The following is a 288,358-nucleotide window of genomic DNA, read 5'->3' on the forward strand; positions in this document are numbered from 1 at the left end:
AACATATGTGAACCTGCCATGACCTATGAAATCTTATATCACTTTTGTATTTTGGAGAAATTTACAATCTTGGTAAGCATAAATGATAAAGAGCATGATCTGTTCATTCATGTAAACAGCACTTGTAGGTTTTTATAGATTTAGATTTTCACCCTTTTGATTGCAAACTGAAGAAAATTAGACTATGAACCACAACTTGGAGTATGAAAAAATTCTATATTAGTTGGACAAATCCCCCTGAATTTGACAGTTGATTAAATATTTGAGCAATAATGATAGACTTCTGGACTCCTGTAACACTGTCACGAACTCTATGACAGTAACAGTAAGCTGATCCCAAGAGCATTACATGGTTAATAGTGATTTTACTTCCTTACAAGTTGTTTTCATAAGCAATACCTAGTTTCTAATACAAGCCATATATTCTACCTCATATTTCCGATTTAATTGCTTATGTCTCAACTTTTTTTTTCCTTTTATTTTCCTATCTGTGATATGTAAAGAGTAACCTGTTTGTCATAGCAGTAGCAGTTAGCATGCAGCATTTCTTTTTCTTGCTTAAATTACAGGACTTCCATAAGGAGTAATGAAGAAGAAAATGGCAGTGGAAGAAAATACAGCACCAACTGTGCAGAAGAAATATGCATAATTCTAACAAATGAAAAAATACCACAGTAGCAATTCTTTGGGATTTGACAATGCATCCAGCACTCTTGGACACAACCAGCATGGCTTACCTGTCCTGGCTGAGCTCTAGGAATTTCTTACTCTGTTTTGGTCTGAGGCAGGCTTTCTCGTTTGCTCCCTGATAAAGATTCAGATGTCTGGAATTTACTTCTTTAATGGGAAGTTAGAGGTGTGGAATAGAAGTCAGTGAAGATAATTTCCCCTGTTCTCTGCTGACGACAGCAAGAATCTGCAGTGACGGGTCCCTCAGTGCAACTCAGGAGCATGTTAAAGTGTTTCACTGAAGACATGGCAGTTCTTGGACCAAAAGGTCCCATCCAGCCCACCTTCTGTGACTGCCAGGCAAGGTGTGATATGGGATGAGGTGGGATTCAGGGCTTCACCGTCAGGACTGAAAGAATTATGTCAGACCTTCATTGCCTGGACTGAAGTAACTTGGGGTAGCTGGTTAAGCTGCCTCTGTGGTCACTGTGCCCCCTCAGAATTGGTGCAGGAAGATTGCTGTGGGAGGGTCTTGAACTGGTCTAGGCTGTTAATGTTTTATAGGGCAAGTGGCATACGCTCCCTTGTGCTCCTTTCTCAGGTTATCATTGCTGAAGCAGAGCACTCAGCTGAGCTGTTGTTCTCATGTCCAAAACTGAAAGGTATCCAGAAAAACGTCCTTGGGGAGGAGGTAATGGCGACTGAGGCAGTAGAGCTCTGCAGGCAGGACATGTCTGGCATGCAGAGTATCATCTCCCTCCTGGCTCTTTGGGTGCCCACTTGCATACGCTTGGACAAGTTGCTTAGTTTCCATGTCTCTGTGTATCGGACTCTGGACTGGCCTTTCAAACACCATAAGCTCAACAGGCAAAAGTATCATACAAGTTTAAAGAAAAAAATTACTGCCCTTCCCAAAAGTGTCTGGTATCTACCGTGGGTCTGTGTCCTCCAACAGCACACTTTTCCCATTCCTGTCTCAGACAATGAGCAGCAGTATTTCTGGGGAGTTTTTGCCTTTTGATCTCCTCTCTGATCTAATGCAATTGTCCACTGGCAGAAGCGCTGCGAGGTGCAGAATAAAGTAATGAAGCTAATCTGATTTCCACCCCCCAACCCCAGTATCTACATGCCCTTATTATATTAGATTCCTAATGAGATTCTCTGTCTGCACTCCAGAAACAGGGCTGAAAATGTATGTATATGTGGGGAGGGGGGAATATTGTGGAGGGTTGCCTCCATTTACATCCCATCTTTAATGGATAAAATCTGCCCGTCCTTGAGTTGCAAGGTATCTACCTCCAAGATTTCTTGAGGGAGAAGCTTCCGAAATTGCCAAGAAAAAATATATGCATTTAACACTGGTGTGTCTTTGGTATGGCAACAAATGTAAGCACAGGAGCAGTAAAGGAAGGAATCTTCTTGCAAAGGTCCTGTGCCTTCCTGCCTGATAAAGCTGGAAGATATCCTGAAGTGGGTGGAGAGTGTGTTAGAGGGATGTGCCTGAGCTGAAAGTGCCAGGAAGAATTCTGAATAAACTAGTTTTGTGTTGTTAAGCAGCAAACTTATTTACTTACCTTATGAGTAATAAGCCTATACACTTCTAAAGGTCCTATGAAATGGGACGTAGTGATGCATTGCTTGCAAGTCATCCTATATATACTTAATCCTCACTAAAAAAACAACTCTTATCTTCCTCAGCTGTACAGAGCACCTTTTAATAAAGAAGGTGAGAGTTACTGGATACTGAAGAGCTGGCTGGTAGTGATCATCCCAGGCTAAAATTCTCACACTAGATCCACGTTTCGCCAGTCTGGTCATAACTAAGTCCTCTCCTGCTAAACTGGATTAGATGCATCTTAGAAGACAAACAGTATTGCTCAGAGAGTGTATGGTGATCATAGAAGATTTTTTGCCCTTGGAGGGCAAGTTGCAATTTCAACTAAGTCACTGAAATGTACCCATTGTAATGCAGTAACAGGGTAGCCATCATGTACCAGAGAAAAACCTCCGGCCTCTGCTCAGTTCAGTGAAAAGTCTTGTAAGCAAGGCCTGAATCCAGTTTCATGCTTAATGGGCCCAAACTTGGTCACTTCAAAACTGAGTTTGCCATTTGGTCCTGAGGCAGTCATTTTTTTGTTGCAAAGAACCCTCATGAGTGCTTGGTGTTTATGGATAAAATGCCTTTAAAAGAAGTTTAACAGCCTTGGCTGGGTCCTTCATGGACAAAGGTCCATATCACAGAAGCACTATACATAATTCACCACAAGAGAGCCCCAGAACTAAGCAAGAAAGCTAAATTACCTGTCACTTCCAGAAGTGTTCCCTTTGGGTCAAGGTTGAAATCATTGGTAAACCGATGTGAAGAAGATCACGCTGGTCTCCGTATGGATTCCTTCCCTGTGTCAGGACTGCAGAGAAATAAGGGAGGCAGAATGAACGCCTACTAAAATTTCCACATTATTCGCAATTCTTATTCACAAACCAGCGAACCTCTCCCTGATCAAAGTTTGAGGGACACGTGCAGCCGTGGAGGGGGGAGTATCAGCGTTTCTAAAGCAGCATTGATTCTTTTGCTAAAGCAAAACAACGCTTCTGGCAGAGCATGTATTCTATTCACAGGGGCGTCCTGTCAGAGGTGCGAGGCATTATGGCTTCGTCTGAATACAAAAAACACCTCATTATTACCCTGGATAGGAAATGCTGCTAGTTACAGGGAGCGAGTATGACTTCAGGAGTACAGTTCATGAGAAGTAGATGCCATCTGGCTGTCATTAAGTGGCTGATTGTGGCTTTCTGTGATTGACTGGTGATTGATTGACAGGTGGTAGAGAGGAAAGGGATATAGCATGTCAGCCAGACACACCAGCCTTTTGTTTCAGTCCTGTAATTTTTGTGGTGTGTGTAGCTATCAGGGGGGCAATTTTTCTTCCAGTCCCACTCACACTGCAGCCTCCATGTCAAGTAGACCTGAAGTCTGTAGAGAAGACTGGAAGAGTGTGGAGAGTATTTGACCAAACACTTAGACTCTTGCAAACCTTCACAGTTTAATTCCATGACAAAGAAAAGATGTAATTTAAAGAAGATATTGTCATTTAAAGAAGATATGTTGTCCTGTCCTCCCTTTCTCACATGCTTACATTTCCAAAGGCTGTAAGGAATGAATTTTTGTTCTGCCACACTCAGTTTAAACATTATAACAGTTTAATAACATCTTTTCTAAATGTTTTTAATTAAAAAAGCAGAAGCTTAACTGATAGGACATAAAAAATAAACTCAAGCTAAGCTTGCAATGGTCCAAATTGCTGCACTTCAGCAAAATATTTGGCACTGAAGTGTTTGTTCCACCCTGAAAATTTGAGGAGACTTAGGCTTAAATCGTGCTGAGCAAGGTTTGCTTTCTTTATATATGCATGGAGTAAACTGGTTTCTGGAAGTGCAAGCACATGGCAAAGGCTTTAGGGAGAGCTGAATCATGAATACTCGGTGTGTAGTCTCTGTGACTGCATACCATGGGAGCGGGTAGGAGCTGGTTTGTCTCTCCATAGCACTTGCACCTATTTTAACAGAAGTGCTTCAAGTTGCTCATGTGTATGAGATCTCTGCTAGACACCGAACTTGCAGTTTAAGCAGTGCCATCCTAAGGCTGGCAAACATCCAAAGGGAGGTGGTGGTTGCAGGTAGGGGCTGTTCTGAGTTGTGAGGATGAAGCAGTTCCTGAGGAAGGTTCCAAGGTCAGTAAGTGTGTGAGTAGGGTGAGAAATCCTCTTTGATGCAGCTCAAGATGGTCAGTAGTATCTAGTGACTGTGCCTCAAAGCACAGATATTAGAAACGTGTCTTTTCCACTGCAGAGGGAAAAATTTTGCCTCAGTGAAGGCTTTGGGAATGGGGCAGTCCATGCTTGTGAAGTGACTTGTCTATGTCCAAGTTAGGCCCTACCAGGTCTGCTTAATTATGGTTTGCACATTAAGCTGATGTCTCTCCTTGGGCAAAATCTTCTTTGATCTCAGCACTAGGACTGTTGCTTCCAAATAAAGAATTAAAATAACCTGTACAATCTCAACAAAGATATTAAACGAGAAGACCTGATAAGGAATCACTGTTGATATTAATGGGGACTTCTGCTTAAAACTTGGCACTGCATTTCCTCGTATTTACATAAAGAGCTTTTACTGAAATCCAGGTTTCTTACATAGTTGAAAGAGCTTTCAGACGAGACATTTTTAAAGCAAGTTTCTAGATATGTTTAGTAATTTTGAGAGAAAATGAACAAAAGAAATAACTTCCTCTGGTTTGACTTTCTGGAGTAGAAAAATAATCAATGTAATATCACTTAGGTTGGAATAAACATCCATGTAAAGTTCATTATTTGTTGAAATATGTGAAACTCAATAATTAAAATACAGTGTTTTTCAAGTGCAAAAACATCTATAATACAATGTGTAATATCTTTATATATTTAGTAAGCAGTTGACTACATACATGGAACGTAACTAAATCCACACAAACAAGTTTTAATAGTTCCCATGGTAACTACATAATGTACAAGAATCACCTAAGTAGATAAAAAAATGAATTCATATTTGGAAGCCTTCATTCCTAAATGCCTATTACTTTACTGATACTATTAAATGGGATGAAATGTTTCACAGGAAAGAAAAAGGTAGGATTCTAATTTGGTTAAGACTGAGTAAGCACATTACTTTTTTTTTTTTCATTTGTTATGTTTGTGCACTGATACAGAGAGTAGCTCTAGCACACCATGCAATCCCTTCTGTCCAAAACAAAGCTTGCATTCCAGCGCATTCCAGCAAAGAGTGCGTACTTACAAGAAAAAATGAACTAGCTGGGATATTACAAGTTATCACATGCAACTCAGTATTTTACTCTGGGAGTCAACAAGACTACTGCTGCTTTAAGGAAAGATGGTCTCCAAATGGTTTATGAAGTGATAGATCATATATAAATAGGTTGTTTGCTCTCAGTACAGATGCCATCATTACTAACTACTTTCAGGCTCTTTGAGAGCTAAATAATTTCGTAATGCATCATTGAACATTTAGTTGCTTCGATAGCAGATGGTTTCAGGGGTCCATCTGCTCACAGCAATGTTTTCAACAAGCCCCCTTCACCTTCACCAAAAGGTTCAGAAACATTAGAATATTCATTCCTCACCACAGGTGCCTTTCCTGGAGCCTCCCCATACACAGGCATAGTGGGTCGCACACTCGGAAAGACAGAGGTGGTTTCTGAAATATGTGACTTAATCTATTGTGTGTAGATCACTTCTGCCAGCACATGAATAGAGCAGCAATATTAGGAAATATGAAGCATCAGGTTACCTGGAACACAGCTTTCGTTTGTCAGGGGTAGATTTTTAATAGGCTTGCATCTAAGTATAAAGAGTTGAATAAATTTTAATAGTATTAATAATTTTAACTGCGTACACACAGTTAACTGCAACTGTAACTATGTGTGCACAGTTAAAATTATTAATACTATTAAAATTTATTCAACTCTTTAGATGCATGCACAGTTAAAAGATCAGTGCACAGCATAAATATCCAGGTACCAGCTGCTGAAGAGAGAAATCTGATGTAGCAAAATACAAATATGTCAAATATGTATTGCTTTGTAGTGCTAACAAGCGTAATAGCAAGGGAATAAGTTATAGTAATCTTTTTGTAAATTGTCTGTCCTGTATTAACTCTAGTATGAGAAATGCAGTGAAGAAACTCAAGAATTAACTGTTAACTCTTTGTTGTGCTTTTTTTTCCTTGAGGTGAGTTAATTGCAGACAAAAAAATTACAGAAGTCACAGACTTTGTTTGGCAGAGGAAATAAACATATTTGATCTATTGACTAATTGCAGATGCATTTCTCTATCACCCATTTTTATTGCAGTTTGCTCACACCGGACAAGAGGGCTCTCTGAGAAGAACACCTCTTCACGGAGGCTGATCTGTTGAACACCATTAGGACATATGAATTAGAAGAGCCCTTGTATATGAGTTACTGCCTCTGTAATTCCCAGGAGAGCTACCTACAGTTGCTTGATTTTATCCTCTCCAAATGCATATATTCCTACATAAATTTTCAATTTCGTAAAGTGTTTGGAAATAGAAGTGAATCCAGAATTAACTGAAAATAGCTTTGAGCATTGATGAAGTCTAAGAGGAGCTAAGGGATGGGTTTTATGCAATTAATAGAGATTATTAATGATTTGTAAGTAAGAAATAACACTTCACAGCTATGTAGTTGTCATGGTTTAACCCCAGCCAGCAATTAAGCACCATGCAGCTGCTCACTTACTCTGCCCCCCTGCAGTGGGATGGAGGAGAGAATTGGGGGAAAAAAAATAAAACTCATGGGTTAAGAAAAAGACAGTTTAATAGGACAGAAAAGGAAGGGAAAATAGTACTACTACCAATAATAATAATAATAGAATATACAAAAAAAGTGATGCACAATACAATTGCTCACCACGCGCTGACCAATGCCCAGCCAATCCACAAGCTGTGGTGCCCCTCGGCCAACCTCCCCCAGTTTATATACTGGGCATGACATAATATGGTATGGAATATTCCTTTGGCTCATTTGGATCAGCTGTCCTTGCTGTGTCCCCTCCCAGTTTCTTGTGCACTCCCAGCCTCTGCTGGCAGGGCAATATGAAAAGCTGAAAAGTTCTTGACTTAGTGTAAGCACTGCTTAGCAACAACTAAAACGTCAGTGTGTTATCAACATTATTCTCATCCTAAATCCAAAACACAGCACTGTACCAGCTACTAAGAAGAAAATTAACTTTATTCCAGTTGAAACTGGGAGAGTGGTTTACACTGAAATAAGGGATGCTTCAACTTCTGCCCTTATATCAGGTTGCTAATTTTTCTTGCTTATAAATTGGGGTATAAATATACAGTATTTACTTAGATATTCCCTGCCTCAAAAGCGTATAGTCCTTTATGTATATAAAGGACCCAGCACAGCAGCGTGCTCCAGTTCATCAGGGAGCCTGAACCTGTTTTGATAGCTACTCAAGAGTTCCTTTACCTGTCTAAATCTCGAGATACTGTCATCTTAAAGCAATATAATAGGTTTGATGTAGCCTTCAGAAAAGCAGATAGTAAGGATTAAATTACTGTTGGTGTGTCTGAGCACTGCAGTTCAAAACCTTCTGAAAATGTATGTTGCAATGTATCTCTGACCACTGAAGAGCGGTTTCGTGATTATATTTTGGCACGTGACATAGCCTCCTAGTCCTGACTATGTAGCTTGGTGGAAGTGGCTACAAGCAAAGCACTTAGGCCAAAACTTCAATTTCTTGTCATTTCATCTGACTAACTTCATTCTATTAAGGAGAGTTGTACAGATACTCCCATCAGTAATTATGCCACCCACTGTCTTCTGAGCATCAGCAGCAGACCCCTAGAAAGAGCCAACTAAAGGCAAGTCAGCTGTCTCCCTTTTGTAGAGTACAGCTCCAGAATTCATTCTCACGAAAGATTAAGCCTGAATTTTGCAAGTAATAGGATACTTTTGCTGTCTATGCGCAGGTCAGGACCCACCCAGGTCTTTCTCACCTCCACTTCTAAGTTAGTGAAGCAGTTTAACAGGCCTTTTTAAAGCTTATAGTCAGTAGGTCCTAGACAAATCTGGGATGGGTTCGTCTTTCCCACCAACACTTGATTATTTAATGTAATATACTTGAGTATTTACTGGGCAGGAAACAGAAGGGCTCAGCCTGGAGGTCAGGGAGTTCAGTGAAGAAGATGGGCTTCTAAAGCAATATGGGGAAGAGAAGTGAATTGTGGTCTCCTTCTAATTACGTTAGTACTTTAACCAGTGAGTAATGCAAAAGGCCATCACTACATTTCCAGGTTTGCCAGTGGCCCATGAGGTTCCTTTATTTATCTCAACTCCTTCCATCCCTGCAGTCAAAACTCTGCTGAGTGCTGATTGAACTGTTCCAACATAAGACATCTTTATTTTGCTTATCATGAATTAGGATGCAGAGTAGGGAAAAATGAGATTTGAGGTGGATTGCTTATTTTATTTTGCTGGAAAACAAAATTTTTGGCTTCATATTACCAGCTTCCTGACAAAAGAACCCATATTACATGCATGCTGATACATCAGTCACTGAAATACCAGTTGAATCTCAACTGCAGTTTGGGATAAAAATGCTTTTTTCTGCATAAATACAGAGTTGCACTTTTTTATTATTTTTACCGTGCACAATAAATCACAGCTGTAAACAGCACTTTTAATAAAAATCTGTCATGTAAAATCATGTTATGAAAGAAGAGGTTTTATTTGCACGGTACTTGGGACTTAACATGTCAATAAAAAAATGGCTTTTCCTTAACTATAGCAAATAGACTGCACCTGCCAGAGTAGGTGTAATAAACCAACACCTGGAATCTATGGATAGATGATGGCTAAAATAAGAGTCCCCAAAACTGAAAAAGCACTCAAATGGAAAAATTAATACTTTAAAAATATAAAAGGTCTTTCTGTAGTTCTTACCAGTGAAAATACTGTATACACTATATGTGTTACACATCCACAAAATAATAAAAGCAAGCATTCATGTGTGTTCAAAAATAGGATCAATGAGAAAGCCAGTTTTATGCTCGGAAGTAAGGGATTGGATTTATACTGGGGCTGTCATTCCCATCTATACTGTCTACTTTGTTTTGTTATAGCATCACATTATTGCTTTAGATGGCTGTGTAAGGTAGTGATGCTGCAATCTTTCTCCAGTGAGTAGCATCACTGACATTTTACGGGACTGCTCATTTCATGAGACTGCTCTTTTTTGCAGCTGCAGAACCTCAGGCTTGATAGCAGATGATTATTTTTTGTCAGTTATCACATGCTCATCACAACAGGATTTCATGCTACAGTGGACAAAAATCTGACAATTACCAAATAATTAGTTCTAACTACTCTATGCGCATTAAAAGTAAGAGGGTCAGAAGACCACAATCTGATCGAATATTTGCCCTTTACACCCTAAAAATATCATGCCAAATATCTGTTACACAAATGCTCATAGTGCTTTCTTTAAACAATGGAGAGTTGTCAACTCCCTCAGGTTCTCAGGTGTTTGGTTTGGTGCACTGTCCAAGTAAATTCAAAGCTCCCTGAGAAAAGCAAAGACTGCTGTGCTGGTTTTGGCTGGGATAGAGTTAATTTTCTTCACAGTAGCTGGCATGGGGCTGTGTTTTGGATTTGTGCTGAAAACGGTGTTGATAACACAGGGATGTTTTCGTTACTGCTGGGCAGTGCTTACATAGAGCCAAGGCCTTTTCAGCGAGGAGGCTGGGGGGGCACAAGGAGTTGGGAGGGGACACAGCTGGGACAGCTGACCCCAACTGACCCAAGGGATATTCCAGACCATATGACGTCATGCTCAGCAGATAAAGCTGGGGGAAGAAGAAGGAAGGGGGGGATGTTCGGAGTCATGGCGTTTGTCTTTACAAGTAACCACCATGTTACGCATGATGGAGCCCTGCTTTCCTGGAGATGGCTGAACACCTGCCTGCCCATGGGAAGTGGTGAATGAATTCCTTGTTTTTCTTTGCTTGTGTGTGCGGCTTTTGCTTTCCCTATCAAACTGTCTTTATCTCAGCCCACGAGTTTTCTTACTTTTACCCTTCAGATTCTCTCCCCCATCCCACTGTGAGGGAGGTGAGCAAGCGTCTGTGTGGTGCTTAGTTCCTGGCTGGGGTTAAACCATGACACCTGCAGATAGGCTGTTACACCTTCTTCTCTTATGTGTGACTGCATCTTACTTACCAAGTACTCTAAATGCAAATTTCATTCTTTGTTCTGGAGTCCTCAGGGTGGCTTACATACATGTGGCTTGGATACTTTAAAAAAAAAAAAAAGAAGAGTATTTCCCCATATACAAAACTTTTCTGAAGATTTTCAAGTAATTTTCTTGTGGGGACAAGAATGGAAGGAGGAAATGCAATGGAAAAAAAATTCAATATGTATTTTTTCCTACAAACAAAACTGAGAGCACTTGATAAAAACATATCAAATAATGAAGAGGATCATACCTTATTCAGAAATCAATCCAGGCTAGCTATATTTTGAAAACAATCTGGTAGTTTTTCCTTTGTGCTGGCACTTGGTGAACCAGTATTTATTTTGCATTCAGATCATCCCATGGCAGGTTCCTCTTCATTACCTTTCCCAGTTCAAACTCTGAGTAATTGCTCACAGGAGGAGAAAATGTATCACATTCAAGCTACAGGACAGCCCAGAGCAATCTGAACTAAAACTGTGGCTATGACAAGCTGGGATACTAACAAAAATACAATATAACTGGTGCTGATTTTTGATATTGCAAGCCCAAAGTAACCCTTCTCTTCCTCTTCCCTGCAGTCCCTCCCAGGATTAAACCTCACTCAGACCTTGACTAGTCAAGGTCAAACATCACTAGTCTCATCCTGTTGATTCATTTCAAGCAGAAGCCATGAATAGCAACCAAAGTGGAAGAAAGAAAAAGGCATAAAAAAGAACAAGAGCATGATAAAGATGGTGTGACTATTACAGGGAACAATTAAGAGGGAGAAAGTTTAGTCTAAGTATGTAAAAGTGAAGTGGTGGAAATCATGTAATAGGTCTTTTAAAACTATCCTCGAGAAAACATTTTTAAGTTTGGTATTGTGATGGCAGAAGGATGGATTAGACAGTTTTGTAGGTCTTGAATATTTCTTCACTTCTGTATATTCAACTTACTGATTTATAACTAGAATCACACTTGTTTGAGTCTCTGCTTGGCTAGTTCATCAGATGCAACTTGCTTTGGGAAGGAACTTGGAAACTTGCAGCACGAATATGGAAGGACCCTAAAAGAGGAAAAAGAATCAATATTTGAATCTGTCATTCCACTAAAATTAAAAGTAATTTAAATGGAAGATCAAGTCAGAACAAATCGGTCAGTATTTGCTTTATGAAAAACTTTTGTGAGACGTAGGTTGAAATGGTACCAAATATACCCACACTACCATATTCTGTGAGATTTGCCACTAATTTTCCTCTGGCCTGAAATATTATGACAACAATCACCACTGGAACAATCTGGCTGCTTCCAGATCAGGAGAGATTAAATTGCTTTTGTTTTTTCTCTCCAGAGAAGGAATGAAGGCCAAAGCATTGATGTGATTCCAGATCCTGTTCTCTAAGCCTTGCTGTACTAAGTACTCCTAAGTCTTTATTTTATCGTCCTGTGCAGAACACTGGAGTAAGAGGGACATCGAAACCACAGTTAAAAAATAACATCAGCTAAGATTTTTCAGTTTTGACCCAGAACTGATATAAGCTATAGTTCTGATATGTTAATGTAACTCTGAATCACCCTCATGTTAATATGGCGTCATTTTTATATAGTTATATGGCCATAGTTAGTGAACCTTAATAGCCACTCAAAACATGGGACTGCTACTGCTATTTTTTCTTACTCACTTTTAATTGCATTTCTTACTTCAATGTTGGAACAAAACAATTGCAAATTAAAATACAATCATTAAAGAAAAATATTTCTGGTGTTTATAAAGATACTGCAGCTACTGAATAGCTGAACCATGATTTTAAAGTGTATAAATTATAGTGATTAAATCTAAGTCAGTTTAAACAATTTGTTAAACATGAAGGGCCGTACTGGTATCTGCATATGTTTACGATCCACAGTTTGCTCACCTTTCTTGCTCTCCTATTACCAGCCGTAGTAGTTATTATTCCCCTGGTTTAGACATTCATAAAAACTTTTTTTAGTGAATGCTAAAATATTTCACATTACTAAACTACATTGATAAGAGTATTTTCTTATAGGAGATCTTTTAAAGGAGGTTAAAATTTAAACTAGAGTATGATCGGGTAGGAATATGATCTGAAAAATAGTATAAAGTACCCTAAATCATCAAATCTGAGCATGTAAAGAGAGAAACTGTGCTGGAGAATGGAAGGGAAATGGAGTTATTTATATAAACAGTGATTCATATGCATATGCACACACATACCTCCATATATTCATACGTGTCCATACTTTTTTGGTTAATTAGGCACTTGAATTCATACATTTTAATTATAGAAACCTCACCATGAGGCTCTCCCCTATGCTTCATATACAGAGCAAGATCTACCTAATGGGTTCTCAAACTTTACACCTGCTGTACTTCATTTACTTTTAGCGGATGTCCAATAAGCCTTGACTGATAGCTTTTCTCTTCTGTTGCCTTCGTAACATTTCCGATCTTCCAACATTATTTCACAAGGAATTTGAGTCATTTTCTTTCCTCACTGCTATGCCTCTCCTGGTAGTCCTGCTTACGCGTCTAACAGCGCACAGGATTCTTCCTCTCTTTCTGGCCCCTGGGCATTTCTTTAAAAGAAAAAGCTAACAAACATGCCAAGTTGTATAAAAAAGTGGGATGTCAGTGCTCTGGTGAAATACTGACATTCCATGTCTGCAACCCCAATTTTTGAGGCAGTGTACAAGTTGGAAAACCACCAGTGGCAAGAGCAGTTGCCATTTTGAATTTCACTCTGACTCTCACAGTAACACTGTGGAAGAGACTATCAAGCTTTTAATTTCGATTTACAAATGCAGGTAGACAGTGGTCTATGTTGGAATGATGCAAAGTATGCCAAATCAATGACTGTGTTAAGTTTGGGGCTGCACATTTTTTATCTATATAGTGAAGGCTGGAAGTCCACCAGATATCTTCTTTTAAAAATGTTGTAAATAAACCCAGAAAAGAGAACAGATGGGTAAAGGAAAAATTTAGCCTTTTACTAATTGTAAAGTTATGAATTATAAGTGTAGAGACAATCAAGCATGTGTTTTATGAAATAGATTCTTGACATTGCAGTGTTTAAATTCAGACTTCAGTTTATCAGTACGCAGTTGCCCATTTGCTGAGGAATAGAGTTCACTAAATTATAGAAAATTAAGCCTCTGCATTACTTGATGTACAAAGAACTTTCTTATATTGTTGTGTGAATGAACACTTCCCACAACTTCAGACTGATAGGAATTTAATTTGTTTCACACTATCATGAGATTGAGAATATTAATATCCTATTTTTAACTAATTTATCTTTATGGTTTTGTTCATGTGTGTGGCAAACTGATTGTGTATATTTATCTAGTTAAAATGCAAGTCCAATGTGGCACATTAATCTGCTCTGGCACATTAATATCTTCAATCTCTGTTCCTGAATTTTTAAATGTAAATTAAAACACTAAAATTGAAGTGACTTTTAAATGTAGTTGCAAATCTGTATACGTTCCAAAAATTGAATATTAAAATGAAGCTGAAAATATGCTCTGATGCAATTATGGGTCCGTAGATACAGAATTAGAGAGTAATCACATTATTTCATTAGTAGGTTGCTTATGATTAAAAGATACCAAAACAGTACATAAAAATAATTAATACAAATAAGAGTAAGTTTTATTATTCTTACAGGGAATTTGTGGTGACAATAATTTCCAATTATGTTCCTTTTGGTTTGTTAAGATGCTGAAATTCTGTTCTTGTTGACCGTGGAGTTTTATTCATGAGGTGGAACGTATATCAACATTTAAAACCAAACAAGCAAACAAGCAAAACCTAAAAAACGCCTAGATAATTATTTTAACTTGATTAATTTATAATTTTAAATTTTAATTAACTTATTACAGTCTCACATGCAGTTTCAGTTATTGCAGTCTCACCTGCAATAAGTGAATCTATATCATTGTTTCCATCTGAAGATTTGGCCATGTTACATAAAGTTTAGTTTCTGGATAAAACCGATGAGATTCTTTACATAGAACTAGGCACAAGGGTTTATTTTTTGTGGTAATACCAGAAGGCTGCTCTGAGTAATCACCAAGAAAAAGTTCAACTTCTCAAATGCAAGATTACAGTGTAGTATATATGGATATTCACTCTTCCTGTTGTTATGAAAGCTGATATTCTGGAAGTAGTTTCCCTCTGATATCTTTAATACTTCTGTGCACATACAAATGCTCTGGAGAGGAAAATATTATAATGTGCAAAAAATATCTTACAGGACAGTGTAGTACACTTAAGTACCAGATGAAGCTTTTTTGGCTGACCAGTAATTTAGTCCATATCAGTTAATTATTTATAAGGAGCATTATTTATGAAATCTTAAACGTATCTTCCGGGGGTATACACATGAATTTGATGTTTCCTTTTAATATAAAATTGCCTGGAGACTTTTCAGCTTACAGACAGCATTTTTAACCCAGTTCAGAACATAAGTCGTAAAGTTTGTATTTTCTTCAGAAGAAACAGGGAGTTTTGTTTGTTTCCTTCTGGCTTATCTGGGAAAGTCGTCTCATCTTTGAGAAGCATCACAGTATGCTTGAAGTTTTACAGCAACCCTGCAAGCTCCATCTTTAATTGATGCAGTTTTCTTTCCTTGTTTGCATGCCTGATTATTTTCAACCTTTGGAGTTAAGAAGATTCCTGGTGTTGGCCATGTGAGAGGCAGCTTGGTTCTGTATTTTGAGGAAGAGTGTTCAATTCCAGCTAAAAAAACCCAAAACATCATCATGTTGTTCTAGGAGGGAGGAGGAGGGAAGAAGGTGGCTATTCAACCTTTTAAACAAGTGCCCTGTGCTCATTTTGGAAAAAGACAGGGCCTCCCTGCACCCATTTCTGCTCCAATTTAATGAAGTTGTTAAAGTAGCAAGACTGACAGGTTAATTATCCTTTATAAAAGGGGGACAAATTGAACTGTGTCTTTCCATCATTTTTTGATATATCAAGAAGCTCCTGAGGTGCTCAGATGCCACTCTGGTGAATAGAACAACTAATCCACTCTGCTATTCTTTGCTGACCCTGGTCCCCCCATCGGGGCCTTGCAGTATATTGCAGTTGGTTTTTGTTTCACATTCAACAGATTCCACTTTATTATAAATTCAGAAGGATTTTTTTCCTCCATATGTTGGCTGACAGCTCCCCTGAAATAACTGATGGCTAAATTTAAACTCTGATGAAAATTAACCCGAGTGTTAAATGCAAACAGGAGCTGCTTGGAAAGAAAAGAGTTATCATGGTAAATGCCAAACAGTGGAAAATGTGTGTAAATTAATGGAGTCTCACTGGTGACAAGCTGTCAGGCAGTTTGATGGCTCTCGCTAGTGCTTCAATCCCACTGAAGTTGGCCAGAGGGCAACATGGACAAGTCCTGCTTTTCAAAAAGACCGCGGGATGCTTGACAGTAACGCTAACTAGATCATCTAAAGTTCATGGTCAAATAAGATATTTTTTTTTTTCTTTTTGCAAAGCTTTGCACTAAACAGAGTTCATGCACAGCTGGGCTATGAATGAGATATCAAATCGTAGTTGCCGTACAGCGGTCAAAACAGAATGCAGATTTTAGAGACCAGAGAGTCGCGGTGAAAGGAATTCAGAGAAAGTTAATTTCAGATAGATGTTAATATTCTTGTATTACTGTATATGTTGAGAACAGAGCAATGCTTGAGGGTTTTCTGGATGAAAACCTCCTTTTCTAGATTGTATTTTAAATGGGTTTAAAAATTGATATTAATTTTAGTCTTCTACTGAATCCCTCAACTGAAGCATCCTTCAGCTCTAAAGAAAGCTTTGGTAAGATACACTTTATCCCCTATTTTTTATTGTTCTCTGATGTTTTATTTTTCAGCATTTGTATGCTGCACATTTAAGAAATTAATTAGTGCTCTGCTGCTTTCAGGAGCAGCATGGTCTTGCTATTTATTTCTGTGGAAGTAGTGCTTAATCCTGACGGCATCTAAATACTGTTACAGTGTGTTCTGGCACAGTTTTAACATGAAATAAACTAATTTAGTGGGAAGTAAGTTGAAACCACTATAACAGATCTGGGTGTGGACTAAGCTCTACAGACCTGAAGGAGTCTGGTTTTGGCTGTGTTTCTTTCAAAAATGGGAAAGCACAGTCTTGCTTAAAGCAGCAGTTCTAATAATTTAATTTTTTTTAAGTTACATTCCTAGTCAAATTAGAAAAGCTTTTACCTAAACCATCTGTAGATTGGGCACAGAGTGCAAGATACAATAAAAATTCACTCTAGTCGATAATTGACAATTGCCAATGTTTACATGAGATTAAAGCAACAATATGCCTTATGGAAATAACTGTCCGTATTGGTCAAGATCATTTCTTCTAGGCTAATGTTCAAAGGGACCAGTCTTAAAATCTTCGTAAATGTCACACAATGTACAGAGAAATTACATTTGAACACTACCTTGGAGAGGACAAAGGATGAAGTGCAGAACTATCCTCTATGACCCATCTAACTCATGTGACCCCATCACTTCATATCACTTCCTGTGACTGGTGTCACCCATCCACTAATCTGTTTCTCTGTGGGCTTTCTTCATCTTTCCAAATGCCTTTATCAGTCCAAACAGCACCAGCTTCTTGAAGTTCTCCTTTCCCCTCTGCAGAACGTTGGCTTCTCCATGAAAATTATCTCTGCCAGGGCAGACGAAATTATGTCCAGAGTTAGTAACAACTTTCCTCTGTATAAAAGCATCTCAGTCTTGACTCCTGATATACTGTGAAACTGGAGAGCTGGATGAAGGAAGTCTACATGTCTTGATGCACAAAGTTTGCATCTTACACTGGGAATTCTTGTTTCAGGTGAAAATCAACTAACCTAACTTGTAAATGAAGATGCTTGTCTTTCATTGTATTTTTCTTTCCTTGAGCCCTGTGTAAGAGGAAGAGTGATAACTGGTATCTTGTTACAACCAGGTATTAAAGCATGTCTTAATGATAAGCATACAAGCAGTTCCATCAGCTTCTGTGGGATTTCTCATATGGCTAAAGTTAGTTCACTTGTTGCTAAATTGTATCTGCATCATGTGGTGTACAGTTAGAGACGAAGAAATAGTTCAAATAGTCCGAATTCTCCGATGCATTTACTTGTTACTTGTACTGGTAGATGTGGAGTACACAGGGGTGTTACGTAGGCAAGTCAATGCCACACTGAGAAAGCCATTGCTCTGTATCACATCCTCCTTAAAAAGTAGCTCAAAAGAAATAATTAAAATAGAAACTAATATGCAATGTCTGCCTTAAATGTAAATCTGAATGTCACAGAAACTCAGAACCAACATAGCGTTGGTTGTTTTCTAGATTTCTCTCATGTGCCTGCAGTATATACGCTCTTTCTTACATGAGGAAGATTTGCTTCTCTGTAAAGTTAGAAGCAGTATCAGAACCTGTTCTTCCAACTACTATTCATAGCTAAGTATTTAAAGACATTTTCTCTGTATTTTCATAAATGTCCTGTGACAGATAGCATTGTGTGGTGCTGCTTTACCCTTTCATGATTTGATTTCAAAATTTAAATCATAATTATAAAACTGTTTGTCAAGATGGATCATTCTGTATCATATTTCCAAGAATGTAACACTTAGGCCAGGTTCATAACTGTGAGCACTTTAACTAGAAATCTTTTTTCTGTGACCCGTACAAGTTAAGCTGTGGGCTTCATCAATTTCAACAACCCTTTTGATTGCACACTACTATATCAGGGCCTGCAGTAATCCTGATTTCATTTAAGAGAATGGGATTTTTGTTTCTACTTCACTGGACTATAGGATTTCATCTGCAAATTTTGAAGAAAATAAAGTTTGCTTGTGTATAAAGATCAGAACTTTGAACTAGACTTCACACTGCACATGTAGCTACAATGACATGCTATTTGGTCTCCTGGTGTGCTTTCATCACCTTTCACGTACGACTGGGAAGGCTGAGGACACCCTTACCCACCTCTGAGTACCCGACAGTCTAACAAATAGGGGAGTCACATGTAGTGCATTAAATCCCTATCTTCCAGTTTCTGCCCAAGGGCTGTGACCATGGAAGTATTGTGTATATACTTCTTTCTTGTCCATCCCAAAGTGCCACCATGAATAAAGACTGTCATTTATGCATTTCTACTGCACATGGGGTTAGAGAACTCTACTCTCTAAGTAGGACCTATTGACAAAAGAAATTACGTTTAGAAATTATTATGTTAACCTGATCTTTGAAGGTTTGTGTGATATTCAGGCCTGTGAATTTGTTAACAAGAAATCACACTGACTGGAGTGGAGCCTCAGCTCAGAGCAGGAGTGACTGCTGCTGCTGCTACGTGACACTTGAAGATATATGATCAGCCCGTTTCCTTTTCTAGTTTTAAGGCATGTGCTCATGCTTGAAGACAGCAAGGTTGCTGGACTTCTACCTTTGGGGCATTGGATACATATAGTGTCAAAAATGTTGAAACTTGGATTCAGCTGAAGGAAGAGGACTACCTTTCCGGAGCTGGTGGTTTCTACTGGAGCTCCAAAGAGACAGAACAAGAACTGATGAGTGTATTAGTTCCACTTTTCCTCTCTGACTTCAAAACAGAAGGCTCTTTGCAGGGTAAATACAGCATGTTTAGCACCGCCTTTGTCATATGTTTTAGGTTAGATGGACCCCACATGGAGGGGAGGGGCTGCAAGAAACATGATCTGAAATCAAATATCCACAGCTCTGTGGTTCAAGAGAAGGTCTGTTTTCTATTTCACAGCCAGCACCCTTTATTTCAGACACTGTGGGATAGTTTGACATAAACACAGATATGTGAAATCAGAAGGTAAAATGTTGTGCAGTGCTGGTGAAACCTGAGGAGCCAGCTCACGCTTGAGTGCAAATTGCAGCGAGCCAAACGAGCTGGCTGTGTAGACAGTGGGTTTCAAGCAAGCTGGGGGGTTAGACAGAAAGAGCTCTACAGCAGAGATAACCTTAGAAGGGACTAAAACATGGAGTCCAGCAGCAGTAATGTGAAGCTGCTGCCACTGCACGTGTGCCTCTTCAGGGTGTTAAATTGGCAGCAGGTGAATATAAATAAGGTGCACAGACGGTGTATTGAGGAGAAGGGGAAATTAATGAATGGTCTAACTGCTGAGCTCGGTAACACAGAATGAAAACATGTTGAACTTGACATGTCTGTGCTGCTGCTTTTGTAAATGCTGATGGCTAAACAGAGTCTCTTTGATTAAAAAGAAGAAAGCTGCTATGTATCTTAGGGATGTTAACAGATCATTTGTTTGCTTAATCAATAAAAACCTGATTGATTATCAAGTGTGACTTTGACCCTATTCCTGAACGAGGGCATTTAAAGAGAAAACATTTTCTAACTCTAGAGTCTTTTTTTGGAAAAAAAAAAAAAACAAAACACAACGCCTTAGGGAGCTGTAATCTTCAGTGCCCAATATTATCCTACATCTTATAACACAGGGCTATGCAGAGATACAGCAAGTCTGTTAAGCTATCTCCAGAACAAGAAGCAGTGGAAATCTATCAGCATGGTCCTGTGTGAGTGTTATTTGCACAGCTAGAAGTGTAGAGCAGATGAGATTAAAAAACTTTTAGTCCTCAGCTAGTGTCTCTCACACAGGGCTTTGCTGTGCTATGCCTCAGCCTCACTGGGAGCTGGCAGAGGAATTGCTAATACAGCTCATTTCTGCTTGGAGCTGACATGCCCCTGTGTCTACCAGTAGAGTTCCCGCAGTATTTACCACTCTGTTGATGCTCCTGCCCAAAACTCCTTCCAGTCTGGCAAGATTTAAACATATCAGTAACTATACAATGACTAGGTCCTGTCAGATGTATTCTTCTGACTGTTCTTTGGTCAGTCTTCCTCTCTTGTTAGTGACTGTATAATTGAAATTCATAATTGATCCTTGAAAGCTGACTCAAGGATGACCCTTATTCTAATGAATATCCTAATCTCTGAGCTGGAAAACCCCACTCCTTTTCCCAGGAAGACTTGTAATTGCTTCAGGTAAAGGAGGAGTCAGTAGGATAGGTGGAGAGTAACCAACCTAGAAGACTAGGCTGCTTCTGACATTTCCCACACCTTTCTTCTATCAACAAGCAGATGCATGAGCACAATTGTGTATTTCTCTGAGCTCACCTTCTGGAGTTATTAGTTTTTTTACATTAGCATAGGTCATAGCAGCTGGTTTTACTTAAGAGTTGTTCTACTGCATAAGAACGCATGTATTAAAAGAGAGTCTGCTCCCAACTTTTGCACAATCTCAACATAGAAAGTAGTGACAAAATGTGGATACAAGACAAAGCAAAAGGGAAATACAGCCTAAGAAATGAGGCATCCCTCGCCCGTATGAGAGCTTCTGATGTGCATACATCCAAAAGCTATTCATTGTGTTTCTGTTGTTGCTGCAAATGAGAAATATAAAGACAGTGAAATATGAGTGTGTAACAAAAGATAGCAGTCTAAACCGATCAGATGTGGGAATCAGCTTTTATTTATCAGATGATGGATAATTTGCGGAGAGATTCTGGAAGTGAGCATAAGTGATGAATCTGACGCAACAGAGAAAATTATGTTGCAATAATGAGGATGTGAAGTGAGCAGATACCATCCAAGAGTTATCTTTATATAGATTGACATTAAAATCTATATCATGGAGATGTTACACAATAAATATCTCCAAGGCTTAGACACAGGTTTCTATCTAGGCTGTGTTGAAGATAATGCCCAAGATATTCAGATATCAGAACAACTGATAATAGCAAATGGGAGGAAACAAGGAAGTCTGGGTAGGAAGTCATATGTCAGAAGACATAACGAAGTCTGGTTTTTTCTTCATAGTAAATTTAACCTATCATTAAACACATGTGAAGGGAAATCACAGAGTCAAAGTTTTTATTTTGGACAATATGTAATAGATTTATGTTTCAACATAGACGTTGGCAGAGTATTTAGAGGAAAAGCATAGAGAAAAATGCTGTGGTGACTAAGAACCAAAACTAAAGCTCTACAGAAGTTAGGCAAGGATAAAGAGAACTCCCAAGCAGTACGCTTAGGGAGGTGAGAAAAGAATACGTCAAAGCTGATGGGCTGAAAGTCATGGCAAGATGGCAGACTGATGGACAGTGCTGAAGGGGATCGAGTCAGAAAGATGGGGTTTTAGCAGCAAAGAGACCGGAGAAGAACAATAGTTAGCACAGAACAGGTAAAATGAAGAGTCCTTTTTTGTTGTTGAAATAAGGTTGCGGGACACATGTAAATGGGAGATGTTAAGACAGGGAAATGCAGCTGATGTTCAGCTAACTCTTCATCATGGATGCTGAAGTGTGAGAGGAAGAAAGATGGCGAGGATTAGAGAAAAGAGGCTATCAGTCAAAATCAGAGAGGAATACTAAGGGGAGGAACTGAATGAAGCAACTGGTGGCAGCAGATTTAGATGGGGGCTGAGAAAGAGAGGAAGGTTAACTGCGGCCTTGTTGAAAGAAAGGCACGGTGGAAAGGTTGGACAGGAATGGGAGAAGCCTTTCATATACACGAGACATGCAGTATCTGAGAGGAAAACAGTGCAGGCAGCGTCCCAAGGAGGAGACCTTGTGCCTGTCAGCATTGGTAGCCAAAAGGAAAGAAGAGTGGAAAGGTATTGGATAACGTTGTGTGGAAAGAGGTAGAAGAAAAAACTTGGAGGAGTAGAGGAGGCACATAGCCCACAGGACTGAGAACAGTCACACGGGAGAGATGGACATGTAGTACAAATTAGGTGGAAGGAAAGCTGCCTGTCTCTGTATGCATGTCAGTGAGGGGTGGGGAAGAGGGAGTGAAGAAGTGGGAGAGTTCCCCAGCAACAGCCCTCAACAGCCTTTTGCGCCCTGTACCAAACAGGATCTAAAACTTCTATTTGCTTGCATATTTCTGAACTGATGACCACAAGATTTATGGCAGCAGTTTAACTTCAGACCTGTATCTAAAAACTACTGGGAACCAAGTCTCTTGAGTCCTGTGTTATTAGTTGTGTTGCCAGACATCAGTTATTAGGCATCAGTCATCTCCTCTAAAGTCTATGAATCTGCTTCGGTGATAATACTGACCTTCTGCTTACTCGCCTAATGGATCAGAGATTAGCTTTTATAATCAGTTGATATATTATTACAATTTCTAGCCAGATTTGAATAATTATTACACAGAGGGATCTAAGAGAACTCTGTTGTAGATATAGAGGGGTCTGTGTTTGTTTTTTTTTTAACATAGGATAGATGTGAACTCATTGTAATTCATTCATTAAAATATTTCAGAGGACAGGGCTATATATGTATAAGATACTAGTTTTCTTGCCTTTTATATTTCCTACCTGATGCTTGAAAACAGTCAGCTTAAAATCTTCAAATCTGTTTTTCTCTTATTCTTTTGTTAAAAAGATCTACTTGTATCACCCAGAGAGAGAGATCTGCTCCCTTGAAAGTACCTACCTCTCCAATTAATGTATTAAAAAATTCTACATTTGCTATGTGCCTGCAGGTATGTCGAATAAAGGAAGATTTTAGACTTCTCCAGAAACAACTTCACTAAAAATAACAACAACAACAACAACAACAACAATAATAATTAAATAGTAATAAAAAAAATGCCTAACAATTAAGATGCCCCTGGTCTCGTTACTTTTTTAGATGTCAGAATACATTTCCATGAAATGTGTTCTTACAAGCTGGTCTGAACTGCTGTGAAATGCTGGGCGGTTTGTGCTGAACGGCATTACTCTTGCAGACCTCTTGTAAAGGTGCTTTATCAGACAACGTTTTGACAGATTTTTACAAGCATGGTTTTGTTTTCCCTTCCTTCTTCCATGAATAATTGGAGAAATTGATTTAAAATCTCTCCCTCTCTTGTGTATTGAGAAGGGAATTTTTTTTTTTTTAAGTCTTTACCTACTCTTGAAAGGGAATTTAAAAAGCAACCTCCAAACCTGCTGGAGTTAGTTACACTGTTTTTAGGAGGAGTTAGCAGTCAGTCAGCCAGCGTTAACAGCAGACCGAGGCCCTTGCTGGTTTAAAGCAGTATTAGCAGACTCTAACCACCCTGAATTTAAGGATGCTGTGCAACGCCTAACTGGCGACCATCTTTCACATCCCCGGTGAATTAAAAAAAACCTGCAAAGCAGGGGAGGCTGAGAGATGCAGAACTGTCCTGTGAGGCTGCATCAGCCCACAGGTAGCTGACACTACCTCTTCCTCCGAACGACTCCGGCCCCTCCTGCTTCTCCATCTTCCTACCTTCCCTGCCATCTGTTCCCGCTGCTCCCGCAGCCTCCCCGCTCTCCTCCCGCCAGGGCCTGTCTGAGCAGACGGGTATGAGAGCCTCTGATGAGGTAGGCCTCGGGCCCCTCCATCACTCCTCGCCACGAGGAAAGCACCAGCTGTCTGGCTTCATTTGCATTTTCTCTCCAAAATAATGAAATTATCCATGAGTATCCTGAGGTGATGCGAGACGCAAATTTAGGCTGGATGTGTCAGCGTGCGCTGGGAAGGGAGAGGGAAGGTCACGGAGGATGCTCACAGCATTGAAATGGAGGGCAAGACATCTCCTGCCTGCTGCAAGGGCCCCGCAGCCCAGGGAGAGACTCGGCGGGCGGCAGGCCTCCCCACCACCCTCAGCCGCGCGCTTACCTCCTTGCGCGTGACAGATACGTCCGCTCTGCCTCCGTAAAAACGCGGGGATAAAATACACGTGTGTTTTAGCTTCTTGCCGGCCTTGCCCAGATGTCAGCAGTTAGCTCGAAAGTGCGGCTGGGTGGTATTTTAATTTGTAGGTAGCTGCGTTACGGCAGTTTCTGAGGAGGCTGGTCTGGCTTCCCATCGCGCATTTTCCGCAGCGCTACCGTTTTTAATTATTGTAGTGTTTGTTCAATCAGGACTCACCACGGCTGTTGTATGGCAATCCTCATCTCTGCTTCATATTTCTGATCGCCTAAAGTGGAGAGGAAGATATTTGCTGAAGTATTTCCAAAAGTACTGCTAGCACAGCTGAATGAGGAGAACAAGCTGAGATTCAAGCCTTGCGAGCTCTTATTGCACTGCGGATGATCACTGGTTCTTCTGCTTTTATTGTTATTCTTTGCACATACATGATTTATATATTGTGTATATATTTATATAGTGTAGCAGTATTTATAAAGCATACAAGGAAGTTGGCTTTTCACACTCTGCAGTTTCTTTGTCTTAATTGTTCTCCGGTGATAAACATAAAGAGTCTTTGGACAGCTTTAAGATACATGTAGAAGAATTACAACAGTAGAATAACACTGCACCCAGATGAAGACAAAATATTTTGGAAAAGGGCATTCGGGAAAAAAAAAAAAAAAAAAAGGAGAGATTTAAGTTTATTTGTGTGCATATTTGCTCAAATAAGTTTATGGATTATTTTATGTATGCAAGCAACTTACTTTGAGTGAATGTTGTGAAATATTCTCAGAAAGCAGAATTTTTTTCTCTAAAAATTAGTGTTCTCACTCACCACTGGACTCTCTGACAGACTTGCATCAAAACTAATCAATGCATTCTGATTTTACTATCAAATGCTCACATTAAACTCTTCATGACAACAAAAGGTTAGTTATGCATCATGAACTAATCTCAGAGGGACTAGTTTCAGCAATTAATACATTCAAGAATATGGTAGATTACAGAAGATTCAAATTACCTACTTTTTCAATGCAAATTATTAGCTCTCTGCAGCAAGTGAGCCATGTACATATAAATATGTGTCTGTCTGTGTGTGCATAAGGAAACAAAGTCCCAGCTGCCAGAACAGACCTGGCCAGTCGTCAGACCTCCAGGCCAGGTGGTTGGTGATGGATTCAAGAGCAGCCCATGAGGCTGCACTCCCTCTTGCCTGTGTGGAAAGATCAAGTGTTTTCCCCCCGTTTTTTTGTCTTTTGTTTCATACACACAGCAACAGTCTAGGTTTTCCATCCAAGAGGTTGGTTCACAGGTCATAGGGTCTTGTGCTGAGGGCTCCCAAGACAAGGTGGAATACTCTACATGTGGTCTAATGGGTGCTGAGACGCACCCATTAGATAATCATTTCATGAGCAACTGGCTCTGCTTTGTTAACATACAGGTTGTGGCCTATAAAGACCTTTATTGTTTGGACTACAGATCTTGTCAGCAGACGTGTTAGGCAGAATCATGTTGCATGCTCATATTGTCCGAAAACAGTGGGAAGGTTCATCTGGTCAAATACTGGACTATGTTGAAAAAGAGGGTACATTTCAGGAACTGGTAGGTTTGTGAGATTTTTCGAGATTCTTGAGGATGAAAGTGCTTTTTTTACTTTGTACAAACCTAATATCTTACCTGTACCCTCTAGACAATGGGGATATGTATTAAAGTTAGAGTGGAGAGAAGATATACAATTACAGTGGATCAGATTAAGACTTTCCCTCGTGTGCTTAGAATTTAAACATAAAAATTTATCAAATGTTTTGAGTATAATTTGTCTTGATTTGCACTAACAAGGTTTTGGTGATATCATCAGCTCTAACTAATTCTTCACTTTCATCTTCAAACATATTGTACTTCATTATCTGTTCTGTCCTACCACTTTTCCCCACCTGTGCTTAAAGAGTAAACAAAGGTAGAATAAGCCAAGATAGTCTTGCCTAGTTTTTGAAGTCTTCCCCTTATTCTGAAATGTAAACCGACATCATAAGTCTGGGACAAGATATTTTCAAGTTCATGAGAGTTTCCAGTGGTTAGAGCAAAGCTGTTTTCACTATTTGAAGTACAGCAGAACTCTTGCAAGTTCAGGATGTGAACAAAGACAGAAGCTGGCTTCTGGGATATTCCTGCATCTGCATAAGTGGAACATGGGTATCTTTTTTTACAGCCATGGAGAGTAGATTCACATGTGAATGCTGACTGTCCACTTGTAGGACGCATCTCGTTCTTAGGAGTTTCAAAGTCTTGGGTTTGTAATATTCCATTACAAATCTGGAGATATAAATCTACCCATTTGTCTCAGCTGCTTAATTCATTCTATCTCCAAGGCATTTCTCTACTTGCTTACAGTTCCATATCATATATCATTTCCAGCAGTGAAATACCTTTTTCTACATCCAGCCATGGATATGTTTGATAAGTAAGAGGTATAATACATGGTGAAATACATGTTGAAAAATAGTCCCAAGGGCCCGACCTTACCTATTTTGGGGAAAACTTTTATAAGCGTGATGAGTATGGGGAGCAAGGGTAGTACAAAGCGTGCAGGTTCTCTGAGATGGAGCGAGATAAGAAGTACTTTGGCATCTACAGTGATTCTCAGATACACTCGAGATATCCTTTTTTGATTTGTTCACCGGACAGAATGATTTAAGGGGATGGTAAACAAATAATGGGAAGTCTTTGTTATGTCAAGCTTTAACTGTCCAAATCTGAGTAAAATTACATTCCTTGCATCCTTACTTTCTTGCAATCTGGTTCTCACCTCTTCTTCCTATCACAAGTTATTTTACCAAACATAGCAATGACTCGGACCTCTTCCGTGCTTACTTACCACTTACAATGATGCACCTTGCCTGACAGCTCTTCATGTCAGTCAAAAGTCTAGGTCAGGCACTTATCAATTGACCCTGTGTTAAAGGTAGAGCCTCATTTCAGCACCTGTCAATAGGAGCTTTTGATGCATTTAGAGTGGAGGCTGTATCAGTAGAGTTATTTGTAAGTGAGCATGCATGGACTTTAAAGAAAGGGAAATATTTATAAAACTCTGAAAGCAGTTTGGTGTCTGGTTGTTGGTATTTAATAAAAAGATCTTTTTTTTCTTCTTCGTCTAGAGGACAATTTTCATTACGTTAATATCACTGGGTTATGTGCTGATAGTGAGAAATGCAGTAAGTCCTAACAATGTACACAGTTAAAGCCCTTGCTAATCTCACATCCCTTTTCTAATACAAATGAACACAAATAAAATGCTGGTCTCTTGTACTGTGCTAATGTGGAAGGAGAACCTTTTGATTATTAGCTGCAGTTACCATGAGCTCCCAACCTGGGATGGTGTCTACACTTCTCCTTCTGAGGTGTTAATCACAAATCTGCCAATCCTGTCCCACTTACAAGACAAGGAAAGAAATGTGAACATGTAAAAATGCACAGAGGGGCCCAGGAAAATTTCCCTGACACACTCCTGCTGTGACACCACAGCAATTGAAGAAGGCCTGTCATTTGGTTGTCAACCTTTGACCTCAACCAGACATATTTTGAAATGATATGAAAAGAATTGCTGTGCTGTACGGCTGGCTCCTTACAGCTTTGCATGTCTGTCCTTGATGTCAGTCAAAAGTAGTTAACTGGCACCCATGGAGTCTAAAAAAAAAGCTCCTTTAAAATATCAGTAATGACTTCTGTTAGCAAGACTAGCTCTTGTCAAGTAATGACTTTATGACATAAGGTATTGTTTATCTAGGCATCGTTCTCTTACTTGCATTTTAATGAGCCTAATTAATAATAAGTTAGAAGTCCTCAGCTATTTCTTCACAGCTGGACCATATGCACTAATTACACTGAGTGTGCAAACTTAGACTAATCCCTTCGTCAAAAGAAATATTTTAATTTAAAAAACCTCACTGTACTTTTTTTTCACCTGATTACTTTAAAGATGTAATCTTTTCATTCTGGCAAATTTGCACAGAATCAAAGTAAACCTGGGAGTGAGAGAATTTTATAATTTATAATTTTTCTAGTGGTAGACTTCATTCTTAAAATAATTGAGGAAGATCATTCAAGAGCAGAGTGGTGTCAGGTTCATTTCTGATGTGCGTTAGGTTCCATAAAGGTAAGGGATAATAATTTTTAAGTTGAAGGATAATCACCAGTCTCTATCAAAAGATCCTTCCTGAATAAAAATCTAAAGGATAACTATACTTAGGTGCAAACAAGTTGGGGTGTTTCTATTCTCAAAAATAGACAGAATGCATAACAGCAGTCAGACAATTCCCTAAAAGTGATAAGATACTATTAGTTCCAGTCTAATAATAACGTAGTCAATATTAGATCAAATATTACTGTTTGAAAATAAGAAGGGTGATTTTGCCATAAAAAGTTTATATTTGCAAGCTAATGAAATATAATTTGGTTTTAAAATAATTAATAATTTTCTTCTTATGAGGTGAGTCACTTGACTGATATATTGGAGTTTGATTCTTTTTCAACAAGAAAAAGACCATACAATACTTTTCTAATCCTTTGGTGACAAATGTAACTATACAACTGTCCATAGATTGCAACAGGGCACATTAGGAGATAGAATCAAGAATTATAGTTGACTTCAGGCTGATTCTACCACTATATTAAATGGCTAAGTACCCTGATATCAAAATAATAGTGGTATTAGGGATTCAATAGCTAAGAAGGGGATGTTAAAAAAACCCTAAGTATCAAAATCCTATTGGCAGATATGAAAACGGCCAGTCATCAGACATCCCTGTGTTTTCTACCTTCATATCGGTTCAAACTCACATCTGTCTATCTTCACAGTAGAAGCAGAAATCAAACCAGCCAAATGAAACATGAACTCCCCCAAGCAGGATCACTGTTGTCCAGCTATGTTGTTTTCAAACAATAAAATCTTGACAGAATTGGGCAGTCCACTTAACAACTTTTCTGGTTAGCCAATAAAGCACATTAGAATCATACGCATATTCACTGAAAATAATTGGATTCTCAAGCCTGTATGTGGAAGTACATTTTGGGACACTACATACTGGCAGGTAGTCATACAACTCCAACTTCTTCTTTACTGACTTGAACCACTGTGAAGAACCAACTTTGGTAGCAGCACTGTTATTCCCTTTTGACTTCTTTTTTTTTTTTAATTCCAGGCTGTTTTTTGAATTAGGTCAGTCTGTTGACTGAAGAATGATGCTGGTGACTCTTCTGCCTCTTCTGCATTTTGCCTGTAAGGCTCCTTCTTGAAATGAGCAGTGACAAGTTTTTCTCAAGAGCTTCCATAGCTGTGTGTGTCAATATACGTGCATGTGCCTTAGGAACATATCTTTAGTATTAGCCTCTGCTGATGGGACCAACAACTCTTGACCCAAAGAAAATTTTTCCTCATTTGCCAAAGGAATAAATTGCTCCTGCACATGATCACACATGAAGCCACTAGAGAGCTAAAGAGTCATCCACTGCAGTATTGTCCCTCCTCCTTCATCATCTCTTACCCCTGTGCCAGTCTCAAAATAGTTTCAGTTCTTTCAATCAGTTCCCCAATATCTACAACCTCAACATACAGCTGGGTTCTTTCGTAGCAGATATGCTGTGTACCTGAGCCCAAGTAGTCTGTTCTTAATAGGTTACACTGCTACGTATGGTTAGCAGTGCTGTTAGCTGAAGCGTCCACGAGTATCCTATTTATTAACATATGGTTTTCAGTGGGAGGACTGGAATGAGTAAGTTGGAATGAGAAAATGTTGCTATCAGGAAGGAAAAACTTTGGTTATAAAGTATTCTTACTATATGTACACATTGAAAAGATATTTTCCTAAAGTTTGGTTATAAAGTAATCCTTCTACATTGAAAAGGCCTTTTCCCCAACAAAATATGGCGTTAGGCAGTTACCTCAGCATGGATGCACATAAAGAATGTGAGGCCTTTCAGCAAAGGAAAAATTGACCTGATGTCATGAAATTTGGTTTGCCAGACAGAGACCCAGTTTCAGCCTGGAAACTCACTGATGCGGAACTAAAAGCAGTTATTTGTGGAATTCCTACCCCCATGGGCTGGTTAGGGGCCACATTTGTATAATTCACATATGGTTCGGAGGACTATGAAGGCCTTTTCAATTTTATTTTTTTTAATTAAGGCACAAAACCTATGTAACTGTGGATTTTTTTTTTCTTTCACCAGCTACTTCTGTTCTTCCCACTTAGATTATGATGCTTCCACTGCAGTCTCAGGATGGTGCAACGAGGAGATGAAACCAGGTGACCATAGTTTGAGACCTTTTCCTCGTCACTCATCCTGACATTGCTTTTGCCACTATGATGTATTCTATTGTATGTAGGTTTGTTTTAACTGTTTCAGAGAATTTCAGCAATTCCAGCACATCTTTTGGGAGGCTCTTTGGCCATCTAATAAATTTTTCCAATAAGAACTTTTTCCTGATGTGCTCAGCCTAAATTTTCCATTTCTTATTTTCATTCCATTAGCCCCTGCTGCACTTTACTGTACCTTTCTATAATTCTTCATTCCTTCTGGCTCATCCACCCTACAGATCATTGCAAACCATTAGCTCATCCTCCCCTATTTGTTGTTTAGCCAAGCTTTCACTATGTATCTTCAGACCTTTCAACCTTTGCTTCAATGAAGTGCTATTAACCTTTCAAGTATTGACTCTGGAAATATAATAGTTCTTTCATAATGAGTTACTCTATGCATAATAGTTTGCATGAAAATTTAATAATGATGCTTTATCTTCTTTGTAGAAAAACAGTCACAATCAAATTAAGAATATCTTTTACAAAACTCTAACAAGCGTTTTTGTAATTTGGAACAGAGAGAAACTTTCCAGTGATACAATTAAATGAGTTTGAGGTTGCTATTCTATGTTGTTCATTTGGAAATCTGAATGCTGTTGATTGCTTGTCTAATTTGTAGTATTTCCCTGGGTCTTGCCAGACAAACAGCGTTAGTACACCAGACAATCTCCCCTCGGTTAAACACCTATGGTCTAATTCTTCGAGTTTGTCTCCTTGCACAGAAAGTCTCTGCCTGCTTTATACAGCAGCTTCCTCTCTGAACAGACCTCACTGCTCTAAAGGGCAGTGTGCTGCTGGTATAGGCGTATTTCAGAAAAGACAGTTCCCCCTCCTATTAGGCAGTGGCCTGTGTTCACCTTTTTTTCCTATGGACATGCACATTTTTTGAGTAGCTACACTACATCTCGAGATGTCCTTGGTCTCAGGGTGAGCTCTGGAGCCAGAGGCCATCAGCACCACTGAACTTGATGAAATCGAGTAGTGAGAGCGGAAAGAAGAAAATAGGAAGGACCCTGAGCTGAAGCTGAAGCTCAGGTGAAGTTCCTTACTAAAGACCACCACCAACTACAACTATTCAGGGCCTGAGCCAAAGCTCCTGGAAATCAGCCTGCTTTCATTTTTGGTGCTATCATAGCCGTGGCAGCACTACCACCGCATGCTCAGGAACTCCAGTTGTGAACCAAGGCACAGACGGAAAAAGAGACTATACCAAAATTACCTTCTCTGTGCTTAATTTATGCTGATGCTGAAGTTTGTTCTCTCAGGACCTTCCAAACATAGACACAAAATCCCGTTTCCATTGGAAAGCTAGGAATCTCTCCCCCCCAGAAGGTTAGCGCTCCAGTTTATAACCTTGATATATTGTCTGATCCTAACCTTGTTATTTAATTAAGTCTGGGCTCCAGAGTGGTGCAATTCTGAGGTGCTAATACTGTGTTCAGTGAAGAGGAGGACATTGCTTTGCTTTTTTCAAGGGAAAGCAGCAGCGTAAGAAAGAGTATTTAAATACAATGCTAATTATCAGCCACAGGAATTACTTTTAGTGTTATAAAGCCTTTTATTCTTCTTTGCTTCCCATAAAAAAGATCCAGCTAATTTAGGTACATACACAATTATTTTTAGCAATGATTAATGGATTAATCTAACCATATGGAATTAGCATATTAGTCTCAATATTGCATCAGATGTCAGATTATTTTTCTGCCTTAGGACTTTGAGAGTTCATAGAACTGCTCTGGATGGATTGAGGGAGCGGGGAGGTGGTAAATTTCCCTTTTTTTTTTTTTTTTTTTTTTTGGGGTGTGTGTGTGTGTGTGTTTCATTTTGCTTTGTTTTTAGTAGAGAGTACTATTCCTGGACTATGCTGGAAGCCTGTCCTCAAGTCTCAGTTCCATCATACAGATTTTTTCAGGGGCAGTAAGATCTCTGTTAAGAGTTGTGGTAAGGCCTTTCCATATATTGTTCCACTCTTTTTTGCCATTTATGGCCCTTTAAAATGACATGAAATGGGTTAGCTGAAGGTTGCTGACATATCCAGTGTTTACTATGGTTAGATAAACCTGCTTTATGTATAGTGGCAGGCTGTTTTGTGGTTTTTTTAAGGGAGCTATTTGATGTTGATCAGATCTTTTAAATGATAGAAGTGGTCCCAGTGGAGATGGATTAGTAAGCAGAGTGTAGATGAGGCAGTCAAAAGCGCAAACTGCAATTTACCACATGGTCTGTGTAATTTATCACACAAACGTCTCTGACACATACATGGTACGTGTGTATCCTACAAGTTTGATTGTGTTGTGCTTATCTGCTCACTTAAGGTGTTACCCAACCTTCTCCCAGTACTGAAAAAAGGCTAAGTTGCACTGGGTGTTTGCTACTATTTGGTCTACAAAGCATGGTGTAATAATGAAAACATTCAAAGCAGAAATTCTTTGTGCTGAGGATCACCACAAAATTTTTATTAAGACAGATGCTGAAAATAAGGCTCACCCTCAGGTTAGATATGAATGCACAAGAAAAAAAACCATAACCTTAAGAACCTGACACAGGTTAATTTAATCAGAAAACACTCTGTGCATATCTATACAACCTAAATGCAGTACTGCAAAGAGGTATCTGTGCTAGCTAATACATAGAGATGTATTTTTTGTGGTCTGCAGATAACTGCATGTGTATTAATGAGATTCAGTCATTTGTGCTAGAGGCAACATTTCTCCTAGATCATTTTATTTGTTCCATATTTTTATCTAGTGCTGCATCAGAAGGGTTTAGTTTGCTGGAGTGTCTTTAAAAATTACATCGTGAAAACAGTGCAGGCATCATGCTGTGTGCACCTGATAATGTTCTGCACCATCAGTAATTCCTACAACGCTTTGTGCTATTATGAAAACACTGAAACAGAATCAATGTTTTTATAGAAAGAGCCTATTGATTAAAAAATAACACATATATACTATCATTTTTTTCAGCTGGGACTATAGATCCTATTTAGGTCCTTCAACAAATGAAAATGTTACCAGTAAAGAGTGAATAGTCATCATTTCTTGATTACATTTAAATTAAAAATAATAAATTCTGTACATGTTAAGACAACAGTGTTAACATGAAGAAAAACAGAAGAATAAGATACAAGTTTAAGGGTAGATTTTTAGTGATGGTATAACTTAGAAAAGGATTCATAATATCTTGCTATTTGTTAATACTGCCTAATTATTGATTGTAAAAGATCTGTATGTGCAGCAAGGAGGAGATCCAAGTTCTAGGATGAAGAATATATAACATTTTCATAGTATAAGTTTTGACCAAAGGGATACCCAAGACAGATCAAAATTAAAGAGCTTGAAAAATTCATGAATTACTACAATTCTTTAAATACTTAAGAAGTAAAGTAGCCAAACAGAGGATGACTCCCCAAACCTCAATGGAAGCTGATGAAAGGATTTGTCGCTCCTAGCTGTGTGTACATGAACAATAAGTTATTTATCATCCTGGCTAAATAACTGGTGAAAAACGAATGAAACACTCCGTTTTCTTCTATTTTAAGGTAAGTACTTTTCACATACTCCCCCCTTTCATGTTGCAAACATGGGAAAGCTGGATTTTAAGACAAATTTCAGAATTCAGATGAGTTTTCATTTGTGGAATGTTATGAAACTTACGCATGCAAGCCACCATAATAGGGTTCAACTCTAGGTTCCCACATAAGCCGAAAGATAGATTCCCTTATGAAAGTACTTTTTATTAATAGCGCTACAGGTCGAGCTGGGTGCCTCTGAAGAGAGACCCCAAACAAAGAAATACCTGGGCAATTATACCCTCACAATCTTAGTTCCCCACCCCTTATGCGATAATTCAGACCAATAGTAATATTAAAGGCTGGGGTCTTCTTGCTTTTTATTGGTTTGATTTGTTTGCTGTTTCATTACTAAGCAGTTGCTAACTGATCATCTTCTTATACAATATCACATCCTACCAGGTTAGGTTTGGCCAATTCTGTAGTTAGCTGTTTGGCATGTTGTAATATGGTTGTTATGGTTCATATACCACGATCTATAGGCTTTGTCTACTCTAACTATTAATGTTTAAGCTGCTAGCTTTGTCTACTCTAGCTATTATTAATATCTAAGCTGCTAGCTCCAAGTTTCAGCTAACTTCTACAATGAGAAGTGTAGGGAAGTTTAAGCAGCACTGATGGTTGCTGATGAACTGTTACTTAAGAAACCTACTACAGTTGCCAGAGGAAGCTTGTGACATGCTGTAAGTTTAATTATGTTCAATTCATTAACACAATTAGAGCTGTGAACAAATTTATTGACACAGCCAGAATCACTTAGAAACAGCTAGTAAGTCATAGATTACAGGGACTTGTTCTCCACCCCTGCACATCAAGCATAATTCCCTGGCAGAATACATCAGTCGGTCATCTGGGAACACGTATTTGATGCCGGGGGCTTGCTCTTTTCCCTGGGTTAGATTAGTTGCATTTCAGCAGAAAGGCCTAATCGCACCCTATAATGAAAAACAGCCTGAAAGCAAGAGCCTTAATGTACGTTACTATCAAGCAGTTGTGAATGACTCCTTTGCTGGATTTACCTACTGATCTATTTGTTGATACATTTCAGATACAGATACATTTCAGGTCCAGAACTTGATCAAAATCAGAATTCCCTCACAATTTTAGGGCAACCCCTCTCAGAGCTCTAGTTTTGTTCTGAGCATGTGTTTGCAAGTATAAGTCAATGAAGTGATGGATAGGGGATTCAAAGAGAAATGTATAGGAGAGGTCTAAGGGGAAAAAAAAACCTTCCCAAAATTTCTGTTCTGTGTTTTCGCCACAGCACCTCCCTTTTCGTGATCCACTCCCAAACCTGTGGCTCACCAGAAATGTCTGCAAGGTCAGAATAGTCTTTGTGAAAGTCTTTTGATGCCATTGTAACTTCACCTACTTCCCAGCAACCTGACTACACTTGGGCAGGATTGCTAACAAATCCCCATAATTGTTTTCACAGGCCCACTGTGATAAGTGAACCAAGCAGATGGAAGGAAATTATATGAAGTATTTTGGGCTGTCTTCACCAGTCTGTAGCCCGATTCCCCTGCTTTTCCTCTACCTCATGGGTTAGGAGATTTGAGGAAGTGAGCTGAGGTGGAAAGTGAATCTACTTTCTTGTCTGTATGAGGAGCTTGTGTGGAGGGTCCCTTCTAATCACAGATGTTTGGGAAATAAGCTCAGTTCAAATCTGTGTAGTGTCAAGTTGCTCCTAAGGACTGTTGAACAGCCCTAGTTTTGTAATAGATGATGAAAGAATAAAAGTTGTGTGCTTCTTGGTCTTTTTCTTTTATTTTCTTTAATACAGTTTAAAAGCACAACTCGCTTCCCCTTAAGCTTCAGGACATGGAATAGTCCCAGATAAAATAGTAAGTTTCACAGAAGTTTGCTTTTCATATCAGCCAGCTAGGGACAGTCTAAGATTAATAGCCATTAGGAAATCTACTTACAGACATGTGTAGTGAAGTTCAGAAACAGCTTGATCTCTTTTTCCAAGTAGGATTTTGTAGGTCTAGGGGCAATACAACAAATCCAAACAAAATGTAGGAAGAGGGTACACTGCTTGTCACTAATTTATGACAGTCAGGCAATAAACAGGATCATCACTGTTCCTTTGCAAGGCTTTATGAACAATTTGAATGGTCTTGAGTCTACCTAACAGAGGGCAGCAGTCCACATCATCTGGTTCACAGATTTATTTCCTTGAAAACAAATTTAACTGAAATAGTTTCCAGTAGATCTTGACATGGAGGATGTCTACAACACCACCTGTGGTTCTCTGTCTCTGTTGTGTCCTGTGTAGGATGTATAAATTCTACATGTGACTTCTCACCACCACTGAGTAATAGTCTCTGGCACTAACACATTAGCATTGCTTTCCAGTCACTAACTCTTATTATTATACTGTAGAATGAGAAAAGGACAGGATAGTCCCCATCTTGGGTCAGGACTTCTGATGCCAGTAACCAAACACCTGTCATTAACTAGGCTGGGATGAACTTATGAATTCGCAGGTACCTGCAATGTGGATGAGAGGCATCTGGAGAAATGATTTTTTTTCTTAATTTCTGCTGAATGCTTTAAAAATACGAAAATAAAATATATGCTTTGATATATGCATTGCAGAAGTAAAAGTCATATATACCTTTTGGAGCATTTACAATATATTAGTTGCAGAGATGTATATAATAATATAGTAGAGCTGTTGGATCTACCTTAACTGCACTATTAAAAACCTTATATACTGTACATCCACTATTTCGCAAGCAATCCATAGAGCATCTGAAGGCCTGTAATAGCTATCATAAAAACTAATAATAAAATATGTAAAAGATAAGCTACCATGAAAATTTCAGAGGAAAATGATGAGCTGTGTGTTTTAGATGAAGTAGCTTACATGTATGTTATGGTGTTATTTACATTCACTTAATGATTTATTGAAAAGATGCATTTAAGGGTTAGGTAACCTCATGGGTTAATGCACTAGCTTTTCACATCAGAAGACTGAAGTCAAATTTGATTTTGGCTGTGAGCTGGGGTTTGGTAGGTTCCACTTCTTAATGAATTTTTCAAGCAGCAAAACTATGATAGAGTTTGGTATAATTCATCAGAATTAACCTTCCCTGCACAGGAGGAATCCAGGAAAAGTGTATCTGAAGCCACGAAAGAGGTTGCAATTGAAAAGCTGAATTGCAAAGCTTCTATCTGACCAATTACGCCTTTAATGTTATTAAGCAAATAAAAAGTAATTCACTGAGTTGCTGCTTTGAGCATTATTCTGGAGGCAGTAATGGACTGGTGATAACAGACGGCCCTTTTTATCATTAACTGAAAGACCAGGGGATGCGATTATCTGTAATTACATACACATCTCACTGTGCAGCACCATGAAGAGATCCCAAGCCAACCCCAGGCTAGCTAGATCCAGCACTTTCAGATATGTATACTCTTGTGTAGATTCATGCACCCATTCTGGGCAGTAAAGCTAAACTCTGTCTACCATCTCTGTTTGGCACTGCACTGTCCTGTGTTAGACACACCTGCCTGATTAGTGCCTCTGCAGGAATTTCTTCTGCAGGGCTGAAATGCACCAGTGTAAACCAGCGGTGACTCCAGAAGCTAATTTAACTGGTTTCTTTAAAAACCAGAAAGCTAAAAAAGGTTAACATCGGTAAACAAACAGCTTTTGATCAGTAACTATGCTTTTCGCTGTCTTAACACTAACCTTTTTCTTCACATTAGCTTTTTGCATCAGTCTTTCGGTGCACGATAGCAGAAAGTCATTGTGGATCTACCATTGCCATAGCTGTGGTATGAAACTTCCTTTTAATGATCAGGGATACACTTCTGCCCCTGGCTCCCCAAAGTCAAGCTAACCAGCCTCTTGCCTACAGCACAAGAACTGAACCTGCTTGGAGTTTGAATCAGCAGAGTGCCTGAGACCAACTCACATGCACAGAAGCTGATTGATGAAGCATGATGCATCCCTTAATTAAGCAGAAGCTACTAATAAAAATGAACTTACTGGATGATTTGTGTGATTCTTGCAAGGCAGCCATATGTGCTGCACACTGGTAGTGGGAAAGGGTGGTATGCAGCTGATGCTGAGAAACTACAAAAGAGGAAACTTGTTAAGAGAGGCAGTTTGGGTGCTGTCACTATTCAGGGCAGTCCATAATTAATGCCTTCCTCGCTTATCCTTGCTTCTGTGATAAGTTGTCCTCTCCTCCCTCTCTGCACCCTTTCAGCATTAGTCCTTGCCATCACTGCTGCTCCCACGATATCTATTTTTACTTCTTCTTTAGCTGTGACTGCAGCATTTGGAGGGATAAAATTCCTTGAATCTGCACAGCTGTTCCCTTTTCTGTGAGCTATAAACATGTGTTTGTCTCAGCAAACCTTCACAACAGTCAGGGTCCAGATGCCTCTTCCTGTACTTGTCTACAACACTTCACTGCAGCATTTTCCTAGGGAGCTGGAGTAGGAGCACACTTGGTGGGTGGGATCAGAAGGAGGCTCCTGGAAGTCATTCTCTGTGCCATTGGCCAGCTGCAGTTGCTCTACCTAGGTATGCTGTTCACCTCTTGAAGATCCAAACTGGTTTTAGTAAGATGGTACAACCTCGTAGGGTTGCGTTGCCAACTAATCAACTAAGTAACAGCCTAGAGGTCAGGATGTTGTGAAAACGTGGCAACATCTTTGTGGTTACTGTCCATGATCCACAAGAATTCCTGCTGCAAGCCAGAGATACGAGCACAGAATTTAAAGGGAGAAGTGATGTGTGACGCTTGTATCCTCAAGCTCCCCACTCCATATGTCTGAGAATTAAAACATTACTTCCAGATGTACATTCCTTTAACAGGCTGAAGAAAACTGACTATTTCACCTCATTTGCTTGGGGGACATGATAATGTTTTCATGCAAATAAATATTCTTTTTCTGCAATTGTCCACAGTGAAAAATAGCAAAGAAATCCCTTCTTCAATATATTCATTCAACTTTTATTAAAACCAAGCTGGAAATGAGTGGCTAGGCAAGAGTCCTCTATGAAAGGAACATGAATTTAGCACAAATCAACAAAGTCAAACCTTAGAAAAGAAGCAAGTCTCCTACCAGGAGACATAACAGGAATGTTGTGCGTAACATATGTGATACAGTCCTTCCGTTCTGCTGAGCACAGCTAAGAGTGCATCTACAATGCTCAGTTTCCGATGCCACCTTTGAGAGAGATGTAGTCCTGATAAAGGGAAACTAAATGAACAGAAGTCTAAATGAGAAGAAAATGAAAGAACTGGGATTGCTTGGTATAAGAAAAAAAAATAGCAGCGAAACATAGGAGTGATCTTCTTTTTGTAAAAGGCACCTGGTTAAAAAAAAAAAAAAAAAAAAAAGAATAAACTTTTCTCCATGCCCTTGGTCAATAGAACAAAAAATAACAAGTTTAAATTGGAGCAGTGGTGATTCAGAGTTAAACATTAGGAAAAACTTTCAAACAACAAGGATAGTTAAACACCAGAATAGATTGCCTAGGGATGTTTTGGAATCTCCGTGATTGGAGCTTTATAAGAACAGGTTAGACAAACATCTGTCAGGAATGATTTAGGTATAGTTGATCTTGCCTTGGGGTAGGGGGATGAACTAGACGACCTCTAAAGGTTCCTTTCAGCCCTCTTTCCTATGATTCTATAAAAAATACACAAAATGATTGCATGTAGAATTGAGTTTGGCACCTTTTAGTAAATCTCATTGTTTCTGCTTTTCTGTTGTTTGCTTTGCAGCTCAGCCGTGCTGAAGACTCCAGGTTTCAACAAGAATCTTAAAAAGCTGTTTGATGCCAAATAGTGCTCTGGTTCTTTTACACTGTTACATTTAATTAGGGTTTCTAATTAATCTTCTCTGTGTATTACACTATATCCAGCTATCAATGTTAATAAAATCTTTGCTTAGTTTAAAGACTCTCTGAAAGTTTTCATTTGGAAAGTGAGACCATCTGGCCTCTTTACCTCACTAGGATTAGATTCTGGGTAAAGTGTACTCCATCTGTTTCTGAGATTCATGTATATATTACACAGGAATGTGTGTTGGGACAAGGCAAAGGAGGGATTTCATTGCCAAGATAGCTGAAATACAGTCAGATCTGTCTAGAGAATCTCTTTGATATTCTTGAGGCAAAAAAAAAGCAAATTTCCTTAACGTCTCTTCAGAGAAGGGTTGTTTATTGCTTCCCACTGTGTAAGGTGAAGTCTTCCACTGAGGCTATACCTCAATCCTGAACATATTTAGTATAAAATATTGAAATAGTAATCCTTGTTTTACACTGGGGTTCCCAAGAAAGATTCTTCAGCCTACCTTGGGTATTGCTGAGGAGTCCCCGACAAAGGTGTAATACTGGGAGCTATGGAACTGTACTGCAGGCAGACAGTACGACAGTGCAGAACAAGCCCACGTATTTAAATGCAGTTTGTGAGCTAGGATGAGTTCAGTCCCACCTGCTTGTTCATTCATTCATGTGCCCGTAGCACCTCATGTATGGTGTCTGGTACCTCCTTGACTTTATTAAATAGGCAAAGCAAATGCCTTGATTTACTAAACAAAGTACGGTATGTTTTGCAGATGGGAATTTTGGCAGTTGTAATGCTTCCCCAGCTGCGGTTTATAAGGTGACTTTTTAAAATGACCGTACATCCAGAGGACTAGATTTCCCAGTCTTCCTCCCTTAATCTGTATTTGGAGCGACCTTGTGGTTGAAGCCCCTGTAATCCAGGTTCTGTTTCAGCCATAGCACCCGCTTCCTCTCAGCCTCTGACCTCATCCTGTTACTTAAAGAAGACATAAAGTGGTTATGGGGAAGTCACACCCAATCACCTAACTGGCAACAGATGCTTATTTTATCATTTTAGGCTCATGCCCATCTTTCTGTTCTGGTTTGGGTTCGGTGCTATTAAAAAGATCCTGCAAATTACTGTCCATATGAAATTTGGGGTCAGCCATAAGTTTCAGTCCATCACTGGGTGAAGATCAGGGAGAACAGAACATTTTCCATAGCATTTTGATCAGAACAACTTGTGAGGTTTCATTGCTATTGACTTTAAATCCTATTCCTGATTTGACCTTGCACAACAAACTATACATTGACATATAACAGGAATATCACTTATCCAGACCTTTTTATTCAAATTCATTTGCCATAGTCAAAAGACTGTATGCACGGAAAAATGCCACATCCTGTTGGGTTCTCATCCTTCTTGACTAAAACCCACGGAGACAAAAGATGTGCAAAAAGCTCTGAACATTAAAACCACTTCATTAAAAATTACCATCGGTATGTGGAATTTCTTCTTTTTTAATGTGTCCTGGTTTTGTTCATGTGTTGTTTAAAAAAAACCAAAAAGCGGAAGGAGAGTTTCGAAAGAGATAAATATGACAATTTGGCTCCTGGATGCAAAGAACCATTAGCTACGACTTAGCTTCCTTAGCGTAGCCATTTAGAATCTCGAGTAGATAACAGTGACTTTCATTGATACTGGCAGATTAATGGGGCCATCATTAAAAAAGAGCGAAGTGGCCTTGATCAATGTTTTCAATGGATGAGGTACACACTTGCTTTCCATCAATATCAGACATGCATCACTACTTTTCCTGCCTGTTCTTTTTTTGAGAAAAGATATAAATTGTGACCAAGGGAAGACTAGCTCTTTTTTTTTGAGGCTTCCTGCTATAGTTTTTGATGGAACAGACAGAGATCTGCACAAAAATTTGCTCTGCTCCACACCTTCCTCTTTTCTGATAGGTTCCACTTCAGGTCCCTAAATAAAGGTTTGGATTATTTGGGCACCAATAGTGCCATTTCGTATTTTGGAAAAAACCAACACAATAATTTTCTTTGACACATGAAAATACAGATTGTATCTGTCTTAGAATCCATCATTGAGTAACAAATATAAGCAGGCTTCATTATCAGAAGGGGCATCACTAGGATCACAAGGATAAATAGATTATTTTCAGCTTCCAATTCCAGCTGATGACATAGAAATAACTTTTCACGTTCTATAACACTGTTGTTTAGGTGTACCTTTTAAAGTCAGCTCTGTCAAAAATAAAAAAGTGTAAGAATATCCAATTTTGCAAACACTTTCAGCAACTCATCAAAGGCTTTATGACGGAGAGCTATAAAACATGTACCTCCTACCTCTGAGGTTCCAGGTGTGGTTCAAAACAAGTGGTAGCAAACAGCTTCAGAATATCCCCAGTAAACCAAGGCAGCCAGCTGGGTTAGGCCCACAGCTGGGACCCTGACCAGTGTTAAGCCCATCACTCCTCTGACTTACTTCCCTCCTCAGCTGGCAATTTATTTCCCCCTTCAGCTTGGTGCCCCATCACAGGCCCTCTCCCAAAGAGCAAACCAGGCTCTTGTATTGGTCTCTTCTGAACTAAACTATTACACTGCCTATTGTGTAAGGCTGTGTTCTGGCAGATAAGTTTCTAATGCTTCTTGAAATATGGAGCTATGCTATCTATCTACACTGTTCTTCTATGTATTTTGGAGTACAAATTGACTTCCATCTATATTTTAGAGTACAAAATTGTCTGTACAGAAGTTGAGAAGAACTGAAGAGATATGCATATGAAGCAACTGAGCAGTGAATGGTCCCCATAATCCTATTTTGTCAGTGCGCTGGTGTCCTCTGAATGCCATTTCAAACTATACTTTTTCATTTTGATTTTCAGTTACTTGTAAGTCCTCTTACATCCCAGGCATGTTCGGATTTGGATTAGGACAAATATTCTAAAACTACTGTTGTTGTCTACTCAGGAACCTTTTGGACACGACAAGGAGAGAATTTCTGCTTTAAATCTCTCTTGTAAAGTCATTTTTTCTGTTTATAAAATTTTGAGTATTTTTAAAGTCCTTTTGCCCTCTTTAATTACTTTGTCTTGTCAGAGAAGATGACTCCATTGTTTCTAAGGTTATTCACTTATAAATTCTGCATAGAAAGTGCCAAGACCTATCCCCCTAGTCCTTCCTTCTAACTTCTAGATAGCAATAAAATACTTAATATTTGAATTGATTTGCTAATTCTATGCGACAATCTGAGTAACAGATGTATCAGCTAAATGTGTTCTTGCTGTGAAGAGCCAGTTTATCAACATATTTTCAGAAAACAGCATGGCCAGATTCCTTTTATCAGTGTAAAAACTGGGGCAGCCTCCTAGTTTTCAAGCTCAACAGAAGGTGAGTAGTGACTTGTTCAAGGTGAAACTTTTCTCAATCTATCTTTATGTACACATAATAAGGAGCAAATCTGAGTCTTTCAAATTTCAGCTGTTTATATGAGCTTTTCATATTTATAATAGAATCTGAGATTCCTGAGAAAAAGAATTCTCAAGAATCATTGGCACAGACATTGTTATTTTCTTCCCAAATGGACATAAACCCACAGTTTTTAAAAAAGTTATTAATTCTGGCTAGCTGCTAGACTCTGAGAAAAATGCATGAATAACAAAATTATAACGGTAAACATTCACGAGCCTGAAACACAAGTTTCAATTTTTCTAATTTCTTAAATTGTCAGAACAATTTTTTTAACCCATATTAAGACAATCAGCTTTGTAAAAAACTATGCTTACTTTCTTTGTGAATTCTTTACCTGCTCTTAAAAAAGCTGTGATGAAACAATGTATTTTTCCAGCTTGAATGCCTTCAGCTAGTGCAGTTTTGAAAATCTTTTGCGTCTGAACACCGTTACAAGTTTGTCTGTATCAGTCAGATGTATGAAAAGTGGAAGCAAAGACCAGTGAAAAGTGAGCATGTCCTATTGAAATCTGCTGATATCGGAGCAATCATTATCGAAGAAGAGCCAGACAAGTGGAAGAAAATGGTAGGAGACAGAAATAGAGATACCTGAAAGAGCCAGATTTTACACACTTCACTGCTGGGGATCCCAGAAGATAATATTGTGGGAGAGATTTGCAAAAATTGTAATACTCTGTGAACTCAAATAAATTGTTACTGTACAAACCCTCACACAGGCCTGCCCTTACGCATAGCTTCTAAAAACCTCCCACAAAAGGGCTATGTTTGCACAATGTGCCTCGTTGCCTTCTTCAGGACAAATGAGTAGACCTGCCAGAAACCTTTCCAGCCAGTGGAGAGCCTCTCCCAGTCCAGATGCAGTGATCTACCAGGTTGCTACTGAGCAGCAAATCACCTACCACATGCTACCCCTAACAAAGCTCCAAATTTCTAAGTACATGCATGTGGAACTATTGTGGCACTGTGAAGTTCCCAGCTGGCCATAGATTTATCATTTTTTTCTTTGTTATCATGAGAGAGATGTAAGTGGGTTAAATATTGATGCAGCAAAACCACCTTGTCCTTTTAGCTATGAATGTACTGGAGGAGGAATCATGCAATCTTCACTGTCAAAATACAATATTAAAAAAAGAGACCTGCACTTGAAAATCTTTCAAACATCTTAAACATTGCTATTACACTTCTTATAATATAGGTGATTTCATCTCAATGCTTAGTAGCTGTGAAGAATTAAATAAGCAGATGGATATATTTTACAAGGAATGAAATACACCATCACTGTTTTCACATTACTAGAATATGCTAGTGGTTAAATGGAAATAAAAACTTCAGAGCAACAGGAGCAAATATTGCTATTTTTTAACAAGAAACATATCTTGTTATTGTAAATGGTTAGATCTCACCATTTGATTATGCATTTGTAAAGTATAAAGTCATCAAAAACCTTTCCTGATTCTTGGTGTTCAGCAACAGCTGTGAGATATATGACCATGAATAGAAATGAATGAGAGCTAAATCATGTGTTAATCATTTCCAGAACTAGGTCAAACATAAGCTCTCTCTTGATGCTTACAGACACAGCTGTCTGTCACGGTCATCCTCTTCAACTGTCATTAGACTACAAGTGACGAACTAACAAGTTGCAGGAGCTGGGGCACCAAGCATCTATGTGAAAAGTGGTCTCAGTCAGAATTCCTGCCTTCTCAGGGGCAACAGTGAATTTCCAGTTCATTCCTTACCACAGAGATGCGGCTTTGAGTCACCGCCCTGTAGATTAAGAGCGATTGCCATTACTGGCTTGCATAAAGCAGAGCGTGACTCACGCCCTTGCCCAGAGTAGCTCTTTCTCTTTTTTTCCTCTTGAAGCCTGGATAAAATGTTCCCATTACTTGCAGTACATGTCACTGGCTAGATTTCATGGGGAAGATTGTTTCTATGGTTCTTCCAGTCACTACTTTCACTGCTTGTTTGCCTTGGTTCTTAAACGTGTTGTAATGTCTTTTCCCTTTTTAATTAATTTCTTTTTCCTTTAGATTTGTGCAGCAGTAGCAGCACAGAAGGGTCTCTGTTCTGAATAGGGCACATGAACCCTCTTGTGAAACCATAACAATGTCTATCCTCACAACAAGACCCCACCCCCCCAAAAAAAAAAAAAAGTGATGGGCAGGGATCTGGACAAGTTTTTAGATGTATAGAGTCTAGTGCTCTTCTGTATCTAGTTTAACACTGGAACAACTATGTACTTCAGTGGAGTTGTAGCTGATCATATTGATTGTAAATGACTTTGGAAACAAAGCCTAGCAATATGGATAGTTTAAGTAATCATCTGGACTAAGGAGGACTTAAGGATGAAATTTAAGTTTTAGAAAATAGTTATCATTAAATTGATATATTCTGAACGAGATTAAGATATAAGCTGTTCAGTCAGACCAACGGTTGCAAAATATTCATGTTTATGGCACTGTCATATGTGTGTTCAAGGGACTGTGAAGAAATCACAAAGACCTTTCTGTTCCAAAGAAATGTTTAGATGTTGTTTAAAAGCCTGCTGCTTCAGAATACTCCATTTGCTCTGTTGTCTGGAGCAAAAGATTGATGGCAAACCAATTCTCGCCTCAACCGCAGATGGCAACACTTTGTGGTGGAGGAGATACAGGAACTTAAGAGGGAAAGAAATCTTACAGACACAAATTTCTTAAAGATTTGAGCTTTTTACTCCCAATTGATATTTAACTAGTTTCTGTCAAGGTTTTTTTATGCCATTATTAGCATAAACTAGAGGTATTCTAGGCTGCAGGGGAAATGGAACAAGTGGGAGGAAAAAAGCAAAGATCAAGCACAGAGACAAAACCCAGAGGGTGAATGATTCCTAGCAGGTACACAGGAATCTCACCTATCTGGCACACAGCTTTGGAAAATAGGAAAAATGAAGCCAACAAATGTCGTCTGCAGCAACGAGAGACCCATGTCAGAGGCTGTTTGGTCACTGGCTGAAACACCGCTGACTATGCGTTCTTATTCAAAACCACTAGGCATGTGTGAGATTATTATTGCTGCAAAAACATAAAGTATGGGCAGTCTGTTTCATATTTTTTACATACTATGCGTATTTTCTCCTCTTAACAGTGATTCACTGGCCCAGATGTTGGTCAAAATACCAGTGAGAGAAACCAAGAGTAATCCTACTCAAGGGAGGGCAGTTACATTAAGGGCACATTAAAAGAAAGTTTAGCACCTATTTTGCTTGTGTATGAGTGATCACAAATTTACAGTTCTACTCCTTTCTTTCTTTCTTTCTACACGTCTCTTACCACTGAGTAGCTCAGGCTTTTATAAATCTGGAGAAGAGATGATAAACTGGAAGAACAGTTGTCAGTAGAAAATGATATGGTGGAATCAAATGAACCATGTGGACAAGGAATCACCACAATACCATGCTACAAACTTAAAAAGTGAGAAGGTAGCTAAACCTGGCCTCACCTTCTTCTCACAATGGTACACAAGGAACAAGTCTTTCTAATTTATAAGCACTGTCCCTCTTTAAAAACAGAGTCATTATGAGATGAGCATGTACAGGCTGCAATTGCAAGTGCCCCTTATTTGTACCACGAGCAGACATACAGAATATATACAGTTGGGTTTTTGATGTTGTTGAATATCTTGACCCAAAACAAAAACAACCTTAACTTTCAGTAGACAGCATAAAGTAATTAAGAGTAAGAAAGAGGGTTCAGTTTGGGATAATGCTAATCTAGTTTATACATGTCATTAGCTGTTACAATAGTCTAAACTTGCATTTGAGGATGGTATCATGGCACAGAGACAATAGCACCAGTGAATGGATTTTTTTTAACTGTTATATACGTGGAGTCTCAATGTTTTTCTTGAAGTGCCTGAGTGATTTATCTCAACAGATTTCTGCACTTAGGGATTTCTTAACCAAAAGATTCTCAAAGGAAGCAGTTTAATGCAAACTCTCAATATGTCACATTTTGGCAGTGATTGCTTAATGCAGCAGTGCACTAATGAATTGCTCCACTGCATCCTCTGATCATGAATATGAATCGGAGTACTATAAACTGAACTCAATGTACTGGTAAGTGACTGTATCTGATTGTGCCAGCAGTCAGATGATTTTCTCATTAATGAGCTGAACTATTAAAAGATGGAAGAATACAAAGCCAAGCCAGCTTTGCATTGTCTGAGCTTCTTTGCTGACATTTTTCTAGGCCTACCAGAAATCTTTGGCAACTTGTGAATGAAAATTCACCAAAAAAAAGTTTTATGAATGCAGTTAAGACAAATAAAAGCTTCAAGCTTCAGTTTCTGATTACATGGGTGTGACTCCTTTGTGGTTGTAGCATTTCTGTTTTAGTATGGGGTAATCCAGATTTTACAATTAAGGAATTACATACATCCTCTGCTTTTCAATCCCTGCTATTCTGAGTATAGAGGCCCATGGCTGCCAGTAAAAACCAGAGCTCCTCATCTTTCTAACAAACTTGACTATGCAGAACTAAATTAATTAAATTGAGGACCCTGGATTTATGAAAGGCATGTTGCAAACACATCCTTTGGAATAATAGTAAACAGAAATATTTTTAAAAATTTTGATGCTTTCAGAGTCTTATTCAAAGTCAAGCATTGGTATGTCAAACTCCAGTACTGTTTTACAAGCATCACCATTTTGCTTTTCAGTTTAAATACGGCCACATCTCAGCTGAGACAACTTCAGTACAAGTCCAGAATGAGGCACCTAGATCAGTTGCAGAGCCCCTAACGGTTCTAGACCTCTGCTCCTATAGAAATGTGAAGTGTAGCGCTTTTTTTTAAAAAAAAAAAAAAAAAAAAAAAGCTCTTGCTTGAAAGCTACAGCATCACAGTTGCACTAGAGAAGTGTAGAGTAAATCTGTGGGCAACACTATTATAGCAATTCTGCCTCTAGAGGGCATTACAAGCTAAATGTTTTCTCTGACAAGTGTTGAGAACATCTTGGATCAACCCTGAAGGCAGTTCTTAAATTACCTAAATTAAGAGATTTTCTGTGTTTACAACCTCAGCTATATAGGAGTCAAACAAAATTATTGGACAGCAACACTGAAGGTTCCTTAATCCACCGAGTAACAGCAGATAGATTCAGTAAGAAAAGATGTTACCAGACATTTTCTAATACCCCTGAAACTTCTCATGATGTGAGATGTTGTAAGCAACTCTTAGGACATTGCTGTTCCATTTTAATGACATTGCCTGCATCCTTTGTATGAGTGCTATGATCCCCAGTGGTGGCTAAACCCGAAGATCATTGGTCATTAGCATAGAAGCTTTGAATGCTTAGCACCTGGCATGTAGGCCAGTATATCTGCTGTAGAAATAAATAACATTATTGTTTGACTCTTTCAAGATCTATGATCTATACAAACTGCTCAGATATCAGTGGACATCAAAGTATTATGTTCCAGGCTTTTTATACATTAGACAAAGATACTTAAGTGACATATCAGAGATACTCGGTTAGTGAGCTGGTATGACAGGTTCTTCCTGGTAAGTGCTGTTTCCTAAAGGTATTTGATAAGCTCCTTCAGCCATGCAGTATGAAAAAGCCCAAGAGTAATTTTTCCCCCCCCTGTACATGTGGACTAAATCAGTCTAAATCACAAAAAATATTTGTGTTTCTGTGGCTGAAAAGCAAGGATCACGCTTGTCTTGCTGCATGCTGAAGGCCATATTTTGTTACTGCAGAAAACAGCAACGAGGTCGCTTTGGTATAGTTTGGCTGTATATGTTTTAAATATTCACATTTGTTCAAATATAAGTGACTGAAATACATCTAATGGGGCAATTAGAGTAATTACTCTTCTTTTACAGAAGACAGATACACAGCTTCTTATATTTGTCTATTTCTGTGGCATCACAGTGATTCTTTTTGATTTTTCAATACTGCTGTGAGTAGTTTGCTAAATGTCATAGCCAACTACATTTCCAAGAGGCTACATAACTTGCAGACTCATCAAGATCCATGAGTCCATTTCAAGTTTTCGGAGTGTTCCTTTCCCAGTGCCTCTGTTTATACCCATTCTGTGTGTTAAGATTTTATACTGCAAGAATAGATTGTAACATCGCCTATAAAACAGAAAAAAATCTTCTCTAAAGTACACACCATTCACTATTGGAATGTCATAAAACAATAATTTTATTAATAAGGAAAACCTACAGTAAATAAAATATTAAAAATACATTACTCAAATATATTGCAAAAAGTAATTTGATAATTAAAATTGATATGGTAAACTACATCAATAAGAAAGATAAACAGGAGTAAAGTAAAATCACACAATCACTTAGTGTTTGTATTGATAGACTGGTTACATAATGACATCATCAAAATTCTTACTGTCTTGTTCACTACATTATTGCAGTGAATAAAAATATCAAAATTTTAGTTTTAACTGGCTTTGGATAAAAACTGTAAGTTTGCTACGTGTAAACATTTTGATTTAAACAAGAGAGCAAAACGAAACTTTGCTAGACAGACACATTCACTTGCTTGCCACAGAGGGTTACCGAATGGAAGTGGTAGTCTGTCCCAGAGTCACAGAAATTAGATCCACCCCAGGGCTAAAATTTATCTTTTTTCTCCTTTCCTATATACTGCAGTGTTGCTAGCAATCACTTCCAAATTATTTTTTGAATCATTCATGTTGTCCAATTCCTCTACATAATAAAAACTTACTGGTGTCCCTCGCACTATATTATGTATTCTGAGCTTCTTTTGCCATCAAGGGAGTCAAACAAGACTGGGTTCTTAAATTATTACTAGCTGTTCCTTTTAGTATTGAGAGTTTTCTCTACCAGCCTCATCCATATGTAGAAAAAATGTAGGGGCAGGTTCTCTAGTCCAAGCTCACAAAGGTTCCTGGATTGTGCAGCATCTGGATGGGAGTTAAAACTAAAAAAAAAAATTCAAGATCCATCTAAAGTTTCAGAGATTGATATGCTTTTATATTTAAATATATATTCAAGCTAATCCTCTGTTAATTCTCTGCATGTGTTTACATGCAGTTTAGGAGAGTAATAAAAATAATAAAAAGTCTCTACATAATGGAAGAATTGGTAAAGGTCCCACTAGAATAATTATCAAGTGGTTTATATAAATGTACTGAATAAGTGCTGAATGTACTTAATGAGAAATGAAAGGATTCTGGGATTATAGTGTGGCCACACAAGTTTGGATGTTATATGCTCAAGAATGACATAAATTCTGTGTGAACTCCAGTTAAAGAAAAGTATTGGATTCCCTATGAAATATAATTGGGAAAAGAACCTCAAAACCCAAACCTTGCAGGTAATATGGTTGCTACTTTATTAATTTTGTAGATGTTTATTTAGCTAATAAATGAACAGACCTGTTTTTGTGTAAGAAGGTTTCTGGCAAGTAGCTAGCTGCTTAGAATTCTACAGAAACTTTTTTTTTTCTGAAGAGGAGGACAAGTGTGTCTGTATCAAACAATTAAAATTAGAAGTGTTGGTTTTAACCTCCATCTGTGCTCCAGACCCTTAGCTATGAGCACTGCCACCAGTGCAGTACAGGCTGCACAGTAGGCTTTGTTTTGTCCTGGGGTCAGAGATACTGAAAGGAAGAAAGAGAAAGAAAGATTAATCTGATAAAGGCATTGCTATTTCTAATCGGACTGATGGGAAACTGTGGTATGAAGTTAAAGAGGCAACACAGGGTGAATTACTGTGATGAACTACCTTAAAGCTGAAGCAATCAAATTGATAGCTCTCACATATAAAAATTACTGAGGCATCTTTATTCATCAACAGTTTTGCACAAATGTCTTATGTTCAATCCCTTCCACGAACAACTAAAGCACTCTGATACTTTTGATCAGATTAAATCTTATTGGGGAGACTCACTGAGGTGGCTGCTTCTCACTTCCCAGAGTTAATTTCTCATTGCCATGCAGAAGAATAAACTTTTCAAAGCTTGAAAATTACAAACTCCAAAATGTAACAACAGTACAGGCCGGTGCCTGCACTGGTAACCTACTGTAATGGAATTAAAAGTGCTCTTGCTCTTGCGTATCATAGCAGTAAAACTTCTTCACTAGGCTGACAGTTGAAAACCTGCAGAAGTGAAGTTTGTGACTCGTTCAGAAAGTATTCATAGAAGCAGACATCTCATGGAGGTTTTCTGCACATTTGTAGGGGACAAAAGAATGACATAACAAAATTCAGCAATAAAAAACCTACTATTGAGTAACAGATAAAGAGATATATTTGATTCAAATGTAGTCAAATGATATGAAAAGCAAACATGGTATCCTCAAGAATTCAGCATAAAACTCCTGTAAAAATTCATTCACATGATTTTAAGAATTAGCTTATGATTTGCTCTTAAGAAATGCTGAAGTCTTTCCATGATGCTGAATTCTTTGAGTCTTCTGAAGTTAATGGGCTCAATTGAGTTAAGATACTCAATAATTTGCAGGATTTCATGCTAGTGAACACAGCAAACAAATATTAGGTTTGTGTGATCAAATGTGTTCTTTGCCAAGCATCACATGATTATGTACCCACATATCAGTCTGCTTAACACGGGACTAGGAGTAAATACACAGCTATTGATAAAGAAAGTTAAGTGGCTATAGAAAAACTGATCTAAAAGTAAGGTGTATATATGTTGTCAGAACTTTATTTTTTCAACACTGATGTTATATCACCCACAGAAGAGCTAGAAGGATTTAAAATAGTATCTTCCATGTAAATAGCCTATCCTGTCCTTCTGAAGAGATGGATCAGTATTTAAAAAGGATGTATACTAACACTGAAAGCGATGAACAATAATGATGAACCAGATACGTTATAGTTGTGACAAAAAAACCACAGATGTAACTTTAAAACTTTTCTCTTTTTTTAGTGTTAACCTCACTTACAAATCTGTAATAAATACAATGTGATTCCAAGTACTTTTACTTGATTACTCTGGTTTTGTACCCTAAAGGATTTACTTTAAATAAAAAAATAGCATTTTCAGAAATCATTTTCCTAAGATAATACTTTTTTTTTTTTTGCAAAACCACAAAAAAATGTTTTTTTGATAAATCTTGGAAACTGTATTGCTTAAAGATCAAGCAAAATCAATTAACACTACTTCAGACATAGTATACATCACTTTACAGAAATAGTACTTTATGGGACATTCAGTCAACATACTGCTGTGCATTTGCTGAAATCCATTTATTGATTACTTATCAGGTGTCATATTGTGTAGTTTATGGGACAATTACACTATTTGCCCAGTTCTGGAATAAGTTTTTCCAAACTTTTCGAAGAGAACAATCGATGGTAACACTGTTTGAAAGTCCTAAAGAAATAAGAGAGACAAAAAAAGTGTTAACTTTGGTTTTCATGGTTTTACCTTTTTTTTAAAGGTATTTTAGAGCTCTAAATATTGTCTTCTAGTTACTTTTCATTATATGAGTTAGAACGTAAATTATGCAAGATAATGTATATGAAACGTACACTTTTACTTTAGAAGTACATTACTTTGAAGAAGAGCACAAGAATTGATTGATTTAACTGCAAGCAAATATGTATTTCAAACTCAAAGTAACTATAGGCACTGCAAAACTATAGGCGCTGCTCCAAAACTTAAATTTTATAGTCTTTTGCAAATCACTGTATACAAAATTGCATTCTCCTCCCTGGCAGCCAGGTAGGTTAAAGACAGCAAGATATCCTTGCAATATTTTAACTTTTCTACCTTGGTTAACATTAAAACATGGATATTAAACCAGCTCCGTGAGAAAAGGTAAAAAAATTAATATATATTAAATAAGTATTAGTGGCAACAAATTGATTAGGAGTTCTGGTAGGAAAAATACAAGCAGGGTTATTCCTGAACATGTTTTTTCCAGGAAAAGTTCTTGGTTATTACATTCAATTTTTTAAAATGCAAATGCTTACAAATCTAAATTGAATAAGAGAAATGCAAGTGAACCTGTGCCTTAAGAGTACAATATGAATACAGCCAACAAACAAGACAGTAATATAGGCTAAGTATTCTAAACACTATCGTGATCTAGCTTCTTACTAATAAACATTCATGGTAAATGATTAGCAAGTCCATGGTGTTTAAGATCAAGATTTTAAAGTATTCTTAATAAAATTATTTTCTTTGACCCCAAAATACTGGGAATAGTATCAGCAATATAAAATATTTGTTTTGCATTAAAATAATTTTCCCTTTCTGAAAGTAACATACCACAGATGAATTATCAGCTTTCCAGGATCTGATGATTAATTTTTAAGAAAGAAGTTGGTCTGAACACTTTCTATTATTTTCTATTGCCAGCATGATGCTTTGTGAAAGTGCATGGAAATGCAATTTCTTCATAAAATGTCTGAGGCCATGAGTGAATGAAAACTAAAATTTTTACCTTTTCAACACATTTCACAATTTGAAAGGTTTGGTTTTCTCCTAAAAACAGAATTATTTTTTTTTTTTCTGAAAAATGACATGAAGCAGAAGTATCATTCCCTGGATAATTTAGATTTAGCTACTTCACAGACCACAGTTCAGCTGAATCTCCATAAACAGACAGAGCAATTACAACTTCTGGTAAGCTTTATGCAAACACTGACATGGCCCACCTGAGTTTCATCTGCACTGCGTATTGCCAAACTGTGAGCATATAATTTCTTACATCTCATACTTAAAGTTATTTGGTATGATTCCTCCAACATTCTGGTGCATAAATCTTAAAATAGCAAGGTAGACATATACATGCAAAATGAAATACTCCCTGTGTGGTGTGAAAGTGAGTACTGCCCCATTCTTAACTGTTCACAAGATTTAATTTTTAATGTTTCTCTATGCCTTGTACCACCAGATCTCTTACCCAACAGAAACAGCCTATTTGCATATTTTCATATTATACTTTAAGAATGGCATGGTATTTTAATTTTCATTGTGTGTTTGGCATCACAAGTACCTTCTTACTGCAGGAAAAGTTGTCCATATAATTATTATAATAAATATTATTATAACTCCAGCATAACTGCAAATAGTTTCCTTCTAAGGTGAAGCTAGTTATATTTAATTCAGTAAATTCACCAGGCTAATATTGTTCATGGGAATGGAAAGAAAAACCAGTTCTAGATGCCGAGAAAGCAAACAGATAATAGGGCTATAATTTAGCATTAAGCAGTAATTCAGAGCAGAATACAGTATCCTTTATTTTGAAAATAGGAAGTATATTTTTAATTTACATGCAGGACAGTTATGTACAGTTTAACAAAAAAAGCAGTGAACTTGGGGTGAGATGGGGAAATGAGTAGAAAGTGCACACCCCTCACATCAAGATAAAATAAGGAATGGTAAGTCTGAGCAGTGGAGAAGTCTTCATTTGCTGGAGCAGACGGCTTTTGCTATTAGGATGCCTGGCCAAACAAAAACAATTGGCTGCCAAAATTAGCTCCTTGGGACGATTTAGGAGCCTTTGAAGTGAACAGTTTTTTGAGCTGGAACTAAGCCCAGGTCCAGCTTCAAACTCAAATCAAAATGACAAAGAGGAAATTTTCTGTGCCACACGCCCCCTCAGTGTAAGATTACTTTGGGTTGGCAGCTGTACTGTTTATCTTGTTATTTAAAGCTATTTCACTAGATACTCACAACTGAGCATTTAAGCAACTGGCTCTGATTATGACGACAGCAGTTACGTTTGACCACATTTAGGAAACATCACACAGTCTCACAGATAAATAAAAGTGTTGCTGGCTTTACAGCTAGACTAATTAAAGCAGTTGAAAAAGTATACTAGATAAATGTTGCACAGTTTGCATATAACATATAAATATCCCTCTAGGAAAAGAACCCCAGCCATTTCTGTATTTGAAGATGTAATCAGGTTTCAACAGTGTGAGAAAGTAAGGTCTGAAAATACCACTCAGCCTTGCAAGATCTACCTCACAGCACTGAACACAGTCTATCCCACTGTATCATTGTAGCAGCACAAAGGGAAAGGAATTGGAAGCCAGGTTCTCATGTCTATCTAATTTGATGGTGAAATGTAGGTTCAAATCGTGCAGCAAAGCGCTGCGATGCACTGCTGGTTGATTCTGGTAGACTGCCAGGATCATCTTGAGTTTAAGCTGATTGCTACATAGCATGGAAGTTATGAAGTTATGTAGATAATCCTTCTGAAGCTGCAAGAACAAAAGTTGTGAGTGGAGAAAAACAGGCTTCTTCAAAATTCTTTTCACCGACAGTCCCTCATTGTTGGTAGATGGAATGAATTAGTTTACAAATATGAATTCCCACATATTGGTGGGATTGACCCTGCAGTTTTGCAGTCTCAGGATCATAGGAGCACAGAGCTGAGCTTTATGGAATTTTCCCACAATGCATTTTTAAATCATGCCATATAATTCTCAGCAGAGACCTGTAATTCTCAGGACCGAGACCTATTTTTAAATTCCCAAATGAAGTCAGTGTAACACTTCCTTTTTAAAGTTGTCAAGCCCTGACTCCTTTCACTCTAGTAAATTGTAAGTGACTCAAGTTCAACTGACAGAGCTTAACAAGACCTATGGACCCTTTCAATATATTTGACTACTTGACTGTCATGTGTGCTCATCAGTTCTAAACAATGGAGTCAAAAAGGTGACATAAAGCCACCAAAGATTTGTCTCAATCAGCACACTGATATCATAGATTAGACTTGCCAAATGCTCACATAGTTTATCTTTGGAATGTTATTATAAAAGCAAATTCTAAAGAGATTTTACATCTGACTATGCAGACATACATAAATACAGACCATGCACAAATAACATTGGCAAAACAATGAGACCTCGTAGACCTACATATCAGCCTGAAGGCCTTTGAAAATGCGTTCCCTCATATTCTAGCAATAAATTTGCACTAACAGTGTTTCTTTCCAAACAATTTTGAGAGTACTGTACAATTTCCTGTAATATAAAAATGCACTTTGGGATGAGATAGGAATTACAATTAAGTATCTTCTTGCAAATTTAATGAAGTAGAAAGTCAGCTGCTTCAGACCAAAGCAAGAATAGGCAAACAGCAGTAGCATATCTACTCACAGATTTTAAGACCAGAATGTACCATTATGACCATTTATTCTCAGTTCCTGCATACACACTTTGGGTAATTTCCTGTAGCAAATCTATCAAGTCCATAATAATTATGAAGCTGTTAAGCATGTGATAAACTTGAAACAATAAGCTTACAATAAACTTATGATACCTGAGTTACAGCTTTGCATAGTCTTTCTCTGTAACGACAAAATTTCATTTGGTTGCATAAATAGAGATTTGGTTGCATAAATAGAGATTAAAGTTGCATTAGGTTGTACGAATGCAGATTTCCTTCACAGGTTAGGAAAAGTAGCACGTGAAGATGTTTCAAAGATAAATTGTATAACCTCTCTAATGAAAAGTGTTCCACCTATAGCGGTGATTCAGAGCACCGAGCCCTCTTCTGAGCCAATCTAACAATACTGAAGACAATGTAATTGCATGGTGTCAACCATGACACCATGTGCTATGCAAAAGGTAAACCAATCCATGAAAGGTTTGGACCTCAGAAAAACTTTTTTGTAGTGCTGGAATTATATCTGTTGCTTCTATAAAGACCTACAACTGTAGGTAACTTCTGTTAAGAATCAATGGCAGAAGGGATAACTGAAAAGTGGGCACAGCTGCTAGAATCCTAATTCTATCTTCATGCTACTGAACAGTAAAAACAGGGAACAAAACTCACTTTTCTTCAGCTTGAAATCCACATCCTCAGGTACACATCAAGACTTTAGCGGATCCAATGGGAAATTCTGCATAAATGTCCATGCAGTAGTTATGTCCTTAGTGTAGGGTAAGCCCACCGAGAAACCTTGCTTTCCCCACAAAGCTGGGACACACCTCGTGCACACCTCATTTGAAAACCAGGCAGTACTGCCAAGTGCCATTGTACAGCCATAGTCCACAACCCGTTCTGTTTAATACTAAGTGGTCATATATAAGTATTCCCTATGATCCTAATGCTTGTAATAGTAAAATTAGAGTTTTAAATTGAGCTGTCATGGTAAGCTTTCTGACCTATTAATAGCCACAGAGGTCTCTAACAAGGAAGCAAACCAGAAATGGCAAGCTGTTATACAAGTAAAATGTTGATCCAGCTAACTTTTTTTCTTAGCAAATTTATCAATACTGGTTAACAATACTTCCAACTAGTACAGGGCCTTCTGACATGACAAAATGAGTGTAACAACCCATTCTGTCAATACAACACAAATGTCATTTCAAGTGCTCAAAACCCACTAAGCTACCCTAAAAAAGATTGATTTATCTGCTCCAGTGTTTCTTTGGGGCAAACTTTTCTCACAACTGAAACCAATTAGTGGGCCTGGCACTTGTAGTGCAGAATGTAGGTCAGCATCAAGTAATAAAAAAGTATTGACTTTTCTCTGTCTGTAAGCAGCATGAAAGGGGTGCCATGGCCTTGTCGTATATGAAAAGAGCTCCATTAATTTCACTTATTTCAACCAGGGCTGTCAAATACTAATGCTTCTATTGCACTTTTCACACAAAGTACATTGACACCAATCCTGGCCCCAGTGAAACAAGTTTACAATATTTCAGTCAGTGAAAGGGGTACTATAATTTTTAATTCCCTGTTGTACGTTTAGTCTCTTTAAGCAGAACTGCTTATAAGACCTATTGAGAGATATAAGCTGGGACATTAATAACGGCTACACACTTCTTCCCACGGGCAACAGAACCTATTTCTTGGGCATAGCTTCAGCAGCTAATTAGCCATAAAGTTCAGGACAGAGTTGTTTGGCATAACTCTGGTTTTGTGGCTGGTGGGCACAGACTGCCAATTTGCTTTCTGCCGTGGAGAAATACCCAAAAACAAGGAATAGGTCTTCTGTGACTTAAGGCTATAAAATTGAAAAGCTAATGTGTTAACCAATTGGGTCAACTAGCCCCTTCAAATAAGAGATAATAACAAAAGCCTGGATCATGCCTTAGGGACTGGATCTCATTGTGTCAGTGCGGAGGTATTGACTTCCAGGGAAAAGCGTGCCTAATCGGAGTTCCCTGCGCTACAGCGGACAAGTGGCCACTGCTGTGATGAAGGGAGGAGAATTCACCTTTCCCTATTCAGCTTGCCAACACAATGCAGAGGAGGAGAACAAGGAGCCATCATCTATCTCCTCCTTCAACTGTCTACTACTGCTACCAATTATAAACCCTCTAAATTTTGTTCTTTTGGGTAAGTGCAATGAAATAACACGTGCTTCCACGAAGACTTTATGAGCTTCTCCATATTGTGGATTGACACAGCAGTGGTCAAACTGACCTAACATACTATGATCCTTTTCCCCCTCTATTCTCTGCAATTTCCCTCCTAAACTGCCTGCCTTTTTTTTTTTTTTCCTGCAAGTGAAGTTTATGGTTCTTCTTGACAAGCTTGAAGGCTCTGAGTGTGATGTCTCATGCCCTAATTACCTCCTGCAAATGCAAACATCATCAACAACAATAAAACTCTTTGATTTAAAAAGAGTGGGTGACTATGGTAGAAGGCAATTTTCTACTTGCTTTAATGACTTTGTAAGTGCAAGTCTTACCCTTTGAATCAACTTGCTATTAGATCTTAAAATGATATTGTATAGCCATCATAAAAGGCAACCTTATATGTTACGCTTACATCAGGCAAGTTTTTTCTACTTGTTAGTTTTAGTCCTTTATTGACATTATGATAATGTATTTTAAAAAAAAAAACAGGAAATTATGTTCACAGTAGGAAATCTAACAACACTATTTTAATATCCTATCTTCCAAAGAGAAAGAGAAAATAATAATTGCTATTTAATTTATGTAACAAACATTTCATTATTATTACACTTAAATTTTCATGGAGATTTATAACTATCACTGACTCTTACACATTTCATCTTTTGGAATTATAAATGAGGAAACCAAACTAGTGCTTGCTAGAAATTATGAAAGATTTCTAATTATGGTTCATGAATTTGAAAAGCCACTGATCTGATAATCACACAGGTTTACATACTTCCTGCGTGATGTGTCCAGTACAAGCATCACAGCACTGTGTGCTCCTCTGTGACAGTCTAACATGGAAATTGTAACTCTATTCCTCCCTTTCTCTAATATTCTGAGAAGGAAGTGTTCTGCTACTAATCTGTGCTCTCTGAAGTTTGCTTTCTTAGCTCAGCAGCTAAGCTGTCCTAATTTGTGCTTTGGAGATAATTGAAGATAACTGGCTAACACAGGTCAAGCTCTAAAACTTCTTGTCCTTATCTGAGCAAGGTAGGAGAGGGTGTGTTCTAGCCTTGAAAAGAGCCTATTTCTACTCCTGTATGGTTAGAAGCAGTTTGGACAAAGGAACAAAAGCATATCCCACTGTACCCTTTCGTAGCTGCACAAATTAAGCTATGACAGGACAGAAAATAATGATGCTTTTGAGAATGCAGTAGTTTGAGCCACTGTACAAGGAAAGCACAAATATTTCTAAACGAATAAGATATTTTGCAATAGCTGTGTTCGTTAAGGATTACAAATGTGTCAACCCTTACAGTGCTTTCTCACAAGCAAAGGCAAATTATCTCTTGGCTTTGATGGAAGTTTTGTGCAAGGAAGGACAAAGGAAAAAAGGGAAGGATTTGGTCCAGTGAATTATTTTTTCACGTAAGTATTGCCTCTCTAAAATTAACCTGGGATCTGAAACTAGCCTGTTCTTTTTGTCATGTGTAATATAACCAGCAATGAAGATTTGTGGTCCAAATTTGCATTTGTTACATTTACTTAGTACCCTGCAGTCATTGTGGTTGCCCAAGGGGAAGAAAGGGTGGAATTCCCAGCTGTACCCTCTAAGTTCATTTATTCCATTTATTGATGATCTGCAAACCAGACACTGTCTGGTCTTTCCTCCCAAACATGTACTAGCTTTGCAATGCTGTAGAAAGAAATATATTCTCCTTTATAAATAACTGTTCAGATAATGAATTTATTTATGTGTATAAAGCTAATCTACTGAAGAATAGATCACCTTTATGTAGACACTTTTCCAGTACTTTTAGACATATTCAGAGCCAGTATCAAGATTAGCAGTACACTTTGCCACACAGAAAGTTACAGTGCGTGTTGTACCATACTTTAGTCAATGTTATGAAACAACATCATCCAAATTCTTTTCTGAATGTCTGTATTTGAACCAAAATTGCCAAAGATAATATTCTATTTTTTCAACTAATGTAGCCTTTTTTTTACAGGTAAATTAAATTAAGAAACCAATGTGAATTTCTCCGCAAGCTATTTCATACTTGGATACCCTTGAACTTTACTGAATCTGGGCTAAAAAACAAATGTGCAGTTGAAATAGTTCAGTAGGTATTCAGAATCCCAAGAGGTGTTTATTTGCTATTGTCTTGCAAATGTCTACTGCTTGCAGGGTATTTTAACAAAATATTCTTGAAGAGGGGAGTAGATGCTCATCTTAATTTATTTAAGTTGTGTAAATAACATTGTCAAGTATGAAAACACACTGATGAGTAATACATAACCCTTTTATGAAGTTATTAAATCTGAGGTGGGACTATGCCTAACACTACATTCCTGTGTACAGAAAAATATAGAGTCTTAAAAGCATCTGATGAAAAAGTAAAGGACATATTTTTATCATAGTATTTGTATTTTTAAACCCACTCCTTGTCCTGTCCATCACACACACTCTGCTAGCAACAGGACTTGTATTAGAAAATAAGGCACTTACCTTAGGATAAGTATCTTGATTTACGCCATTTATAAGCTGCCCCTTTCATTGTCTAATCTGTTCAACCACAACATTCTCTTTCCAGCTGAAAATAAGCCAGTACCAAGTGCTGACTGCCAAGACAAACTCAGAACCACTTTTAACCTGCTGGACTAAAGCCAGAAAATGTTTAACCTGCCAAGATCAAGTTGCAACTATCTCTAACTTGCCAAAATCATGCCACTAGGAGGACTTAAGGAGGATAAATTCTGAGCTGAAATCCTCAAGTGAAAATATTTTTTATCTTATGAGGTTAAGTTGTATCTGTTTGAAAAAAAGTTGTATTCATTTAGAATCAATAATAATAATAATAAAAAAGCATGTTGATTGCACTGTATTTGGCATATGCAGCAAAAACAGTATTCCAGTTAGATTTCATCTGTTTTGATGTTGTTCTGGATGATGCTTTCAAACCTGATTGCTTTCTGTCATGAAATGACTAGATATGCAGATCAAAGGAGAACAGTGGATGCTGTCTAGCTGAGCTTTAGCGAGGCTTTCAACACAATCACCCAGAGAATCCTTTTAACCCAGTTGGTAAATTATAGTCTAGATGTGCAGATGAATAGATGTAATAACTGTCTGGAGTATCAGATTCAAAGGGTAACAATAAATGGTTTGTACTCTAACTGGAACCTGGGTACAAATGTATTTCCTCAGGTGCTATCTTAGGACCTATCTTGTTCAATATCTTTATCGATGACCTGGAGGTGGGGATGGAATGCGCTCTCATCAAGTTCATGGACAACACCAAACTAATGGGGTGCCATTGATACACTTGAGGGTTGTCATTCAGAGTGATGTAGACAGGCTAAGGGAATGGCCTGACAGAACCTCACAAAATACAGTATGGACAAATCCACCTGGCACAGACTAACCCCAGGAACAAAACAGGCTGGAGGCCGACAGGCTGGGTAGCAGCTGTGCAGAAGAGGACCTGGGGGTCCTGGCGGGCAACTAGGTAAACATAAGTCAGCAATGTGCCCTAGCAGTGATGAAAGCTAAAGAGAAAAACAGCTTTCCTGTTTTGCAAATATAAGCTACCTTCAGAAGAGACTGAAATGATCAAACAGAAAAAGGCCTTTCTCATTTTGCAGGCAGCTTACTTTGGAGATCAGCTAACACTAGAAAAACTACTCATCTCCTATCCACTGTTCACAAATGTTCTCACTAATCAATAAATCTGGAACAATAGCTCTTAGGCTAATACCTATTGTTCTTCTTTCTGTCTGTATTTATTCATCTATGATAATATATCTTCTTTGTGTGTCATATTTTTCTTCATTTTTCAGTGGCACTTTTTCTGTTGTGTAAATCCACCAGTTCTTTGATACAGTTCAGGAATAACATCAGCAACACTGATTATTCACTCAGATGCCTCAGATTTGTTTTGGCATTGACATGAAGCTAGTTCTGTCAAACTGCTGCCGATTAAGAAACTTCAGGGGGAGGAACATTTGATATTTATAGCCAAACATTATTTCAGATTCAACAGTGTTCAGAAAAATGAAGTCGATTACACATATTAGCACAAATTTAAAAAATAGATTGTTGAATACTTAAAAAACTAAAATCATGCTTGGTTCTGATATGAATACATGTTATGTATATTAAATGTAACAACCTGTGCAAACATATTCTATGGTAGTACATAAGCAAAAGTTTATTTCATTTTTCAGCTGGATAACTTCCAAACTAAATTCTACACTCTGTTGTCCATGTTGAGGAAAGAACTTAGCTTTACACTTTCTTTAACATCTATGTCTTTAATGTCTATGCAGAACTATCAATGTATAGCTGAGTACTATTATATCTTATAAATGAACAGGAACTAGGAATTTTTACAATGTTTTATATGCTAATTTATTCATTGACAGTGTAGCAGCAATATAAGTTATACTGTAAAGTTTCCCATACTTCTCTGAGAACTTTGGATTTGACCTAAGGTGTTGAAATTCTTTAAATAGCAACACATTTTGGTCTTCCTCCTGCCAAAGGCTTGGGCATCTGCAAAAACTACAAATCATGCCAAACTCTTTGAGTGATATATGGAGGACCAAAATCCACTAGGAAATAAGCTAAGACCAACTCATTCATTTCATTTAGGTCCTTCAGTGGGATTTGAACCATCCAGCCCACAAACCATGTCTCATGAGATTGCAGTACACATCCAGCCCACAGTAATAATGATTCATATACATATATGTGTATATGCTTTATTGCTACCTTTAGGTGGATTAAAAGCAATATATCAAATTTTATATTTCTGCTTCTTTTATTAGCTTTCTAGCACTTGATCAGCTGATAGAGGCAATAATGAAATGTTTTTTTATAAACTGGAGTTTGTAAGTCCTGTCCTGAGAATGTAATATTTCAAAAAATAGCCTAAGCTTTGGGGAAAAAACCAATTACAGAAACAGCATTAAAAATGCCAAGCACTGGGCAGAAGCAATTCTGGATCAGTTTAAAAAAGTGATTGATGAAACTCTAATCTGAGCTGAAGGAACAGTTTCACGACAAGCTGTGACCATTCCACACACTTCATTAGCTGCCATAATTAGCCTGGTGTTTCAATTTGTTAGAACTGGTGGGGACAATTTTACTCAGAATGCAAACATCAAAAAACAGGGTGCTTCAGACTTCAGAAGAGGCTGATGAGAAGCTTTTCTAGTCTCTGTTAACTAAAAGATTAATTACAGCTGATGGGAGGCTGTACTCTGATTGTCACTCTGTCTATGTGCATTACTTTTAGCATTAGAAGAAAGACATGGTTGACACTACACTGCTCAATCAAGCAGCTTCGCATTAGTGCACAAAGTCTGTTAATATGCAGTGTTTTTATTGTTTCTCTTCCCCCCCCCCCCCCCCAAGTTTGACACTTTCATACCTAACAAGTTATACTTTAAAAGAGCAGGGTATTCAGTTGCTAATGATAAGTGCTTATGCTGTCATTCCTTCATACAACTACAGGTGAGAGATTCTAACACATCTCAAAGCTACGGGCTGGGAATATTATTAGTTTCTGTTATCACAAAAAAAATTCCTACTCAAATAGCCTCATTATGGAAAATAAAAACAATGCAGTTGTGAAACAGATACTGTGTGCATCACAGCCTTTATATCTTATCCCCTTTACCTTAGGTGCTATTACCTCTGTACATTAACTCATCAAAGCTTGTAAGGTTATTTAAATGGAAGTGAAGTCTGAATTTGAAGTTCAAAGGTTATTCCTGAATAATTCCATAACTCTCATTCTAGAATATTAATACATGGTAATACACCTACTCATAAATAAGTCTTTATGTGGGTATGCCTTTCAGTTTCCCTACATATTTTATGCTGAGATCAACAAAAACTATAAGAGAAGAAAGAATATAGTTTCTTGTCTCTATCATAGTGGAACATCCTTTTAACCTGAGTTTATAAAGGGCATATTGAAACCAGCTCTTCATTGCATTAAATGAATAAACACTGAACTGTACTCCAAAGTGAATATCATATTACTATTTAAAATGGAGCAAACGAGTTCAGAGTTGATTCATGATATAAATTTTAAAGAAAGAAGCAGTAGCTACTTACGTCAAACCATTAAGACAACAAGCAGTCTGTATTACTTACAGTCTCTCGTTCACTCCAGCATAAGTGCACAAAGCTATCTTTTACTGTGATTTTTCCTATTCAGGGAATGTAGATTACTCTAAAATCCATTTTACTGCACTGAAGTCCTACTGCTCTAAGAATAATCTACTCTTGCTCTCTGGAGAGATCATCAAAACAACAAAAACTTGCACTATTTCTCTCAGCTGGGTCATATACCTGGCATAACCTCTTAGAATCCATCCAGAACAGCTAATAACACTACAAATTATACAACTTTTCAATCATAATGGGTCAGTGTGAAAAAATATGTCATTCAGGCATCATTTCAAGATGCAACATTCTGTAGTCCTAAGTGTATCTGTTGCAAGAAGTCACCAGAATATGTGCTTCTGATTTTAGACTTAAATTTGCAAACTCACCAGCAATGTGCATTTAAAGATGAGATTTAAAAGTGTCTATTTTTCTGTGAAAATGGATAACATCATTTTTCCTAGAACATTCTTTCTAAATAGCATTTATCTACATATTGATTATATTCATTATGGGCCAGATCCTTACCTGATGCAGATTAGCCTAGCTCTATGGATATACCTCACCTATGCTAAGCACTGAGGATCAGTTCTCATACCTGTATTTTTCAACAGTTATATGGACCATGTAATGCTTAGAGGATTGTGAAAAGCTTTCTGTTACTTTCTTTCAACTCTGTTTAAGCAGCACAAACAAGGTCTAGGTATTATCAAATCGTAAGTAGCTTGCTTTTGCAGATATGTTCCATAAAGAATTTTAAGTGACTTCAAAATATAGCCTTTTTAATTCAATATTGTGGCAAATAATTGAATTGAGTTGAAATACATTATGTTTGGCAGATATATAAACAAAGCTACTTAATTCCAAGTATGCTGAACAGCCCATCCAAAACTGTCATCAAAAGGCAAGGCCAAGCACTTCCCAGTTTAGTGTGAGGATTTTCAATTCCAAAAAACAAAGTAATATCCAAATAGTGAACACCTAAAAACAATATAAACAAAACAAATCAGGTGTGACTTCAAACTCTACTGTTTCCAGCTCAGCTGATTATTTTTTTGCATTAAAAGCTCTGCCACAAGTTACTATAATGTAATCTAAGCGTGTACTGAAGGAATTGGTCAAGATACTCTATTTCTAAAGTGTTTCTGATTAAACAAGAGGCTTTAAAATGTGTAAGCAATGTGTACAATAGGAATTATTTAGAAAGTTAAAACATACATATATCTCCCTCAAAGAAATACTGGTTAAAGTTAGCCCTTACTAGAAAGAAAGATTTCTTTCATGCCACTAACATACAAGTAACATTATTAAATGAGGAAGGTAGGCAAAGCAAGACATTTATCATCCAACAGATAAATGACACAGGATTGCTAGTTAGACAGTGTAATAAGTACCATCTAATTTTCTCTTTTGAATCAATTTGTTCTTCAAAGTCTTGGATCATCATGAAAGGACTGCATTTTCCCATTGAGAAATTACAAAACTGAAAATCAGGTTTTATAAAATATTCAACTAGTTGCTGACAAACCCTTACAAATAACCACTAGAATGGATTTGATTAGAAGAATGGTGACAGTATCTTTTCTTATGCAAATAACTGAATGGTTTGACTTTTCTCAGTCATTACTTTGCAGTATTCCCTCAAAACCAGACCCTGTAACTCATCAATAACCTTCACCAGAAAATTTTTCCAGCCTTTCTTTTCAGCCTTCCAGTTATCCATAGATTCTTTTCTGCATTTAGTTAAGCAGTGGCCAGGGATACATTTTGTATATTTTAATTTGCTTCACAGTGTTTACCTTCTTCCTTCTACACCTAAGAAAATAATTTGAAAGATCACTGATAGTTACTAATCATTTGCATTACATATATCAAGAGCAGCATTTTTCAAAGGCAGCCCAGCAGTGGTGACCTTAAGAATTTTCTCAAAGGAAACAATCTATAGCTCAAGAACTTTTCCAATGGGAGCTCTGAAAGTGATCTTCATAAAAAAGTTATATTTCTGTAAATATGACACAGTCATTCAGTAAGGAATCTGGAAAAATCATTATGTCAACTGTCAAAAGTTGAAATTGTCATTTGCTTTCCTAGAAGACTGAATGGGTGCATCTTATAATGAGAGATATTTCATTCTAGTCCTGTGAATAAGAGGTAATGTCAGGTGTTCCCACTGCTGGATATGACATACTCCTGCCTTTTTTAATACATTTGCTTCTCAACAGTACATTATGACATTTACTAAAAAAAGTAAAAATTTCAGAAGTAGAAGTTGCAAAAATGACTTTAAGTCATTTTTTGTTACACAGTTTGAGACCACTTGCTTAAGCTGGTCTGTGATATTAAATTGGGCAAGACTGCTCTTTTTTTGTACTACTTAACCAGGTAGCCAAACACCTGCGCTCCAAGAAGCTCGCAGCTCTGAAGAGTAATGCTGTTGTGGGAATTGCCCTATGTGGAGGCAGGGAATTACTCAAGTTGATTTTCACATGAAGATACAGCAGCATTCAGACTCAAAATGGTTGTTCCAAGAGCAGAAAATATATCCTACAGGGTGCAAAAGACAGACTTTCCAGGAATAGTATAGGATGTATTGTTGTAGAACCAGATCCTTGTTTAAATTATTATTTTTTGATGCAGGACTCAAGGTAGGAAGAAAAGTGACAGAAAGCAGCCTTATCTTGGAAACAGATAGTTGATAACTCAAACTAAGGGTCCATTTGGAGCATCTGAATAGGTACATCAAGTCATGCCAGTAGTAATAATCATAGAGGAGCCATGTCATTGGCCAGGGATTGCTGAAGTGCAACACACTTTGGCAACAACCCTTATTATCCCTGACATGGCTCATGAGGAAACCGGTAGTGTAACAAGCAAACTCTTACAGATCATCTAATAATTCCCCTACAAAAGAGTCACTTCTGGCTGCCACATTATGTCAGCTCTGCATTGCCTAGGAAAACACATTGCAGTTGGATTGAGGAACTAAAAATCTGATATTCAAAATACATGCTAGCTCTTCTCATTGTACATTAGTAAATTCTGTCACAAAGCACACTAGTAAACATGGCCTTAAAAGTTTCAAAACACATAATAAGTTCGATAGTACAGATGCACATGAGCCAATATCACACTGTGTTAGAAAATATTCTTGTGTAATTTTTTTTCCCTAATTAAAATGAAAACAAACAAATTCCTTTAAAAAATTGTCATGGAGTCACAATCTAAGAGAGAAAAAGTTTACACATACATTATATCTATCTCCAGTCCAATCGCTGCAAGGTTAGGAAAAATGGAGTTAAGGTGAAACGTAAATAAATTTCAGTATAGTCAGGGATGGAAAAGCATGAATAGCGTATCAAACAACTCTGCCACATAATTACAACATCCACTAGACACGTGATTGTTGTGAGTATGTTGTTGATCCTACAAGGGGTGAAACTAATTTTCGAACAGAACAAATCACTTCCCCCTCCCACCCTATTTTTCCCTCGCAGTAATACTGTACAAAGATAAATTTGCTATGGAACCACAGGACACAGTGGTCTGAGAAGAATGTGGAAGAAAATGGGTTGGCCATGGCCATGTAGAAGAGTCACACTCTTTCTAAGGCACTGAGATTTTCAGGCCATATTACATTCTCCTTGTGGACTTTTCCCACATATCTGGAACTTAGGGCCCTACCTGATAATGTGATTCAACTTGGGCCATAATGTGAGCAACAATGAAAATCACAGAGGCTATTGAACTTTCAGAAGCAGCAGACTATATAAAATAGGATGAATTCCTTCAACACACAGGGGATTCTCTTTTTCATCATAGAAAGTCCAAGCTTAGTGAAGTCCTGTGAGAGGAATTATGCAGTTGAGAGATTCCTAGAGATTGGATCTATCTTTATGGTAGAAAGCCAAAGAAAGTCAAAGATCAAGAAATTTTTCCATAGTCTGTTATTCCAGATAGGAAATTTCTGCCAGATCCTGGACAAAGAACCAAATTTACACCTAATGTAGATCAATGAAACTCTCTACTTTGCATTATACTTATACCATAACATTCTTGATATAAACTCTGGCTTAAAATACATACACACACTGATGTTTATCTGTTATATATGTCATGATTTAATTAAATACTTCCGCAACTTCATATAATCTCAGTTGAAGGCAATTACTGTCCAACAAAACCGACTGAAGCTCTGTACCTTTACCTATACTGGCTGAATTTGAGCCTGTAATTCTCTGCGTCTGGTAACAAAGATGGAAGCAATATACTTTATATAAGGAACAACTGTTGCCTGCTCTAGTGCCTACACAATACAGTGTGAAAATGCCAGTAGTGTTGACTACAGCCCAATTTCTACTACTCCACCAAAACCAGAATTGTGTTGGTGGTGAATTACAAGGGCTATTTTTCCTAGCCTAGGCAAGGCCATGACAACCGGAAATATTTGAGCTTGATGTTTGATTAATGCTGGCAGTACTCTATAAGTGATTTCCACTCAACAATGTCTAATTATTTAATTATTTCCCATTATTAATGAAATGAAACAATTCAAAACAAACAGCTAGAATGACTGTTTTGCAGGAAGCTCATAATCATCAATTCATACATGTAGAAATATCCCTAAAATTATATTAAGCTGGCCTGTTGAACTTGAAAGGCATATTTTATCCCAATCAATGCATAAAAGTAAAATTATCCATAACTAAGGCATGTTTCTCTGCTGTACAGTTCAGCTGTAATGATCCCCACACACTGCACTTGCACATCAATTATGATAATCATAATCACGGTCGTTAAGCTGAATGTTCATTATTATCAGGATGCTGGTGACAGCAGATTCAATCATCGGGTGCAATGGGCAGGCAGTCACAGTCCCACCCAAGTTTCTGCAGACAGCGTTGTGCCACATTAAATCTATGATGTGTTCCACATCCCACTCCATTCCAAAAGCTGTAGACGGTAAAGGTCAACTTTATGTTCTGTGCAATATGCTTAGGTTCTCTAAATTAATTCTTTGCAGTACTAGGTATTTTTATGCTTTGTAGATAATAAAATTCTGTTTAGGGCCAAAATGCCTGTGCAAATAATGAAACAGTGATGCAGTCGTACTGTAATTCACCTATAATAAGGCATCAGAGGAAAGAATCTATCAGGAAGGAACATCTTAAAATGTCACATCCTGAATTTTGCAAATAAGAAAACATTAAATGCTGTCATTAAAGTCAGTTTTCTAAAATGCATATGCAAACTAATTCCAATACCGATTAAAGGCTGTAAGCTATCATTTCTGCCTCAGTAAATGCGAACATATGTGAGTGTTTTGACAACTGAAAGATGATAGTTAGTGTATTTGATCCCTTGACTGTCCAGCCACATTGAAACCTATCATTGTAGATTAAATTCATAGTGACTGGTAAATTTTTTATATTGATACTTCTCACAAATTCTATCAAAGGTATTCCAAGGTATGTAGACATACAATATTAAAATATGCAAGCATTTTTATTTATAGTGGTTTACAACTGGGTAAACTAACTAGATTCAGATTTGCTAGAGGTATAGAATTTCCATTTCTTGTTTATTTTTAATGAAGAATTAGAATACAACAGTTTTTCCCTTCTCTCAGAAACTTCTTTGAAATGTAAACGGAATGAGATAAAAATTTGCAGATTGTAACCAGATGAAAAGAAGAACTATTAACTTTTCCTCACATATCTATGGTAATTATTATGTTTAGAGGAAGTTTATGTTAATACCCTTTCATTTTCCAGAAGAAATGTAATAAGGCAATATTTTTCATTGTTGTTCATTTTGCTTCTAAAGTAATTATATAATTTACATACTAATCTTTTTGTGACTTGAATTAAAATGCATACTTATAAACACATGAAAACCTCAGGAAAATACAACTAGGACATGCTCATGAACACACACAGGGAAACTTTTTTATGTATAATTTTAAAAAAAGCCAGCTAATACCAGCTGATATCAAATAATACCTCAGCAGCTTAGAGGGGTCACTGATCCACTGACCACTGAACTGACTCCTTGGAAGAATTTACACGGTAGTTTGTCTTACCAGCAATGATTAGTGAAACTTCTCTAGTATAATGTTGTCAAAAGCTGAATATACATCATGGCAGGATTATCAGCTATTCAGGTTGTAATAGAAGTTGCATCCACAAAAATATTACCTCATGGGAAACTCAAAGGAGGATTGTGTTTAGCAGACTAAGTGTTAAGCAACTATCTGATTGGTTTGGGTAATATTTTGATACATGCCCTTCAGCCTGGCGACTCATTAGAACAGGATAATTTTGTTCATAGCACTGATATATACAAAGTTTTAATACAGTTTAGAAATAAGAAAGTGACAGAGAGTTTCAAATTTAACAGTTCTGAAAGTATGACTCCACACCTGCCTATAGGACCTTTTCCATTAAAATATAGTGAAGGGGGTGGGGTGGGGGTGGTTCTGATGATAATGACCCATTAAAGCAGCAGGTAGGTCATAAATAGCTCTTTTCTCCTCTTATCTCTCTGTTTGGGTAAGCGGCTCCTAACTGAAGCTTCATATTGATTTAGAATTGGGGTTGGAAGGCTGTATGTCATGTTGGGTTAATGTATACAGCTATTCAACTCCAGAGATTTAGGTTGAAATCTATCCAAGATCACAAGTAAACTGAGTTTAGTTGTTTCAGCTAAGCCCACAATTTATATAATCTTATATATGTGTAATATGATATACAATATAAATATCTTTACATTGTTTGATATCATCGTCTGAGTCTGATCAAGAACTGCTAAGGACTGGAAAAGGAAGAGTCTTTTCAGGACAAGATGAGTACCACCAATAAGACTTTTAGATCATTTTTATATATCATACTTATGCTGTGGGACAAATTCAGATCTTTTTTTTGAATGTTGGTCTTTGTGCCTTTATTTGCAATGAGATTTAATTAATGTATGCTAAAACACCAAAATTTTACTCTGAGCTCATTTTTAAAGCTTAAAGATTTGAGAAAGAATTCTTTTAAAAAATATTACTTCTCAAATTAATATTCCTTGGAACTTGTTATGTATTTACAAAGGTTAAGTTTCTTTCAGGGAAATAAGTAATCATATCTTACAAAATCCCAGAATTGTTTAGGTTGGAAGAGACCTCTTGAGATCATCTAGTCCAAGCCCGCTACTCAGCTAGAGCAGCTTGCCCAGTACCGTGTCCAGTTGTGTTTTGAATACCTCCAAGGACAGAGACTCCACAACCTCTTTGGGCAACCTGTGCCAGTGCTCTGTCACCCTCACAGTAAAAAAAATTGTTTTCTCGCATTCAGATGGAATTTCATGAATTTCAGTTTGTGTCCATTGCTTTTGTCCTGTCAATGGACACTACTGAGACTGAGAGGAGTCCGGCTTCCTCTTCTTCATTCCCTTCTATCAGGTGTTTAAACACATTCATCAGATCTCCCCTGAGCCTTCTCTTCTCCAGACTGAAGAGTTCCAGCTCTCTCAGCCTCTCATACAAAAGATACTCCAGTCCCTTAACTATCTTTGTGGCTCTGTGCTGCGCTCTCTACCAAGTCCATTATCTTTCTTGTACTGGGAAATTTTAATGTGATTATGATACCCAATACAAATAGAAGTAATGCAAACATTACACAAACTCATGTTAGAACATGTTCTGAGGAAAATTACCTCTTGTAGCACCACAAAATCAGAAATATATGAGATGCTCCTGACAAAGCAGGCAGTTTAATGAGACTATCTTAAAATAAAAACAGCTCTTCACTAATTTTTATTTTTTTCTTTTCCAAAGAATGTAAGCAGTAATATATTTTGTTGTTTTTAATCAGGTTTTGCCATAATTTTCTGAAGGTTTATCAATGTGCAAGAGTAAATATGCAATCTCTCTTAAATCAGAAAAGGCAATACAGAAAGAACAAAACTTTGCAAAGCTTATATAAACAAAGCTGTAGTTAATCAGGCTTTTAAATCCTTACCTTGTAGGTGGGAGAGGTGTTGAATTTCCTCAAATTGAACTTACCAGAGAGTCAGGGAAGCCTGACATCTCATCACATCAGCTCTATGTGATTTTGTAACATGCTAGAAAGATTCTCATTGGATTCCATGATCTCTGGATCAGGCCCAAATTCACTTAGTTCTAATATAATAACAATCTCAAAAAGTAAACTATTCTTTAATTTTTGCAGTGACTTACCTTGTCTGCTACCCACTTCTTAGGCTGCACTTCTCGGAAGTGTTTAACTCCATAAGTTTCTTGGCCATATTTGCCTGACCTATGAATTGATGGGTCATACTTCTCATTTTTATGATATGAAGAAAATGGCAGAAATCTGAAATTCGAGAATATTAAAAAATCAGTTATGCTCTACTCTAGATGCCACAAGATTGATGTAAAACACAGATGCCAATGCTACAGGAGGTGACATGGACACACGTGTCTGCTATTTTCCACTATATTCTTAATGTTACCCCTCAGTATTGTGAGAGGATTACTGCAATTTCTCCTATAGCTGCCTTTAAATTAAATTTGGAGCAAAAAGATAAAGAGTTTCAACAGGATAAAATGAAGACTTTCTGTACAAAGATATAACTTGCAGTGGTGTGATGTGAAGAGAGAATGAGCAGGGTTCAGTTTGCTGGGATGTGCATGTTGACACCTCAGGTCTTAGCAGGCAGTGCAGTCTGTGCCAGCTGTCAGTGGCAGGCATGCACCATGCAGAAGTACAGAGCTCATTTCTGGAGAGCTTGCATCCACTTTAAAAGTCATGTAGGCCCCCAACACATAACTTCAACCTGATCGTTCCATCAGGATGGAAACATTTCAAGGGTGTCAGCAGTATAAGCATAAACCAAGGCAAATTTGCACCAGAAGGAATCCTCCCTGTACCTTAAACTAGGTATGCATCCTTTTATATCTGTTAACCAAAGCTAAATAAACCATACTCTCATTTAGCAGAATATAAAATTATATAAATAGTACTGGCGACTTTTTCATGTATTGGCAGACCACAAAGGAAAGAAATAATTTCTTCTGAATTCACAAATTGTGTCCTTTACTCTCAAGTTGTAATTATGTCCCACTCAGCGATCTTTTGGAGGCTGATTCTTTCACCTTTGGTCATACTGAGGGTGGACGCCCTGCTTACATAGTGCCACTGAACAGTGAAGCTCCAGCTACCCACTTTGGACATGGAAGATGTTTTCAGATGGATGTCCCTAACTCTCATGGAGAGCTACAGGTTTTCTATGTAGGTTCCACAGCAAACTGTGTGGAGGAAGGGGAAAGACATCTTACATATAAAGGATCTGCAAGAGACCCTACAAAGATGTCTTAGTTCCATCTATTTCAGTTTGCAAAAGAGTTATGAGAGCAAACAGGTACATTTTAATATAAAGTGAAATCTTGGGAATTAAGCTTATCATTGCTGGTGTTCTGAAAAAGCAACATGCATTCTTTATTCTACAAGTGCAGGAAAAAATATTATACAGTAAAACTAGAAATATGTGCTTCAGAAGTTTAAAACATCACTTTAACTGCCATGACAACAGGTGTAGTTAATTAAAACCTTTTCCTAGTCGAAAGCTTTTCAGAATCCAGTGTCCCTATAAGAGTTAGACAATCGAAGTTTTTGATAAAGTTGGGGATTAAAATACCTTTCTTTGTCTCTCAGCTGATAGAGACTCAGAAAATTATTTATTTGGACTAACTGATCCATGAGCCACTATTTGAGTGTTTGTTTTTTTAAATTACATTTCTTTCTTTCCACTTCATAAAAAGAAACTATTTTAGAATCTTGCTAGCTATATCAATTTATTCTATCAAGTACCACAAACAAATGTCATGTAAAGTTAGTGAAAGAAAAACACTGAGTTAGCAGACTTTTAAATTATACAAAGCTATAGTAGCATGTGTATACTCATGGGAAAGGACACTCTCACATAAGACAGATTATGGTACTTGTAATGCTAATTTGCACATGGGATGGACATCACACACACACAAAAATTAATGTGGCCCCAGTGTCCCAGAGAATACATTGAAGGTGCTGTGAGCCGGCTGCTCCACTTGCAGTTTTTATCACTTCTGAATTGCATTTTAATAGTACATTTTTCTTTTGTTCAGACATGAAAGAAAATTGGCTTTCTCAGGGGACTGGGTAGCTGAGAAGACAAGGCTAGCAGTTTAGGGATTTGCCCATATATGCATAGAATTTAGTTGAGCCATAGCATTCATAATTCAATATGAATACTAGGTCTGTAAAATTTATACACAGAATGGCAAAAAAAAATTATTGAAGAAAGTAGAAGATAAAGTAAATTACTATAGTTTTCCCTATAAAATTTCCTACACAGAGGTTTTGATTTTACTGTGGATCAGTTAATTTTTGTCTTTTTGGGAAATGAATACTCAAAGTAATCTATGTTCTACCATAATTCCAAACAAAAAAATACATTTATTGTAACACTTTAAGACACAACTAACAGTATGTTCTACATGTACTTTAGCACAAATGTGATCTTCTGCATTCTGCTGCATATCTCCTCTAAGATCATTAACTGGAATACATGCCATACAGCCTGGAATGTATGTCTATGGCTGAGTAAAGAAAATTAAATCAACTATGAATTTTTGAGGAAGAACATTGAACAATAAAAAATATTAAAATTGAAATGAAAGAACATTAAATATGTAATAGGGTATAATGATATAAAGTAGTCTAAAGTAGAAACTTTGGGTTTGTTCTTCTGTCTATAGTTCTGCTGTCAGAGCCAGGTGGGCAGATCCTTATAGCTGTAACAATCTAACTACAAGAAAGAATCATATGCTTGAAAAGTCAATGTCTGTTTAAAGCAAGTAAGAATTTTCATTACTCTATGTGAATAAGTAATTAAAAAGAACATTAAAACAATTTTTTGTGTTAAGTAGGGTAACCAAATTAATGGGAGTCATACAAAAGTCATTATACCCCCACAACCAATAATAATAGTAAAAAGCAATAGCAGTGCAAAACACTTCAGTAATGGTATTGTGTTCTGTAGCTCTCTATATACACCTGACACAGCTTTTCCCCAAATTAATGACAGTATGTGCTCTGAATGTGACAGAAGAGAGTGATGGAAAGAGAAGAAAATTAAATCCAGACAATGGTATGATGCCATTATCAACTGCACAAGTTTAGACCTCAATAGTTTGGGGTTTTTTTTTTCCACAGAAAACTCACGCTCAGTATTCTTACATCTGGGTTTCAGCTTTTCCTTGTGATTTAAGTGTAAATTCAGAAATTCTTAAAGGTTTTCAGTAAATATGACAGAGACAGAAGTAGCAGGATCAAAGAAGAATTAAATTCCATATTGATGTTATATTGTGCCATAAAACATAGTCAGTATAAGCTGAGCCTTTCCAAAAGTTGATGATTTAATGGGAGGTGAACTTTCCCTAAAGAAATAAATTTTAAAATGAAAAATTATTTCATTTCACCCACCACAAATGTTTAAATGAGAAATATGCCAAAGAATACATTCAAGACAGGGGGAAAGAGTTGGAACCAAAAATAGGAAACTATCTCAGGTTCTACAAATAGCAGTATTACACAGACACAACCTCAAGGAGGAGTAAGAGCAAAGCTGGTAGTGCCACTGGTAATGAAGGCCAGCTGCACTGTTGCCAGGACCACGCTATGTTGAACCTAATTAACATTAAAAGGCCTAGAAGCCTTGACTTAGTAGCCAATCCTGGACCTGACAGCTGCTAGTGGCGTGTATTTAAATTTCGAAAGATACCCCAGATATTTTTGTTAACAAAAATAAAAATTGCTTTCTCTCTCCCTTCACTCATCCTATCCTGCACCTCCCTGCTACTATTAATTTCATCTTTCTAATCCTTCTTTTCCCCACATTTTTAGCCCCTCATGATCTTTCTTTCTGCATTCCTCACCTACCATTTCTTCCCTCTATTCTGTCTCTCTTACTGCAATATCTCTCACTATTACAACAAGAGATGGAAGAGGCCTTTTAGATGCTGAAGGCTTTCCAGTTGGATTGACTGAGACAATAGAAGCAGCAGTAGGTACTGGGCTCTAGTGGCTATAACAATGTGAGAGGAGAGAGCGGCAGCACAAACAGGAAGGAGGGTTTGTCAGGTCCATCATTTACTGCTGGTTGGCAGCGTCCCAATGTTATATGGTACCTACCAACAGGACACAGTTCAGAGGCATTAACTTTTTCTTGAATTTAAATGGCAGCAAACAGAGTGGTCCTTCAGCATGTTCTCTGGACCTGCCCAAGAGGCAAAATCCCAGCAGTCCAGCAGTGCAAGCATGTAATCCTGATACCAGAAATGCTTCAAACTTTGCCCAGGCTTCTGAGAAAGAACTGGCAGTAGATCTACTGCCAGATTGCCATACATGCTGCACTACCAGGGCACAATAAGAAATATTAAAACCTGAGAACTAGAAGGAATACTCTGCTTACATGTTTTTTCAAGCTTTCATAATATTTGTATGTACTGTACATTTTTGTAATTTAGTAGTAAAAATATTACCAGAAACTTAACTCTAGATGTGTGATAGTGTTGTTAAACTTTTATCTAAAGTGGGTCTATGCAATAGCAATTCAATTCCTTGTTGTCTTGATCGAATTCAAATAAAACAATTTTATCTCACTTCAAAGAGGACCATGAACAATTAGCTCCAAACAAACTATGCTTCTCTATCAGGAAGCTGTGAATCTTTTTTTTTCTTCAAATAAAAAATTAAATTAATTTTAAGCTTTCAAATTTGTGTTATACCTGAAGTCATTCTTCATCGAATCCAACAGTGCCTATCTTTTCACTCGCAGAACAAAGGAAGAAGCACAATGGTTTTCCATAGCAAAACAACTGCAGCAGGGCAGCCATTATTTAGTTCATAATGAGTGCATATTAAAATCAAAATGTTATTTACAAAAATAAAGACAGAATATTTTACTTAACATATCTAGTCAGGTTACCTTTAGTGCAGTATTTTTGCCATAAGAAACTTATTTTGGGTGCATTATTACAAATATTTTCCACAGTAATATACTAAATACATACTTTTTCAATAAACTATCAATCCCTTTTATCCTAACGTCAGTGAATCTAAGAAACCTGTGGCCATTTTTGCTTAACCCCTATCTGCAATAATGTAAAGTGCAAAGAACAGCATAGTCTAGTTCTTGTAGGAAGTGAAAGAGATCTCTTTTGCAGCAAATTCCGGAACTTCTTAATTATATACAGACTTATTATCTGCATCCCCAGTGTTATAAAGTACCAGAACTTCATTAGAAAAATTAAGATGGAAAAATGAAGGCGCTACTTTGTAAATTTCCAGTGGAAATTAGCTGGAAGAAGCAGAGGAATACTGGATCAAAAGAGGGTAATCATGCTTAACTGTGCCCTAGAGCACCCGCATGTATAATACGATTTGCACAGTAACTACCTCTCCTATTACTGCTTGTTTGGAGTATTCTGTGTTAATGGGGTTAGCTAATTTAGTATTTTAACTTAAAAAGACTCTGCTGATTAATAAATGTTGCACACTGTGCTAGTAATTAAAATAAATGGAAGAGTTACAAATAGAAGTTGAATTGTTAAGAAAACATTATCTGAAAATATATGATAATCCCTGTTTATCATAATACAATAACAGTCCGGAAAATATGCAAATTGCTGAAGTTGCAAAGCATATGAAAAACTAAGTATAATTTGAAAAAAGTTTTCAGATGTGTTATACTTGTATGACATAAAATGTAGCAACCATTTTCACTGCAGCTAAGTCAGAAATACAGTAACAGGTCTTATTAATGTAGAAGTTAAAAGATTTTTTAAAATCTTAAATCTTATCAAAGTGACTTGCTTTTTAAATTTCATTACCATTAATACCAGGCAGCTAATAACACTGATGGTCTCCAAGCATAGAGCTTATTTAGATCATTAACTTCTCTGCAAGTGTACCTTCCATGCACAGCACTGCGTAGCACAGAAACACCTAAGTTGGTTCTAAAGGAAAGCATTGTCTTGCTGAGGATAAGCCCATGAGGAGCTTGGTGCTGCAATGTTCACACAGCATGTGAGAGGCAGGGTGTGCAAGCATTGCACTCTGCTGCACACAAGTGAACCAGTGTGTTCAGGACTAGCTTGGCTATCTCCAGTACAGCCCTGAGCATGGACACAGCCAGAAGCTGAGATCACTTGCCTGATGTCACACCAGAAGACTACAATAAATCAGTAAACCTCAGCCTTACACTATTGCTGGTTTATCCCTATTCTATCACCACATTGCAACTCATTCTGATGTATGTTGACTTTATAAAGATGTTTAATAGTATACTTTGAAGCATGAGGCATATTACGTGAGACAGATTTCAGCAAAGTTAATGAAAATAATTTACATTTTTGTTCTCTGGAAAATTAGGCCAGCATGCAGCTGCATGCAACTGAGTAATGGACTTTTCATGCTTAGTGATCTAAATCTGCTGGATCTAGCAGTTGGTGTCTCAAACTAGACACTAGTTTATTAAGTGGCCATCCCGAAGGAGTCCAATTGTCACTCCTATCCAAGTGGACGGGGAAATCACTTCATTTGTATGAAAAATAGCACAATAAGGCAGTAACAGCTTCAATTACATGAAAAAAAATAATCATTCTTATTAGACTAGATTACCCAGTTGCTCTTTCATTACAAAATAGGAGATTCTAGCGGTTGCTTTAAGTAAGCACAACATTCTCTCTTGCTTTCATTTGTACTACTTCTGCCTGCCTCAAACTCTCCCACAGCTTTTTCAATTATTTCTGCATTTTATCAGAAGCAAAAACTTTCTCAGAGCTTGAAACACTTAGAGAAAATGTGTTAAGACTTTAAAGAACCCTGACAATCAAAAGTGAGTGGGAATTCTGAATGTTGCTGGAAATTGCAGGTATACACCGACAATTTTTCTATCTTAAGAGATATCACACAATATTCACTCTGGAAATATACAGATCAAGGATTCAGTTTGTCATTTTATGCAAACACAAGCTTTCTCAAAAAATGCCACCCATTTCCACTGTTCATTCTCTCCTTATTTTCTAAAGTAGAAGAATAATCAGCATAGGAAGCACTACCAGGAAGAAATACAGTCCCAAAGTACACAATTACATAGAAAGAGACAGAAATTTGTCAATTCATAATAGACACTGCTGAGAAAAACCTACTGCAGAATCGGAGTAACCCTTTGCTGACTCCTCCCTGGAGACTGGCATCCCACACAGCAGCTGCAGCATTACTAGTGAGCATTAGTCCTGATGATGACCTGCAACTCTGTCATCACCTTTTCAAGGTTACAGATATGACCCTTGCATGGTTGGTTGAATATGAAGCACAAACGGAATGATCACAGCCTGAAAACATATAATACGCTATGCGTTTAGCGTGCATGAAACTGAGAATCATTGCTGTTAGGACATTGCTTCTGTGCATTAAGGATGGCACTAAATGCTTCTTTACCCATAAGGTAAATAAAGACCCCTGATCAATTAATATCTGTCAAAGTTGGAGACTTCAAACTTAAACTGTACAAGACCAAAGCTTCACAATTCACTCACTGAAGAGAGTCAGTGAAATATTTCTTACAAGATCTGACCTTCTGAAACTGTTGACACAGTGATGTCTGGGGTAAACCTCATCAAATAAAGACTGGGCAATATAGTCATGCCTATAAATGAACAACATCATCCATCCTCAGTTGGAGTGCATCAGTCAAAATTTATTCAGTGAAAAGAACACTTTAAATGAGAGGTAGAACATTAATTATTACCTAGTGGCTTTTTTTCTTTAAATTTCACTGGCAGAAGCTAGAAATAAAATTTAAAAAAAAAAAAAAAAGGCCCAGATTTAAGCTGAGTTGTGAAAGTTAAGCTGCTTCTCTCTGACACCAATAAATGAAAGAATAGAGAGAGGAATAGAAAACTGAAGTACATTTTTACTTGTAGCTTAACTCAGTTATGTTTTTGGTATGCAAGGAATAAAAAGCACTGTATCTCATTTTTGGCACCACATACAAAAATTAACATTGCCTAAAAGTGGAAAAGTAACAGAACTAAGAAAATTTTTTTCTTTCAAAACTGTTTTTGAGTAGAATTTCCATTTAAAGTCACTGTTAATACTAAATCAGGGAAAATGTGAGGAAAACAATCCAACAATAAAAACATAAAAGCCAAACTATGCAAATGCAATTGATTCTGGCATTCTTAAGTCCCAGTCCTGAAGCTGACACATGGAAACATGGAGCTGATAGAAAAGCTTGAAACAGATCAAAGATAGCAAAGCATTGTGTCCCAGTGAATCAGTGGATCACAGGCTGCTCATGAGGAAAGGTGATTCCTTTCTGCCCAGAATTCTGGTATTAAAGCGTCAAAGGATTGCCAAAAGCAGTGAATTCAAGGGAAAAATTGACAAAACATCAGTTTTTTCTAGTTAACTAAAAAGTCAGAGGAGGTTACTTAACAGGCTTTTATTATGATTGGACAAAAGACTTCCATCATGATAAGAAAAGAACTGGAAATATTCTGGCAATAGCCTTAAATCTTTTGGGACAGAAACCTTAAATCTTTTGGGTTGGATTATGTCTGTATTTGGGATTGTATGGAAAAGAACTGGCCTATCTGACACTATTACAGATGCTATGGCTCAGGAAACCAAACTGCTTCAAAGATGATTACAGTTTTTGCATCATGTTCTAACGTGCAACATATGATCCCTTCCCTTCCAAGTGAGCTTTCGTAGTCTAATGGGAGAGAAAGCAAGTCTCATTGGCATGCAACACCATCTTTCCTCCCATAGTCTGTAAACTCCCTGAATATGAAGACTGAAACAGTATTTTTTCCTTGGCAAGGTGCATGTGGCAAAACAGAATTTGCATTTGTTTTCTTACTTCCCATTAAGCCCATCTGTTGCATCACACATTATTATTATTATTATTACAAGTTCTTCTATAGATTCATAGATATGGATGGCACATGCCACACAATTACAAGATAGGGTCTCTACCCTGAACAGTTTATAATCTAAGGACACAGAATTTAGAAGTATGTACATAGAATGTTTGCTAGTAACTGTCAGGTTTGACATTTCATTTTGTCAGGCATGAAAGGTTTCTGAAAGCAACGGAATAAAGAAAACATTCTTATAACAATATAAGAAAAAACAAAGAACTTACTCATTGTCATGTATACGGTTTCTCCATTCCTCCCTTTTCATTTCCTCTCTGGCCTTCTCTAGTGGTGAATTGATTGATGCTGCCACTCGCAAGGTTGGTTCCAAAGGCTTGTAGCGCTGCCGCAATACTTCAGCAGTATCACGGAAAGGCCCCTGAAAGGTATAGGATAATGTAAGTGTTTTATTGTGGGGTTACAGTTCTTTTCTTTCCTTCTTTTATTCATGACACACCACTGATGAAAGAGGACACAGAATGTCTGGGAAGTGTAGCAAGACTTTTCTTCCAAAATAATTAAAGCAGTTCATTTTGATAGAGAGTTACAGATAACACAAAGATTGATAACATGCTCTAAAGCTCCAAAGAGAGAATGAGAAATGTGCACTCCAGATTTGTTTAACTACTAATAAATATTTATTATTTTAAAACCATACATTGTTAGAACTGATTTGGAAAACTTAGTTTTTCCTCAGAAAAAACTATTGTTGAAATAAAATCTGATACACAAGTATTAACTGCATCTAGATTCTGCTTAAGCAGAAAGCTTAAGCCTTTTGCTTTTCATAGGATAAATAATGTTTTACCTTAAAGAACATGCTCTTTTCAATTTAACTACAAAGCTACCTGGACGGGAACTTAATACATGACTTAAGATACAATTCTTTTAATACAATTCAAACTAATGACTTCAATAATATAGGTGTATAGTCTGTTTTTGAAAAGTCTAATTCCACATTAATGTCATTATTCTTACTTGAAAAAAAGAAAGCTCATAATTCTTTCACAAGTCTCTCTCTATATACACATATATATCTTTTTTCCAGAGTACATTGTTGCATAACTGATCATATCAGCATCTACCATTGAACAACACAGACAAATAGCAGCAGGAAGTCCTTTCCTGCACTGTCAAAGTGACAAATCCTATGTCTTGCTTTTAGTACTAACCAGTAAGAACTTACCTGGAGTATAATTAGTGCCATATTACACTCAGGACAGTTTAGTGGCAGCTCTGGATTTAGAAGTGTTGTTAATTAATTTTTATTTTATTTTCATCATTGTTGATCCTGCAATGAACTACTGAAATCCACTGAAACTATCGACAGACAAAGAATCGTAATCACAGCTTTATTCTTAAAGATATCCTTCCTTAAATAGGTTATCACTAACAAGTCACAGCTGGAGTTACTGCAAGCACTGAGTGAAGACTGTGGGGCTAATAAAAAGAAATGATTCACGCCTCATTTATGTTCACTTATGTTTTACATTAATAGAAACCAATAATAGGAACCAGTTACCATAAAAGTCATGGACCGTAAATAACACAAATGGCAAATAAGTATCATCTAGTACTTTTCACAGCTGGACAGAAGGATTGCTATATTTGAAAGTAGTTAATGGATTTTTATTGGAACTTTACTTTTTAAAGGCACAGCACCATGATTTCAAGATCTTTTTAAAGGTCCTAGTAAGCAAGCGAGCATAATATTTACACTTATTACAGATATTTTCTTGCTTCTACTTTCTAAGTCTGTGTAAAAAAATATGTTCATTTAATATAACCACAATAAGTCTTTAAACACAGAATGAAAAGTGTTATGGCCTGTGAGAGAATAATCAATACTAGAATAGGTCATTAAAACTAGTAAACAATGTTCCAGTAATATATAATCTGATGATCAAGTTAAAAAAAAGGTTTAAAATTTATAATAAAAAATGAATAATCTGTATTGCAAGATGTTTGCATGAAGTGGATATATGGAGCAAAGAAGAAAGAAATGTACTATTGTCAAATAATATCAAGATAAATATGTTTGCTTTTAGAAAACAGTCTTTCAGAATATTGTATTTCTTCTTCATTGTAAAATATTGACTCATATTCCGTCAGGGTAAGGGCCAAATCAGATATCCAAGCAAGAGTTTTTTTCCATCTTTAATTTCTAAGACCTTCTAACTCTTTCTCAATCCATAGTTCAAATGAAATTAATAGAGTCGAACTACTAATGGAAGGAGGGGGGAAAGACTGTAACTAAGCAAAGGTCTCTCAGACAAGGCTGTGTCATCACTAATGAAAGTGGGGTATATATGTTAGAATATTAAGATGACTGTAAACATTCCTTGCAGATTTTTCCATTCCTTTGGATCATGTATTTGAAGAAACTTAACTAGCAATATGCACCTAAGGAATATATCTAAGATGACAAGACCTCTAAAAAATCCATTTACCTATTTCCATTTTACAAGATTAACTTTAAGATTTGTGGAATATGTGGTAGAATGGTGCTTACATACGTTTTCAAATGCCTGCAAGCATTTCAAGCATCGTGCTTCAAAACTGAAATCTTCCTGGGGAGGTCAGGCTAGGAAAGGAAGGGAGGGAGACAACCAACAGTTTTCACCCTGAAAGCTACTCACACAACTCTATGTTCTATGTTTGGAATTTGTACTGAGTAGCATAAATCTTCTGGCTACCGATTGGTCTGCCAAATAAAGTTTAGCAGATCAGCATTCTTACTACTTTACCATAAAATCAGAAACTCATGACAAAAATTATGATCTACATGAAATCATATGTTCTCCATTGCCCCCATTCCAGGAGAGCTAACAACATGCAAAAATTCCCCTAAAAATGGCAATGTGCCTTCTTTTATTAATGCCTTCTAATGAACAGATGACTAATTTTAGCATTATCTGTGTTTCCATCAAACTGTAGTTCTAGTTAACTCAGTAATAAAAATGATAGATCTAACTCATGTATAAGCATCATTAAAACTTTTCTTTTAAATACACTATCTTACACACACAGAGCTTACCTATAAAATGCTAAATACCCATTTGCCTAAGAGAAAGCTGATAGATAGCTAATTTTTGTTCTTTTAAACATATATAACTGACATTCTCATGTAAAATAACCAACCCTATGGGCAACACAAATTTTAGATACCTGAAAGAACAGTGAAGTAACAAGTGACTCACAGTGGGCCTGAGAGATATTAGAAAAAGATGCTTGGTGCCAAAAAGTGTTACCACAGAGAACTAGGACACAAGTATATCTAGTAATTAAATTCCTTATTGTCACACCAGACAACTTTCAGGATGATGTGTTCTGATAGGTTTTCATTTCCAGCTGTTTCATCAGCTCAAACCAGTGTCCTTTTCTTAGACATACAACCCTAAATTGTCAAAGTGTTGTGCAGGGATTTAGCCGTGTGACTCCCATTAACATCAATAAGAGTCGCGCAGCTAAATCCACGCGCTGTGCTTTGAAAATTTACCCCACAGTGTACATCCCAGGGTGCTGAAAGGATTAAAGTATTATATAGTAAATTCCCTCTTTGAGGTGCAGAAAATAAACAGAACTCTTCTGGTTTGTTCTAAAAGGCTATCTGTGCATGACTGCTGTGCGTGCATCCGAACTTAGAAAGGTCTATAAAATATTAGAAATCCAAACAGAAGCTTGTAAGATACTTTGTATACAGTAAAGCGGTTTTACAAGAGCAACTTAACAATGGATAACCTCTGAGTTCCCTCTTCATTTAAAAGCATGACTCCTAAACAATGTCCAATAGGCAAAATCTTCCCCTCTATCCTGAGAGACAGAGCATTCAGGCACATCCCACTGAAGGACCATCATAGCTCCTTTGGTCCCAGAATGTAAAGCTATAATGGCATATTTATCTCAACTCCAAACTACCTGATCACCCAAACTGTTTGTTGGCTCACACTTTGTCTCAATTCTAATGTGAGTCAGTAAGTTCATTCAATGAGGAAGCTCAAGCAGTCAAGGTAGGGAGAACATAAGGAGGGAAGGACAAAGGTGGAGAATTGCCCTGAGGTTGATCCTTACTGTTATAAGTAGTGTGGCTCTCTGTGTGGCTCACCTCTACTTCTCCAGATGTATTCTGGCAGGCCTGCATCTCCTCCCTGTACTCTAACCCAAGTGCCTTTGCCTTCATGTCCCACCACCAGTACAGACTTGTCCTGCTACAGACAAGTCAATCATGACATAAAGATGAGAAAAGCCTCTTTTGTGTGGGTTAGTCAGTATACCCACAGCTGTCCCCACTGAAGAACAATGTGGATGCAATCAATAAACCACAGATAAATTGTGGCAGATGGCGTGTGTAGACATAGTTTGAACCCAGCAGTAGTTCAAACTTAAGACTGTGTTCAGATCACCTCTACTGAGGGCTGTAATAATATAGTGAAAATAACCATATTGATTCCGAGGAGTAAAATACCAATAAAGATATATCTCATTGCTCATTATTGTTTAATTTCTGTAGCTAAATGATAGCTTTAGTGAAAATTACTGAGAAGGACGCATTTAGAAGCATTGTCTTTCTGAGCAAAATATGGAAGAGAAAATTTAAATACAGGACAGAGTACAAAAAAAAAAAAATTGTAAGAGGTTCTGAAGACATTGTGGTCATTCAAAGTCAAACCGGCACTGAAAGTGTATGTGTGAGGTAAGTAGAAGGTTCTGTAGATTAGGCAAACTGAAAAATTCTTCAGAATAGAGGGAAAGATAGAAGTTCTATCCCAAAAGTACCTGTGTCAGTCATTTACTGGCAAAAGCTACATGTCATTGTACTGTCATCAAGTGAGGAACATAAAGGCCTCAAAAGTCTATCTGCTGTGTATATTGGGCATATTCCCAGTAGGTTTTGGTAATAAGGTGGCAAAAGCTGTTTTGCCATCTTGTGGGATGTTCACTCTGATGCATTATCTCAGAGATCTCCGTTACCTTATAGAAGAGAAAAAAAAGCTATCTGCAACATATGTTGACATCAACTGAAATTAAAATTGAGACCATGACAGTTAAGAATGGGAGCTGGGCAACTTGGCTGTGATGCAGAACAAAATGTAGAAATTTTTGTAATTAAAGCTGACACACAGCTAGTGGACACAAAAGAGCAGGAACTATTCTATACTGAGAGGATGTCTCTTGGCCTTCATATGGAAAACAGTTGCAAAAGAGGAAGAAGTTGTCAAAACTGGTTAATTTGTCCTATTACCTTTCATTTCTCCTATTAAAATAATAGGATTTAATAGATTTAAAATTGGAAATTAAGAATTCTACCTTTAATGAATCATAATATTGATATTCAATTATATCAGGTCTTCCCTTTGAAATGTCGGAAATGACTTTTTTTTTCCCCAAAGAACAAAAGTAAAGTCTAAAGAATCATATTTCCCTGTTTTTACATACTACCTAGGTTTCTTTTTCTTTAAGACAAATCTGTTTCAAAAACTTTATATCTTGAATGCAAGCACTAAATCTATATATAAAAATCAAATCCACAAAAGGGATTTTTGGACTTGATGAACCAACTCAAGATATTCCATGATAATCTATGATAAAAAGATATGAACAAAAGCTGCCTCAGAGACACTGAAAAATGTTACCTGAGGTTTCTGTCTGCCAATAGGTGGCAGAGGCTGTGCTGTGGAGAAAGTCGGAGGCCTTTTACAAGTCGGCCAGTCATAGAGCTCATAGGCGAAGGGACTCTTCATTTGCTGCTGTCTGTGGCTCAATGGCTTTGACTTCCGTAGCAGCAGTTCCATTGGATCTGGGGATTTTCTGAATGGTGAATTGTATATGCCTGCAATCTGAGCAGAAGATGGGGTTATCTTTAACTTCAACTAACTTCAAACTTATTCTTGCATTTATTCTATAAATCAAACCAATTAAAAAAACCTATATAATGAACAGTTCTACACAAAGTTTCTGACAGCTACTGACATGGGATAGATCTATAGTTTAAATGCATCTCTGGGCATTGCATTACAGTTACAAAAGGGTTTAAATAGGATAATGTAATAGGTAATCTGAGTTTCAGCTCTTCAAGTGGGGGTAACTTTCATTTTATGGAAGGAAATGCTTCCTGTATCTCAAACCCAAGTTTTCTTTCAGTCACATTAAATTTTCCACCTTCCACAGCAGTAGTCAAAGAAACATGCCAGTTTTTCCCTTAAAAAATTATTAAAAGTGTACAAATTTGCATGTAGTTTTAAAGGCAAACTATTATAGCTGTTTTGAAATTTAAAGTTTAGTTTAAATAATGATTTAAATTCCTAAACACAATAGGAACAAAAATGTATTACCTATTATTTCCAAACACATACTTAAAGAGTAAAATAAATGCTTATGCAAGGGAACATAACTCCTGCCCCTTTAAACTCTGTGCTAGCTGTCTCACAATGTGGACTAAGACAGTGGCAACTGCAGCAATTTTAAAACTGAGTGATTAGTTAAGGGGAAATACAAGAAAACGTATGGAATACCAAAAACAGGTAATTGCTTCTTTCCAGCAAAATGGTCACATTAAATTCCTTTAACTATTCAAATGTATTTAGTTTTCATAGTATAAAAATTGCAAAAAAAAACCCTATAGAATATAAATTTCCGAACTGTGAATTAAACTGAAAGATTCATTCTTTACCAAATTTGATATTTCATTTTTTTCAGGATACATCATTAATTGCATCACTAGTATGATCTAATATAACAATTAATAATATAAAACATACATTTCAAACTCTGAACAAGTAATCCACGTCATTAGCAATCTGTGAATATCTGGCAAGTCAAAATTATGTGACAGACTGTTCCCAAATCATTCCTAGAAATGTAAGGATTTTATCAGCTGTATATAAACAATTCTCAAATAGACATATGTGAGTTTACTGAATTAATTATGAACTGTTAAACATGAGAATTCCTATACCATACTGCACAAAGCCACTAAATCTCCTATAAAACAGATGATACATGCTTAAAATACACCTGGCAAAAATTAAAGATATTGAGTTGCTTTAAGGATATTTATATTTTCTACAACAGTATATTCAGAGTATCCTTAAGACTTTTAAAGTAAATTTGCTGGTTAAAATATATGGTCCTTTGCTTTTACTATAATTTTAATTGCTATGAAGTATTGAATACATATAGTAGGAAAAGAAATCCATTTCATGATGTGGGGAAAGGTAAGGAAAAGAGTACATGTTTAAAATCTTTCATTTCTCCTTTGGAACACTACTGAGGACCCATGAGAAAACTAAGTAGAGCATCAGCCTTCTCATAAAGTATTAATCTCTTGAGGCTGAGAGGATTGAACACTCCCCAATTAGCTCTAATGTATTTTTCATTAACTTCTACTGCAAAGTTCCAATTTCTTCTGTCAAAACAGTTAAATAAGGCCCATATAAAACTTATTGTTTAATGGACAAAAATATTCAGAGATGGTCGATTATTCAAAATATTGTTGGGCTATTCAAAATTTTATGGGGTATATTCTCCAACTCTGTAAGTGATCTGGCCCTAATGACAATTTATATTGGCCCTCTGTTACATGTTAGCCTCTTAGTGCAAACCCTATAAACTATTCCATTGCACTGTCAGTCTAAATGTGTAATGGGAAAGAGGACATGAATAGAGATAAGTGGTAGAAACAGATGTATGCCAAACAACCACTGGTTGTTTATTCAGCTCTTCAGGATGCCAAACTAAAATGGCAGGGATCCATGCTTCAAATAGTAGGCAAGAAGAATCACTGGAGTGAACGTGAAATTGCAGGTCCATCTGTATGATCTGTAAAATCCAGCTGCATCTTAAAAGTGTGGTTCTGAAAGTCTGGTACTTACTCACATAAACACCTCACAAAGTTACAGATTCTCCTAATGCTCTTATTATTTTTGCAACATTTCATACATTGTCCTATTGCAATTTTCTTATCAGCCCAGTATATTTTTGCCTGCAAACACTTGGTGACCTGTAAGCACTACGTAGACACAAGTTCCTTATGTTGTCTCAGGCTTTATTGCACTGTTCCACAATTCTTGAATGCATTTACACTGTACAATTGTTACACAAGCTCTCTTACATATAAAATGCCACAGTCAAGGTCTTCCACACAAATTAGATTCCACGTTGTAGATATACAAACTAACTCACAGTCATTATGGCCCCTCACCCATTCGTCCTACCATGGCCATTGGCTTTGCCTACGTTCTGATCAATGAATTTTTGCCTTCACTTTGTCGATGACAGTAAAATAGAAAAGTGATTGCCTGTGACTACCTTTTTTTCACATTTCACTGAACTGCTCATTGTATTGTTACTTTATCTTTCCACCCATTCCTATGCCATCTATGTTCAGCTGTTGTATCCTGCCTAACATGGAGACTGTGTATTCTAGCCATGCCGTGCGTCTGCAGAGGTCCCCAACTAGTGGGAGAGATACTGCTCTCTCATGGTACATCTGTGAAGCACATTTCATAGAAAACTACAATGTCACTGAAAATGTAACCATTTTCTAGAAGAAAAACATCTCCATGTGCACCACTGAGAATCAGGATGACCTAGAATAAACCACTATGGCATAACAATGACTCTCTGAAGTCGGCAGGCATGGATGGATTTGTCAATCAGTAGCAATTCCTGATCAGGACAGCATCTGCCCAAAATTTACACACCCTTTTAAGCCTTTTCTTAAAAAAAAAAAAAAAAAAAAAAAAAAAAAGCTGAAGAGCAAATTCAGTAGGAAATTTAAAAAAAAAAAATTAGATTATTTTCATCCACATGACATTGGTTTGTTTTTTGGTTTTTGTTTCCCCAAAGTGGAAAAATACATCATCTTAAATAATTTACACATTTTTCCTCTGAAAAATTACAGGCAAGAATAACTTTAGTGTGATGTGCTGTCTGGGCTCTAAGAATTGGCATTGCTTCTGTTAGTCGTACTTAGAGCAAGTATAAATGGCTCCACAAGTATAATGGCTCTCTGAAATTGCATTTTGCAAACTGTATTGAGATACTACATATAGTCTACTTGATATTTCTTTGTTTAAATGTTTGGCAGTAGAAAAAATTATAGTTCATAAACAGTTGACTGAAATGCTGCTGAATATCTCAAGGTGCAAAAGGAGGATTGGATTTTAGCACTTTTAATGATACCAAAATTAGCCATAATAGGTGTGGGAATCCATTGATTCAGTGTCTCTTGAATTATTATTGCTGAAAAAGTGTTTTAACAAAGAGCCATCTTTTGTTGTTCTTTTTTTACATGCTATCAGGTTAAACGTGCCGATAGCGTACTAACTATGAAAATGGATTTGGAGTTTCAGTGAGGCCAGTTGGACACTTTGAAAGTTCCTGCCTCTACAGTTGAAAATCTGTAAGATCTAGGTCAAAATTTATTATGAAGTGTATTTTGAAATAATAATTTTTAAGCCATCCTTGTTAATTACATTTTAATTATATATGTTCAAGTATTCAAACAGACAGATAGCAGAGCAATCAGCAGAGTTAGTATCTAGATAGATAAAATTAATACTAATTTACTCTAAATTCCCCAAGGTTTGTGGTAAGTTTTTAGGCCTAGATTTAAAATTGGCAAAGTTTGGTAGGAGAGAAAAGGGGATGAGTTTTATTCTACTTTCCATTTCAGACCAATCTCTGGCAAAATTGCTTCCATTCATTTTTAAATATCTCTGCAAGTCAGAGTCTTATTTTTGTAATTTCTTGCACATGTGCTGTGCACTGATGGATGCCCTATTCACTCTATCCTCTGCAGGGAGCTGGCAGTCTGCAGAAATCTAAGAATCTGGAGGATCAAAGCCTTTGGTACTTAATAAATTTGCATATCTTCTTGAGACCAGGACAATGTGTTAAAAGCGTTACTTCATCTTTTCCCTACTTTATACAATGTTCTCTCAACTACAAAACCGTTGTAGTTAATACTGCTTTTTCAGTGGTAGAATAGTATCTGTCTTGAGATATTACCTCATACTTTGATTCCAGTATTTCCCCACCTTTAGTCCGTAAGAAAATATGTCACCCTCCAAAATATTATGATAGGTTACAAAAAGTACCTCTTGTCTGCAGGGAGAATGACCCATTTTTCTGTACTCATGTTCTTCACAACTAAGAAGGGCCTCAGTCAAAGCCAGCTTTCTGGGACTTCATTTCCAGGAACAATTTTCTAAAATGACAAACACTATGGGGAAATCTGTGCTAACTGTTAAAAAACCTACAACGGAGTTATTTGCAGTACTGTCATGCTAACTTCCACCTCAATAAGACCAAAGAAATCTCTGGAGGGGACTCTGCTAATAGCTTCTTACTGACCTCCTTGCATCAGGCCCTTCTGGTGAATGGTGGCCCAGTGGTGAATATGGCAAATGAGGTGTGAAAGCACAGATTTTTTTTTTTTTTTTAAGACTATGGTTCTGACTTGTCACGGAAAATAAAAAAAAAAAAAAGAGAGAAATGAGTTATACAATAGATATATTTTTCCCCTAGAATTCTCTGCCTCAGACCTTCCATCATGGAAACCCAAGCATGACCTGGAATATTAATTGTGTCAGGTCAAGCATACTGGCAAATGTACCATTTGTTACCCAGTCATCCTTAGCATTACATTAATATTTTGAATCATTTTGCATTTCTAACACTCTATCATTTAGTTTCCTCCCAATCATTTTCTTATCTTTATAATTAATGGTAGCATATAAAGAAAGAAAAAAAACATAAGAAAACAAATATTAATTTAATGAACATTAGCAAAGAAAAGATTTGTGGGTTTTTTTGTTATATTTTGTATTGCTTCTACCTCTAATCCTATATTTAGTCTATGCTGTAGAATATCCATTTTTGTCTTTTCCTGTTTATCATTTCTATACGGAGAGAAAGACTTAACTGTTTTTCCCCAGAATACAACAAAGAAATTATTAAGGAGCTTGCCTTGAAAGCTAAACTATGAAGGAAGACAGCAGCAAAAGAAATAGAAAGAAGGAAGGAAGAAAGGAAAGAAAAAGGTGCAGGTAGAAAGGGAAAGACAAGGCTGTGTTGATTATGCTGGTTAGTTCCTCAGAAAAGATCGGTGATCCCAAGTGGTATAATAAAACGTGAACAGTTTTAGATGCTGCAATTTTTATTCATGAATGAATTATTTCTTATTCTTCTTTCTTATGTCTTGACTGGGCTTTGAAAGTCTACATATAAAATTCCAAGCAAAATATGCCCTGATAGTGTAGCTGCTGCACTGCAAATAATTACACACATGCAAAATTAAAAATCGATGAAGTTGAGCTGAAGATAAAATGTAAGTGTGAAGTCAATACGAAGTGTATGCTCATATCTTTAAAATATTTTTTACTGTAATTTAACTAAACAATAATAAAGGTATGCTCTGTTTTAATTACTTCTCCATATCAAGTCTGAAAGTCTGAAATAATCAACATATATCATGAATATGAATGTTTCATTTAACAGTCATTTAATCTCAAAAAAAATAGCTTTGAGGGAGGAAGCCTTTGCAAGTGATTGTCACAGTGAGAACCTAAATAAAGTCCTACTTTCTCATTCTGGTCTTTTAATGAGGAGGTAAACAAGAAGGAAGACTTCAACAAAATAGGCACTTAACTTGAAAATCTTTTTTTTGCTCCATTGTAATTTGTGAAAAAACTAAGCAGGCTGAGAGGAGAGGTAAGATATCTTTAAAAGCCATAAAAGTAAAAGCATGAAGGAGAGCTGTGAATGAAATATTTGCTAGAGATGGGATTGCTGAATCAACACTGACCAGTGCACTTCATCATAATTATCAGGACATACTACTGCCAGGGGATTTATAAAAATCCCACTCAGCAAATAATTGCCCTGCTGTTAGGAGATAGTCGGAGTGTTAACACACTGTCACAGTCCAGCGTTTAGTAAGATATTCAACATTCAATTACTCTTGCTGAGAAGTAAAAGGAAACATGATCATTTCTCAGCTACTGCAGTTATGCTTCCACATGAATTCCAGTGAACAATCTTGTTAATCCCCAGATATAGTTTCTCTAGGAGGTAAAAGAAATACCTTAAAACATTAATGATTCACAAGGAAAAAAACCATGTTTATATGATGCTGCAACCATGTCTGTAAAAGAAAAGGAATTTAAAACTTCTAAATAACTAGTTTATTACAGGCTGTCAGAATATTCCATATGTAGTGAAAATAAAAGGATAATATCTTTACTATGAAATTTATTGGGGAAAGAGCCATCTATAAAAATTCTGTAAATACTGTTCTAGCAACAAGTGTAATAAAACTATGTCCATGAACTCAAATTTGGAACATCAAAATATTTAAGCCACATTAGAACATATTCTACTGGGAATAATCTGTGATTTTTTAACTAATATGAACACATTTTTATATTAACAATTAAGAAATATAGCATAAACTTTATTCAGATATTGGAAGAATACCATAGTGTGGTTCAACATTCCAATTTGAGATAAAATTTCCTTACCATGGCTGACAATAGGAAAAATGTCACCTAGCTTTATAAATGTAGGTTCAGTTCTCACTGAGCTAATGCTACTCCTGAGGCCTGATCCTGTAATCCTTATAAAAATATACTCTCAGGAATTGCATCTAAATAAGAATTGGAGGACCTAGCCTGTTATTGTACCTAAGGTATTTTAGCTTTGTTTGAGATACCGATTTTATGCAGAGACTGAAGAATTCATAAATGAGTGATGAGTAGCGTACATTCTTTCAAGTGGGATTAATTACCTGTCTTCTGCTTAATATATATTCTGTTTAAACAGAGTAATAGAAGCATTAATTATTGTTATTCTGCCTTCAGATTGTAAATCCTGGTTCAGTCCTTTTCATCTGTGAAATGTTTGCTTGATATCAAAATAATAGTGCTATCACATTCTAAATGCACTTTTATAAGTAAACCAGGCTGCAATTTTATGGACTATACAATGAGGTGTTAAGGAAACATTCAAGTCCAGTATCCTGGCCACAGACCATAAAATCAACCTCTAAACCTGCACAGGCACTAGAGTTCAATTGCAGAAAACAAAACTGTAACTGAGTCTCCGAAGAGGTACCAACTGCTTGGGTATTTAGGAAACAAGACAAAAGAGAAACAAACTCTTAGTTTAATGCATGAATCATTGTGGCATAATATCCAAAACACAGCAGCCCAGCAAATGCAGAGGCATCCCAAAAATGTATCCACCTTTCATTGATTCTCTCTTTCTGACTGAGGCTTACTCTGTCAAATGTAATTCTTAAGCAGGCTCTTGATGACCTGACTAGATCAGGGATAATAACTTGAATGAGAGCGTGATGGCATGGGAGACAATACTCTTGTGATGAAGACACAGAACAGAGACAGAGCATTCAAAGTTCTCTTACTGACTTCTCATTTGACATCTAACTGATTTCAAAACAAGCAGAAAAATACATTTTAACTTGCTTAATGACTTTATTTTAAAAATAGGAATGGGAAATGCCATTACTGTTATCATTTTTTCTTTAAGAAGTGCAGGGGTGAGTATGGGATCATGTACAAATTCTAGCAATCTCTGAAAACCAACCTGTTTCTACAACCACCCTGTATAAATGGGAATTAAAGAGCTTAGTCTGAAGAATAATCTCTGAAGGTGATTTTATTCTTCCAGGTCTCAATAACTGCATGTGAACACACAGACAGTATTTCCTTACTTCACAGAGTTATTTTGAGGCTAAAATTATTTATGCTTGTGAGAAGTTTTCAGAGCCTTAAAACACTTATTTAAATGTGTGATATTATTTACATCTTTAAAATTAAAATTCCATCTACTGTCATTGTCATAATGGAAAAGATTAGCTTTGTAAAAAAAAAAATCAACTTGAAATTCACTCCTTTTCTCACTGGACTCAGAAAACCCCTTGTAATTATACCATTTAGTATCTCTGAATATGTAACACCAGAAGTTACCTACAACAATATATCAGAAGGCAGGAGAAGCTCAGAGAAGACAGATAGAGATGGAAATCATATGGAAATTTCCTTTGTTAATGAAATAATTGCTAAATAGAGAATTCTTTCACTTCTCCAGAAATACGTATGTGCAACTGAACAATGTAACATTTCATTGCTTTTCATTGCTTCTGGTGTCTGTTGCTTACATGTGAATCTTCCCTCACAGACAGACATTCTGACAGATTTATTAAAGAATTTGCTGTAGTAAACCTATAGGATTAGACAATGACTAAAAAATCAAAATGTGGCAGTATGTTTAACAAAGCAGTCTTCAATGAGACCAATATAAAATGAGGTGAAGGTTTAATGAATGGTCATAGTATTGTATACAGGAAAGAATAAAGAAGAGGGAACAGAACCATGTTAGTCAGATTTGTAAAGGTAGTCAGAAATTAGTAGAAAAGAGTGATGTCATAAGAAAAAATTAAAACATGAAGATTTTATTAAAAGATCGATGAAACAGAAAAACTGCAAGCAAAGCAAACAATAGGTGGGGGAAGATACACAGTTTTCATCATGTCCGTTGCAGGACAGACACAATTCCCAAATTAACAGTATATATTAGATACTAAACAAAAGCATTGAATATTGAATACACTGTGCAAGTTAATGAAAGAACTTTACCATTATACTATTCACTTGCCTAAGAGCTGAAAAACAAAAGAATTGGTGTGTACATCACTCATCTTGAAGTCTCATTAAAGCAAGGATACCATCAGTGCCACTTCTTAATCAACAGGAAGGTTTGCTGTTGAGAAATGTACAGCATTTTATCTTCATGACTTCTCCCATGCCATTCCTAACCTCCCTCTTCTTATACACCTATCTCTTATTTAGCATGTACTTCTTCTGATATAATAGTTTCAAAAATTACCTGAGCAAGACGATACATCACATCAAACTTGTACAAACACCAGACGGACTACTACACATCAACCAAATTTATCCCAGTAAAAATTTCAGAAACGTCAGTGGAGTTCCACTCTGTGCAAGTGTGTGTGAATGTGGCTTTCTGTGTGAGCTATTTAGTTGATATTTGCACTACATTGTAATTTCCTTGCAATATACATTCTTTCTTAAATGTGTGTACCACATCATACACAAAGCCAACATTCAATATATAACTCACTCTTATCAGTTTTCTGACCCTGCAGCAATCCAACCCTTTTGCCACCCCAATTGACAGTAATACACAAAATGTGGTCATGTTTTCCTAAGATCTCAGCATGTACACTTTTGATAGATCACACAGCTTGTCCTTTAAACTCTGCCATTAATCCTACCCACAGGAGTTAGGCAGGAAGTTTGTTGTCTAGAAAAAACCCACACAAATAGAGATTATGCAATTCAAATGCTCAAAAAGACCTTCTAGCTAGTGGATTTTTAAATGACTAGTGCTAGATGCAGAGATGCTAAATGCTGTAATACATGGTAGATACAGAGATGCCACTATGTTATAATAACATATGCTTAGTATGAGTGACATGGCTAGTAACAAGCTATTTAGAAGAAGCCCTGAGAAATATTGCTATGTCTACATGGATATGCCTTTAGACAACTGAGCTTGCATAGGATCAATCACAAAACAGCACTCAAATTTTACATCCTATTCTGTGTTAAGCTCTTTCTAATGACAGATGATTTTTCAGTGTAAACTCTTTCTCATTTCTTTACACAGTTATTCAGTTATCAAACAAACTGAAATGATTTTATAATAAGCAGCCTTTAGGAAAAATAGAATTTGCAATACTGTCACAGAACACGCTTAAAATTATTAAATTTGTTCTATTTTTAAGTTTATTGACACACTATCTTTAAAAAATAGGATGTGAATAACTTGTTTTCTGGGAAGTGTGGCAAAGGGAGAAATTATTGATTTCTGTTGGAAGCACTTTCTTTTACCACTTGTGCTAAAATGAGACTTAAGAGTGAATGGGAAGGAAGTACTTTTCACTGACACTGGGGAGAAATACATGTGAAATGGTGCATAGCCATCTATTTCTTATAGGAGGTAGGTTAGGCTGTCAGCAGTTAGCACTTCCCCATCCTCTTCCCATTGCTCCCTAATCTACGGAGTTACCCTTTTTTAAGAAGATCACCACACTTGCAGTCCTAGTTTTGGCTTTGATTGTACTTGCCCTCTCTAGGGAGACAACCACCCCCTCTTAGAGAAAAAGAAAGGCTGATTGAAAAGGATATGAGCAAAACTGGAAAATCTATGGAAGTTGTAAACTTTGTCACTAAATGGTTTTGGCAGAGTGTGCACCAGATAGATTCTGGAGGCATGTGTTGGCTTCCAGCACTTGCCTTCTTTTTACATTACCATGGTACTGTGTGGAGTAGCAGAAATACAGTCCTGAGTGTTCCCGGGATGAGCAATCCCAAAGAGCAAGAGCTGGACTCAAATTCTAAGAGAACTAAAGATTTTGGAGTGTGTGTGCAAATCACTTAAAGATCATTTTTGGAATTCAGACCTAGTGGAACTAACCTTCTAGACATAAATATTTTCCTTTGTTCAGGTACAATGTCTTTCAGAATCACAAACAGCTCAGTTACTGGCTGCTTTCAGTTTACCTTACTTTGTCCTTCTTTTTGACAGAAACATTAAGCAACGTTAACTGAGATTCCTTTCAAGTGAACTGAGATTGTGTGTATAGTGCCCCATGAGGCACAAGAGTTGAATGATTTTCCTGTAGTGAATACCTGTGAATAGACTGATACATCTGGCTTCCAATGTGGAAGCGAAAACATGAAGAAGGCTTGCTGATCAAACATACCTGTCACAAGTACTGTAAGAAGGATTTAATGTAAATTGAGAATCCTTTGGAAATAGTATTTTATAAAAACAGAACACTGTAGCATGAAGTGCTTTATATACTAATGCTATTTAAATGTAGCTGCAAGCCTGCCTGAGAGCTAGGAAATCTCACTCTCTCCTCTTTAATTTAAATGGGTTTTTATGGTACAAGCTTTGGAAAGTACTCAGAAATATCTGACTTCTTGGCAGAGAAGTGATGAGTGGATGTTAAACACCCATGAATAGGTGGGGATGTTCAGTGATTGGGGCACCTACATTAAAAAAAAATTAACCATTTTAGTTCATCTTCGGGAAGTATTAGTACTTATAATGAATGATAATTTCATCCCTTGAATGTTTTAGAGACAGGATAATAAAATTACAACAGTAAAGAGGGAGGAAATAAAATGTAAAAGGTAAGAGCTAATTCATTCTTCGTGCTAGCTCAGTCCTTGGCCTTTCCTGAACAGACACTGCCAATAGTAACAAATTATGTATAATCATTTTGTGATGTGGACTGTTCACTTGGGACTAAGTTCAAATGACCAAACTTGCAGCCTTGTCTCTTAAACTGTGGATCTGAAGATCAAAGGCCAGAGCTTTATCCACTGAGTCCTCACCTTTATAAGAATAAAACTGCCAGGTGTCCAGAGACAGAGTGGGTGTCAAACAGTGTCATTTTAGACCAATTGTTTTTCAAGTTCTTATAGGACAGCACATTAGGTTAGAAGCATATTAATCAGTTGTGTCTTCTGAATATTCATTAGCCTGCTCCAGGAAGGATTTTGTGGCTTTTTTTTTTCTTCCTCACTCAGAACATTTACACCTGATATAAGTGCACTAACTTCAATAGAATTAACTCCTGATTTCCAGTAGTGTAAGAAGGGGACACACACAGTCAGTGTAATGTTTATGAATTGCCATCTCTGTTGACAGGAAAATGTAATAAAAAAATACCGTAGCATTGAATATAATTTGAACTTAAAATATTTTACTCTATGAACTGATAAACATGAAATGACAACTGATATAATCAATAAAAGTGATACAATTTTGAGTCCTACAATAACTACAGAAAATCCAAATGAAACTGGTCTGAAAAACAAAAGCTGAAAAGTAACCTTGTGGCACGTTTCTGCTACCTTTATACACAAATGCCCGAATTCAGAGTCCACAGAAGTTTGCTAAATGGCTCCCACTACCCTAAAGTGGAATTGCTTATGGAGTATGGGTGTTACATAGAGAGAGTAAGAATGGAAAAACTCAGTTCTCATTGCTGAAATTAGAACTTTTCACTGTTAACTCACTTGATGCTAACATTTTCTTCCTCCTCAGAGAACATTATTCTTAAGGTGTTTTGGTTTTTTTTAAATTGTTTTCTATAGTGCTAAACTATAAAAGAGTTACTGTATCACATGTTTATGTCTCCCTGGAAAAGGTTATCTCAGTCAAGACTAGTCCCTTTAAAAATACTTCCTTATTTTATAACACCAGCTATTATATCCCTACAAGTAATCCTTTCTAATGCATTAGTTCAATGGGAATAAATATGCGCAAATACCAGCCACATGTCTACACACATTAGCCTTGACTCAACAGAGAGATGGTGACACACTCGAGCAGGCACTGAAAACTGAAGGAACAACTGCAATCCAAAAAGATAACTCATGTCTTGTTACTGGCAGTTACTAAAAGAAATGTCATAGATTTTGTGACTTTTACAACAAAAAGGGCCTATTATTAGACATGGGCTTTGTTCTTCTCTTGCAGCTCTAAATTACCTAGGAGCTTATGAGCAGTATCTTTTAACAAACTGCCAAAGGATATCAGGAGAAATTGTCACTCTGCTAAAGAGGGCTCAAAAATGACAGAATTTACTGTTGCTTGGAGTGGAAGAGGCAATCCGCAGAACCTCACCAAACTGTGGAGAAAGATTAAGGCACTTTGCAGTTGCATATTCTCTTGTGACAGAATACCAGAGACAGTATATGCTGTGAAATGAGCATGCTGCAAAACAATACTGCAAGGAGAATAAGTGAAATTGGTCTTCCAAGGAAGCACAATTTTAGAGCTAGTGTTGTGGGCCTAGACCTCTTATCACACTCTTTCTGTTTAGGTTATTCCTTCTCTGAGTATTAAGAGAGGCAGGAATTGGAGGAATATAGAGGCAAAAAGTGAACACCTTAATAATCCAAAAATTGAAAGCTCTAAAACAAAAAACTACAAGTCCTTCAACTACCAACTGCTGGGAACTAGGAGAGTATTCTTGGCATGTCAATATACTGCCCCATTGCCCCATTTTATTCCTCTTCCCTAGGCACATGCTGTTGGCCACTGTCAAAGATAGGATGCTGGGCCAGAGGAGCCTTCAGACTGACTCAGTCACATCTTCTAATTGATAAGGGCCCAACAGAAAGAAGATTCTGTACAAAAATCAAGAGTAGGCATACACACACAACTGCATGATTAATTTTTCTCAAGGTCTCTATAGTTAAAGCATTCAGGTAGAACAGAAGATCCCACAGAACAGAGGACCAGTATTAGCTCATCTAATCTCAGCATGATTTATCGAGGAGCAGGAAGTCCAGGTTTGGAAATGGGGCTGTGACTGAGTCCACCAGCCAGAGGAATGATAAGCTTAAGTGATACATGTATAACATTACATTCTCAATAATGTCAAAATACATTTTGTAATTGTGTGACAAACCCCTCAAGCTTTCATAGACATTATATCACAAAGAACTTTGGCTTTCTGGACTAGTTGTACATTCATTTTCTCTGACAAAAGGTAAATGTGGTTTATCTGCTTAGAAACAGAAGAAAGTTGGAGAAAAGAGAATTCAAATTCTCTTTTACCTCACCCAGTATTGTTTGCTATATGGGAAAAACTATAGAGTAAAGGGAAAAGATCTGTTGCTCTACTGATTCTCCAATCCTTTTCTCAGTGACAAGAGAAACTGTCTAATAGCAAAAGGCTTTTTCAGCTGTGGCACTCTGAAGACTGTTTCCATAGGAATCTTTTCCTGATCTCAATGACTTTACAAGACACACACCACTCTTCTTCCACCACCTCCCTTGCTCTGGCCTCTTTCAGTTACCACTGCCTTCTGCTCCCCACCACACTGTAGACTTGCAGGTCCTCCACCTGGGAAGCAACAGTAGTGCTAGCAGCAGCTGACACACTTGCTCCCACTCACAGACTCCCGTCAGCACTGCTTCTTGCTCTGTCAGCAGATACTTAAACAATACAGGTCTGTATTCTAGCTTGATACTGGATCTTTGGATTTAGTCTATTATATACCTAATTCTAATCATCATTGTAAGACAAAGACCAACTGCAAAATTCCTTGGAAGGTTGGAAATACCAATGACAGGAATCATGCAACAAGATGTTTTGACAAATGTGGGCTTTTCATACCCACTTCTACAAAATGCCATCAATGTATTCAGTGATTCTGTCTTTCATTGACTTTAAAGGCCATTTGTCAGCACTTTCCAAAGGATGGCCCTTTCTACAAATGTCAGCCTTGTGAATATGTCAGAGCAGAAGTAAGAACCTATTCAATTATAGTGAATTTTGCTAATACAGAAAGGGAAACTAAGGGATATAGAAGGATAATCTACATAGGTAAGCATGTTTATAATAGAAAACTACATTTAATAAGTAGTTCATTTATTAATGACAACTAAAAAAAGAGGCTCGTTACCACTGTAGTGGAAAAAGTGTACTGTGATTATGGACTAATAAGAAAAACTTAATTGTTATAAGTTTCATGTCTCAATAAGAAATTACAATGCAGTTCAAGATAAAACACATAAAAACAATGAAAAAAATACAACTGCACTGTTATTTCTATTGTGTTACCAACAATAAATGACAAGAAATGTTCTTAACAAAGGCAAAAGTTTGTTAAATATGTACTGCATTTTTTATCATGTTCATCAGGAAGTCGGAATTTATCAGACTGTTAAAGGTAAAAACAGGCAAGGAAAACATTGTTATATATATATATAAATTTTAAAATCTGAAATGTAGAAAGTCTTATTTTTAAAATGGAATTTAGTTTGGAAGCCCCACAGTTGCCATCTCACAGATTTATTTCTTGCTATATTTTACACTGGAATCTCTTGCAACGAGCAACCAGTAGGTGGAGCAGACAACATAACTTCTCACGTGATAAGAAGGGCATGGACTTGACTGTTGGGCGGTGGGGCGTCATAATTATGGGAATCATGTAGGAGACATTTCCTAAAACAAAAGAAGCTCATGTGTGTAAGATGTTACTTGACTAGTTATAGATACTACTGGCTTATATAGCAGGTTGATTAAAAGCTCAATATTTCATAACCATGACATTTTAGAGCTCATGCTTTATTTCTCCAGACATTATTTGGCAACTAATTTAATTTGAACCAAATAAACATTTACTTTGTTTTTTCAAGTCCACTTTTATGCCTACAAATAGGGTTATATTTGTGTTGCATGGTACTACAGAAAAAAAAGTGTAGCTGTTTTTTAGTAAAGCAAAAAAATGTGTTTTGAAGTTGGCAGGATGCATAACATTGTACTTTCACAGAAAGACAGTCAATAATTATATTATTAATATAAATTATTAATATATATTATTAATAACAGCAGATTAACATTACTACTTTCAGTAATTATTGATTATGCAAATATCCTAACTTATTTAACTTCCTTTTCTTTGAACTTCTTTGCTAAAATACTAACATTCTTTTATTCAAATGAACTGCTTAGTTCTTATATGAATTAAAATGTTTGTGTAAATACAATCTATTTTTACAAGTAGCAATAGGAAATGTCATATTTGGGTAAGTTTGTATGGCAAAATACACTCAAGTCAACTGTTTGCAAAAAATATAGGAAAATTGTAAGGTATAGTATAATACCATACATATTTTATCATCCAATGATTTCCCTGAATGTCAGTTTCATAGCAATGGTACTCAATACACACACGTCCCCCTGCAGAAAGGTAGGGAACTGCAGACAAAACAACTTAAATGTAAGTATGGCTATATAATATTTTGTAGGCAGATCAAACTCCTTGCTCGTGAGTGTAAAGCATGCACACGCTTACTCTGCCCATATTTTGAGCTGACCAGGAGCTGTGTAACTGCATTAATTCTTGAGCTAATATACCGTGGCTCTCAACAGGGCTAATTAGTTTGGGTTCAGCCCCATGTTATAGCTCCAGATTGGCTTGGAAAGTAATCAAAGCAAGCTCACATCTGTCTATATAAGACTATGTGTATATACCTGGTACCAGCAACAACAAATAATGCATACTAATTCAGAGTTTGGTATCCATTTCTTCCTCTTTTTTTTTTTTTCTTTATAAAGGTAACAGTTTATAGAATAAATAAATGCTTGAATAGCAAGTTAATTAATGAAACAGACCAAACATTTTGACTTCATCATAGGTCATACTAGACATACTAGACACCCCTGTACATTCCTGACACTAGCATTTTTAAGTTTTACTTTTTGAAATGTAAAACAATGCTAGAAATTAAGAATAGGCACAACCTTACATGTATATTTATAATCTGTGGAATAAGAAGAGCAAATTCTGGAACCAATAAAGGATTCATAGACTTTAAGGCCAGAAAAGATCACTATATCATCTGCTACATTGTGCAATGCTACAATGTTTGATCATCTCCCTCTTTAACCTGTAACATACTTCTGAGATGGGTTTCTGAGCTTCAGCTTGTAAGGAGTGGAGAATGGAACTTGACATGCTTTGCTTTACTGAAATTGAGGAGCAACAACTCCTTAATTCCCTTCTGTCAATAAGGACACAATTCTGTCTCACCCTTTTTGCCTGTAGTAAAACAAAAAGATTCAGAACTATAGCATATATTTGAAACAATTATTGCAAATACAGATCTTGCAACACTGTCCACATAACCTGCCTGAACATCTCCAGCCTTGACGCATGAGGTTGCTCACTCTATCACTGCACCTTGTTATGCATGGCAGGAAGGGGAGGAGATTGTAGCAAAATTTAACAGATCATCTCTACAACTTATTGGGCTTTAGTTAATACATGACTCATTACAAGAAGTCCAGCTCATCAACCTCCTGTTTTCATTTGCTATGCCCCCTGCTTACAATTATATTTTTTCCTTAACTCACTCAAAACTGTTGACTTTGAATGCCTGTTGCTACTGAGACATGAATGGACCTTGCTCAGTAATCCAATTAACTATGCTTTGAAGACAGCAAGACGCAGCTGTAGTCAGATCAGAAGACCAGGCACATAGAGAGTAAAATGTCAGACACAGAGCATCAAACCAGAAAACTCTGCACTGAAACAATTTGCCCTGTATCTTAGCAAGATATCAAATTCTATAACTATGTGCAATTGTGGAATACAGACTTTGATTGCAATAAGTAATTTACTTCATATATATTTTTGCCAGTTTTCAGGTTGTCTGTAGGTGTTGCGTTGATTTACACTCATTCATGTTTTGAAATACTACCTGCAAAAGAAGATGGTTCTTGAAGCACAGTTCTGTAATAAAGGAAAAATTCTGTGGGCTCTGAGTCCCAGTATTCACAAACCATCTCAGAAAGCAAAACCAAGCATATTTTTGTTCTGCAAAACACTGGTAGCTGTGGAATTATATAAAATTAGAAACCCAAATTCATCAGAACATAATAGTTACTGCTGCTGTCTACCAGCAGTCCTCCAGGTGGACGGCTGAAATAAGGCACTACTTGCCATTCCTTAACCATGTGTTACAGCTTGCTAAGCCAGTATCATCAGAATTGAACTAAATTTACTGAAATCTTTTTAGCCCACAGGTCACTCAATGTCTCTAACCAGACAATTTTTGTACTCCAGGTAATGTTTATGCATTTGTTTACATAAATTGTTCTGTTCAAAACAAGAATTCCCAATTTTCTAAAGTTTAAAACAATATAAAAATACTGCGCAGATTATTCTTAATATGTTAGATCTACATCTGGACAAATCAATTATTGTGAACTAATTTCAGTTATTAACTAGCTCCCCTGTCTAAAAGCCGCTCAGAACACTTTTTATGTTATTTTTACTGATTTTTTACTATGCTATTTTTTTGCAAATAAAATTACTTAAATTTGATGTACAAATGGAGTTTTCATAACTACAGTTAATTAAACTATATTTGTATTTATTGGATAGATCACAAATGGTTCTTAAACAGAGCAAAAGATTAAATACTCTGTCACTAAGTGTCATGGTTATTTTTCCTGTGTTCTTTAGAATTAACCGTTCTTACACACAGGTTACAATTAACAGTCTATGAAAAGCAAGCACTTAGTTCATACTAGCATACCCTGATTGCACATTAATTCCTTATTCATATGAAGAACAACCAGTCACGAAACATTTATGGACACAAAATCTTTTTTTTTTTTTTAAAAAGGCAAACCCACAAGCTTTACCAACCATATCAGTTTTGCATAAGATATATCTACTGCCATATTCACCTGTCTGTAAAGCAGCTTACATAAGGAAGCTTGAAAAAAATACCACTTTTATCAATACAAAACAAATTAATCAGTAAATATTTAAAATTTATGAGGCATTTCTCTGTGAAAACAATCATGCTAAAAAAGCTGATTCAGGCAGTTCTAGGAAAAGCTTTAGCTGAAAACCTGCATTTACAATCTATCCTAAAAACAAGCAGAACACAGCACCAATCCAAGCATTAGCTCAATTAAAAAAAGGAAAAAAAATGAAATCCCTTCTCAGCTTAATAACTTGTTAGCTCTTGACAAGTGCAACAACACAACAATAAGCCAGTCAAAATGAGTTTTTAAAGCGAGGTTATGCCCTTCGTGTTGTGTTATCACAGTGGCAGATCAAACTGCTGACTTGGACTCTTTCTGCCAGCAGTGCTGATGCTGCCTCTATGAAGCTGCTGTCATGGAATAGTCATGGTACCTGCTCTTGCCTATAGAAAAGCACTAAATTGAACTCGAAGTAGTGTCTTTGTGATATCTTTTCAACAAGTCATGTCCCATTCAGCCTGCTAGTTTATCTCTGTCAGGCTGGGGGCCCAAGTGGTTTGCATGAGCTGTCAGGGACAGGTATACCAACCTGCTCAGTGCTAAGGAGGTAATGCATCTTTCGGGCTTGGTATTTCTTTTCCTTTTCTTTCTTTTCTAGGTCCTTCCTTTTCTCTTCATTTTCCTTCATCTCTGTGTACTCTTGGAGTTCATTCCTGTAATAAAATAAGTCTGCTAATTATATCACAACAATAAAAGATGTACTATACTAATGTTTTGTTTTACTTTAACCCTTTTATAGCTTCACAGCATTCTGCTGTTATGTATTAGCAGTATACTGACACCACTGGAATGCAAAATTACCGTTCATTCAGGTCCACAGCAGCAGGATTCTACATGGATATAACTGTGAAGAAATAGGATTAAAATGATAAAAACTATGAACAGTATATTAGTTCATATTACTTACTCTTTTGAAGAATATGTCAACCTGTGTATTTTTAGAGCTTGGTAAAATAGCATTCATAGATGTCCTTTTTTTGTCTTTAAGAGTCATTTTAGTTTGAATTTCCCTACGCAGAAGTTATTATAATTTAGTGATTTTCCTTCAAATGGTTTCAAAATAAAAGTTGCTCACTTATGTTTCAGCTAGTGCCTTGCAACATCTCCTCACTCCTAGATCCTTGAGCCTTTTGTAAGGTTGAGAATGTAGGCATAGAGAAGAACTGGCTGTAAACCTTTTATGTGTGCAATGTCCTTAAGAGGAATTTCCATAGCATTAGACTTCTTGCACAGGTCACTTTCTACTCTGGTCTGATAGCAATGGTACAGGCCACCACAAGAAACAGGAGCATAACTGCCTCATGAGCCACTGCACGACAGAGGTTTGCAAACGCATAGTGTCATCTAAATGGGTGGGTCTGTATATCCAATAGGTCATAGAAAATTCTTTCATCGTAAATGAAATAAGGAACTGTACCTAAAACCAGCTCTCAAAGAGTGGGGAAAACTCATTATTTTAACTGAATGTTTAGAGGAAAACTTCAAGAGAAAATGGGCATAGATTTCCTCCTCAATGGCTTTTTTTCATAGAGCCAGGCTTGCCATAAATTATGCAAACAGTGGAGTGAATTAATGTTCTATAAGAAACGAAATTGCGTGCTATTGTGCACAGTGCATGTGTATGGAATTTTTTTGACCCAGTTAAAAAAGGTTAGTTTGATTAACATTTTTTATTTTTGTTATTAAGAAATGGCTAGTTCAAATTAACCTGGTGCCAAAGACACCAAGCATATTCAGTCAAGGATTTAGATTGTTTAAAAGTTAATTGAGTAAATTCTAGTCTTTATTTTTTTAAGCATGTGTATATATGATAAAATAAAAAGCAAAGAAAAATATACTATTCACATATCTGGATAATTCAAATATTCCTGCAAAACATATTATTTAGAGAGGTCCACATTAATAGTCTCAGTTGTTTCAATGAGTACCAAATAAGACATTTTAGGACAAGGGTCAAATCCTGTCAAAATATGCACATGAATAAGTTTGCTGATATGAATAATCCCATGGGGAAGTCATATTGCTCCTGAAAGTGTTTTTAAGATTGTGACTTAAACTTATTCTTAATATTTTAATTATCATAATGTTAAATTAGTTCATCAAAATATGTGAAAGAGCAGTAATTGCTTTATAAATATGAACACTATGAAATCACATTCTTAAATACAAGTTGCAATGTAGAATTTTTATTTGTTTCACACTATCTTTCAAGTTTTTATCAACTAAAATAAGTAAAATATTAAGTAATTAAACATGTTTTATTTCAAATGTAGAAGAAAAAATAGAAAGAAAAGGAAATAAAGATCAGAAAAGATGTATAGGTCTGTTTCAATCTCTGGAAATATTTTTTGTTGCAGTTTACTGTTAAAGGCTGCTAATACAATATTTCATACAAGGTTACTTATGAAGCACACTGACGTTTAAAAATCACCATGCTATGCTTTTGCAGCAGTGTAATTTTTTTCCAACGTAAGATTAAATTGCAAAATAAATGAATTACTTAGAGTGGCATGGCCCCCATTTTGCCACCCTTCTCTTGAAAATTGCTTATTAATATGAAAAAAGAAGTTGGAAAATAGCCTGTTTTACTTTATGCATAGCGTTTTGGGGCCTCAAAGCCCGCAGAGCCGGACTAGCTGCACAATTTAGATTGTGTTGGCAAGCGGGGACAATGACCTTTCTGACCTGCATCTCAAGGCTATTATTAATCGCTAAGTAACCTGGTAAAGCCAAACAAATTTGTTTCCATTGAAAGGATCTCTATCTGTGTCTGAGAATTTGTGCTGTACCAAACAAACCTCATTAACTGTGTCCATTTTTGACAAAGAACTAGGAGTTGGAGAGATTGGCGACCTTTCTTTGTCCTTAAAGTACAGATTTCAGAGTCACTGCATGTAGGTACATAAGCATTTTTACTTGGAAACTCTTTGTTCTGTATCAATCAATCATAAACAAATTAATAAATGGACAACGCATATAGTATCAACTCTGTTCTTTTATGCCACTTCACCTTCAATATCAGAGTGTATGATCCATGCTTTACATATTTTATACTATTTCTTGTTCCTTTTTGATTACAGAGTCCTCTATTCAGCTTTAGGACAGCTATCTATAACTGATGAAATGTTTATCAACATATTACTACAGTTTATTCATGTTCTTATATACTCATGTATTTCTTCACAACAGTGGATATGGAAGCTTTGTTATTTAGAACACAACTGGTGATGAAAACCCCCAAATAATGATAAAAATATAAATTTGTATTACAGATGTAATGATAAAGGGATGCAAAATGTTTTCCATTGTCATTAAACTGAATTTAGCAGATTACTTTGAATTAATGATTAATAATCATTATTTGCTGAAATTAAATGAAGTCCAAAATACTTGTTGAAGTTCAATGTAATTCATGATCTTTTTAGACAGTACTATCATCCAAATCATCACGATCCTTCCTGATTATCACACATCCTCTCTAATGCTGTACCATAATCCATTTAAAAGTTTAGGGTTTTTTAAGCATTTACAAATAATTTTCAACACACTTTTGCAGCCTACACATTTTGTCTGTTGTGCTAAAATATTTCTGTCCTCTATTATACTGTTCTGTACAGTTGTACAGAACATGCAGACAATTCTGTCTTGGGGTTAATAGCTCCCAAGATGATTCTCTCCTAAGAGGCAGTACAAATAAGGGGTATGTAGTAGTCCAAACATTGCTTGACTGGAAAACATGGATGTTATAGCATAAATATAGATTTATTCTAAAGCTATTTGAACCTGAAACTTTCACATCTTTTACCATAATTTCAAGAATTTGAATAGGAGCAACAAAGCAGAGAATCTAAAAGCAGTTGGATATGAATATACTATTATTTCACACATATAGCAGATTAATACTAACACGTTATGCACTGTGTGAGGGCTTTCACTGTTACCATACAGAAAAATGTGTATAGCCATAAGTGATACTAAAGACATAAACTTAGACTTCCAAACAGAGTTAGACTTCCAGATAGTTTACATGTAAATGTATTTATTGAGACGTTTCATGCTCGTGGCCTTCTACATGTATGCCTTCCCAGAGAAAATAAATCCAAATTCCATTAAAGTCAATTGAAAATTCATTGAAATTAAATGATCTTTGGATTAAACCCTTACACTTACTGCCAGCCTTCTCTTTGTTCATACTTATCTTAGGTTCATTGAGCAATAGTTAGCAATCTTTTCTTGGGACTACATGATATTATGAATACTAGCTATGTATGATGCATGATACCCTGTGGACTCTTGGCCACATTTGCTTCAGGATGAACCTTTCATGGTTCAGTGTGAAGTGGGAGAAATGAATATAGGCATATTGTTTGGCCTACGTTTTTAAAGTTTCACCAAAGTTTGGGGGAGAAAAAGAGTTCTGTAAATGCAAACCATGTTTTAGGTTAATTAATAATCTTATTCTATTTGTATAAATGATCTGTCTGTTGCATAGCTCATAGTTGGAATAGTACTGCTTATTAAACTGTTATAACTGAAAAAGCAGATAATTGTTTTAGCATATGAATTTTCATTATCTTAAAGCTTATCTCAGTATATTAACAGCACCTACTGCATCTTCTTACAAACCTGGCTTCTCGTATAAGCTTAGTCCAATCAGAGTTTCTCCCACACAGATTTTTATGCAATATCATTGTAGAGGAAATATGTGTAAGTTTCGACCAATATAGTGTCTTATCATGATCTGAAAATTGTTCAACGAATCACAAGAGTATCAATGTTTATTAGCGCAAGTTTAAGATGCATTCTTTTGTTAAAAAAGTGAATAAACTGGGTAACACAAAGTGTGTTTTCCTTGTTATAGGGAATGTTTCGTGTAATTGAAAATAGGCATAGGATTATTAACATATGTGGTCAAAGCCCACAAATAAAAATGATCTTCTCTAACAAATATGTGAAGTAGCTATTGATTTGTTAATGATAAAATTATTGGCTTTATATAGTTTGAAAATAAAACATTTTCATATGACAAGGTAAGTTATTGTTATTCTGATACTTCATTATGCAGTAGACAGTGGTGGTGGCTCCAGCTACAAGATGCAAATTCCATTGACAGTGTTCCGGCTGTCTGTATAAAGGTTAAAGGTTAAAAATACACGTAATACTGTTCCTGGCACTTTTGGAAAGGTCTTCAAGTGAGGATTTCAGCAATATAAAGATTTTAAAAACTCTGCATAGAACTGCATCATTTTACAAATTCAGACATTTATTCACAAATTCACATTTAATTAACTTCATCAAACTATTGTATTCTGTTGGCATTTTCACTGGCATTCAGTGGTCCTTTGACCAGAAAACCATAAAATTATAATATTAACTAAAGTAACAGGCATCTGAGAAAATCAGTAATAAGTATAGTTGCCTAGAGTACCCAGAAAGAGTATAAAGTTATTGTGATTTTAAACAGTTCAGACCCCAAACCATAAAACTCCTGCAACATAGGCAGGAGGCAACCTTAGCATAAAAGAAGATAATCTAAATTGATTTTACCTTCCTGACTATATGTCATCCTCCCTGCTCAAATACAGAATTTGGAAGTGAAAATGAAATTAGTGGGACAATACTTCTGGTACACCACTGCATGCCACTTGACTTCACATTACACTGGTGTAGGTGAGAATGGAATGTGACCTGCCATGAAAATATCATTTGACTTAATCTATTATATTTGCGAAAAAATGAAATATACATATAGACTAGCTTAGGACGTAAAAGTAGTTGAGAGAGCTGTGTACTTTAAAGGCAAAGTTTTAACAGAACACACATAATACATACTTATGTTAGAGCTATGTACCATCAGACAGCTTGATCATCCTCAACCTTTTTCTGATTTTTTGAATTAACATGTTCAGATTTACTGAGCAGAATAGAGCAGCTCTGTAACCCACTTACTCCTCTCTACCATGATGTATACTCCTGTGTGTATCCTGGCAGAATCCCTTGACCAAAATATTTTATCTCAAGTTGCAGTGAAACAGATGCTCCAAGAGGCAGTCAGTTATTAGTGGTACAAAGTATCTTACTGCCTAGGAGACCTACCACAAATGGGTGTCCAAAATTCTTACTAATTTTAAATGTGAATGTTTACATCAATTCATTTGACAACTTAATCATGACACTCTCTTCAAAATCTGGAGAAATGGTACTGCTCTGTCATTGCAGTGCAGTGAACAGAAACTAACATGACTCCTTAGAATGAAAAAAAATAAAATAAAGCTAATGTGTAGGCATGCAAAAACACCCTATATTTTCTATTATTATTAATTTTGCAGAATGAAGTTCATTACACCTTAAAATCCCATTGTAATTAGTGCATAGTAGAACATATTCTGCCCACCTTTCCTTAATCACATAGTGTACACTGCCAATGGAATTAAGTGACATACCAGTTCAACTGTCAAGGTCCACAATGTGATCAATATACTACGTAGGAAATGTGATGAACATAGTGGTGAAGGGCATACAGTGAATGAATACCTTGTGCAGATCAGGAGATCAGGACACAGCATGTACCAGACGATAGGGAAGAACAGACTGATGTATCCTTCTTACCCTTCCAATTTCCACTGCAGCACAGTTACTCAAGAGAGTCCAACAGCTTTTCAAAAAACTGATTGCAGAGCCAGTTTGTATCTAAAAAGGGAGTATTTTCCCTAATCCATTATACAGAATCTTCTAATTAAGGTTTCAGTAACAACTCATACAGAATTTTTCCTCACACCTATTTAAAACCTACTTTTTTGGTAATTTATAATCTTTTTGAATTATTCCATTTTCTGGAAACATGCAAACTTATTGGTCCAAATGTTTTTCCCTTGTGTGTATAAATCCCCAAGCTGAATTTACTTCATACTCATTGGCAGCACAAAATGCTTTGAAGTTAAAAATAATTTTTGTAAAAGGTCTGATTTAAAAGATGATGTTTTGTTAGCTTAACTATTTTGATTTAATTAAACTGTAAACCCCGCCCATTATGGATGTGACATAAGAGTAACTACAACACTGAAGCTTTTGTTAGCTGAGGAACTGGATCCAAGTATGCTGGTTCAACCTTATTTACACTCAGGTCTATACTAATAAAGCTAACCATAACAGGAAAAATGTTTTCATTCCATGACTGTTTGCTATTGATCCCTTCATGGAAGAACAGCCTGATTTATTAACTTCAACAGTTAAATTAGTAATTATTTGGATAGCAGTTTAGCAGCAGTGGTCATTTCTAGCACAGTGTCAGTGCTAAGCTGCTAAGAGCAGTCATGTTCTTAATTTTTTCAGCAACATATAAAAGAGGATGTCTAACCACAGCCAAATACCATTGAAAGTTTTCTAGTGAATGTCATGTGAAAGTATCTGTTATCTTCTGGCACTGCAATTCCCAGAAGACTATATATGCTACCATCTGCACAGTAATAACTAGAGGAAAGCACACTGCTATGTTTTGCTACAGTTAAGCTGTTCCCAGTACTAGAATGAACTCATTTAAGCTAACTGTTATCTCTCTGCTGCAGTGCAGGACAATGTAGACATATCTGTATTCCTTTTACTTTAATATATGTTACTTGGCAACATTTACAATATTCAACATTATGTGATTTAGAAAGAAAACATGACGTTATAACTTCTTAAAGGTCATCAGCTAAGTTGATTTTCCTTCTCAGGGTATTATGAAACAACTTGACTTGAGGTCTACTCCCTAACTCACATTTTTCACTTACTTTAATATAAAAGTCTGCATATGTTTGCAAATAAAATGGTATACTTTGTTCACATTAAACAGGTTTTACAATGGCAAGGCAGGGAGAGCTTTTTATGTATTGATCCATTACGTATAGCAAAGCAGTAATGCCAAATCTCACAACTTCATAGTGATTTTCACGGTACCTGATGGTATTCTCAAATTCCATATTCATGGAACAGTGTTGCCACTTGAGCACCTATGATGTAATTTTTAATGAAGCATAAAACATTATGAAAGACACAGCAAATGAGTTTATTTTTTATATAGCAAATGCAATTATTTTGGGAGAGATCTGATGCATTTTTAAATACTGCAATGCTACTTGTAAGTATGTGATTTCACAGCAGTGGCTAATTGCCAAACTGAAATTACCAACTAGATCCCAATTTTCAGAAATGCTAGGAAATCTTATCTCTTACTGTCTTGAAAACTTTCAAGTAATCAACACCCTAAAAAATCAGGCATTTTTTAGTATGGCATCCAAGAAATTACACTCAAAATTAAAGTTTATTCTCTGAAATTTGGGTACTACCATATAAACCAGACTACATCTAATTATAGATTTACAATAGTTTGATAAAGTTCAATAAATGTTATTTATTATAGATCAAATTCATGCCTGAAGGGTACATCCATCATTTAGATTCTGTTGTCTATACCTAAGCACATAAATTTCTGATCTGAGTACTAGATCCTTTCTTGAATAGCCAAGCACAATGCTAGATGGTGGTGAGGCCTCCCACCACCAAGTACAAGTAGGCTAATGAGTGCTGCATCATTTTCGGTGTCATGCAAGCTGAAAGATGAAATTAGTTTGTTAGATGAGGCTGTAAACATTTTGTAATCAGCTAGTTAATTGGACAAGAAAAGAATAGCCTACTTGGAGAAAAGAGGTGGAAAATGTTGCTTTCTTGAAATACTTTGTCGTATTGATTTGGTTTGAAGGCAGTAGAAACTATAAAGTTCAAGGTAAAACATTAGGATTTAGCTTCACTGTCAAGGATAAACAGCTTAGTGGATTCATGTAATTATGCCTACAAGGTGAAGAGTCTGAAGAATTTGAAAGGGAGATAATAATAAGTAAAAGTTTCACACAGCTTAAAAAAATCATGCTCACAGTATGAGGGACTATGTCTTTTAAAGGGGGTATTCTGAGCAAGATTCATAGAGATGAAGAAGCTCTTTAATGATACTGTGATGAAATTGTATATAAATCAATGCATAAGCTGACAATAGATCAGAAGGAATTTTTTTTTTTTCTTATGCATCATAACTGTGCTGAGTTCTGGTGCTGACAGTATTTTAAAGGATGTTTGAAAGTCTGTCCAAAATGGTCACAAAAATTATTTTAAGCAGAGAGACAATATCTTACAATGACCTCCATTGTTTATGTTTAGCACAAAGAATACTAAAAGGTGGCTAGATTAATGCATGGATTCTGAATATTAAAAGAGTTTTCAGTCTAGTAGAGGAGGATATAAAAAGAAGCAATGGTTCAAAGATAAAATGAAACTATTTTAATGGGGAAATATGGACATACTTCGAACACCAAACGTAATTAACTCCTGGAGTAGAATAAAAAGGGTATTTTCTGTCTTTTGATGTTCTTAAATCAAGACCAGCTTGTTCAGCCAAAGTTTAGTAGGCTTTTTTATAGATATTGTTATAAATTTGTTATTGATACATATGATATTGATGATAGATCTGAAGTCAGACTAGATCATCTGATTCAGAATAACATTATTTTAAGCATCACTAGAAAAAAAAAAACCCAATACTTTTTTTGTTATTCCTCATTACTGTTCTAGACTGTAAAAATAGAAGATAATTAGTTTTTCTGTTTTCTTCTCTGAGTGAATACTTAAGAGAACTAACTCTTCTTAGATAACAGAAGGGTCTATTTATAATGATCTAGAAAATAAAAAAAAACTAACTAAGACTATTAATTTTTTTTTTAAAAAAACCCTTTTTTTAATTTTGAACATTTTTCTTTTAAAACAAAAAAAAAAGTGATTATGAGAGACTGTATACTGCTTTGCATCTCATGCAATTCTATGATACTTCATGTGATATTATAGGATATACCAATATAAAGGGAAGGACCAAAATTTTCCACCGTAAAAAAAATCTGAAATATTGAAGAAAGATCAGTAAGCCTTCACATCCTCCGTCAAAAATCAGATCATGAACTTACAAAAATGCGATGCATAGATACCACACTTCTAATAACAAAACACAACTGTAATGTGGCACTTTTTAAAGGTCATCACCACTATAGTCTCTATTTCTCCCACATAAATGGGAAATGAGAAAAGCAGTCTAGACTCAAAAGCCTTCCATTGGGTAAGGCAGTGCCAAAGAACACCTTACTTAGTTTGGTCTTCCTTAATATTCCTGTTATCTCTGAGCATTTTGATAAATTGTGAGGTATGTTACTTATTTAATAAGGAATTATGAAGTATGTGAGAGCAGCTAATGGCAATTTTCTGGTTGCACTCGGACACAGCATCTTACATTATGATAAAAAAACCTGTATTGTTAAATCAAATGGACTGTTGTGAGTTAATTAAAAAAAAAATTGACACATCTTTTGATTTTCTTTTGTTTCTTTGGACAACTCAAAAATAAGCTACATTCCAGCACTGTGTAAATTAAGTAGTCACTGATGTATCTGTAGATACACTCATATGTGAGCTGGAATATTTGGATAGCATAGAGCAAGCTTAGTTACATAATCATTTGTACACAAATTGTTTCTAGAAACAAAAGAAATATCTAATTTTCTAATGCAACACATAAATTTATGCATTCAAATTTTATGCTTCATTATTAAACTGAAAATTGCACACCAAAAAAGAAACATCACATTGTTTTAATGACAAAAAAATTGCTTTAAGTGAGTTGAGTAAATGGCACATAAAATTTGTCATACTGCTAATGACCTAAACAGCTGAAATGACTAGCTCTCCAAAAGGCACATGAAAAATATTTATATACTTTTTCATGAGCCTTTAGTCTTCAAGTGGTAGAGCTCTTCCCTGATAACCTAGTATAGCCTGTATATAGATGGCCTGTCATGTCTCTACAATTAGATAAAACCAGAACTGCTATAATTTAATCAGTTACAACCTGAAAATTATATTTTGAAAATCAAGTTTATTAATATGTAATCTTTAGGTAATCATATTTATCCTCCTAATTTACACAATATTTATGATACTCTACATGTCCTTGAAATAGGGAACAGGGACACTACACTATGAAAAAGTGGCCTAGCTGCTGGAGTTCATAAATTTTGTTCAGCTTTGGATGACTTCAAAGAATTGCCATGTAAGAAAAGCCTTACAGAGGGAATTTATCTGATTATGGCAGTAATAATTACCCAGCTGTTTATTGCAGATAGAGAAATAATTCATGTAGGCAATAGGCCGTGGTGGCAATGACACTCCGCATTTAGTAAATATGCAAACTGTTCACTTCTAATTAACCAAGCTAGAGGATGCCCTTATTAAATGTATAAACTAAAAGTGCCTTCCTGACAAGTGATGAATTGTTACATTGCACAAACTCTTGCCACAGAATTACTGGAGTGAACTTGGGGCTTAACTTCATTAAGAGATCTTGTGGGATAGTTAAATGAGGATGGACAGCATAACAAGACCTACCTGACAGTCAATGATATGTTAGAGCTTAATGAAACTGTACCTCTTCCCCTTTTCTACTTATTTTACAGTGAAGATCCTACTTCAGACAAAATATAAGACACTGAAGTCTGTCTATATAAGACAATATGAAATGCTAAGATTAGTCAGTCTTTGTCTGCAGAAAATGTTTTATGAGCTGTCAGTAATTCTAACAGACCTATTTCAAAATAAAAAAAACTATGTAGACACTACAGTACCTTCAAAGCTCACAGGTATAAAACTATTGTTATTCTACAATACTATGTTGTCACACCTGTTTTATTCTACCTTCACCAAAAGTAATCAGCTACACCACAGACTGTTTGGTCCAATGAGTGAATGCAAGGTTCTCAAATTTCTGCATACTCAGATTAAAAATTTTCCTTTGGATACAAGTGAAATAAAGCTTAATGTTTAACCTGTTACTCCTAATGGTGTGTTTAGTGCTATACAAAAATACATGAGAAAATACAGCCTTCATATTTTTAAAGACTACAATCTAACCAGTTACTTATGTTACAATATTCAAGTTTATCTGCAAAACTTGATCTATATCACACTGAAATAGCTAAAAACATGGTAAGACTGCTTTCACCACTTGCTCAAGAGAGACATGAATAGAATAAGGCACATGAGGTATGTCTAGGTGAATCTGCATTGGAAATTCAGCTTACTGTGTAATCGTAATGGTTCCTACCTTAATCTCACTGCATTCAGGAAATGCATTCCTACAGAGTTAAAACAGGGTATTGCGTGCTCTGTAGCTTTAGCCAGTTCATTTCAATTTCATGAGCAAACCAAAAAGACAAAAGTCCATCTAAAATGTCTTGTTTTACAAAATGCATTATTAAAAGCCTATAGGTATATAAGCATACAAGCATATATGTAAATGAAACTGTGTTAATACGTATAAAGGTACGCAGAGAAGACCTAAAAATGGACTGACTTGTCAAAGAGGGTTTTTATGGTCAGAATCTCTGAAGAAAGCTGGATTTATGGACAACATATTTTAGGAGCAACCATCACAAAACACATGACTGTAGAGAATATTTTAACCAGATGTGAGTCTCTTTAAGATGATCACTTTAAAGCTTTTCTCTGGTCTAACTCCCACTTAAGTTAATATGAGCATCTTAATATTGTTCAATGGAAACTAGGTCAAATCACAGAGAAGAATCAAATAACTCATTTTTTATATCCTACTCATCCTAGCATCAGGTTTGTAGCTATGGAAGTACTCTGGGATCCTCAGTGGATTACAGTTCTAAGTTTCCTACAAGATCTAGCAGTTATACCTAAAATCCTCTGGAAAAGGCATAGATGACTCAAATTTTGTGCTCTACCACTCAAAAGTAATATTTAAATAAAAGAAATCATATTTGGCACTTGTCTCTATTTCTATGGCTCCCAAAGAAAGCTGACAGGATAAGTTAACATTCAGAAAATTCTAATTACAGGTAAATAAGTTAAAAGCATAATGTATTTTGTCTAGATATCTTTGAAGACAAGGAAAAGAAGATGGGTTGAAGATAAATTAGTTAATTAAACATCAAGTGAAAGACAACATTACAAAAATGAGGTTTTTATTGTTGCAAGAATTCCAAGGAGCTGTCTGAAAGGCTTTGGCACTAATTGAAAATAGACTACAGAATCAATTGCTTCTGCAGTCAATGAGGAGGAACATTTTAATTGAATTATAAGACAATATATACATTCTTCAAAACACTTTGACACTTGAGAAAATGGCCAGCACCTGGACTTATCTTTATCAGAAAGGAACAGACAGATGGAGGCTGAGCAAGTTCTCATATTACGGTGACAACAGATGATTTATGTCAAGCCCACTTCATGCAAAATAGCAATACCTCAAAAGTTTTAAGAAGCAAAGTACTTGTGATGTTAAAAGTAAATAGACCTCAGTAATGCTCTAGTAATCAAGAATAAGTAAGATACTCTTACTTTTTTCAGTACTACATGCTCAGGCATATTTGCAGAAAAGCTAAACATTGGATTAGATCACCAGCAACATGTAACAGTACTGTATTTCATTGTTCATTAAGATTATAAAAGAAGTCAGACTGCACAAAGGATTTGTGAATAAACATATTGCCAAGGAAGTGATTTTTATCACTTTGCTTTATCTACTTCCCTGACATTTCTTGAAGACCAAAAAGCTTTAATGATAACTGTGACACTAAATCTGCTGATAGAACAGCTAGTCAAACTTGGATGAAAGTCACACTCTTTAGAGTCACTCTCAAGGCTTTTTCACTACTAAAGCCAACAACAATGGAAAGAAGAATTTGGTGTCAATCCTCCAAGTGTGTGAAATTCACGATTTATAATCATAACAGTGTTTACATACAGTATAGTGCTTGCTAAAGCTAGACTCAGGTCTTAGTTTGCCACATTTAAGTCAGTGTTTATTCAATAGCCAAGAAAGCTATACTACCTGCCTTGATTATATAACAACCCCAATGCCAGTACTTTGCCACTGCTTTGTTAGTTTTCTGATACTGCTATCTTACTGAGTTCTGTGCCTAGGGAAAAATTTAAATGGTGCCATTCATCAGTAAATGGAGCACTACATCCCAAAATCTTATCTCTAGTTGCACACCTGACATATAGTAAAGTTGCTTTACTGTAGTTTAAAGGCCAGTGTGTAGATAACCTTAGTCAAAGAACTACAAGTTAATCACACAGTTGGGCAACTGACATCATCCATAAATTCTTCTGATATAATGGCACCAGCATGCTAATTTATGTGAAGTAATGTCCATTTGCTTATCATGGATTGGAAACTGTTTCACATAAAACAAAATTCTAATGCATCATATGGAGTTATAGCTTATGCTAATTGCTTTTGGCATATTTCCCCTTGTAACCATTTTGCCAGCTCTTAGAGATGTTAAATGCAGCTTTAAGAATGTTTCAAAACAAGGTATTTTCCCTTAAAATTAAATACACCAACATCACTGAGAAGTAGTGGAATTTATTTTAATGCATGCATTTATACATGCAACCACCCAACTAATCCATATTCAGATAGAATACAGTATGCATTGGTATTTATTTAAATACAAATGGATGTTATAGATGAAGATTATTACTAAAATCTAAATAGCAAAATTTTGTAAAATAAATATTTAAGAACAGATTTTCTACTTTGTTGGTTTAGAACTTCCTAAATCTTGTAGGAAAAACAGAAATCAGGACTAATAAACTCATTTCACCATTACATTGAGGCTAAACCGTACAAATGTCAAGAAAAATCTGAGTATGTCCTTATGTAGACAGAGTTCAGAGTTCAAATTCATTCTTTTGCCATCTGTCAAGGGACTCTTCAAATCACTTCTCAACTTAACTACTAGGGAAACTACTGAGGACACCAGCAGTCATCACACCTATTGGTTCGGTAGCAGTGGGAAGTAATGGGAATGCTGGAGGAAACCCCACACGCTTCTCAGCCAGTCTAGAAGCTAAAGCCGACAGTTCTCTTCAGTTCATACAAAAACAGTGCCTTAAGTTAGGATAAGCAGTCTGTTAAGTGAGTGGAAACTCACACATAATATGACTATTATTATTTAATTATATTTTAGGTCAATTTCTGTTAAATCAATTTCTGTTAAACTTAATTACATCCCTCTATGGCTTTAAACTGGGGCAGCTTCTATTAAGTTTACTTTCTCCTGGGGTTTTCACAGTAAAGACAAATGATAAAGGTCTGGCTACTAAATGAGGGCAGCTATTAAATAAGGACGGTTTGTATTAAAGCTGAATGGTAAAGACGTGGCTACTGGTTGAGAAAACCCTTTAGTAAGAATAGTGTCTTGTACTTAAAAAAAATAGGGTGAAGGAGGAGAGAGAAGGAAACAAACTTTGTTCAATAACTCTTATAAGATAGTCTTACAAGTAACTAACAGAATGTCCAAAGTTTCATGGCAACTTCCTCTGAAGTTTCTCTTAGAAACAAGTGAGTGTTAATTTGATACAGGCTCCTCCTTAATGAAAGAGGAGAAAATTAAGCACAACTCCTGGTTCTGGAAACCAAGAGGTAAATACATATCATCTCAGAAAGACTTGCAATGTGATTTCAGGTACTTGTTAATAAAAACATTCTGTCAGCATTATTCCAGAAGATAAGACTGAGAACGATACATTGTAGTTCAGTTTAGAATTACGTCATAATTCCAGAAAGAATACAGTTTAAAAAAACTTTTGAAATTATAAACTTCTAGTGTGTATTCTGTTGGGGTTTTGTTGTTGCGGGTGGTTTTGGGGGGGGGGGGGGGGGGGGGGGGGGCAGGGGGAGGCATTATACCACTCTGGAGTTCTTAAAATCAATCTCTGTTTTACTGTAGTTCTATTGTTATTTGTGGAGAAACTTGGTTCTTTACTAGCACTGACACTGTAATAATGCATATATTCTGAAGAATACAGCTATAAGACAAATAAGAAAAAATGTATTACTTCATGTATCATGTTGTGTTGTTTTGTGGTGTTCTAGAGATGTGAAATACTCAAAGCCAGCTTAATCTGAGTGCACAAGTATATTAGTGGCTCTGACCGCCAACATGTAAATTTCCATAATGCTGATGCTTGAATAAAACCCAGCCATTTCATAAATGCACTCTTTCAATTTCAGACAATTCCTGGTGTGTTTTACAATGAACAATTGCAATAATTTTATATATGCAAAAGAGTTTATGAATAATGAGGGTATACTCTTCCACATTTGATGTGATGACTGATGAAAATATGCAGAGAATCTCTCCTCCACCTTGTTCAGTATTCCTCGTAAGAAACACAGTGGGCCACCTTGGGGCCAAAGTAGTTGGCAGCAACTTATCCCAATGACAGGAAAAATCTGTTTGGCTGAGGGCCTACACCTGATCTTCACTAAACATCTGTTAGATTTCATAAGAAGAATGTTGAAGATAATATACATATTAGTTTTCAAATGTACCCCAGTAAAGAGATTACTGCAGCGATTCTAGATTGCACATGAGCACTGATGCATTTTAAGAACTGAAATGATACAATCCATTTGACCAAACTAGCTCAAAAATTCATTTTTAACCTTTTCTTAATCCAAAAGATGGATTTTTTTAACCTGAAAGACATATATTTCTGTGAACTCTGGAAGACAGAATTCAAATTAGCAGAAAATCAATATACCAGTTGCCAGGTAAGAGCTCACACAGAACAACTTTAACACATTTTGATGTACCTGAAGTCATACTGCTCACCTTACGTGTTAAAAAAAAAACAGCACAAGAGTATTTCTTGATTAAAATACCTACCCAATGCATAAGCTTTATGGTTTTTAACGGCCTGGAACAAATACTAGGGAATTTGATGAACATGTCAAAGTACTGAAAAACAAATATTTTTGTAGTCCTCCAAAGTTAGATGTACCCAGTAGACTTCTATGGTGGGTGTGGGGAAATAAAATACAAAGCTCCAATCAATCTGTGTTCAGTACAGCAGGAATACCACTTGCTATCTTGTTTTGTTCACACACATCAAAGGTCAACATAACTGACAAGTTATAAGCCTTGTTCCAGGTTTAGGCAGGGAATGGAGAAGAGTGATAGAACTATTATGAACAGAGAAGCAGGTTGTGTTTCTGCAGTTCATCCAGTTATATTCATTTTGAACCAGAAAAGTTATGGCTTCATTTACTTTCCAAGATTTGGTCTAGTCTTCCTAGGATTCTACCTTTTCCAGAAAAGAATATATTTCAAGGACTTTAGAACAAGAAGGTATAGTTGAAAAGATGACAGATTTTTTAAGTCTGGTTTTGCTCAGCTATGATCTAGCTTTCTGCATAAAATACATTTAAATGAATAGTAATGAGAGATTAGAGGTAGACGGTTGTCAGCATCCTCCATTATATGCAACAATGTAATGCACGAGTTATAATGCTATGACAAAGAGGATGTAGCATCAGCTATAACTGTGGAAAAATTATATGAATTCATAAGCAGCATCCAAAGAAGTTGGATAATTCTTTTTTTCATATGTAACTTGCATATGCTGTTTTCTGTAACAGTCTTCTGGCTGAATTGTCTTTGCCATGTGATCTAGACGAGAATTCAAGAAATACTTTTTCACAAGACTCCCTTATATTTCTACACTTCAGAAAGCAAAGATTTGTCTCAGGCTCTCTGAACAGCAAAACCGGGATGGATTTCGTCCAACACCTTTCACTTACAATGAGAAAGTAATGATCATGATCACCCAGTATTTTGTCTGTTTGTTTCCACTGTTATCTGAAGAATTAGTCATGGATCAGGACATCAGATGTGCTAGAGGGAAATAACTGGCTCTACTTTAGAGAGCTTTTAACTTAAGTACAGGAAAAGACAAGGGATGGATAGGAGAAATAGAGTAGGAACATACAGCAACAACAGTTCTAGCCAGACATCAAATAGGAGAATGAATCTCTTCTGTAACTATGAGAAGAATCTGCTTCACTATATCCACACCAGTATCTTTCACAATTAATATTCAATGTATGGCTCATGCATCTAACTTAGATCCAAATCTGTACTTTCATTCATTGTCAATAATCAATTTTCAAAACAAATTATGAATATTTTTTTTAGCTTGTGTATACTGGCGAAAAAAAAATCTAGTTCAACAAACTGTATTTAAATCATAATAATCTATGAGTTCTGAGCATAGGTGAAGAGCCAAATTCAGTTTTATTAAACTGGTATAAACCCAGAGTATGTCTAATGAATTCAAAGAAATTATTCTGAATTCATAACAGCATAAATGAGAACAGAATGTGGCGCAACATGCACAGACTTAGGATAAAGAGAATGATGACATATATATATATATTTGATAATAGAGGGGAACTTATACTCAAAGAAATAGTTTAATTAGTGTCATAAACTTTTTACAGATAAAAGAAGAGGAAATGAATGCTTTACCACATGGAGTATTTATCTTTACCTGACAATCTCGTTATTCACAGAAATGGCTTCCAGGTATTTCTTCAGTGCATAATAATTATGGATATATTTCCGAACATAATAGCCTCGCCATCTTTTCTGAATCTAGAGGAAATAAATATTTGCTTAGTATATTTCAAATAAAAAGTTTGTATGCATATCAAATATCTGTTGTATTTCCCAAATAATATGGTTTCCTTAAAAGTGATATCAAGTAGAAGCACCAATATGTTCCAATGAAGAAAATGAGGGTAGGATGTAACATATTGTAGTTAAATGGTGATATGAATTCACTATTAAATGCCAACATTAAAAAAAAAAATCAAGTTTTAAACCACTGTTTATATTGGGGTGTGACAATGAAAAGAAGAGCCTGCTACTGCCAGTGGCATTGCTCTATCTAAGAATGGTAAAAAAGCAGACAATGGAAGTGGTGTCTTTTCTCAGGTACAACATGCATTCCCTACTGAGTCACCACCTCACCAATATCTTCTGCTACACTCTCACCTCTGTGCTCTGGATATAATCTAATCTGAATAGGAGCCTTCCCAGTAACTCACTGAATCAGGCTTTCTGGAATCATCGTTTACAAATTGCAGTTCTTTCATCTCCATTGTAAGAAGATGCATATCTATTTGTTGCACATTGATTATAATCTTCTCACAAAATACTATTCCTCCTGCATAACAGGTAAAAATTAAACTGGAAAAGGAAACCTCTTTATATGTAGCTAGTCCTAAAGTTGTATTAAGAATAGAAATTAGGTAGCATCTTCCACCAGAACAGATTCATATTTTGGTGTATTTTAAAAAGCATCAGCTGAAAAAAAAAAGAGGAAAAAAAAAAAGAAAAAAAAAAGAAAAAAAAAGGCTTAGTCTAGCCCAACTTTCCCCAAGAATTTATTTCAACAACACAGTTTAAACCTTCTCTGATATTTAAAAATTCTAATCATGATGTTTCTGAAGTGATTACAGGTTTACTGGCTACCTGTTTTGTGGGAAGGGAAAGTAAGTAATAATTAGGTAAAAAATTATCAGTACTTCCATTTGGTTAGCCATATTTATCCCTATGTACAGGTGGAAGATGTAACTTGCTCTGTTCAGTCATGCTGAGGGCTGCTCTCACTCCTCATTTTCTTTCTCATAAGAGGTCACTGTATGCTAGATCAATACATCTGAAAGATAGATTAATGACCTTTTCCTCTGTTCTCAGTGTCTAGTCCCTCCTTCTTTACATTATTCCATCCTCAAACTTATTTATCTTCTTGCAAAATATTTTTTACTTCCTTCCTTGCATTTTGTCTCCTTTTTTTCTCAATACATTTCTAAATTCATCTCCCAATTTCTATCTTCCAGTCTGCATTACCTTCACTCTTGCTCCAACTTACATCTCTTTGACCTTTACAGCTTTGAAATCTTGAGAGACATTACAGATGAAAGGCAGAATATACATTAAAAAAGCAAGATTGAGGTCTTATGATCCAGAAGCAACTCCAAGGTGAGAAGCTACTCCCCTTCATTAAGTGCATTGAAAAGAATGTTGTCATTTGCCAGAAGCTCTCCTTTTCCTGTGGGCCTCTGGCTACCAGACTTTTCAAGAACTTAAACTCTTCAGTGTATCTACAGGCAATGTTGGGTTTTTTTTTTCCTTTACACCAACTCTTCTCTTTCCTGAACCAGGGGATAACTTAGTAAGTGGAGTGCGATCCGTGTGTTTGTAGTGGTGGTTTTTTTCTTATCCTATCTCTTATTCCAAAGCAGCATGTAAAAAAAGGAAAAAAGAATGTCATGTTTTGTTGTGTTTGATTCAGGAAGAAGGCAAAGAAAAAAAAGCTGCTTGTTGCCCACACTATCAATCAACCTTTGCACTCAGTGACTTCAGAGTCTGTAACATCAAGTCTTGGGAGTGCTTTTCAGTAATAGGTAAAATTCTCTCTACTCTTTCCATTTCCACTGCAGTCCAATTCTGTACCACTGCGATAACTGACAAAAGTTATTGCAATTTTTCCATCTCCTGCCATTTCCTAAGCAGAAAATAATAACACACTGGAGCCACCTATAAGAAGACTAACTAAGGCAGGGTTGCATATTTTCATACTTTGGTACCATTTTGCAATCACAAAAGCCAAAACATTATTCTTTAAAGTAAAAACTAGCAATCAGTCTCAACTGATGGCACTTTGTGGTACAGTTGTTATTATCTCTTTATGTGAGATTTAGCAAGAGAATAAGTATCACACGAAAGCTTTCAATAAGTCTTTGAGTGATGTGTCACCAATAAAATAAAATTATGCACTAAAGCTATTAGGAATAAGAAGATGTTAACTTTTAGTGTGTAGTTTAGTTTAGTTTAGTACACTCTTCTATTTCCCTTTTGTACGTCATCATGTATTTTCCTTTCTTCTCAAATAAGACTCAAAACTAAGTTAAAAAGTTGGTATTTTCTTTTACCTATGAGGTGGTGTTTGTTTGGGTTTTTTTAAATAAAAAGGGCTTGGACTTCTAGACATTGTTATAATATGAATAAATAATAGTTATGTGAGCAGCTGAACATGGGAACAAGAAAGGTTAAGCACTAGACATGCTTCTTTGCACTGGGTGATAGTAAATTTCATATTCTTTGCAACTCCACTTTCTCATACACAAGCTTATTAGGTTAAAAGGGGATAGAGAAAGAGCAAAGAATGAGTATGCCTTCAGAGATCTGGGATTAAGAAAAATCCTTTGCATGTGAATCAGGATCTTAGCTTTGGTTTTCTGTTTGGCTTCAAAATTTCTCAACAACAGCAACTTGGCTCCCATACAGCTGTGTGCTCATTAATGCAGGATTATTGTCCCTTTGAAACTCTTTCTGATAGTCTTCACCTCACAGTTATAAATACAGAACTGGATGTTTCTGGGTTAAAGGATCAAAACTCAAACTGAAAGACAAAAGACTCAAATTGTAAAAAGCTATAATTATCTCCAATGGGCTCAGTGTACCAATTAAATGCTGCATTCTACTTTTATTTACACCACTTTCTGTTCAGAATGACCTCACTGATTGCGATTGAATGAAACATAAGTAAGAAAAACTGCATTATGTCTCAAATTATTTTATGCTAGATTTCTGTTTCCCTAATACTGTATGTCAGAGATCAAAAAACTGAATACTAATCTTTTTGGAAAAGAACGTTTTACACAAAGTTTCTGATGATTTTCATATTCTCAGTGTGAAAGTTCTACATGTTTGGTTTTGTAAGGAAGTATAATGTGTTATGAGTATATTTCTTTTTAATTCCAAGGTGAATGTTTAAAAAATTCTTGAAAAAAAAGAGACAAGTGTGTATGTCCTTCAAAGTAATTAGCAAGTTTCAACAGTGATTGGTACCAAACAATTATTGTCATTGATCAGCACTGAACAGATAATTTTAAACAAAGTCATTGTGTGCTCAGCAGATTACAGCTTGTTAACGGGCAAGTTCTAAATGACCTCTTAAGCTAGTCAAATCAATGATGCATATTCCTCATTAAGTAACATCAAAATGTAAGTGGTCTTATAAATAATGTTTATTTTAAGCACTAAAACAAATGGCAAAACCTTGATATATCAAAAGCCATCTGCTCATGGAAATAATTTTTTTTTCCATAGGATTACTTTTGTTGCTCAAAATTTATAGCAACCTTAAATCTTTTAAGGGAGAGAATCATATTCTGACCTAGTACTCAAAACTGAAATTGATTAAAACAAGTTCTCTGATTTAATTTTAAAAGGTGAAACCGATAGTTCTGGTTACAACTAAATGCAATCCAGGGAGACAGAGGTGTAGACTGACTTTGAAACTATGAGCATGTGTAGGCCCTCAATGACACTTCAATTGCCAAAACTGGAAGTGGCTTTTTAATCAGTGACTATAAACTGAAATAAATATTTTAATAATACTAGAGGCAAAACTAAGTGGTGAAATAGAAAAACATACACAGTTATTGTTATATTTTGAGAACACTGAATTATATTAATCATTAATCAAGCTCACAATGTGTGAATATGAGGCACTGTTGTCTTAGGAAACCTAAAGTCTGGCCACACATCTTCTGTGCAGAAACTCAAAAGGCCTTATTCTCTATTGTCCTGGACCTTGGTTAGTTCTTCAAAAAAAACAGATGACAGCAAAAAAACCCCATTCAGTGTTTCAGAATGGTAGCATTTTAAATCTGCTCTGCAGATACAGCTGCACAAGATTTAGATAAAGGAGAATCGGATTCTGACATTTGCAACTAAATAAAGATCGGTTCTATTGTTTTCTACTGATTTAAATTTCCATTAAAGAAAAGGACATGACTGAAAAAATGGTGCTTTGAAGATTTATATCACCTAATGATTCAACATTATATTTCCATTACAAATGAATGGGAACACATTCAATTTCTTTTAAAAATGAAAGACCAAATGCAAAACTCCATTTGACTAGAATACATAATTACCTCTGAAATTTGGTCTTCAAATGCCTTTTAAAAGTACACAGCCAACTTTTAAGAGCTGGCTTGCATCTTTTGTTTTCTCACTGATTTCAGCTGCATGAGTATACAGCATTTATCCACTGTGGAATACTTTCAAACTAGCTAACTAACGAATAAACTAAAACAACAACAAAAAGTGTATTTCTGAGGAATTAGGTTGCTGTCAAACACCTTCAGCTCTCTAACATGCACCAAATGTAAGATTCTATTTTGTGCCTTTGAGAGAACCAGCACTAAGTCAAAAACCTGATGGGAACACATCACTTGAGTCTGAGTTATTCTGGAACTAGAAAGGCCACAAAATTAAAATCTATTCTGAGAATCTTCCTACTTTACAGGGGTTTCCTTAGGTTACCCTCCATCCCCACCACATTCCTACATTTGGCAGACTTCAAAGGGTAAGATGCCTTGCCTAAAAAGACATAGGCCTCTGAAGTAAATCAGGTTTATTCTGCAAAATGAAAGAATTAAGTAAGATAAAAAGATTTCACCCCAAGAATTCTCTCATGTCCTTCCCATGTTTGTTTTACATATTTAAGTGCAGTTCCAAAGTTCAGGAAAAAAATGCTAATTTCTAGTTAAATATATTTTGCAGTTTTCCCCATAACAAACTTCATTTGCTGTATATTTATTACAGTTCAAGGACTGTTTATACTCTTCTTCATCTGGAAAAATTCACTCATCATCAATGAGATCAGTGCAGTTCCACCTCCACGTTTAGGCAATGAAATTGTCCTGTGCTCTCTGAGTAACTCTTTTGAGATTCAATACATCAAATGTCATGTATTAACAAAAGAAAAAGCACAGCCACGTCAACAAACATAAAGCCCTATAGTTTGTCAGAATTGTAAATATAGTTCTACTTTTGTAAGAATACTCACAGGTAGAATGTTTGGGGTTTTTATCAGTATCTTATATGGTAAGGTACAATGAACATTTAAATGGGGCAAGACACACGCAGATGCCTTAAATTCAGCTACAGTTTTCAAATACAACCCAGACTACTGAGTGTAACTTTAATTTTTAACTATGTACTATTTCCCGCTGTTGCCATCAGCATATCAATCAAGTGTATATTATTCTGGTTTGCTCATTTTATTAAAAGCAAATTCGGAGCACAATTGACTTTTCATTTGTTTAACAAGTGAAGAAATATTTACCCTGACAGCCATTTCATTGTAGAAATTCATCTTCATAATAAAATATGCTGTCTGTGAATCAAGGAAAAAAAAGATGGCATATATTTCAGTTACACAAAGACAGTGCTCCTATTTTTACATATAAAAGGTAAGAATCTTTATACATAATACATAATAAGAGTTCTAGGCTTAGAGAGAATAAAATCAAACTTTGTATTGAAGAGATAGGCTTCCTAATACATAATGCAGGCTTAACCAGAAAAATCTATGGTAGTCAAACTAGGAGCTAATGGAGATATATGATCATAAAATGCTCTCCGCTGAGTTTGATAATCAATGGTGCTCTACTGAGAGTAGAATAACAAAGCAGAAATATTCACAAGTGCTGGTGACACGTAGTATTGTATGATTTATTCACTGGGGTTCTTTTAGCCAAAACTCACAGAAACATAAAAGGAATTCATATTTCAAGACGTCTGGTTTAATGAAAAATTCAAAGAAATGCTGTCTTCAGTCGAAATCGTTCAAGGATACGGATGCAGTGATGGAGCAAAATTGTGCCTTCCAACCATCTGTACTAAATGTTATGTACTTAGCTGCCTCCCGAGTAATCCTTGGGAATTTTGTTTCATTTAATATTCATTTTAACACCATAAAATCATAAATACAATGATACCATGTTACAGTGAATCCCCTGATATAGAAAACATTTCCTGAAGTCCTGGTTTCCTTCCAATAAAGTAAAATTCCTCTCACAGTGAACGAATCCCCTATTATACTAAGCAATCACTTGGCAGCATAGGTTATTTTAATGGATACATCACTTTAAACTAAGCTTTCACATCTGTTCCGCCCTCTAATTACAAATGCAAAATGAACATAATTCACAATTGTATCATAAAAAGTAAAATATAAGTACTTTGAATGCAAGAGTATGTCCTTTATTTAGCACAACATGCAGCTTTTATGTGTTTCTCATGTTTTAGACACAAATCAAAGGCAAAAGTGCTTTCCCCTGATATAGTGATTTTCTCCCCCATGGCAAACAGGAATTCACTATAAAAGGGTTTCACTGTAATTAGTGTTATTTGAATTGCCTAGTCTGATCCAAAGCAAATTGTCTGTGGAGAGCAGCAGGACTGGATTATTTATCAACAGTCTGGGCAATTAAGAAACAGTTGGCTGCAATATGTTATTTACAAATGAACACAATGATGCTACTTCATTTTAAATTCTCTTTCTTCATTACATTAAGCAAGGCATAATTCCTGCAGTTTAATTAAGGTGCATTTTAAATGCTCACTTTAATATCATACCAATCTACTAATAATGGAAACAGTAGAAAAGATATTTCTTATATGAAAGAAGAATGCAGGACTGCTAAATTTCAAAAGTTTCATGTATATGTGTAGCTGTATACATACACACTTATACAAATATATATTTGAGGGAATCTCCACCCCAAAGGTATAAATTAGAATAAATAGTGGACTCTATCTCCCCCTTTGTCTCCATAAATATTTTCTGAGTGATACTAACTGTAGATAGCTAATACTGGAATGGAATAATGGTTGCCAGGTCTAAGTATATTCATAAACTGCTCAATTAAATTGATACAATCTTGCTTTGCAGCTCATCTTTTCTTTCTTTGGAAGGGAACATAAGAGTTGCTGTGCCACCAAATAGAATGGAAATTGCTAAGTTTTTATTCTTCTCATATTTGAAGGCTGTGAGCACTTAGGTCTGAATCCATCCCATTTCACTGAAGAATCTAAATTGGAGACCTAACATTGGTATGCTCTTTACATCATCAACACTGAAAGACAGTGGGACCACTTTCACTCTGAGCTTGGCAAAATATTGAAGAGTTCTGCAATTGCATCTCTGTCTACTATTTACAGAGATAGTCAACGGCAGCTAGGGTCCTAACTTGAATACCTCACTTAGGTATGAGAAATCCAGGCCTTATCCTACCACTACTTAACAAGGTCACTCACAATAAAAAGGAAATGATGCATTTCAGCTTTTACTCAATGTTGTTCTAAATCACAAGTCAGCCAAATGAAGAATTGCTCATATAAGTGTCTTACAAACTTATCCTTGAGCCAAAAGCCAAAGCCTGTGTCACCATCTAGGTTCTCTGCAAATGGATTTGCCCTGTGTTCTAGTCCTGATTAGAATAATATGTACTAGTTCTGCTATTACAAGTGATGGGAGAATGTGTTCATCCCTATTCACAAAAGCAGAGCCATAATTTAGTACTTCTATCCAAGTCTGTTTTTATGTGCTTTCCTAGTAAAGAAAAGATTCTTTCCTGAACTGGGGCCTTCTTGCCCAGAAGACTCCTGTCTTATCCTTAAGTGGAATTTTGTGCATTTCATCTTGTCCCCATTGCATTGCTTCTCATTCTTTCATGGTGTGCCAATTCCAAGGTGACACTACAAGGTTGACTCTGGGAGGAATTATCTTGCCATCTCACCCACACGCACCACCTCCATTTCTGAACCTTTGTATTTATCTCTGATGCTAATATACAGGTCTCCCTACTAGTTTAAGTCTATGATTCCAAAATATATTTGAAGCCTTTTGTGTACAAACTGTTGTACTACTTTCTCCTTTTCTGTTTAAAAACATGTTTGGGGATCACCTACACATGTGATCTGATCCTGACTGGTGTTTTCTTTTTCTTTAAATAGTTAATACAAAGTGACAAATTCAAAGGAGAACCAGAAATTTGATTGAGAGTAGACTGAGAGAAGGAACTAACACATGGTCTAAGTTGGGAACAAGCACTTTATTTTTTTATAGAGCAAATAGACATTTGCCTAATTCCTATTGGACTGGGACTATTTAAAACTGATTACTGAGTTGAAACTAAACTATTTAGGGTGTCACCAAACTACATCACATAAAATATTCACTTTTTTCAACTGCATCTTATTCCGAAGTGAGCTGAAAATATGATCATCATGCATGCCAACTTCATATAACAATACAATGTTACAATTCTCTTTGCTTTAACACGTGATTCCTTGACTTTGAGAAATATTGTAAAAAGAAACAGTGACGTACAGTTTGATTCGTGTTCTGGCGTTTGCCTGGTTTTAAAATTCATACTTTCTTGCAGGTCATGCAAGACTTTCAGAATCCAGTACAACCAATGTAACTAAGTTATTAAGAAAACTAGAGGAGCGCAGTTCTTAATTTTAGCTTGAGATTAATATTAGGAAACAAAGCTTTATACCAAAGCACCTATATTTAGAATATAGAAAGGCACATAACTTGAGTCATAAACACCATCAACAGTATTTTTTTTAACTTAATGTATTTTAACAATCAAAGGAAGAGGCACTAGAGGAGTAACAAATGAAATACTAGTAGCGATGCACATATGGACAGCCAATCTGATGAGCCTCAGCCTTTGTTATTTTCCGCATCAGTACCACTCACATTTCACAATTTTGAATATAATCATTAAAATGATTTATTATCAAGTAATCATGGGTATTTTGTGCATATGCTTTGCCTTGTTTGCTGGCAGCAGATACCAATCCAATCATTATCAGAGGACAAATTTTAAAGTGAGCAATTTTTTTGTATTTAAGGAACTATCATGTCAAATGTATCATTGCATTTCATAATCAGGAGTCATTACAACAGTTATTAGCAAGAGTTCAATGCAAACATTAACTGATCCTTTAACTTAAAAGTTGCATTAAGCTGCTGAGAAGATTTTTGTTTCTTTTTAAAATATTCCAAACTCAGCCATTAAATAAGTAAAGACAGTATAACAATGAATATAGTGAATGAACTTGAAGTTTATACTTAAGTCCAACCCAAAATATACAATACTGAATATAGTGGTCTAAAGGAGAAAAAGATGCCTTTTTTTCTGCTACTTGTATGGCTTTCAGGTTAGCTTCCAATCAAGCTGTCCTATTTAGTCCTCTCCAATCAAAGAGATGGCAAGCACAAAGTGAAGTATTTGAGGGAAAACGGTGGTTTTCTATGCTGATTGCTGTACAATTTGTAAGCTTGCTGGTAAGACTCTGTTTCGCTACAGCCCTGACTAATATTAGATGAGAACTGGAATCCAGAAACTGGATGATTTCATGGTCTGATTTGGAATGTGTGTATTAAGTGTGGGCTTGCACAATTTTTTGTCCTGCATTATTCCACAGACTTCAGATTTGGCAAGGGCTTGTCAGTTATGTCTATTTGAGGAACTACATATGAACCAGGCTTTATTGGTAAAAGCATTTTTTTATTTTTATTTTCAGAAATATATTTCAAGAATGGAAAACTGAGGGGGTTTTATGATGCTAGCTATCTCAGCTTGGTTATTACAGGAAATCTGTGCTAATTTGAAATACTTTTTATCTTAAAATGTAACTGTCAGTGGTTTTTAAGAACAGAGGGCAAAAGAAGAAAGAGGTAATAAAGAGATGAGGTAAAAGACATCCCATTTCATAGACACATAGAACAATTGAGGTTGGCAGGACCTCTGGAGCTCCAAACCATTGCTCAAAGCAGGGTCAATTACAGCAAGTTGTGCAGGGCCTTGTTCAGTTGGGTTTTGAGTATCTCCAGGGATGGAGACTCCACAAGCACAGCTTGCACTCTTTGGGCAACCCATTGCAGTATTTGACCACCCTCACAGTAAAAAAAAAAAAAAAAAAAAAATCTTTCTTATCCTTGAGTGGAATTTCCCGTATTTCAGTTTGTGCCCACTACCTCTCATCCTGTCACTGGGCACCAATTCCAAATGCCGTTGCAGGTGGGTTCTCTGGGAAGAATTATCTTGCCATCTCACCTATAGGGCACCACTCAGAACAGTGCAATGGACAGTAGGCATGGCAGTGATGTGTTCGTTTTGTATCTTATCTGGGCACCATGGTTTTTACAACCTTTATATATAAAAATAAATCTCTGAAGAGACATCATTCTGTTTAAAATAGGAAACTGATTACTATCAACAAAGAAATTAGCATTTGAACATGGAGTGGCCAAAAGATAGCTCCTTACAATTTGGGGGAATTGAAAAATATGTAAAATGGATGCCATCAGATCTTTGTCCTGCTTACACCCTCTTAAACACCTAACGATCAGATGCCAAAAACTGACGTGGTTCTTATCCTCAACTTGAAAAACACAGAAACACATAAATCGCCTTGTTTCTGAAGTTAAATTCACCACTCTATAGTGTTTCAACTGTGAAAAAATGTAGAACTGGAGGGGACATCATGAGATGACTTAACCTAAAACATTGCCTGAAGCATATCTAAGTCATCCATGATAAGCATTTGTCTAACCTGCTCTTAAAAACCTGCAGTAGAGGGAGTTCCACAACATCTTTTGGCAGTATGTGTCAGTGTTTCACATGAAGTTGATTTCTTCCTTCCCTTTTCCCAGTGGTTGCATGGATCCTTTCTTTTCATTAACGAATTTTAACATACATTAACATTATCATGTCTCTCCTCTTCTGCAGAAGATTTTCTAGATTAAACAAACTTTCCCTAAACTCAGGGACAAAATTCAACTGAAGTCTCACTTTTTTTAAAGCAGAACCCAATCCAACCATATCTGTCCTGTATTAAAAATTAGTGTTTTAGAAGATGGACTGAAAACCATAATCTGAAAAGATGACTCATAATTTATTAGTTAAACCAGGTAAAATGGAAGAGATGAAAACTTTAATTAGATTACTGAGGCATGAGGGAAAAATAGACAAGCTTTCAGGCATACGAGTTCCGCTACTTGAAAACATAGTTTAGTAGGAGGTATGGACTTTAGCTTGTAATTTATGAGTTGTTATAGCTCTTTTTTTTTGCTTTTTCTTGACTTGTCAGTTTTGACCAAAACACAACAATTTGACTTTAACAAAATTAATCAAGAATAAATGCCTAACAAGTTTAAAACTAATGTAAAATATTAACATAAATTGATAAATTAGTGAAGTAAACTACATATTAAAAACTTAATTATTTTATGTTAAAATCAAATTAGTTTCTTCTTAATCTCCTAAACCTGTTAAAAGAGGTTTTAGCTTGTGTGCTATCATACACTTTTGCTATCTTCAAGTCCATCAAGGGAATTAGATTGACTGTGATCTGCTGTGTGCCTTAAGGCAAAACCTCAAATACTTCAAGGTTCATTAAGTAAGAAATTTAAACCACTAAAACATAGAAGAGCAATGTGTAGATACATGGGCTTATTTTATTTTCAGAATTAAAAGTTCTGCCAGGAAAAAAAGCATCTTAAAAAAAAGCTCCAATTCTGCAATTAGCGTCATGCAGGCAGGCTTCTGCACGAGCAGATCTCATTGCCGGATTGGGGACTAATACTCCAGAGCTGCAAACACTTAAACACTGACTTAACTTGACCATTATGAGTAGGCTTACTGAAATTAATGGTGCTTTTCATCATAGTACAGTTAAGTATGTGTCTGTGTGTATAAAGGATCAAGTTTCAGCTTTTTAATTTCAAGACGAGTGAATGAATTACTTCATATGTATTCTATAAATAACCAAACAAAATTTTTAAAACTAATTTTCTACCTCCACCATTTTTCTGAAGTATCTTCTGCTTCGATAACCTCTCCACCACTTCTGTATAAAAATCACCATTTTGTTCAGATATCTAAAATGAAATATATTACCAAAATAATTATTATTTTGAGACTTTACAAGATTATTTTTTCCTAACATTAAAAATAACGTATAATGTATTATATCCATACTTATTCCAAACAGATGGCCACTGCAAACATACTTAATACCCATAAATGCGTGCATATATACATATGCACACACATACACACTTATAATGCAATATAAGTGGAGGCAGTCTTTTCCAGCAGGTAGTTCAAAAGACCTAAATGAGAGGGTAATACAGAACACTAACAACTGCCTATATTCAGCCTGGGCTCCTAAGTCAGACACCACATCCATCTTTGGAAAGAGGACACTGAACAGGATCACTCTGTACACTGTTGCAGAGAAAATCCTCTTCTACACTTAGCTGATTTAGCTCTTCTTACATGCTCATTATAATTACATTGTTCTTCTTACATTGGTCATTACTAAATACAAATGTGCACGTGGAAGAGCATTTTCCTACAGAATAGATTGGCAGACGCCTGGGTTTTCACTTTCTTCTGCAGCATGTTGTTACTCATGTGCTGGAAACAGAGGGGCACTAACCAATCCTCTGTCTTTGTAGGGGTTTTTGACATGGACGGCATAGCTGATATTCCTTGGAGGGCTGAAATACCATGTTTGCTTGCCTGCTGAACACTTGCATGTAATGGTAGCATCATGTGACAGCACACTTGAACCAGCAATGAAAAACATTTTGCCAGTGCCTTTTTTAACAAGTTGTCGTGGTTTAACACCAGCCGGTAACTAAGCACCATGCAACTGCTCACTCATTCCTCCCCACCCAGTGGGATGGGGAAGAGAATCAGGAAGAAAAAAGGTAAAACTCATGGGTTGAGATAAGAACAGTTTAAAAGGACAGAAAGGAAGAAAATAATAATGATAATAACAACAATAACAAAATGACAATAATAATAAGAATAAAAGGATTGGAATATACAAAATAAGTGATGCACAATGCAACTGCTCGCCAACCGGTCCCCAGTTAGCTCCCGAGCCTGCCCCCCCAGGCCAACTCCCCCCAGTTTATATACTGGGCATGATGTCACATGGTATGGAATATCCCTTTGGGCAGTTTGGGTCAGCTGTCCTAGCTGTGTCCCTCCCAACTTCTTGTGTCCCTCCAGCCTTCTTGCTGGCTGGGCATGAGAAGCTGAAAAATCATTGGCTTAGTCTAAACATTACTTGGCAACAACTGAAAACGTCAGTGTGTTATCAACATTCTTCTCATACTGAACCCAAAACATAACACTATACCATCTACTGGAAAGAAAATTAATTTTATCCTAGCTGAAACCAGGACACAAGTGCACATAATAGCTGTAGCCTATCTTTTTATGAGAGAAATATTGGTCATTAAGTGATTAATGTTATTTAACCTAATAATTCATTAGGTTTGATACAGTAAGGATGATACATAATGACTAGCGACAGGCAAGAGGTCAAACTAGAAGATGTAACAAACCCTCTCCCTCAAAGCCTTAATTTTTATGAAGATACAGAAATTCAAGGATATGACTTTGGCCAATTGGGCTTATGATCATAAAAAAAGGAGGAGGGCCTCCTGGTAGAAGGGACCAACCATAGTGTTTCCAAAATATTTATATCAATGTTGATACAGCATTTTACAGAAGAAGGTAATTGTACATGATTTATGTTTTATAAATGGAAAAAATTATGTAAACAAATTTTTTTAAAATAACCTGGTCAAATCCAGCAGTAGAATTTAATTTTTTACAATAAGAGTCCAGTTACCATACACTCACTAGGCAATTTTTCTATAATGGCCACAATAACAGTGATAAGAAAAGTCTCTGCAAACAGCATATCTGAGGGACGTCTTTTTTTTTTCCAGTCCTGCCAAGATTTCTTAAACAATACTGTTTAACTACTCTGAAGATGGATTATTTCCATGCTACTTATTAGCATCATGCCATTTTAATTGTATGCAGTTCTGAAAACCTAAAAAATTATTATTTCTTACAGTGGCACTGCATATATTTAATTCTATTTAAAAGCAGAATAACAGTTTGGGTTTTTTTTCCAAATGCTCCCATTTTATTAAAATCAAGTAATACCATGAGAAATTTTGGGAGAAAAATCAAGATTGAAATACAGATTAAAATAGGCTTAATATACTACCTCAGATAGGCTCGGACTCTGCATCCTCGAAACCAGCTCTGGATTTTGACAGCAGCTTTGTACTCTATTTTTCTGTCTTCATCTAGACATCTGAAAATATAAAAAGTAATAATACTTGTCAGCATGGTAATTTAGTACCAAAGCAGAAAAATTCTTCTAAATATGTCTTACTGTTGCAGTTTGTGATCTTTTTCACCAGGTTTTTCATTTTTAATTCTACATAGTTAAATAATAGTGCAGAACAATATAATCTACATTAGTTGCATATTATGAAGATAACAAATACAAAGAGTATTGCAACTTGTAGATGATATAAGGTTTGGGAGAGTGTACTTCTTATTCCCATACAATACTGAATATCCATGTCAGCACGTCATGGACTTCTTCCATTGTAGGTGAAATATACAGATAATGCTTTAATGATAATTATAACAAAAATCCTGTAGCTATGCATAAAATTGTATATCTACATGAATATTAAATAAATTAACTGTGGTCAATAGTATCATGATAAATATAAATTGAATTAATAGGAAACATATATTAAGGCTGAGATCTAGTTAAAATACATTGTTTTATGACCGATACAAAATATTTTATTTATTACCTGAACAGTGATAGCATCAATAATGGTGACAGATACACTCCTTGTCTGTAGATTTTTTTAATGAATATGAGCTGATCTTACAGGGTGAAAGTAGAGGATTTCAAACTATTAGCTAGTTTCTTAGGAAGGAATTTAAAGAAGAGAAATATGAAAAAGAAGAAGACGTGACTGAAGAAGGAAAGAGAGTTCCAAATATAAGTTAAAACTATTATGAGTTAGAACAATGAAAGCATAGGAAAGAAATTAGATGTGGAAATTTCCAAACTTTAGAAGGCTTGGAATGTCAGGATATGAAATCTTAGTGTGGCTTAAAAGGAAGTCAGGAATCAGAAACAAATGGTGTTAGTAATTTGGCTAGATTCCAATGGGATGACCATGGGAATCTTTTACATGGAATTATAGTAGTCAATGCAACAGCTTATTGCATCTTGACAGGACTTTTCACAATGGGAATTCAAAGACACGGATTTTGGAGATAATGTAGAAATGAAACTTGCAGCATGTTGGCATGTGCTGCAGACAGGTAAGGAGGGAATAAAAGGAAACAAAAGAATTAGAAAATATGCTAGGGTTGCAGCATTGATTAATATAGATGCTAGAGGAACTAATGAAAAAGGGAGGATACAGGGAAAGATGAATTTGTTTTTAAGTTACATGAGAAGAAAGGTTATCTAGAAAGAGATACTGGTGAGGCAGCTGAAGATGCAAGATAGATGTAAGTGGAGAATTGATGACTTCAAGGAGATCTTCAAGAACTATTAGCTGTCAGAGCTTTGTGTCAAATGACATAGTACAAGAAAAAGTCATGTGCACAAGTGGGAAAGAAGCACAAGTAAAAGGACCTCACCAGAAATTCAGAAAATAATTCCAAAAGATAGTCCTTGCTTGCCATCTTTCTGTGACTGTCTATTAGGAGAGGAGTGTTTGTGACAAAGCTAGAAGTCGTGTAAGGAAAACCATGAATCTAAAAGAGATTAAAGAAATGTATGAATCTAGAAGAGACTTTTCAGAGAGTTCAGGAAGAAATCATTACTATGATGAGTTTCAGTGCTGAGGGGTAGAACCCAGCTATGAGATCACCTCTAGCTTTTATTTACTTGTTTGTTTGTTTGCTTCAAAATGTCAATAACTGTCAAGTCTTTGAACTTAAAACTATATTTTAATTTTCATGGATTTTTTGCTATCCCATTTTTATTAGGAACATATTTACCAAATAGTTTCATTTGCTACACCTGCCATAAAAGAACAATTAGGTTACTGTTAGTTTTCTTAACTAGTTGATATTAGTTAGCTCTGCTGACAAAGTGTTCTGTCAACATTAATTGCCTCGGTAAGCACTGACAAGATTAATTTTTATCTGATAAGTTAGGATTTTCTTCATTATGTTTCTTTAAAAACTAAACACATATTTACTACCAGAGATCGAGAAGCATTAGCTCCATTCATTTTATATCATCTGGTGCAGCACGTGCTCTCAAATCACATTAAGTGGGCACAAATTTTCATCCTTATCTGACACGCATCAGACCTGTCCAGTACCTGGAAACTGTGGAAAACAAACTTTTTTACCTAAAACCACAAATAAGTCAATACCAAAGCTGGCATCTATGCTAGAGAGCTTCCTTGTTCCTTTCTTGTGCAGCTTCCTAAACTTCAGAACGATACTTCCAGAATAGTTTTACCTAGAGGTAAATGATTTTGATTAAAAGGGTATGAATGATTTGGCCCTGGACAGGTAGCCACAGTTACAGCCTGGAAATGAAGGGGATGTGGGACTGGCCCTGTCAGAGGTGACAGCTCCAAAACCAGTCCCACCTACTTGGCAATGGCAACAATCTGCTTCTGGAAGAGCAGAAACCTTCTCCTCTATTACTCCCTGTTAGGTTTTTTAGCTGGCATTCTCCCTTGTCTGGCCAAGTCAGTTTAGAAGTCCTCGTAAAGTTTATTGAAGCAGAACAACAACAGACTTGTTAGTTCCAGAAACACTTTCAACTGGCCTTACCAGCAGAAGAAGTGGTTTCAGGTATAAGTTGCTTCCGCTGGTATCTGCACTTCTGATCCGATTGTATAGTTGTCATACTGTTTGAATTAAGCTTTTACAGTCACAGATACTTCTCAAAGACTTTACAGAATGTTAAAAAGACATACTTAAGGTCAGCATCTGACACACAGATGTCACAGTAAATAAAAGTAGGTTCTTGAATGAGTAGGTGATAAAATTGTTTAACACTTAAAATAAGAGAATGCACTAACAGATCCTGTATATTCTAATGCTTATGCCAACAGGGTCTTTCTCAAGGTGTGCAGGCTTATGGTGTTTTTGCATTGTGCCATAGTTGGGCAAGTCCTTCCCTAGAAAGGTGCTTTCCCTAAAAAGTCAGTTTAGGAGACATCATACCTCTGGCATAAACAGAGTTCTGCATAAAGCATGACAGGAACATTATTAAGATCAGAAGAACATTATTAAGATCAGGTAAACCTGTCTAACCACAACCAACAGGCAAGATATTACAGTCATCAACCTGCCCTAATTTTTAATGGAACAGGTATATAGTCCTAAAATAGCAAATGCATTTTGAAAGACAAAGAAATTTTCCTAATTTGCAGATTTACTTTAAGGCACTTCAATTACTATGTTCTGCCTGCAGCTAGCAAGAGTACTTGGTTTTCGCCAGGGTTACTTTAAGTCAAGCTACTCTGGAGGGTCTGTGTGTGTTCTAGATGTTCTACAGAATCCTGGTTTTAGGTCTTCATAGATAGGTGAAGAAAGAAAAATTTTTCTTTTGTATTAAAAGCTATTTGACACACAGGGAACTAAATCCTTCAGGTCTTACCCTTGGAGGTATTTGCAAACAAGGCAACTCATACAAAAAAAGGTAAATACTTGGTAACCTATATTCTTCTGCACCTTCTGATGCTTCAGATCAACTCAGATCTTTTGGGGAATCTGGTATTTCACTGCAGAATACTGACTTTATAGAGTAAGTAACTGCTTTTTTCTACAGTATCATGTATTTTTGTCTGAATGCCTTCCAACTATTTGTGAATGATGACTGCCTGCACAGATTACAGACTCATGTGCTCACAGCATCCCAGATTTGGCAATTTTAACAGATCTATTACATTACGTAGATAAAGCATAGTTCTGAAAGGGAAATTAAAGCTGTTGTCTGACTTCAAAATACAAATGCTTCAAAACCACTTCAAAGACCACTGCAAATTTGACACACATTAATGCCCAAAATTTATTTCTTAAGTTTAAAAGTTAAATAAGGATATACTAAAATCTCTAAATAAGATATTCTGATTTGTTTCAGGATTTTAGTGACAGCTGTGTTGAAGTAGTCCAAGATCTTCACCCTAAAGAGCAAAGATCAGATTACTGATCAGCCCTTCAGTTGCTGAGCTGGACTGTTTGAAGCCTCTCATTTAAATTCTCAGCTGAAAATCTGAATTTCAAGAAGGTGATGTATTATAGCCTATTCTTAGAAGGGGAAAAAAATCATTTTTGGAAAGCTTTGCCAAAAAGCAAATCCCCAAACATCAAGCATGCTGCCCTCCAATGGATTTCCATGTCTGGCTCAGCCTGCTCTTTCTAACCTGAAATATGTGAAATACAAGCATAGTGTCCTGTAACTGATGCTCGTTTAGTGAACTGCTGTGTGTACAGCCACAAGAATATGAGCTAAAGTTCAGGGAAAGAACAGGAAAACACAGCACTTTATGTGCAGGCAGGACTTGAACTCAGTGTAACTTTTAGCGATGTTCAGGATCTTTGTTATTCATGCTAATGATGTTGTAATTGGATTCTAGAACAAATGATTCATTGATTAGTAAAGAAAAAACACCCCCTGCAACTATGCTAAATACGTTTCTTTTTTTTCTGTTTGAGTATTAGCATTACACGTACAGCAGCAGCAACAATACAGTTGAATAAAAGGGTTTACAGGACAAATCTATGCAATATTAAAATAGGTCTTATAGCTTTTTATTTCCTAAATCTGATCTGGGAAAAGTTGGCCACCACCATCTCAGCAGTCAGAAAACTCAGCAGGACGAACCATCCCACTCCGTGAAGAGAAGGGTAACAGGTGATCTGATCGATCAACCCGCCGCTCTCTATGCAGGACGTTTTGGATCTTTAGTAGAAGAAACATCTCCTTAACTTAGTAGAAAAAGACAAAACGTGTCCCAGGTACTAGAAACTCAAGCCGCATAATCTAATTAGAAACGAAGCTCAATTTTAAACAGCGTGGATAATAAACATCAACTCGCTCAGAAGCTAGGGGGTTCTCCGTGAATTAACTGGGACGAAAGAAAAAAAAAAAAAAAAGTGGTGCCTTTCAACAGGATAAACTAAACGTCCCGTAACAGTTACAGATCTGAGCCAGGTGAGCAGGGGCTCACGGCTGCCGTGGCACTCCCCGGGGCTCAGCATGAGCAAGTCTCTGGGAAGAGCTGCGCCGCCGGCTCCCGCGGCGGGACAGGGGAGGCCGGCTCCTGAGGCGGGACAGGGGAGGCCGGCTCCTGAGGCGGGACAGGGGAGGCCGGCTCCTGAGGCGGGATGTGGGGAGGCCGGCTCCCGCGGCGGGCTGAGGGGAGGCCGGCTCCCGCGGCGGGCTGAGGGGCTGAACTCGGGAGGCTCAGCGCCTCTCGGGAGTTTCCAGAGGCTCCTTTTCCCTCAAAATCATTAGGGGAAGGGGGAAGAGCGGGACGCTGTTTTCAGTGCATAAACGGACCCCTTTAAAGAAACCGTGCTGCTGCCATTAGGTCTCCTCAGACCACTCTGGCAGTATTTGGGGGCAAGGGAGTGGGTGCTCTCGGGAGGGGTTTTAAAGCCAAACCGTTTTCAGCGGGAGTACCGCCGTCTCGTTGCCGGGGGAGACCGGGGGCTGCCCGCCCCGCCAGCCGCAGCCCCAGCCCAGCATGAGGAGGTGCGTCCCGCCCCACCACCGGCACGACCCGGTTACCTGTTCCTACGGAAATACTCCTCCCGCAGCCCCGATAGCCTCGCCTGAAGCTGGGCCAGGGCGGCCATGCTACCTCCCTCCTTCCCGCCCTCCCGACGCCACCACCATGGCAACGGGACCGTACCACTCCGCGCGGGCGCGGGGGCGGCGCTCCCCAACGCAGCCCTGCCGGCGGGGAACGGCAGGGCACCGGCGGCAACAGGAGCCCCACAGAGCTGGACCGGGACAGAAGCGGGGCCAAGGCAGGCGGGTACGCGGCGCCTCTGGGCAGCGGTCCGGAGCGGGAGGGGAAGAGGCGAGATGGTCGCGCCCGGCTTCCTCCCGGTGCCGCAGCTGCTTCCGGGCTCTCATCATGGGGGACTAAGGAGCAGCGCTGGCCGCCCGCATCCTCCCCTCCCGGCCCTCGCCCGCCAGTCCCCGGTTTCGCCGCCGGCCCCCGTCCCGTCCACCCTCGGCCCAGTCTCTGCGAAGTGGCGCCAGCCTCCCCGGGGAGCGGCCGGGGGAGGCGCCGGGTTCATGTTCCGGGTCGCTGAACCTACCCCGACCCGAGCTCAGGCGGCGAGAAAGAGCTGGTAAGCCCAGGCCCGGGGGATCGGGGGGGCGCCGGGGCCGCTCGGCGGGGCCGCCACCGGGCCGGGGGGGGGGTCGTCTCCGCCGCCCCCTGCCGTCTCGTGGGGCCGCGGGGGCGGTGCCGGTATTCGGGGGAGGGGATCGGAAACACCATCTCCGCGCCCTGCGTGGGGCTTGGAAACGTGGGGATAAGTGCTGCCCCCGCCCCGGCTGTCCGGCGGGCCGCCAGGCCTCTCCCGGCCTGCGCCCCCCCCGCCCCGCTGCTGTCGGTTACGCTGGGGGGGAGACGTTGGTGCTTTCCTCTCAGCCCTAGGCCTCCGGGGGAGGGGGGGCTGGAGGCCTGGCAGGTGCTGCTGGCACGTCTCGACGGGTCGCCGCGTTTGTTAGCGAGCAGTGGGCTGGAGGAAGAAACTTCCCCTCGTTGCTAAAAAAGGACGGCAGGCAAACGATAAATCAAAACTTTTGTCACAAGTTTACTCATTTGTGTGTGTGTGTGTTTGGGTTTTTCTAATGGTAGTAGACCCTCTTAAGGCCTAAACCCTTTGCAGTGTATGCTGCAGAAACAATCGGTTGGTTGTGGTTGCTGCTCTGAAGCTATTTTGTTGCAAACCAAGAATCAACAAGTGCGGCTGCAGGCAATGAGCAAGGAAAGTATGGCAAGCTCTGCTGCTGTAGAGTTCACAGATTCACTGTTTTATGTAATTCCATATACTAGCACAATGACCCCAAAGGCCATATTTTTTTTATTGTAGAACTGTGAAGGGGGGAAACTGAGTAACAGAATAGAAAAAGGGAAAACTGAATTTTGTTAATAGGCCATGGAGGTATAAAGACTGGTAATGCAGAGACTTGATGGAGGTGAGGTGTCCCAAACAACCAGCTGGGAAGCCTTTCATTTCCTATGTGAAACATTAGATATCTTGTGATATGTTAGGTGTTAACTGATGTGTATAACTTCTAGTTCATTTCAGTTTTCTTAACAGAAGTGGAGTGTGGTGTGGTTTTGTTTGTGGTTTTTTTTTTTTTTTTTTCTTGAATGTGGATAATTTGAGGCCTTGAGGCTTTTTTAGAGATTATGTTATGTATACAGACTCCTGGGGGTAGAGTTCCCAGATCTGAAATAGATTTTGTTTCATGTTTTTCTTTGTTTCATTTCTGGGGATGGGGAAGAAGACAAAGAGAAAGGCTCAGCACTTGGTTTTCTTACATAGGAAACTTCATTCCTCCTCCACTTCTGGTGATACCACCACTTTTTTCCTGTGGGTATTTTCCTGTCATCTTTACATTTTTCTAAATACGAAAGCTTTCAAATAGGGATTTTATTTGCCCAGATGATATACATATTTGCTAGAAGTTGTTTGCCAGTATTGCTAGGCATCTAAATTTGCTTGGTGTAAATGTAACTTTACTTCTGTTGGTGTAATTCAGAACACTTCAGAGAATGAGGTATGCTCTAGTGGCAGAAGTATTTTTATTTCAGTACTAATGCTGCATACAGTAGAAACATTGCCTAAGACATACTGAACTTGTGTCGGAACTCTGAGAAAGTTTTCATTATATACTTAACCTGTCATTTGTCTTTAAATTTTTTCACATAAAGTAATTTAGTTCCAGAGGCTTTAACAATAGTGTTCGGCAACACAAGGTGTGGGAATTTGGCATGTTCTTCTCTAATTGTCATCAGATAGTAATGATTTTGCTTGTGCAAATATACTGCCCAGGGGAATTCAGTACAGAGAGAATTTTTGAAATCTTATCTATAGGACTGTTAGTTTAGTAGTTCTGAAGGAAGATTTGTTAAAAATCTGACTACTCCTCAGAGCCACTCTCTTTTCTTATCCTTATACATAAGTTATTTCGGAAGCTGTCCATTAAAGGAAACCTATTTGAGTGAGATGCAGGAAAATATTTTTTTCAATTACTAATACTTGATGTAGCAAATCAAGAACTTGTCCTTTCTAAAAACATTAAGACCCTAAAGAAGTGGGTAGATTCAGAATAGCCATGGAGTATGAGTGTTCACTTTGGGTGGTAAAGCTCCTGTGAAGCTGAACGTTTTTCATTTATGTTGTGAATACATGTGACAATTTAGGAATAGTTTGCATTTTGAGTATTTACTGGGCACTCTGATTCTTTCGATAATGACTTTGGTGCTATAGTGTATTACCATCATTTGACTGTTATGTGATTCTCCACCTTGGCAATTAATTAATGAAGTCATACTTCTGAAAAGGGCAAAGCATATCAGTAAATGGCAGCAATGGGATTGCAAGAATTGCTACCTCTCATGATAAATTGCTCTAAATCTCATTTCTGGCTAACCAATTCATTTGCATTAGAGCCTTATTAAATGCAGTTCATGTCAGCATCTTTCTGACTGTATACCATTGCTCCATACTGAACACTTTTTCACTGTTAAGTATGTGTAGACTTGATACTATTTATTGTTGTGGATTCTTAGATAAGCAGCAGTTGTAGAAATGTCAGATGTACTTATTGCAAGTTTGTGTGGCCCAAATTTTTAGGGGGATCAGCGACATAACCCGTTAATAAAATTCCATCATTCCTCAAATACTAGTAACTTTATATGGTATAGGACAAGTGCAAGGAAATTCCAAAACTTGTCTAAAGAAGATTCTCAAATACAGAGTTGGTACCAAGCGTTGCTGTGTAGTGTGTGATCGGAGGAATAAAATGTTGCTAGTAATAGTATGCAACTAAATGTATGGGAGTTGTATATTTGATATAAAAAAGAATTTATAGAAATTTTCAGCAAGTGTAGTAATTGTCTTTAATTGTAGAACAATGACTTTCATAACTTTTTTTAAACTCCTCCTGTACTTTCATTATTTTTGTGAAACTGGTTTATATACAGACATAACTGACTACAAAAAAGGAGAGTTGGAATTCCATGAAGATGAGAAATGGCCTGGGATTTTGGGTTTATTTTTCCCTTTTCAGATATAGACCTGCTCCACAATAATATCCTGACTTATCTCAAGTGTCCTCAACTCTTATAACTGTTTGCACTATCTTATATGAAACTCAAAATAATTATGTTTTCTTAACATTTAGTTTCTGTAAGTTTCTGTTCTGACACTGTCATATTTTTAAATTTTATAATATGAAAACTACATTTGTATTAATTTTCTTTGGCCTGCATGTCAGATTTACTCTGAGTGTGTTGCTAGTGCATTGGCTCTTAGTCTTTACAGGAAGCACTGGGCAGGATCCTCAGAAGGGGAAGAGTATGGGGATTCTCAGTAGCCCAATAGCTAGCTGTTATGCCCCCCAGTGATGGTTGGTACAGGCTAGAATGCATTTTGGTCATTGTGTAGCTTTCCATACCTGGTTGTCTAGCAGACAATACCTAGCTCGGTGTGGATGTGGAACTGGATGCTTTGTGTCCTCCTCTTAGTGATGGCCATTTGATGACAGGCAAGTTTAAATAATCTAGACACAGCTTCTGTTTCTGATGTATACAATAAGCTTCTATGTAACATAGGTTTATCAGTTATTTCCTCATCTAGTCTCTTGCTAGCTTTTTAATACTTTTAACTAAGTTGTGTTGCTCTGTTTTGCTTTTGTGTATCCCAAGAACTGTGATAGCTGTCTTTTTTTGAATCTGTAAGTTCTTCAGGCAAGGTGGTGAGATTTATCATCTGCTGTTCCCTCTCAAATACTTGCACCTGTTCAATCCAAATTTCAGTCACATTCACCAATAAAGCAGAGGTCTTAAAGCTAATGTTTCTAAGGCTTTGTGAAAATAACTTCTGGGGTGGAAAAATGGGATTCAGATTAGTCTGTCTGAAGATAAAGATACATTGTGAGTACAGCTGTGTTACGAGACATCAGAGAATCTGTATGGGAAAAGATTACAGAAAGTAAGGTTTGTAATCCTGATATTAAAGAAACTACTTGATTTTTTTCTTGTGCCCTTAGCTTGTGATCAAGGTGGGTTGTGAAGGCAGCAGAAGTCATGGTTCTTTTCAAAATTGTTGAGACACAGATGTAGCATAACTTTAGCTGCCACAAAGTCCATATCTATTTCGCAGGAAAAGGTGTGGAACTAGAAAGTAAATGTAAATGCAGCTGTCGGTTTAGTAAAAGATACTGCCTCTCCTTACAAGTTGTGCAATTAAATTAGCTTTCCTCTCAGTGTGTAAGTGTTTGTTAAATATTTTGTGAGCAGTACTTTACATTGTTACATGCTTTTGGTGGAAAGTGAACAAAAATTGGTCTTGATTTTCACTGAAAAAGCAAGTGCCCATTATTTCTGTTAGGAGTTTTAATGCAGATATAAATGCTGAACACAAGCTGTGTGAACTGTTTTGGAATAGGTGAAAGCAGTTACACTGTTTCCTGCAACAGTACTTTTATGGTCTGTTCTGGTAGGGGTTAGAGAGGAAATAGGTCAGCCTTTGGTGAACTACATTAAAACTGCTTCAGATAAATGTAAAGGTCAGTGTAGGCAAACTAGATTTTCTTAAAGTAGAATCTTCTCCTAGTGAAGACATTACAGTTTATTGCTAGCTGTGGGCTGTTGCTGTAACAGCATTTTTATAGCCTTATATGAGTCATGCTAAACTATGGCTCAACTTAATATTTTATGTACCTCAATATGTTGTTCTGCGTTCCTTATTACAACCTTTGAAATTTCTCATCTTACTGAATGCAGTTCATACTCACTGGTAATGTCTTTAATACTTCTTGTAGTTATTTTTCAACCTATTTCAAATGCAAATATTTTTGTTACAGTAACATCTGCAGTGATGATTACAATTACTTCATAGGTTTGGAATACTAGCTTGAGAGCTGGTTGTGAACAGTGGGGAAAGTTGCAAAACTGAGTTTGTCTGATAAATAATGCTATAACACAAATATGCTCCTGAATTTTGGAGACAGGTTTCAGATTAACTGTCCTATCTGGTTGCTATTGCCATTGTTTTTTTTCTTCATTGTAGCAAGAGAAATGAGAGCTCCAATAAAATTAATCAAAAGGGATTTCCTTGATTTTCAGGAGAAGGAGTTTTAATGTGGACCACTGGCATGTCGAAAGTGCAATGTGAATAAAAACATGAAGTAGTATGTGTATTGTATTCTCAATCTGTTACAAAGGAGCTTCCGCTGTCCCAAATTGATCAAGTAATTCTCATAATCATCCTAAGGAAACATGTTGAAGTAATTATAATATTAATTTGTCTGATCTAAGAGGTGATGCAGTTAGGATACAGTTATTATACATGAGACTACGGCTGTAATTTTTAGGGTAAACAAGGTCACTGCCCTGTACAGATCTTAGTTCAGGAGTTGCGATGAAGAGACTTGATATTCAATAGAAAAGATTAATTGCAGGAGTGCATAAGATTCAAAGTTGTAGTCAGATGGAAATTAAGTGCCTTTACTGCTCAGGGCCTTTTAAGAATCATATTATCCCTTTACTTCAGAAATACTTATGGGTGTTCACTCTTCTTGAGTTTCATCTTTTGATCTGGCACCTTCTGTATTGACTGTATTTTGGGATGAATTCAAGGCAAGTTTAGATCAGATATATAAATCCAAGCTGGATTTATTGTGTTTGATCTTGAAGTATTTCATAAAACTAAGGCAACTTTACCACCATGCTTAGCCATTATCTGGAGTAAATTGGTATGTCCACTCTAGGAGCTACGTTGATTTTAGTGATATAGTTATCCATATGGATTAGGGATACTGAATTGAACTAATTAATCATAAACTGTGGTCTAAGACATTAGTGTCCCTGTCTTCCCTTTCCCTTTTACTTTGTGCTGCAGGGACACTAGCAGAATGGGCTGCAAGAGATTATACATGCTAGTTCATATTCTGGCAAGTTAGCAGAAACCTGTTTGTTTTGAGAGCTAAATGTAGGTTTAAGCCTACTAGTTCAGTTTTTGGTATGCCTCCACTTCTATCAGTTTGCTATAAATGCAAATACCTGTGTCAGAAGGGCTGGGTAGGCAGTTGGGGGAGTTGATGTCTCAACCCAGATAAAGGTACTGGAGTTTGCCTGTTTGACTCTTATGGTTCCTGTTATTTTAGTGCAGAAGTATTAGAAAGCCCTTTAAATCTCAAGGGCATCTCATTTCTGATATGCGCACCTGCAAGAATAGCTGTCTTCATGGGTGTCTAATAAGGCTAAAGGGGCTAGTGCCTTCCCCATTGCGCAGTTGTAGCTACTGAGAAACATGGGTTAATATATCTATTTAGGCATCATGCGTAGAAGCCCTGTACAGATATACCTGGACTTGCCTCTACTGATTGTTGGAATTCCTACTACACAAGCAAAAAAAACCCAACCAAACGCCCAACAAAACCCCCATACCCTGCTAAAACCCTCCACAGTAATTGAAACTTTTTGAAAACTCGAAGGAAGAATTAGTTTTAAATCATTTTAATCCTGCATGTCTCAAAGCAATTTCTAGGTTAATTGACTTCCACTTTTCTCTTTCTCTGAATTTTCAGAAAATCATTGCTTCATTTGGAATGCTTTTCCTACTATGTTGCTTTTCTTGCTCCTGAGAAGTAATTTTTTGTGATTATGGAGGTTTTGATTCTTGTGAACCAAATGGATTAAGGAGAAAGTGTAGCATTCTTCCAGAGCTGTCTCACCCCTTACAAGATAATATGATGATTCTGCTGTACTAAGAGCCAAAGAAAATGTTAGGTTAAGAGGGAGTAATAGGACTAGAGATTACAGCAGGACAGTAAAAGAGGTATGAGAAATAAATGCAAGTGACACAGTAGTTTCAGGAATTCAAAATGAGCTTGTGTTTCTACCACTCTCTGTGCTTTTGGTGATCTTTCAATTGAAATGTTTAAAATAAGTGTTTCTGAAAATGGTTTAAGAGGAGAATATATCACTACTTTAGGTAAGATATTTCATTACCAGCTTGGATTTCTTCTTAAACACGCTCTTCAGTTCCCCTATTAATATCTGAAATTTGTGTACTTTACGGTCATGACTATCTATTCAGCCATCACTGTTAAGTACCTTTAACATTGGAGTTTGTGGTAAGTGAGAGAGGGAACCTGTGTGTTGTGTCCAGGTTTTTTCCACATCTACAACTGCTGGTATGGGTAGAAAACTTTGTTAATTCCTCTTATGTTGTAAAACAAAGTGAAGAGTCTTGCTTTTAAACATCCTCTACATAATTTACTGAGTGTCTTCCTGATATTTATCTGTTGTTATAATGCAGTAAAGAGCATGAACATTATTCTCTGTTTTACCTCAACGAAAGGGGTCTTCTGATGCTTTGATGTGGGAATCTGATTGCTGTGTTTACAGAGAAGGTTCACAGCCTTCAGAGAAGGATTAGAGTTCAGCAGCAGTCATTTTAACGTTTTCTCTTCATAATTATGTTCATATAATGCATGGGTGAACTTACTGAAGCGTACTGAGTTAAAGACATGCTAAAAGCTAGTGAAATTTGAGGAGGAAGGAGCAAAACATTTAAAAGGATAAGGCCTTAGTCAGACACTGTGTGTGTTTAGGGACATTTTTCCTTACACAAGTGTGTGATTCTATGGATGTGAGTGTCTACATGTGGTGGAAAACTCTGCATTTAATACTTTAGAATTACCTGTAGCAGGGTATTGTCTCAACTTAGTATCACTCCACTGAATCAATATTTTAAAAATATCAAACAGACATCAGCCATTTGGAAAGACAGAATTAGTCACTATTAAAAAAAAAAAGTCATATGTTATCAAAGAATTACTGTCTTAACTTCATTTTGGCATTTAGGCAGCATCAAGAGATAATTATCCTTAAAAATTTTATCATAATGACAACTCTTAAACAGAACTCCCTAATATACTATCAAGGAGGAATATTATGTATTCCATTTCCCATTCATAAATTTAAAATGTGCTCCCTACCTGCAGTTAGTGAATGGTCTTTGCTGATGCTCTCAGCATGCAGAATCCCTAAAAAAAAAATATTAAAATGTGATGAGATGAATTAAAACCAAACAATAATAGTGAAGTCAAAACCAAATGGGGAAACCCCACCCCCCTCCCCATCTCTTTCCAAGACAGAAATTTGGGAAGATACCTTTTAAAAGGAATGTATGCTGATGTGTTGCAAATTGCATAGGACTGGTTGGCAAGGTTTTGTCTCTCAGCAGAACTACAATAATCTTTATAGGATGGACATTAAGACTAGCTTGCCTAAAGTGACTAAAATCATTTTGGCAGGTAAAATTTTTATAGAGTTTATGCTTAACACTTCAGATTAATTTGTTTTCTTGTGTGTTATTTTTCTTTGAAATATATAGGCATTTCAGTAGGACTATGGAGGAGCTGGTTCACGATCTCGTTTCAGCACTGGAAGAAAGTTCAGAGCAAGCCAGAGGAGGTTTTGCTGATACTGGAGATCATTCTCGAAGTGTGTCTTGTCTTTTAAAGCGACAGGCAAGGAAAAGGAGGGGACGAAAAAGACGTTCATTTACCACACATCATCCCTGGGAGACTGGTCACTGCTTAAGTGAAGGTTCTGATTCCAGTTTAGAAGAATCAAACAAAGACTACAGGGAGAATCATGCTAATAAGAAAGACCACAGTGACTCTGATGACCAGTTGTTGGTTGCTAAACGTAGACCTTCCTCAAACTTAAATAATATTAGAGGCAAAAGGCCTCTGTGGCATGAACCAGATTTGGCTGTTGACAGTTTGGGAAACAGAACTTTGCGCAGGAGAAGAAAGGTAAAACGGATGGCAATAGATCTGCCATCAGAAGTCTCTAATGCACTGACAATAACTCAACAGCAGGATAACAGCAGAGATCAAGAAATGGATAATAACAATAAATCATACCAACACCAAGAGTTTTCCAAGAGCAAAGTGAAAAAAAGAAAAGTAGCTGCCATTCGACAAGGACCAGAAGTCTTGGATGAAGGGGTAGTTATAGAAAATGAAGAAGTAAACCAAGCAAATAAGGACAAAATGGAGTACGAGGAGCAAAAAGGCTCAGATGAGAACATGAGTGACAGGTTATTCTTTCTCTTCCTCTTTACAGAAACATTGGATAATATTTATTTGCTTTTATTACTGTTGCTTGTATTGGGAATCTTTGGTTTTTTCTTTAATTCCAGAGTTAAAATGCTAGCAATAGTACCTGTTTTAGTAAGCTACTCTTAAATATTTTTTTTAAGTCTACTATTTGTAATATACATGAGTTGCTCAGGTTAAGGAATTCAGCATAAAATAGAGAGTCATGTAGCAGAGGAATAACCAAGAAAACAGTTTCTTGAAATAATACATTCTAATTGTTTCAAGATTAAGAATGACAGAATATACAAATGATTAATATGTTTTTTTCTGGGTGTTTCAACTGGTGACAGTTCTCAGACAAAAATTAAGTGTTTTTCCAATTTCTAGACATTGGTGCTTTGATTGTTATCTCTATTCATCAGAAAGGTTGTCAGTGTTTAGAGTCACCATTTAGACAGTATGTTCTTATGTGTCATGGGCATAAAAAGTCTGCAGGTTGCCAAGGATATACATCATTTACGAAATGCAAAAACCAATTTACAGTTCAGAAACACCTGAGCTTACCATTAGAAAAATGGGGGAATGATGACCCTTTGGCAGTACACCTCATCCATCCATTCCAGACAGCAGTCATACTACAATGGTAATTGTTTCCAAAGTACTACTTTGACAACACAGTAAGGTGTAAGTCATTTTTCCACCATACACAAGGGATGTTACCTGCAGTGCCTGGTAAGCTTGATTATGTTTATTCCATTTGCCTGGTTCTGAATGCAGAACTGTCAACAGGAAAGACTCATATTAAAACATATAATTTTGGTCAGTTGCTTGACAGCACTAGTGTCCCTGTTCTCTTGTAGGCACTTTATCTATAAACTGTCAAGCCTTTTCCTTGGTGGAGGGGTAGAATTGAGATGCAGAGAGTACCCAGGGGTTTTGACCAGAACAGATTGTTTACTGTAATAACAGTAGGTGAGTGACTAACTCCAGTTATTGTCAGAAAAGTTCTTTGAAGTCTTTTTATGACATACTGGTTTTGTCCCTCACCTGTGAACAATAAGCAGCTGAAAGAGCTGAATGAATCCTGGGTCTTAAAAGATTGTTCCTAATGTCTTAATTACTAGAGCATACACAGTCCTTCAGGGCAGCCAGTGTAACTTCAGACATCTCACTTTGATACGCAAGATGAGAGTGTGTGTTGTCAGGAAGCCTTTAGAAAACTTCCCTTTTTGATGATACTAGGAATCTGTTCCCCCAAGTTTGGTACCTAAAGACAGATGGTTAAAAATTTTCTTGGAGCTAGGAACCATTACATAGTTTATTGTATGTGCATAGTCTTGTCACTTTTTTATTTATAAAAGATTTTCTGTTATGCTACAAGGGTAGCCGTTCTCCAACTCAAAAATTCTGTAGCTAATTTTTGGGTGGAGAGAAGAGTGATCAGTATGAAAATCCTCTTGTAGACTCCCCAAACTGTGCTACGCACAGGTCAGTCTGAATATCTTTTTATTTTTTCACAAAAGAAATGTAACTGATTTAAAAATTCATCTTCCTCTTCAAAATGCTTAATGTTTTGTTACAGGGAATGCTGTTGTTTTTCAAATCGTACTTCAAATGTTTGTCACTGGCCCCAGTAAATGGCCTTTAAAACCATTCTCATCTTCATAGTGTTTTCTGCTCATGCACGTGGCTGAGTGATGGTCTGTCATTCTGAATTTCTTGCAATGGTCATCTGTAGCAAAAGGTTTGGAAACCACTGAATTAGAAAATTTGCATTCCGTAGTGTGATTAGAAATCCACCATATCTAAGCCTGTTGGGTGCATACTGTATCTGAATATTTTGTATGTGAATAATTTTAACTCGTTTTAAACTAACCTTTACTGGCAATAGTGCCTCTACTGTTTGAGATCGTTTGGCCAGAAGAATTGGAAACAACTAGCAAACTCTGTTCCTAAGAGTACGTTCTAAGAGTAAAAGCTGAGATTTTAAAAGGGAACATGAGTTTTGTAAGATTGCACAAGATATTGAGAGCTAACAAAGCATCTTGGATAAGACTCATGCTTCAGCAATACTTGTTAGAAGAGGAAAAATAAAAAGTATACAAAGCTGCTCTGATTTTGTATATTTGTGTGCATACAGTTTAATAATTATTAATTTAAAAATGATTAATGTTTTAGAAGTTCCGTTTTTTAAAATGAAAGCCAATAATTTTTAATGGGAGTTAAATTGTTTGGATTTAAAACTGGTGAGGAGAAGTTTTCAGCGTATACATGAAATTACTTTAAAATAACATACATACTTGAAGCGCAGATTAAAAATGCTAAGTGACACTACTTTCACAGTCTTTTATCTGTGTGTGTTAAAACACCAAACACAACAATAACTGGTTTTTAAGTGCAGGGTTCAGGAGTAGTAGGAGGAGTCTTCGAGCTCTTAAAATGTTAGCATCTAAATGATCCCAAAGATGAATTTCTGTGAGGTTGGTTTTGAGCACTGGAAATTAGATTTGCATGATCAGAGCCTGTCCTTTGCTCATTCCCCCCTATCCTCAATGTTTAGCTCCTTGGCCAGTTTCAGCCAAATTTGGCAACATGTGGAGTTCTGGATGATATTTAATTCCTGCAAGCTTTGGCAATTGTTTGCGTTTTAAGTGACTAAATAGAGGAGAAATCTCAATTGCCCCTTTTGAAAGAGAGCAGCAGTGGAACTTGGAGAGGCCCACCCGCTGGGCTGCCAGTCAGTGCAAGTACAGTGGCTGGTCAGTTGTTGCGAACAGGCTTGGTTAGTAAACAAAGGTCACAAGTGTCATATGAAACCAAGGTATGGGACAGTTTGCTAGTAGTAACTAATAATAAAAATTAATTCTTCTTTGTTTCCACAAATGTATAAAGCTGTGAAAGCTTTTTGGATAGCAGAGCTGTTTGTTCCAAGTTTTTGCTTGCATACACTATTTTATAGGTCTAAAAGGAATGTGTGTTTTTTCTTTTTCCTGGAAGTCTTGCTGGGAGCAGAACTCACTGCAAAGCAAAGGAATTAGCAATATACAATGCAAAATTATATTTAAAACCTGAAATCAATTCCATCATAACAGCTTTCATGTACTTAGATATTAATGTATTAATTCCAGACGTTTTGAATTTATTCAGTGAAGTGACTGCCATGTAGCAATTATCTCGGCTGTAATCCCTGCCCTATTTGACTGTGGCCTGAGGAGAATGAACACTGGGGCTGCCATGGATATGCCAGTGTTATGGTTTGATTTCTTTAAAAAACCCAAAACATTATTATGTGTATTTTAAAATTTCAAGTGGTTATGTTTTTATGAACTGGCTAGTCCTTCAGTAAGAATTATTGCACAATTAAAATATCATCTTTTAGAAAAAAGGAAGAAGATTGGTCTCAAAATTGGAAATTTTGGGGGGGAAATTGGCTGAAATACTAGGACTGAAAGGATTTCCTAACTTTCATTTTAAAAAGTACAATTAAACAATAAATAGACAGGAAGAATCTATGAAAAAGGGATGGGGTTTTTTTGAGATGTATCATGTAAAATTGTGCACAATGAAATGCGAGGACAGTAAAGCCATCTATGTTGTAATTAAAGTGAAGATGGGACACTTGCTAGAAGGAAGTTACTAGGATTTGCAACATTAGGAAGTTCAAGTTCTGGTCTCCATGAAAGATGGTTTCATTCTCATTGCACACCTGTCATCTTTCTTCTGGTTCGGGCAATTGTGCAAGTGATTAAGTCTGTTCTGATGATATTATGTATAAAATATGGTATAAATATTGCTTATACAGTAAGAATGTGGATAAGCAGAAGATACAGCAAAGAGTAGGAAAACATAATCTTCAAACCCAGAGCTGTGTGTATATATATTTTTAAAAAAAAAGTAAAAATCGGTGCTTTGTCTCCTGATACCATATTGTGTTTCAAATCCTGTTGGGATGCCTCACAAAGGAAGATACAAAAAGCAAATATATACTTATAATTAAACACAAATTAGACTAATTTTATATAATTCATATTACAAGCTTTAAAAAAAAGGCTTATTTTTGTGAGATGAACATATAAAAGGAAATAATTTTCCTAGGTGTACTAGTTATTTAGAAACAAAAATAAAACTAATTTATTATTAGAAAGTAACTAAAAATAATTGAAACCAGTTGAATTCAAGTATATGACTGCATGTATGTTTTAATATGAACAAGTGTAGAAAGGTAATCAGACCTCAAGTTATTGTAAGTAGCTTGTATGCAACACTGAGAGTAGCTATAGTATTTGTAACTTGTACTTGAATTTGTGTGGTGAACTGAAATGACTTTTTTCTCCAAATTGTTCTACATCGCAATGTAAGTAAAATGTGATTAAATTTTGAATTATGGTGAGAATATTACTTCCTTTGCAGAGCTACTCTGACAAAAAATGAAATAAATTGTTTACAAAAAAATCCTTTTGTGTGAAACTCACCAAATTGTCATCTGTATTATTAAAAGACAAGTCTGTTTTACTATTTAGACATGTGGAATATTGTTTGTAACAGTGTATACAGCAAAGAACAAAATACTTATTGATGTCTTTCAATTTAGAGAGAAGTGTGTGCATGTTGTATACACACATTCTAATTTTAAAGCCAAGATGGAAGTGACAGAAAAGTAAACTGTACCTTGCTTTTTCTGTTGATCTTATCGTTGATCATACTTATTTTCTTCAGGGTGACCTTTATTTTGATTTAATTGGCTACCTTTGTTATAAACTTTTTTCTTTCTCCTGAAGTAGTATGTCGTGAAACCTTAAGCAATGTCTTTTCCAGAATATTTGCAAATGATGTTCAGAAAGGTAATTTGATTTTCAGACTCTTATATTTCATGTGCTGAAGGAAGGCTTAGGCTGCTTTTGATTGAGACTTTTCCTATTTTATTGAGCAGTGGTGTTCCAGGATCAAGCTGAATTGCACAGCATAAGAAGAGAGCAGTGAGCATTTGATGGAAGCAGATAATAAAATGCATCAATTGTCAGCACCTCGTTGCAGTCACATCTGGCTTACTGTCAGGGTACCATTAGATTCCTGTGGTTTTATGTGCCAAAAATAATATGCTTTGTAGTTAATGGAACTAGGATATTTGCAGTTTGATTAAAAAAAATCATCCTATTTTCTTTCCGATCTCTGTTGGGCTTAAGTTCAATCTGAGCACAGCCTTGTCTCCTTAAAATTTTACGACTGAAAGATCAATTGTTCTTTTGATCTGTTTCTTTCTTTCTCTTATTACAGTGAATCCAGCAGTCTGAGCAGCAGTGATGCTGGTTTGTTTACCAATGATGAGGGAAGACAAGGTATTGAAACAATCTTTCCCTTCTCCACCCCTCAAACCACATCAGTTGAAATTCTGTAAGCGTTACAAGTTATTTCATAGGTCAATTACTATATTTCAGTTGCTATTACTATTTTAATGAGTTGAAGTATAGCTTGCTTTCTGGGTTTTTTGAAATGTTATCAGAGGGTGTCCTGACTCCATGACTTAGTCAAAAGCTGTCTCTGTAATACAGTAAACTTACTTATAACTTGAGAATCTCCAAAAGATCATCTATACTAAGTTTCAATTCTTCAGTTGCTCCAATTTTCAGACAGGACTCCGTGATCATGGTACTGCTTCTCAAACTATTTCTGAGGTGGCTTTTTAATTTCTTTTCTTCCAGATTAATATGGAAGGAATTTATAGTTCTTCAGTAGTTTGAAACTACTTTTCAAACAAACAATTTTTTCAGCAGTCTAAGATTGAGATTGGAAGATGCATGTTGTTTAAAGTCTCTCCCCTCTGAAAAAAATTTCTTTAATCTAAAATGCAGTGAAGATTCAAAATTTTCCTTTGAGGATGCAAGTATAGGATTTTTTTTTTTTTTCAGCATTAGTGCTTATTGCCATCTTTAAGTGCAACACATTTACCTGTATTAGCATCTTAGTGCCCAGCTCAGAGTAGGAACTCACTGTCTCTGACAATATACAAAAAATTAGGCAAAAAATAGTCTCCCAGGAGATTAAGACTTGCTTTTCTGTTGGCAATTCCAAGTTAATGGTAATGGAGATTATTTTCTTACACAGTTAGCGACAGACTACTTGAGTGTGTGCAAGAAAACAAATCCTGGCCCATTCCACAGATCTAGGTTAAAGGAATGTTCTTCTTTTTTTGTCCTTTTCTTTTCTTTCTCTAATGTGTATTTCTGTCTCTTCTGTTTTTTTATCTTCTATTTTAAAGTTACAGGTGGGAGGTGATTTTTTCAGATTTAGAGTAGAGGTGTTACCTTCCTTGTGCAACAGTAATTTGTGCTACATAAACTGTACCTCCCAGTCTCAGTATCTGGTTTTAGTTGTGCTAACACATAGCTTTTTTTTGAAGAATTTAGGTTCTCTCTGAAAGTTTAGATTGATCTTTTAACTTCAGTGTTTCAATACTTTAAGTTTTTCAATATGAGACACATCAAAAAGATTTGCTTTTACTTCCCTATACGAATTTCTCTTTTGACTTGCAATTTTTAAAACATTTGTCCTCTATATTTGTATGCAACATGACCTACCACATTTCATAATTGCATACATTTTTGAAGTACCTTTCCTATATATTCATATCAATATTTTTGTCCTTAAATCCTGAACTAAATTATTTAAATCTTTGAATAATATGGTTGAAAATGTCTCTGTTACTTTTTGTTTTTCTTATATGTTTTTGTGGGAGAAGAAAAGAAGGGAAGGATTGCTGAACAGCAATGTTCTTTCACTGGTGTGGTGTTATCTTTTTTAGTGTTGGTTCTTTACTATAGAGCTGTAATTCTTATTTTTGCCTGTTTGATTTTTGAACTTTGATTCAGTTTGATTGTCATTTTCAAGCAGAGAGCATTAGACCTGAAATAGTGTTCTGAAATATAAATAAAAAGAACAACAATAATTGAGAAGGATTTTGTCAGGACAAAACATTATTTTTTTTTTAATCTCTACTTTGGACTAATTATTTTGTGGGTATGATCAGAAGACCATTAACTTGACACTGGATCTCAGACGTTCTTAGATCTCCATTATAGCTTTGGTTTTGTGAAGACTTTTCCATGAAAGTACTATGAGAGATCCTACTGCAAAACCAAAATTGTTTATTTTCTAGTAATACTTATTCCCCCCCAAAGAAAATGGTAGTAATTTTTATCTTTGTACTCCCTTTATGAAGTAAGATGAGGTTATTTTATCTCTGTAACTTAAGTTATAGCTGAACTGATGCACATACAAAATTGAAAGGGATGAAGGAAGGAGAAAATAAATCTGATAAAAGCAAAGGAAAAGCCTAGGTGAGAGAAATGAAGCTGGAAGAGGACAGGATGAAAATGTATTAAGGGAAGAACTGGCTGATTTTGTTGTCTGTTTTTAAAAGCTAGACTCTGATTCCTGTCTTCCCAGTGTCCCTCCTCCAGGATATATGTTCAGAACATCAGCATCTTGACCTCATTTGTAGTTCAAATTTTCTGCACTTCTGACTTCAGGTTTCTGTTAAGTCAGGTGGAGAACCAGAGATTGATTAATGCCGCCTGGTGAAATACTTGGTTTAAATGATGTGTCTGCCATCATTCAGAAGTTTGGGTAGCAGAGGACAAGAGGATCCTTTTCTCCAGGGCAACATTTGTTCATTTTGTGTCTCTGAGATTAAGAACCATATCTCATTTATTGCAGACAAATACTCTTTATAAAACCCTAATTAATTCCCAAAGCATATTCATCCTATGGGACAGACATTCTAGAAAAGAAAGTGATCTAAAGCAGCAGCTTCTTTGAGCAGTTGGCCAGCCAGTTAAATAGTTGAGTATTTAGTTCTGAACTTTGGAGTGCCTGACCTTGGAACTTTTAATATTTTCCAAAATTGTTTCCGAAAGCAAACAAATAAATTCCACCACAGTAACTGTACTCTTCTGTGCACAGAGTCTCAGAATAGTTTCAACTTTTATAATTTGATTCAAGAAAACCAGGTGAAGCTGTAATTGGGGTAGTAGTGGGTTAATTGCTAGATATATTTTAATTGTCATTAATTGCTATGATAAAAGAAAATTGCTGAGACTTGAAAATCCTGTGTTCAACTTCTAGTGTGTGGTGTGCCAGCTAACATTTTTTTTAAAGACCTTTATACCCTTTTCCTTTCCAGCCTGCCTCTGTTCCAGTCTCACAGCTTTGCTTTGTTTGTTTGATTTATTTTGTTCCTAGAAAGTGCTTATCTGAGCATAGCCATGCTTGTCCTCCTTTTCCAAGTTATCCAGGTGCTTACCTTAGGTCATGTGAGAGGGCAAAAGCAGCTCTTTTGCTGTGCTCTATTCAACTATCATATTACTTTCTGGCAGAAGTAATTGGTACTTGGATGTTTTGCAATCCCAATGTGGCAAATGTTTTTCTTCTGTGAAACATTGCATACCTTGTGCAGTTAGCCAGCAAAAGCTTAAAGATTATGGAAAATGCTCAGTACAGGTACAGTCAGTGAGGAAGATAGCTGCTGAACTATTAACAAACCTCAAGTGAATTCTTATGGGTTGTCTTTTCAGAGGTTTATAAATTGGTCAACTTTGGGGTAAGATTTAATAGTGTTAGCGAAAACCCAAAATCCTATGCAGATATCAAGCCCTTGAGTATGGAGGTGGGACAGCCTGCCAACAAAGTAATTGAAAGAACTGAACAGTGGCTGAAGCTTATGTATCAGAAATCCTTATGACTTTCCTTTTTTCTTCCTACTCTTTCCTTTATTCCTAATAGCATTTTCATAAATGGCTGGTTTGCAATTATTAAAAACTTTAATGATAAGCAGTGTTATGCCCAGTGTAGAAAACTTTTACAAGAAGAGTTTTGAAACAAAAGGTCTAATCTTACTTTGCAACATATAATACAACTCTATAATAGGCCTAGCTAGTAGGATCACCTGCAATTTCAAGGCACTTTACAGATCTGCTTTACAAAGGCACTTTATAAGTTAAGCTTTCAACACAATGTTAACAAAACTGTAACATTTTTCAAACACTAGTTGATATTATTGCTGTTTTGGGGGAAAAGTCAAACTGCAAGTATATTCTTTAATGAATTTTATAGTGTGGGTATGGCAAATAAAACATATTCTGCATTCCTAGTGCATCTACACCTACTAGTACACTTGGGGAAATTTAAAGTTGACTTAAGACCTCTTAAATCATGACATGCAGTACCTGAAATATCCTTTAAGATCTAAGCAAGTAGGAAGGAAAATTATATTAATAAAGTGTTAAACAGTTAAAATTGGAGAAGGTCAGGGAATGTCAGAGTTCCACTGTGGATGTAGCTCAGCTTTTAAAGATAGCTGTTCATTATTTTATGATTAAACATATATTCATTACTGTGTCCTTTATGAAGATGACCCACTACTGATTCAGTATATGACAATTCCACCCTTTTGTCTTCTCTAGCAAGAAACTAATTTGGACCTTGTATGGCATCTCAGTAGCTGCAGGTGTCAGGGTGTCGTTCTCCATATATAAAAAATGGAATGTGCAATGCTAAGTGTAATCACACCAGTTGTGAACTGTTGTGGCTAATTAGTTTATAGTCTTTGCAGGTGAAAAAGAAATAACATGAAGTTGCTGTATAGTTGAAGTCCTAAATATTGCATGTGGATCACAGTGGTAGAGGTGAACATAAAGCTGAGATGACGTGATATCCTTGGTTTAATTTATTAATAGCAGACCTGTACAGTCCTCCTACTCAAGAACAGGGTATGATACTACATTGAATGGGAGGGCTGGGAGGAGGCCTTCATGTGAAGTTTTCAAGCTTGAATCGGAAGAACTAGCTGCTTAAATTCAATGGTGTCTGAATGGTGTCCTGTTACCCCTTTTGCCAAGGTAGCTCTGTAGAGCACAAAGAGCAAGATGCAACGTGCCTCAGTGGATGGGTAACTTAAGCTTCTGCTTTCCTGAAACTCCTTGTATGTGTTATAGTGAATCTTCTGATGTCTCCAAATGATTATTACAGCTGTTAGCAGTGGTTTTGTGTTAGTTTTTTTTTTACCTAGAAAGATGTACACTGGTCATGGAAATGAAACTAGCATCCTAGGGTATTTACAGTCCATGTGCTATTGCTCTCTGTGTGTGAGTTGAGGGATAATGGAACAGCACAGTATCAAGTGGTGTTTACAGGACTATACGCTGAACTCTTTTCACAGTAGCCTCTCAAAGTAGGTTGTGGTTGTTACAGGCAAGCACATGTACACTATATGTGACTGCTATGGGGGGTAGTCTGACCATTTTGAAACAAAAGAAAACTAGGAATAGGGAGAAAACTCTATTTGTGCACAGTGGAAAGTCTGTTTGTTATAATCCTGCACTGCTTTAGCTAAAAGAAGATTCAGGTGAAGCTATTCTGAACATGAAACTGATGGTGATGCAGATGGGGTCTATGTCCATAGAGAAACCATAAGAAGACCACATAAATAATTTTCTAAACTTCTTAAAGGGGAAGGCAAGTAATTTAACATGAAGGAGTGGTAATTAGATAAATATGTACACTCAATATAGAGTGAAAATTAGGGAAACAGTAATTGGGGGGAGGGTAAAGCTTAAAAATAAATAACTTAAAGACAGAACTGAAGTGCCTTGAAATTTTAGAATTGAAGTTGACACTTCTGAGCCTTAAATTTATTTTAATTTTTTTGTACTGATCCGTACAGTTATAATTGAATGTAAATTGCTTTGAAGTAATTCCTTAAAGCATTAGCATTACCCACAAAAAAGTTTGTTGTATTTTAAATACGTGGCTAGGATAATGCGTGGGCTCGGAGATCCGGAGGTTGTTTTACCTTTCCTGTAGCTTCGAAGAATATGATCATTTGCTGTAGTCTTGTGCTGAATCAGCATCCTTAAGAGGAAAGAACAGTGTGGTGAATCTTTTGAAGTATTTTGAAGTCAAAAATTACTTTGAATTTTTAATTCTCATAAGTTCATGTTTGCTATGGACACTGTTGCCTTTTGAGAGCTGCAAATTAAGTAGGATAAAATCCAAGTATTTGTTTACAAACTTGAGTGTGGAGGCCTCTGTGTTATATTGCCTATATGTATGAGGTTGGAAATTGATTAAATGCAGTGGTCTTCCCTGCCCCCTTTGGAAATGTTACCCCTTCAAGGTGGAGTAACTGGTAAACAAAATGCCTGTGGGTGCTCTCACCTGGATAAGAATAGTAGTAACAGGTTTATGCTCTCCTCAAGGTGATAATATGATTGAAAATAGTCAAAGGATTCAGAATTGTTTAAAGTGCACAGACAAGGAAGCTAAAAACCAGGTATACCTGGATTCTGCTGTCACATGGGCAAAACCTACAAGGTTCAGATCTTAAGTTTGCCTTTGGCAGTAAGCAACTTAAGTGCTTAGGGAAGTGTATAATAGCATAACAGGTAAGATGTCTTAATGGATGGTTGCTTAGCATACTAACATTCCTGTTGCACAAAAAGGAAAATTAATTTTGTATTTTTTCCCAAAGAACTGTGGTTGGGCATACAGTGAGGATACTAATTTCCTTCCATAGCCACTATTTGCCTTATCCTGCAGTCTACCAACACAGTCTTAAATTCTAGCTCTTTCTTCCAAGACTGCATTGCATAACTCTTACAGGCTTCTGTCCTCGAGCTGATTGTGAAACCCAGTTTCAGAATTCTGTACTGTCACAGCTGAATTGAGTAACAAGACTTCTTTTGAGTTCCTGATAGTATTTCCTATTAGTCAAGGTGTCTAGAGCTCTCATCTTATGACAAAATATTCCGACAAAGTTTATCTACATAAAAGTTTTGAAAATCAAAACAAAGGAGTTCAAACTTAATTCTGAACCACAGATCAATTTAATGAAAACGTGTGATTCTCCCTCCACCACTACCACTGTCTCTGTTCAGTATTCTTAGACATCCTCCAAAGAAACCATACCTGGCTGTTTATGAAATGAGGATAGAATTAATGGTGAGCACCTTTGTGAAGTGTCATAGCTATAAATGAGGACTAGAATAAATATGGAGAGTAATCTGAAATGCTCCAGGAACATAAAGAAACTTAAATCTTTTTTGGACCTATGTATCTCTTTCCACCTCTGTTTTCCCTTTCCTCCATCTAAAAGTTCCTGTTTTCTAGCCTCTGCTAATTTTGCTTTAGTAGAGATCATTAAAGATGTAAGGATCACATTTCACCTGCAAGTGATGAGTGAAGGGCCTTAATTATTCTATTATTTTCCTGAAGTACTTGTCCTGATGAATGTGTACAGCCATTTTCACTTGTGTTTGGTCTTGAAGTAGTCTTTTCATTGCAACAATTTATTTGGAGAAAGTGTGTTGAATTTTATTTTTCCTCAAATTTTAGCTTGGGTTTTTATTATTTGTATTTTCCCATTTTGGGGTTGAGTGGTAATGAAATTTTACACAAATGCTTTTTGTTCTTGAAAATTGTGTCTAATAGATCTTGCATTTGTGTCTTGCTTAGTTCTGCCTAATTAAAAATTGAAATGCCAAACAAATAATTTATATGCAGAAATAGTGAGGCATGGTTGGGATACTTTGAAGTAGAATTAAAATGTACAACACATACTTGGAAATCTAATTTTTGGGTGTAAGGAAGGAAATTTGCCATGTCTTAAGAGGATATGTTCTGATCTTCTGTAAACTACCTGGTTTGTATAAAAGAACATGTTTTAAAACAAACATAATTTATTTTTAGTTGCCAGTCTGTTTAAGAGCTAAGTTTAAAATCAGATTTTCAGTCTTATCTTTTGAGTTTAAATCCAGGTATTTAAATACTACATCTATAAATATTGTCAGTAAAAATGACCAGCTTTTTGGTATAATGTAGTGTAATTCTCAATCACATGATACTGTCAGTTTTCATTTAAAATCAACTTTTTCAAAACTTATTTCTAAATGAACTTAATCAGATTAACTTCATTTAGTCACATCTGTTCATGATTGTTTTCCCCTTTTACTAGCCATACAAATCATGAAATTAAGCTAATTATATACAATTATCAGCTGCAAAGAACTAGTTTCACAGTTTTATACCTTTTAATTCCCTGCAGGAGATTAAGGCTTGTTTTTTGTTAATATGTAAAGTGCAGTAACTTAAATGGATTTCCCTGCAGTTATTGCCAGAGGATTAACTGGTTTATTATTGTTTTTCACTATCATAAATTGGTTTTAAAACATTACATGTTATGTGATTTCATTGATGGCAATGCTTGTCATGCTATTGAGAAACATTTTGCAAATAAAACGCCTGTATACGAGTAATTGTTATACAGCTATAAAACAAAAGAAATAATTGTCCTGTCAGAGTGTTTATTGATGGTAACATCTGATTTTTATCTTCTCTGCTCCTCCTTCTTTTTTGGGGGGCTTGGGGGGATACTGCCCTCACACAGGTGATGATGAGCAGAGTGATTGGTTTCATGAAAATGAGTCTGGTGGAGCATGTGGAATTACGGGGGTCATTCCATGGTGGGAACAAGAAGACTCTACAGAACTGGAGAGAGAATTGCCTGATCCAGTCTTTGAAAGTATCTTAACTGGTACTTTCCCTCTTATGTCTCGGTCAGGGAGGAGAGGTAAGTAGCAATCAAGCAAATGCAAACTGTAGATTCACTTGGGTACAGTAGAGAGGTATCTGTATATTATATAAAATATGTAAAATGTTGACAAGATCTTGGAGTTACCAGTTTGTTTCCTTGAACTATTTCATTTTTAAGTTAATCATTAGAGAGAAAAAAATTTTTAAAAAGTCAATGATCAGAAAAGTCAGAAAGTGTAAAACTTGGCTCATTTTTATAGCTTACTCTTTTATTTGTTGTCTCGATGTTTGCATTGAAAATTATTAAGCATTATTTAAAGTGAATCTTTATATTCCATTTTGTTCCTGGCTTCTGTGATAATGTTTAGAATTCTAGAGAAGTTCATTAATTCAAAGGCTTGAAAGAGTAGTGTGACCATCTGCTTTGCTTTGCTTTATGGTCAGGCCATATTGTTTGTAGAGAAGAGGGAAGGGTTCCTTTGGAGCAAGGATTGAGATTATAATGTAGAAAATACTTTTTTTTTTTTTCTTTAAAATAGTTTAGACAACTGTGAATCCAGTGTTTCCAATGGTAAGTTGTACCAGTGTTAGATTGCATTTACAGTTAGGAACCCACTCTTGTCTAAAGATTGAAGTTGTCAGACCTCATCTTGCTGCCAAAGAATTTTGTTGTACCTTCCCTCTGCCACAAGAATCTACTTTCGCATTCAAATACAGATCTTTTATGTAAGCAGTGGTCAAATCACTTTTAAACTACTCTGCGCACTGAATGTATTGAATTCTTTTGTGAGGCTTATTTTCCAGATGCTTAGAATTGTTTGAGGACTTGGTTTCTGCATATTCACCAGGTTTAACATTTTCTAGTACTAATGAAGTTGTAAGCGATGCAAAAATCATTTTCCTACTGTAGTTCAGTATGCTCTGCTTAGGCAGCCAACTGTGCATAGAACCAGGATGGCAGTAAGAATATCTCCAGAAATGTTCATTTTTATGACAACTTAGCCTTTCTCTCACTTTTCCCATTCTCTGCTCTTTGTTTCCACCAGTACAATATTTGACAATATTAAGATGTTTCTGTTTAACTGAAGTCAGATTAATAGATTTGGTATGTTATTGGTTACATGGTATAAGAAATACTCTTAAATCCATTCGTACTTCTTTTTTGCAGGTTTCCAGAGTAGATTTAGCCATCTTCATGGAATGCCAGCAAGAAACATAAAAAAGGCTTCAGGAAACCAGAACGCATTGGTAGGTGCTTTTATTACTGTAAGCAAATATATGCTGTTCTTGCAGGTTTTTTTAAAAAACTATATTCCTCTCATGCTTAAAAAAGTATATTCCTCTCATGCTTGTTTCCTAATGTTGTAGGTAAGTAATGGAATGGTAAGACTATAGTGCCACTGCTGCCTGATATTGTGTTTGCTCTAATAGTTAGACTCTTCCCACTGCAATTCTATTGTAATGGAATATTTGTGTGTACTTGAATGGCAGAAACAGTCTGATACTGTTTCTCAGTACTTAGTTTGAACTGAGTGAAGGGAAAGGTTTGGGGTGGGGCATTATTTAACATTTTCAGTATATATCTTATGTCTATATGAAAACATATTTTTCTTCTCTTACAAAGAAAATCAAGCCAAAGTTATTTTTTCTGATACTGAAAGCATTCTGTGAAGGATCGTGGTACAATTCTGATTGATTTTTTTTTTTTTTTTTTTTAACTTCCAGAAGTCTGCTTCAAAAAATCTGTCCTTATTGTCTTTTTTTTTTTTTTGGTTGACTTCTGTGTGGTCAGGGGAAAGGGTATATACAAAAAATTTAATGCAAATTAGTGATGCACCTGTCATAGACATCATGTGTTCCTTTGGACTGAGTCTGTTCTAAGTCTGTGACTACAAATGAGAGATGTTTAGGGTTTTTTTAGTGCTTTCAGCTCTAGAAGCAATGTTTATAAGTGAAGGAAAAAATCCAACTGTCCTTGCATTTTTGTACAATGTAATAACTGGATTTTCCCGTAGCTTTTTTCTAAAATAAGATTCTAATGAGTTTTTAAGAATTTGCTCTTTGGAGGAGGGCATGAGGAGAAGAGACACTTGACTTTTTAAACTAAAATGTTAAAATGTATTCACTGTAGTGCAGTCTACTCCTTTCTTACCAGAATAGTGTTTGGAAGAGAAGGAGAATGTGGGAGACTCTTTATCAGTGTGTAATAAACATATCCCAGCATGATAAATACTGCAACGTCGATGTTCTTTATTATTTGAGAATTTTAAATGTTTTCAAATTTTAATTTGCCTAAACAAAATAAGGCACTTTTGAGAAATGTAAGAGCTATTATATATGGAGAGAATAGAAAGGAACTGTTAGAAATGTAACTTGTTTTGAAGAGGGAAGGTTTTTATAATTGAAGTCCCTGTCCAATAATTGCCATTTGGAGCTGAATAAGATGCTTTAAAACCTTGGCCTGTGATCTCTGCTGTTAGTGGTTGTGAATTAGATGAATGCTGTCTAGTTCTTGGTTTCCTATCTACCTATTTTTATTTTTGGTTCAGTGCTTGCCTGAGCATATCTGGGATTTGTAGCCCATTTTCTAGGCTTATTGCAATTTCACTCTGGTATTTTATAGGAGCTATTATAACTGATAGGTTAGCTTCATGGTATTGATGATACATGGCTTAACTACCCTAAAAACTGCTTTTTCCTCTAAATTGTAAAAAGGTGATTAAATTTCAATTGATGAAGATATACTGTAAATGCTTATATATAATAAAAAATCCTAATGTTTATTTTCTGCTATGCTTTCTGGATTGTCCTTAGGAGCCCATTTTGTCTTCCAGTCATGATATCTCATATATAAAGATGGTATCGTAGTTCCCTTTATAACAAAAATGCAAGCTGATCTACTAAAGACTGATAATTCAGTTACCTCTAGTTATTAAATATATCATTTACATAGTGTTGTGAAACAATGTTGATGTGAATGTACCTTCTAAGCCACTATGTTTAGGCAGGAGTGCATATATAGAATGGATGTGCAGTTGGCTCTTCAGATGCAGTTTTCTGACCTTCTTAATGACTATTTATGTTTGTGGGCACATCTGCTGCATCCATCTTTGCAAACGTAGCTATATAAGCTAGAGCTCAGGTGCTTCCTTTTGTCAGTGATTGCTTCTTAAAGAAAATCTTTTTTAGATACTTCAATCCAATGACAAAAAAAGTCATTTAATACCTGTGACATCTGATAACACAGAACAAGAAGTAATTACTGCTATTAGATGGTAACAGTGTAGAAGAGCAAGAATACTTTTAGAAAGATTAATATCCTGAGGAAAGAACACTGCAGACTCAACTCATTGAACAGAGTTGTGGTGTGACCAAATTCTTTTTTAACAGTGAAGAGTCTGATGTCTGTATCACTGCTGTTACACAGACTTTAAAGGGAGACAAAATAAAAAATGGAGTTTCCTACTGAGATACACTACCTAAAAGACACACATTATATCATGTATTCAGCCTAAGGATGTGTAGTTTGTATCTAGGGAATGTGAACATATAGTTAGCCCCTTGCATACAGTTGTCGTGGTTTAACACCAGCTAGTAACTAAGCACCACACAGCTGCTTGCTCACTTCCCCCCCCCCCCAGTGGGATGGGGGAGAGAATCAGGGAAAAAAAAAAAGTAAAACTCATGGGTTGAGACAAGAACAGTTAATAGGACAGAAAGGAAGAATAATGATAATAACAATATTAAAATGACAATAATAATAATAAAAGGATTGGAATATACAAAATAAGTGATGCACAATGCAATTGCTCACCACCTGCTGACCAATGCCCAGTTAGTTCCCGAACAGCGATCCCTCCGAGGCCAACTCCCTCCCCAGTTTATATACTGGGCATGATGTCACATGGTATGGAATACTTTGTCCAGTTTGGGTGAGCTGCCCTGGCTGTGTCCCTCCCAACTTCTTGTGCCCCTCCAGCCTTCTTGCTGGCTGGGCATGAGAAGCTGAAAAATCCTTGACTTAGTCTAAACACTACTTGGCAACAACTGAAAATGTCAGTGTGTTATCAACATTATTCTCATACTAAATCCAAAACATAACACTATACCAGCTACTAGGAAGAAAATTAACTCTATCCCAGCTGAAATCAGGACAACAGTCAATGTGTGTTTAAACTTTTTTGGAAAGTGTAGTTGAAGGTTCACAATTATAGCAGCTAGCAAAGCCTTGAAGAGATTACTGGTTTAGGGAAGGCAGAATGAATAGCTGTGGTAATACCTTGATATATTGTCATCCTCTGTCAAAAAGTGTTAATGCCCAACTGTGTGGGTGTCTTCTTGTAAAAGAAACATCAGGCTAAGAGTGTGATTATTACTTGCTATATACTGAGGAGACTACTCCCTTACGTCATTTTCACACCACAGTTTCTAGAAGTAGTGGGAGCTGAGAATCAGAGGAAGAATGATGCTCTTTATAGACAAGTTAGTGAACTGTAATTTGAAGTAGCCACAGCTGGCACTCAGATTCTGTTCAGATGCTTGTCCTGCATTTCATTGAGTTGCTTAATTTGAACAAACTCATGGGTCTTTCTGTGATCAAATGTACTGCCTTTGAGCCAAAACACTTTTTTTTAATGATCATACAACACTGGACAAGCAAGAGACAAGTAAAAACCCAGCATGCAAATACTATGAAAATCCTCGCCTAATCCAATGTAGAGGTTGAATGAGTTGTCATACAGCAGATGACCACTGAAAAAGCTGAGCATGAAAATGGAAAAAAAAAATTCATCACAACTGACTTGTAAATTGGACAATGCAAAGGATATTTGATAGGCATGGTTTTTATGGAATCCATGATAAAATGGTTTGTCAGGTATATATTTTGGTATACAATTATAATTCAGGCTTTTCATGTCTTCATTGCTTTTTTTTGTGGCAGCGTCATTTGTAACAGAACTTTATTTGAAAAGAAATAGAAAAATGTGGCTTTTCTAATACACTATGCTTTTGATCCTGCCTGTGTCAAGTTACTCGTAGCAACTTTGTAATTATAATCAGAAACATGATACATGTACTTTCATACCATACCAGTGTTTAATGTACTCTTTTAATAAGGTTTATTGTATGAAATCTTATTGTGCTTGGTTGATTCTGCAGTTATATATGACCTGATCAACTATTCCCAACCCCCACATTCTTTTCTGTTAGGCAAAAGTTCTACAATTTAGAAGTAGTGTTCTATGAATGAACCACTGATTTCTTAGAAGGAATGCTTTTTCTGTCCAGTCTTTTTTCTATGTGTTTATAGACTTGCATGTTATTTATCTAGTACTGTAGCTCTGTCCTCTCCAACAAATTACATGTGAAACTTTGGTATTTTAGCAGAATAAAATCAGAAATCTAACTTTTTAGATGCATTGGAAATGCGAAAGTTGATTTCTATGATGTAGAATACTAGATGAACTCTTTACCTTCAATGACTAAGGCCACCATGCTTTTCTCAGATGGATTCCTGGGGAGATCACAAAAGCCCTAATTAAAGAAAATAAGAGTTAATAATTATAGTTAGTGAAAATAGAACATGACTACTTTTTCATTTCTTTCAAAATGTTTTTCCCAGCTTAGTACTCAATGACTGAAAAGTTTCACTTTTGTTCACAGCTCCTGCATACAAATAAGTGAAGGTTTTAAAAATCAGTGCTGCTGTCTTAGCTGTTCCTTGTGTGGTTCTAGATACAGTTCCTTCCCTGAGACAGGGAGAGACATTTTAGGGTTTTGTTTGAGGACTCTTATGCGTTGTCTCTTCCTGCCTGTATTCCCTGTCTGGGCTGGAAGCTGGGAAGTGATTTTACTGGGCTAAAGTGCAAAAAAACATGACCAATAAAAGGGATGCTTTCTTTCAACTCTGCCAATTTTTCCATCCATCACTTTTATGTCATGGGTTTTGATTTCATGATATTAAAGACAGCCTGTTTTAAGTCTTGCACTCCTAAGATTGATTTTTTTTTTTCTTTTTGCACAGTTGTATTATTGAGCTTCACTATACATAGTTGTAATTATTCAAAAAGTACATTAAGAATGAAAGCTACATTTCCGAGACCTGTTATCTGAAGATGTCTGGCAATTTCTGTCAAATCCTGTGATTCTTTTTCAAAAGTTTGAAGATAAAAGAGTTTTTCTCAAAAAAAATTTTTCAGATAACTACTATTCTGTTGATGTGAAGAGAAAAGATGTATTGAGCACTCATGCTTTTTCTTAACTGCTTTCAAAATGTAAAATCAAATCAAACATTTCTGCTTCTAAGTTCTTTCTAACTGAAGAAACAGCCAAGTGTTTTCAGGAATGTTTTTCTTATCAAAATATTTTGGCAATTGAGTGAAATGGTATTAGATAAGACACCTTGTTGCAGATCTAAGGAAGGTTTCCTTAAAGAGTAAGTTGGGTGCTGTTTTTACACAGTATTGGTCAGAAGCCTCTTTATGGATGCTCTGCAACTTTTAGAAAAACACTGCTTCTCAAGTTAAAGTTGATTTGGTGTTGCGGAGAACTCTTTTACACTGGATGTATGGCATACAGTCAGATAAAACACAATTCAGTTTCAGTGAGGTGCATGAAATAACCTGTGGGGTTTTAATTATTTTCTTCAGTTAATGACTTTTGTTATTTGGAGCAATAGTCTCTGTCAAACTCTGTGGAAATGTGAGTGGTATTTAGATGATGTCTGATAACAAAACTAAACTCTTGTTGCATTCCAGACTTTCACTCATTCACTTTCACTTATTCAAGATCAGGAATATTAGGCCTCTGTGTCTGAAGGTGGCATCTTGAAACCTTATGCTGCTAAAGCTGCAAATGAATTTTCTTTTAAGTGGGTAGGAGAGTAAGGGAGGTTGGTTTTTTGTAATGGGGGTTTTATTAAGATTTCCTGTCATCAAAAATATTTTCAGCTACTTAAAGCATTTCTCGCTGTGCTTTCCTTTTATTTTTTAAAAATTTTTCCTTGTCTGTAATTGTCTTAAATTTATATCCACTTATGCAAAATGTAGTGAATATGTCATGCTCTTTTAATCCTCACTTTAGTTAACTCAGTACCTTAGTTTTACAACATAGAGGGGAAAACTTCCTTGAGGAGTGCGTGGTTTCCTGCACTTGTGCTTCCTGCAGATATGGGTTTTCAGACAGAAAAACTCAGGTTTGTTAGCAAAGGAGGTGCTGCTGTGATGGCAGTTTAGGGCCCACCTTTGATTCTTCCAGTGTTCAGTCACTCTTGGCAAAAACGCTACAATTTTCCCAAGGAATCAGTCAAATGGCACTCTTCTAGACTTCAGAAATTAGTCATGTTGAAATAGCTTTATTTTATGAGAAAACAAAAGAAAAAGCTTCTGTCAGATTTCAAAACCTTGTTACAAACAATGTAGGTTTCAAAAATGGGATGTAAATATTGGGAATTATGTTGAGTTATCAGTGATGTTCTTAACTTCATGTATGTAGTATTTTGGGGGGAACGGCTTACTCTTCTTACACCTGCTATGTATTTTGCATAGTAAGAGGTTCTTTTTTCCACAAATTAGTTTTCAAGTGCATTTTTGCTAAAGCTTTCACTTATACTGATGCAAGCTTAATATAATTTGTTCCACCTGCCATGGTAAGCACCTGATGGAAGAGTAAAAGCTTCTTAGTGACTTTAGTAATAGCTTAGCATGCTTACTCATCAAAAGAATCATGATTATACTTGTACCATGTTTCATAGTAGGCCAGTATTTCTCAAAGTGGTACCCATCACTGGTAGTGCCAATTGTGGTACCCATACTTAAGGCACAGTTAAATATTGTGATTGTTCAAGGCAGAGCACTAGAATTAGTAGATTGGTTTTGTTAATATGGTTGTCGTTGTTACAAAGTATTTTGAATTCTACCTATCCTTTATGAGATCTGAATGGTTTAATAAAGTCTGCCTTACAACCTAGGTTTGTTTTAACTGACAGTGATTTTTATGTCACTTGTAATTGTCTAATGAAAATCTATGATCATCTTGGTGTCATCAAACCAGTAAACAGGGACAAATAATACCACAGCAATTCTGTCTCATTTGAAGCTGCAGTTCGTTAGCCAAAAAGGAGTTACAGTTAACTCAAATACCACTTGTTTAGATTTCAACAAATGTAAGGTTGGTCAGTTTTGTTATTCGTTCTGTTACCTAAGTGTAAAACCCCTCTGCCATAAATAAAATAGCTAGAGAAATCCTCAGCTGGTTTGTAATAGTTGTAAAGGCACTAACTGGTAAAGGTGAGCATGTGTTTGTTTTACTCTTTTCTTCTGTATCACTTACCTTGTAAATTACAATGTATAGTCTTGAATTGTGTCCTAGTTTCATTCTTACAAAATGTATGCCTATCGAGAAGAAAGTTTAAATGCATCAGGCAATTAATAGCTTGTAGAGGTAACAATTGTACTTTATCAACAAAATGAAGATACCTCGTAGGTATGACTACTGAAACAGATACTCTGTTTGTGCAACAGAGATCACAATGGTTTTTCTTGGTATGTTTCACCTGCTGTGATGATCGAAGCATACCTTTAAAGTATCAAAGATTAACTTCTGTCTAGCTACAGTGAATGTGGTGACTTAGTCTCTTTTCTTGGACTCTCACTTCTAGTGTCAAAAACACCATCCCACTTCAGCGAAATAGTTGCCCTCCAGCATTAGTCTCAGAAATGCCAAATGTGCTGCTTATTGTTTAAATGCTTCTTGTGGTTTATTCATGGTGACAAGTGCTATGAACTGTTAGTCTGAGCAGTATTCCTTGTAATTCACCTTAACCCAACTGCTCAAATGATAGTCATCTACAATTTCACTTGTTTACTTTTAAACTAGGGCAAATAGCATAATAATATCCCTTTTATTCTTCAGTTAGTGTGTGTCTTGAAAAAATATTTAATACAGTTTTACAGCACTCCTTACAGATAATAATGATTTTAAAAACCTCTGACTTCAAAATATGAGGCAGCATAATTATTCCTCTTGTTTTCTGCTACTTATCACAAAGAAATCTCCCTTTCTGCTGTCTGGCTGTGTGAAATGTTTCTTCTGCAGATGTTTGGAATTTGCCTGTTTTGACTTCCTAAGTCTATATTGGTTCTTTGATTGGTTCACTCAGTTGTGTCTCTTCTAGAAACTTCTTAATGCCTCAATAGCAGTGTATTGAAGAATTAATGGTAAAACAACAGTATCTTGTATCCAGAGTCAAGTTAGGAGTTGTATTTCCTTGTATTGAGTTTGACAGGGGGTTTGATCATTTAATGCTGATAATAGACAGAAAATCATGTAATAGGCAAGGAACACATGCACAGATACCATGGCTTAGCTGATGAGCAACATCTCATTTATGTTGTAGTAATAGCATAATGTTGAGTAAATCATGACGGTGATTTCAGCTAAAACGTTGTTGTGATTTAACCCCAGCTGGCAACTAAGCCCCACACAGCTGCTCACTCACTCCCCCTCAATGGGATGGGGGAGAGAATCAGAAGGGTAGAAGTGAGAAAACTTGTGGGCTGAGATAAAGACAGTTTAGTAGGTAAAGCAAAAGCCGCGCACGCAAGCAAGACAAAACAAGGAATTCATTCACCACTTTCAATGGGCAGGCAGGTGTTCAGCCATCTCCAGGAAAGCAGGGCTCCATCATGCGTGGTGGTGACTTGGGAAGACAAACGTCATCGCTCCAAACATCCCCCCCTTCCTCCTTCTTCCGCCAGTTTTATACGCTGAGCCTGACCCCATATGGTCTGGAATATCCCTTGGCTCAGTTGGGGTCAGCTGTCCCAGATGTGTCCCCTCCCAACAACTTGTGCCCCCCCAGCCTCCTCGCTGGTGGGGTGGTATGAGAAGCAGAAAAGGCCTTGGCTCTGTGTGAGCACTGCTCAGCAGTAACGAAAACATCCCTGTGTTATCAACATTGTTTTCAGCAAAAATCCAAAATATAGCCCCATACTAGCTACTGTGAAGAAAATTAACTCTATCCCAGCCAAAACCAGTACACACATTGTTTAGCATTTTTTAACTGAAAGCAAGTACAAGATCAGGTACAACTAAACTGTTGAAAGTTTCTTGCTAATTCAAACCATAATAACTCATTCACCTGAGTAGGGTTTCCACTGGATAGGAAACTGTCTTTTTGAATAGAATAGGTGGTATGGGAGAATGAGGGCTACCGATAGACAGAACAACTTGAAAATAGTCCATCTGTGTTTTCAGTTGCATTTCATATGGTGGCCATCTAGAGGAATAACAATGGCACTTTAGATATCTAATAGAAGTACTCTGCTTATCCCTAGACATCTATATTAAGCCTGTTAATAGTGAGCGTCTAGATTTGTTCTGAGATACACAATTTATACTCGGATGCACTCGTTTTGTTTGCTAGCTCTGTTCTAGCTTTACTTTATGTAATACATACTAAAAAAAATTATTGTCTGAAAAATTATCAATATCATTTAGCAGCTTATCTTTCAAATCATTACTATAAGGCAAAGGCAGGGGATTAAAATGTTTGAATTTTGTTTGATTTATAATAAAAGCAAAAATAACAAACTGTAACTTAAAATGTTGGGGTTTTTTTCTGTATACAGACTGAGTTCATAACTCGTACCCAGAGTAAGAGGCAGGTGTAAAAATAGTGAATTGAACTGGATCTTTAGTATCATCTTCAGCGATTTGTCATGGAGATGCATATATCAACTTAAAAATACAGCACGGAAAATAAAGTAACAAACACACATGATGCATTGTGTTGAAATTGAATTACATAAGAAAATTATTGTGCTGCTTTTGTAATGTGAGATGTAATATGGGAACGAAGGGGTACTCCTCTGCCATTCTGTTTGATTACTGTGACTTTAGTTAGTGAGACGTAAAGACAATGTTCTATAATCTGTTAAAAATAACCATAAAAAAACTGGAGTGAACCACAGTTGTAGCCTAACTTACCTGTGACTTAGCTGGGAAATGACATGTTTGCTACCATTTTGTTTCTTGAAATAAGAAAATCAAATATGCATATTGAGAGCGTAGTTTTGAGGAGGGAGGAAAGTAGTTGAAACTTCTCAAGGACTGCCTTTTCTGGTAGTCATCACATGGTATTTACAGCAAGTAAACATGTAACAATGCAGAAGAGACCCTTTTCTTTACAGAACTGTAGGCTTTTTTTAATGTGTTTCTGAGAGATCTTCAGATTGAATGAGTTGCAGAAGTGAATACTTTCTCAAACATGTTTATCCAATATCAGAGACTGCAATGCTAACTTTAAAAAAGTAGTAATAAGCAATCCTAGCATGGGAAGGTCATTTCCTGAAGGTAATCAGTAGATCAATAATGCTGTGAGTTGTGAGGTGAGTCACAGGAAAATTCGAAGCTCTTCTGTTTAGTGTTGTGGAAAACCCTGCGTATAATGTTGGTATGATCTTTTCAAAAGCATAGTGATCTTTCTGGTTTGTGTATACTTAAACCATTTGTCCAATTACCGAATTACATGTTGTGTATCAGAATGAAGAGAACAACAAGAAAAGGTTTGTAACAACAGCACTTCCAACTGGAGTCGTTCAAGAGACTGTTGGTCCTTGCCTTTTAATTACTGTCCCTTCAGTTAGGACACAGCACCTGCTTTTTTAGCTTCTTTTCCAAGTGAAGCATAAACCATTATAACTGATCAAGTGAACCCTTTCAGTCCAACAGTTTTGATAACTGTTCAAAATCTGTTCCACTCAGCTCCTTGCAACTTGATTCAGCAAACTCTTACTTGCTTCTGATGATCTGATTTTTGTTGTGGTTTGTTTTTCCTTTTCTCACTATTAACTTTAGGTAGTCCCTTGTTTGACAGGTGATTTTAAAACCTGCATTCACAAGTATGAGACTAACTTTCTTATTCTGTTGTTTCTCAGCCTTGATTTAGCATTCCTGCAGATTATGGTATTGAAGGTCAAGGAAGAAACTTATCCTCAGTTCAGAGACCTGAAAATTGTTTGTTTAGGCAGTCATTTGCTTACTGCTAACTGATGGGCAAATTCTGTTGCAACTGTCCTGCTACATATATATATTTTTTTTTTTAAACAGTTGTGAAATTCACATTAAAGAGCATTAGATAAAATGTGCCCCATTTCCTCTTCTCCCTGACCCCTTCCCATTGGATTGCTAAGTTCTAAAAGACTTATTTTACAGGGACCTAAACAGATAGATATAGTAGGCTTACAGTAGATTGCATTTTTATTCTCTATAGAATATAGTCGAATTGGAGAAAGAAACCTTTTTCCTGTTTTATGTCATGCTGTTATGCTTAGAAAAAGAAAGCATGCATATGGCGATTGAGATTTTGTTGCCATACTGCTTTTTCTGTTTTGTTTGTGTTTTTTAAAAATCTGGAATCTAATCATTGGTGTAGGTCTAAGGCAATTTAAGACTATTTGCAGTACCTAGAATAACTTTTAAGAACATTGCCTGTTAGAAGTTACCATAAGGCAGCTTTCCCATGCAGTAAAATATAGCACTTAAGTGAAAGATAGGAAATGACTGCATAAAAATGAGGTGGGGGGTGTGGGAGGGAAGGTGCATAAATAAAAGGTAGTATTTTACTGTAAAGTTGACCATAAATATTTTAAAATATTTTGTTATCCCTTGTACAAGAGAACAGAATACTTAACTATATTTTGTCAGATTATTGAGAATAAACTATGTAATAGTCACATCATATATAATATTTAAAAACTCTGAAGGATTTATTAAAGTTTTCTTTGTATACAAACTGATATCTTTATAAAATGAATTCCCCTATATCAGTGATGTATATGCATATTTTCTTTAGGTTTTAATGTTATTTTTTGTTTCAGGAAAACAACTTCATTTACATAGGATGTTTTACTGAATCTTACATTAAATATACTAGAATGTGGAAAATGTTTTTAAAATATTTGGGGGTTGATGGATTAGTACTCTTCAAAGGGAAACAAAACACTAAATATTTCTAATCCTGCATTATTTACCGCATGGGTGGTTAAATGCTACTTTAAGCCCCATAAAATTAAAAGGGAGAAATCTGCCAACTGTAGCAGGAATTGGATTTAGGAAGAGTGGTACAGAGCCAAAATATTGCTACAGAATTAAATGTCAAAAATCTTCTTTAATAGTAGATATATAGTTCACAGTGCCTGGTTATGATTAATACATTTAATCTAAATCACTGAAAGTTGCTCTCTCCTTTTCCATAAAATACAATAGGACACAAATCAGTTTTACTGTAGGTGGATAACAATTGGAAAATAATGCATCTTCCCGCCCAATAAATTGTCAGTTATACCTTTTAACTAAAATCGATTCATCTTTCCAAAATTTATTACAATTTCTAATAATAAATCTTTTCAAATGTTTATTCATTTGCTTTTTGATACATTTGTGCCACTTTTGCTATGGTCTAATGTTTTTTCTTTTGATTCATTGTAAATTAGAAAATCTATTTTGAGTCAATTTTCTAGTTAAGAAGTTAAAATCTATAACCTAGCCATTTTTTCATAGTCTCCTTTGCACATTTTAATACCCTTGAACTTAGATACAATCCAGTAAATTCTGATCAGAAGGTGATTAAAAGACTTTTCACTGCAACTTCTTGACTGAGGGCCAGATTCATAAAACAAGTACTTACAAGATTGCTAGCTGGTTTTCTCCTGCACATCTCCCTGATCCAAAGAGGAAGATTGAAACAATTATAGCAAATGAACAGATACATAGGTTTTGGCCAAAGAGTTTTAGTACAGACAATCAGAATTGCCCTTTTGAATTAGAATCCAGCTGTGACCATACAGGGCATGATAGAAGCCTCCTTTTGTTGTCCCTTTGTAGCAGCAAGACAATGATAGTACTGGAGATCACTAAAGCATACTGTATGTTTCCTATTATTTCTTGTGTCTCTAATTATCCAATGCTAACCTCTTCAAGTGTGGTCATCTGCTGCTTCACATTCTTAGCAGTAATGCTTTTTTAAGAAGAAAATATTTTAAAAGAAATTTTTCATCACTTTCTCTAATGATTGATATTCTAATCTGCATTGTGAAATTGCATTCACTGTTCAGCAGTTTCCTGCTCTGTATATAATAAAATGTGTCAGAGAGGGATAGTCTTAATTTTTTAAAAATCTCCCAATAAGCATATTTCCTGTTCAGATCCAGTTAAACAATGTGATCTTTTAGTCAGTTTTCTGACAAGAATTATGTATGAGAAGCTTACATATGTAGCCATATCAAATTTCTTAATGCACAAATCTGTTTTGTTTATAATGTCAATGTTGGCAGAAGGGAGAGGGCTAGAAAATATTTCAAACATAACTATGAAGAAAATTACATTCATAACTTGAATTTGATCCACAGTATCACTTACTGACAAATTTGTGTTGCTGAAAGCATCTTGAGTTTTGAAGTGATTGATTTTAGAGTTAAAAAAATAATTTGTATGGATGGATTGGAATTCATTAATTTTACTAATTACACAGTGAAGAAAACAGATGTTTTCTTAGACACAGATCAGGCTTTAATTACAGGTCTTACCTGCTCATCTAAAAATAGTGTCAATATGTTCATCTCTAAGTTAATTTCTTATTTTTATATAAAAGTATGATTCTGTTACACATTTGTTAAACCTTACTCTAATTGTGTACCAATATAAATCTAATACTCAGAGTACTTATTAAGGGGCACATATGTCATAATGCACGTATTTAGAAAATTCTTTAAGAGTAAGTTGGGTAAAGATTGCCTCTGTAAAATATCAAAACCAGTACTACCCAGTACTACTCTCTTTCCAATTATAATAGTGTGTATTACAAAAATAGTCAAAACCACTTGCAACAAAGCTGATTTTCCAACAATTATATAAATCTGTCTAGAGTCCCCTTAGGACTCTTATTCTGAAGTATGTACTTTGTAGGACAACAGCCTGCGTGAGGAAAGCAGAGTAAGCTACCATGGAATTAGAGGACGAACCTAACAGAGGTATTGTGTATGTTCATTTTGTCCTTTAGGAAAATTTTTATAAATCTGTTGTCTGTTTTAGTTGCTTTAAATATATACTTGTCGCTGCCACAGGGCAGTGGAGGTCACCTAACTAGTACTAATAATTGGCAAGATCCAGAAAGAAATTACCTTTGAAAGGAGCATTTTGCAACCAACAGCCTGAGGATGCATGATCCATAGAAAGAATAACTCTGGTTTTGTCATGTTCTTCTGTGCTTGGAAGAAGTGCATGAGAGGAAAGAAGCTAGCAAAGCATCAATAAGTGTAGTTGGTCTAATGAATATTTAATAGAGTAAACTGATGCAAAGCTGTAAATGAACTCAGAGAAGTAACAATTGTCATGTTACAAAAACTTGATAATTTTAACTTTGTGTAAAATCTTTCTAACTTCAAAATGTGTTTTTCTCCATACTTCATTATGCTGTTCTTAGACTTTACTGTTTGCCAGGATTCTTTATTTCAGAAAGTGCATATGTTGCATGGAAGAGAATTTTTATATCTTTTCAGTGCAAATGTGTTCTCTTCAAAATCGGAAGACAGTCCTATAGTGAGCACAATTTCTAAAAGAAAAAAAAAAAAACCAGTTGAGATGTGTGTACAATAAAGGAACACAAAATGACAAAACATAAGTAGAGTTGATACACCCCATTGGTATCAAACTCCAGTGGTTGTCTAGATGTTCCATTATAGTCGTCTTCTTTTAGATATCATGGGGTGGGGAAAGGTGCTTTCTAAAAAGCAATTTACTTGGGTGTTTTTTCAAGATTTTGGTCAGGGAGATTATTTGGTCAGGGAGCTTTTTTTTCTGTGGAGGAAGGTTTGTACATGCTTTGCTTTTTTCAGGAGAGTTACTACTGCAGGTGGTATGGTCAGAGTTGTTGAGCAGTCTTAGAGTGCAGCAGACGCAAAATCCCTCATGAACATGGAAAGCTTTTCCTTAACTACCTGCTTTTAGTTGTGGTGATGTATTGGGAGGTTGTAGGACCTTGGAGAAGTAGGTCCTCAATCATTTGGTGTTCTTTAATGCTAGGTTAATAGATACAAAACTACTATATAGTGTTAGATTGCATCCATTATATCTGTAGTCTGCTAGTTTACCATATAGTGATGATGAGAGTAGAAAATACTTTAATTTCAGAGAGACCTTTCACTAAAATGCTAGGAAGATTATTGCAGGCTCTTGATGTACTGTTTGTTACTGGTTCTTTGAAAGTGGTGACCTTTCAGGTTTTTTTGCTATGTTTTTTTATGTTCAAAAATTCTGGATTTCTTTTGGTTGTGTTTCTTCTACAGTTCTTCCCATTAAATTAGTAAGGCAAAGAAACTTAATCTCAAAATAATTGAAATGGGAACATTGCACTGTGAAGAGTGTGTTTGAATAACTCAGTACTCACTGTGGCTAACTATTTTGGTAGGATACTAGATGTTATGATACCATTCAATTTTCAGTTATGCCTTTGTTGCCATGAAGATCAGCTGTAGAAGTATTATTCTTGAGAGGAGATTAATTTTTGCCTCCTGTGCACAGAGATGTTTAGGGAACAGATGAATGTTTAGACACTTTGCTTTGGAAGGTAAATAATATCCTTGAGGTATTGTCCACTATGCTGTCTGTGGCTTTCAAAGTGTGTTACCAAATGCAACTATTTCTTACACTTTCAGAAGAAAATAAACAGGCTGTCTTGCCTACCTTAACCTAAAGGGAGACAGAAAACTGCCTGGAGATTCAGGTATGTCTGGTGTCCCCTTTATTTTACTGTCTTGCTCGAGGAACTGAAAGTGGCCAGCTGTGCTGTCAGTGTACACATAGCCCAGAGGTCTCAAATGGCCTTGACTTGCGCAAAATAGACTATTCCAGTAGGGTGACAGAGCTGGTTGGCTGTTAAGAGAGCTAATCGAAGCAGACACAAACCCAAGTATTTTACTGGTTATTAGAAACTCTGCTGGCATCAGACTAATTAAATGTAAACACCTAAAGCATTCATTTATTTCTTTATCAAAATTATCAAACTGGTGAAGTGCCCACAGCTGGAGAGAGGTGGGACTTTTTGACCTCACTTAACCTTTCTAGTATGACTAAGAGGATTTGTCTTGGCAGCCCCCTCTCGAAGGGGAGATCATTGAAACCATTCACGATCTATCCTTTGGCAAAATGCCTGGCACAAATTCTCTGAGCAGACTTTTTGAAGCTTTGTGTGCTTTCTTTATCGCACATCATCTCATTCTGAGCGTTCTGAGGAAGCTGGTGGTTCTTGTCTAGGTTTGTACATGGTTCTTCTTAAAGTTTACCTGGTTGTGTGCTTTGTATAGATCAGTCCTTTTGATCTGCATGCCCAATGTTGTTCAGTATCATCTACGTGTTGTGGGGCCTGACGAAAAAAGTATTGCTTATTGTTGTTTGAGCAGCAGCACCTATATATTGAAGAACTTGTCTCTGAATAACAATTTGGGGAAGGCCGGCACTTTAAGCCTTCTCTCACAAAAGTGATAATCCAGAACTGGAATCCTCATTGATTCTCTCAGTACCAATTATACCTGGTCAAGGATCTCCTGAGAGTTTGGCAGGGTCTTGCCTATTGTGTGGCAATGGCTGATTTGAAAGCTGTCAAAGAAATGAAGTTAGATAGGCAGTTCTCTTTTGGCAGGCGTTACCATGCGTTTTTGTCATATGCAGCAAGATGGTAGGTTGTGGAAGGTTGAGACTGGGGAGAACCCCTTTAAGATTGTCCCAGTGTTTTGCCACGTGCTTTGTTTTGTTTAACCTCTTCCAAGTGAAGCACGTTGACCTAAGAACTATGAATTGTACCTGTCCTTTGCTTGTGATTTTTGAGTGTCTTTCTCTTGCCAAAAGATGTTCTAGTCAGGTATTAATCAATTGTTGTGCTCTGCTCTCCTGGCTGTGGATGTCTGTTGTGGTTTGAGCCCAGCTGGCAGCAAAGCACCATGCAGCCACTCGCTTGCTCTTCCCACCACCCTCGGTGGGATGGGGAGGAGAATCGGAAGAGAAAGATAAAACCTCGTGGGTTGAAATGAGGACAGTTTAGTAGGGCAACACAAGGAGAGAAGAAGCAGTAATAACAATAATACTTATAAAAGAATGTGTAAAACAAGTGATGCACAGTGCAGTTGCTCACCACCCGGAACCTGATGCTCAGCCTGTTCCTGAGCCACAATCCCTCCTGCACTGGCTAGTTCCCCCAGTTATATGCTGAGCATGACATCATATGGTATTGAATATCCCCTTGGCTAGTTCAGGTCAGCTGTCCTGCCTGTGCCCCCCTCCCAGCTTCTTGTGAAAACTAACTCTATCCCAGCCGAACCCAGGACAGTGTCTTTGAATTCCATATGTATTTTTGTTTACATTGGGAAGCACTGACTTGGTTTTGCGGGCTGGAAAAATGGGTGCTGTTTCTAGGACTTTCAGAAACTGAAGTACATATGTTTACTGTGTTAGATTTCACACAGCAGACTCTGAACATCCATTTTCAACAGGTTGAAGGTTTAACAAAATGACTGTTTGTATGTTGATGATATATAAAATGCAGTTAGCAAATAAAATTCTTCTTGACCATCACAAGAACTCTAGTTTCCTACGGATTTCTTTCTGCTGCCACTTTACAAAATCCTTTAGCTGCAGTAACCTTAGCTCCCCCTTCCCTTTTTTTTCTGACTTCAGTCTTTTCTCTGTTCCCAGTCATACCCACAGTTCTCTTTTCATATCTCTTTAAACCTGCATATGTGCATAGAATCCTCATGACTCCTAACTGCCAATTTGAAAAGGGGCAGCATATGATGTGAATTGTTCCAGGCTCCATGTGTGAGCTGGCTGAGTGTGTGCTGATGTCTCCCTGGAATGAGGGCACTGGTTTGGGTGCCTCTGCCCATTAGGCGTCACAAATGTGAACTTATTTTTAAGACTTCTCTCCTTTTAAAGCCAACTGAAATTTGCTAATGGGCTTAAAAGCTAGTGAGGGAGAGCTAGGAGGTCAAAAGTTGCAGATAATTATGCAGGTCTCCTTTTCCTCAGAAAGCCAAGCTAAAAAATCATTTTGTGAAAGCACGAGTAGAACAATGACTTTTATGGAACAAACAATATAACAGTAAATTGTCTTTACAGGAATAAAGCTCTGGGTTAACATAAAGAATATAGTATTAAGTGTATGTGTACGCTTACTAAGTACTATGGTCCCAGGATAAACTTACATATCTGGTTTTAAGGCTGGCAGTTTTCCTGCTTAGGTTTGTGTTATGGGCCAAAACACAGCTTCAAGTCAGGGAATGTCAGTCTTTTTCATTTATTGCCATTAACAACCTTTCAATTATTTATACTGGTGTTGAAAAATAAAAACAAACACTTTGGAGGGAAGGTGAGGTGGCCTTGTCTGACACCTCTACTCCCTGCTTTTTGGTCTCCAATCCCCTTGCTGCACATTACACTCAGTCACTTTGGTGGGATGATGGGAGGCACAGGAGATGGGAGTCAGTGCATTGTGGTCCTTTGCTTTTGCTGCTGCTTCTTACCAGATTGCTCTGACACAGCCCCACCAGCTGCAGTCCCTTTGGGGTCACATATCCTCCTCAGTCTTGTCTCCAGCCCTTGCTCTCGTTGCTCATTTGCTTCAGCAGTTCTCCTGCTGTACTGTCTGCCCTGCCTGTCTGTCTTATTTCTCACTTGTGCCTGTTTGTGCATCTCCCCTGTCCTGGTATCAGCTCTTGCATGTGTCCTCCTCTGGCATCTCCCTTCTGTATCCTCGTGTGTCTGTCTTCTTCTGGCTTTTACCTCCCATTCCTAAATATTCTTTTGCAGAGGCACCAGGGACTTCTCTGGTTCCATTTTGGTACACTGTGGGTCTGTTAAGTCTGTTACAGAGCCAGCTGGTACAAACTGTGACTGGCACAGAGCAGTCCCTGACCTCTTCTTACACAGGTCACCCTGCAGCCCCCCTGTCCAGCTGCTAAAACCCTGCCAGCTGTGCCCAATACATGGTAGATAGCCTTGGTTTGGTTTTGTATATGTAGATGCTTACAGCAGTGCAAAGAGAAACTTGAGAAGATGGAGAAGGGAGGAAAGAGTTATGTTCAAAAGTGGTTTGGTGTTTTTTTGTTGGTTTTTTTTTTTTCCACTTGTCTGTTGCTAAGGTTACTTAAACCATTTGCTTCAATATAATGCCTTGGAGAAGGTAAAACTAGAACTGAAAGCTGAGTACATAACTGGTACAAAACATCCTGTGTGCCTGAGTAACACCTATATGTAATGCACATAGCTTACTAATACTAATCATACTTTAAGAAAGCAATGCAAATTACTTCTATGGTGTTAGTTTGCTTCCTAACAAGGAAAAAGTAAATAAATTTCCAAGTACAGTGGTTATCTTTTCAAAAAGCTATGATTTCTCTTCAGTATAGAAAGCTCTATAGTTTTAGTAAATTTGCCTAATATACCTCATGTGACTGTATGTTATATAAGTTTCCAGCAGTGACTACATTGACACAATCTCATGCTTTACAGAGGAAGGAGTAAGTGTCTTTTGAGACCGTAATCCAGATTCATAGAGGCTAAATTTCATCCAGTCTGAGTTTAGTATTGGCTATTAGTTAGGTATCTCTGACCAATTAAAGCTAATAAAATCTAAGCAACAGAGACTTGGGTGGAGTTTACACTCTGTAAATCTGGATTTACATGTCTGTGGGTTTTCATATTTCTCTGTCTAATAGCTAATAATGCTCTCACTTGATAGAAATGCAAAAAGAAAATACATAGCAAGTTGTAAAGAATGCGTGTAGGGTATGGATTATGAACAAGGAATCATGTAACTTTTTAAATTAATTTTGATTATTTTTGTTAATTTCTGTTACTGTACTATAGGACCAACTTCTCAGTACAGTTTGAATGGATAGCAATAAACCCTAGTGAAGTTCTTGATGCAATATATCTGCTTTTAAGCTATTGATTTGTGGTGGTTTGTGAACTTACTGAAAAGGATTCCAGTAGCATCTTGAAAAAAAGTGATACTAGAATACTGTCAGAAGAACCTTGAAATTGAATTACAGCTTTAATATTCGAACTGGGGCATGTATTGTTATTTGTAGTATATGTAAAATGACTTTTATAGATGAAATTTAAAATCGGTGACGCAGAATAGGTTTTATAGTGCATGGGCTTTAAGAAGAGCAAGGGAAGATCTTTGATGTAAAGCATGTAGCAGAAAGATGCATATTTATTAAATAAGGGAATTTTAAAATGGGGGTATGGTAAAAGAAAAGGTTGTTCTTGCTGATGTGTTATTCATATGATAGTCTGTGTTGCCAAAAACAAATACAAATTGTTTCTCTGTGCTTAAGTGTTTTATTAAATAAATACTATTTAGACTTACTAAAAACAATTAAAATAATGAAATATCTTGTAAAACAATGAGGAACAGCCTTGTCAAATCTTAGTGCCTGAGGCTTTCGTTTCTAGGAGTCTGATGCTTTGTGCTGTGGTGTCAGTATCGTATGATACTAGTGAGGTTTCTAGCAAGATGCTGTGCTTTCTTCCCATCCCTGGCATTCTGTCTGAATTGTCAGACTTGGCCAGTTAGGCCTCTCCCTACCTGGTTTAGATGTATGAATTTGAGAAACCACAGAATATGTGTGTAGTGTTCCTTAGGACTCAGTGGACATATGCATGTTAGCAGAGGGAAGTGTTCAGAGAGGCACTGCATGAAGTACCCACTCGCTGGCAGCAGCCTCCATCATGCACTGTTTCCTATCATGTAACTCATTGCATGGAGGCACACATTACATGACTCCAGGCATTTGGTAAGAATGTTGAGTTCTGTGTTGTCCAAATATAAGCTAAAAATGTCTTGCTTAATTGTCTTGTTTAAGCCAAAAAATAAACCAGAACCCCCCTTCCGTCTTGCATCAGTCCTGCATTGGACTACCACTTAATATCCCTGCAGAGGCAGGTCTGGAAGAGGAAATAGAGGGAAGGCCACCTGCTGTTTTGTCATATATATTGTTTCCTGGACTCATTTCCCACAAACTTTTCATGGCATTTTCTCTTCATGTCTCTTCTCCGACGTTTTCATGGCATTTTCTCTTTGGGTCTTCTTGTCAGTATTCTTTGCCATCATCATTTCCTTCCTTAACAGCATTGTTTGTACTGGTTTTGCATAGTAATTTCAGTAAATCTATTTATCACAGTAAGCCTAATGCTTACTTACATATTGCCATTAAAGAGTTGTAACAGCAGAGACTAAAAAGCAGCAACAGACCTTGCTTGGCAATGCATCAACACTGAACACAATGCCATAGCTGCTTAGGAGCATTATGAGCTCTGGGCTTCCAGAGACCGATTCAAGACATCCATCCCAGCAGAAGGAATTTACATGGGTTGCAAGGGATGGAGTATTGTAACCAGCAACCCTCTTCCATTCAAAGTGGAAAATTCTTAAAACTCTGATAAAAATCTATGGCAGCTTACCAGGAAAGGTCAGGGTTTTTTTCCACTACACAAAGTACAGCGAAAACTTTGTTATGGGATGGGTGTGTAGGCTCAGAGAGAAAGCTGGTTTTGAAGATAAAACCCAAATAATCAGGAAGACGGTGCAGTTGCTTTCGACATACTTTTGATATTTTGCATTTTTCACTTTTAGTGGCAAGAATATGATAAATGTTCTTTCTTAATTATCCAATTTTCTATTCAACCTAAAATGTCACACAAGAAACCTTTTTAAAGAACAATTGTGATATAAATACACTTCTCACTGTCATGTTAAAGAATACCAGGTCAGCTTGCTGGGCAGTTACAGCAATCTGAAATACCAGGACTTGATAACTATAACAGTATATTTTGGGGTAGGCACATTCCGGTGGAGTTCAGAGGCAATTCTTAAAACACCTTTTTATTGTATTATCCACCACCATTTCCCATGAGCTGTTTATGAGTTTATGTATTTAGATTTTAGCATCAGGTAGGGGTTAGCTATTAGAAATGAACATATTACTGGTTAGTGTTTACAGGAAATGGAGAAGAGGAGAAAACAGGAACATTTTCTCACTCTTTATAAGATCCCAGTTGCTGAAATCCAGTTTGAATGATTTAGTACTGGCTCTTGGTTCTAATATTCTCTTACTGTACTTACAAGTAAAATAATAATCAGTCTTTTACCATTTATCACAAATTTAACATAGCATCATGGTGAATGAACAGTTGGCCTTGTTAGCACTAATTTGTTATGATCAAAGTTGTAGTCCAATTTCAAATTGCCACGAACTTGATGAATTCATTTGCAGAAACAGCAGAAACTTTGATTATATGCTAGACTATGGCAAATAGGGCAAACACAAAGAAGAGCAGTAGCGCTGCCAAGAAAAATTTTATACAAGTGGTATGTAATGAAGGTGACATCATTGTTCTAAAATAAGCAATTATAACTTTATAAATTTAAGACTAATAATTTCATTGCTGAAATAGTCTCTACAGATTTTTCCTTTTTTAAGAATGGTTTATCTCCCTTTATCACAATTACCATTCAGTGATAAAGAACACAAAATGAGAATCACAAATAACTATTATGGAATATATTAATTAACACTTCTTTAACTTGAGATTCTTTTAAGACTGGACCAGTTTGCCTGCTCCTTCTCCTCAAATAATTACTCCTTCGATACATAGTTAATAGATTCCTCACTCATCTCCTTTTATTAATGATTCCTACCAAGGTTTTGTTTTCATATTTGCTGAGTATATTTTGCTGACTTGAGAAGAGACTAATTTTACCGTAGTATGTTATTTTAATAAATAAAAAAAGCTGGGTTTTTTTTCTCTGTATGGCATACTTTAGTCCATGTTAAAATGTGAAATTGAGATAATGGATTTTAGATTAGTATATTTTTACTGAAAGTTTATTAAACTTAGTACATCTAAGAGACTATGAAATTAGGAAAGGTAGCAAGGTAGTTTTGAAGTAGCATGGGGAGAATGTGTGGGGGCAGTATTATACCATAAGAAAGAAATGAGGAGTTTTACACTTGAGACTTTTAGAGCTGCTTTTTCCCTCTTTTTTCTATTTTCCTTCTGACATTCATTTTACTGAAAACTGCCCGGGTCTGAACTTTATGACAGTAGCAAGTAGGTGGAGCAGATTGCAAAATAGACGAACTCTGAGAGTTTTGATAGTTTTTCCATGCTGTCCTTTCCTTGACTTCATTAGGTAAATTCAAGCCAATGGTAATAGAGTTCATTTCAACATGTTCCTATTTTTCAAAAAGTTTTTTTGTTGTTGTTGTTGTATTACTTACATCTGAGCTTTGCATACCATCTTGTCAAAAGTACCCAACAAGCAAACCCCTCTGATGATTTGTATGTGCTAAGTGCATAGATTTACTGCTGCAGTTTGAACATTTTTAAATTAAAATATATCGCTTGTTCCAAATGTATTGATTTACACATCTCTTTGTCAATATTAAGTAGAGCAACTTTTCCAATAAGTTAAAAAGATCTGGCAAGGCAGGTTACACTTAGTGGGTTGGTTTAAGTTTATATTTCTGCATGTTACTTGTTTGTCTGTTCTTGCTCTTTTGCCCTTTATTCTCAGTCACTGTTACAGGTATTTGTAATGTCTCCTAACTGAGAAAAGATGCAGCCAGTTGTACTGTGAATTCATACAAAGCTGAATCATTCAAATGTGACCCTTCTTAAGTTTTCTTTCTGAGTTTTCAACTCCTAACAAGTGCTTAAATATGAAAATTCTGCATAAGGTTAGGGGAGGGTTTAATACCTAAAAAAAAATCTTAAAATGGGCTTCAGAGCTCTTAAGCTTAATGGTAGTATAATAGTAATGAGTTCTCAAAATGACTGCTTTTACTGTAAGTGCTCTTGAGTAAAATGTTACAGTTCTATCCCATTTTTTTTATAGCAGTATAATTGCTCTTGTCCACTTCTTGTCATCAGCCAGCTGCTTGTGCAATAGTAATTTGGTTTTAGAATACGTGTACAAGAGTTACCGATGGAAATAATCTTACTGCTTCTCTCTCTTTTCTGTTCTCTTGCACCTGAATGTTAAACTACTTCATTTGTCCTAACTAAGCAAATGAACAAGTGTGTAGTAGTTAATGGGCTACAGGGGCATCCTTTAATTTACTCTGTTAAAACTTCTTTGTCCCTATCTCTGTTTATATCTGCTCAGCCTATTCTGCTGATTGCTGATCTGAAGAGCCTCTGAGATGTAAAGCAGGGCATAACATTTGCTAGTGGAATATCAGTCTGGTGCAGATCAAGAAAATATTGTGGATTTGAGCCTTTTTTTTGTCTGTAGATGTAGACTTGGATCATGCTTAGTAAGTTCATATAAACCTTTCCAAATGCTAGGTAGATCCACCTGGGGACTGACGAATTTCCTAAAAACTGGTGGTGTTTTTTGTTTTTAAATACTGTCATTCCAGTTGCTTAAACTCTAGAAAGTCACTAAGAGATTCTCTTTGGTAGTGATCGGTACAGGTAGGGGGCTTTTTTCCTGCTGAAAAAGAAACTGGCAGTCATTTTCTTTTCACTTGTAAAGGTCAAAGTTCTCTCTTAATGTGGTCTGGCTAGTGTGTATCCATTAGTATTAAAATGCATGTTACTTAAGTTTTAAAAGCAAGTATCTCTTTTAATGCTGTAGTAATTTTTAATCTGAATACTTGCAGCAAGTTGAAAGAGCGGATTATGATAGCAGCTACTTTGTTTTAACGAAAAAAGTATCTTAAGGAAGAAGAAGAAAATTGTAGAAACATTTTCATGGGCCAAAAATCTTTGTTTGTCAGCAAAGTTGTAGAGAAACTTCTGGAAATTGAGTGTGTAGTTTCTGCATTCAGAGTTAAGTTGATAGTGATTGCCAGAGCCTTGTAGCAGTGGAACATCTAAGTATTCTGTGAGCTCTTTTGTATTTGCTCTGTATGCAAGCAAGAAAAATTATACCAGAGCTGCTTCATATCTGTAAAGACAATATAACTTAGGAAAAAAAATTCAACAGCTTGCTTTGTCTCTCCAAATCACATTAATTTGAACTTCCAGGGATCTTAGACTTTATGATAATGAATTGAAATGCATAACTAGAATTGTATAACCTCTTTTGTGAAGGTATATTCTATGATGTTGGTACGTCTGGTTTTTCCAGTGTAACAAATCTCTTGTGTCAGGGAGAGGGAGAGGGGTGTGTTATCCATTGTCATTCTCTAGTGGAAAGCCAATTTTTTTCTTGCCTTTTCTAACTGGGTTTTCTGTGGAATTGAGGTGAGCTAACATCAGTTTTCTTTCTTCATTCCTGCCTCATTCCAATATCTTCAGAAATTCCAAGTTAATTTGACAATCCACTTAAATTTGACAGTCATTCAGATGTAAATGATTATTAAATACCTTCAGTTTCTTGAAAAGTAGCCAGGCTGAGGTGACAAACTTAAATTTATTAACTCCCTTGAGGAAAGGCTTGTGGCATAAACTCAGTTATTAGCATGAGAGAAACCCATGTGGGAGTAACCTTATAAATGCTTCAACATTTGATCAGTGTTTGTGCCTTTGTTAGACCTCAAAGTCAGTTAAATGTCAGGTGTAAAGCCATAAGAAACCAGGTGGAGTTGCTTGTTTTGTTTCCAGTTTCCTTTATGCAGAATGCATGAAGAACAGGTAAAGATAGTTAGAATAGAAACTTCAGAAGCACTGATTTTATTGATTTGCTGGCTAGTTCAGTTATGTTTAGTAATTAGTATCCTCTGTTATCCTTTATTATTTTAGACAACGTTATTTATATTTCAGTTCATTATAACTGAAGCTTTTTTACAAATAGAAGCCATACTGATTTTTTTTTAAATGTGGCTAGATCTATAGCCATAGTGACCTCTAAGTCTTACTTTAACTTTTGTCTGAATATTCTAAAAATGTTGTGTTTTCCTGTTTTAATGGTGTCTAAGGCTAAATTTCCCTAAGGTACTGATAAAAGATAATGCCAAGAAAATTCTTGGCAAATTTTCAAGAAGGGCAGGTCCCTTGAGTTCCAAGAATGATGGGTCAAGGAGGAAGCGGATGTGCTTTCTGGTAGCCCAGGCTAAGAATTGGGTCTCTGCTAGGTTTACTCAAGTGAAGCATGGAACAGGAAAGGTAGTATACTAATTCTTTGAATTTGGACTCGAAAGTACACTTACATCTATCAGCACTAATAAGTATTAAATAAATTGAAATAATTATTGTGCATGCATCTTCATACTATCTTTTTTGATCCCTGACTAGGAATTTTAATTTCTAGAAATTAAAGCAATTAAGTGATTTCATTCCTTCTAATTTTCTTTTACATTGTATTATGTCACCTGCCATCCTTGATGTTTATTTGGACCAAATAAACTGAATAATACAATGCTACTAAGTTGCTTGAATATGATAAGTTTCTTCCTTTGATTTGCATAGAGACAGTGTTCATGGTTCAGTACTGCTGATCTTGGAGGAAAAACCCATGTTACAACTGTGTAATTTCGCAGGAATTTAATACTTTTTGCTGGAAACAAATGTTTTTCATTATTTAAAAATAACGACATTCAGGCAGTAAGTGTTTGATTCAAAAGAGAGTTTGACACAATCTGTCTGGGGGATTTGTCGTATTTTTCAGTAGTATTAGCATCCTCAGTAAGAAATACAAACAATTAAAATTCATATTACTTCATCACAACTCCATTATTAGCTTCATTTACACTGATTTATGTCCTGTATCTATACTAAGCAAGTTGTATGCCTATGAATCTAGACCACAGGAGGAAATTGTTTGCTAAAGTTTTTGTATATTGTTCCATGTGGAAATACACTCTTTACATGTTGAGTCTGTGTTTAAAAAGAAATTAATGATGATTGTAGCTGATGATAAAGCCAGGTTGCAGCCTGATAGCTATATCAGTCAAAATAATCAGTAAGAATTCCAGGTCTGCCCTTTTTCTCATTACCTGCAGTATTTAAAAAGATTTACAAATAGGCTATGAAGTTAACTTCTTAAATGTCAAAAGTCCACTGACTTTGTGAAGACTGCTACATTTAACTGAGAAATTTTTATGGTTTCATTTATTACATTAAAAGAGTTCTCAAGAACTAAGAAAAATACCTCTAACGTAACTTAATTGCATTACTTCATGGCATTCAGATAATTGAGGTTGAAGTGAGTTGTCAAGTTAATGTCACATCATACTCTTGCCTTAGTGGACTCCACTTCAATACCGTATGTAGTTTTTGGCCTGGTTTTGTGATTGGCTGGAAGGCTAATGTATATAACTGCTACTTCAGGACATGATCAGAGTTATAATACTGTATTCTGTATAGTATATTCCTTTCCCATCTGAGTTTTTTTCAGGCTTTCTGTAGGAAAAAATACAGAACAGCAATGCTAGCTGTATACTCTGTCATCTGCTTAATCCTTATCCCCTTCGCATTGTCAATACTCATCTAATTCCACTTTAACAACAGTAATTGGCTGATGGAGTAGCAGATATAGATTTGTTTTCCTGATGACTCCTTGACTTTTTTTCCTCTGGTAATACTAATAGAATTCCAAATCCTTACTGGTGTGATCATGTCATGAGTAGGTCAACAGTCATGTCAAGGTCCTATTGGAAACTTCATAGCCAACATCTTAATTTAGACTTAGCTATCTTTTTCTCTTGTATGTGCAATTGTAAGCAATTCTTTCAAGTATCACACTCATTCCATTATAACACAATTCATTTGATGCAAACGGAGGCAGTTCTGCATGTGAATTGTTTACTGAATTGTAGTTGGTCACACACAAATTCAGTAAGCCTCTTCCTAGCTGTGATGCATTATCTGAATTATGTTGGGAGCTTGAAGGAAACAAAATATTGCATGTTGGCTGAGATTTTCAAAGTTATTTCAGTTATTTTTCGGTTAATGAGAAATGAAATGGATATTTTGGTTTTCTAATATTTAAGGAAAACATGTCTGCAAACTTGAAATGTAAGGTCTCTGTCGTGGCTGAGTTGATCCAGTGGTTTCCTGCAGCTGGAAGGAAAAGGTTTACCTCCTTGTTTCTTGCTTTTCTTTAACTTTATCCTAGCTCTTAACCCCATCTCCCACCCGTTCCAGGCCATGTGGTTCCTCCCCTACATCTTAACCACAGCTCTGAATTAGAAGACCCATTTCTGAGCTGCCTTAATTCATCAAAACAGGGGAAGAAAAAACCCAGACTCTTTTTTTTTTTTTTTTTTTTTTTTTTTTTAAGGTTAGCTTTCTGATCTTTTTAGTGAACTGGAAGTGATCTGGAGAAGGTCAGAAACATCAACTCTGACAGGAATGTGAAGCTGACAGCGGGATGGAAAGGGGGATGTGGGATGGTCCCTTTTAGCAGTAGTGAGTCATTTAGGACAGACTGTTTCCTGAGTGGGATTTTACCTTTAGTTTTTGATTACGTAAGTTAAAATTGAAAAATAAGGCTCTATGAAGTTGTTTGGAAACCTGTCTAGGTTTGGTGGGCTGATGATAGTCATTCTCATCCCCACACAACTTACTTTGTCTTTTCTGTTACCTGAAGCTTCATATTTATTTTTGGCACCAGTGTGTACCCAGTCTGGAAATGGGAAGTATGCCTTGTTGCCTTTCATGGACCTGAAGCAACATTGCAGAAGTTTTTGGTATTGACTTGAGTAAGAACAGAGTAGACTGCATATGTTCAAGCTGTCAGAAAAACCCGTAACAACTGATTAAACACCTTTTGTCTCTTAAAGCATGTCAGATTTAATTGAGTGGTTAAAAACCAGTCTTGGCAGAGACTTAATCTCACTTAGTCTTTTGGCTAACTGAATAGTACTCAATATTGAAAGGGTGCATGCAGTCTCTTGATAGAGATTTATGCACTTGACCAAGTGCTTAAATTTTACAGGGAAACATTTAAATTCAAGTGCTTTGGTAGTCCTACATCAGAAGCAATGCCTATCTTGGGAATTACCACTGTTAAATCAGCAAGGAATGTTAACCAGCCAGAGTCTACAACCTCGCTGACTACCTTATCAAAGCTCCCTCTTTTATCCTCTGTCCAAAACCTTTACTTTGTGAAGTTGTTGACCAATTATAGTGAAGTCAGCCATTAACATTTCTCTGTCTAATGTATTAGCTTGTCCTCTTAGTGTTTCTGTGTGAGGTATAGGTAGAAAACAAAAAGGGGCAGGGAAGAGAGGGAAAAAACCCAAACAGAGCATTTACTATTTAGCAGGGAAGTTATTGTCAATATTAGGTTCCTTGGTGCCAAGCCGTGCAAGTCTTTGTCTTCCACTTTAAAGTACAGACGGGTCACAAAATTATTATGCATTCTGAGAATCTGGCCCAATATCTGAAATGTGCTTATGGAAACATTCTTTTAGTCTAAAAAACAACAGAAATTGCTTTGTTGTAAGTAAAAATGCATACTGTTTATTGAAATCTGGACTATATTGACTTGCTGCTTCTGGAAAAAGAAGCCCAGAAAGCATAAAAATAGTAATCTACAGTTATCTACATGTTTTAAGTTTTCCCCTGTTCTGCAACTGAAGCAAGAAACAGTAGTTTATGATGTTAATCTGTAGTTTAAGAAACATGGACTGCCTAAACTTGCAAGAATGGTAATATGTTATGCTAAATGCTTATGTTGAAATATTTTAATTTGATAATATTGTATGTGTAATAACAATACGTAATGTATAAACAAGTGGAACTTCAAAATTTTTTGTCTACGCAATAAAAGATGTAATCATATTCATTGGCCTAGCAAGATAATTCTTGTAAACAGCATAAGTTTAGCTTTAATAGACTATTGCTGCCTCAAGGAAACATGCTGCCTTTCTAGTCTAGATGTGCATAAGCACTGTATAATAATAAAGTGTTATTATATGCATAATTTTATGTGTACAGTGAGTATATTATCTGCTGGTTTGGAGGGAGTGGCTGAGCTCAGTTCCCCTGTTGAAGAATTTGAAATATTTTAGTTGAAATATTTCATTTTTCTTAAACTTACCTGTATCCTTCAATGTTACTCTTTTCTGCATTAATAATATATGAGAATCTAGCTATTAATCAGACTGGGATACGAATATGGCAACTAACGATAAACAAAAGCACCTTGAAATCACTTTTGTTATTAACCTGAAACTCAAAACAATCTTTTCCAAAGAATAAAAATCTGGATGTGACTGTGGTACAGTTTTAATTAAAAAACGTTTTACTAGCTTTCACCATCAGCATACCAGTCTCATTTCAGTCTCATATTTTTCCTCTCATTAATCATGTTGTTAGAATACTGAAATATGTTGTGTTAGCTGATAATTCAGATTTGAGGTAATGTCTTATTTCACTTCACCATGAGGACAGCTGAGCAATGGAAGAGGTTGCCCAGAAGGGTGTGCAGTCTCCATCTTTGGCAGTTTTCAAGACCCAACTGAATAAAACCTTGAGTAACCTGGTTTAACCTCAGATCTGAGGAGCAGGGCATTGGACTACAGACCTCCTGATGTCTCTTCCCACCTGAATTACTAATTGATTCCAGCCAATGATCCCATCCTATGATCCTATTATATTGGGAAATACCATATCATAGCTCTCTAATTGTTTTTTTTTAATATACATTCAACTACCTTGTTAAATTCATTTTATTCAGCCAGTTGAGATGGACATGAGAATGTAACTGGGGGTCAAAGTGACCAAAACTGTTTTTAATACATATATGTGTATTTCCTCATTACAAGCAAGTCAAGAAATGAATAAATATTTTTAAAGGTTAGCCTTTGTTTTGTTATAAAATGAACATCTTTCTGATAGAATATACTATGAAATATTTTTAATAGGCATAAGGTCTTTTAAAAAGTTATACATGAGGTATAATGGTTTCAGATTATAAAATTAGTTAAAAGGTTTTTTGACTTAATAGCATAAAAAAATTGAACTCTTTCACTATGATGATTCATCTGAACTTATTTACTAATGTCATTCTTAAGGCAAATATGTTCTTGTTTGTTTTTTTTTCCTAATATATACTAGACTTTCTTGTGGTTGAGCTTGTTGGCTTTTGGATTCCATTTCCATCTTTCTTGTTCATGGTAGAATAGGTTAAGTCAGCAGTATGGCCTCTGTTTCAGTAAAGAACTTGAAACAATCTTCTATTGTAATCTTCCCCTGCCAGCACCCTGAAGGTTAACAATTTATTTAGTATCTTAAGAAGTTAAATGGAACAGCTGAACTGGTTTAACAGCTTGTAGTCCCTAAAGGAGGAGAGGGTAAAAAGGATGCACATTCTCAGTTGATCCTGCTCCTTTCCACCTAGTGGAATAGTTCAGTATTTCACTGAAATTACTCAACTTGAATTTGTGCACTTGGTTGCACCCTCCCACCCCTCAGCATTTCAGCGGGTTGAATCAGCTCACTAAATCCAATAAATTTCATAGCTGGTGAAAGGTCCCAAGCACTATAAGAGGAACATGGGAAAGGCTGGATTAATAACACAATTTCTTGTCTCCAGTTGCAGTATGCTTTTAAGTGAACTTCAGCAGTTCTGCTAAAAAAAAAAAAAAAAAAAATTAAAAATTCCAGAGCAAGGCTAGACGTAGCCTAGTATAGAGAAGATAACTATTGAAAGAAAGAAAAAGCAAAAACATTGGCAGATTTAACTTTCACTGTTTTAATTGGGAGAGTTCATCAATAACTTCTAAAATGTTTACAACCTGGGATTTTTGTTCCTTGTGGACTTCAGTGTCACATACTTGTACTTGGTTTTTGTTGTTCTCACAAAGTAATAGGTACTTTCCAAATGTAAAAAACACTGTCCCTGCTACAAGGAGATAAAAAACACACGTGCGAAGGAGGTCGAGGGAAATAGTATAGCAAGGTATTTGACTGTTGGCTGGTAAATAAGAATAAGCTGATTTTTTTTTTAATTAACTTGTCAGTATAAATCAGCTGGATTTCCCATGGGCAGCATGGCAGATGAGGGTCTTCCAAAGGGAATTAACTGGAGGAAGGGTGAAAGCTGTACAGATGAGTTCATGAAAAATGTTCTGTGCACAAGAGACAGGAAGAAGTCAAAGAACTGCTAATGCTAGGAGCATTAAAAAAAAAAAAAAATTGAGAATCTGGTCTTTGTGACAAGGGAGAAGGAGATGGCATGAAAGAAAACAGGAAAATGTGTGTGGGGCATGAAAAATGATGGAAGACTTGAATTAGATTTTGTGATATTGGTGGTGGAATTCAAATAATGCTGTAATCTTTGAGTCTGAAACCTGAACTTTTGCCAAAGATGAGAATTGCAGGCAAGGAGGAAAACTGGGACATCGGTATCACTGCTGGTTACAGTTTTGTAGGGTTATTAAAAGGTTTTGGAAATGGGAACAAGGAACAGGTGGTTTGGGTTTTGGTTTGTTCTTTTAGAACTATATTGGTATTAAACTGACCCTGAGATGTCTGGGTGAGGTTTCAGGAAAGGAGTTCAGATCTAGGTTACATGAAAGCTAACAAATGGAAGATAGGCACATTTGAGAACCATCAACATGGATGTTCTGCGCAGCAGAACCTCAGCTACCTCTCAGTTTTTCAGGTTTCAGAGCTAAACGTCCTCTAGAGTGCGGACCTAGCTTGGTGTAAACTCAGCAGATGCTTTGAGTAGTTGCTGAAGGAGGACCCCCTCCATTTGATTCTGCTGCAATAGAAATTAGCCGAAACACTGAGTGTGTCATTGAAATTACTTCCCATTTCAATCAGGCAGAGCCCAGGACCAATCTGCTGAACACGCAGGAAGACTTAGAGTTTCTGCAAAGATTTCTACATAGGAGAAAGTTCAAGGAGAACGGGTGTTTAGAGCTCTCTGTCATGGTGAAGTCCAGGTGCTTGTATGATGTGCACAGTAATGCTTTATTAATGGCATTGGAGATGGTGACTAACAGCAGTGAAGGAGCTGGTTCTAGGGAAGTTGTTTCATATGCTCTAACTCATAAGAATTTAATTCTGGAGCCTCAACTCTTAATTTAAGCACTTGTGTAGGCAGTGGGACTTTAAGAGTGACCCAGAGCACTAGTGTTAGCTGTATGTTTCAGCAATTTCCTTTCCTTTCTCCTGTCAGCATTCTGTATGCAAGTATTTTGAGTAATGATATTAGAATACAACCCTTCTGTATGTAAAACAATACCATTTGTTTTACCTATTATACCAGCGTGACTAAACCAGTTTCATTTTGAATGTATTTTTTTCAGTTATTGTATTAAAAGAAATGTAAGTTTCTGTGAAGTTGAGCCTTTTATCAAGTGGTTTAGGAGCTCACTTATTTGCTTGCTTGAGTCTGAATTCTGTATTTCCTTCAGAAATTTCTTTCTCTGCTTTCATACTGTCACAACATTACTCTGTTTTCAAGCCTGATTTTTATGGTGGTATAATTAACAGACAGAGTACGTTGATACAAAAAAAGACGTCTACTGGTTTTGACACTGAGAATTAATTATGAAATAAAAGACAGATTTGTGCTCAGGCTAGAATTAGCCTAGCAGTTCAAAATATAAGCAGTCACCTTGGAATCATGTAACAAAAAGTGACACCCTTTCTTTTACTATAGGCTAAATATATCTTGTGAACTTTAGTTAGATAAATCATCTGTATGTCAGTTCTATCTGTTATTCTATTTAATTAATTTGGAAAATAGTTGTTGCTTTCCTTTGACAAGCACAGAGTTCATGTTTGTTAAATACTTAAAAAAATACTGGTTATGCTTTTTGAAGTGGTTTAGATTATTATCAGAGAGTTTGTTCATTCTTGCTAGAAAAAGGTGACATTCAGCATATCATTGGTAGCCAATTTTAAATGAAGTAAAGTTTCAAAGGAGTATCTATAATACTGTTTTTCAAACCCTTTAATTAGTTTTTGCATGGAATACCTTATACAAAGTGCTGGCATCGTATTTTGCTCTTGTCCCTTGTAAGTGAACACAATTTGAATGACTTTAATGCAGCTTTCCTTATTTTATGGCAACAAAGACTCCTCCAAATATCTTGCGCTGGTTAATACAGAAAAACATTGTTAGCGTGTTAATCTAGAGTGCACAAAGAACCACTGGAGGGTAAGAGGAGGGCATCTGTTGGATAAGCTTTCAATATGATGGGAATGATAACAGACCTACGACTGGTGGAAAAAACAGCTGATCTTTTATAGTATGTGATTAAAACCAATTCATATCTTCTTTTCAAAATTTGTTTATTGATGCAGAGCGCAATAGCCCTATATTTCCTAAGTAAACAAAAAGGGAACAAACTTTTGAGAAACCTGGCCATTCTAACCTGCCACAATTTGTACTAGCTGCAGTGACCATTTTAAGCTTTTTAGGCCTACATGTTCTGGGTGGGTTATTTTTGTGATGGATTGTCACTGTGATGGATGATCCCCTACTACCTCCTCTGTGTATTTGTCAGTACAATAGTAGTTGTAGTAGTTCTTAGGTTTTTATCATAAGAATTCTTGGGAAGATCAAGAAGTTATAAATCATCTTGGAGTTTTGCATAACTAATGAAAAAGCTTCTTTTATTACAATGAAGATGTGGTTATGAGGAAGAAAATGAAGATGCTGAGAAATGAGCTTTGGAAATCAGTAATTAATTTCTTCATTTCCTGCTGAATAACATAGGACAGACTGTCCTCATGCATTTTCTAGTTCCAGCGTAATTGACATTCTGATGCAGATTGGACCTGCCTTTAGAAAACAGGGATTTTTGAAAATATGGAAAAGACCTTAAACTATTGATGTTGCTTTCACAAAAGGGTTTAGCAATTGTGTACATTATAAAGATGACTAGCAATTAAAATATTTACAAAACAGTATGTAATAGTATGTAAATACTTTCCTAGGCCACAAAGTGTGGTAATTTTCAGACATTTATGCTACCCTCTGCTTAGCTGGCAGTGAAGCCACCAGCAGGTGACTGTTGATTATTCTTCAAATTTACAAAAACTACATGTAGACCTAGCTGATTACTGCCAGGAAGGGTGGTGTTAGGTTTTGTACATGAATTTTTAGTACATGCACTAAGGAGCTGTTCAGAGCTCCTATTCAAACATTAACTATTCCTATGAGCTGACAAGCATTAAGGTAACACTAGAAGTTTTAAGTTGGCATACATCCAAGTTTGTGGGAAGTTAGTTCTGGCCCACAGTCCCTTGCTTAGTATTGTTTAAGAAGTTGCATGCAATAAAAAAAAAAAATCCTGTGTGTGCATGTTTTCTGAACATTAACAAAAGACAGACATGACAATCTGGTTTTAAGTCTTTGAGTCTCAGTTTTATGTGCAAATTTGTTCTATTTAATAATGCTTCCATTAAGCAATGTGTATCACTTTAGTTACCAACACTGGTGAAGTTTCATTTGGACTTAACAGATACATGCGTATTCATATATTTTTCATAAAATGAAGGAAATTAGGGCTTTTGGTGTCAATACAGGAATGAAATGAATGTGGAATGGGATCAGTTCCTTGTGCATTAAATCCAAAAGCACCTGCTGTATTATTTGGCTGTAAACCAAAAAAAGAATGGTTTAGTTAAAACTGGAGGGAGGGGGGAAATCACTTAATCACATTTATACAGCTTTCTGAAAGTTACTGGAACTAAAGTAGTTGGTGATGTAATGTATGAAGTCAAAGAGTATTTTGCTATGCTGGAGAAAACTAATGGAAACATTCACTTGGGGTAAGACAAATGGTATTAAATGAGAAAACACACCATGAATTGCAAATGGAGCTGAGTTAATTTGTTGCTACAGTAGTGTTGCCCTACTGTTAAATGAAGGCTGTGTAATTATCTTGCTGGCAGAGATAATGTCAAAACCTCATTTCTCCTTACATGCTTCATTTTTACATGAGGGCTAATTGAGCTGCAAGGTGACAACTGATTATATATGGCTATCATCAGGTCCTCTCGCTCAATTTGCAAATAATGTTATCTTTTTTAAGTGATGATTTTTATCACATGTCAAATTAAGGCATTAAAAAAACTTTTTAAAGCTATTTTAGTAATTTGTGGCATTGCATTTCTGTCACCGTTTTATTTATATTTTTCAGCATGAATTAATTCTTCCTCTAAGATTCTTGACATCCATTTACTTGCCATCCCTTTATTTAAAGCACAGAGACACATGTACTAGTCAGTTTTTCATGCCTCTTGATCATTATGAATGTAAGGGTACTTTGTAATCTCAAATATACTAAGTCTTCTTTAACTTTTCTGTTCAGCGTCTTGTTTATTGGAAATGCCACTGAATAATTTTTGTTAATAAATGTCTGATTTAACAAATAACTAGACTTAAAGCTTTTCCTTATGCCCAAAGAAGCCCAAGGATGCTGTGTCAATTAAAAGCACCATTACCTCTCTTTACCTGTTGGCTTCTTGAATACCAAGGGGCCACTTCACTTTGTCAATGCAGAACTAAAGGCTAATGCCACTTGGCCTGACGCTTTTTCTTGGTCTGCTTGGTCTCTGCTTTACCCATAGATGCAGTGCAGTCTCTTTCCAAGATCTCCAAGGTTTTGACTCTGGTACATTCACAAAAACTAAAATATAAACAGTACATTTTGCATTCCACTAATGTAAAGAAGCAACCTGGATTTCCATGTTCCTGTCCAAAAGTGCTGAGCTACAGAAGCAACATGTGGGATGAGCCTTAAGAACATGCTTGGAAAAAAGAGAACTTTCAAAATCTGGCACTAATCCTGAAAAAAAAAATTTTCACAACTTTTCATAAATTTCTTATGTTACTTGGGAATGCTGTTCATAAGGTATATGCAATATATTTGACAGAGAATCTAGTCTGAAGTCATCTGAGTATATTGATTACGCTTTCCCCTTGCAGATAAACTTGTACTTAAGAGGAACTTGGAAAGTTTGATACACTTGTAATGACTGTCTTGTGTTTCAGAATACTCAGACTCGTAGCAGGGGGTTGATTGTAGTCTAAATGGTATTTTATAACAAATTTAAAATAATAAAATATTTTAAATTGTAAAATAAAAAACTAGACTCAGTTTGTGTTGCATTAAATACATTTCAAAAATAAAACATCATAACTTAAAACTGATTGAAGTTTAATAACATGAGACACTCTTGTTTGCGAAACCCCTGTACTTATTCAGGATTCAAAGCAAATAGGCACTTTCATTCTCAGATCTTTTATTAAACTTAAATATGAATTTTTATATTTTTACGTAGATATACTTCTTCATTGGATGTGATGTTCAGCCCTGACTTGGCTTTTAAACAAATGAAATAATGATGCAAGGCTGTCTAAATAAACAGTGTCCTATTTTACTTTAGGGAATAACAGAATAAAGCTGTGCTTTGAGATGAAAAACCTGAAAGGTGCTTCAGTATTTTCTTATACTGACATGCTTTTCCAGACTGTTTGTATTTTGTTGTGTAGGAGAGATACCCCTCTTCATTGGAAACCTCATGTCTGAGACATTAAATCATTTTACTTTATTAGATAGTTCTGCATTTGGAAATTAAATGATGCTGCTTAAAAAAAGAAAATACTCCAAGACAATTCTCTGTCTCTTGCTTGTCTGACATCAGGAGAAGGGGGGGGGGGGGGGGGGGGGGGGGGGCGGGGAATCGGAGAGCTTCTCCTGGATGAAAGGAGTTACTTGAAAGTGAAATGTGCAAATCCATCAGTGATATTTTAATAATGCTGGGTCATGTTGGGTTCTGAATAATTTAATCATTTGGTGTATGTTTGCACTTCTGTATGAGACTTTGTTGGAAAATACCTTTTTAATGACTGACTTGAATCCTGAACTATTTTTTTAATAACTTCAGTGTTCATGTGATAGTTCTATAAATCTGAGAGTGTATAGTAAGTTTATCCTTATTAGATTCTTCATAAATATAACACAGTTCTCCCTCATGCAATATAGGTAGCACAGGAACTGAAAGGATGCTGCTGATGTAACAATACCAGAAAATGTAACTTTTTTCTTGGGTTTAAGCAGCATATATAACCATTAACCAGGTCAGATTTAAATTTATTTTTATTTTTTTGAAAGCTGCACCTTTTGAATGACTTCTAGGTAGAAGCATTTCTGCTATGTTTACTTACTACTTACCGTGAGGTCCTAGTTAACCCTCTTTACTGATGACCTTCAGCCCAGCTTAAGCCTGAACAGAATTTTAATTTTTTTTTCTTCATCAAGCCACTTGACTAAAACCTTGACTTGTTCCCTCCTGCCTTAAATGACTGCCTGTAATGAACAGCAGAAGCATTACTCTTGGTTTCCATATATTGAGTTTTAGGGGGTTTAGAATATTGTGAACATTAGAGAAATTGGCAGGTTTTCTTAATAATATATCCCTGATTGCTAATAGAAGATAAATCCATGCTTCACAAGATTTTTCACTTTATCTAAAGGTAATTGTTCTAAAAATGAAAAAAGAAGTGGATATTGAGAGTATTATAATAAAACCAGAGAATATTTCTGTAAGTAGTGGAATGGAGGAGCTGATGAGGAACCAGTGGTGTTCTCTCAAGACAGCGTTTATGTACTTGAATATTTACCAATACTGAGGAAAACTTCAGCAGTGAGTAACCAATTTCCACTTTTAAAATATTTATGCAGTAAGAAACCCATGGTAAAAGTACATGATTCTTTGCATGGAGTTATTTTTTTAAGCTATTTATTTTTGATTTGTTTAACATTAGCACATTGTGCATCGCGTTGTTTTGTAGTCTTAAGAAAGCCTGTCTGAAAAGTACACTCCCATTGTACTTAAGATAACATTAATTCTTTATAGATACATAAAACAAATATTAGTTTACAAATACAGAAGACTTAGGACATCAGCTCACTGGATTCTGAAGCAGGTATCAAGTTTTATTATGCTGTTAAAGAATTAGAACTTCAGGGATGCTCTGAAGCGTGGGTATGCCATAACTACAAACAAAATCTGGCATTCCAAAATGTCAAAGATAATGATTCCAAACGTACCAGGAGTAACATCGGTGGTATTCGCTGCAGGCGCTGGTGGGGACTTGCGGAGCTCTGTGGATGTTGGGCTGCCCTAGCTGGTGACCTCATAATTTCCAGAAGCAGGTGGAGGTGGCAATTATAGCTATGGCCACTATCTTCACCCTTCTGTAGTAGGTGATGAATTGTAAATGGCTAGACCCGGTGCACAACAATAAACTCAAATAAATCTTCAATGTGTAATAATGACAAGACTGAAAGACTGGCAGTTATAACAAGGCTGCTGTTGTCACCCACTTTACTGTAGCCTTGATATCCATCATTATCAGCTGGAGCTAGCTCAAGAGTCGGACAAGAAGGTCTGAAGAAGGATGAGTTGTTTGCGCTGAAGCGTCCAGTAGGTCCCATCTGGCAGAGAGTAAATGGGATTTTTTTGCCTGTTCACTGGGCCAGAGCTGTCCATCATTTTGGGCAGATATCTGATCACTTCATGCTGTGGGACAATATGGCTTTGTGCTGTTTTGTACAGCACTGGCAATTAAAATAACTAAATTTTTCATTTATTTCAAGCTTCTGTTTTACCTTAGCCAAAGGTGATCCTAAGAAGTGATCTTTACATTAACAGAGCTTTTTATTTCTTTGAATCAGGAAGTCAAGTTAGACCAGTTAGTGCCAAATTACTGAAAACTTTAAGGTGGTAATGCAAAAAGATTGACATACATGCACAATGGAGTTTTTTGTCTGTGTTTTCCCAGTAGCATGCTTTAGACTACCTGAAAATATCAAAATAGAACACACAAATCAGCAAAAATGGAAAAACATCATAAATGCTACTAAAGAAGTAGCAAGGTTGCTTAGCCCCTGGCAAGTTTCTTGTAATTACTATGAATCCTAATTGTCTTAATGCATCTTAACTTGATACTTTTCTCTGCTAAGTACAACTCGGCTGGGTTTACATCATGTGTGTAGCTTTCAAATGTATTTATCAGACAAGCATGAAGGATTATTCCAAAAAATGTTGTACACCAGAAATAAAATGTGAAAACTGAATACTGCTTAGTTTAACACAGCAGCTTATCTAATATTCTTTTGATCTTTAGACTTTCCAATGAGATCATAGGATTAATCAACATAACATGTTAATCAGCGAATCCCAGATTGATTCCCCCCCCAGAGGTGTAGTACTTCTTCAACAGAAGACAGTTGAGTTTATTGAATATTAATTTATGAAGTCAATGGATTTGCACTTTGTAAATTTGTTTTGTACTTGTGTTTTAAGATACTTAGTTGAAAGAAAAAAAATCCCATCAGATGTCATCATTTTAAAATGAAGGTGATTTTATTAGAGGCTAGAATTTTATAGTGTCTAGATTGCAAGCTGCTTAAGAGCAGTTTCTTCTGTAAATCTGACTTATTTTGCATTCAGGGTAGGTTCCTATAAAGCTTAATCCTGGCTTTAAAAGATTCAAAGTCATGAACTGATGCATTATAGATACATAGAGTCAGGTGTTCTTTTAATTTTAAGAGTATTAAGTGCAGTGGGAGACTATTATTCTAGCTTGTATGTTCTTTTGTTTATATTTTAAAAGTGTTACATTTTATACATCTCAGCTGTGTGATAATAGTTATTTTACAAACATTTTAATGTCTGTGATGATTAAAAGTCTTTTAAGATTTCCTTCCTTCCATAATGCAGGTTCAATAGCTGATGTCCAGGCCAACTGACATACCATCATTCATTTTTTCTTTATTTCATAATAAATCCTGAAGCCTGGAGGCATCAGACCCATGCAGATTTCTCTGCATTTTAGTGTCTTGATGGAATAACAACTTCCAAATTTAAAGTAGCGGCATGTTGTATTCCATCTCTATAGACCTAGCTCAAAACAGCGGTAGCCACATGAAAATATATGTCAAGAACGCTGTTTTCTCATATTGGAATTTAGGCAATTTGTTTTCAGTCAGAGAGCTGTTTCTAACCTATTTTTGGAGCCCCTCTGTGGCCTGACCATACGTTCTAACATAATTTATGGTGGCACTGTAACATATGGACTTTTCATCATTGTCCAGCTGAAATCCTCTGTTGGACATGGATGCTACCCCCATACACAAGGTCCCAAGGCAGGTATTTTAGAGGACTGTTTAGTTTTGTGTAAGCTGAATTCATCACTGTGTCTAGCATGGTGTGTCAGGGTTGTTCTGTGCTTTTTCTTTTTAACAGTACTAAGATATTTCCTGTGTGTTTTCTATCTGCAAATTGTCAATTAAATTTGGAAATTCTTAGCAAATAAATTAATTATTGATGAGCATAAGCATCATAAGACTCCAAAGCTTCAGGTTCTCATTGGGCTGGGCAATACAGAAATAGAAGTTAAAAGTAATCCTAGTCCCAGGGAGCTTTACAATTTTAAATACCTAGAATAGAAGCAGGAAGCAAAAAGATTATCTCACAAGTAGCGATACCTTGTGACTGAAACAATATTGTGTTTGTCATGGGTATGTTTTATTTCTATTGCTTTTTGGTAGGATTGGGTTGGTATTTGGGTGTGAGAGCATGAATTGGAGAAGGAGGGAAGACAGCAAGGGATTAGTGTGGGAAAATCAAAGGAAGGGTAGTAAAATAGAATGGGAAGAATTTGGAGGCAAGTCACTGAATATAACTAAATTGAAAGAAAGAACAGAATTTTTTTTTAAAGTGCTTTTGATTTTCTTCCCTGTAAGAACTGATGTAGCAAATGATATGCAGGCAATATTAAGAATTTTGTGACAGTAACTGGGAACTGTGAAGTGATATAAATACAAATAGTTAAATAATATTTATTAATGTTGTCTAATATTCACCTTAAATTGTTACAAAAATCTTTCTCTATATACCTGTGCTTCTTAAAGTCTGCGTTCGACCAAATTGAAGCACTGAGAGATATTAAATATAACTTATATTTGAAGAAGGATAGTTCTCTTCATTCCTAATTTTTTTATTCTTGGTGTCTTTGTTTTCTATACCTACTAAGTCTTAATTGCACTCTTTAGAAGATGACGTATATTTTTTTTAATTAGCAGTATGTCACCAAGAGGTGGCTTTATCTTTCTGTTGACTAATGACTAACTCATTTACTAAGAGGATAGCCAGACTCAAAAGATGTAAACACCTACAAATGACACTTCAATAAATATTTTGTTGGTTTCTGGTTGCTGGAGAAAAGTAAAAATAATAATTTAAAAAAAAAAATCATTTGTTCTGTTCCCTAGTGTCATATTCAGAGCATATTGTCCTGGTTTCAGCTGGGATAGAGTTAATTGCCTTCCTAGTAGCTGGTATAGTGCTATGTTTTTGAGTTAGGTATAAGAAGTGATAACACTGATATTTTCAGTTGTTGCTAAGTAATGTTTAGTCTAAAGTCAAGGATTTTTCAGCTTCTCAAGCCCAGCCAACAAGAAGGCTGGAGGGGCACAAGAAGTTGGGAGGGGACACAGCCAAGGCAGCTGACCCAAACCGGCCAAAGGGGTATTCCATACCATGTGACGTCATGCCCAGTATATAAACTGGGGGGAGTGGGAGTGGTAGGATTGCTACTTGGGGACTAACTGGCCATTGAACAGCGGGTGGTGACCAATTGCATTGTGCATCATTTGTATATTCTAATCCTTTTATTATTACTATTGTCATTTTATTAGTGTTATCATTATTAGTTTCTTCTGTTCTATTAAACTGTTCTTATCTCAACCCACTAGTTTTACTTCTTTTCCCGATTTTCTCCCCTGTGCCACTGGGTGGGTGGGGGAAGTGAGTGGTGCTTGGTTACTGGCTGGGGTTAAACCATGACACATGTGTAGGTCATTGGGCATTTCAGTGTCAGGCCAGGAAGCCATACACAGAAATGCACAGAATTAGCAAATGTAGTGATATTACCGAAACCTGGTTTTCCTTGCAGAGCTTGGGCATTTGAGGCAGGGTTGTAGGCAAGTTCCTTTCCTGACACAAAACTTAGATTTCAGAGCCTTCTCATGAAAAGTGTACCTAAAGCTGCGTAGGCATCCTGGGAAACAATGCCGGTGGTGGTGGTGGCAGAAGCATCATCCATTCTTTGCATAACTCCTTACCAGTCATCGTACTGAACAGCGTAAGTGCAAGCTCTAGGTTCGTTGCCCATCTCTGCTAGCGAAGCTCTTTAACCCACATCTGGCATCTCAGCTGATGGTCTCTGTAACAACCAGCTTATAGTGCTGTGTGCAGGCACAGTTCTGTCTTGCTGTTGATGTTATGTCACTGAGCAGAATGGAAAGTAGGACTTGTGGGCAAGAAGCAGAGCAAGCAAGAACGTAGACTGTTGGTTGAACTCCTAGATTTCCCTTCTGGAATTACTTCTGGGTTTCTCCAAAGACTGTCTGTTATAATGTGTGAATCTACACACATGTTTATAACGTGTGTTTATACAAACTTTAATTTATCCTTTAGTAAAAAAAATATTTTTTCATAAATACTGCAGTTTTGCACACTAATTCAAGAGTTAGAAAGTGACTGTGTAGCTGCAAAAGAGCTGGCTTAGGGTCATGGTGATGTGACGCTTTGTGACAGGAAGAAATCCTCAAGTTCTTTTCCAACTCAACTTTGAGCAGACTCCATATCGAATTTGAGAAAGAAAAGTAGTCTGGATTAATACCTTTAAAGGAGTTTCAAGCTTTCCTATAGCTAGTGCTCTGACAACCCCACACCTTCTTCAGTTTTGTTATCTGGCTAGGTTTTCTCCTTTAAAAAAACAAACCGCCCCCCCCACCCCACCAAACAGAAGAAGCTTCACTAATACTCTATAACTAATTTGGCATCAGAAATCTCAACTATAGTACTGTTTATTGAATCAATGAATTCACTTAGTTTGTGATGAAGTTTTGTTGTTAGTGTGGTGGAATCAAGGTACTGCAGTGATAAATTCTGAAAACCTGTGTGTAAAGTGCCAGTATTCTCACAATCAGCCCAATACCAGTTATACTAATGTGTTTATCACCTGTTGTTCTGTAATGATGGTTTTTCTCTCTTCTACAGCTACAGTTCCCTGTTTTTTTTACACAGTGGATCTTTTAGTATGTAAAGAATTAGTACAAGAAAACCATATGAATTAATAATTTTGTTCATAGAAATCTATTGTGTAACAAAAATTACGATGGAAGAAGTTTCTGGCAGGAGTCTTTTTAGTCTGTTCTCAGCAGTACAAAATACATTTTTAAATCAGTACCTTAAACACTCTCAAACTTTTACTTGCAACAATTACTTCTATTTTTTTCAACTGTTCCCTGTTTGATCTTCATACCATAAAAAAAATTGCTCAGGGTTTTGAAACATGATAACCAGTACACCAATCAAAGAATCTTCAAACATATGTACTCCTGTTTTGTTTGTTTTGTTCCAGTAGTGTTTATATTTAAAAAGCAAATGATGGAAATAGATGGAAGCAGTTATGGTAGTACCTCATTTGGCCCATTTTGTACAGATGTATTGCAGCTCAACTTAGTTTTTCTTTAATATGGTAGAACAAAACCACTTTTTATAATATAAGTGTCGTTACACCAGGAACTGTTTTGAAAATCTAAACTAGTTTCATTATAAAGCTCAGACTCTTAAACCAGATATCATTACTGATATTTTTAATTACATGACTGTTCTGTCATTTCTACTGTTTGCATTTGCAGACAGTTTATTCTAGAGGAAAAACATTCCATCATTTAAATCTGTGATATGAACTGGTTATTTGGATGTAATCCACAAGATAAATTGTGAAAGACTCTGGAATCTCTTAAAATGGTCTTTCATCATTTCAAGCAAAGTTTTTAGAAAGCCTATGTAATTACGCATGATAATTGTATAATCGCACTTCTTAATTACTATATTTTTTACTTAGCAAGTTATATGTATTTGCACTAATTATGCTACCAAAATATTTCATTACTAAATTATAGTTGCATATTGGGGCGGGGGGGCTCTAATCTGCCAGCTGAAAGCAAGTTTGTAGCTAGCATTCTACAAACATAGTTTTGCTTAAAATAAATATAATTAACATAAAAATGATGGTATACTATTGTGGTGGTCTCAGTTTGAACAGAAATAACAAAATGGCTCTCTGAGAGAAATATTCATGATGATATAGCTGAAGAAAGGATAGGGATATACCAGTAGATGGAATAGTAGAACAAATTCAGTATATAGTATTGGGTTTTAATTGTTTTAGCAAAGCACAAATAAAACCAGTTTTTATAACAAGACATTATCCATAACTACTCTTTATCCCCACCTCACACAGTCCTTCACTCTCACCTCTAATATTCCAGTATTCTATCTGGGCTATTTTTATTTTTTTTTTTATATATATATATGGCACTCCATTATTTAATCACTGTGGAGAATGCTCCCAGCCTTTGTCACATCAGTCAATAGTGTGCGTCAGCTTTGAGTTAGCTTTCTTTCTAAATCATGTTATTTGGCTGTCTTGCTAAGAAACAGCCTTTCTTTTTCTGTCTTTCTACACAGTTTTAATCTTTTGCTCAGGCTCCCATCTTTCTGTATTTTCAGTTACAGTTTCTTGTCTACCTTTGACAAAATCATTCTTGCCTGTTTATATCCATTTAGCATGTGGTTACGAAGATTGTTTTCTTAGCTGAAAGTCTTTGCAGTATCATCCTTCCACTGTCTTCCCTTTCCCAATTTTTTCAAACTTAAGGTGCTTTTATTTCTCTTAAGATCCTTCCAGATTTGTTTTTGTAGCCAACAATCCAGTACAGCAAGGTATCTGAGTTAAAAATGTGGTTTTTCACACCTTGCTTTTGGGGAATTTATATGTGGGTTTGTTGGGTTTTTTTCTTGTGCTGTGTAGCTCTGTGTACAAGGTACTAAGGTTACAATTTCATCTTGCTGCCTTTTGTTTCTTCAAGTACCCCTAATATGAATGCAGTCAAACTGTCACCTTAACACCAAAAGCAAAAGCAGCTCCTCCAATATGATGACGTGGTCTTCAGTTGTACTTGCTTGTATTGTCACCTTCTGTTTCAAAACCACAAAGTCAGTTCTTGGATGTTTGTCTGTAAAGCTGAAGAATCTCAATCCTTGGGGCCTCCCTGTGCATTTTGTTCCAGTGGTCCATGATCTTATCCTAGGAAAGCTGTTTTTCTCTTCTTTAATCTAAATCTACTTGCAATCTTGAGTTTGTCATCTATGATTATTAAGAGTAATTTATGTACTTTTCTTTGTAGTGACTTACTGTCTTTGAAGCCCTGTATGTCGTGCTTTCTCTTTATCTTCTTCACACTAAACCAGCAGTATGGTGTGTGGGTTAGGATATGAGGAACCAAAGTCCTATCACCGCTGTTCCATTGGTGTGTTCCCAGAAGGTGTCCGCTTCATGAGATTATCGGTTGTTTCATAGCATGCAGCTTCCTCTGCTTTTTATAAGAAACGGCAGCGAAAGACCAGAGAAAGCCATCACTGTGACAGTTTTACAAATGTCAGTCCATCCCCTTGAACAGAGTTTTGATAAGCCAGTATTTTCTGAGGAGGGGAGATGGGAGTTTAATGAAACAATTCAGAGTCACCAAAAACCAGCAGCCTCTTTCAAAGGCTCAGCTTAAGAGCTGTGAAAACTGATTTGTCTATACTTGCCACAATAGCAACTTTTACATTGCCTGCATGCTAGCCACTGTGACTTATCGGGGGGGGGGGGATGTCCAGTTTTGCATTCTTAGCTTTTTGCTGTTTAGTATCTTTATCAGACTCCTGTGGTCTGCCACTAGGAATATGTCTATTGAAAGAAGATTGCCCATATGTAATTATTTCTGAAGATGGTCAGCTGTGATTTTAATCCATTATATATATACTAGGTGGTGTATTGATTTTTGACTAATGATAACTTTTAATAGACCTGTCATGCAGTATCAAGTCAGATTCTTTAGAGAATTCCTTAGGCTTAGATGTACTTCATAACCCCTATATGATGCAGCAAGTGTTATCACCTTAAAACAGTTGTGTTATCTTGGTTGATGAGACCTAAGGCGTTCTTCCAAGCATGCCAAAAGGATCATGGTCATGTACTCTGTTTGTTACAGAAGAGATGGTGTCTTGCACCAAAACCAAGGCATAAGCCTTCCTTATTTTTCACGAACACCGTTCAATATTGGTAATGCTTCTGTGTGACGTTGTGTTTACTTAGTTCGTATAATTAACACCTACATGAATTTGGAATGAGATAAAGAAGAGTTTTATTTTTGCCAAAGAGATGTGTATGTGTTCTGTGAGAATAGAAGGCTTTTGAGTAGGAAAAGTAAACGAATGATCAATTTTATTTATCCCTCAACTTCACTGAATAGATTCAGACAGCTGATATGTCCTGAAAGTGAGATCCTCAGTCACTTTTTCCATAGATGAACTCTTGATCTTTCCTGTGCAGTCATCGCTGACAGTTGCTTAGTCTTAGTTTTCCTGAAAAAGTATTCTTTCTTCAGTTCCTAAACTATAGCCTGTATTCACTGTACTACATAATCATAAGTTTATAGAAGGTGTTCTCTGACACCAGTTCTTAAATGTCTCATTTAATTTATGAATATTGGAAAGGAAGATGTTTTTACAGCTGTTAGTGGTTGGGTAGTTATCTGATTATTATCAAGAAAATTTTGAAGGATTATTTAAAAAAAAAAATCAGCTTTTACCCTTTTGATTTTAAGAATTTCCTCATATGACTGCTGACGTTTTAGTCTACTTCTAGGATTGTACGTTCCAGTTCAATTGGAATACCTCTTATCTAATAACCATTATTTGTTCATAAGACATGTGACATACTGTACTTCTAAATACATATTTTCAGAAAAAGGAATCTTCCTTTTTAAAAAAGACACCAAGACATATGTACACACCATGTGCACGAACACTTTCATTTCTTCTTTTCTTTACAGTTAGTAAACATACTAGTAACATACTAGTATGTGAAACAATAAAATTCTCAACATATGAGATCTTTGTCAAATTCACAAGTTTTTATCAAGGCCATATTTTGTGGAGGATACAAATCCAAAATAAAATATTACAAAAACATTGGGAGACTCTTCAGAAACATTGTGCTTTAATTTATAATGTATAATCTATACATACTGTATAAACTATATAAAGAATCAAGCAATCATGTCTTTCAGTGTTATCTATTGCCATCATTCCCCATGCATTGAGGCTCTCACTATAGCTATTACTATAAAACGTTCCCTAAGTACATAAAGGCTCTAATCGTTAAGATTTTTATTACCAGCCACACATACAGAGCTGCAAATTGCCTTGTTTCAGATTTATTATGTATTACTCTAGAAATTCTATAAAGATCAAAAGAACTGATTACAATGTTGACCTTTGCATTAACTCATCTGAATTTAAATTCAAGTGTTTGATTTGGGAAAATAAGTCCATTTATCATAGGTCTGCTACTGAGGGGATTGTGCAGCCCTGATTGGGAGTGCTGAGACAAAATTTATTTATTGAGCATGGGCTTGAAAATTGTTTGTAGGACAAGAGGAACAAAAGTTTGACCTGCCATTGTGTTGCACCCAGGGAACAATGTGGCAGCTGCCCTTTTCAAATATCTAGCAGTCTGTTCTTGCTGAAGAGCCAAAAGATATTTATAGTTTAAATATATATAACTACTTTGAAAATGGAAGCCAATGAGTCTTTTCTCACCGTGAGATAATTAACTGTTAAATACAAATGTTACAGTATAGCAATATGGAAGAAGACATGCAGTATTCTGGATCATAACATTTCCTTTTTCGAGTCTATTTGAAGTTTACTGTTATGGAAACACAAATATTTATGAGTATACATTTTAGAACTGGCTTCTCAGCTAGTAGAAGGATGGTAGCTTTCTCAATTAATTAATTGTAGCTCATTTAATGTGCATATTTATGCCAGCTGAAAGACTAGTCCCTTCAGAAAAGTAAATAAAAGAAATTGGAACTAATAGAGCTGGAAGTAACGGATTCATACAGAGTCTTTGTAGTAGTGTTCGCTTTCTTATGAAATACTGAAGGTGGGGGTTTTGTCAAATAAGTTCAACTCAAGCCTTAAAATGTCGGAGTTTCATGGGCTTAGCCTGAGATGTCAACGTGTGAGACACATGATTTATACTTAAAGATATTTCCACTCTGGTTTGGAATAAACATGTTATATTTAGTGTAAACTTCAGGTAATTAAATTCAGATAGAATGCAAGTCCTTATCTGTTCATCAGGTAGTGACAGCAGGTCTACAAATAGTGTGCCGTGATGCACAAAGCTGTATGTAAAATGAGATATTTGTTGTTTACATGCATTCTTACTCTTAGTTTTGTAAACACAGAAACGCTACAGTGGTGATGCGTCCGGTACATCTGTTAATGCTTTATTTGGTTTTTAGTTTCCTGTTAAGGAAAATATGTATTATACTGAATTATTTCATGAAAAAATGCTTTGGTTGAAACTTTGGTATGTTGGGAATGTGTTGATGTCACAACTATATCCCCAAATGATTCAATTAAAAGAAGAGATGAGTGGAGATGAAATACCATTTCTTGTACAAAAAGAGGCTTGCCTTGATGCATGCCGTGCAACATTTTGGACTAAAGTCATTCCAGACCACCAGCAGGAAGGGCAGGTTTCAGAAAATAAAGTTAATATTTGCTCCACCCCTAAAGAAGTACACCTAACAAAGTTTGATTTGGGAACTTACTGTTCAATGGAGACATTTTTATTTATGTATCTGAGTCATATGGCTGAGAAATTAAATACTCTTAGTGGGAATGCATTTTTTTTATATTAAGAAAAATCCAGCTTTTAAGATGTGTATATCATACATTAAGTAAAAATGACATTGCCTTTTAGGGTTCCTAGGGCTTTCCATTTTCAAACATCTTAAAGATTCCCCATCCTATTGTTCTGCTACTGTGTGGTATCTTTAAAACTTAATGTTTTGAACTGGATCTTCACTTCTGTGAGCTGAATTTGAGTGATGATTCAATAATAGATGAGGACTGGTTTAATGCATGTAAAGGGTGATAAGTACATCCTGTCCTAATCAGACTGAAGTTTTATGGGTTCTGAAGTCAGCAAACTTTCAAAACAATTGTGAGGGATATTGTCTCTTCTCCGGTGTTTATTCCCTTTTTAGATGTTTAGTGAGAACCTAAGCGCTCCATTAAAATGAATGGCTGCAGCTTTGGGGGAATTAGTGGGGTTTTTGTTTGGTTTTGCTAGGTCTTTTTAGTCTACCACACATTTTGTTATCTGCACCATTGTCTGCAGGTTTATGGTTTTGCTATGTGAAGAACTGTATTCCAAAGCTGGAAAGAAAGAGCTCCATTGTATTAGGGGTAAGACTTTTCAGCTCAAAAGTTGTTTACTTAATGAGGACTCCTGAGGAACTGTGAAATCTTAAACATTTAGGAACTGCTTTTCCAGAATTGTATTAAACTGGGGGGCGATGGGGAACTAACACTGACCCTAAGTCTCCAGTTTCTTTACTGAGGTCCCATATTTGTAATATTTTACTTAGTTTTATCAGTAGTAATTTTGAAACCCTGCCATAGATCTCTCACAGTATTGTACCGGGTTTAAAAAATAAATATCTTTTAATAGAAACCAAAAGCATAAATAGCCTTTTATAAGGATGCAAAAAAAAAGGGTGATAACTTCTGTGTCGGTCAGAATCCTAAAGCACATTAGGGAGAAAGTATTATTCATACAGAGAAGACTAGTGTCTATTCTTTTGGCATGAAGGCATTCACTGGTTGATTCTAATATCAGGTGGACTGAGAACAGACACTGAAATGTTTGGATTTAAAAAGTAGCTCTTTTATTCAAACTGCAGTAATTTCCAAGCGTAATATATTTTGAAAAAATGTGTTAATCGGATGTATCTACAAAGTCAAAACAGAATCCCTTGGTCCTTCCACTCCTTTGTCCCCTGCTTAGGTCTTGTAAATTTTAAAATGTTAAGCCTGGTGGTGTGATGAATAAAACATACTCCAATTGCCTAAGGATGATCTGGAAGCATGTCATATCTCTGGTTTTGGGTATCAGGCATTTTTCCCCTGCTATTCTCTGTTCGTATGTTGACCATTTGACTTCTAAAACTAAACCTTAGAGATAGTACCCTCCTTAAATATTTTTAAATGGCAGAAATTGCACAAGTATTGAGGTTTAACAAAATACAATGTCACATGATTCTTGAATCAATCCAGAGCACTGTATTGTGGTGTTTGCTTATGTTGCCTTTCGCTAGAAATGTTTCTGCACATGGTAAACTAAGATCTTATCTGAAGATGAATGAACTCCATTCAAAGAATTCAAGGAGCATGGAAAAGTCCCACAACAGGAAAGAGAAACTGTTCATCAGAGTGAAATGGTACTGTAATGGTGGATCATACAAAATTATAGGAAATAACTTGAGAAACTTTAAGCAAAGGTACAAATGGGAAATATACTCTTGTTAATTTTAGCCACAAAATCTCTCTTAAGTCATTTGATATGAAAACTTCTGGAGCTGATAGGCTTTCACTTTGAATGAATGAAATCCGTAGTTCTTTCCCCGTATTTTATGATAGAAGTAAGTAGGACTTTGGTTAGAGCAGAAGCTTCCACAGCTGATCTCACAGGTCTGCAAGTAAAAGCAGGAAATAAAAACGAATTCCTGTAGTGGACTGAAGTCAAAGATATTTCTGAAAAGATTTCATGGGAATAGGAATTTACCCACTGCTTTTACCCTGGCACCAGAGATTCAGATAAACTATTTAGCTGTGGAAGGAGTTGAGGTAAATATTTTTAACAGTGTCTTTAAAGAAAAAACAGAGCATTTCTTTGTACATCAAGTTAGGCAAATATGAAATTTTCAAGGTTGAGGACACTTCATATTGTTTGAACCTGGTTTAGTTGAGGTTAAGGATAAGCTAACTGGAGTAGGGCAAGTATGCCTGCATCACTCAATTTGAGAGTTGCAAAGACTTTTTTTTTTTTTTTTTTTAAGATTGTTTTATCTGTTATTTTTCCAAGAAGGTATCTTGAACCATGTACCATTTTTCCCCCCACCGCGAGGAATAGGCATTCCCTCAGTAAGTACCATCTTTTGATCCAGTATTGGACAGATGACCTCTGATTTAAGAGTAACCCGAATCATTGCTTTTGAATATGAACTGCTTTGATAACTTTCCAGAATTTTCTTTAAGTTTTCTTTCTTCAGTTGATTTTTTCCTCATCATGGCTATATGCAGAAAGAACTTGAAAATGTTGGCAAATATCTCATGGCACTTAAGACACCTTTTCAGTGGACATCTATTTCTTGCCAACAGCATTCCTCCTAATTAATATATCACTATATATTTATGATTTAAAAAAGAATTCTAAAAAACCCAAAATGTATTTTCTTTTGTGCTACTTAAATATCTGTGGGTTGTAATGCCAAATTCAAATGTCTATTTCCATATAGTCTTCTTCTTGGCCACCTGCACAATTTAACACCATCAAAGGTATGATATATACAACAGTGTTTTCTGCCAATATATACAATTTCTTGAATACTGCCATCAAATGCAATTTCTTAAGAGATTCAGCCAAAGTTACAAGTGTGCCTGTTTATTTTTTTCCCATGACTTGAGCTTTTTATTTTCTATAACTCTTCTTAAACTCACAGTTTCCAGTTAACTTTGTAGAATGCAGTATTTACCCTGTTGGTGTCCAGTTAATAACTAAATAGATGAGTTTTCTCTTGACCAGCAATTTCCATTTTTCTAGGAGAAGTCTGAGTGTCTTATCAACAGTGGGGAGCCTACCATGCTTTCTAGTGTTAAACCTGCCCTCAAACCAAACCAGGCCTAATAATGTCCTGAGTGCCCTCAGTTCAGCCTCCATTCCAGTACTGAGTAAAGTCTTTAGGTATTTGGTAGGAAATGGAGTAACCCATCAGTATAGTATCGCTTCAGTAGCTAAACAAAAGGTACTGATCCTGAAACTTGCATTTAGTAAGCAAACATCACAGATATGCATTAGCAGCAAGAGAAATGCAAAGTTAATAACTCACTTTATAAACTATGCCCAGGATCGTACCCTGACCAAGTTGAATGGCAAGTAGGTTATATTAACCTGATGTCTTTGAGCCTTGAACAAAGCAGAGAGATTCAAAGAATTCCCCAAGCATCATTTTTTAAAGGGATAGTCACTATTATCTTTCAACAGCCTCTTAGTTTTTACCTTACTGTAGATTTCTGTGAAAGTGTGCTTTTCCAAACACTATTTTTTTTATGGTAATCTTTCCACACAGTACCTTCTGCTTTCATTCTGGCTCATTTTCCTCTTCCTTGCTTCCCAAACTAAAATCAAGTATGTATTCCAGCATCCCATAGGGGAATGCTTACTTTTTGTACTGGTAGTGAAAGTGAAGTTTGCATCACGGAGACCATTAGATTGTACCACAAGTAGTCTCTGAAAACTTTCAGAAATGTAGAAATTTTTAGCACCAAGGCTGTTACTCATAAATAGCTGGATGCAATGTATTCCCATGTCAGTACTGTCGTCCCTCCATCTCCTTGTCTTGGACATTGTCTTGGTGAGTCATGTCATGCTCCTATACAAGTTGTAAGCTTTTGGGGCAATTTGTCTTTATTAGGGACTAAGTTAGCTCTAGGTGTTTCCAGAATAACATACCCATATAAATGCAAAATGTTAGTATTTGATTCAAGATCTTCTCTGTGACAAAGACCCTCTCTTTGGCTTCTCCTGAATTTTTTTCCTCCCTTAATAACAGGGAAAATAACTTCCTTACTCCCCAAGGGCAACTTAGAATTCCCTTGACATTTTGCAAGGAGTTGCTGATAGCCACAGGCCATAGTTCTATGATGTATGGTCTCTACCCTAAGGTGGGTGGAAAGTCAGTCTTCTCTAGGACCTGGCAAAATGTGCTTTATAGCTTCATGTCTGAAAAATGATGTTGTTCTCTGGCCCTGCAACACATTAAACGCTTGCAACAGAGAGAAGAATTGTTCTTTACGTGATCCCCTGTGTAGTCAGGACCCAACAAACCAGTTACTCTTCTTGTCCTTATTTCTACAGTGATGCTTCGTAAGTAGAGGATATGCTTTTGGTATCCGAAAGTTGCCTGTACCCAGTTTTATCAGGAATTTCAGAAGCCCAAGGCAGCTAATGTGTTGCGTAGGGACCAAAGCCTATTCTCATTGATCTGGCCAGAAAAGTAAATTTGCTGCCACCAGAGACATCAGGGGCAAGTGAATTGTCTTTCCCCCATGTTAATCCCAGGAACAGAAGAGCCTGCAAATGAGAACAGTGCCCTGATTTCTGTCTTGCAACAGAGGCAGCCACCAAGTCGGACACATTTCCCTGACCTCAGTCACACACACACACTTGTCCAGCCAATGGTTAAACCCTTTCCTGTACATAGTTTTAAACTTTGAAAGAGCAAAAGTTTTTCACATGCTAAACACAACTTTCTGACAGAAACACTGTTTGTAAAAGTAAGTTTAACTTGACAGCACAATTCCAGAAACTTCCACTGTTTTAAGAAAATAGCATAAAACTACCAAGGAAATATTATGTTGTGTGCCTTGAAAAACCTAGGACAAAACATAGCAATAATATTTCATCTTGCTGGAGGAGTGGATAGCAGATACAAGCAGCGTTCTCCTCCTAGAACACAGGCTTAACCTTCCTTTATGAATTAGCGTTTTGGGATAGCTGTCGTTTTAATGCATTACAAAGAACTACAGGCTCTCTCTTAAGAGCATACTGTGATGTTTTCCATTATGTAGGGCTTGATATACAAAGAGAAACTTGGAGCACTCTTACTGATAAGGAGGGATTTGAGAGTAAGATAAAACAGTTTAGTCTTCAAATCAAAGTTAATGGTGACTTTGCACAATCCCTTCATGAGCTTTTGGTAGGATACATCTTTGGTACCTGCATTATGTTAGAAATTTTGAAATGCAATGCTACCTTATCCAAGTGTTGATATCCCAATGCGGGACTGCTATTAAGCCTAACAAGCTTGACAGTTTCTTTTAAAATGTATGAGTGGAATTCCCACTTTTGATCCAACCCACCCCCCATTAGAACCTACTTGTTTCCATTTCTCCTATAATAGAAGTCATGAATTATTTACATTTGATATTTGAAGACTAGATGATGGAAAAGCTTGAGAATGTCTTGCTAAGAAAAATTATATTTATTGTAATATATTTTAAAACATATTTTATTTCTACATCATTTTGCTTAGGAAGAAAAATGAAAAAGGTATCTTAAGCCTGCATTTAGCTTGACCTTAAAAGTGCCCAATGGAAAGTTGATTTCTGTGTTTCCTGCTTGCTTCTCCTGTTCATCTCTACTGATATTTACGATTTGAAACAATGGTTATAGTTATACATTAGAAGTTCAAATGGTAGAGAAAGTGGCAAATACAGAAGGATTTCTAAAACCTACCAGTCATGTAAGCTTGCAGGGTAAAACATTTATGTACAGGCAAGCTCAAAATAATGAGAAGCGTCATCCACGTACAATACTGTCAACAGTGAAATTGTCCAAGTTTGTACCTGAAACTCTCCTAAAGCCTTTTTCCTGCTGTTTCACCACTGGCGTGAGCTCTTCTGATGGCAATTTCACTTGAAATGAAGAAAAATTGTTTTGTGGGCACTAATTATTTAAATGTCATCTAGCCTAAAGGGCAAAAGGTCATGCTTTTATTTTAGCAGTTCAAATGTGTAAATTTCATAAGGTCTGTTATTGATCAAACTGTATGAATTTTGAAAGGTATTTTATTCCAAATCTTTCCAAAGTGTAACCTTTTAAACCAAAATTTTCTGATACCTGAATTACTTTCTTCATGTGGGAGATTCTTAGGTACACTGCTATCAGGATTCTCTTGTGCCCAGTCTTCCTATCATCTCATTCGCCTGAAAATAATTTAGGTATTGTCTGGTTTTTGTTGTCCAGGCTGTAATATAGCTCATGGGGTGCCCCTTTTAAAAACAAACGGTAACAAGGTTTTCATGCAAATGAAACCTGACTGGTTCAAGACTTTCAGACCGTACAGAACTGTAGGTGCTACAGTAGGAAATCCTTCTCCAGCTGAGAAGGAGAGTTACCCTAGCAGATCAGTTCTGCCCACCTCTGTCTGGGGTTGCTAATCCTAACCGCTTTCCCAGTCACTGGAGGCATAGTAGTATGGAAAAGATGGAACAGAAAGAATGGGACCTCACTGTACTTCTGCTGCTATGAGCCTTTTTTCAGTGAGATAAGTGCAATTCAGGCAATGGGGCTTTAATTGCAGTGGCTGGCTATTTGTTTTTCATTTAGTCATAATTTATTAAACTAAAATCCCTTTCTCTTTTGAAAATAAAAAGGCATTACTAGTAGTCTGTATTCTAGTCATTTTTCATTTGTTTTCTGATAATAGTCAAAATCCAACATTAACGTGTCTAAATATGTTCATGGCTATGTAGTTTAATGGAACTGATGTCAGCATGTTTAAAATGAGTTTTAATGTATAAGTAAAATGGGAAGACTTTAAAACAAATTATTTGGCTCAAAGCTCCATTTATATGGTGTATGTTTCAAGCTAATAATCAGGGCTTACTGTGGGTCAGCATGTCATATCCCAGTGGTGTCTAGTGAGATGGAGGGTTATCTTACATGTCAGCTAGATAACCCTGTGAACAATTTTGAGCAGTGGAGATAATGGGACTGAATTCTAAAATGAGGTAGAACTCTGAAATGGGGCAGAATTCAGAACGGGAGCTGGAAATATCAGTGTCGTGTGTGAGCACCATACAGCTGCTTGTGAAGGCAATCACCTTTTGCCATCAGTAGTCGCTTATGTTTGACAATAATCCTTCTTGATAGGGTGCAATTAAAATGGCAAATCAGGTACATATTCCCATAGAAAAGAAAGGTGAAGTGAAAAAATTACTTCCTTGGTACTGGTGCTATTTTTTTTTTATTTTTATTTTTTTTTATTTGAATACAGATTTTGCATGATAATCTAAGAAGTATTTTTTGCCATGTTTTGGACAGCTTTTACTCTCCTCTCTTCAAGTTGTGCTGTTCACAATTATGTTTTAAAAAAAATTAATTATTATTTATTCTCCTTTTTCTTAATAAAAATATAATTTTTATGTACTTTGAGGGAATTGTAGATCATCTTTGTGGCAATAGATGCACTTTCATACTTCAGTTTTTTCGGTTTTTATTTTTCTGTATTTTACTGGTTTTAATTTTATAATTAAGGAAAAGGCCAAATTTGTTGCACAGTTATGAAAAGAATAGTTATGTAGACTCTGGTTTCATACCTTCTCAGATGATGCAATGGGATTTCTAATTGTGCATCTAAATCAAACCATTGATATCATAACTGAAGTAATTCAGTCTTCATACAAAATATATAACTTACATAAAGAAAGTTTGAGTTTCAGGTTTGTTTCCACCTTTAGAACTAGCACAGTATATCCTGCTGAATTCCATTATCAGCTTTTGGAAAATCAACTTTTGCATGTGTATATTTACAGTATATATTTTGACAAATCTTAGGAATGCCAGTATTAAAGGTATTTTTTCCCCACCGTCTATTGTATCACTCATCTCGCGTTTGCCTTTTCTTTTTAGCCATAGCGTAAGTGAATTATTTAGCACTGACGAGCATATTCTTTCTGTTAGCGTTTCTTCACACACTTGGTAACCACAGTTGTAACTCACAGCAAAAGCTTAGTGACTTCTGTAGCCTTTGGTCAGCCAGTAGAGGCCACTCATAGCTTGCTACTGAAGCTGGTGATTTGAAAATGGGGGGTTTGTTGTGTGCATGGGCTTTTGAAGCCACTCTGAGCGAGCTTATGCTGACATGAACTGTCATAGTATGACTTGTACCTGCGAAGAGTTCTGAGTAATTCTGCTTATATATGTAAATTCATTTAATATTGACATTTTTCTATTTCCTATAAGTCCCATGGCAGTAGGAATAAAAATCACCTTCAGTAATATACTTCAAGCAGTCTTAAATGCTTTGATGACAACCTTTGTTATTTGTACAATCTTTCCTGTAATTATATTACATTACCCTAATGAAGTAAGGAAAAACTATTACAGATTACTTGAGGTGGGGTGAGGGGAGGAGGGTCTTGTTTGTATGTGTTTCTTGGTTTTTCCCAAATGAGGAATTGAGCTGCAAAAAACAACTTACCAAAGGTCAAAACAGCAAGCCTGCAGCAGAACAAGGAACTGAACCTGCATCTCCCAGGTCAAGGCTGGTATCCTAATCACTGCTCTGCTCCTTCCTCCTGTCTATGTCACCATGTGGGTAACTTCACTTATTGATAATAATTTTACAAGTAAAAACATTTCAGTGTTTTAGATCATTCTTAACTAATAAGATTACAGTCCCAGCGCTACTGAAGTCAAAATGCTGTTGCCTTAGCGAAGCTAAGATTTCACCCTAGAATAAGTTTTATATCTAAACAGGCAGCTAAAATATCAAAATAATTTTTTTTATACACAGCATATTACTGCAGCATTTAATTAGTCGCTCTTTGTACTAAGGGAAATTTTGTTTCATTTAAATAAAATTTATTAAATAATAGCTATTTACAGAGTAATGAAGTAGCAAAATTTTGGCCATTGTTTTGTTGCCATACCTAATACAATTCAGACAGCTGCCCTGAAGGTTTTCCCTTTCCTAATATAAAAAAATTGAAATAGTGGTGCTGCGTGGTGTGCTTATGCAGTCCTGAGGATCTTACATTTGCCTTTTAACAAGGAGTTGGTCTAATCTAAAAAAAATAAATAAAATAAAAATTTCTGGTTTATGTTTTGTTCTTGAGACTTGTAAATCAGTCCATTTTTTGCAGTGCCGTGAGCTGCTGTTGGAGCAATGGTGCCACATAGTACTATTTAATATTAGATGTTAGGAATCTCAAAAGAAACTCTCTTACTAACTTCCTTGCAGATAGGACACTTGCACTTTTCACTCTACCTGATGCTTTCTCTGTAGACCAAGTAATTTTTTTTACACTATAAGCTAGTACTTATTTGCTTTAATAGCTCCTCCAGTGTGAGCGTATCACATACCTAAAGGCAGCATGTATGCAGTAATGTGTATCATTACAATGCATCATTAAACTTATTCTTTTGCCTATTCTGTAGTATATAAAAGCTTGTCCCTTTGACAAAGATTTAGGACAAAACATGGTCTGTGATATTTTCTGCTAGTGTTACCATTTAAAACAAACAAACAGAAAACCTTACACCCAGGCCAGTCTCTTTTCAAAAGACTTTCTTCTTTTAAGTTTATAATTATTTAATTTCAAATTCAGGTTTTATCTTAAAAGCAGCAGAAACAAAAAAAGAAAAAAAAAAACCACAAAACCAAAAAAACTGCGTAATAGCAAAGATTTACAAAGAAATTCTCTGTTTTGCTTTTATACATGAGACTTAAATTTTCCATCTTTCTCTGAAGGAGCTATGTTCAATAGTTGACTTTTCTTTTAATCTCTGATACCATAGTTTTTCTTTTCCATCTGTTAATCATTCAGTTGAAAACCATAGATGAAGAAATAGAGGTATTTTGATCAGTTGTGTGAAAAGAAACATGGAGAAAACTCTTAACAGTGTGTGAAAACACTACAGAGACTGGGGAGCTGGGACATATGCTTTAACTCCAGGAAACTTACTGATTCCTATTTTATCCAGGGTGTGTAGCTCTTTCGTTTCGCTCTCTTTTTTTTTTCTTTTTTGATTTTTATTAAGAGAAAACAATAAACATGTACAGGGACATGTGTGTTTAGGATTAAAGTCCAAGTCTTTTGACCTATTTTTCTTGAGGTTTTTCTCCTTCCTTATCACTTGCTTATATTTTGCAAGCAGAATGGCAATGATCCATTGATTTTTTGCAATACTATGTTAGCATGAGGTCAGTTTTCAAGAATTATAACCAGAGTAGCAAGAAACTGGCATAGAACTATTCTGCCAGTGAACCATGTCTTCATGAAGACTTTGTAGAGTTTGACTGAGCATCACTTAAAGGTACATTAAAGAGATGCTTTTCTGGAATGGTCAGTTTGGGCCTTCAGCAAGAGTGTGCTTGTAGAGGGAATAAAAATGTAATGGTAATGTCAAGCTAGGGTTATGGCAATGATTCAGTAACGTATACTGTGAAAGCTGTTTTTATTTTCTTAGTTTTCTATATTGCTCCAAGTCAAAGAATATGTATCTATATTTTTTAAAGATGTATTTTAAATCCAGACCTTTGTTTAGTGTAGGTGCTTTCCAATGCTTCTAGTGAAAAAGGGGTATAAAATGAGTGATAATAAATTGATGCTGAAAATAATAAGAAATTGCTCTTAATCAGCACAATAAAATGTAGAGAATAGATTTTTCTCTCTTTCTTCCCTTGATACAGTTTGATTTAATTTCCTATAAATTGGTAATTATGGATCTGTGAATTATGGAAGTGCCATTGTGATGCTGCAATTTCCACTGCAAAATCCTGTTGTCCAGGATTTGATTTTAGTTGCATTTTGTTTTGGACAACTTGTTTTGCAGAAACTCCTGCCTGAGAAAATTGGATTTGCTACTGAACTTTTCAATTTGTATTCATCAATATAGTGTTTTTAGGGAAAGAGACTATAAATACGTGAACCCAGAAAAAAGTGCCTTTTCTGGAATTTAAGAGATTTGGTTAATATAATTAATTTTTACCTATGTTAATCTGTAGTTGATCATAGCAATTAATTTCTAGAGTGGAAAAAGGGACCTATTCTTTCATTCAGAAAAGTGGTTAGCTCATTTGTGTAACTAGTGTTCAGCAAAATATTGCTGAAATTTTACTGGGTTTGCATACTATGAGTGTGACACACTGTGATGGCTAAGTTAAGCATTCAAGTGCACATGTGGATTCTTTAAACTCATCATAGAATCATTTAGATTGGAAAAGACCTGTAAGACCATCGAGTCCAACCATAAACCTAACACTGCCAAGTTCACCAAATCATAGCAAGGAAATAACATCCTGTAAAAAACGAGCTTGGTAATGTCTTTTCACTGCACATGCTATGGAGTGTTTGGCATAAAATCCAATTTAAAATACAAAAATATCACTTTCAGTATTTAAAAATTACTTAAATTTTAATAAATTTATTTTTTTCAGTAATGGAAAACATATCTGAGGTACAATTATGAATAGGACATAGTCTGTATTTTTTCAAGGCTGTATTTCCTAAGCTAAACATAAATTATAAAGAGGAAGTGTACTTGCTCACTTGACAGGGTGATAGCACGGGGAAAAAAATGAGGGAGATGATGATGTATGGTTAAGTATGCATTTTAAGGTAGCTTATATTATTTTAATTATTGAGAAAATACTGTGTATGGAACACATCCATACTTGGGAGATCTGTATTATAGTTGTCTTTAAAAATAGTTAATGATTTCCCATGGGCTAGTCAGTAACTGAACATTAAAATATACTTCAAATGAGAAGTAAACAGAATTGTTAAGTAACGATGTAATGTATTTTTGTTTTATGTTAACTTACTGGGTTTTTTGCTGGCACGTGGTAGTACCTTTTTTTAAACTACAGCATGTGTAAATTAAAATAGTGCTATAATATTTATTTTATTAAAAGATGCATAAATTGATCCACTAAATGGATTCTTTTTCTTTACATGATGTTCTGTATAGACTCCAGTCTTGGACACCTCTTACCATATTCATATAAAGTAAACGGTAGTGTTCAAGCAACCTGTGAGTGTCCTGTAGACGTTTTGCTCCCTCTCACTCAGTGGTATGACCAGCCGCTCAGAAGAGGTGATCATCCCCCTGTATTCAGCGTTGATGCGGCCTCCTCACCTGGAGTACTGTGTGCAGTTCTGGGCCCCGCAATTTTTAGGAAGGATGTGAAGGTCCTTCAAAGCATCCAGGGGAGGGCAACAAAGCTGGCGACAGGGCTGGAAGGCACGTCCTATGAGGAGCGGCCGAGGATTTTGGGCTTGTCTAGTTTGGAGAAAAGGAGGCTGGGGGGCGACCTCATTGCTCTCCACAGCTTCCCGAGGAGGGGAAGGGGAAAGGGAGGTGCTGAGCTCTTCTCCCTGGTACCCAGTGATGGGACACGTGGAAATAGTTCAAAGTTGAGTGCCAAGGGAGGTTTAGACTGGACATTAGGAAGCATTTCTTTACTGAGAGGGTGGTCAAACGCTGGCAGGGGCTTCCTAGAGACATGGTCGACACCTCAAGCCGGTCAGTATTTAAGAAGCATTTGGACAATGCCCTTAATGACATGCTTTAACTTTTGGTCAGCCCTGAACTGGTCAGGCAGTTGGACTAGATGATTGTTGTAGGTCCCTTCCGACTGAAATATTCTATTCTATATTATTAGCATTAAAAATGACAGTTGCCATGCTCAACATTATTTCTGCTGAGTGAAATCCTCTATCTTTTTTGTCCTCCTTTTTCTGTTTAATCCCACCATCTTCCCATATATCACTTCTGAAGTTTGTCATGTGCAATATCTCAGGCAGCGGTATACAACGTTGTCTATTTTGAGGCAAAATGTCCTAGTCTTGAATACTTTTCATTTTACTGTGTCCATCAGTATAGGTCATAATTTCTCAGGGAAAGCAATCTTTGCAAAACAGGAGGAGTACTTTGTCTCTGAGTTGGAGTACCTGTGTTTCAGGGACTCTGTAAACAGTATGCAGCCACCACCTTGTCTTCTTATTCAAGCAATGGTACAAGGACTTGTAGCCAGAAGAAATTAAGTGTTCCAAAGATGACCCTGAACTTTATTCATATTAAAACAGTTATATCGACTGTAGATTACAGTATCTCTTGTGCAGTGTGTTGCTGGAGAGACTTTGCGCAGGAGGAAGATGACAAGCAAGGAGGCTCAAATGTTTCCCTAGTTTCCCTTTACACTCGTACCTATTTTGCTGCTTTATTGCAACTAAGCCACAGTACAGATTGCAACACAGTTGGGCTGTATGAAGACCCATGATATTTCTGTTGTACTTTTTGAAGGTCAATATTGTTCCTCATCGTCGAGGACATCGTTCCTAGTTATTTGCTACATCTAGTAAGTTTTTTAAAAAGCTGCTATTCTTAATTAGAGGAAATAGTTAGAAATACTTCCACTTTTTATATTATAGTTACCCAAGTTCCAGTATGAGTGTGATTATGTTTGGTTATGGGGTAGCGCGACTTCTAGAAACACAGGCTATTAAATATACTGCTAAAAAGCTTGAAAGAGGTTATTGGGCATTTCCAAGGCATTTTAATGTCTCATAGGAAGGAATTTTTAATGCCAGAATTTTGTTCATGTTGTGTATGAACTTTAAAGTGTGCCATGGCATTTTTTTCCAAAAGTTTATCCATCAAAAGATTTGGAAAAAAAATTACTATATTTATATTATTAGAAAAAAAATCTGCTGCATTTTTTCCTGTAAAGCATCTGGCAAAAGCAGTCTACAGTACTTGTTGGACATTATCAAAATGTGCTTTTTCAGATTGCACTTAACTTGCCTGTGGCTCAGATGTTTGTTACAAAAAAAGAGAAGGCACCCCTCCTCACTTTTTCGGAGGGAACAGTAACTTAAAGACATCAGACATAAGCAAGGAGAATTTGATGAGAAGGAAGACAAGCCCACCTCAGTTCCAATGTCTTTTCTCAGAAGGCTCAGTCTTGGTCACCTCGACCCCTGTGGCTAAGAACCATCAAGGACCATAGCCATCAGTGCTAACTATACGCTATCAGCTCTATCAGCTGATTTACCATACAGGTGTTAAAAACTAACAGTCTTGTGTATATAAGGAGAATGTTTAATAGTGTGTAAGAATTGGCCATTTCCAAGAAGAGTGTTGTTAATGAATGAACTTAGTTTAAAGTTTAACACAGGCCTTATCTGTCAGTCTCATAAACACTACCATCACAGCAGTTCTGATTCCCTGATACACAGGTGTGCACTCAGACATGCACACTAGAATACATTCAATTGAGGGGAAAAAAAAAAAAAAACCAAACATGCACAAACACAGAAAAAACAACTTAGTTGTGCAAACCTTCAGTGCTGTTTGTTCTTAGTTAGTTAGGAAAGCTACTACTTACTTTACCCCCTGATTTCTTCTTGTGCACTGGGATTTCATCACCTAAAACAATTCTAGATAACTATGCATTTTTTTGCATAAATAAAGAATCTGAAGGGTATTTGTTTTGATTTTAGTGTCCTGCGATCTGCTGCCACTTTCTGGAGCAATTGGATCTCTATTCTGTGGCGATTCAGCAGATCTTTGGAGTAGTTTTTTCTAACAGTGAGTTAGCAGTTGAGGATGGGCAACAGGTTCTGTTTTGCCTTTTTACACCCTAGATAAGTTTTGCAAATAGGAATTCCTTTGCATTAACATATTGTGAATCTTACAATAATCAGCATTCAGTTTTATGCAAAGATCTATATGTATGCATTATGAGTTTAGTTTTATAAATATTCTGTGGCCTCTTGGTAGCTGAAGCTATCTGTCATGTGCAAGAGAAACCTGAGCAGTGTACTTCGTGATCAGTTGTAACTATTCCAAGCAAGTTCATATTCTCATATAAATTAGTGGGAAAACATACTTCTGTGGTTTATATATTATTTTAAAACTGGCAATTTATCAAGTGATTTTTCTTGAAATTTCCATGCTTATTAAATTTCAGATTATGTATTTTGAGTAAGCTGGAAACTTAAACTTGTTTCCATAAGTATGGCTGCAGGTAAACAACCAATTTTAGTCCAGAAAATAGCTTTTGCTTCTGTCAACATGTTGTTTATTTTCTCCCTGAGATAAAAAGTTCAGTTTTCTGATATTTGTACCAAGATAAAGTCTGTAAACAAGATTAATATAGTGTGGAAAAGGTTGTCAGCAGCCCTGGCAAAGGAAATAAGTTGCCTGTACACAGAACATACTGTAAACTGAATAAAAGTGTCAGGTCCACCATGAGATAATGTGATCATGAACCTCTAACAAAGCATGACATAGGCACAGTCGGCTTTTCTTATAGCCACAGTGTAGAAAATGGATTACTATATTCCAGGGATACCCACTGGAATAGCATGAAAACCTCATTTTGAGATTAATGCAGGATGCAACTCTCAAGAGCTGAGCTACATGCTTACCTATAGTGTTAAAGTAACAGTTTAGTTATTAATCTTAAAATTTGGAAATTACATATTAAAATACTTGTTCGTATTTCTAGGTCTGTCTTTGTGAATTGACATTTCTCACTATTATTATTAGGTGAACTATGATATTGGAACGGTAATGTTTGGTCACTGTTTTATTATTATTATCATGTGGTTATGTAAGGGCTCAATAAGTCTAGTAAAACAGTAAATTCCAAATGTGGGTAAAGCAGTAGGTGCTGTCGTCCCATGTAGCTACCATGATTTCCTCTACTGGGGATTTGTATGTCTGCGTAGATTTTTTTCTGCGGTAAGGTATTACCAGTTCTTTTCAATCGCTGTCAGCCAGAAAAGTGACAACAGTTTAGGGTTTCTCAATTTGGCCCCAAGCGACATCATTCTTTAGGTCAAAGAAACAGATTTTGGTCAAATACTTCAACTGCACGGAGCTTTCAAATTATTCAGTGAGTGTTCTTTGAAAGTTTTCCAGACTTGGATCTCTGACTGCCCTGGCTCTTCTCCATCATGACACCAGATGAATACGGATATTTTTCTTTCAAGGTTGAGCACATTGTTCTTTTAATAAAGAGTAGGCCGCTTTTATCTGTGAATCTTCTGCTTTTGGCAAGCCTGAGACACATAAATGTATTATCATTGAGTTTTTGTGGTCTCCTTTCAAAACTGGCAGAACATCTGACTTCATTCCCACTGCTGGTCATCTACTGACTATAAAACTATCCAAGGAACTGAAAATTTGTTCCTGCATTCTTTCCAACAGGAATAGTTTGCCTTCTGCTCTGGTTCTTCAAGCATGAGTTTCATCAGGTGGTCTCTTCTTCTTCTGCTTTTACCTATCTACATGTGCAGACGAATTAAGCAGGTTCTAAAAATAAAAATAAAGCTGTTTGAATGCATTCTTGAGCAATACCAGAATATCATCATCTGCAAAAGTCTGCATGTGCTATCATGCCTTCTTAAGATCATTCTTAAATTGACCATATTATGTATTTTTGGTTTCAGTATATATAAAACACTAGACAAGGACTACAGTATGGTGTGGTAAAAATTATTTTATCTTTGCTTTCTATCCCACATGAACTTTAATTTCAAAAGCTTTGTGTTGTTATATAAAGGTTGGGAGGACTTTTTAATAAATTTGTTGCTGTATTATCCATAAATAAGAATAGTATGATAAATATGATTTTTAAATCATCTAACTTTCATTTTTTGGAGATAAAGTGCTTCATGGACTTTTCAAAAATAACAGGCCCCTGACATCTGTAGATGTCTGACATCTGACATCCAATCAGAATTACACATTAAGGATTTTGGTGAATATTTTGTAGCACTTCCTGCATTCAGACTTCGCTTAAAAATTGCAGATATTGCTAATTGCATTTACTATATCTAGTGTTCTGTCTCTATTTTGTATTTAGCAGTTGTGATATGTTTTCTTAATAAACAATCACTGTGTGTGTATGCTGCCCCATTATTCAAAGTCTTTTTTTTTTTTTGCCTACTTTTTTCCATTAGATAACTCCAGGACCAGGCGGTAGCAGGAAAACGGTTCACTTGTCCCAGGATTCTCTTCACCATGAGTGAGTATCAGCAATGGGAGTTATAACTTTTTATTATTGTTTGCTTTACAGTAGTACCTCTGTCCCAAAGCCGCATTTTACAACTGTACAAACATGTGATAAGAGCCTCAGCTCAGTTACATAATGATCTTTATTTAATAATAATATTTATAATCCTTCATAATTCATTTTATGTTTCTTAAGGAAACGTGAAGTTCAGTGCTTTGTAAATGTGTTTTTATTAACTTGCTGAGTATATGCTTTCCTAAAATGTAACACATTTAAGACTAGATACCAAATATGGGTTGTTTAAAAAGACCTCCAAAGGGAAATTCAGAAATGCCAAGCTTGAATATATGAAAATAAACAAGCATCACATCTTTGAGTCTTAGACATGATGTATCATGTGAGGAGGAAGGTTATCATAAACTCCACAAAAAGACATTGAATTAATTGTTTAGTCACATGTAAATAGGGAATGTCATTCAGTTCATTTAGTTACTCCAGTGTGCCATTACTGTAAACTCTTACTCTGTTCAGCTGACAACATTTAGCAGCATTATTTCTTGGTTATCTCTTTTGAATAGTTACAATAAGAAGATTAAATTTTCCTATATTTTCCAAATCAGAAATCTAAAATGCAGACACAAATGATTAGGAGATAATATATTTGGGGATACATTTATATGTTCTAACTGCTACTAGATACAGCATCTACAGGTTAAGACAAAACTTGCCAAAGCGCATATACTACAAACATCAGATCCTCAGTACCAACTGTTTTATGCTACTAATCCACTTCTGTTGCACCCCATAACTTGCTAACGTGTGTGTTAACTAAGGAGGCTGTGATTTCAGAAGTTATTTCTACTCTAAAGTAATTCAACTGGTATTTTATGGGGTTTACTTTTGTTTATTTCATTAAAACAAGCAAGCAAACAATACTGTAATTAAGTGAATGGACAAAAATCATAAAAATCAGTGTGATGTGAATATCACTTTCTCATTACAAGAGGTCTTATTGTTTATGAAGGGTTTTTAATGTCTAAATATGAGATGCATTCAAATCACTTTGATATATTTTTCAGTAGAAATATGTTTTACTAACAGTTTAGTCTGTAATCCACTGATTTGCCACAAAACAGCGGAGTTTATGTGGAGGAGGATACCCCAGTTCGCCACTCCTCCTTGAACATTTGCTGTTGACACTGGTCAGGGACAAGACACTCATCCATTTGGAATTTAGATCTAACCCATTATATTTCTTATCTTCATCAGCTTCCAGATGTTTGTGACCTTATTTGTTGGGTCACTCACAAATGTGACGGTTTTTCTTTTCATCCACTGCCAACATCAAAGTTGTGCGTGCATGAAATCTCCCTGTTTTCCTCAGATTTTGAACTATTCGGTGCAGTTGATGAACGTTTCATGTCCATAATATATAAATGTCTACTACTTTTTATCTTGAGGTACACTTTTAGCTTTATTGCTGTCATTCTTTTTCATTTCCAACTTCTTTTCCATAATCACCTTAAAAGTAGAAAAAGGAGTTGACAGCATGCAGGTTTTGGTGACAGCTGGTCTCATAGACAAGAACGAGAGGGTTGACTGCTCATCAGCAAGCTCATAAAAAAGGAGTGACAAAAAGCCACAAAACTTTCAGACTTGTGACTTAAAAAGAGTAATTTAGACCAGACAATTCCATGGTATCTGCTTCTTCTCAGTATATTAATTAAAGTAAAAATTTTAGTGTTGTCATGTGGCTGTTGTGGAGAAAAAATGAGGGTAAACTCTATTGAATTTAACTACTTCAGAAAAAGCGTGACTAGGTTAAGGTTATAATCTTTGGTTACACTTCTTGAGGAACTTACAAGCATAACAGCAGATAGATAATGTGATCGTCTTTTTGTGCAATATTATAATGGATGGAATTATTTTATTCTTTGCCCAAAACCTATTGCTTGCTTACATGAGTAATATGTAGTACTATATGTAATTTCAGATCCCCCTTGTTTTAATTGTTTTTTCCTTCTCATTTTCATTTGGCAAGTGTCAAGATTTGCCCCAGGTTTGTATAATGCTTACTACAGCTACACTTAGATGTTAATTCAGTTCTATGTGATCACAGTGTGTATGTGAACCAGTATTAATATGCTTTTACTGTTATTGAGGAAAAAGTCACATCGTGAGTTCTTGTCCCTGCATATCAGTGTCTTAGTCCAAATTCTTATCTCTGTGAAGTAAGGCTGCCAACAGTCAAAATTGTGCAATTGTGTGAAGATATGAAGCCACTGAATTTACGGACTTTGAATTTCACTTTAGATTCAAACTCAGACCTCAGTTGAAATAATACATTAACAAATAACAGGTAGTCCACAGTACTTAAAAATCTTTTCAGCTATAATCATTAATAAGTAACACTTCAGTACTAAATATGGAATGACTCTTATTTATAGCATATGCATTATAGTATATTAAAATACTATCATTTATATATTATTTTAGCTTGTTTGACAAAATATAATTACCTATAAAGCCAATAGCTACTCAGAAGTGCAATTTGTGGTGCATTCTTTCAAAACTGTTAAAGACTTAGAGAGTTCAATAAAAATATCCCATTAAAATAAAGTATAGCCAAAGGCTGTATTTTCCTGGCAGACAATGAAATACCCAAAAGCACGCACAGACTGGTCATATGACAGCGTGTGCTTTGTTAGTTATATTGTTAAACCTGTCTTTTCTTTTTCTCCCACAGTCACTGGTTTAGCCCTGGGGCTAGGAAGGAACATAGCCAGGTAAGAACTGCTTTGATCAAGAACAGTTTACTTGAGATGTATAATGGAATTTAACTACCTCTACTCCAGAGGTAGTGGTCTAATATTTTTAGAAATTATAAACAAAGCAGGTATGATTTCATATTTTCTTGTAAGGAAACATATTAACCGCAGTGCCTTTCAAAAAGTCCCTTAATTAAAAATCATTACTTAGTCACTTAATGTCAGTTAAGTATCTTTGAGTTTTAACAGGTTAAATGAAAAGTCTGATATTTTTTTAATTATTTTGTTAATGGTAGTATCTCCAAATGTTGCATTTCTCAAAATGCTGGAAAGCAAAACATTTGACTCACAAAATCAAGAAATACAGAACAGTGACAAAAGTGGGCAGGCTTCTACGGGAAGATCTTCAATTCCATTTTTCTGCATTCCATTGGTTAATATGACCACAGCAGTAAAAAAGGAACTGTTAAATCTCCATCATGGTGCAGATATTAGTAAAAATATCTCACTAGTTTGTGTGCTGAGCCCCTACAATGTAGTCCCCAGGAGGTCCAAGCCTAGAGATGTGGTTGAGGGAATGTGAAGACATGTTTAATATTTGATTAGCAACATGGCACTTACTTCTTTAGCTTGTCTTCAGACGTGAAGGAATACCTTTTTTTATGGATGGTAATAAGGTCTAAACAGAATATACTGAACAAGAACTATAAAATGTGAAAATAAGCTTGGTTTCATTTCATAAATGTATAGTTAACTTCAACTATTCAGTAGAAGTAGCTGAATACATCATCAACGCATTGAAAATTAAGACTAAAGTTCCACAGTACATTTTTTTTAAGTTGGTAAAAATTGACATAACACAGTTGATTTCATTAGATCTGTGCCAGTTCACTAGTACATTTACAAATTTAAATAGATTTGAAACTTCAAAAGGAAATAAGATCTATAGAATCTTTGGAGGGTTCATCTTAGCATGATCCTTCATGAACACTTGTAGCTCCAGTAAGTCATAGTTTAAATAGGTGTATACTCTTTCCTGTCCCCTACCCTTTCTTTAGAACTCCAGAGCACGCTGAATCTCTCAAAGTTATATTACTTCCCCAAAACTGCCAGAGTGGATAAAACATAGTACAGTTTTAGCTGTAAATTGTGAACTTCTAACATGTCACAGTAAGCTGACTGATACTTAACATCTAAATAGACGGCTTTATGTGATTCACATTGAACTCTGATTATTTTGAAACACATTTCCTGGGAGAAGAAACACATTAAAAAAAAGCATTTTAAATATGAGCATGCTTCATCTTAATTAATCGTGATAAAAAGTTCTCTTGGGCTAATCTTTATCCTATTCTTGAAATTTTGATGTTATAAGTAGTCAAATTTGCTAGGTTAGAATGAGTTGAGTGATTTTATTTTTTTTTTACTTGGATTTTTTAATATATTGATTGTTTCATATAACAGAGTAGTTAACTGAAGATGTGCTGTTTACTTCTTTAAAAGATTCTAAGCTTAAACCAGTATGGAAAGTTTCATGCCGAGAAATACGTTAACCTACATCATACATACTGGCAATATCCATTCAGCATAGTGTGAGAAACATCTGCGTAGCTGGTATATAATGACAAATTAATTCATTTTTCTCAGATAATAGTAGATTTGAATTAATCTTAAATTTTACATGTTTATTTCATATTTCCTACAAGTTGTGTTTTCAGAGCTTATCTGAAGTTCACTGTTTTTGTAACTTAAAGATTACTAATGAATTGTGAAGTAAAGCTAATGTCATCAAATAATATAAGTGCTACTAGCACATAATGGGTTATTTTTTTTAGACAAGTAAAAGAAATGAGAATGATGGGGCAATGTAATAATGACAATTTTGACAGCCTATAAAATTCTCACTAAATTTGTGAAGATCCATAGTGTATAACTATTGGTTTTATGGGTTTACTACTTTCTCTTTTAATTAATTTCTGGAGTTGAAGTTATTATGTTAGAACACAAGTAATTAACTAGCCAAATTTAAAGTCTGGCAGGTGATCTGTATTTGTCCATGCTATAACTACAATTTACTTATCAGCCAGAGAATATTGATAACAGTAAGACTGTTCTTAGCTTGATCATAAAATAGATACACATTATATGAATGCCATGCTGGTAAAAATTGTGTCTACATTTAAATATGAATTGTAAGTGCTCTGATTTGTTGATGTTAAGAAAATGAAAAAATTATTTTGCAAAAATATACCAGAATAAGGTGCCTTACGTTTATGTATCCTTCAGATTGCCTTTTAAAACCAGACTGCACCATTTTACTGCATCTGAGAACTAGATAGTTAAAATGACGAGGAGCATTCCTTATATAAGAAGCAAGCTGTAGAGTTTTTTGGGAAAAATTAATCAAGTGTAATTTTATAGATAGGTGTCATTTTTTGGAGTCCATGCTCATGTACAACATTAAGGTGTCATTGCCCAAGTCATAAAGTTTATAATTTCCTAACTTCCAGTGGACTTTTAAATGTGTTTGCTGTGAATATTAGATTCATTTACCTGTAGTCTGTTTCTAAACAGTCTTCCATTCTATACGTTCTTCAATATATGATTAGTTTCAAGAAATATTTGTATTTTTCATACTGTCATTTTAATTTCTTTAGTGCAACTTTTTGACAGTTTTAAATGAATCATTCATTATTCCTACTTCCCCGCTATTATGGGAAGCTTTAATATTGTGGGTTTGTTGATTCTGCAATTTTCAAATTACAAAAACTCCTGGGGCTTAGAAGAGTTTGTAACTATTTCATAACTGCTTAGATACAAGTGCCAACCTCAATAGTTTTTAGTAATTTAAGTGTTCTCCAACTCTTTTTGTTATACCATTTTGAAAATTTAAACTGAAATTGTGAAAACTGCAAAATTTTACAGATAAGTTAATTGTGAAATTGTGAATTGCATGGCTTTCTAATATGCTTTGAGAATGGTTTAATTTTTACATTTTCATTTATTTAGGAATTTTAAATTGGTGGATATATCTTAAAATACTAGCAATTATAAAATTCTATTAGATGTCAATCTCTTTTAGAGTCACGGGTGAAAGCTGTTGAAAGATTACTCAAGACAGGAAAGAATGGCATTGTCAGGATAACATTTCTAAAAAGCAAATAAAGGTATTGCTTGTGAGACTGTTCTGAACATTTTTTTTAATAGCTTCAACTCTTGCGAGACAACCGATCAGAGAGAGGACACAAGAAGAACAGCTCTGTAAAAACAGCTAGCAGGTAAGTTAATGCTGCAGCTGTCATTAATACTGTTTATGAATTTGTTGATTTCCTAACTCTCCAATTTTTATATAAGTAATCACACCATTCTTTTGGGGTATTTTCAGAGGTCTTCTGGTTCTTTGTGATTTACTTTCAAGAATTTCTTTTATACGGCATAATCTTTGCCTAAAATGTGGATATTAGACTTTATTCTTGACTATATCCAACTACACTTACTAAACTTAATCTCTTTAGTAAACATCAGAATTAAATGGATGCCAAACTAAGGTTTGTGCTTCTGGCATGTAAGTTAAGTGCTGAAAATGTATACAATTACCATTATGCATACATGCTTTTGAAATCAAGAGGATAACTCAAATACTGTAACACTTAAATTGTACTTGTATCATGTTTTGACAATAAAAATTTTATTGTGAAGACTTACTAAAACCACATCTAGTTCTATCCTCCAGCTTCTTTCCTCTCCCTCAAAAGACAAAAAATTCAACACTGAACTGGTGGGCACTGGTCTAGGAGTCTGTTCTTAGAGGGTTTTTTATGTACATGTTACCTGCTGGATCTATTCTGCCAAATAATTCTTTTAATTCTAGTATTTTTTAAAACAAGAAACTACAGAAATGTTTCCCTTGCTATGCACAACACCTTAAACAATTTTTATGTTGTTCTGTAAAGATGACAATGTGCTATCAAATTACTTTTTTCAAAAAGTTATAATAGTTTTATATCATTATGTAATACTATGGTTTTGAGTGAGATGCTTGTCTTTTAGCGTATATGTGGTCATCCTGAAATAAGTTTTTAATATTGTTAAATACTTGCTTTGATGAATACCTGGAAGGGGACACCAATATTTCTTTCAAAAATATGCATGTTAAATATGAATCTATTTCACTGTATGCAAGTTGTCGTTACATGCTCTAAAACATTTGTTATGCAAGTGTTGGTCATTCATCTTCAGAAATTGTGGTTATCTTTGTCTATTAAACTTTTTATGTTAAGCAAAAAAAATTTTGAAAACTTCTGCATACGTTTTCTGGGAAGCGCACTTGTTAAATCATTTCTTTTGCTCAGAATTTTAGAATTAGTTCACTTTAAATATGAATTATCACCATAAATGCACTCTTGCTATCAGGCTGCTTTCATGAAATTGGGAGTATAAAGTGGATATAAAGTGAGCAGTAAGAAACAGATTATGTTTCAAGTCATTTTAGGATCTTTTTTATGCTGTAGCAATGTAAAATGGTGTCTGAGGAGTTCAGAATCATAATTTATGTGTGTGTTATTCTGACCAGTGGAACTCTTGTGAAGTGATTGCTACGTACAGAAGCGGTTAGAATAGAGATTTTTAAAATGACATTCAACACCTGAAGTGATCTTCAACCTCTCTTCATGTCTGGTCAGCAGTACATTAGTAGACTGTTATCCCAATAAACATCTGGCAGGGTTGCATAGAAGCAATAGGTGGCAAATCCAAGCCTGAAGACTGACGTGTTCTGTAAAATATCAGTAATATTAAAGTAAAACTTAACATAAACTATTATTATGACGTACATAAATCCACAGTACATTATCCTACTGTAATACCCTTAAAAACAGCAAGGGCACCTGCTAACGTGTCCTGGTACCATCATCTCTGTTTTCAGAGGCTTTTTCCTCCAGATGGGGTCAGGTTATTTCAAAATAGTTATTTGTGCTTTTTCAGAAAACCACTGTTTTCTCTGCCTACCACAGAAACTTTACTGTTAGTTCTTTAAAGTGACTTGAAGAGAAATTCTCAAACTTCTATGAAAATGATAGTTTTAACAGGCCATCTGCTGTCCTAGAGTATCAAGTCATATACATCTTATTTACAGGACGCATATTGAACAAATTTTAACATTCTTGCTACAGTTTACCTGCTGAAAATAAGAATTTAATTTGCACAATGTGCAAACATTTTTTCTCTCAGGCCAATAGCATGTCTGGTGACTACTTTCTTCCTATACTTTAAGTGTTCTATAACCTAAAATTTTGCTTTTTATCAAAAGCTGTAACAACCAAAAGAGAGATTGAAATTCAGATATATAGGAACAATACATGACAAATGCATAGTTCATCTCCTCATATGTTCATAGTACCTATCCTCTTTTGATTCAAGACAATTCTCTGGTATTCTGTTCCTTACGAATTAAATTCATGGTGCGTAGTGACATATGTCAGATTTATCTGTGGTTAATACTGAAGGCTGATTTTGTTATCACTTAATTTTAAATTATCACTTCTACCAAAAGGGTTAATCTTAGTTTCACCAGACAATACAGAGAAGGAGAATGTTTCTGCTTAACAAGGTGCCTATAGAAATTACAGTTTTAGTAGCAAATATTGTTCACAGTTAGTAAAATGGTGAACATCACCTTAGTTGCAAATGTGCATCTTCATTACTGTGTATGAAATCTTAAAATGGAAATCTGTCATTTAGATTTTTGCATGTGCCCAAGTACTTTAAAAACCACTAAACTACAGTGATACCAATCAAATGTCACAAGGTTAAGTTACCAAATTAAGTGACATTATAGTAAATCTTTCATTATTTCAGTGTACTAAGTGCATATGCAGTTAAATCTTCTGTTGAATGCAAGTGTTTACTCACACCTGAAAGTCTGCAGCTTTCTCAAATTGACTCTAAATTAGTTCTTGCATGTGTTAAACTATTGCAGTTGACACATCAAGGTAATTCAGATGAGTAACCCCTTTAAAAAGAGGCATACAAAAAGTAATGGCTGTGACCTTATATTGTCTTACTGTTTGTTGCTATATGTGGTGATAGAACAGCAGCAGTGGGTAAGTATTGGACATTCTATGAAAATATTGTACTTATCCAGAATACAGTTTAATCTGCTTTTATTGCAGGACAGAATTTCTCTGGGTCTTTCTTTGTATAGTTTTCACACAACTGTGTTTCTTGTTGTGGGACTATCTTTGTTTGCTGTTTTGGAAGACCTTTCTTCTGTTTTTCATATGTATGTGAGATATGTATATACACACACATTTTTCTATGCTTGCCTTGACTTTCCTTACCCCTTTTGGATGACTGAACACAGTTCTTGTCTCAGCATGTAGACAATATGTAAATACCTGTATTACATTAGATCAGTCACTTGTGGAATAATTTACTCTGTCAATACACCAGAAAGGTGTGGAGCTCTAAGCACGGCACTGGTCTGCAGCTGTCTTTTCGTGGTGGAATAATACTGGTACTTTCTGGGTGGGTTTTACTGTACTGGGTTGCTTGTATTAGGTTTGTTTTGTCAAAATTAATAATAATGAGCCAATCCTATATAAACTGACACAAACTTTTACTAGTGCCAAGATAATTAGTTTGTTGAGAGCTGTTGATATGGCTATTGAATAACCAAATGTTAAGGAGGGGGGACAGTCCTGCGCCACAAAACTTGGAACCTGGATAGATTATATTATGCTGATACAGTTCAACATGTGACCTTCTGTATTTGACACATTTAAATATAGATATATCTATTTATGCTACCTTTACAGATAAGCTCTAATCTACAAATATGTAGTTTTCCCATTAATTATTTAAATTATATAAACAGTACTAAATAATACTGGTTTAGAAGCTACATTTGTTTCTCCTGTATAGCCTTGAAAAAGTTCTCTGTTTACATTATCTCTCTGCATTAGGACAGGAAGAGTCCCCTCCCCAGTCCAGCTACACTGCTTAAAGGTGTTAATTCTTCCAGCTGCTTGTTTTCATCCTCTACTCTTTTACCAGTAAAGAAGGTTTTTTTGTCTGCATTTTTTAATATGCTTTGGACAAAACTAGCCTGGTTAGCTCAACTCACCTATTTAAATTAAATTGGCTGGTTTTGTACAAACCATATTAGGAGGTGCTCACATGATTTCTTCCTCCGGCAGAGCTGTGGAGATGATAATCTCCAGCAGATGTGTGATAACAAATAGCTTGGGATAGTAATGTCTTCATCTGGCACAGTTGTTAGCAGACTAAATGTCTGTCTGTAGCCCGAGGCTGTGGGCAAACAATTGAACATGATTGAGTTATGGTGAGTTAACAAGTTGCTGCTTGGCAGCTGAACTGCCATAGCTGATCATGCGCTCATTGTTTGCCTGCTCCTGTCATGAGGTAAAACGCATTTTCTTAAGTCACCTTTGTAAAATTTTATAAAAACAAGTTCTACCTAAAGATGATTCCCCAGGGCTAAGAGATTCATTTGGTCAGCAATGGAGACAGTGTTGAATGGTATTTTGCTGAGCTGCTATAACATGATTTTGAACGTGTGATTATATTGTTAAATATATGGGGGACCTCCATCATACAACTGTCTGCCTGTCTCTTAATATTTAATGTATTTATCCTCACAATACCCTTATGAAATTAGGAAGTACTTTCATCCTCATTTGAAAAAATAACCAGAATACTTAAGCAACTTAATATTTTGCCTTTGGTCATACAGTCGATGCCATAACTAGTTAATTTGTGCTGTAATCTAGAAGCAACAGAATTGCAGATTGGGAAAACAGCAGACTACTGAATAAGTTAAACTTGTGTAATTATTTCCTTTACTATACATAATGGTCTTGTGTCACATTTCTTTTACAGTGTGTTCCTGTTAATTGTAGAATCATAGCATGGTTTGCGTTGGAAGGGACCTTAAAGATCATCTAGTTCTAACCCCCCTGCCATGGGCAGGGATACCTTCCACTAGGTATCATTAATTATTTTATCTACATATTTATTTTTTCTTACTGTACTATAAGTAGAATTTATGACACATGCATGAATTGAGAAACTGAAAAGAGAATAGTGCCCAAATTTTCACCGCTTACCAATTTTGTTTTGGTCGTATCTTGATAATTCTGTTGGCTTTTCACACTCAAATGCTCCCCCAGAGACCTTTACAAGAAAAAAAAAGAAAGCTATTTGTAATTCTTATGCAGTTCAGTCCTGGCTTGAAAGAAGGCTAAGTCATACTCATAAAAGTGATTTTATGGTGGAGCAGAATGAGACAAGTTAGGATTCAACTAGCTAACGGATCCTGTGTTAACAGTCAATGTAGCAGCAGCGTAGTATCAACTAACTAGCCACTTCTTGCAGCTGCAAAGTAGACCATAGCTTGAGGTGGAGGTAGTACCTTGATATTTCTTTAAAAATCAGCAGGAGCCACCTACTCATCCATTACCATAACGTGACAGGAGGACTGTGTGCCAGTCATCCAATGATCACCTGTTGCTGCTCTATTTTGAGCTGGCAAGAAGTCTTTGAAGTCTTGTCCTGCCGTGGTGAACAGCACAGATTGAAATACGGGTCTTTGCACGTGTGGAGGAGACATTCAGGAAAGCAGACTCTGGAAGTAGTACGAGAAGAGTTATGTAAAGGAAGTATGTCAGATGCTACTAAATGGTGGTAAGTGTCAATAAAAACCCAGAACATTAGTCGTAACTTCCCCATGCTTTCTGCAACTGTCTCTTTCCCTCCTTTCTCTAGTTGTTCTCAATCCAGTTTAAATATGTGCCTTGTGTCGGTATAAGAGGATTACTCTCAAGTATTTTCACTTTTTGTAGCTAACAGTATTCTCTATGAATCAGTATTTAAAGAAAGCTCCTAAGAGAAAAATGACACCAAACCTGATGAGAGCTTTTCAAAAGTGTATTATTGCTTTGGTTAGAAATACAAGGGAAACCCCTATTTGTACATTTGTACAGCATTTGTTCATTTTCATCTGATGATATGGATCATGGTACTTTTTTACACAGATGTGACAAATAGTATTACAGCTGCTCTTTATTTGAACTTCTAAAGAGACAAAGATGTGCAAGGATTCTGTCTGCTCCCTCTTTCCCACCGTGTCATCTGTTGTTTGGGAAAGAGTCCTAATTTGCAGCAGATACAAAACTATTTGTCGAGTTGCAGGTTTGCCAAAAATAAATGAAACCATTAATTACTACATTTTTTGAGCAGCTGTTAATGGATTGGGATAAGAAAACTGTACATTAGACTACTGGTTAATTACAAGAACTGTAATTGTTTAATGTGGCTTTTGTGGAATGAAATTACAATACCAGAGGAGGTAAATTCATCCAGTTTTTGAAAATTATACATGAAAACATGCACATACTTACACTGCAGTAAAGCTAAGGAATGCATAGCTATTTTACTAGGTGATTCACTTCTGCGATTGCATGAACACATATTCTCAATAAAAATACTTTAAAAGAAAGTAATATTTAAACACACCTTTTAATTCAAGTGTAAAATTATTAAAGGTAGTAAGTTAATATCTTGTAACCCCAGAGCTAATAATGCAGGAGATTCAGATATAATATTAAAATCCAAATGTGTTTACATCATTAGAAATTAACAACTAAGCAGTTTTATCTCCTCTTCGGAGTGCCATGAAGCAGTAACTGTACTGTTATGATTGGTGCTTAATAATATTTGCAGTTCCAGATTAAATTATGTGAATGTTTGAGGACACATTGCTTTCCTCCCTTGCTGTCACCCTCAGGGACAACATTATTCCATCAGTTTGGTATTTTTCTTCTCTGGGAAGAATAAAAGATGGTGCCATTTTGGAAGAGAGCAATTCCTGATTGAGTTTTCTATACTATGGCCTTATTTTTAAAGTCCCAAAAAGATTTTTATTTGGGAGAGGGGGACGGGGCGACAACAGTTTGATTGTTATTTCAAAATGTAGCCAGTGTGTGATGCTTTAATTTTATGGAAATCTTCAAGCCTCAGTACTGCTTCATGGATAGATTTAAAGTATCCATTGATTTAATGAACATTAGTCACTAAGTGTCTTAAAAGTATCATATTTTAACTCAACTTGCATAATGAGAACATTTGCAGAAGTAGCAGAAATTTTGAAGAGACAGTGCTTTGTTTTGAAAACACATCGTTCCGTATGATCTGAGCAGTTTCATTGCATCTTTAATGCAAAACTAATTAAGTACAAAACCACAAGACAAATTTCGTTGTTATTGCAATAAAATCTAATCTACTTTATAATATTGTACAGAAATAAGCTGCTAAATGATACTGAAAATTTGTCATTTAAAATTGAATTCCAGGTACACATGAGTATGTTAACTAACAGGAAGTCAGTAAGGCCTGACTTTAAAAAATATCTATAATAAAAAATCAGATAGCCTCTAGAAATTGTGTACTTCTGATCCTCCTGATGTACCATCTGGATTGAATTTTCCCCTGAATGAGTTGATAGCAAATTTCTCACTTTCCAGTACCCGAATTTTAGCACATGGTATGCTTGTTTCTCACACTCAACTGCATTAGACAGTCTCTCTTCTTCTGCTCGAGCTCGTGCTCCAGAGCTCAAGCTTTGCTTGTTTCATCTTACCTGTTAAAATGCTAGTGGCATAAAGATAAAGTTAATTTGGGCTTCAGAGGTGTGAAGACCCTTCCTGCTGTTTAAGGTCTGAGCAGGAGCTATGCATAGTAGCTTGCACTGTAGTTCCACAAACTGTTTAACCTATTGTTAAGCAGCATTGCAATCAAAAGAGGTTATTTTGCAGTCTGTTTTTCCACCACTCAATTGTCCCAGCATCTCCCCTGCCACGAGAAATTTGGATCTTCTCTATCCGGTTCACCACACAGGCACATGAAAGCTGCATACCACAAACATAAGGATGAATAGCCATGCGTGAAGGAAGGGTTGGTTTGCCTCTCTCTGTTCTCACTGCAAATTAAACTGCAATTTTTACATCCAGTTCCTACTAATCTTGAAGGGATCCCTGAATCGCATACACAAAAAGCAGCATCCAGTGGTGCACATTCACTAAAATTCTGAGGCATAGACACACTGACTTCTATTCAGACTGTGGTTTTTGTGTAAGAAGGAAAAGAGTTTAGAAGAAAATTTCAGTAGTTTGTTTCAAATTACATAAAATTTTCATGTTTATTTTCTTTGTTGATATTTTTAAATTGTGATCATTTATTGTAACTAAATTTCAGCCTAGCTGGAAACTAACACTCAGTAACTGTCCTAGCCAAAAGGAAGCAAAGGACACTGTTCAGCCTGCTGATTTTTGGATTTTGCAATTAGTTTTGCCATTCTTCTGTTACTTCATATTCATATTTTTAGAAGTCTTGATATTGCTAGTTAATAATACAGAGCAGAAGGACATAAGTGAAGTTTTTGCTATGAAAGAATTTTGAAACTAAAAAGGACCAAAAAAAAAAAGTCAATGTTTCTTTAACTTTCTCTTACCTGCTCTCCTTTGTTATTAGAAAGTCAAATTTTGCATTCACTCCTACACACACAGACCCCTTGTACTCAATGGAGTTGCATGACAGTTACTGAGAGGAATAGGTGCAGAGTGTTAGGAAGCATAATTTGCTTAATGTTCAGTCTCAGCTTTAATGACTTTTTTTCCCCCCCCCTCATTCCAACTTGCATACAATTATATCTTTGTTTATCTGATTGACTGAATTATAACTGTACTATCTTGGCCAGACAATAAGACTGTTTGAAGAGTTGTTTCTCAAGCATAGTATTAAAAATAGGGAACTGAAGGGGACTAAGGAGGAGAATGATGTTGGGGTCCAGCTACAGAGCACTTACTTTCTTGGAACCGACTGGAAGACAGTGGGTTAAGGACTGACCACAATGGATGTATTATGACAAAAAGCTTCTGGATCACTGGTCCAGGTCTAGGTCTGAATGACTGGTTAAAAATCATTACATTGTGCTGGCTGTTTACCTACATTAATTGAATTATTGGTCTCATAGTGAACTAAATTCATTCCAGTTAGCCATGCTTGCTCACCTTCCCAGCACAGAGGTAAAGAAAGAAATTAGCATACAGGCAGAGTGTTGAGTGCTTCCAACCTGATAAGACATTTTCTTTCTTCCATTTTTGAGCTACTATATTAGATATTTGGATTTTTAGTGTTGCTTCTTCTTCTATACCTGTTTTAAAAGCAAAGGATTTTGAATGTGATGCTAATGTTTGCAATAATTCAACCTAACTCTGTATAAGTGTAATCCAGAACTTTAAGATGTGTTTTTTAAAGTCTTTTCAACAAAATACATTTGTCCTGCACTAAGTTTATTTAGTGACTGTCATACTTAGTAAACAAATATGTATCCAGAAATATCTGGAAGAAATAGTGTAGCTGAGTAAGCTGTTGAGTCCTTCTGTTGAAGTATCTGTTCAAGCCCATGGTTACTGCTCAAGTCATAATGATATTTTCCAAATCACTTCATAGCTGGATCAGGGCCCATATCTCTTGGATAGCAACAATGTTGTCGCAAGATGAAGAAGAAACCAAAGAATATTTGCTTTAGAATTTGTGAAACAATATTGTCCTGTAACAGGATGGCATTCTATTACTGCAGCCTATTTTCTAACTATGTTTCACCATTACACGAATATGAGCATTGTTTTTATCAGGTGTTGCTTGACACAAAATAATAATGGAACTTGCTGTCAAAATATATAGAAATATTATCAATGAATATTAAATTTATATTCTGAATGAGTATAAATACTCATGTCCTGTCTTGAAAATGTGAAATCATGGCATTTGTTGAAGAAAACTAAGTTTTAGCTATTAAATTTTTAACAGAAGTGGATTTTTTTGGTTTTATTCCCTCAGTGTTCCTTGGTGACTTGTTTGTACACCAAGATATTGGTTTGGATTTGCCTTTGTGTAATTCATATACTTTTGATCAATTCCAACTCATGCCCAATTATATTACACTAAATTAACATAATTCAACAGATGTTGATATTTAAATGTTTTCTGGCATTCACATCTTGGACAGCTGTCTTAGAGCTTAGGGAAAAGGCAAACATTTAGAGTTAAATGCTGAACATATGCTTAAATTACTAATTAGGAACAAGAAAAAACAATGCATTATCCTTTCTGAGGGCAGTAGGCCTCTACTGCAGAAATTTTTTTTTTTAGAGACTCAGTTCACAAATAAAATACATAAGTGACTTGAGATTGGGTGTCAAAACATATGAAGTCATGTAAGTTTTTATTTTCCATTGTGTTTGCTCAAATTATGCCAGAGTGGAGTTGAATCTGTAGATTTGTAGAGTTCAGGTAAATTTTGGACGACTGCTATGTCTGAATGAGACTTGAAAGTGCTGAAAAAGATAGCAGAAAGGAACATATTAGGGTATAGTATTAGATGATGAGGTAATCTGATGGGGCCAGGGGAAGATTGTATTCTTCTCAAAATAGGGTTGCACTAGGACTTTCAATAATACAGGTATGTCACCCTTATGTTTAAAGTTATGTTGTGAACAGATTGGCATAGTATGAAAGGAGTTTGATAGAGTTGCATGGTTTTATCACATCTGTTTAAGATTTAATAAAAGGAAAATAAAGTGCATAGCTCTTCTGGTCAATGTAATGGTTTTTGCAGTTGTGGAGGCAGATGAAGCAATCTGTTGTATAGATGATGTCATTCTTTAGACAAGTCTGAAGAAAAGCTTTACTGTTTGTAAAGGATGTGGAGGAATCATGTGTGGAACTGATTTCACCTGAATGCTGTCTGAGAAAAGTGATACCAAGAAGAAATGCGTATTCATCTTCATAAGCATTAAAAATTAATACATATGCTGCATATGCACTGTATTTCATTATTATATTGCCAGTTCTTTAGCACTGAATGAAAATTTTCTGTAAAGACTTTTAACGTGTTTTGGTCAACAACATTAATTTGCAGCAGTACTGGTCTACCACTCCTAGCCAAGAGAGAAATCCTTTTAATACTGTCAACACTCCAGTGCTGGATGGGATGAGGGTGGTTCTTTCCACAGCCTGCAGAAAGTTAGCATGAGGGAGTATTTATGAATTATTTCACACATTAACAACAAAAGCAAACTAGAGAAAGAGATTTTTAAGTTTCTAATTTCCAGGAATCTTGTCTTCTGATACTGTGTATCACTAATGCTGCTTTCACAGGTTCCATAAAAGCCATGAAATTCTTCTAATTCACTGAGAGGGTTTGATGGAAGTAGAGGGAGACCCTATGTACAGCCTGAGCATATGATCTCAGTGTCCCATTATCAAAAGTATATTTTTTTCTGGAAAAAAGGCTCAGGTGAGGAAATGTTCACCAAGAATGCAGCTGACACAGCAGCTTTGGGGTAGCCTCTGATGAGTGTTCTGGCATTTAATATACTGAATGCCAAGGTTGCCAGCAGGCACATGTGCATGTGATGTGTGTCTGTAACAAATAACAAAATAGATTTCAGACATTGATTTGATCTAAAGTTGGGTAAATTTGTACTGAGTGAGGTTTATCTCAAATGTTCTTAAAAAACAATCCAGCAATGTTTTGTTAAGATTGCCCTATACCATAATACTAAGATGCGGAGCAACTGTTTTGTTCACTGTTATCTGTCTTCACCTACTCCCCAGGAATGTTGACCTCAAAGTGGTGTCCTGTGCATCTACTGGAAGTGCACATGCACTATGCATATTTTAGAGTGAAAGAATGTGGGTACCTTCTTCAGAATGCACAAGGTGCCATCCCTCTCTAATTGTCCATGGGGCACATGCATTACTACATATGTTACTCTTCTCTGGGTATTCAAACGGAGACCAGAGGCTGTGTCCATGTTTTGGCCAAGCTGTGCGCTACAAGGGAAAGGAAATCTTTCTGTATAGAATTCCTTAGCCATTGCTTTTCATATATTTTTCCTCAAAACCAAACATACCTTGCATATTTCAGTGTAATATTGTCAAATCATCATGCATCTTTTCTGTGGTTATATTGAGAAACATGTCAGAGGCAAAGATTAGAAGTATTCGTTATGCCTAGATAATACAGAATAGTCTTCCAAAATTTACAGCACGAATTGCTTAGTACTTGTATTTGATGTGATACCCTTTGAGTAAGTCCATGCTTCTGGAGACTCAGTGACATGGAAGTATAGAGTTTTGTGTTCATCTTACCTAATTAGCTGATAGGGTGATGGAACATTTAGAAATACATATATAACAGGTTTTTAATGGTGTTTACCTCTAAACTGATCATAAACTGTTCCATGGACTTGGATGGTCTTGAAGCCATTGTCTGCCACTTGTATAGATTTAGAAAGGTACAGTAAGAGTTAAAGTTTATCCAATCTCTCTTATTTAAGCAGTGCTAATGGATGCAGTTCCGTTGGCCACCAGATACAGCAGTGTCTGCATTTTAAGCCATGTAATAAATGAGATAACCTGTACTACAGGTCCATTCTGTGTGAGGATATGAGAACCATTTCTGTGATATTTTTGTGTAAAAGGTACTTAAATAGTGGGAGGTTTGCTCAGATTATTCTTTGATTTTATAAAGTTGAGCTGTTCCACACATTCTGGGTTTTTTAATCATTTTATTAGCTTGCTTCTCTGTTATGCAACTGAGTTACGTTTTTTTTTCATTTTTAGCTGCTGCTGTGAACATTGCTTCATGCACTCCCTACTCAGTTTCAGTTTATAAGAAATTGTCCAGTCATTTCAAGCTTAAAGTGAGTCGTGGTCCTCACTGCATTCTCTCTTCAATCATACCCATATTCATATCTATTTCATATCTATATTTTAAGACTGAGAACTGACAGTTTCAGTTACATTTCCCCTTCAAAATAATCTCTCAAGTCCCTTCTAAAATGCAAACCAGTCAACTCTTGCCTTATTGTAATCTCTTGTGAAAGGAGTTCACTTACAAACTTTTATCAAGCCTCTTCATTAGCTGAAGCATTCAGTGGTGATAAACTTGAAGAGTTCTACAGCCATCTGCAGGAATGCATGGATACTGTGGCAGAATGGTGTGTCACTATTTGCTGTGGATTTGTTCCTCAGGTGAGAGAGATGTTAATTGGAATATAATGGATAGGCAAGTATTGATCATTACCAAGTCATCCAATTGTAAAATAGAAATCAGTGTTCTTGAAAACATTATTACATCACAACAATATGCTGCATAGGATTTTCCAAGTTAGAGTACAGAAATTTAATAGTGTTAAACAAAAAATACACACACGTCCACATCTGCCCTTGTTAGTAATCAGTACTTTTATGCATTTTTGACACAAACAGAACATAAAACCATCACCTCCATTACTTACAAGCAATCTTAGCAATGTCGTAGTGTCATCTGCTAAGTGGTTTGACACTAAATATACTAAGGGACAAAATTAAGTTTGCCTTCAATGATGTTGTAACCGTCGGCACAATTACAGTGCACCAACAAAAGCAACTTCACTGATATCAAATAAAGCATTGCAGCTTGTAAGGAAAGTGACAGCAGCTAACAGCAGACGGACAAAGTAAAGTGATGAACAGACATGTTGTTACAATGAGACATGTAAAATAAACCTGCAAACATTTTGTATTTAATACACTAGTACCCAGAGTTCCCCCAAGTGAGATGACGGCCTCACTAGTTTAGGCCATTGTACTAGCACGTGTGAAGCTATCTGCTATATAAGACTGTCTTCATTGCATCTCTCTGAATAGACTGTGGAATAATTACTGAATTTGAATAGCGTTTTTTAATTTGGGGGGGGGGGGAAGGGGATTTTTTCATTTTGGTGGGGTTTTAGGGTTTGGTTTTGTTTTGTTTACACATGGGATGATAGTGATTACAGAAACATCTAATAAACCAGAGAGCTAGAACTCGCATTCAGGAGTATCTGTTGTCCTACACCCATTTTATTGTATTATCCTTCTCAGTGACTGGACTGGTGAACCTAGAACTCTGATAGGGACAAAGGTGATAACTACTAGTGAGTTAAGAACTGCTTTGTGTGGTTGGTTGCTTAGAAGATGGATTGCAATTAAAGCAGCGCAGCTTAGGTTCCCCCATAGAACAAAATGTTTATTTGGGGAATGTAACCAAATGGTCCATTGGCTGCAAAGGTCAGGGTAGATAAAAATCTGACATAGCCTATTACAAATGTCTTGGAGAGGTGAACATGTGTAACTGTAGAAAAGGTACTCATCAAAAATATTTGCTTATTGAGCTATGAAAATTACAGAAAAAGAAGTTGTGTTGTGTAGGCACGGATAGAAATGTTTGGGGAGCTTAGAGAGACAATTCTAGGCGTGCTAGCATAGTAAGGGCAATTACCTTGAAAAAAGAAATTATAGGGAGACTGCAACTATTTAAGAAGGAGATAACAAAATTTCTGTCAGAGTGAATGTTTTTCACAAGAATGCATGGATGCTTGTGAATTCCTTTACATGTCATTGCTTCTGTAAAAGTATTTGCTGTATAAAAACTATTTTTTATTGCGTTTATTATTTATTATTTCAGTAGCTTTTCTGTTGTTACTGCCTTCCCAGTCTGTCTTCGTTTTTGTGGCTCTTATTTACCACGTAGAAAGGAGAATCTAAACACCGTGTGCAAGATGAAAAATGAATAAAAATTGACAGTGGCTTTTCCAATGTTTTTGTTTAATACATCGAGGCATGACACAACAACAACAAAAAAATTCTTGGCATGCTAGTGTAAGTTCACACCAGCCTGGCTTTTGCAGCCCTCTTATTTCCCTCTGCCACAACTTTGCCGCTGCTGTGACACTTCCAGGCCTGCTCGGCCGCGGTGCAGCTGATGCCCTGTCCATGCTCATATTTTTCTTATTGACAGTGAGTGTTCTTGCCAAACGCCAGGGACCATAGTCACATCTGTTTGTCTCCCAAGCTTGTCTGAGGCTGCTTGGGAACACTTTTTATCCAGAGGGCAGCTTTAACTAGGCCTAATACTCTGAAAAGCCTCTATTTGTAAATGCATACAATGAGGCGACAAGTTCTTGTTGTCTTTCCTTAAAAATTATTCCATTTGACACTGCTTGCTCCAGTCCCTGTCACCAGCACGTCAAAAGCCAAGTTTTCAGGCAAGGTGGTCTTAACAAGTTTTATTTTTTCCCTAATAAAATGCCTAGCTTCCCTCCAGAGCACTATTTATAAATGATAGCTGGAAGCAAGCTAGGGGTAAGTAGAGAGAAGTCAGGCAAATAGCTTTCTTCCTTTCTGTAATCCACGCTCTTCTGATTTAATGCTAAGAAACATAATGCTGAACTTAGCCTGATTGAGGGTCAGAGTTCTCCCTACTTTATAATATTATAATACCTCTATTACAAGCATTTCAAAATGTACTGTGCAGCGTCAGAATACTACCTCATTTTGTCTAACCTGCCAGTTCCAGGGCAGTGATAGTTCTTGTCTCTTCCTCTTAACAAAAAAAAAAAAAAAAAAGCTTTTTGTTTTGCTGTGGTCTACATTGACAGTGCATATCGAATGTTAAGACCTGGCCAAAGCAAATGATGCTTTAGAATCACGAGTTAGCTTAATGTTTTATGTTAGTGGCCATAAAACTGGGTTTGACAAAGCTTAATTGGTGCTCTAGCATATTGTTATTTATTTGTGGTGTACGGAATTTTCGACAACAACAAAGAAATACCCACACTCACCTTGGCTGGTGATCGGGTTGTTGTGCTCGGCAAAGGCGAATGATTCATTTATGCTGAAGGAACAAGGCTGCCTTTCAGACGTTCATTGATTTTAAATTAAAAAGTAACTGCTGTGTTCTACATGAAGGGTGACAACAATAACAAAGTAGTCCTTACTTAGTGTTATTTGTTGCAACTCCATTCGGTGTGCCTGGAGGAAAAGTGGGGAGACCCCCAGTACCATAATCTTACAGATCAATAATCTAGATATCTCAATGTAGTGTAACAGATAATCAATTCTGGGTAAAATAACTCAAACGCTGCTAGCTGTTACTGCTGTGGCTCAGGTCTTCAGGTTCAATTGCCTGACTTTATTAATTTTTATCTTTCATCCTACTTATATTCCTGGAGACTTTCTCCCTTTTTCATTCAGAAGAGAAAACTGAGCATTGCACACTGTTTACCATATATTTTACCACAAAACTTATTCTGCATGTTTAATATCAATGTTAAATATTGATGTATTGATGATTAAACATCCCTTTTTTTTCTAATAATTGTTTCCCCATAATGTATTTAAATATTAATTTTCTTTATCGTACAATCAATTATGAAAGGGTTACACTTCTTGATTTCTTTCTAAATTTAAAAATGAAATTTATCACAATGTTAATATACTAGTTCAACTGTGTTCCATTTCTGGATGTTAAAATAGGACACAATTTCAACTTAGAGGAATTGCAAGGAAAACGTCTGTTTTAAAACAAAGAGAATTAAATAAGTGTTGAAACAGGGGTTCACTAGGTGAAGCTAGAGTGTACTTCTGTGTGAAACTTAAATTTCTTGGAATATTGTACTATTTAAATAAAAGCACTGTGGTACTTGTTAATTTACTGTAACTTTTTAGAAGAAGTATGTAGAGGATTGTACATTGTCATCTTTTTCATCAAGCTGTTGTTGTCACTCTTTTACATTATTGAGCAGATCTGAGGTTTCTCAACATTATATGACCATTTGTTATTCATTTAGAAGCAGCACAGCTTTAAAAAGTTTATAAATGCAGTAAAGGATAAGTCATATATCCACACTGAAACCAGATCCCGTGAGTGACAGAGTGTTACTATGCTACAGTAGACTGTCAGGTGCAATTTTCAGCGCATAATTTTATCAAAATACACTATACTTCTGTGGTAAGAATCACAGTTCTCAGTAACACTTATGGAGACATGTTAAAATTGTGGAGTTTAGAAATTACTGCATTTTCCCCCCTTCTGTTCTAGTTTTTTCCAAAAAAAATGACAGCTACATATATTCCATTCTACAGGCCCTGTACATTACTTTAAGAAAAATAATAACTATAATTGTCCTTTAAGGTTATATCCCAAAATTCAATATTTGGAAATTCCAAATTTACCCTTTTCTGTGGTACCTGATTTCTAATAGCTGGCTTTAATGCAATAAGATTTGCTTGTTTGCCATCCTCTGCAACTCCACCAATTTTCCAGTCTCCAAGTGTAAGCTCGTAATTGTTTAATGAGTATACCAGATAGTATGCTTCCATGTTCTCACAACTTGCCGGTGAATTAGAAGAGGACAAATTGCTGTGCTACAAGTTTATTTCATGCACCTTTGAGGAGTTTACTGTTTCATGTTTTCTCATTCATTCTTCATCTTACCTTAAAAAAATTGATAATACTTTTCATGTAATAAATGTTGTCCTGACAGTCAGGCGTTACTAGCCAATTGATAACCTACCAACACTATTGTGATCTCTTTAGATAATTAATCTTAGCTATTTTCCTGTCAGGAGCAATAGTGGGTTTGTTTTATGTTGAGCTAGAAAGATTGCCAGTTTTGAAAATTAAAAAGCATTCCCTTTATATTATTCATTCCAGTAACAATTTATGATGCTGCATTTAGATACTGAGCGCTTGTCAACAAACATAATTATGCTTCGATATAAACAAGATTGGTGGCTTCACTGTGCAGCTTCATCTTGGTTGAGAATGTTTTGATATAGGTTCAGATTATACAAGCTGTGTACTTATGTGGCGGTTTTCCTCCTTTGTTAATAGTTTTCTCCTATAATTACTTGCAGGCAAACCAGTGTACATTTAGGATCATTGTGCATGGGAGACATCAAACGGAGAAGGAAAGCTGCTCCCCTGCCAGGACCCACAGGTAACCAATTTCCCTGGGACAGAACACAAAACACAAGATGTTAAATCTCTAAATACAAAGCAGTAGGTCAGTGACCTGGGAAAATGCTTGATAAATTCAGTGACTTCCCATATAACTTCAGATATGTCCTATCCTTATTTATTAATAGAGATTAAGAAATAAATAGGCTCTCTTAATTCTCCCTCAGACATTTCCAATTTCTAGTCCTTTGTAGCACGGCACTTCTTTAAAGAGAATAAATCTTTTTTCATATACTGAGAATCATAGACAGTAAAGATTACTGCTTACGCTTCAAGCGTTACAAGGTAGAAGACATGAGGTATCTTTTTTCTGTGAGGAATGCATATGAATACTATAAATACCCTGCACAATAAAGATAGGATGTGAATTCTTGGGCAAACAATTGAAAATGTGGAGATAAGGCTGTGAAACACTGCTTTAAAATCGTGCTGTAGATTAAATAAGAAGCACTTGCAAGCACATTTCTGAAAGATTTTTACAGATGCGAGGTCACAACCATTGGATGCATTTTGCTGATGTCACAGCTGTGAAATGACTTTTTCAATACTTAGCAGTGATTTATAGGACTCTCATCAGTTTGTTGTATTAATTATATATGTGGAAGGATTAGATTGTGTGTGTGTGCCTGTCTGAGGCTTTTTATATATTGCTAATATGGAAATCTGGATTGCATGTCCTAGTCATATATCAATTACTATAGCAACTCATGCAACACATACAGTTCTTCAAATATATTCTAAATAGATGTCTTTAGAGAAGCCTAATATTTGTATTCTGAGTGAATTCCCCCTCCTGAAACTTCTTTGTTTCAAACCTCAGTGGCAGAAACAGACCAAGAATAATATTAAAAATGTTCTAAAAGCACCTTAGTGGCAGCAGTATGGAAAAAGAGAATGTGTGGGTCAGCTTCTAAGACTCTGAACATATGTGAAGTGAGAAAGAAAAATACTTAATGGCTGAAGAGAGAATAATATAATTATTTCTACAAGGTGATTTTCACTTCACAACTTTCAAGTACTAGACGATGTCATTTTGTACTGAGAGGGTATGAAGTATCATGAAATTGATTTTATTACTCATTTTACCTTTGGCTTTCCGTGTTCAGTATTTTATTTTACAACCTGGCTCTCTGACTAACTTTGCAAAGCCAATATTTTGATACTAAGGTAAATATATTATGTGGTCATTCAATGTTACCTATCTATATATTCACAATTTTAGAGATTGTTTTGCTCCCAAAATTTGCCTTTACATGGAGAGCAACAGAGAATAATGGTGGATAAAGGTATCATATGAGATACCTTTTAACTAATGTGTGTTTCAAGGTAAACTTTTCAATTTTGTTCTGGGCAGGAGGACCGAGAAATTTTTCTGTGGTTGTATAAGTTTTTTTCTGCGTTTAATCATTGCAAATTTTTAAGCAAATAGAAAGTTTGGTAAACTTTGAGTACATATGTGTAGGTAATGTATAACATTTTATAAATTATTACAGTTGTCTCAAAGGCTAACCTTCATACAGATAAATTGTTTATCCATCACAGGCCTTGTTTGTTTGTCAGTATTTCTTACCATTTTATGAAAGAAAGAGTTTCCTTTTAGAATGGAAATACATTTGGAAATTTGGATTAAAATGAAAGATCGCTATTTGATTATTCTTCCTTCAGTAGTTTTAGTTAGCTAAGATATAGGAACAGAAGGACTAGATTTTATGTAGAATAATTTGTAAACTTTTTTTCTTGAAAGAAAGAAAGGGCAAATTTGTATATTCATATGAACAAAAGTTGGAAATTAAAAGAAGCATTCTGCTAATAACTGTCCATATTTAACATCATAGTGAAACCTGAAAGGCTGTCTGTAAATGAATCATTAGCTGCAAACGTTTTCTTGAGCTATATATGCTGCAAATTAGCAAAGTTTCACCTAATATGAGCCAATCTTGTAGCACTGTGCACAGTGTTGAAAATGGCCATTTAGATGTTTAGGTTCAGTAGTACTGAAGAGAATGACTGGTGATCCCAATGAAGTACCGAAACATGTTCTCTGGTTTTGAGTCTCTCAAGGGTAGCACCTGCTACTTTCAGACACCTTACAAAGCCATAGACTTCTGTAGCAAGCAGTGTTATTGGTTAAACATTTATTAATTGTGACAAGAACACCCAATTTATTTCAGTACTCCGGCTTATTTACTGCTCTTTCACCTTTGTATTTTGTATTGAAAAAGTAAAATGAATATTGATAGAGTTAGATATTGATTTCTAAATTTATAGCCTGTTCTCAGCCTGGAGTCAAAGTCACATACCAATAGGTTTGTGTATATTAGTAACAAAGGATGTAGATTTACTTGTACAGCAATGAGAAACTATTGAAGCAAGAAAGTTTGAGCAGCAAGGAGCATTTTATAGTTTCAAAAATGTCATTTGTAAAGGTGAAGAAAAGCTGTGTTGAAAAGCAGTGAAGAAAATGGGAGATAATATACATATGGATTGTTAGGAGCTGACAGTACCAAGACAGGAGTGTCCTATTCTGCCTTTTATACTAAGATAAATTTTCCGGTTTGTGAATGCTTGATATAGCCCCATCTGTGTGTTACTGAACCTGGACAGTTAATTAATTTATCAACTAAAAAAAGATACTAATAAAAATTGTTTACTTCCTATGATTTCTTTTAAGAATTAGGTGTTGTACATTATAAATACCTATTTTTTTGCACAGCTTCTTCCATGAAACCAATATTATTTCAGTGATTCTAGTCAGATTTGGGACCAGGTCATTCTCAATGACTTTATGCCCTCTCTGACTACCTGAGTGGTAGAGCTATCTCATATGACACCCTGACATATTTCATTGCAGCAATACAGTGCCCTCAAATTTGTATAAAAACCTCTTAGACAAAGTAATATATTATCATGGAAATAGCTCTACCAAAACTGGGTCCAGTATTAATGAAAATAATAACAAAACAACAACAAAAGAATTTGTATGCAAGAGAAAGGACATTCTCTGCAAAGTATTGTTACTACTTGAAACACATGAATTGGGAATGTTTACAGTAATTTCAGTCTTAGATTACCTAGTTTAAGTCTCATATCAAACCAGTAGATGCTGCAGAATTTTAGATGCCATGTTCATACACTGAATATGCATCTACCCTAGTTCCTTTCCTATTGACTGTCTGTCATCTTCTGTACAAGACATTTCTCAGTCAGCTCCTGTTAAATCCCTAAGACTTTTTAGGTTCTTTTTCTTTTTCCTTTTTTCTTTTTTTTTAATAAGAAACCTCTAAATCTTAAATGTTGGGAAAAAATCATCAAACTGTTTCACATCTGCAGCATGTTAAGTTAATTTACAGAATGTAGAAAGTTTGATGGAGAACAAAAGTTAAGTTTTAGTTGTGTGCCTTGTAAATAGCCATTTATTTCTATGTGAAAACAATCTTTTTGCTCTGGTCTTTACATAGCATGGTTTACAGTTTGGAGCAGTGTTGAAAACCTGCAAAAACTAATTTTAAAAAGAGAAAGCTATTTTGTACTTAAAATACATAGAATATGCATATAAAATATATAAATTATTGTGCATGTTATGGGCACTTTAATACTTAAATTTTGCAAAAGCAAATTTCAGATGTCATTTTCTTTATCTAGTTGGCATGTTGCATGCTACACTTCAGGCTGGTACTGATTGAAATGACCAAGTTAAAAGTCTCATTTTAAAGAATGTGTTTTAATGAAAAATGTGACAGATTCTTAATTACAGCAGAAATACTGAGCACTGCTATAATGCCATCATGACTCACTTTAACAAGGTAATCAAAAGGGTACATGTTTTCATTCCTTTTTAAAAATTGCCAGTGGAACAGCTAAGCAAACTATTTTGCTGATGCTTAATATGTCAGTGATTAAAAATCAGACCTGAATATCTGCAGTACCAAAATGATGATTTGAAAAAGATTGTGATTACACTGTGATGACAGAGGTGGCTGAGGCTAAGTTTGTGGTGAAGGTCAACTTAGTGAGATAGTTGCAGAGAAAGGGTAGACTTTTTTTGTACTTGGATGAACTGGCAGTAAATTTCCAAAACTCTAGACAAACTATTGCATGCCTGCTTTCTCTTTAGCTTGATTCACTGCTTTTCTATCTAGTAAACATACAACTCCATAGATAGAAAGCCCTTGCTATAGGGCAATAGAACATTGGCATGTGTTGTGAACACTTCCCTTATTGCGTTGCGCCATTTCTAATCCTTAGTCTACGAAAGTTCTTTCTGGCGTACACAGCATATCTGCTTCATTGTCTGGCCTATGGATACTCTTTTTTGTTTTGTTGGTTTCTGCAGCAGATTAAATTTTAGGGACTCCTTTCTGTTTCTTTTTTTTCTCCTACCATATTGTCTCACTAAATCAGTTCAAAAATTAAAAGATCACAGAGTGCCATCCAGTATTGGAAACTGCTGTCGTTTCAGAGCAAAAGACTTTTCATGTTGAGCTTGAGGTCATTGGTTCAGGCGGCGCCCCTTACGATAAACACCGGAGTTAACAAGGAGAGTTCAGTAACAAACTTCAGAAGACAAGATCCTCAATGCAACAAGAACCAAACTTATACTGAGAATTTGCTAATGGGTTCCTTGTGATCTAGAGAGAGGACAATGTTCTTCAGGCTGTACACATAGCCAATTAAAGTCAAGGAGAAACCTTCAGGTTGATAGAAGATGACTGTACCTGTCTTTTCTAAATGCTGTTGTCTTCTGAAATGTGGAAGTTTCAAAAATAATTCCCCAAATTACTCTGGGAGTCTTTCCTTAAGGTATTTGTTTCTGGTTGTCGAAAGCATTCAAATTGCCTCCATTGGGAGTTGGACTCGATGATCCTTATGGATCCCTTCCAACTTGAGTGTCGTGGTTTAACCCCAGCCAGCAACTAAGCAGCACGCAGCTGCTCACTCACTCCCACCCACCCACCCAGTGGGGTGGGGGAGAAAATCAGGAAAAGAAGTAAAACTCATGGGTTGAGATAAGAACGGCTTAATAGAACACAAAAGAAGAAACTAATAATGATAACACTAATAAAATGACAGCAGTAACAATGAAAGGATCGGAATGTTCAAATGATGCACAGTGCAATTGCTCACCACCCGCCAATTGATGCCCAGTTAGTTCCCGAGCGGCGATCCCCCGCCCCCACCTGCCCCAGTTTATATAACTAGATGTGACGTCCCATGGTATGGAATACCCCGTTGGCCAGTTTGGGTCAGCTGCCCTGGCTGTGTCCCCTCCCAACTTCTTGTGCCCCTCCAGCTTTCTCGCTGGCTGGGCATGAGAAGCTGAAAAGTCCTTGACTTAATCTAAACACAACTTAGCAACAAGTGAAAACATCAGTGTGTTATCAACATTCTTCTCATACTGAATCCAAGACACGGCACTATACTGGCTACTAGGAAGACAATCAACTCTATCCCAGCCGAAACCAGGACATTGAGATATTCTATGATTCTGTGGTTTTTTGGACTTCACTTTCAAGAATCGTAAACCAGCTTAACAGAGAATATCAGCAATGAGAGCATCCTTAATATATAAGAAATTTCTGCTCAAAAAAGGCCTTTATTTTTCCAAGTTCCAAAGGTATGTCTCATTAGACAGTTGTACTCTTGAGGAATAGCTTTGTATGAAACTGAGAGGTGTCAGTAGGGAGGCCAGTTACGTGCTCTGCAAGTTCTGCTTGTTCTCTACCAGGTACCATAATAAGGTGACTCCCCACAGAGAGGAGCTGCCTCCATTTTAGATGCAGTTTGTTAACACCATCACCTAGAACTCGCTCAATAAAAGCAGTACCTGGTATTCTGTCGGTCTGCTTTAGGTTGTTAATACCAAAGGACTTTTGTTAACCAGAGAAGGTTTGGGAGTTAAAATGTGCAAGGAGAAAACACATGTAGTTTTTCCCGTCAATATAACTTCTTACCCCAGCTCTCCCCAACAACCTCTCACTTGATGGTGACTAGTTTTAATTTCTCCTGAGGAACAGGGACCACTGCTGCAAATAGGCCCTGCTATAGATTAGGCAAAAATCACTTTTCTTAAAGGTTTTTAGCATATAATTTACTTTTTGAATGAGGAAGGAGACTTATGCATAAACCTGATGGCTTTATGCAGGTTTTTCCCACTTCAGAGGAATAAAAATAACTGTTTAAGATATGAGAAAATATTTTCATGATGTGAGAATACAAAATTCATTGATCGGGTTGCCAGTGCAGGCCAGTTTGGACTTCCATTTTCTGTCTTTCTATAAAAGCTTTGCAATTGGTGGAAAAGTTTCTGATAAAAATTGTCATAGATTTCGGTTATACTCTGGATTTCGTAAAGAAAATTTTCGCTTTTGATCTCTATGACAATGAGAGGAAATTTTGATTTATTGATTGTAAGAGAAGTTTACCTTTCAGCCTATATATTGACACTGCCAATGCTAACGTAATAACTAAGATTTACGTTTGGATGCCTTCATTACTGATAAAGGGATCACAGTGAGCATCGTTTGCATAAATAAATAGGCAAATTGTTATTTAGCCCATAGTAAAATAATGCAGATGTATTTGTCTAGTTTTAATAAATTAATCTTCACATTTTAAATTAAGATAATTTGACCGAAGATAATACTCCAACCACATAGGCACAGAAGTGGAACTTCACCTCCAGTATCCTGACAATCCATCCCAACTTGATTTAGGGTCAGATAGAGCTACCCTAATGTGCATAGTCCTAATATCTGTTTAATCCTCAATCTTTCTGCTGAAATTTACAATAACCATGCTGTCCATTTTGAGAATATTACTTTGATTTAAATCTTTTCCCTGTGGGTTTCAGTGTAAGGTTACAAGTCTTTTTGTAGAAGTCAGGGAATGCTTATCAGAAGTGAGCAGTTTTGCTGAGTTTCAAGGGGTTTGAGCAGAACTCTGGAATGGTCCCCAGGGAGAATGCTTCTTCCAAAATGCCATCCAGTGACAGTCTTTCTGTCAATGTAGACAAGGCGTAAAACTGATCTCCTTTGGACCCAAGTGAAAAGACAGTCTTGAGTATTCAAGAGATTCCCCTTTACAGAGGGATAAATGGGAATCTAATAATTCCAACTCTTTCCAACCAATTTTAGTAATAGTAAAGACTGAATGGGCATGAAGTTACACTTTACACACAGTATAGTCCAATAAAGCATGGAAGGAGAAATCCATTTTCATCAGTGTATGGATATCTGTTTATATATTCAGGAGAGTTGAAAATGGATTTAAATCTAGGGTCTCTGCTGCAAGAAAGAATGCATTTACCCGTGCTGCAATTATGTGACGATTCCTTTAATACCCCTTGCAATGGGGCAGTAGGAATGAAACTATGGCAGTACAGACATTAACAAAACTCTGCTGTGAATGCTGGGTAAATAGAGAGGTTTCCGACACCTACCAAAGTTACAGCTCTGTCCTCTGCTATTTTTATCTCTCTGCTAGCTAGAATAAAATACAATGCAAGCAGACTCATCTGAACTATAATCATTCTAAGGTTATTCTTCAGACACAGTCTTAGATAGCTCAGTGTGAGGGATATATAAAAGTCTGGTATAAAAATGGAATCTCAAGTATTTTGCTAAATAATATGGCATTTTCATAACTGGTTTGGTTTTTTGTTTGGTGTTTTTTTAGATTTACAGCTATAGTATACTGAATTTTGAAAACCACTGCAGGTACTGATTTTAAAAATCACAGTATGGCTGTTGGCTATGCTCATGATGCTGACTGCGCAATTATCCAAAACAGTTTTAAGAACATAAACATCTAGGCAGTCTGATTCCCATTTTGCTAGTTAGAGAGAGCTGGCATAAAAAGATACGCTACAGCAATGTGTTATTCTGATTACGTTCCTTGTAAAATTGTCTCGTGTATCAGTATCAGTCCCTACTGTTCTGAGCTCATCTGTCTCATGAGGAGTCAGAAAAGAAAAAAAATAGATGAAATATTAAATGCTTTCAGAAAATGAGGGGGAAAGTGCACTAGCTTTTAAAGTGAAGCAGCATGTATCGTTTCTCCTTCCATTGGCTGTTTATCCAACATCAATACAACACTTTAGGAGCCAAATTACTAAACAAGCTGCCAATTAGGCTTGCAGTCAGCTGGATAGATTAGTGGCTAAGAGAGGCAGATACAAGATTTTCATCTCTTGAGCCAATTACGCAAGTGAATTACCATCCACAATGCTCCTTGGAAGATTTGAGGTAGAAAGACTGACTCTGCTGTGATAGACATAAGTGAGATCCAGGGTAGGGGGTAAGGGTTAGCAGGCCATGTATTGCAGAAATTACCCAAGCAAAAAGAGATCCTTCTAGGAAAGGATTTAAAGGATTTAAGGCTGCTGGGAGCGATAGAAGAGGAAATAATAGTTGTGGTATGCTCTGCAAAGGCATTGCTGTTCTGCTCACAAGTCTTAATCATATAAAAGAAAGATGAAAGGCCAAGACTATATTTATATACAGTGTCATTTTCTCAGAACTGTTTAAAACCCCATTTTCTTAACATCAAAAATAGTTCAGTGGCCAGAGATGAAATTACTTCAATATGCCTTCATTTGTTTCTTACAACTGGGGGGGGGAACCAAACCAAAACATTTTCTTAAATAAGAGTTATTTAAGAGATTGAACCTAGCTGTATTCTGATTTTATTCACCCCAATATAAACCAAACATGCTTCATGTTAGTCCAGCAGTTGGACCATGCAAGTAAATATTGTCCCAATAGTGGTTTATGAGGTCACATTCCTTTATTATTCTATAATAAATGCTAACTTAATTGGTGATCTTTTAATTTTTTTAGAAACATTTTGCAAATAAAAAGGATCTGTCAGATCAAAAACTGTGCATAGGCTCATTTGTTTCCTGCTGAAGATGTTGTACGCTGGCGTAACATTGTTTCTTAAATATGAAGCAAATTTAAAACCTGAACTTTTGCAAGCTGTTGTATCCAAAAATGATTAAACAGATGTGGAGCCTGCAGCAGCATTAGACCTCTGATCTGATTTTAGCTTACAGATGGAATTAAATTAATTCATGGCAATCACTGTAAAATCAAGGGTATGGCACTGAATGCTAGTGTACTGTTTAACCAGGACGTACCTGTCTCAACAGCTGTTAAGAAAAAATTACATACCTTTATTTTTCATTGAAACCTGCCTTTAATGCCATCATAAATATCATACCAAAAATTAAACAAATGTGATGACTTTTTTGTTTTCCCCTTCCCAGTTTTGCCTCTTTCTACTCATAGCTCTCATATTCCATGTATGTAAGGTCATATGCATAATACGTGTAGACCTTGAAGCGTGTCTATTCATATACACAAAGGTTTGAGGATTGGCCTTTTTTTTTAATTTCATTTGGCAGTATTGCAAAGAGAAGGAATGTAAGTGAGGGTATTTTACAGTGCTGTCTTTTCAAGCAAGTTACTGTTCCTCAGTGTTTGCTCATCACTTGTGTACTGGCAGCCACTTCTACATGCAGACTACTCATCTGATAGATCAGGAACCAAGTTGTTATGGTTACTAAAAACATTTTCAGTCTGTAGAAAGAAAGGGCTCTGCACAGAACATTCCTACAAGTTATTAGTACAGAGACTTCCTCGTAACTCCAGGAACCCCACAAAGCCTCACAGAGCAATAAACTTAGAAAAACATACGCCCGCTTTTTTTTCTTAATCTGATTTTGCATTGTTATTTTTTGTGGGATGGCGTGGCGGGTTGATTTTGCTCTTGCTCCTGGGTGGGTCGAGACTGAACACGTCCCAGAGGTAGCACAGCCGGTTTCAAGGCCAATGTGCTTGGACCATTCTCTCTAACAGGCCCTACTGGCTAGTCCAAGAAGTGCCATAGGCATGAATTAAAAACTGAACTTGAAGATTAATATTGCAAGGACAATTTCTGCTTTTAATTAGAAAATAAAAGCCCAAAGCACAGGAGTGGGGGTCAGGGGAATAGCACACAGTGTAGCATGATTTTTAAGAGCTCTCTTCTGTCATGCAGTCAATCAGCAATACAAATTTTTTTCTTCCAATTGCTGATTGGTCATGGAATGGAGGAAGAGAGCAATACCACTACCCATGTTCTTCTGATTCGAGTAAAATATGTTATATTACAGGTAAATTTTTCAAATGGTGTGTGAAAATTGCCAGAATATTAAAGACAGATATAGATAGTATTTATATAAAACCTGACTATACTGCAAAAGAGTGGCCTGCATATATGAAATACTTTTCACAATTAAAATAAAAGCTATCCATATTCACCTCATTTGCAAGGAGTAATTAGTCAATTAGTAACATAGGCAAGTTGGGTGGGGTTTTGGTTTTTCCTTATTCTTGCTGCAATACATATCCTCCAAACACACTATCGTTTGGACTGTGTATGCTGTTTGTTTGCCCAAAAGTGAGCTGTGAAGCCAAGGTTATGGTGGTTTCTGCTCTTTTTTTCTTTTTCTTTTTTTCTTTTTTTTTTTTTAAACCTGGTAATGTATAAGAAAAAAAACAGAACTCTTCAGGGGAGGTTTCAGCCTTCTAACAGGAGTTAGAAAAGTATGTACAGTGGAAGGAAAAATACTTATAGTATACATTCTAAAAGTACTTATGTCTTTCAAAACAAAAAGTATTCCAATTATCCTGTCAGTCACAGAAAAAAAAAAATATCAAGCTACTTCAAAATTTATCAAAAAATGGAAACATTCAGTTTATTAAATAACATATCAGGATACAGATTGTTCTTTCCTATATCTTTTTTGTGAGGTTGCTCTGGCTGTCTTGAGAACTGAAATTCATATAGAAAGGTACATCTGTTACAGAAAAAGGTCTGTGGGTTTTTCCTCCAAATAGACTAACAAAAAAGCTGTTTACATTGTCTCAGGCTGTGCCTTGCAAACCATTCCAGCAGCATTGCTGTCTTTGCCTAAGCAGGATTATGAATGGTTTAGTATTTCCAATTCTTAGATATATGAAATATACTCTTACCCTTGCTCTTTCCTACTTGGCAGGTCTGTTGGATCTTTCCTCCCTTTTAAGTTTTTCCCATAATTGTTCCACAGATGTTCATTGGAACAATGCTCCATTTCTTACCATTGCTTGTTGTGAAAAGTGTACCAAAACACACTTCCAGGATTTTACCTGCGAGGTTTACCGGAACTTTTGTTGAACAGTAGCCTTTTTTCTCTCCCTTTTTCTGAGCTAGAAAGTATAACAAAGAAGGTTGCAAAGCCTGTGTTGTGTATGCCAGGCAATGTCAGGGGCTCGCCTGTATGAAAATTGCCTCTGCCCGTGGGGGCCTGAAAAGAAAGGAAGTCTTGGACATTGAATTTTGTGCTGGTCAGTTCAAGAGGAACCCTCTCGGGAACTGGAGGCTTCTGACTTAAAAGCTTTTATTTTAAGCCTAGCATTAAGCATAGCTTCAAACCAGTATTAAAGGATGCTTTCTCTCAATGCGTTTCCCTTTTTCTTTGACTCAGGAACTGAGATACTAGGAAGCCCTCTACCTTTTATGTAGCCAGCATTTTACTGAATATGAACAGATCTATAGTGGATAATGCTGGAGTACCGTAAATTCATCATCGCAATCATCATGAGGTTTTTAACGTGCACCTCTCGTTTTGAACTTCTGTCTCTGTATGTGGTTTCCACTGTGGGGCTTTGCTTTTTTGTGTGTGTGATAAATGAGGCTTTTCAGATGTGCATATTCAACTTTTCCTGTGTTCTTATTTAGTAAGTTAATATAATGATGAGCTAGCTGCCTGTCAGTGGTAAATTCTTGATTGAAGACATGATAGTCTCCAAAACCACAGTCTCCTTCTACAGTATTTTTCAAAAAGTAGCAGGCCAGAATCAATAGGTAGAAAGTTAAACAGATAATATTTGAAGCTGGGCACATGGTAGGGGTTTTTTTGTTCTTTTGTCAGGGGGGAGGGAGATGTTGAGCAAAGCTGAAAACAAAATCCAGCTGCCTACCTGCAACTGCTTGTGTTAGTTCAAAAACTTCAGCCCTTTTTAAGATTGTTTGCATCATGTAACATGCAGGTTATTGAAATAAGTATCATTTGTATCCCTCATGCAAGACAGTTATATATGGGAAGGCTTATCTTCTCTAGCTTGAGGAGTTTGGCTGATGAGGGAAAAAAACACTTTGTTACTTGACTTCACTTTTTTTTTTTATGATGCATTCATGGAAGAAAAAAATTGGTTATTAAAAAAATGAATCTGTTATATTAACACTTGCAGTCCTGACGATCTTTTCTGCATTTTCTGCAGTATGTATGCAGCTTTTCTCAGAGATTTTGATGGTGTCACGACCCAGACATTAACTCTTTCAGTCTCTCACAGACGGTGTGGAGAGAAAAGTGTAAACAACGCTAAATGGCATTGAAAATACCAAAAGTAAACTGGGATGTATCAAATCTGTCTTACAATGTTCAGTAAAAGAGAAACTGAGTAAAGATACAGCTGAATTTCAGAATAGTAGACCACTTGTCTGTACTTTTTCTGTAATAGCTGTAATTGTTTAATCAGAAATTATTTATTGTGTTCTATTGAAAAAGATCTTGAGCCTTGATAAATACTGCTAAGAATGGAAAGTTCGTCATGTTACTATGATGTGCCTCGGCTTAGTAACTGTATAGGACAAGAAATTCAGGTAATCTTGCCGATGTGTTGGTAGACTTATGCAGGTGATGCATGTTCTTTGAGACTGATGTAAAATCCACTGTATTGGAATATAAAAGATCTGTGACAATAATTGTCATACTTAAAAGCTGAGTGAGTCTTTAAAAACATTAAAAATAATGCAGAGCGTAAGACTGTATGATTTAGAATCATATGCAGTCAGGAGGTCAACATGTGCAAAGACAGCCTGTTCTAGCAACCTATTAGATGAATTAGGAGCATAAGAAGGTTTAAAGCTTTAAGGGAGATTATCCTGCTCTTCTCCACATGGCAGGCAGTGCTGATTAATGCTGTGTTTCTTTAATCTCAGGGTTTGTAGGTGAAAACACCCAACCAATCCCAGAAAACAACATTGGAAACAGAATGCTTCAGAGTATGGGCTGGACCCCTGGCACGGGCCTTGGACCAGACGGCAAAGGAATAGCAGAGCCAATACGAGCCGTCCAGAGGCCAAAAGGACTCGGACTTGGATTTAGCTGACAGAAATGCACTCTGGCTGCCTGATAAAAATAAAGCTCAAAATGAATTTAACAAGACAAGAAAAAAGAAAAAAAAAAAAAAGGCAAACATATTATTTGTTGTGATCGGCAAATCCAGTTATTCTTCTCTTAAAGATCACTGAAGTCAATGTGCTTCACATTAGCTACACCAGCCGCAAGGTACAGCCACAGTGACAGAACCGGCATTCAAGTCTAACTTTATAATGGTGCTAAAATATACAAAAACTTCTACTTTTTTATTTTCTGTGGTCTTAAAGTTTGTATTAAGCATAAAATTCAGTATATTCACTTTTTTTCATAAAAGCTTCTGACACAGCAGGTTTTAGTATATAAGCAAATTTTTTTTGTAACTATAATTTCATCTCGAGAGTCTTGATAAGATTTGTTGAAGGAAAATAGAACTTTTTACAGCTATTGTGTTTTCCCCCTTTTCAGGCAAAGTTTCCAAACCTGGTATTTCTAGTGTTTAACAATATTTGTGGATAAGCTGTCATTTTGCCCATAAGATATACACGTTTCCCACTGGAAGGTGATATGGTATGCAATTTTGTATGAGAGCATGAAAAATGGCTTTGTTGTCATAGGAATGCCATTCCAACACCATTATTTGGCAATGTATCACTGTCTTCCACGTTCAAGCTCAAAAGTAAAGCTTTTATACTTGTTTTTACATTTACAGGATTATCTTTTTTTCAGTAAATATTTTAAAAAGTTAAAGTTTATTCTGACTTTGGATTTCCCTTTATATTAATAATCCTCAGTGTTTCCACATTTAAGAATAGTTTGAGCTTTGAACCAGGAAATTGTATTTTAAAGATGACTGTTTCAGTGTTTATACTCTGGGGTTTGGCGTATTTTAAACAATGCAGTGTTCAACATTGTGTTGTCATTTGGTTTGTGATCGTGCTGGTGCCAATGAGCCACAACCTTTAAGGATCATGAACAGAAAAAGGGCAAGGAGAAGGATTAGGGTGGAGGAAAGGAAGGAAAAAGATACTTTGACATCTCGCAAATCTAAGCTAGCAATTTAAAATCAAGAGGGATCATTAAGTGTTTTAATCAGTATCCTAATGTATCTAATGTCAGCAGAAGCAATTTCATTAAGCCCGAACCAATCAGGTTCCTAGGGTACTTATTGGTCTGCAGTATAAAACAAATTCCACTTTAAAATTAAATGATAGGGCTGAAGGAAACTGTTGTTCAGATGGAGAAAAGGGAAAATCCTGCCCTCCTCCCCGCCCACCCCTGTAGTAGCTGGCAATATTTACCCTGGCTGCAGAGGGAACAGGATTTGATTCTCCAGTCTTTTTTTTCTTCAAGAGGAGGATGTCTCCCTTCCTCTGATACCAAACTGCAGAGAAAAATACTTCCTTGCAGATGCTTGCAAAGGTATTTCCTTAGAATAAAAAGAGCACAGCTTCCTTCATGTGACTGTGAAATATAGTCATGAATTTTAAAAAGTATTTTTATTATTTTTCTTTTCCTCTCTCAACTTCACCCATTTTTCCAGAAAAATAATACGAGGAAAAGAAGTAGCAGCATTATAGCATTGAATTTGCTTAAAAGAAATGTTCATGCTTCCCACTGTGAGTACTGTCGGTTTGGGAACATTGTTTCACCATACATGTAGTGTAGAGTAAAAGGTTAGTACCTGATATTGTTTTTAATGATAGCTGAATGCACATGTTCTCTGAGTTTCAGGAGAACTATTTATTGCTGTTTAAATACTTTATATGATTGTGTGGTTTTGCTTTTTGAAATGATAAGAAATTTTAAACAGACTTGGAATTTATAATCAATACATATACTTTTTATTGGAAGGTTTGGGGGCATAGCATAATGTGAGTTTGCCACTTCACATATCTCTTGCACAACTAAACTGAGTTAAATACATTCCGTATCCAAAGAATTTCAGGGCCACATAATTGCAAAGGGCTGAGAGCCTGGAATTCTGCAGCTAGCAGAGGTGCCCACTTGTATAAGTGTTATTTACAATAATGAACTTGTGGCATGCTCCCATTCTTTCAATGCAATGTGCTACTGAGAGCAAGTGAATTCTAAAGACCTCTTTTTATTTTACACCACAATCAAAAAATCCTTAAAATAATTTTAAACATGAGAATTGTGAAAGTGAATCTTTAAGTTCTGATTGTTCTAGCTCTATTTGCAAAACCGTAAAGGAATATTCATTCTCGGTTAAAATTCCATTGTTTTGCTTTGGTTACAACACCTATGTATCTTGGTCTGGAAATTCTAAGTATGGCACATATAACACTTGTTTGAAATACTTCTGTGCAATTTACTGTAGTAGTAGTTTCTCATTAAATCAGTCTGCAGCTCCAAAAGTACTTGAAAATGTTTCCTGTTCTAAAAAGATAAGAGGGAAATAATGGATACATGTTGAGAGAAAAGCTCTTTAGCTCATTCAACTCCTTATTCATCCATTAATACAGATACAGTGAAGCGGCCAACCTAGTAAACAACCATAATGGAAGAACTATTAAGTCTGCTTGGAAATCTTAGAACTTTTTGATTTAAATCAGTCTGTTAGTGAGAAACTATTAGACATTAAGATTAGTCAAACTGATTTTGATATAGAGATAGATACACTTTGTCTGTTTTCCAGGAGGTATTCTCATAGATGCCACAGCTGACAGTCAACTTTATCTGTTAGAAGCTGTAGAACAAAATGATTTATTAAAATATTTTAATGTAGTGTTTTGAGATATTTTTTTGTTGTGATAAAACTCCCATTCTGACTCACACTATCATTTCGTTTCTGTTTTTCCACATCTCACAGGAGTGGTTTTAAAGATACTCCAGTAGTGTGATTTTGCACAGTTAAAAGTAGTGTTAAGAAACAAAACAAAAATGAATTGTACTTTTTCTTTTTTAAGCCGTTGCAATGTTAGTTGGCTTTGAAAAAGGTCAAAGTACTTTGATTTATTGGGTTTTTTTTTTCTTCAGGTCTTTCCCATACCTGACTTGCAATCATACTGTGATACCTGCTATAAAGCTGGCTCACATTACATTAAAATACATATACAAGTATTTTCAGATAATAATTCTTAATGGCTGTGACACTGAAGGGATTTTTTGCCTACATAAATAAATACAGGATCATCTTGTATCTAAAAGTTACTATCCATTACTTGCCAGATTCTTTCCGTTTAGGTGTTTGATTAATCAGTAGCTCAGCTGTTACCATAATATTCTTCCTCTGCAGAATGTTTAGTGAAGAGAAGAGACATTATGTATTATCAGCGTTGCGTTTTGCTACATGTTCCATGGTGTCTCAAAGTTCTGTGAATTGAGCCATTAACTGTTAATAAAAGAAACCCATGAGCAGTATCTTATTTTTAAATAAATACTTGTCAAAGTCAGAGAAGCGTTATCAATATGCTCATTCTAACAAGTTTGTCCCTGCATTTGTCTTTCTGCAATTAGGTCAATAATGGGTGTAGAATGGCAGTAAATAGCTAAATAATATGTATAGAATGCTTTGCTTTAACAACACAAATGCAAGATGAAATAAAATAAATAGACTGCATTCTTCATGGGTTTTGTATGTTCTTTTCTTTAAACTGCCCTTTTCAATAGCGTTGTTATTGCACGGGTGAATAAAAAAACATGCTGTTTCTAGAAAATATAATTAAGGTGGCTAATATCTTGTACCAAGCAGATGCCTATTATGCTAAAGCTATTATGCTACCTTATATGTACCTTTTTACTAGTACTTCTTTTTTAGGTTATTATGATCCAGCTGAAAAGGTTACACCGCAACATCAGGAAATGCCTCGTTTAAGATGTTTGCAGTACTTTTGTTATCGTAGTCTTCTAAGATGTTTAAATACAAGTTCTCTTCACTAAAGAGTAAAATATGTGTATACTTTGATAACTGTGACAGGACCTTGTGCTTTCTCTTCAAACAGTTCTCCAAAACTGTTCCTCCAAGGAGAACTCACACAACCTTTGTTTTACTTTCCCTCTCCCCACGCTCCCCAGGGCAGTTTCAGTAAAGGCATATCAGAAATGGGGATCCCTTGCCTCTTACTCTAGAGTCAACAGACTTTTTAATTAGGCTTTCATCCCTAGCAGAATTTTCAGGAGCAGTGGCATAGTTAGCACACAGCAATTGCATAACCAAGTTACCCGCAATAGAGTTCCATACCTAAGGGCAGTGTGCGTGTTCAGTCTGAAAAAACACAGTCCAAATTATTTCTTTATTGACCTGTAGTCCAGCTGCAAAGCTCATGTAAAATGTTAAATGAGAAGATGGCATTTTAAAAGATTGTTATATGGTTTTGCTTTGAATTTTCCCTGGAAAAGGTTTTATTGTGGTCAAGTGGGGTTTTTTTACAGATGCAGTATTTAAGATTGGGATTTCCGCCCCCCCCCCCCCCGCCCTGACCTCTCTATACCACAAAAAGTCTTGGAGGAGGTGCAGCAATTCCAGTATGGATATTCTGCTTGCCTCAAGTGGGGGGTTTTGCTAAAAAAGCTATGTAAAAACTTTACCAGCGTAGATTGATACAAGCTGTATCTACTATCTGCTAAGCTATAAGAGAGTTTGTCCAGTAAAACTATCAACAACGTTTTTAATGTAAGTGTGCTTTAAGTTGTAGTGGAAAACTTTACAAAAGCAACGAAAGTTTCATGATGGACTGGTAGTAAGTAACTCTAGTGGAAATGTTTGGGCTTCCTATGGTTCTCTTCTGTCCTATGACAAAACAGATGCTGGAGGTGTTTTGACCGTGATGGTATATTGCTTGTATTTGAATTTTCAATCTTTAAGTAAAAGGCTGAAAATCACTGTGATTCTGTAAACTTGATCTTCTGCACCTATGAGAACTGTGGTTATTAACAGCTGTGAAAAGTGGTTTGTATTAATAAGAGGTATTCCATCTCTAGAAAGCTATGATTTTGGTCTGACTGCTTATAGCATTGTTATGATTAATTTACGTACTGAGGAGCCTGACTTCTGAAACTGTGAATATAAGTCATTAGTCTCTGAGGAATGTATGTTTTATTGTAATATATTTACACTGATTAAATATGCGAGTTTATTAAAATACTATCTTTCAGAATATTTGATCATAGATATGCTCAGTTTAGTTGTGCCTTGTCCTTAGTGTTGTCTTTCATCCTTAGTATTTGTCCATTTTTCTGAAAAGGTATAATCCTATATATGTTTTAAGTGGTAATACCCAATGTTTTCTCTCTTAAAGTGTAATCTCACGTATGTGCTAAGTGATGCCATTTAAGATTTTCTATCATTTCTACTAGTCTAGTGAAGTTGCTTTTCAGTACCTCCCTAGGCCAGTTTTCTGAATTGCCTACTGTTGCCTTCGTCAGTTGTTGTAAGAGATTTTGACACTGAAAACTTGACATTTCTTTAGCCTGGGCAGGCTGTCGTGTTGGCCCCTCTCTTTCCTGTGGTCCCAAGCCGATGAAGACTGGAAGATATGTGATACTTTCTGCACATAAATATCTCCATTGACTTCAAGATGTGAAGTACTACATAGGTCTAAAAATAAGCATGCATGCAAGTGTTTGCAGATTGGGGCCTTAACTTCCTTCCCTGTGAAAGATACGGGTCCTAAATTTTCCATGGCATCAGAGTTCCCGCAGACCCCTGGAGTCAGCTGCCTCTTCGCCGGATAGTGCTGGCCCATCTTCAGCGTGGAGTTTCTTTAGCGCACCAGTTTGGCTGCTGTAACGTATAGGTGGCTTGTGCTTAACGTTGGTCTATCTATCCTTTCAGTGCCAAACACGGTACATCCCAGCAGTGCAGGGAGTCAGGGTGCCGTTTCAGTCTGGAATCTCTCCATTGTGCACAGCTCGAAATAACACACAACGAACTGCTCACACCAGGCTGTCTGGGCCGCAGTTGACACCATCAGGCCGTCAGTCTAGTACTGGGTAGTTGATTCTGTATGTGTTGTGTAGTCTTTCATTCCAGCAAAGTAACAAGAAAAGGGGGGGGGGGGGGGGGGGGGGGGGGGGGGGGGGGAACGACACGACTATAAAATGTTTTCAGTTCCAAAAGGCTATAGCAGAAAAGTATGAATTGTAGATAATGGAAGGGATCAAAATCACTTCTGAGGCTATGATACAATGAGAAATTTGAAATCTCTTGTAAATTTAGGGGCAGATGAGTAAGGGAAAACATCCATCAGAAGTATGCAGAAGGAAAATGTAAATGTCCTAAGTAATATTTTCTCTAATTTACAAAAAAGGTGTCAAAGTGTTTGGCAAAACAGACTCAGTGTTTTGACCCACCTTTGAAGGATGCTGGCAGTTTTAGTACCTGAGGTAAGTTAAACTTCTCATGCATCTACCGCTTTGAATCCTTCAAACTTTCTCAGTGAGTCAGCTTATTCTACACTTGTCCACTCTCAAACTTCCTCCATCTTCTTCTCAAGCATCTCATATTGTTGGTGCTGGACCTCATATTGCTCCCTGCTTGTCCATTTCCAAGAGGGTTTTTTTTCTGCTTTAATGAGCTGTGATTTTTTTCATTCAGCTTCCTTGGAAATTGCCTATAATGTGGTTTCAACTTATTATCCTATAAGGTAGATTTAAGTGGTGCGAGGAGATTCTTTGAAGAATCAGGACAAATGGGTTTTGGTTTTCCTTCCATAAAATGTTTCTGCATTTAGATCGTTGATTTCTTTGAAGACCCTTACTGCTGTTCACCATGCTCCCATTGGTTTCTCTGTTGAATGAACTTGGCAGTTTTCTTACAGAATATTGTTGTGGAGGGCACAAGAATTTTTCCAGTTGCATTTGCAAGTATGCAAATTTTCAATTTTGTGCTTTTGGTTTTAAGAGTTAAGTTTGAATTCCACATGAGTTGCCTTATTTTTTTCCAAAATGTTCCAGATTACCTCAAGTATCTAGATGTTCTGCCATTTGTGAAGAAAGTGGAGTATTTATCTAAAATTTTCTAAATGCCAAACTCTCAGTATATGTGATGCTGGCCCTCTCGTTTCTGGTAGTAATAGATATGATCTACAACATAAACCATACATATGTAAGTATAGTTAATACAAGATGTAAAAAATTCATGAACAAGAATACCAGTGTGATACTCAGTATGTTAATTTGATTAAACTCAAATAGTTCCAGTATCTGAGAGAACACTTTAATAATCTGTTACAGATTTCTTTTTTATATGCCATGGTATGCCTTATTACTGAAATGAGAGATTTTGAGAGTGAAGCAATAATAATTTTAATGGTTTTCTTAATATGATGTAAATAATAAGTAACACAATTGCCAGGTTGCCTTTATACTCATTGTAGTGTGTAAGTTGATTTATTTTTCATCTTCTTTTTGTCAGTGAGCATATGAACGCTAGTGAATTGCAGTTCTTATTAACTGAATTTGGGCAATTTCTACCCATTACCCACAAAGATAGGTCAGCTGCTAAACAGTAGCTCTTGGCCAGGAATTCGATAGAACAAGAAGTCTGGGCAGGAACGTTGCCACTTGCAAAAGTGTTGGAACAGAAGAATTTACCATCTAGAGACTCCTCTCACCTTTCAACCTCTATGTTGTACTTACCTGCAGTTTTCCCAGTAGGCACAGGGTTTTCCATGATGAAGGTTCATGGAGAAATAGTGTAGGTGTTCAGACCTGCAAACTAGTCTCAGCACTTGATATTTGCCTGTTACACATGTTTATTGCTAATACTGAGAAGTATTCCTCCCGTAGCTGGGTTCTCTTCTGAACATCCAAGGCCATGAACGCTACTCGGGGCTTCTGGAGAGCTGGTAGTAGAGGCACTTTGCACTGGGTAGGCTGCCTCTGATTATGACTCTCTGGCTTAGATTTAATAGAATAAAATCTGTATTTGCACAATGGTGTGCCAAATTCATGTCTTCAGAGGAAAAAATCCACTCCTTAGAATCAAGCTACTCTCATACGCTATCTAGACTCCATATTCATCCAAAAAGTAAGAATTTTTGTGTCAGAGAACGTTTCTTCAGCAAAATCTAACATTTTGTGGAATTGTGCCTTTTCCAATAAACTGTGGCCAAGACGCAGTGTATTCCACGGGTTATTCAGAGACCAGATTGCCACCATCTTCAGCTCTGGCTTCACCAGGCCCCCTCCATAGACCAACTGCTCAGAGTCAGGCTCCCTTCTGGAAAATGAAAGAGCCTGGAAGCCTTGACAATTTGCAGCCCCTGAAACCTTCTGGCTTCAGGCCCCGCAGCGAGGAGGTCTCACAAAGTCTCTCCAAACTTGCACGATCCCCATCACAGAGCAAAGACCTGGAAAACCTGAAATCGCCGTGTGGCTTTTGTAGTTCTGGCATAGCCCAGTCGCCAGAGGCTGCCCTGGCAGCAGTTTCCACGCTCCCGGTTCAGGAGGGCCTGGGTGAGGAGGCTGGGGAGGCAGGACTGCCCGGGCTCCCTGACGGGGAGCTGCGGCGTGGGCAGGTCTAGAGACTCCGGCTCTGCGGCAAGGTCTCGGAGCACCAGCTCAACGAAGTAAGTACGTTTTGAAAAACGCGTTCTTGTTCTGCAGCTTCTTTTGGAATTGTCGACATGGCCTGTGAAGGACAGCATCTTCCGCTGTCCCCAGAAGTAACCACGTTACCTGTTGTTACTGCAAAGTAAAAGAATCAGTTGTCTTTGCCGTGAGAAGTTTGGGTTGTGCTGCTTCTCGATCACCGCAGCCCCAGCGGCCGCTGTTCTGCAGCGTGGTCTGTGGCCGCTCACCCTGCGGACCAGTGGCACGTTGACTCCGATGGGCTAATCGCTTCAGGTTTAAAGAAGGGCCAGCACCAGTTTCTGAGACATGTTGTCATAGGTAGCATCCTGGTAAGGGCAGGCTTGGACTTCCCAGAAGGGTCAAATATGCTGATCGTGGAGTTTGGTAGCCACTCCCACGGGTTTTTGTTCCTGGCACGGGCTGCCATTTTACTATGGAACAGAGCATCTGGTTCACCTGTGAGGTTCGTACATTTGGCATGCAGGATCTGTTACAGGTGCAGATTTTTAGGCAGTGGCTTGAGAGAGATCGCTCCCAATGAACCGCTACAAGACTAACTGTACTGGGCCATGAAAAAAAGGTTACAGTGTCGTGGCGAGGAAAGTACCCTGTGGTGATTTTTGTCACCATCCAGGATAGTGGCTGGCTGAATAATTTTGGCCAGAACCACCTCACTGCGCTGTCTTTGGACCTGGCGAATCAAAAAGGCAAAGCTAAAAAAAATTACAAAAAAAAAAGAATTACAGTTTACTGTGTAGTTGAGAAAATAAACTTATTTGCCTGTATGTGTCCACACAAACACGTACGTGTGCATGCATATAGATGTAGATCTCTACAGAGAATGGTGTAATACATAAAATTATGAAAACAATACTTAAACACTAGGCCATTTGTTAAACGGTCACCCCACATACCTCACAGAAGTGTGACAAAACCTCTGGTTCTGCTGAGCCTGCGTTACTTAAAAGGGGTGAGTTGCTTCTATGAAAGTCAATAAATCTGCAATGTATTGTTTCATATTCTGTCATTATGTAAACCTAGCCAGGTTTTTTTAGTTGTCTTCTTCCTAATCAGTGGTAAAGTGCATTTAATAGCTCACTTAAGGTGTCATCCATTACTATGAGTTACTGTTAGAACTAATTAATAGAGCTGAAATTATTTTGTAATGAGAAATTGAAGTATTGCAGTGTTAAAAAAAAATTACCATTCATAGCTAATTAACGTTTAACAATGCAAATAAGCTGATAATTATTTTTCAAGCCATAGAAAAATTCTGTGACACTTTATATACTACCTTTGTGATCCTAATTGTTTCTGAAAAATACCTTTAGAGAGAAATAGTCTGAAGAAATTTCCCTGGATAAAAGGCAGTTTCTGAAGTGCACAGTGAATGAGAGCTCTCCTTTTGTTTGTGTGGGCCTGCATTCGGCAGCTATTTCTCACGGTAAATACTGATAAAGAGAAGGAAAAAGTAAGGGTCACGAAGGTAGGTGGAAGGGGAAATTATGTGGGATCTTGGCCAAAATTTCCTGGCCGCTCCAAGTCAGTTGTTCTTCTCTTCAGCTACTGTAGGTATTATAAACGTGGCCCCGGTGAGCTGAGATTGTTTGGATCCTTTGCGAGAGAAGATGCTAACAGCAAGCGAACACGAAATTCCTAAAACGTATTTTTAGGTCATATATGTGGTAAAGGAATGCAATTAAACCACCCAGAAACAAAAAGGAAAACTGAAAGCTGACCTTGTGTGGCAGTGTGAGGCATGTGAGGTCACAGTCCCCCAGAAATCAAGGTGTTATTTTTTCTTTCCGGATTTCGTCACTTTGGATGTTACTTGAAGCAGGAGTTTTCAGAGGAAGCTTTACATTGTTGGTGTCCGTTTGTGGCCAGCCTGCTGCCGCGGGCATCGCCTGCTGATCAGGCAGGAGTCGCTGCAGGCGCAGGTGGAAGTTTTGTTCTGTTCTGTGGCATTTTTCACCCATTTTTCACCACCAGTTCAAGTAAATAATAAAATCTCTTCTGCAGTGGCGCAAGCTGCCACTTTCTCATCACTGTTAACTTTGGCAAATGAAATATGCTGTTACTCTGTTTTGATTTTTAACCCAACTTCATAATCTTTATTGTATTTTAAGATGTCAGTTTAATGTGAGAAAGATTTTATTTTTATGAAAAGTTTTCCTGAAAGCGTTCAGTTTTTGCTGGGGTTTTTTTTTTTGAGTCAGCTGGTAATAAATTCTATTTTATTTAGTAAGTTTATGATAATATGTAATCAACTGGCAAATGAATTGCAGAGGCTCCTGCTGGTGTCCTACTATGCACAGACTCATTACGTTATACACCTGACGTTTTAAGTAGATCCCGGTTTCTCTCCAGCAAGACAGTGCTACTAGCTGCCAAGGGTACTCTTGCCACTTTTGGTTTTATTTGTAAACTAGAGTTGTCTTCTGCCTTTGAGTTGTCAGACAGCGTAAATCATCCTCTGGTTCGCAGACACCGCCCGCTCAGCCGCACAAGAGCGTTCTTTGATGGTTCGTAAATTTTCCTGCAGAGCATGGGGCATTTTTTGTCATCCCGCTCTTGGCTGCCCGTTCTCCCCAAATATGGACCTTTCCTCCAGGACTCTCCACTGCTGCTTTTTTACTGTTGAAGTTGTGGTCTGCAAACTGGTATCAACCCATCTTCCTTAGAAATGGATTTGAATTTTTTTGTTGGTTTCGACCTCGGATGAGGCCTTGTGATTATGTCCTATATGATCTTCCGGGAGTCTCCCGTAATACCATATGGTTTGCTGAAAGCCATGGCTTCCGTTTGTGTATTATCTTGCAAAGTTTTACCTGGAAATCATCATCCATTTGTGTCTGATGGTCCTGTGCCAGAGGAAAGGAAAAAGAACCGTGAAGGTAATATTTTATTTTCTTAATTAATTTAATTATTTTAAATTTAAATAATTAATTGATGGAAGAGGAGTTCCGAGTCAAGACTTCTGAAAGTTGGGGTTTGGCAGAATTGGGCCTGGAACCAGGTGCATGCTTCAGTCGGCACGTGAGTCACATAACCTCTTAAACCAGGGGGAAAAAAACTTGTAGACCAGCAGCAGGTTACTGTGCAAAGGTTTTCCTGCCATCAGGAAGGTCTGGAACAGCGCTTACTGATATTTTCATCATTCTGTATGCTGATTTAATAATTAAAATACTAATCCCATTCCAAAAGTCAGCCTGTCTTTGGTCAGTATTTTATACAAATTTACGCTAAATGTTTAATAACCAGTGTGGCTGTCGTGGTTGAAGGTTGTGATTTTTATGGATTCCTTTGCCAGCTTTGATGGATATTATTATGAGGCCCTACCTGGGTGGTTTTCGTATCCACTGAGTGGTCCCATGCTCCGCTCCCCACGCTCTCCAGGACCGAGCGCAGGCTGGCTGGCTGCCCCTGCTTTGGGCCCCTGGCAATCAGTTTCCCCACTTGGCTCAGAACAATTATTGATGATAGTTTGAGCACCTCTCAGGCTAAAATTTGTGGGTGTTTTACAATTGCGCATTTTTTCGTGTTAATTTTAATAGATATTTAAGAAATGTAGCATGAAAAATAACACTTTCAGCAGGTTTATTCTCATGTCTTGCACGTTGCATTTATCATCTTGCAATGATCGTGTCTGAAAATCTTACCTGTGTGTGTTACAGAGCAACACAACAATTTAGGGAGGCAGATTTTCAGGGCAGTCAGTAGTTGAAGTACAAAAATTTTTGCAACTTGCACCTCTAATATAGCTATAGAATATCAAATTACTTAAGTTATGGGTATAATTGTAGCAATTCAGACTGCACACCGCGGAGCGCGGGTGCTTCCACATGTTTTAATTTCTAAATACAATTTTACAAAAGGAGGGAGAAGGCTGAGAAACGTTCCTGTCGTGGCTCTTACGCTCTTGTGTTTCTCCATTCCACCCGTTAACAACTACACTAGCAACAAGCAGCAGATTTTTTTCCACTCCGTGAGTAATTGTCTGCACAGCAGTGACAGATGTGCAATATAGCAGCTTCTTCAGGAAAAAATTAACAGTTTGTCCAGCATGTCAGCTCGCTCTTTTTAGTGCTTCGGAGGTCTTGGCCCCATTATGGATGATTTAGAAATTGAGGCAAGCTAAGACCAGCTGCCTGGGTTGAAAGCCTTAGTTAGTAGCCCTCATCTGCATTCCAGTATTCGCTTACATCTAGAAATTGGTAGGGCCCCTCTGGCCACAAGATGAGTATGGGCTGACAATGCCTTGATTTGTTGAGAGAGAGAATAAATGGGTTTTTCAGAAGATGAGGAAATATCACCATTACTGGCCAATTTACAGCATTTTATCTGTTCTTCAAACATGTCACTTTTGTTATTGTTGCATGGTAATTACATAGTGAAACGGAAAGAAAACAAATTCTGGTTACATATTCAGATGGATTGCAAAATCATATAATCCTGATAAATGCCCATTTATGATACACACGGATGAAAGGTTCATTTTAATTTTGAATAGCTAGCACAGCCATAAATAGGATATAGGATTAGATCCCACAGAATCTGATTACCTAAAAGCAAATAGTATTTTTCTTCACTTTTTTCATAACCAGGAAATTCAGTGTGTGCAGGGTATTTAAATAAGCAGGTTTTCCATAAAAATATATGAAGTAAATAGTTTAATAATTTCTGTATTTTAAATATAATCATTTAGGACTATTCAGCTAAGTTTTTTTTTAAGTACTCATTTGTAAAAAGACATCAACCCATCAGTATTGCTGAGAAAGATATCTCACAGCTGTACTCTATTGCGAGCTATACATTTATGACAAATAGAAGCAGCTTTGCTTATTGGATATCTGGTGCAACAAAGCAAAAGAGGGTCAGTATTGTGCATATACTTTGAATTGCAACTGTTACACCTTCTTAACAGTTTTAAAGTTTCAGGGCAAACGATGAATTTAAGAAGCAAGTTCTGACAAAACACCAGGAAGCTGCAATTTTGGCAATAGCTTTCACACATGAATCATCGTCTAAAATACGGGAAGCTCCATTTTCCTCAGTGGGAAGGCACGAGGAAAGGAGTGGTGTGAAAATACATGCATGTATTAGCAGAAAGCTGTGCAGTTGATTCCTGATTGCCACAGAGGGGAAAAGAAACTGCTTTGTAAAGCCTTCTGCTTCATAAACCCTTGGTGACCAAATTATCTTCACGAGATGTTGTCTTCTCAACTTTAAGGAGGGTTTGCCATTGCTTCAAGAAGAGTAGGGATGGCAGAGAAGGGAACACCCAGGAAGTTTTCATCGAGTCCCCTCTCGGCCCCCTCCCCATGAGCAGACGTCCCTGTCCCTGAAGGGAAGCCAAACTCACCGAGTCCTGCCAGACACGGCATAGGCTGCCTGCTTGGTTGCAGAAAGGGCCACCTATAGATTGCACATGCTTCTGAAAGGAGAAAGATTTGAAAGCTTCAGCTTTGGATATGTCTAAGCATGGTGCCACAGGGTGCTAGGCCAGCCTTCATGTTAGACGTTATGTTCTGGAGCAGAGAGTTAATGAAGATGGTTAATCGAAATTTTCTCTTCAAGGAATATAATTAGGCCCCTACTGAACATTTCCCTGTGGCAAAGTCTAGCCTGACTTTTTTCCAATGTTTTTATTCAAATACATCATAAATGTAAGTAGGTACCAGCAATCTGAGCAACCAGACCTCAGTTGGATCTGGTCTCAACTGATTAAATTGTATCTGCCTGCACTTGTCCACCATGTAATCATTTAAAGGTTTACAGTTTGGGATCAGTTGTTACAGTTCAGTTTAGGGCTACAATAAGCCTGATGTTATCACAGGTACGTATTACCTGAATTACTGGTATCGTTCTCTTCCTCAACCTCACACTGTATTTGTAATAATTTAACTTTTCTCCTCCTCCTTCTTGGCAAGTCCTGAATCTATATATAGCTATTGACAGGACTGGTACCGATGAAAGATTTCAAAGGGCAACTTTATTGTGGGTCAAACTTTCTGGTAGTGGGAGAGGGAATATATAAAAAGGCTAATCTCTGGGAAGCAGCGATAGATGCTCTGTTACTTCTGACATTTGAAGATGAACTTCCAGTTTGTTAGGGATCCCTGTATGGAGGTGGCCAGCGGATTGTGTGATGACTTCAGGTGTGGTGATGGGTCGAAGAGCTGTTGTTCAAGATTTCAGAAGGAACTGAATGACGATCTGAATTACATTTTGCTGTGGTTTTACAGCGGGTGTACTGGAAAAGAGTCTAAAATACCCTTTCCATGTTCTTGTCATAAAGTCACTTTCATAGTTCTCTGCCCCTAACTGAGTTTTCTTATCACTTTAGCATTGACTAACTTTTCTCATAAAAGGTTTTTTTCATGCACTTCTGGGTAAAGTAGTGGCAAATGTGCAAAATGGCTACAAGAAGCATATCTTGGGAGACGTATCTGTAAGATAAATTGCAGCAGTTGGCTGAAGGCATTCAGATACAGTAAGCGCATTTGCTACAGTTTTGATTGCTCGGTTCAATCTCAGAGCATTAAGTATGTGCTATTTTTTGTTAATTTACCTTCTAAATCCCTTCTGAATATTGTGGCACAGTGCTCGTGAACAGCAGAGACTAGTCATACTCATTCCTCTGCCGCAGAAGGAACTACCTGCAGCCTGAAATCCATCCTCTGTGCAAGTATTCAGTCTTCCAACAAAGTGCATTCACCCTCATAGGTACATAGGAGGACTTGGAAATCCCAGTGCTGGTGCCTGCTCTTTCCCAGAGTGAAGAGGGTGTCCACGGCCTATGTGATGACATATCCATCCACCACCACCTTCTCCTCCGCACACTTGCTCTTGTCCACATCTGTGACTACGCCAACATCTGCCTTACGAGAAGTGACCCCTCCTCTCACTGTTCGTTGTGGCGGGGCTGCTGTGTCCCTCCTTAGCAGACTTTCTAATGTGACTCACCAACAAAACCGTTGTTGTCCCAGTTGTCTTGAAATGATGTGGGGGATGTTCCAAAAATGGACTTGCTATATTTTCTCTCTGTGAGTGTGCATGTGCGCATATGGGAAAAGCAGCATTTTAATTGAATGCCAGGTAGAAGAGTTTTTAATTTCAGCCTTCAGCAGTTACTCAGTATGATGTGATATACACACACTCAGAAGAAGAATAGTATACAACAAAGTGAAGATTTCAGCTTTGGTGAATCACTGGCTTGTTTTTC

General features: G+C 36.5%; 2 protein-coding genes across 6 annotated transcripts; one reads left to right on the top strand and one right to left on the bottom strand.

Moving 5' to 3' along the window:
- Positions 1–52,514: 52,514 nt before the first annotated feature.
- SPATA17 (spermatogenesis associated 17) lies at positions 52,515–144,960 on the bottom strand. Of its 4 annotated transcripts, none has more exons than XM_030035457.2 (10): positions 144,902–144,960; positions 139,201–139,290; positions 136,960–137,041; positions 130,424–130,474; positions 124,766–124,869; positions 106,851–106,974; positions 87,534–87,737; positions 82,128–82,279; positions 73,108–73,243; positions 52,515–52,766 (listed from the first exon to the last, which is right to left on the bottom strand). In XM_030035457.2, exons 3-10 carry the CDS (start codon positions 137,026–137,028, stop codon positions 52,686–52,688), a joined length of 921 nt encoding a protein of 306 aa, XP_029891317.1. In that variant the 5' UTR covers positions 137,029–137,041; positions 139,201–139,290; positions 144,902–144,960; the 3' UTR covers positions 52,515–52,685. The 4 variants fall into 4 exon arrangements, with proteins under 4 accessions (XP_029891317.1, XP_029891315.1, XP_029891318.1 ...); XM_030035455.2 differs by lacking the exon at positions 144,902–144,960 and adding an exon at positions 144,778–144,875; XM_030035458.2 differs by lacking the exons at positions 136,960–137,041; positions 144,902–144,960 and adding an exon at positions 144,778–144,855.
- A 152-nt stretch (positions 144,961–145,112) lies between these two features.
- GPATCH2 (G-patch domain containing 2) lies at positions 145,113–205,552 on the top strand. 2 transcript variants are annotated; one of them, XM_041128408.1, is made up of 6 exons: positions 145,113–145,349; positions 153,645–154,358; positions 159,634–159,695; positions 167,798–167,980; positions 169,112–169,191; positions 205,495–205,552. In XM_041128408.1, the coding sequence occupies exons 1-6, from the start codon at positions 145,294–145,296 to the stop codon at positions 205,531–205,533; spliced, it is 1,134 nt and encodes a 377-aa protein (XP_040984342.1). In that variant the 5' UTR covers positions 145,113–145,293; the 3' UTR covers positions 205,534–205,552. The 2 variants fall into 2 exon arrangements, with proteins under 2 accessions (XP_040984342.1, XP_029891314.1); XM_030035454.2 differs by lacking the exon at positions 205,495–205,552 and adding an exon at positions 169,669–170,726.
- The last annotated feature ends 82,806 nt before the right edge of the window (positions 205,553–288,358 follow it).

Source organism: Aquila chrysaetos, chromosome 13 (genome assembly GCF_900496995.4).
Source record: "Aquila chrysaetos chrysaetos chromosome 13, bAquChr1.4, whole genome shotgun sequence".
NCBI lineage: Eukaryota > Metazoa > Chordata > Aves > Accipitriformes > Accipitridae > Aquila > Aquila chrysaetos.

What these genes read in the sequence shown, in the direction of transcription:
- SPATA17 (XM_030035455.2), bottom strand. Translation starts at nt 144,845, where the DNA reads ATGGCCGCCCTGGCCCAGCTTCAGGCGAGGCTATCGGGGCTGCGGGAG. An exon ending in ACTTCAGAAAAATGGTGGAG is followed by an intron (nt 130,475 to 136,959) that starts GTAGAAAATTAG and finishes CTTGATTCACAG; the next exon opens with ACAGCATATTTTATTATGAA. An exon ending in TTGGCAGACAGAAACCTCAG is followed by an intron (nt 82,280 to 87,533) that starts GTAACATTTTTC and finishes TATACCTTTCAG; the next exon opens with GGGCCTTTCCGTGATACTGC.
- GPATCH2 (XM_030035454.2), top strand. Translation starts at nt 145,294, where the DNA reads ATGTTCCGGGTCGCTGAACCTACCCCGACCCGAGCTCAGGCGGCGAGA. An exon ending in GTCTCGGTCAGGGAGGAGAG is followed by an intron (nt 167,981 to 169,111) that starts GTAAGTAGCAAT and finishes TCTTTTTTGCAG; the next exon opens with GTTTCCAGAGTAGATTTAGC. An exon ending in CAGGAAACCAGAACGCATTG is followed by an intron (nt 169,192 to 169,668) that starts GTAGGTGCTTTT and finishes TTTAACTTCCAG; the next exon opens with AAGTCTGCTTCAAAAAATCT.